The sequence below is a fragment of the Oncorhynchus mykiss genome, chromosome 27 (assembly GCF_013265735.2).
Source record: "Oncorhynchus mykiss isolate Arlee chromosome 27, USDA_OmykA_1.1, whole genome shotgun sequence".
Lineage (NCBI taxonomy): Eukaryota > Metazoa > Chordata > Actinopteri > Salmoniformes > Salmonidae > Oncorhynchus > Oncorhynchus mykiss.
The window spans coordinates 29,613,936-29,902,293 of NC_048591.1; the positions used below are offsets into that span (position 1 = coordinate 29,613,936).

The 288,358-nt window shown below is 43.5% G+C and overlaps 9 protein-coding genes and 1 long non-coding RNA gene across 26 annotated transcripts; 4 read left to right on the plus strand and 6 right to left on the minus strand.

Moving 5' to 3' along the window:
• Positions 1 to 15,502: 15,502 nt before the first annotated feature.
• On the minus strand, positions 15,503 to 37,554 carry zgc:165508 (FAM131 domain-containing protein). Of its 2 annotated transcripts, none has more exons than XM_036965266.1 (5): positions 37,057 to 37,554; positions 24,358 to 24,451; positions 23,773 to 23,955; positions 19,175 to 19,306; positions 15,503 to 18,249 (listed from the first exon to the last, which is right to left on the minus strand). In XM_036965266.1, the coding sequence occupies exons 2-5, from the start codon at positions 24,425 to 24,427 to the stop codon at positions 17,642 to 17,644; spliced, it is 993 nt and encodes a 330-aa protein (XP_036821161.1). In that variant the 5' UTR covers positions 24,428 to 24,451; positions 37,057 to 37,554; the 3' UTR covers positions 15,503 to 17,641. The 2 variants fall into 2 exon arrangements, with proteins under 2 accessions (XP_036821161.1, XP_036821160.1); XM_036965265.1 differs by lacking the exon at positions 37,057 to 37,554 and adding an exon at positions 36,491 to 36,667.
• A 6,827-nt stretch (positions 37,555 to 44,381) lies between these two features.
• On the minus strand, positions 44,382 to 58,543 carry alp3 (alkaline phosphatase 3). Of its 2 annotated transcripts, none has more exons than XM_036965693.1 (11): positions 58,410 to 58,543; positions 54,563 to 54,679; positions 54,265 to 54,380; positions 53,853 to 54,027; positions 51,973 to 52,145; positions 50,331 to 50,471; positions 49,837 to 49,906; positions 49,371 to 49,505; positions 48,514 to 48,705; positions 46,874 to 46,975; positions 44,382 to 44,909 (listed from the first exon to the last, which is right to left on the minus strand). In XM_036965693.1, exons 1-11 carry the CDS (start codon positions 58,477 to 58,479, stop codon positions 44,596 to 44,598), a joined length of 1,605 nt encoding a protein of 534 aa, XP_036821588.1. In that variant the 5' UTR covers positions 58,480 to 58,543; the 3' UTR covers positions 44,382 to 44,595. The 2 variants fall into 2 exon arrangements, with proteins under 2 accessions (XP_036821588.1, XP_036821587.1); XM_036965692.1 differs by having other exon boundaries at positions 46,859 to 46,975.
• An 11,280-nt stretch (positions 58,544 to 69,823) lies between these two features.
• LOC110507923 (eukaryotic translation initiation factor 4 gamma 1) lies at positions 69,824 to 142,152 on the minus strand. 15 transcript variants are annotated; one of them, XM_036965843.1, is made up of 33 exons: positions 142,078 to 142,152; positions 132,510 to 132,591; positions 132,295 to 132,412; positions 132,091 to 132,174; positions 129,560 to 129,592; positions 126,604 to 126,624; positions 126,070 to 126,246; positions 125,322 to 125,421; positions 102,669 to 102,808; positions 95,048 to 95,164; positions 94,769 to 94,847; positions 93,384 to 94,445; positions 92,840 to 92,928; positions 90,689 to 90,881; positions 90,220 to 90,353; positions 89,908 to 90,048; positions 89,379 to 89,786; positions 89,018 to 89,164; positions 88,671 to 88,904; positions 88,444 to 88,548; positions 82,817 to 83,113; positions 82,325 to 82,448; positions 82,115 to 82,232; positions 80,553 to 80,812; positions 80,209 to 80,330; positions 79,806 to 79,978; positions 79,505 to 79,630; positions 79,309 to 79,390; positions 79,058 to 79,156; positions 77,311 to 77,454; positions 74,626 to 74,707; positions 74,143 to 74,283; positions 69,824 to 71,249 (listed from the first exon to the last, which is right to left on the minus strand). In XM_036965843.1, exons 3-33 carry the CDS (start codon positions 132,367 to 132,369, stop codon positions 71,062 to 71,064), a joined length of 5,295 nt encoding a protein of 1,764 aa, XP_036821738.1. In that variant the 5' UTR covers positions 132,370 to 132,412; positions 132,510 to 132,591; positions 142,078 to 142,152; the 3' UTR covers positions 69,824 to 71,061. The 15 variants fall into 15 exon arrangements, with proteins under 15 accessions (XP_036821738.1, XP_036821741.1, XP_036821740.1 ...); XM_036965846.1 differs by lacking the exon at positions 142,078 to 142,152 and adding an exon at positions 140,008 to 140,120 and having other exon boundaries at positions 102,675 to 102,808; positions 125,331 to 125,421; XM_036965845.1 differs by lacking the exon at positions 142,078 to 142,152 and adding an exon at positions 140,008 to 140,120 and having other exon boundaries at positions 125,331 to 125,421.
• A 482-nt stretch (positions 142,153 to 142,634) lies between these two features.
• LOC110507921 (26S proteasome non-ATPase regulatory subunit 2) lies at positions 142,635 to 163,711 on the minus strand. Its single transcript, XM_021588341.2, has 20 exons — positions 163,519 to 163,711; positions 162,569 to 162,625; positions 162,151 to 162,315; positions 161,540 to 161,661; positions 161,172 to 161,396; positions 156,951 to 157,109; positions 155,478 to 155,622; positions 150,670 to 150,730; positions 150,420 to 150,566; positions 146,759 to 146,865; positions 146,482 to 146,609; positions 146,204 to 146,291; positions 145,785 to 146,049; positions 145,494 to 145,639; positions 145,193 to 145,276; positions 144,884 to 145,052; positions 144,490 to 144,584; positions 144,258 to 144,384; positions 143,801 to 143,919; positions 142,635 to 143,504 (listed from the first exon to the last, which is right to left on the minus strand). Exons 1-20 carry the CDS (start codon positions 163,621 to 163,623, stop codon positions 143,322 to 143,324), a joined length of 2,697 nt encoding a protein of 898 aa, XP_021444016.1. The 5' UTR covers positions 163,624 to 163,711; the 3' UTR covers positions 142,635 to 143,321.
• A 125-nt stretch (positions 163,712 to 163,836) lies between these two features.
• Positions 163,837 to 207,820, plus strand: prss16 (serine protease 16). Its single transcript, XM_021588343.2, has 9 exons — positions 163,837 to 164,135; positions 164,282 to 164,472; positions 166,487 to 166,719; positions 172,403 to 172,538; positions 199,590 to 199,704; positions 202,625 to 202,832; positions 206,789 to 206,879; positions 207,012 to 207,214; positions 207,430 to 207,820. Exons 1-9 carry the CDS (start codon positions 163,941 to 163,943, stop codon positions 207,540 to 207,542), a joined length of 1,485 nt encoding a protein of 494 aa, XP_021444018.2. The 5' UTR covers positions 163,837 to 163,940; the 3' UTR covers positions 207,543 to 207,820.
• Positions 207,821 to 213,064: 5,244 nt separating this feature from the next.
• Positions 213,065 to 219,957, plus strand: serpine2 (serpin peptidase inhibitor, clade E (nexin, plasminogen activator inhibitor type 1), member 2). Its single transcript, XM_021588340.2, has 9 exons — positions 213,065 to 213,390; positions 215,497 to 215,781; positions 216,163 to 216,390; positions 216,619 to 216,816; positions 217,557 to 217,755; positions 218,386 to 218,483; positions 218,857 to 218,943; positions 219,079 to 219,162; positions 219,410 to 219,957. Exons 2-9 carry the CDS (start codon positions 215,520 to 215,522, stop codon positions 219,445 to 219,447), a joined length of 1,194 nt encoding a protein of 397 aa, XP_021444015.1. The 5' UTR covers positions 213,065 to 213,390; positions 215,497 to 215,519; the 3' UTR covers positions 219,448 to 219,957.
• A 3,429-nt stretch (positions 219,958 to 223,386) lies between these two features.
• On the plus strand, positions 223,387 to 240,446 carry wdfy1 (WD repeat and FYVE domain containing 1). The gene is made up of 12 exons (XM_021588338.2): positions 223,387 to 223,594; positions 229,275 to 229,342; positions 229,461 to 229,534; positions 229,746 to 229,800; positions 230,551 to 230,701; positions 230,853 to 230,965; positions 235,408 to 235,534; positions 235,816 to 235,921; positions 236,212 to 236,313; positions 236,495 to 236,625; positions 236,835 to 236,943; positions 237,439 to 240,446. Exons 1-12 carry the CDS (start codon positions 223,458 to 223,460, stop codon positions 237,496 to 237,498), a joined length of 1,233 nt encoding a protein of 410 aa, XP_021444013.1. The 5' UTR covers positions 223,387 to 223,457; the 3' UTR covers positions 237,499 to 240,446.
• Positions 240,447 to 240,521: 75 nt separating this feature from the next.
• On the minus strand, positions 240,522 to 246,994 carry LOC110507919 (dehydrogenase/reductase SDR family member 12). Its single transcript, XM_036965821.1, has 10 exons — positions 246,847 to 246,994; positions 245,171 to 245,304; positions 244,919 to 245,001; positions 244,668 to 244,763; positions 244,395 to 244,476; positions 244,238 to 244,299; positions 244,008 to 244,112; positions 243,116 to 243,206; positions 242,726 to 242,863; positions 240,522 to 241,769 (listed from the first exon to the last, which is right to left on the minus strand). Exons 1-10 carry the CDS (start codon positions 246,915 to 246,917, stop codon positions 241,654 to 241,656), a joined length of 978 nt encoding a protein of 325 aa, XP_036821716.1. The 5' UTR covers positions 246,918 to 246,994; the 3' UTR covers positions 240,522 to 241,653.
• A 1,802-nt stretch (positions 246,995 to 248,796) lies between these two features.
• On the plus strand, positions 248,797 to 256,860 carry LOC118944785. Its single transcript, XR_005040100.1, has 2 exons — positions 248,797 to 249,186; positions 255,616 to 256,860. It is a non-coding gene; the product is annotated as an uncharacterized LOC118944785 (long non-coding RNA).
• Positions 256,861 to 266,718: 9,858 nt separating this feature from the next.
• Positions 266,719 to 270,561, minus strand: LOC110507916 (secretogranin-2). Its single transcript, XM_021588337.2, has 2 exons — positions 270,441 to 270,561; positions 266,719 to 269,162 (listed from the first exon to the last, which is right to left on the minus strand). The coding sequence occupies exon 2, from the start codon at positions 269,148 to 269,150 to the stop codon at positions 267,099 to 267,101; it is 2,052 nt and encodes a 683-aa protein (XP_021444012.2). The 5' UTR covers positions 269,151 to 269,162; positions 270,441 to 270,561; the 3' UTR covers positions 266,719 to 267,098.
• Positions 270,562 to 288,358: the final 17,797 nt, after the last annotated feature.

Below are 288,358 nucleotides of genomic sequence, written 5' to 3' on the forward strand. Positions count from 1 at the left end.
TACATTTATTCATTCATCAACAATCAACATCAACACACTAAACAAACAAGTAAAACATCTATTGAAATCAAATTTGGGAGCTTCAGCACCTCCATAGTGGAGGTCTTCCTGACTCTGGCCACTAGCGTGCCCTCAGGGGTCAGCGTGCCACTGACCGACAGGGGGTCCCTGTCCTCCAAGAGCATGGTCTTATGGGTAAACGTATCACTGACACTCCCATTCTCCAACACATGAGGCAGAGAGAGTATGATGAGAGCGAGAGAGTGGAATGAGGGAGGAAGAAGGATGGATGGAGGGAGAGGCCAAGTTGAGGGAAGGAGAAATAGAAGATGGAGATGACAGAGAGAGCAAGCAGAGAAAGAGTAAAGGAGAGATGGAAAGGGAATATCATTTTGATTTATTTCACATTTATTTAACCAGGTAGGCAAGTTGAGAACAAGTTCTCATTTACAATTGCGACCTGGCCAAGATAAAGCAAAGCAGTTTGACACATACAACAACACAGAGTTACACATGGAGTAAAACAAACATACAGTCAATAATAAGAAAAAAAAAAGTCTATATACAATGTGAGCAAATGAGGTGAGAAGGGAGGTAAAGGCAAAAGAAGGCCATGGTGGCGAAGTAAATACAATATAGCACTGGAATGGTTGACTTGCAGTGGAAGAATGTGCAAAGTAGAGATAGAAATAATGGGGTGCAAAGGAGCAAAATAAATAAATACATTAGGGAAAGAGGTAGTTGTTTGGGCTAAATTATAGATGGGCTATGTACAGGTGCAGTAATCTGTGAGCTGCTCTGACAGCTGGTGCTTAACGCTAGTGAGGGAGATAAGTGTTTCCAGTTTCAGAGATTTTTGTAGTTTGCTCCAGTCATTGGCAGCAGAGAACTGGAAGGAGAGGCGGCCAAAGGAAGAATTGGTTTTGGGGGTGACCAGAGAGATATACCTCCTGGAGCGCGTGCTACAGGTGGGTGCTGCTATGGTGACCAGCGAGCTGAGATAAGGGGGGACTTTACCTAGCAGGGTCTTGTAGATGACCTGGAGCCAGTGGGTTTGGCGAGTATGAAGGCAGGGCCAGCCAACGAGAGCGTACAAGTCGCAGTGGTGGGTAGTATATGGGGCTTTGGTGACAAAACAAATGGCACTGTGATAGACTGCATCCAATTTATTGAGTAGGGTATTGGAGGCTATTTTGTAAATGACATCGCCGAAGTCGAGGATCGGTAGGATGGTCAGTTTTACAAGGGTATGTTTGGCAGCATGAGTGAAGGATGCTTTGTTGAAAAATAGGAAGCCAATTCTAGATTTAACTTTGTATTGGAGATGTTTGATGTGAGTCTGGAAGGAGAGTTTACAGTCTAACCAGACACCTAGGCATTTGTAGTTGTCCACATACTGTATTCTAAGTCAGAGCCGTCCAGAGTAGTGAGGTTGGACAGGCGGTCAGGTGCAGGCAGCAATCGGTTGAAGAGCATGCATTTAGTTTTACATGTATTTAAGAGCAATTGGAGACCATTAAGAGCAATTGAAATACTTGTTTATAGAGAGGTGGATTTTTAAAAGTAGAAGTTCAAATTGTTTGGGTACAGACCTGGATAGTAGGACAGAACTCTGCAGGCTATCTTTGCAGTAGATTGCAACACCGCCCCCTTTGGCCGTTCTATCTTGTCTGAAAATGTTGTAGTTAGGGATGAACATTTCAGAATTGTTGGTGGTCTTCCTAAGCCAGGATTCAGACATGGCTAGAATATCCAGGTTGGCAGAGTGTGCTAAAGCAGTGAATAAAACAAACTTAGGGAGGAGGCTTCTAATGTTAACATGCATGAAACCAAGGCTATTGCGGTTACAGAAGTCATCAAAAGAGAGCGCCTCGGGAATAGGAGTGGAGCTAGGCACTACAGGGCCTGGATTCACCTCTACATCACAAGAGGAGGAGTAGGATAAGGGTCCGGCTAAAAGCTATGAGAATTGGTATTCTAGAACGTCCGGAACAGAGAGTAAAAGGAGGTTTCTGGGGGCGATAAAATAGCTTCAATGTATAATGTACAGACAAAGGTATGGTAGGATGTGAATACAGTGGAGGTAAACCTAGGTATTGAGTGATGATGAGAGAGATATTGTCTCTAGAAACATAATTGAAACCAGGTGATGTCATCGCATGTGTGGGTGGTGGAACTGAAAGTTTGGATGAGGTATAGTGAGCAGGGCTAGAGGCTCTACAGGTGAAATAAGCCAATAAACATTAACCAGAACAGCAATGGACAAGGCATTGTCATGACTGTCTTGATCAGGTCAGGTTACAGGAGACCACAACCCTACAGATTATCTCTCAACCACAACAGAGGAGAGAGCTGTGGGTTTGAAGACGTGGGGGGGTTTTATGGCCCCACACCCCTTGTAAATCTCAGGCCACAGACAAATTCCTTTGTCCTGTCACTATGGAGAACCAACCTCAGAACATTAAACATGAAATTAAGGGACTTTGGAACAATGGTTTCCGTCCGCCACAATGGTGGTCATGGCGATAGGTGGACTATGAAAATGTATGTCATTTTTGTTCTGTTATTAAAGGATAATAGATTACGTTATTACGAAAACATTGTAATGTGAAGGGTTTTCCTAATATATGTTTGATGTTTATACATTGTACGTTGTATGGAAAATATCCAAATCAAAGAGAATGTTTTGGGGAAGATGAAATGTTAAGTTAGTTGTCTAAAATGGGATTTGAGAAAATCTAGCCTTGCCTCATTAACTTGGTACGCCCAGAGAATTGCCCTAAAGGTGGTTACGCCCACTTCTGACCCAAGGGTATAAAACCTGTGAGTATAGAATGGACAAGAATACGTGACCCCAGCTGCAGCAGGGTCTGAAAAGTCAAACAACACAGAACGCAAGCAAGTTTGAGGACAAAGAAATCATTTTCTACCCAAGCTACGGATGAGTAGCTGTGTCTAAGGGGGTGAATTCAAGTCGAACCACCTAGCCTCCATCTCCCATCGAATCGTGGTACCTAAAGGGTTTCATTCCTATGCTGTGAGCTCTGAGCTACAGAGCTGTCTGTCCTCAGAAGACCCCTTCCAGAGAAAGGGGTGAGGGAAGAGACTCCAAGGCCAAAAGGGACATTGACACCAGGTGGCACGAGCAGGGAGGTGCACAGGAGAGGTGCGTCATCGAACAGCGGAACGGTCCACGCAGAGAATCCTCTGAGATCTTCCCCACGTAATTACATCATTATATTCTGACCCATAAGAGTGGCAGTTTGGGGCAAGGCTAGGGTTAGAATAGCATAGCTGACAAATTCACCCAAATTTATATTTTTCTTGTGTACTCCTTTTTCTCTCTCTTTTGAAATTCCCATTGTGGGTAACACGCACCAAAATCAAATCAAATCAAATGTATTTATTTATATAGCCCTTCGTACATCAGCTGATATCTCAAAGTGCTGTACAGAAACCCAGTCTAAAACCCCAAACAGCAAGCAATGCAGGTGTAGAAGCACGGTGGCTAGGAAAAACTCCCTAGAAAGGACTAAACCTAGGAAGAAACCTAGAGAGGAACCAGGCTATGTGGGGTGGCCAGTCCTCTTCTGGCTGTGCTGGGTGGAGATTATAACAGAACATGGCCAAGATGTTCAAATGTTCATAAATGACCAGCATGGTCGAATAATAATAAGGCAGAACAGTTGAAATTGGAGCAGCAGCACAGTCAGGTGGACTGGGGACAGCAAGGAGTCATCATGTCAGGTAGTCCTGGGGCATGGTCCTAGGGCTCAGGTCCTCCAAGAGAGAGAAAGAAAGAGAGAAGGAGAGAATTAGAGAACGCACACTTAGATTCACACAGGACACCGAATAGGACAGGAGAAGTACTCCAGATATAACAAACTGACCCTAGCCCCCCGACACATAAACTACTGCAGCATAAATACTGGAGGCTGATACAGGAGGGGTCAGGAGACACTGTGGCCCCATCCGAGGACACCCCCAGACAGGGCCAAACAGGAAGGATATAACCCCACCCACTTTGCCAAAGCACAGCCCCCACACCACTAGAGGGATATCTTCAACCACCAACTTACCATCCTGAGACAAGGCTGAGTATAGCCCACAAAGATCTCCGCCATGGCACAACCCAAGGGGGGGAGCCAACCCAGACAGGATGACCACATCAGTGAATCAACCCACTCAGGTGACGCACCCCCTCCAGGGACGGCATGAGAGCCCCCCAGTAAGCTAGTGACTCAGCCCCTGTAATAGGGTTAGAGGCAGAGAATCCCAGTGGAAAGAGGGGAACCGGCCAGGCAGAGACAGCAAGGGTGGTTCGTTGCTCCAGAGCCTTTCCGTTCACCTTCACACTCCTGGGCCAGACTACACTCAATCATATGACCCACTGAAGAGACGAGTCTTCAGTAAAGACTTAAAGGTTGAGACCGAGTTTGCGTCTCTGACATGGTTAGGCAGACCGTTCCATAAAAATGGAGCTCTATAGGAGAAAGCCCTGCCTCCAGCTGTTTGCTTAGAAATTCTAGGGACAATTAGGAGGCCTGCGTCTTGTGACCGTAGCGTACGTGTAGGTATGTACGGCAGAACCAAATCAGAGAGATAGGTAGGAGCAAGCCCATGTAATGCTTTGTAGGTTAGCAGTAAAACCTTGAAATCAGCCCTTGCTTTGACAGGAAGCCAGTGTAGGGAGGCTAGCACTGGAGTAATATGATCACATTTTTTGGTTCTAGTCAGGATTCTAGCAGCCGTATTTAGCACTAACTGAAGTTTATTTAGTGCTTTATCCGGGTAGCCGGAAAGTAGAGCATTGCAGTAGTCTAACCTAGAAGTGACAAAAGCATGGATTAATTTTTCTGCATCATTTTTGGACAGAAAGTTTCAGATTTTTGCAATGTTACGTAGATGGAAAAAAGCTGTCCTTGAAATGGTCTTGATATGTTCTTCAAAAGAGAGATCAGGGTCCAGAGTAACGCCGAGGTCCTTCACAGTTTTATTTGAGACGACTGTACAACCATTAAGATGAATTGTCAGATTCAACAGAAGATCTCTTTGTTTCTTGGGACCTAGAATAAGCATCTCTGTTTTGTCCGAGTTTAAAAGTAGAAAGTTTGCAGCCATCCACTTCCTTATGTCTGAAACACATGCTTCTAGCAAGGGCAATTTTGGGGCTTCACCATGTTTCATTGAAATGTACAGCTGTGTGTCATCCGCATAGCAGTGAAAGTTAACATTATGTTTTCGAATAACATCCCCAAGAGGTAAAATATATAGTGAAAACAATAGTGGTCCTAAAACGGAACCTTGAGGAACACCGAAATTTACAGTTGATTTGTCAGAGGACAAACCATTCACAGAGACAAACTGATATCTTTCCAACAGATAAGATCTAAACCAGGCCAGAACTTGTCAGTGTAGACCAATTTGGGTTTCCAATCTCTCCAAAAGAATGTGGTGATCGATGGTATCAAAAGCAGCACTAAGGTCTAGGAGCACGAGGACAGATGCAGAGCCTCGGTCCCGATGCCATTAAAATGTAATTTACCACCTTCACAAGTGCAGTCTCAGTGCTATGATGGGGTCTAAAACCAGACTGAAGCATTTCGTATACATTGTTTGTCTTCAGGAAGGCAGTGAGTTGCTGCACAACAGCCTTTTCTAAAATTTTTGAGAGGAATGGAAGATTCGATAAAGGCCGATAGTGTGTTGGCCCATTATACTAAGTTCTAATCAATAGCCTATAATGTGTTTTGTCTATGTGTATCTTTTATCATCATTTTAGCTTTTTAGTAAATAAATATTCAATTAAGATTGGTGTGGTACGAATTCATTAGTGGGTCCCGGGTCCGTGCAGACGCAAGGGCTATACGACGTTCAGATTATGACACTGATAGAGGAAACTGGTTAATTAGCGGCTGTTGTAAAATCGTTATTCTGATATTCTTTGAGTTAATTTGGGAAATAGAAACTCAATAAAAACTAGTTTTCCCATGGTGCCCCAGGTTAATGAGTTAATAATTGCTTGATTCACTTAATCACGTAATTAGAAGCTTATAATCATTCGATGAGCAACAGTCGTCACATTAACCAATACAACGTCACGACAGCATATTGACATTAAGGAGAGGCATGCTTAGTCGAGTCATCATAAGGTTGAGGTTGATTGGGGTCACGACGATTCAGACAGCTAGCCGGGCCATCAGTAGCAAGCTAGCATAGGATGGAGGTCTGTTTTTAGCCACCTCGTGCGTTTCCGTCGGTAGATTAGTGGGGTTCCGTGTGGTAGAGGGGATCAATCCAATTGGCAAAATAGATATAGTTATAGTGACCCAGACACACACATTGTGTCTGGATACCTCACAAGTGTAAATGGATCTGTACAGTGAAACTGTTTAACTGCCTAAAATCACTGATCTATGACATCAACATGTATTAAAATAAACAAATGTTTTTTTTAAAGAATATCTGTCAAATAATTTTTCGTACAGGGAGTGACCAGTAAATCTGGTCACAATGCAGACACAGTGGATGAATAAGAGACACATTTAAATACCATGTGTAGATGCGTATCTAAAAATCAGAATGTGGACCAGATCAGGAGACAGGACCCATTTTAGCGCCAGGTATAAACAAGGCTAAAATGTCAGTTCACTTGTGGTTACAGTTGATTAATACAGTATTACGAAGATTTTGTCAGTAGAGATTGGACCAAGCCTCTCTGTCATATAAATGTTGATAGCAAAGATTTACTCATAAATGTTAAGTATCTTTTTTCTTTGAACTTTTTCTTTAAAAACTTGAATGTATTTTCTATGTAAGACAGAGAACAATGTGAAAGTAAGCACATTCATATTTGTTGATATATTTCACAATATTGTTTAATATTCATTTTGATTTGGGTTATTAGACACCCAGTAGCGTCACACAGTCCATAAACACATACTTAAAGCGATCGTTATAATTTTATGAAGTGGTGAGAAACACAGAGTCTCATAGACACTCCATCCATATTGTATGTTTATGGCTCTGAGGGAGCTCCTTTAGTTTTATATTCCCTCTTTGGCATTTTAGCACCTATGAGAGTTTCCCTGTCTCGACACTGTCCAACACACAGGCCCCTCTTATTGCCTTTTAGAGCACTTTAGCAAAGACACTGGGGATGGGCTGGAGCCACAATGGCAGTTCATACACTCTGACAGTGAGACTTTACAGTAGACATCTCCCACTGTTATGGTTCATGATCTTGTTTGAGATATTAATTTTTGTACCAGCATACATGTATACATGCCACCATCTCTAGCACCTTCTGAGTCGTTTCACAAATACTTATTGATATTTTAAATAGCAATTGTGCACCAATACTGAATTTTAAAAGCCTGTTATCAGTTTCCTATAATATAAATCACATGGAAAATGTAATAATATTTTATATAAATAAAGATTTGCTAAAGTGCCAAAAATCAAAGCTCTTGTTGTTCTGTTGCTTTGACAAAGTCATTTCTTAAGATTATTATTTTATTTTGTGTAATTAGTGATTCATTTACATTTGTCCTTCATTTAAAGGACAAGTTCACTTTTTTAAAAGTAATGGCATGGCATGGCATAATTGTTTTCAGACAGGTTTTTTTGTGATTTCACTTGGTTTTGAGAAACTTAACCCAGCAGTAATAGACGTCCTCCGACTCGTTCTGCAGTATGGGGTAAGATGAGTGTGAGCATGCCCATGTAGTTTCCATGTGCAAGCATACGCTCTGTGTGTTTTTGGAGCCTTTATTCCTGTTTCATCCGTGCTCCCATACTGCAGAACGAGCCTGGGGAAGTGTATCGCTGGTGGGGTAAGTTTCTCAAAAGCAAGTGAAATTGCAAAACAAGTGTCTGTACACTTCTAAAAAATGCCATTTAATTAAAACATGTCGATTTGGTTAAAAAGGTCAAGCCTACTACTTCAACAACTCCTGTTTTAATATGGTAAAACAAATCATAGTGTAAAAGCAGGGGAGATGGTTCTACTCTTTTTGTGGTAAAAAACTGAGCGTGTTGAACATAACTAGTCAAACCAGTTAACCATTGATAGATGGGCTAAACATTTTTTAATAACAAGTTATATTTTGTAGGTTAAGCTTACAACTCAATTGCCAATCTCTGTCGTCCCTCAAGGGATTTTTTAACCTAGTCAGCTCGGGATTCAAACCAGCGACCTTTCATTTACTGTCCCAGTGCTCTTAATCGCTCATAACCACTAGGCTACCTGTCACTACCTTTCACCCAAGGTGCAGGAGCCTGGCCCTGGGTAGCTCTCGCTCAATTTAACCACCGCTTGCCGTTGTTATTCTACCCAAACCCCCCACTCACCTGGGTACCCGTAGGAGTCCTTGTTGTGTCCGCTGAAGGGGGGCCAGACAGGGGGGATGCATCCCCCTCCTCTCCAAACAGGCTTTGAGGGTCCCACCACTGCTACCTCCAGGAAGGGCTCAAACAGGGGGTCCGCCCGTTACCACCAGACCCCTCTGACCGGTACGTGCTGGAACTGCTGTAGCGGGATGATGAGCAGTACGAGGAAGAGGACATCGGCAAGTCGGTGGATGAAAAGCTGGTCAGAGCCATGGTGAGAAGTGGTGTCTAAAACACACACACACACACTCTGAAACTACAACTCACTCAGTGAGGTTCTTTTACTACTAAGTTCTTGACAAAGCTGGTGGCACTGTTATCATTTAGAATCAGCCCAGACACACTTCAGAAGTCAGTCATTTATTTTTTCCACTGCACACACACACTGACATTGAGCTCTCTGCTGTCTGTCTGGGTGTAATTTAACGAAGGCCCAAAGCATTCTGGTAAAGAGAAGTGCTGTGGCCCCAACGTCTTTTCACCTTACAAGGTGGTGTGTCCAGCAATGCTGCCAGGAATAAGTGTAAAAGAAATAAGAAGTGAATCCCTCCAAACTCACACACAACCCTAAGTGACATAGAGATTAGTCAGCCAAGGGGTGCACTCAGAGATGTTTTAGGCATGCGGTCTGAGATAACAGAATGAGAACAACAGTTTGAACCGGTTGCGACAGAGCCTGAGTACCTTGTTTTTTCATGTATTATTTCTTACATTGTTAGTCAGGAAAATCTCAAGTGTTATTACATACAGCCGTGAAGAAGTACTGGATATAAAAGTTATGTCAACTTACCAACATTACGACCAGGAATATGACTTTCCCGAAGCAGATACTTTGTTCGGACCTCCACCCTGGACATGGGATCTTATCCCAGGGGCCGACACAAAACAACGTGGTCGCCGCAGGAGAGGCAGATGGAGCGGCCTACTGGTCAGACTAAGAAGGCGAGCACACCATCCACCGCTTCTGAGCATATTACTTTCCGATGTCCAATCTCTAGATAACAAGGTGGACGAAATTAGGGCTTCCAGAGAGACATCAGAGATTGTAACATTCTCTGTTTCACGGAAACATGGCTCACTTGGGATATGTTGTCAGAGTCGGTACAGCCACCTGGTTTCTTCACGCATTGCGCCGATAGAAACAAACATCTCTCTGGTAAGAAGAAGGAAGGGGGTGTATCCCTTATGATTAATGACTCATGGTGTAATCATAACAACATTCAGGAACTCAAGTTCTTTTGTTCACCTGACCTACAATTCCTTGCAATCAAATGCAGACCGCATTATCTACCAAGAGAATTCTCTTTGATTATAGTCACAGCCGTGTATATCCCCCCAAGCAGATACCTTGACGGCCCTGAAAGAACTTCACTGGACTATTTAAACTGGAAACCATGTATCCTGAGGCTGCATTTATTGTAGCTGGGGATTTTAACAAAGCTAATCTGAGAACAAGGCTTCCTAAATTCTATCAGCATATTGAATGCGCGGCACGAGCCGGTAGCTTTCTGGACCATTGCTACTCTAACTTCCGCAACGCATACAAAGCCCATCCCCGCCCTCCCTTCGGCAAATCTGATCATGACTTCATCTTGTTGCTCCCAGCCTATAGACAGAAACTAAAACAGAAAACACCTGTGCTCAGGTCTATCCAACACTGGTCTGACCAATCGGATTCCATGCTTCAAGATTGCTTCGATCACGTGGACTGGGATATGTTCCGGGTAGCCTCAGACAACAACATTGACGTATACACTGACTCGGTGAGCAAGTTTGTTAGCAAGTGCATCTGTGATGTTGTACCCACTGTGACTGTTAAAACCTTCCCTAAACAGAAACCGTGGATTGATGGCAGCATTCGCGCAAAACTGAATGCGCAAACCACCGCTTTTAATCATGGCTAGGTAACTGGAATCATGACCAAATACAAACAGTGTAACTATTCCCTCTGCAAGGCAATCAAACAAGCAAAGTGTCAGTATAGAGACAAAGTAAAGTCGCAATTCAACAGCTCACAAACACAAGACGTATGTGGCAGGGTCTACAGTCAATCACAGATTACAAAAGGAAAACCGGACATCGACACCTTGCTCCCGAACAATTAAACAACTGCTTTGCTCGCTTTGAGGACAATACAGTGCCACTGACAGAAACCGCTACCAAAGCTTTGAGAGACTAGTCAAGCATCATATTACCTCCACCCTACCTGTCACCCTAGACCCAATTTGCTTACATCCCCAATAGGTCCACAGACGATGCAATCACCATCACACTGCACACGGCCCTATCCCATCTGGACAAGAGGAGTACCTATGTAAGAATGCTGTTCATTGACTACAGCTCAGCATTTAACACCATAGTACCCTCCAAACTCGTCATTAAGCTTGAGACCCTGGGTCTCGACCCTGCCCTGTGCAATTGGGTCCTAGACTTCCTGCGGGCCGCCCCCAGGTGGTGAGGGTAAGAAACAATATCTCCACCCCGCTGATCCTCAACACTGGGGCCCCACAAGGGTGCCTTCTCAGCCCTCTCCTGTACTCCCTGTTCACCCATGACTGCGTGGCCATGCACGCCTCCAACTCACTCAATGTCAACAAAACAAAGGAGATGATCGTGGACTTCAGGAAATAGCAGAGGGAGACGGGACACTAGTGGAGAAGGTGGAAAGTTTTAAGCTCCTCGACGTACACTTCACAGACAAACTGAAATGGTCCACCCACACAGACAGCGTGGTGAAGAAGGCGCAACAACACCTCTTCAACCTCAGGAGGCAGAAGTAATTTAGCTTGTCAACTAAAACCCTCACAAACTTTTATATATGCACAATCAAGAGCATCCTGTCGGGCTGTTTCATCGCCTGGTACGGCAACTGCTCCGCCCACAACCGTAAGGCTCTCCAGAGGGTAGTGAGGTCTTCACAATGCATCATCGGGGTCAAACTACCTGCCCTCCAGGACACCTACAGCACCCGATGTCACAGGAAGGCCAAAAAGATCATCAAGGACAACAACCATCCGAGCCACTGCCTGTTCACACCACTATCATCCAGAAGGTGAGGTCAGTACAGGTGCATCAAAACGAGGACCGAGAGACTGACAAACAGCTTATCTCTAACATAGAGAGGCTGCTGCCAACATACAGACACAAATCTGTGGATACTAAATTTAATAAATTGATTTAATAAAGGTATCGTTAGTCACTTTAAATAACGGCACTTTAATAATGTCTACAAATCCTACATTACCTATCTCATATGTATATACTGTATTCTATACCGTATATACATGTGGTATAGAATATGCATCTTGCCTATACGCCACGGCCATCGCTCATCCATATATTTATATGTGCATATTCTTATTCATCCGTTTACATTTGTGTGGATATGGTAGTGTTTGTGAATTTGAAAAGATTACTTGTTAGATATTACTGCACTGTCGGAACTAGTTGCTACATTCACATTAACATCTGCTAACCATGTCAACATTTGATTTGATGACACTGGGCCAAAAGGGACTCCAGATCACAGCTGGTTGTGATACAGCCTGGGATCGAACCAGAGTCTGTAGTGACGCCTCTAGCATTGAGATGCAGTGCCTTAGACCGCTGCGCCACTCGGGAGCCCCAGAGACTATAATGATGTTGTAATGAGCTGAGATAATGGACAAGCACATTAACAAATCAAATACATTCAGTAGCTTCTTGGAATCCAATGTGATTGTTAAGTTCTTTCCACAAACTCTACAACTTAATTCATCTTCCTTTTTTACCCATAATTCCCTCCTTCGAGTCAGGAAATCACACAATTATACCAAGTAAGAATTTCATTTTTTTTTGCAAAGAACATTAAGGATAATTTATTAAGAACTTCAAATGATGCCAGGTGCAGCAAACAAAAGCCAGTCCAGTTGATTTTTTAAATCAAGTGGCAATATTCAAAGTAGTACATTCAACCAAACGAATGAGAGGAAATTAATAAAAATAAATGAGAGAATGTTGATAAAAGATCTCTGAGGGATTAGAGGTGTGTGTGTGTGTGTGTGTGTGTGTGTGTGTGTGTGTGTGTGTGTGTGTGTGTGTGTGTGTGTGTGTGTGTGTGTGTGTGTGTGTGTGTGTGTGTGAGAGGAAGATTCACAGATACCAGTAAGAGGGGCAACAGGAAGAAGTGACATGGTACTCTGGTTCTTATAGTTGTAGGCTTTGTTTCATGGTTATCTTGCTTCTGGCGAACAGTGGGAGACTGAGTGCTCTTGGTATATTGCATCTTTTCACATATAAAGTTGTTGCATTCAGACAAGGGAATTAAAGCAGAGTCTGTGTGTATACAAGTGTGTTTTAATGTGTGTCTGTGTAAGTGTGTGTTTTAAGATGCATGTGTGTGTGTTTAGATGTGTGTTTGTGTGTGCACCAGAGCCACGACATTACCTTGGTGTCACCTCACCGCCCAGCACATAGGGAATTGTGGGTAGTTTTAATTAAGCACTGCTGTGGCGGTAGAGGCTAATGTGGGTTAAACACAGCCCAATTCTCCTCTCCCAGCTTTACTCTCTAATCTGTGAAGATTACACTATAGCTCTCCAATGAGACGTTTACAGCAGTCTGCTGTTGCCTCCTAGTTCTGTATGCAGGGCCTGTAGTGTCTAGATGTTCAACAGAAAGCCTGTAGTGTCTAGATGTTCAACAGAAAGCCTGTAGTGTCTAGATGTTCAACAGAAAGCCTGTAGTGTCTAGATGTTCAACAGAAAGCCTGTAGTGTCTAGATGTTCACCTTATGGGTGTGGGGTGCTGAGGCAGTGACTCTCTCAAGCTCCAAGAGGAAGCTAGGCTAGGGCGATGGGACCAGTGCAGGTTGAATATCCATATTCTACAGTGCATATCCACTCCTCCCACTCTCCACTGCCACCGTCTGTCCGAGGTTTTGATGTCTTTTTTTTCTAACGCCGCTTTCCCGGCTGTTTCTATTACACACACACACACACAGAACGTCACACACACGCACAACCACACACAGATAATCTGGAGCAGTAGTGAGAGCCTCTTGCTGTGATAAGTGCCCAATGTCAGTGCTGGCCTGGAGCAACAGGCCACACATAGAACATGTGGCCTCTCTCTCTCTCTACAAACACACACAGGACATGCCTCGATTTCAAATCCATCTGTGCCGCACTAGGATAGAGACACTTATTTCCATTGGTTGGCGCAGTATAAATCATAGGACATTGATCCAATCACAGGACAGTGGCGCCACCCCATTACATCACCCGCCTCTTATAGCAACCACTAGCAGCTTTTTGGGGCAGTTAACCTCAAAATACTCAAATTAGGTCAGAGGGGGAAGGAGAGACAGCAAAGATAGAGACACACGGCAGGAGAGGATAAAAGAAAGGAGACATCTCCTATTGCTCTACGTGTCCATCAGTTGTTTTTCATCATCGCTGGCTAATTGCCTGTCGACAAAGGTAGCACTCAGCCCCGCTGTCCCCCAGTTACATAAGAAATGGCTCCTGTGGATAAGGACAGGGGAGGAAGGAAGGAAGGAAGGAAGGAAGGAAGGAAGGAAGGAAGGAAGAGAAGGAGAGATAGAAGGAGAGATAGAAGGAGAGGGAAACAGACTGAAATGGTGAAAGTTGGAGACAGGAGATGCAGGAGACAAAGGGACAGAGACAGAAAGGAGAAGGGGATGAGAAATGAGACAGACTGAGACAGCGAGGGAGAGTGTGTGTGACAGCTGTGCGTGAACGAGATGCCCGGAACCAAGGTGCCCGTCACACACCACCAGGGGGGCACTTTCAGTGAGTGCGCCATGCAGCCAGACTTGGGGGACAGAAAACAATGCAACACACGTCACTGCATCAGGACAAAATCACAACCTTGTCGGGCCGCAAACACCCCCTCTCTGTAATGTCAGTGAAAGGACAGTGACGCAGTGTCCCTTCAACTAGATAATACTCAAACCCTCCAATCCTCTAAACACCAGGATCTAACCTTCCACAAGTCTAGTTTCACTTTTAACCCTTGACCTTGTCAAAGAGGAGGTCCACTACCATACGAGCAACTTTGTACAGCTGTAATTGAGGCAGGTAGACAAACAGTGCTCTGCTCACTGTTCCATTAAGTTAATTGAGTTGCTGAGAAACTCGTACTCCAAACAATCTCGTCGACCATGATAAATGGATGCACAGAACACTGCATTAGAATAGACAGCATTACCAGACGCATTCTAGAAAAACCACCTAGCTGTTGTAGTGTCTTTCTACATACTGTGAATTGTTCTGTGTAGAACCATAATGTAAATGTCAGCATGTTGTGGATGTCAAGTGGATCTATAGCTCTGGCTCAGTGGTGGGTTAACGTTTGTCATTGGACAGAATGAATGGAACTGACCTGACCGTATGGCCAATCAGAACACAGGAGGTCAAAGGTTATAAATGAATGCACAGGCGTAATGGTTCCCCCTGAGTTTAATTTGTGTCTCAGACTCGTTCAGTCCACTAGTTGTTAGAGGTGTCATTATCAAATAATTCAGTTGTTTTGTTTCAAATCATGGTGCTAAAATGTATGACGCCTCCTCTACTTTTAAATATCTCTCTATACTAATGGCAGAAAGTCAACAACAAAAAACAGTTTTAGTTTCCAAAAAGCGAGATCGGTAATTGGTCTGATGTCCTTTCCAAAAGCACCATGTAGGCCAAGCCTTTTACCTCCAGTCAGAACACTGCTACACTAAAACACTGTTTAAAGGGAATCACTGCATTAGGGGTTTTTGGAGCGGACACACAAATGCAAGCTTGATGACCGTGTATTATTTTACCACACACACACACACACACACAGGCTTTCCTGAACAATCAGTGAGAGCTGAAGAGGTGAGCTGAGCACTAATTCTGTGCTTTAATCGAGAATTAATTTCCTTACACGCGCGCACACACACACACACACACACACACACACACACACACACACACAGTAGTTCGCTGAGATAGAGGATGAGTGAGCAGTGGCTTGTTGTGTAGGGCTGGGATATACTGGCGCTCTGAACCAATGGGACTTCCTGAGTTGTATGAGTGACAGTCACTCTGACCGAACCAATTTAAGGTTCCTCAGATCACCATGGCAATGGAATGATTTAGATTTATTTACAAAAAATGCCCTTTTCCTGACATCGTCTGAAAAAGAATGGAAATAAACGTGTAATTTTGCTTTAGGAGCAGCTATGACAGGAAAGAAAGAAGTCCGATATAATTACAAAGACAAGAAAACATTTCCATTGAGGATCATGTCAATAACAAACTGTATCCCAGTATCCAGAGTACCCTATACACAGTACCCTTTCCAAGTAAAATAAAACATTTTTTGTTCACATTTGTATTTTTTCCCAGTATACTATATCACACAGTGATAACAAAGAAAGGAGAAATCTACAGCCACGTTAGCTTCGTGCAAAAAACACATACACTGGCACGCCGCATAGGCAAAGATTAAAGCAAAACAATGCATACAAAAATATAGAAAATTTCCAATGCAACTCAACACCTCACTGAAAACTAGCTTTCTGTCTTTGAACAACAATTTCTCCACCAAACAGCATCTCTTTCACCAAATGGTCACTTCTGGAACATTCTATTTGTGTTTTTGTCTTTGAAGGCCTAGACCATTGGCCTTCCATATAGGAAACCATAGAACCAAAAACAGAATCCGGTAGCTATAGTATGTCTTTATGACGGTTAGTCATAATGATATTCAGAATAATTATAATAACAACAACATGTTGAATGATAGAAAACTAGTACAATAAAAGCATATCAAATACACATTTCCTGTCACTTTTAAGACATTCCAACATTTGCTCATAACTGTAGGTGACAGGTTACATACGGTAGTTTGGCATACTCAGCAAGCCATGCCCAGAAGGATGCTAGGGGTCGTGCTCCCCTGTTCAGACGTTGCATGCATCATCCAATGGTTGTGTGCCACATCATCGACTGTGCCGTCAGACACCAGATTGGTGTAGCATATGATGTGGTTAGCTGATACGTAAAATAACTATCCAGATTTAGGAAGATCTGGCACGCGTCAGCAACGCCTGGGCAGAGGAACACGGCTTACATCTCTTGCAAAAGAGAGGAGGGGTTTCAGGTTTCAGGATGCAGTGGAACCTGTCCACCAATGGGATACATTGTATCTGGGTGGTGGCGGGGGAAGGGTGGGGTTATACAGAACAGCCCAAACTGCAAACCAACGTGCTCAAGACCAGGTCAGCACACAAGTTCAGTTCAGCACTTGCAAACACATGCAAAGATATTTCATAGTTTTAAGATTCAGTCTTTTTCTGTCTTTTTTAGTTTTTAGCTGTCTCTCACTTTCTTGTTGTGTGTGGGTGGAGCACTGAACCCCACTGGCCAATCCATGGGCTTCTTACTGAAACCACAGACCAATTGTTGGGCTTCTTATTGAAGGCTGTGACAGCCAGTCCAGCTGTCCTGCTTCACATTGATAGAAAAGATTGTTTGGACGCCTCAAGACAAAAATATATTGATACATATCAAATGGTCAGGGGGCAGGCGGGTAGGGGATCGACATGATGCCATAAGGCCAGGACAGAGGGGTTACACAGCAGTAAGAGTTCAAGTCATGAAAATAAAACATGCAGACAGGTTTAAACATGTCAGAGGCCATGTGAGGGACAGAGAGATGGACAGGCTTAACATATCAGAGGCCAAGGGAGGGATGAAGAGATGGACAGGCTTAACATATCAGAGGCCATGTGAGGGACGAAGAGATGGACAGGCTTAACATATCAGAGGCCAAGGGAGGGACGAAGAGATGGACAGGCTTAACATATCAGAGGCCAAGGGAGGGACGAAGAGATGGACAGGCTTAACATATCAGAGGCCAAGGGAGGGACGAAGAGATGGACAGGCTTAACATATCAGAGGCCAAGGGAGGGACGAAGAGATGGACGGGCTTAACATATCAGAGGCCATGTGAGGGACGGAGAGATGGACAGGCTTAACATATCAGAGGCCAAGGGAGGGACGAAGAGATGGACAGGCTTAACATATCAGAGGCCAAGGGAGGGACGAAGAGATGGACAGGCTTAACATATCAGAGGCCATGTGAGGGACGGAGAGATGGACAGGCTTAACATATCAGAGGCCAAGGGAGGGACGAAGAGATGGACAGGCTTAACATATCAGAGGCCAAGGGAGGGACGAAGAGATGGACAGAGAAACAATGGATGAAACAAAAATCAATGACATTGGTTTCCCTGCTCTCTCTCCCTCTCCTCCTCCTCCTTTTCCTCCTCTTCATCCTCGTCCAGAGACACCACCCCGGAGGAGGCTACGTCTGAGACCTTCCTGTGGGTGGCATAGTCAGGTGGGTACACCTCGCCATCTCCTTCTCCCTGGCACACGGTGCCCTCGTAGTCTTTGCAGGGCGTATCGTCGTCCTCCCCGGGTGACAGGTAGGTCTCGGAGTAGGTCACAGAGTAGCAGGGCGATTCCTCCCCCCCTGGCCGGCCCCTCCCACCCCCCAGGCTGTTGAAGTCCCCTCCCCCTCTAACCCCCTGCTCCACCCTCTGGAGGCGGGCCAACAGCAGCTCCTCTCCCCCTTGCAGGGCCGAGAGGATCTTGGCAGCCAGCTCGGCGGCGTTACCGTAGTTGTTGCCGCAGTGATGGGTGAGATCTCGCAGTAAGGGGTGTTGCTCGTCCAGGCTGCAGAGGCTGGAGCAGATGGTGTCTGTGGAAGTGGGCGAGGGCCTGTCTCCTCTACCTGCTCCCTCGCAGCACGGCCCCCGTAGACCCAGGTGCTGACACACCTGACTGTGAAGAAGGTCCCTCAGGTAGGGGGGCACCTCTGAGGGGTTTCAGAGAGGGGGAGAGAGGGGGAGAAGAGAGACAGTGAGTGTACTGAATGAACCTGCCTATTGTCTTACCATGCCTGATGAGGTCAGGTCACGTGGTCAGGAAAAACTAGGAGCCCTACTGATGAGAGAGCAGTGTATTGTTATGGAATGACAGCAGACACGTTAAGTAGTCAAACTGACTTATCAGGCTATATCTGGAAAGGGTGGAGGTTATAGGATGCAAGCTGATCCTAGATCTGTGCCTTTGGGGCAACTTCTCACCCATATAGTGTTACGGAATAAAATACCTAATACTAAATTAAAATAAATGACTTAATCAAGCAAAACAAAGCAGTCATATTTGGTGCAGTGGAGTAAGCAATCAGCATAAAAGCATTGGCATCCCCACAATAGTACACACAAACATTCACAAACACACACACACTAAATGTATAGTCCACTCACACAACCAACAAACTCAACCACCCCCCCCCCACCCCCCTGTCTGCAGCAAAGGAATCAAATTAAACTTGCATGTGGGATATCAAATTGCACCGGGGAACAACATTTTTTTGTGAGAGAATGAAAGTAGGGCACTGGGACAATCAGAGTTTCAGACAGATTCATCACCACACAGTTAGAGGAGACAGGGAGGTGGGGGGATGGGGAGAAAGGATGTGCAAGACCTGGAGTAGGGGGTAGGAACAAATGAAGGTATTAGAAGGGAGGACCATGTATTCTTCAGTGATACTCCAGTTGTAATAGGGTAGTATTGGCTCAAATTTAAAAGTTTAAAAAGTTGGTATCGTATTGGAGGTGGTCTGATTATGATATTTAGAGTGTGTGTGTGTGTGTGTGTGTGTGTGTGTGTGTGTGTGTGTGTGTGTGTGTGTGTGTGTGTGTGTGTGTGTGTGTGTGTGTGTGTGTGTACAGTACCCGTGCTTTGTGTTGTGGGCTCGTTGGCGGGAATGAAGTCCTCATCATAAGAGTCGTCATTAGAGTCATCTCCATCCACAGACGACCAGGCTCTCAGCTTAGCCTCCGCTATGGCAAACTGCTCCGCCACACCTGAAACACACATTTGTTAGACATCATATTCACCAACATTTAATACACACACACATTCACACACAGGTCAGACATCGAGCCCTGTCCCTGGGTGCCCATGATGACGCAGGCATATACTTTTTGATTGACAGGTAGAAGACAGAGTACAGGGATAGACTGACATCACAGCAAGGTTCTAAACCGGAGTGGTCGTAGATCATACAAACATGTCACCTGGGTATATATGCAAACACTGCAAATAATTCACACACACAAATCCCAGGTACAGGGCATTCGGAAAGTATTCAGATCCTTTGACTTTTTCCACATTTTGTTACATTACAGCCTTATTCTAAAATTGATTTGAACACATTTTTTTCCTCGTTAATCTACACACAATGCCACATAATAACAAGGAGAGAACAGGTTTTTAGACATTTTTGCAAATTTATTACAAATAAAAACAGATATCTTATTCAGACCCTATGCTATGAGCCTCGAAATTGAGCTCAGGTGCATCCTGTTTCCATTGATCATCCTTGAGATGTTTGTAAATTGTGGTTAATTCAATTGATTGGACATTATTTAGAAAGGCATACACCTGTCTATATAAGGTCCCACAGTTGACAGTGCATGTCAGAGAAAAAAACACAGATCAGAAGCACAGATCTGGGGAAAGGTACCAAAACAATTCTGCATTGAATGGAAGAAGTTAAATGGAAGAAGTTTGGAACCACCAAGACTCTTCCTAGAGCTGGCCCACCCAGCCGAACTGAGCAATCGGGGGAGAAGGGCCTTGGTCAGGGAAGTGACCAAGAAACCAATGGTCATTCTGACAGAACTCCAGAGTTCCTCTATGGAGATGGGAAAACATTCCAGAAATCAACCGCCTCTTCAGCACTCCACCAATCAGGCCTTTGTGGTAGAGTGGCCAGACGGAAGCCACTCCTCAGTAAAAGGCACATGACAGCCCACTTAGAGTTTGCCAAAAGGCACCCAAAGGACTCTGGCCATGAGAAACAATATTCTGTGGTCTGATGAAACCAAGATTTAACTCTTTGGCCTGACTGCCAAGTGTCACATCTGGAGGAAACCTGACACCATCCCTACAGTGAAGCATGGTGGTGGCAGCGTCATGCTGTGGGGATGTTTGTCAGTGGCAGGGACTGGGTGGCAAGTCAATATCGAGGGAAAGATGAACGGAGCAAAGTACAGAGAGATCATGATGAAAACCTGCTCCAGTGCACTCAGGACCACAGACTGGAGCGAAGGTTCACCTTCCAACAGGACAACGACCCTAAGCACGCAGCCAAAACAACGCAGGAGTGGCTTCGGGACAAGTCTTTGGTTGTCCTTGAATGGCCCAGCCAGAGCCCGGACTTGAACCCGATCGAACACCTCCTTGGTGAGACCTGAAGATAGCTGTGCAGCAATGCTACCCATCCACCCTGACAAAACTTGAGAGGATCTGCAGAGAAGAATGTGAGAAACTCCTCAAATACAGGTGTGCCAAGCGTGTAGCGTCAATATTAAACAGAATGAGGCTGTAATCACTGCCAAAGGTGCTTCAACAAAGTGCTGAGTAAAGGGTCTGAATACTTATGTAAATGTGATATGAGTTTTGTATTTTAAATACATTTGCACAAAAAAAGTAAAACCTGTTTTAACTATGTCATTATGGGGTATTGTGTGTTGATGGATGAGGGAAAATTGTTTAAATCCATTTTAGAATAAATAAACAAAATGTAGAAAAAGTCAAGGGGTCTGAATACTTTCCGAATGCACTGTAACACAATCAGAAATGTGAGATTGGCCTCCCAAGTAGCGCAGTAGTCTAAAGCACTGTGTCGCAGTGCTAGTTGTGCCACTAAAGATTCTGGGTTCAAATCCGCAGCCGGCCGCGACCAGGAGACACATGAGGCGGCGCACCACTGGCCCAGCGTCGTCCGGGTTAAGGGAGGGTTTGGCCAGCAGGGATGTCCTTGTCCCATCACGCACTAGCGACTTCTGTGGCGGGCCAGGTGCAGTGAACGCTGACACAGTCGCCAGGTGCACGGTGTTTCCTCCGACACATTGGTGTGGCTTGGAGTGTCAAGAAGCAGTGTGGCTTGGTTGGGTTGTGTTTCGGGGGACGCACGGCTCTCGACCTTCGCTTCCGTACGGGAGTTGCAGCGATGAGACAAGACTGTAAATACCGATTGGATACCACAAAATTGGGGAGAAAAGGGTAGCAGGTAGCCCAGCGGGGTGTGGCAGGTAGCCAAGCTGGGTGGCAGGCAGCCCAACTGGGTGGCAGGTAGCCCAGCGGGGTGTGGCAGGTAGCCCAGTGGGGTGTGGCAGGTAGCCAAGCTGGATGCCAGGCAGCCCAGCTGGGTGGCAGGTAGCCCAGCGGGGTGTGGCAAGTAGCCCAGCGGGGTGTGGCAGGTAGCCCAGCTGGGTGGCAGGTAGCCCAGCGGGGGGTGGCAGGGAGCCTAGTGATTAGAGCGTTGGGCCAGTAACTGAATGGTCGCTAGTGTGAATCGTTGTGCCGACAAGGTGAAAAATCTGCTGATGTTTCCTTGAGCAAGGCACTTAACTCTAATTGTTAATAATGACCACTCTCTGAGGGTGTCTCAGGGAGAGTTGGGATATGCAAAAAACATTTCCAATTCACACACATATTAATACACACATGTACATGAAATAGCACAAATAAAAACCCACACAGGGGACATGGTGATCGTGGGTTTCTCTGTGGCTGAGGTGACTCGGCATGTGACAGAACCAGCGTTCCGGAGAGACCAATCACCTCCAATCACTGTGACGAGCTAGCCAATCACAAATTACCTCTTTCTCTCCGCTGCTCCAATGGCATTCCTTTCCTCATTCCTCTCCTCTCTTTTGTATTCCATCCAATCCCTCTCTTTCCTCATTCCTCTCCTCTCGTTTGTATTCCATCCAATCCCTTTCTTTTCTCATTCCTCTCCTCTCTCTCCCTCAGCCACATGTGTTCCTCTCCTTTCCTCATTCATCTCATTTTCCTTTGCATTTCAATCTCCCTCTTTTTCACCTCATTTCGATTTCATCTCTCTATCTCTCTTTCGCTCTCTCTTTCTTTCCCAATCACTCTCATCTCATTTCTCTCTATTTGCCTCTCCGCTGTTCTCTGCTGTCATGTGTTCTGTATTCATGTGTTGGTTCACACAGAGATCGATTCTACTGTGGCTCAACACTAAACTCAGCCTTCACACACAAGGAGGCCCATCCTCCAACACATACCACTAGTCTCTTTCTGTTTCTCATTGTCTTTCTCCATCTTATACACACACGGTTTACATCCATGCTGCTTGAGTGTGTGTTGGTCCTGCAGAGATTGGCTCTTCTCCCATGCAGACATGTTAAGAACAGCACACTCCCAGAACACTTTGATGGCCTCTTCAGAGTAAACCAAGGGAACTGTAGCCCTGCACACAGTCACACACACACAGTAACATTTGACACACTCACACAGATACAAACACACACTGAAAAGTACACTGTTCTATTTTCCCTCTCACATATAGTCTAAAGGGTGAGAGAGATAAAAAGAGAGTATGAGAGAGAGAGAAAGAGGGAGAGGGAGAGGGAGAGAGAGAGAGAGAGAGAGAGAGAGAGAGAGAGAGAGAGAGAGAGAGAGAGAGAGTGAGTGAGTGAGTGAGTGTGTTGGCACGTGCTGGTACATCAATAGGACAACCCCACATGGACAGAACCACCACTGTAACTCCCATTCAGCGGACTTAATCTATCATGAGAGCCAGCAAACACACACACACAAATACATACCATATACAGTGCATACATAGTCAAAAACCTTCCGACACATTTACACTTGTGCTCTCTCCCATAATTGAAAACAAATCACTTCTACAAAACAGTCACACATTTACACTCTCCCATATACAGTACAATACATTCACTGTAAAGTCACCCAAGCCCAGCTAAAGTTCAAAAGGAGCCAGAGATGTCAGGACTTTGGGGTTCCGACAGAGTGGACAGGCACATGATGATGATGTAAGAGGAAGTGAAGGACAATTGAAATAACCCTGGGGTCAGCTGGATGTGATGGTGGAATCAGAAGGGGATATAAGTGTTTGCATGCCTGTATGTGTGTAAAGGGGCATATTTGGTGTGGAAAGGAGAGGATAGGAGACAAGAGGAGAAAAAATAAAATAAAAATGAGAGGAGACGAGGGGCACAGAGAAAAGTGCTCAGTCACGCCGGCACTAGCCAGGAGCAGAACCTTACTGTGCAAATTAACCTTGAGAGGCTGCACTGCAGGGAGGGAGGCAGACAGGAACAGAGGAAAAAATAGTGGCATAGAAAGAAGGGGACAAAAAAACTGAGAGAAAGAGGAACATTGCACAACATTTTAATACCTCAAGTCATTGCTGCAAAAAACATTCTCAGTCAACTTACCTGTTAAAGTAAAACTAAATGATCGTAATGATAAACTGGGTAGGGCTACTGACCTGCAGCGAAGCGGGCCTCCTGTTCTCCCTCAGTGAGGTCAGAGTAGTTGTTGAAGTCAGACTCCAGAGCTGCGGGGGTGTCAGTGGGCTTACACCAGCCCTTCCATTCTATCAGGTGGGCCACCCTGCCCTGGGCCATGCCTGTGGGCCGTGTCACATGGTCCTTCATTGCCTGGGAAATGCCTAGAGGTCAAAGATTAGAGGGTAAGTGTCACATACATGTAAAGTGTAAAGAGTGTGTGTGTGTGTGTGTGTGTGTGTGTGTGTGTGTGTGTGTGTGTGTGTGTGTGTGTGTGTGTGTGTGTGTGTGTGTGTGTGTGTGTGTGTGTGTGTGTGTGTGTGTGTGTGTGTGTGTGTGTGTGGGTCTGACAGGTGGCTCGTTACGTGTGGAACAGGACTGACTTTGACGCTGTGGACCCTGACACCACTGACTACCTTATGGGTAAAGGATTGTAGTATTCTGTCAATTTTTCTGTGTATTCTGGAAAGCTGAGTATTTGAAGGTCACGGCCAACATTACTGCTGATTCTTACTGTATATCAATAGACAATAGACTCTGTGTTTGTGCGCAATGCTCGTATTTACCATGTAATGAAGATCTGGCTAATGCCGCAATCTCTTGAATGGTAAGTGCTCTTCTCGATTTTGGTAACATTTCAACGGTGTCTTCAACATTTACCTGTGAAGGAAAAAACAACCATTATTAAAGCAGTGGAGGCTATTATACAGATGTACTGTAGATGCTATGACTACCAAGAAATCCTTTCAAACGGATCTAAAAGAGCACTCATGTCTTCAAGGTAGAGAAAACACCTGTTTTCATTGTTTTTACACACACACACACACACACACTGCATTAATGATATGAAGGGCCATTGAAAGAATATTATGATGAAACTACAGAACAACCCCCCTCCTCTCTACCCTCCTCCCTTGGTCTGGTCTATCCATCCTCTACTCTGCTCCCCTGGTCTGTCAAGCCTCTCTACCCTCCTCCCTTGGTCTGGTCTATCCATCCTCTACTCTACTCCATTGGTCTGGTCTGTCAATCCTCTCTACTCTACTCCCCTGGTCTGTCAATCCTCTCTACTCTACTCCCCTGGTCTGGTCTGTCAATCCTCTCTACTCTACTTCCCTGGTCTGTCAATCCTCTCTAATCTACTCCCCTGGTCTGGTCTGTCAATCCTCTCTACCCTCCTCCCTTGGTCTAGTCTGTCCATCCTCTCTACTCTACTCCCCTGGTCTGTCAATCCTCTCTACTCTACTCCCCTGGTCTGGTCTGTCAATCCTCTCTACTCTACTCCCCTGGTCTGTCAATCCTCTCTACTCTACTCCCCTGGTCTATCCATCCTCTACTCTACTCCCCTGGTCTATCCATCCTCTACTCTACTCCCCTGGTCTATCCATCCTCTACTCTACTCCCCTGGTCTATCCATCCTCTACTCCCCTGGTCTATCCATCCTCTACTCTACTCCCCTGGTCTGGTCTGTCAATCCTCTCTACTCTACTCCCCTGGTCTGGTCTGTCAATCCTCTCTACTCTACTCCCCTGGTCTATCCATCCTCTACTCTACTCCATTGGTCTGGTCTGTCAATCCTCTCTACTCTACTCCCCTGGTCTGGTCTGTCAATCCTCTCTACTCTACTCCCCTGGTCTGGTCTGTCAATCCTCTCTACCCTCCTCCCTTGGTCTGGTCTATCCATCCTCTACTCTACTCCCCTGGTCTATCCATCCTCTACTCTACTCCATTGGTCTGGTCTGTCAATCCTCTCTACTCTACTCCCCTGGTCTGGTCTGTCAATCCTCTCTACTCTACTCCCCTGGTCTGTCAATCCTCTCTACTCTACTCCCCTGGTCTATCCATCCTCTACTCTACTCCATTGGTCTGGTCTGTCAATCCTCTCTACCCTCCTCCCTTGGTCTGGTCTATCCATCCTCTACTCTACTCCCCTGGTCTATCCATCCTCTACTCTACTCCATTGGTCTGGTCTATCCATCCTCTACTCTACTCCATTGGTCTGGTCTATCCATCCTCTACCCTCCTCCCTTGGTCTGGTCTATCCATCCTCTACTCTACTCCCCTGGTCTATCCATCCTCTACTCTACTCCCCTGGTCTGGTCTATCCATCCTCTACTCTACTCCATTGGTCTGGTCTATCCATCCTCTCTACTCTACTCCCTTGGTCTGGTCTATCCATCCTCTACTCTACTCCATTGGTCTGGTCTATCCATCCTCTCTACTCTACTCCCCTGGTCTATCCATCCTCTACTCTACTCCCCTGGTCTGGTCTATCCATCCTCTACTCTACTCCCATGGTCTGGTCTATCCATCCTCTACTCTACTCCATTGGTCTGGTCTGTCAATCCTCTCTACTCTACTCCATTGGTCTGGTCTGTCAATCCTCTCTACTCTACTCCATTGGTCTGATCTGTCAATCCTCTCTACTCTACTCCATTGGTCTGATCTGTCAATCCTCTCTACTCTACTCCATTGGTCTGATCTGTCAATCCTCTCTACTCTACTCCCCTGGTCTGGTCTGTCAATCCTCTCTACTCTACTCCCCTGGTCTGGTCTGTCAATCCTCTCTACTCTACTCCCCTGGTCTGGTCTGTCAATACTCTCTGCTCTACTCCCTTAGTATGGTCTGCCTATCCTGTAAAGTTACACCACAAACATTGTATCTGGTGTTGACACGCGCTTTTATTCAGCATTGCTTTTTATAGCCTAGTTTCGTCCACGTGTCTATAATGTAGACAGTTAGCTGATCCCACGTCAATCTACGTTTGCGCTCTCAATACTGAAACGTTTTGAAACAGCCCGGGGACAGGGGCTCTGCGAGCTCAGATGTTCCCGCGCTGGCGATTATGTCAACCACTACCGAGAGACGTGAAAATCCTCTAGCGCCGCAGAGAGACCCGAGCTCCCGCATCACTGAAGAAAATCTGGGAGATATGTCATGCCTTCGAGTTTCACATGACCCCAGGCGCCACTGCACTTTACACCACCGTCACCCCTCCTACCTCTTCACCCACTCTCCCCTACTGAGAGCTCGGAATGGCAAAGGCATCCGCAGCATTCATCCCCACACAGACGGGTGAAGATCATAGCACTCTTGTGCTTCACATGCATGGAAACACACACATATCCATTTTGTAAAATAACGAGGACATGCCCGGTGTTTTACTGACAAGCCATGGGCTAATCTGGCACAGTCTAGTGAACAGAAAGCAAGGTGCCGAGGTTGCCATTACTCGGTTTAAAATCCGAGACTCGCTTGTGAACATCCACTGTCGTTTCTGTTCAACCATTCCTTTACCATAAACTCTCTATAGTGACGACAGGACTATGAAGCATTCTCAACTCAGAAAATTAAAACAAAACATCAGCAGCACCGGCAGTAGGCTATATATTAATTGAGTAATTGGCATTCCGCGTATCTGCTCGGTGTATTGAACTCCCGATCTTCTCCAAAACTGCAGATGTAATGGATGTGAAACGGCTAGCTAGTTAGCGGTGGTGCGCGCTAAATAGCGTTTCAATCGGTGAAGTCACTTGCTCTGAGACCTTGAAGTAGTGGTTCCCCTTGCTCTGCAAGGGCCGCGGCTTTCGTGGAGCGATGGGTAACGATGCTTCGAGGGTGACTGTTGATGTGTGCAGAGGGTCCCTGGTTCGCGCCCGGCGAGGGGACGTTCTAAAGTTATACTTGTTACACAGACGCAATGCCAAGGGTTTCATACGAGATCTCGTTGTTGAACTGGAATTTATTTACAACAACTGCCCGTATTTTACGAATAATTAAATTGAGAAAACATTATATTCAAGTTCAATCTGCCAAAATAAACTAGCCCAATGGGTTGCCAAACAGGTGCCAGAATGAATGACGTGCATATAGCGCATATAGCGACAGGGAGACAGCAATGCCCACACAGGCTTTAACACTTGACAGCTCTACTACAGTTCCTTTGAACTGAATACGCTGATATCACAAAAACAAACGTACGCGCGCGCACTGGCTACATGCACACATACACGCAAGAATAGGCTTCCATAGCTACAAAGCTATTGGAATCAGTGACATGTAGTCTAATAATAACAGTGTTCCTTCATCCGTGACAACGCCCCTTGTTTTCTCGCAGATAAGCAGCTTTTCCATAGAAATAGGATGCAAATCGAGTCCCTCTTCTCTAACATACTACGCTGTGTGTGTGTGTACTGCGTGTATGTGCTGAGCTCGCCTCCTCGCGACCCTATGCCTGTGTACTTCGAAAACGGTTGCTGAACTTTCCACTAAAGGAGCATTGCTATAGGAACCGATCACCAAGGAGCAATTTCTCGCAGGATACGTGGATCTGTGATTCATAGATGACGTCACATGCACACGGATGGCCACGGATGGTTTTTACTCCTAGTCTCAATTTATCTATACATTCATATGTTCCTCTGGAAGACTAACGCCTTAAATGCGTTATATAGGTTTCATAGGCGACACTGTCTACAAACAGATTCGACATCTATATTGCTTGTTGAACGTGGAGAGAGGACGAGCCGGCACGCGTGCACCAGCGGAGCTTCTGTATGGCAATGGGCACGCTGGCACGGCTCTGCGACAGTGCCTGTAGGGTCACCAAGCGGCAAACAATCATAATGGCCCTGACCGTTCTATTTCATCGCCGAGATATTCAATAGAGCGGTGTAGAGAGAAGAGAGGAGAGAGAGGAATATTTTGGCGGTGCTAATAATCTCCTCGTTACTGCAGCCACGCGCTGGCTCATTGCGACATCCAGATGGTGCGCGCTGATCGATACAATGAGATGAGACAGATTCATCATTAGCTTTGAGTGAATTATTCCAGCAACCTGCTAAATTCTATTTACTTCTCTATAGCCTGCATAAGACTGTCAATAGAGAGAGATAGCATGGACTAAATGAGATAGGCATATAGAATCTGTGAGCAGGTTCATTGCATAATTGTTTCCACCTCTAGATAGGCCTATACCTGAAATTGTTTAGGTATTGCCTAATCAATTGTGGCGGTCAGTAAATAATATAATATTCATAAATGGATTTTATATTGTAGATATGTGATAGTAGAGTAGTGGCCTGAGGGAACACACGTAAGGTGCTGTTAAAATTATTGTGATAATATTTTAAATGGTATATAATTGCCTTAATGTTGCTGGACCCCCAGGAACAGTAGCTGCTAATGGGGATCCTTAATAAATACAAATACATCGTTACAGAGAGCTACTCCGAAAAGAACAAATGGATCGGGGGCAGCACCTGCTCATGCTCAATCAAACCAACCCAATGTCAACGTTGCACTGCGGCCAACCATCCATTTGTACAAAGCCAGTCAGAAGTGCTGAAGCCTACACAGTAATTGAGACTGCAGCATTGGCGGCCGAACCGCTGCCGACCCTACCGTCCAACTCTCCTTAGTAAGATCTGTTTAATTGCATTTAGGCCAAGGAAAAAAGGCATTACACTCAGTGCCATTGAGATTCCCAGTTGAAAGCTGCATTAGAAATGAATTGCTAATTACATTGAATTACTTCATATAATAATTAGAAAACTAACTGGTGAACATTTACTGAAAACCAAAATGGAGGACCCAAAGCGGAATCACTCGTTAACGACTTGAACGGCTTAGTTAATTTGGTAATTATTAAACCAAAAAAGGCTGAGAAAATAATGTTTTGCTTCACATCGCGAATTTCTATTGACTTCGAAGAGAATTCAATTCAGAGCTAGGCTACTGTCCGTTTTGATTATCTGGGTGCCCCTGCGGTCTATTATGGGCGATCCCATTGCATTAGAAAGAATATAAACTACACATAAAGGAGTAACACGGGAGTTTATGTTATAGACATATTCCAGATAGGCTACTGCGGTTAAAACATATAAACATATTGGTGATACAAATGTTCCGTTCAGAACTGCTGCTTTAGGCTGATGGAATATGATGTAAACCAGGGTCGCAACTTTGGTTTTAGAAGTGGGGGGACCTAATTATTATTATTATTTTTTAAATTATCCAGTCAGATAAACACTCCAACCAGCCTACCAGACCGCTCGGAGGCGTCCACGTGGTCCTAAAGCACACCGCTCGGAGGCGTCCACGTGGTCCTAAAGCACACCGCTCTGAGGCGTCCACGTGGTCCTAAAGCACACCGCTCGGAGGCGTCCACGTGGTCCTACAGCACACCGCTTGGAGGCGTCCACGTGGTCCTAAAGCACACCGCTCGGAGGCGTCCACGTGGTCCTAAAGCACACCGCTCGGAGGCGTCCACATGGTCCTAAAGCACACCGCTCGGAGGCGTCCACGTGGTCCTAAAGCACACCGCTCGGAGGCGTCCACGTGGTCCTAAAGCACACCGCTCGGAGGCGTCCACGTGGTCCTAAAGCACACCGCTCGGAGGCGTCCACGTGGTCCTAAAGCACACCGCTCGGAGGCGTCCACGTGGTCCTAAAGCACACCGTTGCCTCGTTTTGAATCACATTCCAATGATAAAACTTTTCACATTTCAGAATGTGGGGGACATGTCCCCATCTCTAGTGAAAGTTGCGCCCCTGATGCAAACGAACCCAGTATAACAGCGATGAACAATGATGTTCCGCCTCATGTAGCGCGTTATTGAGTAAACAGTATAGGCCTAATCAATAAGCATTCCTCCAGTGAAAACATCTCCTGTGACAGAGGGTCGCGCTTGAATGCACAGTGTATGATAGCTGTAGCTGGGCGGCAGGTCCAGGGGACTCGGAGGTGTCACGTCACTATGTGTGGACCGAGCCAAAAAAAGTGTCAAACTGTGACAATCAGCACCTCGCAGTGGTCCAGTGTACCTAGGGGCGCGTGGAGAATGAGTCTGTGAGGTAAGCAGATCTGGGTGTTTCCGAAGAGCGCCAGGTCTTCGCTCCAGTCCACGCGCAACATAGGATCGTCGACTGCCACTGTCAAAGGGAGAGAATTTATAGGTGAACTGCAAATCAACATGCCAAGCATGCCTCGAGAGCGACTCAGGAGCCACTGCAGGGGCTAACCCAGAGGGAGCGTTTAGAATACTCAGCGGGCCATACGTGGTATTTCAATGTAGTGTCCCTTAGATAAGGCCGATTATTAACCCCAGTTAGTACCTATTTAGAATAGTAACGCAAACAGGGTGCCCTTGAATTGAGATACCACGGGGGGCTATCCGAGGGGGGTTCTCGTCGTGCACATCAACTTTGCAGTCATGCCATGTCATGCAGCCAAGGCTCTTATGTCGTTTGTATTTTTCAACACAGACTAAACTATAAGGAGGACAGAGTAGAGGGGGCCAGTTATCATCCCTGCTAATCAAATAAAGCAGAGAATATAATATGCCATCTCTTTATGAAAATACACATTTGGTTTTCCACCTGGCTGCATGCACTTCAACCGCCCTCCATTATGAGTGCCAAGGCACTAACCAATAGGCACAAATGGAAAAAGACTATGGGCACGTCGTGCTCTAGCGAGCTCATATGGCACCATCCCTTCAGCCACCTTCCTCAGGCTGGAATTGGCACAAAACCTAATTGAACAACACCCCAGAGAAATAGACCGAATTGGCCTTGTTGTTTCATAGTACACAATCTCACACTCATTCATGCAAATATGTACAAAAAGTATTTCAGCAGATTTTGTGCGTTTTTGTGTGGCTTAATTTGTGTGAAAATACACACATTTCTTGTGCGACTTCATTCATAGGGGAAAAAAAAAACATTTTTGGGAGGGCAAACTTTGGGAACAATCTTTTAAAGTTATTGGAGCAATGCATTTTGGGCAATGGTGTTCTACACTGCTTTTTTTGTGTCTCACATTTATTTATATAAAAAACAAACGTGTAAACTGCCCAATATTGTTAATCAACCCAGGTTGTCAAAATACACCAAAATACTTATGGTATAATAGTAGCCTTATTTGTATTAATGCCAATGTTGTTTTCTTTGCCTGTTCCCGCTTAATACTTTGGGTTACTGATACTATGTCGGATTTTACGAGGGTTACCAGATTGGACCAACAAAAATCTGTATTTCTTTTTTTGTGGTATCGATGAAGGTATTTGATTTGGGAATAGTGATACATTTTCATGATGGAAAATGTATTAATAATAAATATGGGGAAACAGAAGACCTGCGGAAAAAAATCTGTTTGGTTTCAATTCCCCTGGTGCAACTGCATGGTATTTGAACCTACAACAGGCCTGGATTATGATCAATTAATCGATATCAATGCAGTTAAACAGGTTAATGTAAAATAATGAATTATGTTGGCTTACACTTATGGCACTTCCAAGGCTGTTTCATGATGATTATTACGGTCGTGTCAATCATGTTATATACGTAGGCTATTGTAACAGGGCATATGCCAGCATTGTAGGACTACTGCCTCTGCCCAGAGGTCTACTGGGCTTTCATGTCAACGGCCGTGAGAGCTCACTTTGCCACGTATGAGCCCTGGTTAGAGTCCCTGTTGCAGCTTTCACTTTCTTCCGCTACACTGGTGGCAGTGTTGGGATCACGTCCAGCTCACGTCAAGTTATGTGATCTAGTAGTGGAAAGCACTCTGTTTTTTAACATTGTGTTGGGTTTAATTACATAGATATATCTAGTGAACAATGGAAAAGCAACAATGGGCATGACGGATAGAAGTAGTCATTACAGGTGTGATCAAGCCTTACATCCAAGTTGCCTGAAGCTAAATGGAAAGTGCTATGCCCTGACCAGTTATTCAGAAGAAAATCCCCTGTGACTGTCTAATTTACATAGGTTAACTTACCAGTGTGGAGCCAAAACAAATACATTATACACATTTACAAACGATCTGTTTACAGTGTTATTACAACCATGGGGTTATTTTGTTACTGAAGCTTATATGTCAAATAACCTGACAATGATCCACATCATATAGGTAGACAAATAATGTAAGTGTGTTATGCAGCAAACACAACTATCCTTTTTTGTAGGATGCAAAACAGTAATATCAATCACTGTTGCTCCATCCTGTTCTGATCTAATGAGATGGATGTTGGATTTTCTACGGCCTAGAATACAGGCCTTTCCCAGTCATGAAGGACGAAGCTAGGCCCCTCTGGATTCTCATTGGCGATCACTGAACTCAAGTTAGGGGTTATATGTCAGACTCTCCTATACCACTTTGCCCAACATGTTATACCCCATAGGTTGTAAATAAACCCTATTAACGTGATATAACTTGCATCATTATTATAGGGCAGTGAAACCCATAGTCTAATGGCTTTAGACTGAGTATTTCTCACCATTCATTTACAGATAGCAATTTCCATTTTATAACAGGTAGTGTCCATTTATTTACAGTAGTGTGTTGATTAATTATTGCTTTCTTCAGTGGAAATACAGAATATGTATAAAAATACCAAATATACCAAAAGCTGAACCAAGCAGAGATTTACAACTATTTAACCATGTTAATCATTACTGAAACATGAAAACTACAAACATTTAACCAGTTACAGATTATAAATTCATGACACCTAGAAACAAATATTTTATTAAAAGTAATTCATACAAAAGTCAAACGTTGGCTATAACATGAGTACAAACAAAGTGAGTGTGTGTATATGTCTGTAAGTGTTTGTGTGTGTGTGTGTGTATTCTAATTTCCCATCTTAAAAATGTATCCCCATTCCCCAATCATATAACTTAATCGATACCACACACAAAAAAAAATACAAAAAAATCGTATTTTTTCTCCAATTTGACAACCCTCATGAAATTTGACATAGCCTTGTATACAATGCATTTTGAAAGAAAATGTGTAATGTAGGCTTCACAAAAAAAAAAGTATTTTCCTATGAATGAAGTCGCACAAAAATGTGTCTATTCACACAAAAAATTCAAAAAATGCACGAAATCTGATTAAATACTTTTTGTACATATTTGCACGAATTGAGTGTGAGATTGTGTTGTTCATAAACGCTTGCGTCATTACTTTGCACAGTGGTAGTCCATCTTAGGTAATAGTTTCCATCAGTTGTTCCAATACAAAAACGATAAATATTGTAGTTCATTCTATTTGTCAAACTTATCTCTGAAGGAGGGACCAAGGTTACAAAGCAGAAGCACGGAAATACCCTAGAGGTGTTTCAGTACGAGGACAGCTTCTACTCTGCAGTGCACTGTGTGATCGCTGTTTTCAATTGATAGCTTGTGGAGAGTGCAATGTGACTAGATAATCAACTATGCAAGTGCCATTTAGTAGTATATTACAAAAACCTGTCTGGTAATCAGAGTGGGTCTATATTGTCAAAACGTAAGTTCTCTTTTGCTCTCCTCTCAAGAAAACCGTGTCTAGTTACAGCATGTGAAAATAACAACTCTTTGCTCGATTAGTCGCCGGCACCCATCTCTGCTATTGAGGCCAGTATAACTGACCTCATCACTCACGAGCTGAAGTTGCTCGCGCCAGGAGGATTCAATATCTGCCATTTAATTGGATGTATTGAGATCAAATGCCTCTGGGTGTTTTGTATCTTGGAATCCATGGCTCGCTCGCTAATTCATGTATTGTATAGAGGGGTTATGGATGTACGCGCTGTTTTGTAAATTAGATTCATGGAAGGGGCTTGGAAGGCGTTGGTTTGTCATTTGAGCCGGTGGCCGCTGGCTCCCTTTTGATGTGTGTTGATTTCCTACCCTCACACACACAGATTGATGTGGGGTAGACGAGCCATGCACTGCGCCCTCTGTTACCCCCATGGATCACACAGAGAGACCCACACACCTCACTTCCTGTTTCTATGACGACGGAATGACTTGATGCTGAGGTCTTGTTGGTGAGAATTAGCAAACCAATAAACACAAATAGCCTACCAACCGGGACCACTGTCGATCTAAATGCCAATATGTACATGTCTAATACCTGCCAAGTAAACAAGGATTTTCACTTGCCTTTAAATTGACAAATGGATCAGGTTATGACCTTTTTAAAAAAAAATCACAGTAGTCTCCCCACAACACAAACAACATGCAGGCCCTAATGTAGCCTGATTATATAAGACATAAAACAACAGATGAATCAATCAGTCAAAGTCAAAACCGCATCCATATGCGATCATGTCTCATAGCAATCTCGAGTATTCAATAAAGGCTTAAATCCCTGGTCCACAGAGCAGTGCAATGAAGACCAATCTGTAAAAAATATATAGGACAAAATAAAATAAAAACAGATTCAAAAGCCTATGCAGCCTAGAGAAAACAAATTACGAATGGGGGGGGGGGGGGGGGGGGGGGTATGATTTGGAGTGTTGTAATCTTATAGGCCTAGCCTATGATTTTTGTCGATTGTCTTCGGCAAATTGAATGGTTTACGTCGTCAGATTGTGCAACAGTTTCTCTGCTGCCACGCGTATCGAGAGAGAGCGGATCACCAGGAAATTAGAGGCTCGCGGACATCCGTCATCTGTGCATACATTTTTTATTTGCTCTAGGCTACATCTTTTATATTTCATGTATGCTTTTTTTCGCCATCTAGACGGAGATATTAGTGCATTCTCGCTGTGCATCAAAGTGCCTCGCTCTCTGTCGTTGTCGTGGAAACAAGAGCTAGACCATGGCGGTGCGACTCCTGTCTTCCTTGCTCACTGAAAGACTTAAGAGGAAATCAACATAATTATGTCAAGGCCAGCTGCATTGTGATATAGTTATAATGGGCAAACAGGTGGGTCTTGTCGTGCAGCCTACAGCAACGACAGGTCTGTGTAGACTATTACTGGGGTGACACTGACAGCCATGCACGGCACAGAACGTTACAAAGACAGAAAGCTTGAAGCAGCCCATCTAATTCAGTATTATGGACAGCAATATGATTACATTGACATGTTACAGTCCTGATAAGTGCTGATAGGCGGTCTGACGATGATAGCACAGTACCCTACAAGCCATAAGCATCATCAAGTGTCTGAAGGGGCGATGACTTGATAGGCAATTAGAGGGCCTGGCTTCCAGATTTATAGGCATATCAAATAAATAATCCCTGGCTTGTTTATATTGCTAACAATATTGTATTTCGCTTGCTGTGGGTGATAAGCGACTGTGCGTTTGTGTGCGTGTGTGTGTGCGCGCGTTACATGGATGCGTGCACTGATGGATGGATGTGGGGTGCGTGTGATTTATCGCTAGTGCAAGGCCCCATCAAATTAATCACGTTTCCAGGACCGAGCGAGTGAGATATCGGTGGGAAACACCAATGAAGAGGAAATGGAAAGGCACGTTGACTAGGCGGACAGACACTGAGACAGACAGGGGGATCTTGTAAACAACCAGCGGGAGAACAAGACAACTGCGGTGTAACCAAGGAAGCTTGTCTCTCATTATACCCTGATGAAGACAGCTTGTCTGTCGAAACGTTATTAGGTTATTCAATTATTGCATCTGAGCTCCTAGAGTGCGGCTCTCCTTTTCTATCTTGTCTCTCGGGAACAGCAAATCAGTCTGTGGGCTATGTAGCTCATGCCCCAACACAGTGATATATTTCAATTCTGCATTTCCGGACGAGGCTAGCCCCCTATTTCTTAAAAATGAGTAATTACAGCATAGTCAATTCCACGGTCTTATGATGTATGACGGCTATAAAGCCATGTCTGTGGGAATAGCTATTCGAATAGCCCAGATAACATGAAGACAGAACGCGTAGATAGGAGCAATATGCTGTCTTACCTTGCAGCTAAACTGGGTCAACGCAGTCAAAACCATTGTGCCGGCCGGAAGGGTCTTGTCATTCAAACATAAAACCTTTAGCTCCGCATCCTTCAACAGCAGAAAAATCACTTCACTCTCTCCTGCCTAGCGCGCTCACCAAAAAGCTATACGAGATCAGCTCTCGCGGCATCTCGATGCCAACACTCACTCCCTCCTCATCTCCTGCAGCTCCTCCAGAAGAAAGTCCCAGTGCTTCCCTATACTCAACTGATTGACTATTATACACAGATTTCTGGTCTATCTAGAAATCTCTAAACTCAAAGATGAAAACAAAGTTTACAGTCCAGTTCAATAAACAAACGACTTATTGCACCTCTTAAATATCCCGTGCACAGGACTCTACAACTCACACCATTCGTTGTATGCAAAAATCAGGCGGTCTGGGACGTGCTTTTAGTATCAAAACCAAATTAAAGAACTCTTACCAACTGACGTTTTGGAACCAATAAAGCCGATTTTCGCTTCTCACAGGAGTAGCTTAACCTACACCTGTTTTCATTCTGCAACAAAAGACCTGAGCGTACCTTATAGATCTGAAATCTCTCCTGTCTCTCCCCGGAGTCTTCTCTGGGTTCCGCAAGGATACGGCGTGCTGCTCACAACCCGTTCTTCCAAGTTTTCACTAGCTTTTTGTTAATGCTTGGTTGCTTGTGAGATCTGTATGTTCTATATGGCTTCTGTGTAGTCTTTGCGCGGTTTTATCATTACAATATTAATATCCAGTGTATTCTATCTGCCTGTAGCCAAACCGTGCCCCTCTCTCCCTACGTCACTGAGGGAAGGATCGATGCCGGCGTTTCAGCACCACCGCGGCTGGACAGCGCATGTCTGCTTGGGCTCTGAGGCCGCGGCAGCAGCATTGGCTTCACGCTCCGCTGCTGGGGGATCCCCCTTGTTGTCACACTCTAGTGAAATCCACACACCAGCACGGGGTCGTCCCGCGTTCTTCGTGTAGCTCTAGCCTAGTAGCGTCACTCGGCCTTGGCTAGCAGAGGAGTTGCAGGTTGCATTGGTACAAAAATCCCACGCGAAAACGGTTTTATACACCAGGCCGAGCTTCCACCTCCCCTTTCGCTCTACTTGAAGTGGAAAGATATCTGATTGGAGGATGTCACGGTGTAAGGACCAGCCTACTTCATAAAGGGTGGGGGGCTAGAAGTGGAGAGAGAATTAACTCGGGATTGATGTTCTCAATTAAAAGTTGCATTTCTCAGCAGATGCGATTTCAGTGAGGGCCTCTGATAGCCCACTGAGATAACGTATTGCAATTTATTAAACTCAACGCATTGATCTAACTCAACTCCTGTGGGTAAGGTCTAGTTAAGGATGCAAGGCGTGATTAAAACGTTACAAGCTTTTAAAGATGAAAGCTTAAAATTGCCTTCCTTCAAAATGCAACACTTTCCCCAAAACGCAGTCTTTTCATGAAAGAATCCGGAATCAGGAGTACATTTAGGTTATTATCCTATTTGTGCCGACATCTTACGGACAAGAACCCCCCTACCCCTTCCTTCGTTATTCAGTGTGTGAAAAGACCTCGGTCTACGGCCAGCTGGCATGTGGTAAAGACCGTACATTGACATGGTTAGGCTATCAACCAATCACATTTATTTATAAAGCCCTTTTTTACAACAGCAGTTGTCACCAAGTGCTTATACAGAAACCGTACCTAAAACCCCAGAGAGCAACGCAGATGTAGAAGCTCTTGGCTGGGAAAAACTCCCCAGAAAGGGCTTTATTGGGGCTTTATTGCCTAGCCTATAGACCCTACTTAGCCTTGTTTTATACTCGGCAACGGGATGTACAGTGCATTCGGAAAGAATTCAGACCCCTTGACTTTTTCCACATTGTGTTACTTTACAGCCTTATTCTAAAATTGATTAAATAAACAAATCCTCATCAATCTACACACAATACGCCATAATGACAAAGCAAAGGGTTTTTGTTGCAAATGTGTTAAAAATAAAAAAAAACATAAATACCTTATTTATATACAGTACCAGTCAAAAGTTTGGAGTGTGCAAAGGTTGTCTACTTAGAAGAATCTAATATCTGAACACTTTTTTGGTTACTACATGATTCCATATGTGTTATTTCATACTTTTGATGTCTTCACTATTATTCTACAATGTAGAAAATAGTACAAATAAAGAAAACCCTTGAATGAGTAGGTGTTTAAAAACTTTTGACCCGTACTGTTTGTATTCAGACCTTTTGCTATTAGACTTGAAATTGGGCAGAGGTGCATCCTGTTTCCATTGATCCTTGAGATGTTTCTTCAACTTGATTGGAGTCCACCTGTGGTAAATTCAATTGATTAGACATTATTTGTAAAGGCACACACCTGTCTATATAAGGTACCACAGTTGACAGTGCCTGTCAGAGCAAAAACCAAGCCATGAGGTGAAAGGAATTGCACAGAGACAGGATTGTGTCGAGGCACATATCTGGGGAAGGGTACCAAAACATTTCTGCAGAACACAGTGGCCTCCATCATTTTTAAAACCAAGGCTCTTCCTAGAGCTGGCCCGCCTGGCCAAACTGAGTAATCAAGGGAGAAGGGCTTTGGTCAAAGAAGTGACCAAGCAGCCAATGGTCACTCTGACAGAGCTCCAGATTTCCTCTGTGGAGAGGGGAGAACCTTCCAGAAGGACAACCATCTCTGCATCACTCCACCAATCAGGCCTTTATGGTAGAGTGGCCAGATGGAAGCCACTCCTCAGTAAAAGGCACATGACAGCCCAATTGGAGTTTGCCAAAAGGCACCTAATGGACTCTCAGACCATGAGAAACAAGATTCTCTGGTCTGATGAAGCAAAGATTGAACTCTTTGGCCTGAAAGCCAAGTGTCACGTCTGGAGGAAACCTGGCACCATCCCTACGGTAAAGCATGGTGGTGGCAGCATTGTGCTGTGGGGATGTTTGTCAGCGTCAGGGACTGGGAGACAAGTCAGGATTGAGGGAAAGATGATCAGAGCAAACTACAGAGAGATCTTTGATGGCAACGTGCTCTAGACCACTCAGGACCTCAGACTGGTGCAAAGGTTCCCCTTCCAACAGGACAACGACCCTAAGCACACAGCCAAGACAACGCAGCAGTGGCTTTGGGACAAGTCTCTGAATGTCCTTGAGTGGCCCAGCCAGAGCCTGGACTTGTACCCAATTGAACATCTCTGGAGAGACATGAAGATAGCTATGCAGCAACGCTCCCCATCTAACCTGACAGACCTTGAGAGGATCTGCAGAGAAGAATACGAGAAACTCCCCAAATACAGGTGTGCCAAGCTTGTAGCGTCATACCCAAGAAGACTCAAGGCTGTAATTGCTGCCAAAGGTGCTTCAACAAAGTACTTAGTAAAGGGTCTGAAGGGTCAGTTTTTTTATATTTATATATATATATATATATATATATATATATATATATATATATATATATATATATATATTTATTGATATATATATATAAACATTTGCAACCATTTCAAAAAACTGTTTTTGCTTTGTCATTAGTACTGCGTGTATATTGATGAGAGGGACAAATGATTTAATACATATTAGAATAAGGCTGTAACGTGCAGCTCTGACCAGGGATCTAATGGGGTGGAAAATACCAAGTAAAAGTACCCTAAATGCGTGGTGTTTCAATGGAAATTAGAAAATAAGGCATTGAGGCTCCATAACCTTTGAATCGGGACTATTTCAGGACCATGGACAGAGGTTAGCGTGAAGTAACAGGCCCACGCCATTTGTAAGGCCAGTGATTTAATCAGGCCTGGCCTGAGTAATGAGGAAACTCCATATGTGGTATTATATTCTATTGGACAGAAGTATTGATGTGAGACGTCATGCATGGCAGGAAGGGAGGACACAGTAATGGTCTTTCGCTCTGTCACTCTAATATAGGGCCTACTAATTTTATCTTCTTCCTCTCTCACGCACAGACACACACCATTTGCAGGGGCGTTTGGAAAGCTTTGCTGGAGGGGGTCTAATAGATGAATCAGGATGGCTACAACAACAGCAGCAGGTGCATGGCTGGCCTAATTAGGCATTGCGCTGTGATGGTCTACCTCTGCCCTTCTCGACCCTGCGAGCGATGAAACATTTGGGGTCATTTATACAAATCACTAACTCTAGCCAGGGGAAACGTGTCTCAGAGTCACTATGGGTGGCCAATGCGATGCTGCTGTAGTTCAAATGTGGACCGGTGGGATTGAGCTAAGAGCCGCCAAAATAGGTCTACATACTCAGATTCCATCTGTGGCTAGCTAAAGTGCATTCGGGAAGTATTCAGACCCCTTGACTTTTTTCACATTTTGTTACGTGACAGCCTTATTTTGAAAATGTAAAAATCCTCATCAATCTACACACGATACCCCATTATGACAAAGCGAAAACAGGTTTTTGGAAATTTTTGCAAATCTATTTAAAAACAACAACAGAAATACCTTATTATTTACATAAGTATTCAGACCCTTTGCTATGAGACTCAAATTGAGCTCAGGTGCATCCTGTTTCCATTTATCATCCTTGAGATGTTTCTACAACTTGATTGGAGTCCACCTGTGGTAAATTCAAACCATGAGGTCGAAGGAATTGTCCGTAGAGCACCGAGACAGGATTGTGTTGAGGCACAGATCTGAGGAAGGGTACAAAAGCATTTCTGCAGCATTGAAGGTCCCCAAGAACACAGTAGTCTCCATCATTCTTAAATGGAAGAAATTTGGAACCACCAAGACTCTTCCTAGAGCTGGCCGCCCGGCCAAAGTGAGCAATCAGGGGAGAAGGGCCTTGGTCAGAGAAGTGTCCAAGAACCTGATGGTCACTCTGACAGAGCTCCAGAGTTCTTCTGTGGAGAGGGGAGAATCTTCCAGAAAGACAACCATCTCTTCAGCACTCCACCAATCAGGCCTTTATGGTAGTGGCCAGATGGAAGCCACTCCTCAGTAAAAGGCACATGACAGCCTGCTTGGAGTTTGCCTAAAGGCACCTAAAGACTCTCAGACCATGAGAAACAAAACTATCTGGTCTGATGAAACCAAGATTGAACTCTTTGGCCTGAATGCCATGTGTCACGTCTGGAGGAAACCTGGCACCATTCCTACAGTGAAGCATGGTGTTGGCAGCATCATGCTGTGGGGATGTTTTTCAGTGGCAGGGACTGGGAGACAAGTCAGGATCGAGGCAAAGATGGAACGGAGCAAAGTACAGAGAGATCTTTGATGACAACCTGCTCCAGAGTGCTCTGGACCTCAGACTGGGACGAAGGTTCACCTTCCAACAGGACAACGACGCTAAGCACACAGCCAAGACAACGCAGGAGTGGCTTCGGGACAAGTCTCTGAATGTCCTTGAGTGGCCCAGCCAGATCCTGGACTTGTACCAATCGAACATCTCTGGAGAGACCTGAAAATAGCTATGCAGTGACGCTCCCCATCCAACCTCACAGAGCTTGAGAGGATCTGCATAGAAGAATGCGAGGAACTCCCCAAATACAGGTGTGCCAAGCTTGTAGCATCACACCCAAGAAGACTTGAGGCTGTAATCGCTGCAAAAGGTGCTTCAACAAAGTTCTTAGTAAAGGGTCTGAATACTTATGTAAATGTGATATTTCAGTTTCCAAACATTTAAAAAAAAGTTTTTTTGCTTTGTCATTATGTGGTATTGTGTGTAGATTGATTAGGCTAAAGAACATGTTTAATCAATTTTAGAATAAGGCTTTAATGTAATAAAATAGGCCAAAGTAGGCCTATTCATATGATGAGATCACGGCTGTTCAGACCTACGCAGCACGATAGACAGACATACTAAAAATAAAAGGTTGCTTGAGGAGTTTTTGAAACTGTGGGGGAACCCCTATAAGTTCTTCAAGAACCCTTTAAAACCACCATTAATGGTTCCACAAATAATGTTTTGGTGTTCATTTTTATTAGTAATAATCAGCAAAAATAACAACAATAACACAATCTTTTAGTTGTCCTTGTTGATTTTAGAGGCAAAGCAGCATTTAAAAAAACAGGTACCCTCCCAGCCCCAAGTCCAATACGTATGTCCTCTGGCGTGTTGATGGCCTTTGTCGGTTATCCATAGCCAGAATGATTTTGCAGTGCATGATTTTGCAGTGCATGATTTTGCAGTGCGTGATTTTGCAGTGCATGATTTTGCAGTGCATGATTTTGCAGTGCATGATTTTGCAGTGCATGATTTTGCAGTGCATGATTTTGCAGTGCAGGTCACTTTTGACAACGATTTTCATACCTCGTCCATAATGTAGATGCCTCTGGGATCTTCATTGACAGAGGCTGCTGTGACAGAGTCCTATAAGGTTTTAGATTAATTCAAATTATTTGTAGATGATACATGTGATCTGTATATCATTATGAGACAAACCAATACCAATGATATATACCTTTGTGTGCCTCCTGGTCAGTATACCTGCAGACACATGCAAATAAGTGAGCCAGCCATTCAGTAATCTGCACCCAATGCAGCTTTAACATATTCTTACCTCTTTGTTGATTCCTATCAATTGAATTGGCCATTTTCAGACTTTCTAAAAAGGGAGAAAGTGTGAAATAACACAGCTATTTGCATAAATATGAAAAGATCGATGGTATAATCATAAAAGGAGAAACCTTATCTTACATTTAGGAGATCTTTACATTTTTCAGTTAAGTGCCTGCACCTGCTGTCTTATCAAATTCAAACTGTTTAAGCTGGTCAGTTAGGTTCCTGCAAGAACCCCCAATAACTAAAGAGGTTCCTCGATTAACCCCACCTCCTATGGGGTTCTTGGAAGAATATTTTGTGGCAATATTTCAGTGCCAAGAACCCTAAGGTTCTTCAGGAAACTTTGAGGACGTTAGAAGGACCCTTGTTGAACCCCCTCATTTTTTAAATGTAGAAGCTCGTGTTTTTTTTACCGCTTCTACCGTTCATGATAAATATTGTCCTACCTGTCCAATACCATACACCCACCGTTGCGCAATCTGTCTCGATTTCGCAACATTTCAAATTTGCAGCAACCTGTATATCACACACAACATGCCGCAGAGCTGTTTCCCTTGTGTTCTAGCGGCACCAAAAGACGGTATTGTGTAACAACACCTGAGTCGAGAAAAGGCATGTTGCGCGGTGCAGCGGAATGATGCGGCTTGAAACCAGACGCACAAGATATATTTGCTTAGGCTATACTGCAAATCAATTAATAGCTCAAGGATCCAACTGACTATTGTAATATGCTCAAAGAACTGGCAAGGCTTGGCTGAGATAGCAGTTGGATCATTACAATAGGAAAGGATGGCGTATCGACTTCACAAAACACACAAGAAATCTACAGATTATTTCCATTGTGGTCCTCTTATTTGCTCGACAAGTAGCCTACGCGAATAGTGGATTATACAATTACACATAAATACAATGGCAATAGTTTTAAGGGTGTCTACAACTACAAGGAAATTACCTGATGCTTTTTTTAAAAAGAGACAATTGGGTGCAAGGAGGACCCGGTCACTCGTAATAGCCAAACTCTGCGACAGCTGTACACAATGATTACAATAATCTGACATTATGGGACGGAAATATGTGATCTTTAAATATTGTGCATTATTATTGGCCTGCTGTAGTAATGTCATCAAACACTTGCAGGCCTCGATCCTCAATTAGCGACGCAGATATTAGAATAGGAGATCAAACGGCTTTGGCCGCCAGGAGGGAACTAGTCATTCCCCAATCCTAATCCTTCTATGGTTTCCTCACACTGCTAAATAGGCCTACAGCACTTTTCTCTGACTAACCAATGTATTATTATTGACTCAGAGCTGAAATTAAGACAAAGTTGGCAGAACGGTCATCTTCTAGTCCATATACTTTTTTATTAGCGACAAATATATGATTTATTTAAATATAAACATATACAAATCAGGAGTATTGTCATAATTTACATAATTTGACAAAATCATTTTGGCACAGAGCACTTTTTTGTTGAAGAGGAGTAGCAAAACAAATGGACCTCTTTCATTCTCTCTTTCTGTCCCTCCCTCTTCTCCACCTCCACCAGTCTCTCAGTGCAGCACGGCAGCCAGTAGGGCAGTAACCAGAGAGATGGAGGATACCTGGGATGGTGCACTGTTCCTATCATCCTCAGTAGCACTGACGAGGATCCTCTTGGTATTGGTGTGTTGAGGTCTACTTTCACAGTGCCTGAGGTCCCGTCCCACACAGCCAGCATAGGCCATGGCATGGGCCAGGTAACTCTGCTCCTGGACCCCGTGGAAGAGGTGGGCCATGGGGCCGCGGGCCAGCACTGCCACATCTTCCCCACCATGGGTCTCAGTGTCCAGGGGCACCGCAGACAGCTGCACGTAGTCCTTCGACTCTGACCAAGGTGAATAAATATGTGAATATGGACTGGAGAGATAAACATTCTGCAGGAGTGATATTTATCAAGAAGGCCACAGGACAAGGAAGGAGTGTACAGAGAGGAAAGCTACAGGACAAGGGAGGAGAGAAAGAGAGGAAAGCTACAGGACAAGGGAGGAGAGAACAGAGAGGAAAGCTACAGGACAAGGAAGGAGTGTACAGAGAGGAAAGCCACAGGACAAGGAAGGAGTGTACAGAGAGGAAAGCTACAGGACAAGGGAGGAGAGAAAGAGAGGAAAGCTACAGGACAAGGGAGGAGAGAACAGAGAGGAAAGCTACAGGACAAGGGAGGAGAGTACAGAGAGGAAAGCTACAGGACAAGGGAGGAGAGAAAGAGAGGAAAGCTACAGGACAAGGGAGGAGAGAACAGAGAGGAAAGCTACAGGACAAGGGAGGAGAGAAAGAGAGGAAAGCTACAGGACAAGGGAGGAGAGAACAGAGAGGAAAGCTACAGGACAAGGAAGGAGTGTACAGAGAGGAAAGCCACAGGACAAGGAAGGAGTGTACAGAGAGGAAAGCTACAGGACAAGGGAGGAGAGAAAGAGAGGAAAGCTACAGGACAAGGGAGGAGAGAACAGAGAGGAAAGCTACAGGACAAGGGAGGAGAGAACAGAGAGGAAATCTACAGGTGAAGGGAGGAGAGAACAGAGAGGAAAGCTACAGGACAAGGAATGAGTGTACAGAGAGGAAAGCTACAGGACAAGGGAGGAGAGAAAGAGAGGAAAGCTACAGGACAAGGAAGGAGTGTACAGAGAGGAAAGCTACAGGACAAGGGCGGAGAGAAAGAGAGGAAAGCTACAGGTGAAGGGAGGAGAGAACAGAGAGGAAAGCTACAGGACAAGGAAGGAGTGTACAGAGAGGAAAGCTACAGGACAAGGGAGGAGAGAAAGAGAGGAAAGCTACAGGACAAGGAAGGAGTGTACAGAGAGGAAAGCTACAGGACAAGGGAGGAGAGAAAGAGAGGAAAGCTACAGGACAAGGGAGGAGAGAACAGAGAGGAAAGCTACAGGACAAGGGAGGAGAGAACAGAGAGGAAAGCTACAGGACAAGGGAGGAGAGAAAGAGAAGAAAGCCACAGGACAAGGAAGGAGTGTACAGAGAGGAAAGCTACAGGACAAGGGAGGAGAGAAAGAGAGGAAAGCTACAGGACAAGGGAGGAGAGAACAGAGAGGAAAGCTACAGGACAAGGGAGGAGAGAACAGAGAGGAAAGCTACAGGTGAAGGGAGGAGAGAACAGAGAGGAAAGCTACAGGACAAGGGAGGAGAGAAAGAGAGGAAAGCCACAGGACAAGGAAGGAGTGTACAGAGAGGAAAGCTACAGGACAAGGGAGGAGAGAAAGAGAGGAAAGCTACAGGACAAGGAAGGAGTGTACAGAGAGGAAAGCTACAGGACAAGGGAGGAGAGAAAGAGAGGAAAGCTACAGGACAAGGGAGGAGAGAACAGAGAGGAAAGCTACAGGACAAGGGAGGAGAGAACAGAGAGGAAAGCTACAGGTGAAGGGAGGAGAGAACAGAGAGGAAAGCTACAGGACAAGGGAGGAGAGAACAGAGAGGAGAGCTACAGGACAAGGGAGGAGAGAACAGAGAGGAAAGCTACAGGTGAAGGTAGGAGAGTACAGAGAGGAGAGCTACAGGACAAGGGAGGAGAGAACAGAGAGGAAAGCTACAGGTGAAGGTAGGAGAGTACAGAGAGGAAAGCTACAGGTGAAGGGAGGAGAGAACAGAGAGGAAAGCTACAGGACAAGGGAGGAGAGTACAGAGAGGAAAGCTACAGGACAAGGGAGGAGAGTACAGAGAGGAGAGCTACAGGACAAGGAGGAGAGTACAGAGAGGAGAGCTACAGGACAAGGAAGGAGTGTACAGAGAGGAAAGCTACAGGTGAAGACCAGAGTTTTGGTTTCTTACGTGTATCCACTTTACCGATGTCAGGGCGCTTGTTGTCTACGACTTTGTATCCAGGGCCGTTTCCGTACATCAGGGTTGTGTAAGGCAGCATATCCTTCCCATACAGAGGAGATTTCCCTGTGAGAGAGGCACACAGTGGGATGAATCACAATGTAAAGGTCTTACACACATAGTAAGAGAGTAGGTGTGTGTCCCAAAAGAGCTAGGGGTCAAGCAAGTTGTCTCCAGACAGATGAGATATTAGACTTTCCAGACCCTACTGATGAACTGCTCAGTGTTTCACTACTGCATCAATCACCGAGAGAGAGAGAGAGAGAGAGAGAGAGAGAGAGAGAGAGAGAGAGAGAGAGAGAGAGAGAGAGAGAGAGAGAGAGAGAAAGAGAGAGAGAGAGAGAGAGAGGGAAGGCAGAAGGAGGGTGGTGGGGAATGGAGAGGAAGGGAGGCCTGAACGCTGAAGAGCTTCTTGGAAGGAGCAATAGAGGGAGGGAGAGGCAGAACGGGGTGGGAGGGAGAAAGAGGCAGAGAAGGGAGGGAGGGAGAAAGAGGCAGAGAAGGGAGGGAGGGAGAGAGAGGCAGAGAAGGGAGGGAGGGAGAGAGAGGCAGAGAAGGGAGGGAGGGAGAGAGAGGCAGAGAAGGGAGGGAGGGAGAAAGAGGCAGAGAGGGGAGGGAGAGAGAGGCAGAGAGGGGGGGGAGAGAGAGGCAGAAAGGGGAGGGAAAGAGGCAGAGAGGGGAGAGAGGCAGAGAGGGGAGGGAGAGAGGTTAGAGAGAGGAGGGAGAGAGAGGCAGAGAGAGGAGGGAGAGAGAGGCAGAGAGGTAGAGAGGGGAAGGAGAGAGAGGCAGAGAAGGGAGGGAGGGAGAGAGAGGCAGAGAAGGGAGGGAGGGAGAGAGAGGCAGAGAAGGGAGGGAGAGAGAGGCAGAAAGGGGAGGGAAAGAGGCAGAGAGGGGAGAGAGAGGTAGAGAGAGGAGGGAGAGAGAGGCAGAGAGGGGAGAGAGGCAGAAAGGGGAGGGAAAGAGGCAGAGAGGGGAGAGAGAGGTAGAGAGAGGAGGGAGAGAGAGGCAGAGAGGGGAGGGGGAGAGAGGTAGAGAGGGGAAGGAGAGAGAGGCAGAGAGGGGAGGGGGATAGAGGCAGAGAGGGGAGGTTAGGGAGTGATCTAAGCTGTTTGTTTTCCTCTGTAATTGCAGGGGAGAGGAAATGTCAAAGTGCCAGTGGCGTCTCCCAGACGACGGCTGAGGCCGCCTAGTGGAGCACACCACCACCTCTGATGTCATCACAGCTGTGAGGAGTGACACCTTGGGGAAGGGGGAGGCAGAGCAGGAAGGTGGGGGGAGAGGTGGCAGAATGAGGATGTCCTGTCCACAGAGGAGGGATGTGTGTGTAAAAGGGGAGAGATTCTTACTGCTTCACTACATAAGAGCATTACTAAACCAATTCAACATGACTATTGGTAGTTTCATCAATTTAGCATGACCTGACCCAAACTTCTAATCATGGAACCACCAAAAAAAGTTGCCCAAACATTCCTTTAACTATAAAAACACTGTCGTGAAAAAGCCCCATAATCAGAATGATTACTAAAATAACCAACTCTAACTGTATGGGGAAAACAGAAACCATAATCCATGTAGAAAGTTGTTTCTGTGAGGTCGTTGCTTACCCAGAATGCTTTGCCCTCTAAAGGGGTATCCATTGAAGGTGAAGGCGTGGGAGTGGTCAGCTGTCACCAGGGTGAGAGTCTCCTCCTCATTGGTCAGCTCCAGGCCCTTGGCGACAGCATTGTCAAAGGCAACCGTCTCGTGCAACGCCATGGAGGCTCTGCTGGCATGGTGGCCCTGGTCGATACGTCCACCTGACACACACAGAGAGAAAGAGAAGGATGAAGTTACCCATAAACACTGATCTAAGCTCAGTATTTTGGTGTCATCTCTAATGATTTAAGGTTAAGATTGGGGGAAGGTAAGCTGAACCTAGGTCTGTGTGTAAGGGACAAGGAACCACTGGCTCCTGAGGGCCTGGGCCCAAGAGCCACCGCTGTGGAACAGTAATGTGTCGTATAAGGCCCCGCACCTCTCTGAGGGGTTGGGTTAAATGCAAAAGACACATTTCAGTTGAAGGCATTCACTTGTACAACTGACTAGGTATCCCCCTTTCCAACATAATGTTGCCTCTCCTCACACTGCAGCAAACACATGCAGGTACTACATGCAGATCCTACTACAGTCTGCAGATATATGTAGAGCACTGCAGTCCCTAACCGTCTTGCTGAGAGGCACGCATTAGAACAGCAACTAACTAACCTCTGTATTGACTCAAGATCCAGAAATACGGCAACACACACACTTTGAAACCAATGCATGTTGGTGTTCAGTAATATAAGCAAGTGGTGTGATTATTCAATCAATAGATTGATTGTATTTTAACAAACAACCGTGCACCTATGTTAAGGAGGAACTTGTTGGAATTGGTTTGATGGATGGATTCATTGACTGACAGCTTGGTTAACCCTTTGCTCACCTTCTACCAGGAGGAAGAATCCCTTGGGGTTTTTGCTGAGGATGCGGATGGCCTTTTCTGTGGTCTCAGCGATGGAAGGGTCCATGGTGGGGTCTCTCTCCACATCAAAGCGCAGGTCTCCAGGCTCAAACAGGGCTGCAGGGAACAGGGTTGATCAGGTAAGAAAAGAAAGTTGTAGAGCAGGTAGAGTGTACTCAATGCGCTTCAGCCCGTGTAAATGTATGATAAAATGGGTCAGTTTTAGCTTAGTCAATATTCACAATACATATATGTAGGCTAAGGGATGTAGGAACAGGTAAGGCAGGATGAGGAACTCTATCTCAAAGTGTAAGAAAGTGAAAAAACCAAGGACACCCCCGTGTCTATTGATATACAGTAAGAATCAGCAGTAATGTTGGCCGTGACCTTCAAATACTCAGCTTTCCAGAATATACAGAAAAATTGACAGAATACTACAATCCTTTACCCATAAGGTAGTCAGTGGTGTCAGGGTCCACAGCGTCAAAGTCAGTCCTGTTCCACACGTAACGAGCCACCTGTCAGACAGACAGACGGACGGACGGATGGACGGAGAGAGAGAGACAGACAGACAGACAGACAGAGAAAGAGAGAGAGAGAGAGAGAGAGAGAGAGAGAGAAAGAGAGAGAGAGAGAAAGAAAGAAAGAAAGAAAGAAAGAGAAAGAGAAAGAGAGAGAGACAGACAGACAAAGAGAGAGAAAGAGAGGAAGAGAAAGAGAGAGAGAGAAAGAGAAAGCGAAAGCGAAAGAGAGAGAGAGAGAGAGAGAGAGAGAGAGAGAGAGAGAGAGAGAGAGAGAGCGAGAGAGAGAAAGAGAGAGAGAGAGAGAGAGAGAGAGAGAGATATGGGCAGTCTGAATACACGTCTTTGGGCCATTTTGTGGCTGAATGTAACCAATGTTGTGTGTCAATTTGTTGTTCCATAGTTTTTTTTCTCTCTTTACCTTTCCGACTTTCATCTTCTGCCAGTCAGAGATGAGGTGGCGTCCGTCCTGTCTCTTGCCACTGGAGGCCAGGTCTCGGGGGTACTCTGGGTCCCAGGTGCCCTTAGGGGTCATGTACTTCCTCCCCCCGCCGATGATCACCTGGAGACGGACACATCATTCATGTTCATGGTCAGGGTTTGTATTGAATAACAATAACAACTGAGGCAATCAGCTTGCCCCCAACCAGATTCACCACAGATTTGACCTTCAGACTTGACCTCTCAGGCTCACCTTCATCAATGACTACTGAATAACACTACCTCTCTGGGTCAATAGAGGTGCAGAGAGGTCATGAATAACAATACATCTCTGGGTCAATAGAGGAGTTGAGAGGTCATGAATATCACTAACTCTCTGGGTCAATAGAGGAGTTGAGAGGTCATGAATAACACTACCTCTCTGGGTCAATAGAGGAGTTGAGAGGTCATGAATAACAATACATCTCTGGGTCAATAGAGGTGCTGAGAGATCATGAATAACACTACCTCTCTGGGTCAATAGAGGTGCAGAGAGGTCATGAATATCACTAACTCTCTGGGTCAATAGAGGTGCAGAGAGGTCATGAATATCACTAACTCTCTGGGTCAATAGAGGTGCAGAGAGGTCATGAATATCACTAACTCTCTGGGTCAATAGAGGAGTTGAGAGATCATGAATAACACTACCTCTCTGGGTCAATAGAGGTGCAGAGAGGTCATGAATATCACTAACTCTCTGGGTCAATAGAGGTGCAGAGAGGTCATGAATATCACTAACTCTCTGGGTCAATAGAGGAGTTGAGAGGTCATGAATATCACTAACTCTCTGGGTCAATAGAGGAGTTTAGAGGTCATGAATAACACTACATCTCTGGGTCAATAGAGGAGTTGAGAGGTCATGAATAACACTACCTCTCTGGGTCAATAGAGGTGCAGAGAGGTCATGAATATCACTAACTCTCTGGGTCAATAGAGGAGTTGAGAGGTCATGAATATCACTAACTCTCTGGGTCAATAGAGGAGTTGAGAGGTCATGAATATCACTAACTCTCTGGGTCAATAGAGGTGCAGAGAGGTCATGAATATCACTAACTCTCTGGGTCAATAGAGGAGTTGAGAGGTCATGAATATCACTAACTCTCTGGGTCAATAGAGGAGTTTAGAGGTCATGAATAACACTAACTCTCTGGGTCAATAGAGGAGTTGAGAGGTCATGAATATCACTAACTCTCTGGGTCAATAGAGGAGTTGAGAGGTCATGAATATCACTAACTCTCTGGGTCAATAGAGGAGTTGAGAGGTCATGAATAACACTACATCTCTGGGTCAATAGAGGAGTTGAGAGGTCATGAATATCACTAACTCTCTGGGTCAATAGAGGAGTTGAGAGGTCATGAATAACAATACATCTCTGGGTCAATAGAGGTGCAGAGAGGTCATGAATATCACTAACTCTCTGGGTCAATAGAGGTGCAGAGAGGTCATGAATATCACTAACTCTCTGGGTCAATAGAGGTGCAGAGAGGTCATGAATATCACTAACTCTCTGGGTCAATAGAGGAGTTGAGAGGTCATGAATAACACTAACTCTCTGGGTCAATAGAGGGGTTTTGGCTGCTCACATCAATGTCAGTGTTTTTTAGGAGCTGAGAGGCAATGTCTGTGCATCCTTCTTTCTTGGCAGAGGCGGGCATGTCTGCATCGCTGTACCACTTCCTGCTGGCACTGTGGGCATAGGTTGTGGCAGGAGTTGCATGCTGGACCCGCGTTGTTGTGACGATGCCAACCGATTTACCTAGGAGGGAATGAAGGAGGAAGAGTGAGAGGTGAGGAAAGAAGGAGGGAGAGGAGGAAGTCAGAAAGGAGAGAGGGAGGGAGAGGAGGAAGTCAGAAAGGAAGGAGGGAGGGAGAGGAGGAAGTCAGAAAGGAAGGAGGGAGGGAGAGGAGGAAGTCAGAAAGGAAGGAGGGAGGGAGAGGAGGAAGTCAGAAAGGAAGGAGGGAGAGGAGGAAGTCAGAAAGGAAGGAGGGAGGGAGAGGAGGAAGTCAGAAAGGAAGAAGGGAGGGAGAGGAGGAAGTCAGAAAGGAAGGAGGGAGGGAGAGGAGGAAGTCAGAAAGGAAGGAGGGAGAGGAGGAGGTCAGAAAGGAAGGAGGGAGGGAGAGGAGGAAGTCAGAAAGGAGGGAGGGAGAGGAGGAGGTCAGAAAGTAAGGAGGGAGGGAGAGGGTCAGAGGAAAGTTTTCCGTCAAACCTTGTCCACTCTCAAAATAATCACCCTTGGTTTTGAATACTTACTGTATTTTTTATGTGTGATATAGCCATGTGGCTGTGTTTTTGTGTCAGATATCACATTATTCGGCATTGAAATTAGAATACTTACAGTTATTATGCTCATAGCAAGTAATTCATCAGTTTTACTGCTGCTGAAAGCGCTTTCTATGTTGTTCTCTCTATCAAACACATGGTTGCTTTTAATCTCTCTCTCTGAAGGGATATCAGCCTCCTGTGTAGGGGTCAGGGCTGTCTCTGAAGGGATATCAGCCTCCTGTGTAGGGGTCAGGCCTGTCTCTGTAGGGATATCAGCCTCCTGTGTAGGGGTCAGGGCTGTCTCTGAAGGGATATCAGCCTCCTGTGTAGGGGTCAGGCCTGTCTCTGTAGGGATATCAGCCTCCTGTGTAAGGGTCACGTCTGTCTCTGAAGGGATATCAGCCTCCTGTGTAAGGGTCAGGGCTGTCTCTGAAGGGATATCAGCCTCCTGTGTAGGGGTCAGGCCTGTCTCTGTAGGGATATCAGCCTCCTGTGTAAGGGTCAGGTCTGTCTCTGTAGGGATATCAGCCTCCTGTGTAAGGGTCACGTCTGTCTCTGAAGGGATATCAGCCTCCTGTGTAAGGGTCACGTCTGTCTCTGAAGGGATATCAGCCTCCTGTGTAAGGGTCAGGGCTGTGGAGCTGGGAGTTATGAAATATTTATGGTTGGTGATAAGGAAACATGATAACAGTCAAGGTAACATTCTCCTGCCTCCATCAGCAGCTCAGTACTACACCAGGCCACAACACCTGATCACCAAAGAAGCCAGAGGGCCCAGACTCCAGCCAACAGCTACAGGTGGTCCTTATAGACTCAACTGAACATCTAGCCAACTGTTATCTCTCTTGTGTTTATTAATGTTTTGTATCGGTATCTAACACCCACCCGATTATATAACGTGTCCAGGAAAAACTCTGGACCCTAGTTATCGTCTGTAAGGTTTTCCTGGTAAGTCAACTGGATCAGGAAAAACTCTGGACCCTAGTTATCGTCTGTAAGGTTTTCCTGGTAAGTCAACTGGATCAGGAAAAACTCTGGACCCTAGTTATCGTCTGTAAGGTTTTCCTGGTAAGTCAACTGGATCAGGAAAAACTCTGGACCCTAGTTATCGTCTGTAAGGTTTTCCTGGTAAGTCAACTGGATCAGGACAAAGTCGGGGCCCTAGTGATGTGGGAAGTTGGACAGAGATATGGTTCCTACCAGCATCTTTGGCCCACTTGAGAATAGAGGAGACCTCGTTGCCCTTCTGGGTCTTGCAGATTCCGTTGCGAGCGGCAGCGCTCACACCGACCGTGTTCAGGTTGGTCTTAACACCACACAGGTAGGCTGTGGCTGTGGATGAACTGTCAGGGATCTGGAAGTCAACACTGTATGTCTGCACACAGACAGACAGTACATGCAAACATTAAGGGATAGAAAGGAATACACATGAATAATATGTACGCATGAGCTTGCACCTCATACATACATCATTATACACAACAGACACAATATCTTCCTCTGAAAGAGGTACTCATGGTTGCAGCTGCACATCAAACAAAGTGTGATCTCTGTGGGTATCTCTATGCATGTTAATGTATGTATTTGAAGATTTGTTTGTTTGTTTGTGTACCTTGAGGAGGCCCGCATGGGGGAAAGTATCCATGGTCATCACTGTCTCCTCTCCAGACTGGTTGTGCATCTGGCCCTTGAGGATTCGAGCTGCTGTGATGGTGGTAATGCCCATACCTTGGGGGGAATGGCACAGAGAAATAGGGCATACTGGGGTTGTACTGGACTGTAACTGGTGAATTAGAATAGGCTGGAAAAGGTGGTTACGAATGAGTGTCACTCATTGTATTTGTTATGTAAGATTTGGATACGTTTAATACACCACTGATGTGAGGTTTGGACAGTGATTGGTCACTCACCGTCACCCAGGAAGAGCATGATGTTTTTGGCCACATTGGTGTTCAACTTCCTGTTCAGCGCCGCTTGCAAAGCCTTGGCACCCTGGGCTCTCCAGAACTCTGGGTTCTCCTCCTCAACTGGACCAGACACAGAGACTTTTCAAAAACATACCTATCTAAAACACACTAATAAAAACATGCTTAACTAAAACACACTTATCTGAACTCCTCTAGCTCTCAAAACTTACACAGAGCAAACAGTTCAGGAATATAAAAATGTTTTAACTTCTGTAATATTTGATATAATCTACTTTGAGAGAGTGTATGTGTGTGAGAGAGAGATCAGAGGGGGTAGATATGAACACCCTATGGACTGTGAGAGAGAGATCAGAGGGGGTAGATATGAACACCCTATGGACTGTGAGAGAGAGATCAGAGGGGGTAGAGATGAACACCCTATGGACTGTGAGAGAGAGATCAGAGGGGGTAGATATGAACACCCTATGGACTGTGAGAGAGAGAGATCAGAGGGGGTAGAGATGAACACCCTATGAAATGTGAGAGAGAGAGAGATCAGAGGGGGTAGATATGAACACCCTATGGACAGTGAGAGAGAGAGATCAGAGGGGGTAGAGATGAACACCCTATGAAATGTGAGAGAGAGAGAGATCAGAGGGGGTAGATATGAACACCCTATGGACAGTGAAAGAGAGATCAGAGGGGGTAGAGATGAACACCCTATGAAATGTGAGAGAGAGAGAGATCAGAGGGGGTAGAGATGAACACCCTATGAAATGTGAGAGAGAGAGAGATCAGAGGGGGTAGATATGAACACCCTATGGAGAGTGAGAGAGAGATAAGAGGGGGTAGAGATGAACACCCTATGAAATATGAGAGAGAGAGAGATCAGAGGGGGTAGAGATGAACACCCTATGAAATGTGAGAGAGAGAGAGATCAGAGGGGGTAGATATGAACACCCTATGGACTGTGAGAGAGAGAGATCAGAGGGGGTAGAGATGAACACCCTATGAAATGTGAGAGAGAGAGAGATCAGAGGGGGTAGATATGAACACCCTATGGACTGTGAGAGAGAGAGATCAGATGGGGTAGAGATGAACACCCTATGAAATGTGAGAGAGAGAGAGATCAGAGGGGGTAGATATGAACACCCTATGGACTGTGAGAGAGAGAGATCAGAAGGGGTAGAGATGAACACCCTATGAAATGTGAGAGAGAGAGATCAGAGGGGGTAGATATGAACACCCTATGGACTGTGAGAGAGAGATCAGAGGGGGTAGAGATGAACACCCTATGGACTGTGAGATAGAGATCAGAGGAGGTAGAGATGAACATCCTATGGAATGTGAGAAAGAGAGAGATCAGAGGGGGTAGAGATGAACACCCTATGAAATGTGAGAGAGAGAGAGATCAGAGGGGGTAGATATGAACACCCTATGTACTGTGAGAGAGAGATCAGAGGGGGTAGAGATGAACACCCTATGGACTGTGAGAGAGAGATCAGAGGAGGTAGAGATGAACACCCTATGGAATGTGAGAAAGAGAGAGATCAGAGGGGGTAGAGATGAACACCCTATGAAATGTGAGAGAGAGAGAGATCAGAGGGGGTAGAGATGAACACCCTATGGACTGTGAGAGAGAGATCAGAGGGGGTAGAGATGAACACCCTATGGACTGTGAGAGAGAGATCAGAGGGGGTAGAGATGAACACCCTATGAAATGTGAGAGAGAGAGAGATCAGAGGGGGTAGAGATGAACACCCTATGGACTGTGAGAGAGAGATCAGAGGGGGTAGAGATGAACACCCTATGAAATGTGAGAGAGAGAGAGATCAGAGGGGGTAGAGATGAACACCCTATGGACTGTGAGAGAGAGAGATCAGAGGGGGTAGATATGAACACCCTATGGACTGATCTTTGATCAGGCTCCAAGAGACGTACTGACGACTACATACTTCACTTGCCTGGTCTTTATTCTCTCATCAGCTAAACATGCTGTAGACAGGAGGCTACAGTAACATATTATATATAGGAGGCTACAGTAACATACTGTAGATAGGAGGCAACAGTAACATACTGTAGATATGAGGCTATAGTAACATACTGTAGACAGGAGGCTACAGTAACATAATGTAGATAAAAGGCTACAGGAACATACTGTATATTGAATGCTACAGTAACATACTGTAGATAGGAGGCTACCGTACCATACTGTAGACAGGAGGCTAAAGCAACATTAACATATTGTATATATGAGTCTACAGTACCATACTGTAGATAGGAGGCAACAGTAACATACTGTAGACAGGAGGGTACCATAACATACTGTAGACAGGAGGCTAGAGCAACAGTAACATATTATATATAGGAGGCAACAGTAACATACTGTAGCTAGGAGGCTACAGTAACATACTGTAGCTAGGAGGCTACAGTAACATAATGTAGATAGGAGGCTACTGTAATATACTGTAGATAGGAGGCTACAGTAACATACTGTTGATAGGAGGCTACAGTAACATACTGTAGACAGGAGGCTAAAGCAACAGTAACATATTGTATATATGAGGCTACAGTACCATACTGTAGATAGGAGGCAACAGTAAAATACTGTAGACAGGAGGCTAGAGCAACATATTGTAGACAGCAGGCTACAGTAACATATTGTATATAGGAGGCAACAGGAACATACTGTAGATAGGAGGCTACAGTAACATACTGTAGCTAGTAGGCTACAGTAACATACTGTATATTGAATGCTACAGTAACATACTGTAGATAGGAGGCTACCGTACCATACTGTAGATGGGAGGCTACTGTAACGTACTGTCGATAGGAGGCTACTGTAACATACTGTAGATATGAGGCAACAGTAACATACTGTAGATAGGAGGCTACAGTAACATACTGTAGACAGGAGGCTACAGTAGCATACTGTAGATAGGAGGGTACCGTAACATACTGTAGACAGGAGGGTACCGTAACATACTGTAGATAGGAGGCAACAGTAACATACTGTAGCTAGGAGGCTACAGTAACATACTGTAGCTAGAAGGCTACAGTAATATACTGTAGATAGGAGGCTACAGTAATATACTGTAGATAGGAGGCTACAGTAAGATACTGTAGATAGAAGGCTACTGTAGTATACTGTAGATAGGAGAGTACCGTAACATACTGTAGATAGGAGGCTACAGTAACATACTCTAGATAGAAGGCTACAGTAACATACTGTAGATAGAAGGCTACAGTAATATACTGTATATAGGAGGCTACAGTAACATACTGTAGATAGAAGGATCCAGTAGTATATTGTAGATAGGAGAGTACCGTAACATACTGTAGATAGGAGGCTATTGTAACATACTGTAGATAGATTGCCACAGCAATATACTATCGATAGGAGGTTACAGACAGTGCTTCAATTACATATTGTCATGGGTTTCAATTAGGACTGCAGATAGTAGTTTCTTCGTACTTTAATATTTTGTCAGATTCAGAAGAACTTGTGTAGCGAGGTGAGAGAGAAGAGAGACAGGGAATTAAGAGTTTAGAAGTTTACAACAAGTGAGAGGAGATCCAGCAGAGAGAAGAGTAGTCGAAGAGTAAGATCAGGTGAGAGAGAGAGTATGATGATGGAGTGAGAGGAGATTAGTTTGTGAAAGGAGAGAGTAAGAAGGTTTGAGGGGAAAGGACCGTAGAAACCAATGAAAAGAGTGAATATAATTACAAACACAACTCAGAAGAAAGTCATAGTGATTGTCTAGAAGTAAGTCAATGAGAAGGGCAGGAGATGAGCTAAGTCAGGTCAGGTGACCATCCAGAGTAAATGTGTGTCTGGCAGATCTTTTACCTTTGGCGGTGGTTGAACCCAAAACCCCCAGCAGACACAGGGCCACGATAGACCATTTCTGAGTTTCCATGATGATGTCTAAAGAGGACAGTTGTTCTCTCTGATCTTCCCTCAGCGCAACAGAATAATATATTCCAGCCCTCCCCGGGCATAAATCATTTGTAATGGCAGGTCATAAAACTGACTGATAGTGACCATAGGCCAACAACCAACACCAATATGGTGACTGACAACCAACACCAATGTGGTGACTGACAACCAACACCAACACCAATGTGGTAACTGATAACTATACCAACACCAATATGGTGACTGACAACTATACCAACACCAATGTGGTGACTGACAACCAACACCAACACCAATGTGGTGACTGACAACCATACCAACACCAGTGTGGTGACTGACAACCAACACCAATGTGGTGACTGACAACTATACCAACACCAATATGGTGACTGACAACTATACCAACACCAATATGGTGACTGACAACTATACCAACACCAATGTGGTGACTGACAACCAACACCAACACCAATGTGGTGACTGACAACCAACACCAATGTGGTGACTGACAACCAACACCAATGTGGTGACTGACAACCAACACCAATGTGGTGACTGACAACCATACCAACACCAGTGTGGTGACTGACAACCAACACCAATGTGGTGACTGACAACCAATACCAACACCAATGTGGTGACTGACAACTATACCAACACCAATGTGGTGACTGACAACCAACACCAACACCAATGTGGTGACTGACAACCATACCAACACCAGTGTGGTGACTGACACCATACCAACACCAATATGGTGACTGACAACCAACATCAGAGGTGACTGACAAACCAACACCGATGTGCTCTCACAAGCAGACACATGAAGTGCAAGTAATTAAGAAAGCAATGAGACACACACGCCACGTTTTTCTCTGTGATTTCATGGCCTTTCCACTAGAAAGACTGGACTCAAGTACCTTAGACTCTCTACAGCTGTTTGAATACTTGATGTCCCACAGATTAAAACACCTACTCAGACATTATCAGAGCCAACAGCTCTGAATCATTGCTTTTGTTTATGACTTTATTGATTAACAGACTAGCAGTTGATTAAAGGCACAGGGAGTGTGTGGGGACTGAGCTTTCAATAAACACACTGTAAACACTGACCTCGGATCTGCTAATACAATCGGGAACACACACACACACACACACACACACACACTAAATGAGTAGATCATTAATAACACAGTAGACAGGGCGATAAAGGATGATTTACATTATAGAGTCCAATGGGACTGGATGGATGAAGGGCTCGTCTGGGGGACAACTGCCAAACACACACACCAGTTAATCACGTATGCATATAAATACAGCAACTTCTTTATGAACAGATTTTTACATATACTCCCACACATTCTCACTACACAGACGTTCAACATAACACGTCTTCACACTCAAATCACACACACACATTCATGAACCTACACGCAGAGAAAAGCAGCCCCAAACACTGTAGTGTGAGTAGTGATAACAGCGGTGGTGAGGGTGAAGGCAGGGTGTGTTGGCTCTGTGTTATTGCGGGGGGATTTACAGAAAGTGGCATGTGGGTCCAGGCAGGAGGCATGTGCCATCACGTGGGCAATGTAAGTTAGATATTATCTTTAGTGCCTGTGAAGAGGCGTGCCCATGGGCCATTGGCATACACTGCCACTGATTGACTGATTACATCGTTGGTTGACTGACTGATTGAGTGAATTAATCATTGGTTGATTGATTGACTGATTGAGTGAGGCTTTCGGAGCCATCATCGACTCAGTGGGTTTTGTCCAACATGTCTCTGGACCCACTCACTGTCACAGTCATACGCTGGACCTAGTTTTGTCCCATGGAATAAATGTTGTGGATCTTAATGTTTTTCCTCATAATCCTGGACTATCGGACCACCATTTTATTACGTTTGCATTTGCAACAAATAATCTTCTCAGACCCCAACCAAGGAACATCAAAACTCGTGCTATAAATTCACAGACAACACAAAGATTCCTTGATGTCCTTCCAGATTCCCTCTGTCTACCCAAGGACGCCAGAGGACAAAAATAATTTAACCACCTAACTGAGGAACTCAATTTAACCTTGCGCAATACCCTAGATGCAGTTGCACCCCTAAAAATGTAAAACATTTCTCATAAGAAACTAGCTCCCTGGTACACAGAAAATACCCGAGCTCTGAAGCAAGCTTCCAGAAAATTGGAACGGAAATGGCGCCACACCAAACTGGAAGTCTTCCGACTAGCTTGGAAAGACAGTACTGTGCAGTACCGAAGAGCCCTTACTGCTGCTCGATCATCCTATTTTTCTAACTTAATTGAGGAAAATAAGAACAATCTGAAATTCCTTTCTGATACTGTCGCAAAGCTAACTAAAAAACAGCATTCCCCAAGAGAGGATGACTTTCACTTTAGCAGTGATAAATTCATGAACTTCTTTGAGGAAAATATTATGATTATTAGAAAGCAAATTACGGACTCCTCTTTAAATCTGCGTATTCCTTCAATGCTCAGTTGTCCTGAGTCTGCACAACTCTGCCAGGACCTAGGATCAAGAGAGACGCTCAAGTGTTTTAGTACTATATCTCTTGACACAATGATGAAAATAATCATGGCCTCTAAACCTTCAAGCTGCATACTGGACCCTATTCCAACTAAACTACTGAAAGAGCTGCTTCCTGTGCTTGGCCCTACTATGTTGAACATAATCAACGGCTCTCTATCCACCGGATGTGTACCAAACTCACTAAAAGTGGCAGTAATAAAATATAAAACACTATCGGCCTATATCGAATCTTCCATTCCTCTCAAAAATTTTAGAAAAGGCTGTTGTGCAGCAACTCACTACCTTCCTGAAGACAAACAATGTATACGAAATGCTTCAGTCTGGTTTTAGACCCCATCATAGCACTGAGACGGCACTTGTGAAGGTGGTAAATTACATTTTAATGGCATCGGACCGAGGCTCTGCATCTGTCCTCGTGCTCCTAGACCTTAGTGCTGCTTTTGATACCATCGATCAGCACATTCTTTTGGAGAGATTGGAAACCCAAATTGGTCTACACGGACAAGTTCTGGCCTGGTTTAGATCTTATCTGTCGGAAAGATATCAGTTTGTCTCTGTGAATGGTTTGTCCTCTGACAAATCAACTGTAAATGTCAGTGTTCCTCAAGGTTCCATTTTAGGACCACTATTGTTTTCACTATATATTTTACCTCTTGGGGATGTTATTCGAAAACATAATGTTAACTTTCACTGCTATGCGGATGACACACAGCTGTACATTTCAATGAAACATGGTGAAGCCCCAAAATTGCCCTTGCTAGAAGCATGTGTTTCAGACATAAGGAAGTGGATGGCTGCAAACTTTCTACTTTTAAACTCGGACAAAACAGAGATGCTTGTTCTAGGTCCCAAGAAACAAAGAGATCTTCTGTTGAATCTGACAATTAATCTTAATGGTTGTACAGTCGTCTCAAATAAAACTGTGAAGGACCTCGGCGTTACTCTGGACCCTGATCTCTCTTTTGAAGAACATATCAAGACCATTTCAAGGACAGCTTTTTTCCATCTACGTAACATTGCAAAAATCTGAAACTTTCTGTCCAAAAATGATGCAGAAAAATTAATCCATGCTTTTGTCACTTCTAGGTTAGACTACTGCAATGCTCTACTTTCCGGCTACCCGGATAAAGCACTAAATAAACTTCAGTTAGTGTTAAATACGGCTGCTAGAATCCTGACTAGAACCAAAAAATATGATCATATTACTCCAGTGCTAGCCTCTCTACACTGGCTTCCTGTCAAAGCAAGGGCTGATTTCAAGGTTTTACTGCTAACCTACAAAGCATTACATGGGCTTGCTCCTACCTATCTCTCTGATTTGGTCCTGCCGTACATACCTACACGTACGCTACGGTCACAAGACGCAGACCTCCTAATTGTCCCTAGAATTTCTAAGCAAACAGCTGGAGGCAGGGCTTTCTCCTATAGAGCTCCATTTTTATGGAACGGTCTGCCTACCCATGTCAGAGACGCAAACTCGGTCTCAACCTTTAAGTCTTTACTGAAGACTCATCTCTTCATTGGGCCATATGATTGAGTGTAGTCTGGCCCAGGAGTGGGAAGGTGAACGGAAAGGCTCTGGAGCAACGAACCGCCCTTGCTGTCTCTGCCTGGCCGGTTCCCCTCTTTCCACTGGGATTCTCTGCCTCTAACCCTATTACAGGGGCTATTACAGGGTGCCGTGGCGGAGGTTTTTGTGGGCTATACTCAGCCTTGTCTCAGGATGGTAAGTTAGGGGTTGAAGATATCCCTCTAGTTGTGTGGGGGCTGTGCTTTGGCAAAGTGGGTGGGGTTATATCCTTCCTGTTTGGCCCTGTCCGGGGGTGTCCTCGGATGGGGCCACAGTGTCTCCTGACCTCTCCTGTCTCAGTCTCCAGTATTTATGCTGAAGTAGTTTATGTGTCGGGGGGGGCTAGGGTCAGTTTGTTATATCTGGAGTACTTCTCCTGTCCTATTCGGTGTCCTGTGTGAATCTAAGTGTGCGTTCTCTAATTCTCTCCTTCTCTCTTTCTTTCTCTCTCTCGGAGGACCTGAGCCCTAGGACCATGCCCCAGGACTACCTGACATGATGACTCCTTGCTGTCCCCAGTCCACCTGTCCGTGCTGCTGCTCCAGTTTCAACTGACCTGAGCCCTAGGACCATACCCCAGGACTACCTGACATGATGACTCCTTGCTGTCCCCAGTCCACCTGACCGTGCTGCTGCTCCAGTTTCAACTGTTCTGCCTTATTATTATTCGACCATGCTGGTCATTTATGAACATTTGAACATCTTGGCTATGTTCAATTAATCATTGGTTGGTTGGTTGACTGACTGATTGAGTGAGTGACTTAATCATTGGTTGGTTGACTGACTGATTGAGTGACTTAACCATTGGTTGGTTGATTGACTGATTGAGTGACTGACTAGCTGGTTGGTTGACTGACTGATTGCGTGACTGACAGGCTGGTTGACTGAGTGAGTGAGTGATTGACTAGCTGGTTGGCTGGTTGACTGATTGAGTGACTGACTAGCTGGTTGGTTGACTGACTGACTAGCTGGTTGGTTGACAGGCTGCTTATGCTTCACCAGTATGAAAAATCCCTTGTTTCTTTTGTTGAGGATGCTGCCACCATCATGCCTGGAATAGACGGCTCCATGCTGGAGTCCCTATACAGCTCAAAACTCATGTCCCTGGGAGCAGACAGCCCTGCAATACACAGGAAGAGGTGTTATGCACTCACACTCAAATCTCCAAAAATGTGCAGTCACATAGATGGTGTGATGGCTCCCTCTAGTGATTATGAAAGCATTGAACAAACCTGAATCAGCTGTGTAGCGCTAGGGTAAAAATCTAAACGTGCCCCCAGGGAGGGACCACAGGACAGAGTTCGGAGGACCCGGGCCTAGGGAATAGGGTGCCATTTCGGACACAGTCAGTCTTCCCCAGTGCCCCATATACTGTACTGACCTATTAGGCCTCTTTAGCCGATCTGTTGGTTGGCTGTCTTTGAAAACTGGGAGGAACCTGTTGATTGTGATGGATAAAAGGAGGCTAAAGATAAGACCATGACAGTAATTGAAGGATCAACATCTCAGCAGGGGAAAGAATAATTCCTGTAACAGTCAGGCAAGATAAAACGATAACAAAGGGAAACAAAATGGCCACCGGGATAAGGTTACAGCGGTGTAAAATGACAGTGAATACATACATGAAAGAGACCTCTGTTGTCTTCATTATAGGTAGTGTATTGAAGGGGGTATGAGGTTGAATGTCATCATTATAGGTAGTGTATTGAAGGGGGTGTGAGGTTGAATGTCATTATAGGTAGTGTATTGAAGGGGGTGTGAGGTTGAATGTCATCATTATAGGTAGTGTATTGAAGGGGGTGTGAGGTTGAATGTCATCATTATAGGTAGTGTATTGAAGGGGGTGTGAGGTTGAATGTCATCATTATAGGTAGTGTATTGAAGGGGTGTGAGGTTGAATGTCATTATAGGTAGTGTATTGAAGGGGGTGTGAGGTTGAATGTCATCATTATAGGTAGTGCATTGAAGATGGTGTGAGGTTGAATGTCTTCATTATAGGTAGTGTATTGAAGAGGGTGAGGTTGAATGTCATCTTCAATATAGGTAGTGTATTGAAGAGGGTGTGAGGTTGAATGTCTCCATTATATGTAATCTACATTATAAGTAGTATATTGAAGAGGGTGTGAGGTTGAATGTCATCATTATCGGTAGTGTATTGAATAGGGTGTGAGGTTGACTGTCATCATCATAGGTAGTGTATTGAAGAGGGTGTGAGGTTGAATGTCATCATTATCGGTAGTGTATTGAATAGGGTGTGAGGTTGACTGTCATCATCATAGGTAGTGTATTGAAGAGGGTGTGAGGTTGAATGTCATCATCATAGATAGTGTATTGAAGAGGGTGTGAGGTTGAATGTCATCATTATAGGTAGTGTATTGAAGGGGGTGTGAGGTTGAATGTCATCATCATAGGTAGTGCATTGAAGAGGGTGTGAGGTTGAATGTCATCATTATCGGTAGTGTATTGAAGGGGGTGTGAGGTTGAATGTCATCATCATAGGTAGTGTATTGAAGAGGGTGTGAGGTTGAATGTCATCATCATAGGTAGTGTATTGAAGAGGGTGTGAGGTTGAATGTCATCATTATAGGTAGTGTATTGAAGAGGGTGTGAGGTTGACTGTCATCATCATAGGTAGTGTATTGAAGAGGGTGTGAGGTTGAATGTCATCATCATAGGTAGTGCATTTAAGAGGGTGTGAGGTTGAATGTCATCATTATAGGTAGTGTATTGAAGAGGGTGTGAGGTTGACTGTCATCATCATAGGTAGTGTATTGAAGATGGTGTGAGGTTGAATGTCATCATTATAGGTAGTGTATTGAAGAGGGTGTGAGGTTGACTGTCATCATCATAGGTAGTGTATTGAAGATGGTGTGAGGTTGAATGTCATCATTATAGGTAGTGTATTGAAGAGGGTGAGGTTGAATGTCATCTTCAATATAGGTAGTGTATTGAAGAGGGTGTGAGGTTGAATGTCTCCATTATATGTAATCTACATTATAAGTAGTATATTGAAGAGGGTGTGAGGTTGAATGTCATCATTATCGGTAGTGTATTGAATAGGGTGTGAGGTTGACTGTCATCATCATAGGTAGTGTATTGAAGAGGGTGTGAGGTTGAATGTCATCATTATCGGTAGTGTATTGAATAGGGTGTGAGGTTGACTGTCATCATCATAGGTAGTGTATTGAAGAGGGTGTGAGGTTGAATGTCATCATTATAGGTAGTGTATTGAAGGGGGTGTGAGGTTGAATGTCATCATCATAGGTAGTATATTGAAGAGGGTGTGAGGTTGAATGTCATCATCATAGGTAGTGTATTGAAGAGGGTGTGAGGTTGAATGTCATCATCATAGGTAGTGTATTGAAGAGGGTGTGAGGTTGAATGTCATCATTATAGGTAGTGTATTGAAGAGGGTGTGAGGTTGAATGTCATCATCATAGGTAGTGTATTGAAGAGGGTGTGAGGTTGAATGTCATCATTATAGGTAGTGTATTGAAGAGGGTGTGAGGTTGAATGTCATCATTATAGGTAGTGTATTGAAGAGGGTGTGAGGTTGAATGTCATCATTATAGGTAGTGTATTGAAGAGGGTGTGAGGTTGAATGTCATCATCATAGGTAGTGTATTGAAGAGGGTGTGAGGTTGAATGTCATCATTATAGGTAGTGTATTGAAGAGGGTGTGAGGTTGAATGTCATCATTATAGGTAGTGTATTGAAGAGGGTGTGAGGTTGAATGTCATCATTATAGGTAGTGTATTGAAGAGGGTGTGAAGTTGAATGTCATCATTATAGGTAGTGCATTGAAGAGGGTGTGAGGTTGAATGTTTTCTAAAGAAAGGGAGTCTGTCTCTAAGAGCTGCCAACTCTGCTGTCAACTATCTGGAGTGGTCAAAGGGTTAACAGAATAAACTGGATTAAATATAGAGCTGCCGGGGAGGATCTCTCCTCATTACCATTCAGAACATTTCCTATCAAAGGGGACAGACAAGGTAGGAAGGATTTCTCTCCTCATTACCATTCAGAACATTTCCTATCAAAGGGGACAGACAAGGTAGGAAGGATTTCTCTCCTCATTACCATTCAGAACATTTCCTATCAAAGGGGACAGACAAGGTAGGAAGGATTTCTGTTTAACACAGAAAACAACATTCAAGTATTCCAATAGGAGACCTTTTGATCATCAAATTAAAAGGTGAAAATGTAAGTGACGAGGAAGACTTTTCTGAGTGCGTTGTAGGAAGATGAAAAGGTGCTGCTGCAGTGTAAATCTCCATGTCAGGGATGTTATGGACCATGTTATGTACCATCTGGTAGACCAGGTCAGTACAGCCCTGTTGTCTGGCCTCGTCACTCATTGTCACTGTACCAATACCAGCTCACATAGTGGGCATAACTCACAGCAACCGTGGCGTGGTGTACCTGCATCGGCTTTCACATAACCAACAGATTCACAGTTGAAGTCAGAAGTTTACATATATTTTAGCCAAATTCATTTGATCTGTTTTTCACAATTCCTGACATTTAATCAGAGTAAAAATTCCCTGTCTTGGTTCAGTTAGGATCACCACTTTATGTTAAGAATGTGAAATGTCAGAATAATAATAGAGAGAATGATTTATTTCAGCTTTTATTTCTTATATCACATTCCCAGTGGGTCAGAAGTTTACATACACTCAATTAGTATTTGGTAGCATTGCCTTTAAATTGTTTAACTTGGGTCAAACGTTTTGGGTAGCCTTCCACAAGCTTCCCACAATAAGTTGGGTGAATTTTGGCAGGTTTGTATGCCTCCTTGCTCGCACACGCTTTTTCAGTTCTGCCGACAAATGTTCTATAGAATTGAGGTCGGGGCTTTGTGATGGCCACTCCAATACCTTGACTTTGTTGTCCTTAAGCCATTTTGCCACAACTTTGGAAGTATGCTTGGGGTCATTGTCCATTTGGAAGACCCATTTGCGACCAAGCTTTTAACTTCCTGACTGATGTCTTGAGATGTTGCTTCAATATATCCACATCATTTCCCTACCTCAGGATGCCATCTATTTTGTGAAGTGCATCAGTCCCTCCTGCAGCAAAGCACCCCCACAACATGATGCTGCCACCCCCGTGCTACACGGTTGGGATGGTGTTGTTCAGCTTGCAATCCTCCCCCTTTCTCCTCCAACATATTTTTTTTATTTGACCTTTATTTAACTAGGCAAGTCAGTTAAGAACAAATTCTTATTTTCAATGACGGCCTAGGAACAGTAATAACGATGGTCCTTATGGCCAAACAGTTCTATTTTTGTTTCATCAGACCAGATGACATTTCTCCAAAAAGTATGATCTTTGTCCCCATCTGCAGTTGCAAACCGTAGTCTGGCTTTTTTATGGCAGTTTTGGAGCAGTGGCTTCTTCCTTGCTGAGCTGCCTTTCAGGTTATGTCGATATAGGACTCGTTTTACTGTATACTTTTGTACCTGTTTCCTCCAGCATCTTCACAAGGTTCTTTGATCTTGTTCTGGGATTGATTTGCACTTCTCGCACCAAAGTAAGTTCATCTCTAGGAGACAGAACGCGTCTCCTTCCTAAGCGGTATGACGGCTGCGTGGTCCCATGGTGTTTATACTTGGGTACTATTGTTTGTACAGATGAACGTGGTACCTTCAGGCGTTTGGAAATTGCTCCCAAGGATGAACCAGACTTGTGGACTACAATTTATTTTCTGAGGTCTTGGCTGATTTCTTTTGATTTCCCATGATGTCAAGCAAAGAGGCACTGAGTTTGAAGGTAGGCCTTGAAATACATCCACAGGTACACCTCCAATTGACTCAAATGATGTCAATTAGCCCACCAGAAGCTTCTAAAGCCATGACGTTTTCTGGAACTTTCCAAGCTGTTTAAAAGCACAGTCAACTTAGTGTATGTAAACGTCTGACCCACTGGAATTGTGATACATTGAATAAGTTAAATAATCTGTCTGGAAAAATTGTTGGAAAAATGACTTGTGTCATGCACAAAGTAGATGTCCTAACTTGCCAAAACTATAGTTTGTTAACAAATTTGTGGAGTGGTTGAAAAACAAGTTTTAATGACTCCAACCTAAGTGTATGTAAATTTCCGACTTCAACTGTACCTGAGAGGAGGGGAGTACTGGACATAAGGTCAGACCAGAAGGGAGAGGGATGAGTAGGCAAAGGGGAGAAAGAGAGACCGACAGAAGCACAGCAGGTAGAACTTGAGCGTTAATCTTGCTCATAGATCCAGGATATGTTCATAGTTACATCCAAGATATGCTCAAAGTTGGAGGTTGCAGTTTGAGTGAGTTTATTACTTAGGACAGTCATGATGGGATGTGTGTAGAGTCTATACAGTACCTGCACCTTTGACCCAGCGCAGTATGGAGGTGATCTTGTTGCCCGTGGTGGCGTTACACTGTTTACAGCTTTTGCTCTCAGCTCTCTCTGGAACTTGGTCTGTGGCTGCCACCTTTTCCACCTCGATTATTAGACAGACCCATTACTATGATATGAGAATGGTTGCATCGTAGCTGTTCTAATGATTGTGTTCAGTAAACCTAAATCTCAAAAACCTCTACCTATCAATATATTCAAAACTACAGCCCTATCCCATTTACCAGGTACTCCTCACAGTCAAACAGAATACAAAAGTGGAAAGGAGCCTGATTTGTGATAAAATGGAGATCAAAGTGTGGTAAACCCATATAAGTAGTGAGGGCTAAGATGAGGAGTGCTCAGAGTGCACATAAAAAGGGAATAGGTTAAGAGTTCAGGGGACCTGAAACACGTCGCTACTACCATCACAAACCTGTTACAGAGGTCAGACTATACAAATCTGTTGTGTAGGATTAAGGTCCAGTCACCTCTTCCACCCCTGATCTACACAGATGGAACTTCTGCACAAAAGAGAACAGTCAGAACATAACTCTGCAGATGGGAGAACTTTAGAAGCAGAGACAATGAAAACACACAAATGCAATTTCTCAGCGGCGGAGCCCCATAGCCATGTTCTGGTTGGGTGAGACTGACACAATGCCCAGTCGGCTTCCTCATTCCACAGGACAATTAAGTAGAGTAAAGGCTTTCAGTTTCTTTGTGTGGGACAACAGAGAGGACATGGTGGGGAGAAAAAGTTTAAAATCTGACATTACTGTGAAACTACATGTAGGCTGTCAGTCCTCCGCTCTGGATAAAAATCAATATATTAAAATGGTGTCTTATTTGCAATGTTCTTTATTATCTTTTCCAGTTTTAGATATGAAAAGAGGCATTCATTTTCTTAATTAAATACTTCATAAAGTAAAGCAAAAAAGTATTTACAAAATATTCAATTAAATTGTAATCAATGACTTCAGGTGGATCATTACAAGCACCTGCTAGCTGAGGAGAGAAAAATATAAATACAGAGAACTGCCACTTTGTTTCAGAAAAAAAATACATGGCATAACATTAGAATTTTTATTTTTGAAAAACAAAAAAGCAATATATTACAGAACTCTCCTGAAATGCATTTCCACTAAACGGAAGCAGAAAAAGCCTTAGGAAACGTACTGTGAATGTAATTTTATACTCTTTTGAAATTGCTTCTTTAAAGATGATTTATATATAGACCTTTCAAGTTTGAATTATGATTTTCTCTTTTTAAAAATCCACATCGTTGCAAGCCCGTTCTCCCTTTCCAGACCCACAGTTTTTGGAAGTGTAGGAAAAAAGTAACACGGGACAAATTGGGGTTGGCGAGCATGGCCATAAGGAAGCATTGTGACCCCCAGCAGCAAAAGGTCATTGTCCATTGCCCCACTGTCCCTCTCCACCAGACAGGAAGTCCACAGGAGTCTCAAAGACTCCACACTGTAATGTTCAAAGAAAGCGAGCTCCAGCATGTCCACTTTTCTTTATCTAAAAAAAAGAAACACTTCAATCATCCTAAACTCAAAAAGAAAGAGCTAAATCACTGACAGTCGTGTAGAATCATACATTCAACATGATGGCCATCATGTCTCATTCAACAGGATATATGATGTAATCAAAAATATATATATGAGCAGCCTTTATTAGTTCGGTCTGTTGGGGATTTAATTTGTTGTTTTGCTAAACATCATGAATAGTGTTGCTACGGCAACATGACGCCTTTAAAACAAGGGATAAAACCTCAAAACACTGAAGGAAACAGCCACCCCTACAGCTTGTTGTAACACATATCGCTCTCGCAATTACTTTCTCAATTTAGTTCAAAGACATTCGGCAGCGCAAAATAAACAAAAGTGAAGAAAATAAAACGATTGCATGTTCAATCCGTAGTAGAATCTCCTCGCTGATTTTTTCCTCTTTTCCTTTTAACGCTGAAGGATTTAGTTGATTCTAACAGCCCCGTGTTCCTGAATCATCATCAACAGGATGTTATTTTTCCTCCTCCAGGTCTTCCCAGAGTTCAGGGGGCGCTGGTGAGCAGGTCCTAGCTGTTGTTGTCAGACTCCTCGTCCTCGGCCTCACGGAGCCAGGTGAAGAAGGCGGTGACGGACTTCAGGGCCACACCCTTACCCTGCATCTCTGCGGGGTCCTTGCTGGACTCCCACTTGTTGAAGGCCTCCTCTTTGATCACGTCCTCATCGTACAGCGTGTCAAAGAACATCCGCAGCAGGTCTACAAGAAAGGAGGAAGAGAGCATGTCAATAATGTAAGCAGAGGGAGACAGGATTTCAATACACAATGTGCACAAAAATAACATCTAGGATACAAATTGGTCAACCACACCCCTCGGTCAAATAACCCCTATGGGAAAAAAGAGACAAAGGCTAACATTATGAGACAAACACAGGACAAATCTGAGTCTTCAGCATGTTAACAAAAAAACAAAAAAAACGGGATGCACGATATATCGGTGAATATCTCAGAATCGACCGATATTAGCTAAAAATCGTTTTTTTTTGGTAGCCAAATGTGATGTACAAAACGGAGCTATTTCTAATACACAAAGAATATTTTTGGAAAAACTGAGCATCTGCTATCTAACTGAGAGTCTCCTCATTGAAAACATCTGAAGTTCTTCAAAGATAAATTATTTTATTTGAAGGCTTTTATGTTTTTGTTGAAATGTTGCGTGCTGGATGCTAACGCTAATGCTAACGCTAATTGCTAACGCTAAATGCTAACGCTAAATGCTAACGCTAGCTAGCTACTTTTACACAAATGATTGTTTTCCTATGGTTGAGAAGCATATTTTGAAAATCTGAGATGACAGTGTTGTTTACAAAAGGCTAAGCTTGAGAGATGGCATATTTATTTCATTTGCGATTTTCATGAATAGTTAACATTGTGTTATGCTAATGAGCTTGCTGATAGATTTACACAATCCTGGATACAGGGGTTTTTTCATAGCTAAACGTGACGCAGAAAACGGAGCGATTTGTCCTAAACAAATAATCTTTCAGGAAAAACTGAACATTTGCTATCTGAGAGTCTCCTCATTGAAAACATCTGAAGTTCTTCAAAGGTAAATTATTTTATTTGAATGCTTTTCTGTTTTTTTGTGTAAATGTTGCCAGCTGAATGCTAATGCTAAATGCTACGCTAAATGCTACGCTAGCCATCAATACTGTTACACAAATGCTTGTTTTGCAATGGTTGAGAAGCATATTTTGAAAATCTGAGATGACAGTGTTGTTAACAAAAGGCTAAGCTTGAGAGCTAGCATATTTATTTCATTTCATTTGCGATTTTCATGAATAGTTAACGTTGCGTTATGGTAATGAGCTTGAGTCTGTATTCACGATCCCGGATCCGGGATGGGGAGATCAGAAAGGTTAAAGCCAAGATAATGGAATTCATTGCCCTTGATAATCAACCGTTCTCTGTCGTGGGTGATGTTGGCTTTCGTCGACTGGTTGAGCACCGGTACGCACTACCAAGTGCGCTATTTTTCAGATGTTGCCCTACTGGAGTTACACAGTAATAGCGTCACTATTAGCTTCACCACATACATACTTTGGAACTCTGTTTGGGTCTTTGCGTGTTAAAAGTAGCACTGTCAAAGCTGTACAAAAAAGTCTGCAAATAAGCAAACAACGGCCACAAACGACGTGTTTACAATACCGCGTCGGTAATAAAGCATCATTTGTTTGACTGCAACTTCTGGGGTAGCTAGCTTTAGCTTGGTACCTAGCTAGCACCAAAACAACCAGCATGAAAACAATGACCTGTAGAAACTGCAGTCATTTTCATTATTCTTAGCAATGATTTAGGAATCCTTGTGGGTAAGTATTAGCTAGGTTGCCACTTGTTGTTTGCCTGTTGAAATTCAACTTCAGTTCATGAAAATAAATAGCTAGCCAGCTACTTAACCCTGTTGCCCAAAGCTAATGTAATAAGTAGCCAGTTAGCTTCATCTGGCTAGTGAGGCTCACAAACTGGGGGTATGTGTTGTGAAGCTAGCCACAATAAGGATTAGGCACAATAGTGGAATTTGCTGTTTGCCTTCAAAATAAAAGTGTATCATTGACAGTAATACAAAATACAAATAGTAGAATTATGCCATACTTTTATTTTGAAGGCTAACCGCAAAGTCCACTATTGTGGCGAATCCTTATTGTGGCTAGCTTCACATAGATGGGTCCGACCATCATTAATCAAATAAGAACTGTCTTATGAATTAGGGTTATTTTAGATGATGACACCTAGTTGTCGTCATTTTTGGGGAAGAACATTGTTTGCATCCATGAGCTAGCTCGCCTTAAAAAAAAAAACAGCCCTGTAGGTGTGTGAGACAACTTTACCAGCATCATAGCATACGTATCGATGAATTGTTGTGACATGAAATACGTGTGCGCGTAATCTATGTGTAATAACCGTGTAAAAAATGTATGAACGCGTTAAATTATTATGTGACGTGCAGTCATATTCAGGTCCTGATTGGTCAAATAGTGTTATTTGAAGTGTATCTTTTTTTGACACGCAAACGGCGTTCCATAGAAATCCTGGTTGACAGTGACAGGACTGAACAAATGAACAACGAAACAGCCCTGCAAGTAAGTGACTGAAATAGGTTTGATTATGTTTTACTGGCAATGGGGACACAGGTAAATGTCAACAAAATAACTTTTTGATCAGTGTGGTGTGTGTGTGTGTGTGTGCGCGTGTGTGTAACCTTTATTTAACTAGTCAAGTCAGGTAAGAACAAATGTTTACTTACAATGACGGCCTGGACGACGCTGGGCCACTTGTGCGCCGCCCTATGGGACTCCCAATCACGGCTGGATGTGATACAGCCTGGATTCGAACCAGGGACTGTAATGACACCTCTTGCACTGAGATGCAGTGCCTTAGACTACTGCGTTCATTGTGTGTTAACTATTTAACTGTACTAGAGTGCTTAAAAGGCCAGTAAAATTTTCAATATTGGTACTGTTTTTTTTGGGGCAAGGAAAATATCGGTATCAGTCAAAAATGTCATATCGGGTGCATTACAAAAAAAATGCCAGACTTGACACATAGGGAAACAGAGAGGAAAGTGACTGAAGTCATTCTGTATCTCACTCACTGGCAGGCTGCTCCATCTCCACCATGAGGGCCTGCAAGGCGTAGAGAGCCTGCAGCTCCTTCTGCTCATCCTTCAGGTACTTGTGGAGCAGCTTGGCCCTCCGGGTGATCACCTTCGCATCCAACTTGTAAGGGTTCTCACCTGCAGGCAACGGGGGAGGGGTCAAAAACTGCCTTTTGGTATTTTTTACATTAGTCCACTATTGATACAGTCCCAAAATGTTTTGCATGTCAGCAGTCATGTTTTCAAGATATTGGACTTTCAAGAAGCAAAGTGTCACCAGCCACATTATCATGATTACTTTTGGAGTGATCTGAGCCATAATGTGTTGGCTCGGATATATTATTTCTACATTGTCCGTTCCAGCACGGTTAAAGCAACCATGCATCGGTACAGAGCTGCTAAGTTCAGTGAAAAGAGTATTAGAGTGCAGGTTTGTCCTGATACAGTGTTGGATTGACAGGTAAAGGTAGGGTAACTCACAGATGATGGCTGACTGGCAGATGGATGTCATGACTGCTCTGACAAACATGTTGGAGGACATCTGCGTCTCGTCCAGGTTAGCCTAAAGAGGGGAGGCACAGTCACAACACATATCAGTGGGATTGAGCAGTGAGATATACAACAAGGACCAATAGGACTAATGGGGATATATATACAGTGCATTCAGAAAGTATTCAGACCCCTTTCCGTTGTGTGTGTGTGTGTGTGTGTGTGTGTGTGTATATATATATATATATATATATATATATATATGTGTGTGTGTGTATATATATATATATATATATATATGTATATATATATATATATGTGTGTGTGTGTGTGTGTGTGTGTGTGTGTGTGTGTGTGTGTGTATATATATATATATATATATATATATATATATATATATATATATATATATATATATATATATATATATATATATATATATATATATATATATATATATATATATATATATATCAATCTACACACAATACCCCATAACGACGAAGCAAAAACAGAAATACCTTATTTACATAAGTATTCAGACCTTTGCTATGAGACTCAAATTGAGCTCAGGTGCATCCCGTTTCCATTGATCATCCTTGAGATGTTTCTACAACTTGATTTGAGTCCAACTGTGGTAAATTCAATTGACGGGACATGATTTGGAAAGGCACACACCTGTCTATATAAGGTCCCACAGCAAAATCCAAGCCATGAGGTCGAAGGAATTGTCCATTGTGTCGAGGCACAGATCTGGAAGTTTACCAAAACGTTTCTGCAGCATTGATTACTCCCCAAGAACACAATGGCCTCCATCATTCTTAAATGGAAGAAGTTTGGAACCACCAAGACTCGAACGTCTCTGGATAGACCCCAGATAGCTGAGCAGCGACACTCCCCATCCAACCTGACAGAGCACTGAGAGGATCTGCAGAGAAGAATGGGAGAAACTTCCCAAATACGTGTGTGCTAAGCTTGTAGCGTCATACCCAAAAAGACTTGAGGCTGTAATCGCTGCCAAAGGTGCTTAATACTTACAGTACCAGTCAAAAGTTTGGACACACCGACTCATTCAAGGGTTTTTCTATATTTTTAAGGAAAATAGTTTTTGAATAATAGTGAAGACATTAAAACTATGAAATAACACACGTGGAATCATGTAGTAATAAAAAAAAAAGTATTTTTATATATTTTATATTTGAGATATATTTGAGATTCTTCAAAGTAGCCACCCATTGCCTTGACAGCTTTGCACATGCTAGGCATTCTCTCAACCAGCTTCATCTGGAATGCTTTTCCAACAGTCTTGAAGGAGTCCCACATATGCTGAGCACTTGTTGGCTGCTTTTCCTTCACTCCGCGGCCCAACTCATCCCAAATCATCTCAATTGGGTTAAATTCAGGGGATGGTGGAGGCCAGGTCATCTGATGCAGCACTCCATCACTCTCCTTCTTGGTCAAATAGCCCTTACACAGCCTGGAGGTGTGTTGGGTCATTGTCCTGTTGAAAAACAAATGGTAGTCCCACCAAGCAGAATCCAGATGGGATTGAGTATCGCTGCAGAGTCCTGTGGTAGCCATGCTGGTTAAGTGTGCCTTGAATTCGAAATAAATCACTGTGTGTCATCAGTAAAGCACCATCACACCTCCTCCTACATGCTTCACGATGGGAACCACACATGCTGAGATCATCTGTTCACCTACTCCATGTCTCACAAAGGCAGAGGTAAATCTGGTTTTCCTTTCCTGTGGCGGTCATCACGAGAGACAGTTAACTGTAATGAACTTATCCTCTACAGCAGAGGTAACGCTGGGTCTTTCCTGTGGCGGTCATCACGAGAGACAGTTAACTGTAATGAGCTTATCCTCTACAGCAGAGGTAACGCTGGGTCTTTCCTGTGGCGGTCATCACGAGAACAAGATGGTTTATGCGACTGCACTTGAAGAAACATAGACATTTCTTGACATTTTCCGTATTGACTGACCTTCATGTCTTAAAGTAATGATGGACTGTCGTTTCTCTTTGCTTATTTGAGCTGTTCTTGACATAATATGGACTTGGTCGTTTACCAAATAGGGCTGATTGGCTCAAACGCATTAAGTAAAGAAAGAAATTCCACCAAGTAGCTTTTAAAAAGGAACACCTGTTAATGTAAATGCATTCCAGGTGACTACCTCATGAAGCTGGGAAAGAGAATGCAAAGAGTGTGCAAAGCTTTCATAATGGCAAAGGATGGCTACTTTGAAGAATCTCAAATATAAAATACATTATCATTTGTTCAACACTTTTTTGCTTACTACATGATTCCATATCTGTTATTTCATAGTTTTGATGTTTTCACTATTATTCTACAACGTAGAAAATAGTAAAAAAAGATATTAAAAAAACTTGAATGAGTCGGTGTGTCCAAACCTTTGACTGGTACTGTATGTAAAAGTGATATTGAATACATTTTACATTGAATGTGCAACAAATATTTATGTTCTTTGTCATTACGGGGTATTGTGTGTAGATTGAGGGGGCAAACTATTTAATACATTTTAGAATAAGGTTGTAACGTAACAAAATGTGGAAAAAATCCAGGGGTCTGAATACTTTCCGAATGCACTGTTAACAATAGCAAACCGAAATATTAATTGGGTGAGTGGACACACTCTCCCTCTCACACGTCATACCTCGACCCAATCATAGATCCTCTGGTTGTCAGCCTTGTCCTGTATGAGTCTGTCCAGCTGTTTGTTCAGCTCCTCTGAGCTCAGCTCTTTCTTTCTGCTCTTCTCTGTCTCATCATCTCCTCCTCCCAGGGTGAACTCCACATTCTGCATTCAGAGGGAACACACAGCAAGAGAGTGAAACTTCCCATCATTACTGTTAAGGGCTTTCCAGACAGGAAGGGATGAGGCGGAAAGTTTGCCAAAATAGAGCAGATTCCCATTTTCTCTGCTTCGGCTGAGTAGCACCGCAGAACGCTCCGCCTAGGATAATGTCGCTTGCCTAGCTCCATTGAAAATCAACGGGCAACTCTGCTGCCGCTTCCTGTCTGGAAAGCCCTTAAAACTTCTTAAGACTAGGGGGCACTATTTTCACATACGGATAAAAAGTGTGCCCAAAGTAAACTCAGGCCCAGAAGCTAGGATATGCATATAGATTGGTAGATTAGGATAGAAAACACGAAGGTTTTTAAAACTTAAAATTATATCTGTGAGTATAACATAACTTATTTGGCAGGCAAAACCCCGAGGACAAACCATCCAGGAAAATAATTGTTTGAGGTCACTTTCTTTTCAATGGGTTTTCTATGGGGATCTAGATTTCTAAGGCCCTTACTTGCAGTTCCTATCGCTTCCACTAGATGTCAACAGTCTTTAGAAATTGGTTGATGTTTTTCCTTTGAGAAATGAAGAAGTAGGGCTGTTCAGAACGAGGGTCGAGTCTAGTGTACTGTTGTGGTTGGGGCGGCCGACCTGAAAGCCCGCTCCACTCTGTTTTCGTTCGGTATTGAACACAGTTTATCCCGTCTTAAATTTTTATAGATGATTTATATTTAAAAATACCTAAAGTTGGATTAGGAAAGTTGTTTGGATCAAGTTTACAGATAACTATATTAGATACTTTGTAGTCATGTTGCGCGAGTTGGAACCGTTGTTTTTCTGGATCAAACGTGCCAAATAAATTGACATTTTGGAAATATAACGACAGAATTTATCGAACAAAAGGACCATTTGTGATGTTTAATGGACATATTGGAGTGCCAACAGAAGATCTTCAAAGGTAAGGCATGAATTATATCGTTATTTCTGACTTGGCGGGTTGAAAAGTGATTTTCATGTGTTTGTTTGATGGGGTGCTGTCCTCAGATAATAGCATGGTTAGCTTTCACCGTAAAGCCTTTTTGAAATCGGACACTGTGGCTGGATTAACAAGAAGTACATCTTTAAACCGATGTATAACACTTGTATGAGTTATGCTATTTCACTGGGTGTTGTCAAATCGGATTGGCGCGAGAATGGATCACTAAGAAGTTAGAGCACCTTGGGACAACTGTTGATGCAAGTAAAGCTATATAAACACAATTGATTGCAATTTGATAGATTGATATAAAGGTAGCCTCAGCGATATGAGGTAGATGCAAAGTAAACAGCAGTGGGTCAATTTCCACAACTAAAGTGTGAGGCTCAACCTCAGCTGTTTTGGTCCCCTGGCTGTAAGAGCGTGAAGCGAATCCGTGCACATGCACAAATACTGTGACTGTATCTTGCTTATCTCGATATCTGCAGTGCTGCTCGTGGCAAAGTAATTTAGCTGAGTCCACCTTCAATAATTGACTATTATTTCATATTTGTCTCTTAGCTCAAAAAGGGGCAATACTATATAGTGAATCTGCTTTCAACCCCTACAGGGTCATGACCTCCGACCTCTTACCTTTTCTGTCACAAACTTGTTGACGTCCTCGTCCTCAGGCAGAAAGTCTTTCCAGCTAAGCCCCGCCTCCCTCCACATGGCGCCTGCCTTTTTATGGCTCTGAGGTGGCAGATACAGGTGGTTCCATTAAAAACACTTTGGATCCACAAACACGACATTTGCATAGAATTCAAACATCAAAAGGTCTTCTAGACAGATATGAAAACATAAAGCACTATCTCCTTCACAGGTTGGGTAGAGAGAGAACATACCATTCCTTTGCAGAGTAAGGTGAGGATCTGGACCAGCAGAACTCCAGCCATCCCCTGTGGAACCAGGGGCTTGGATATCTCCCTACAGGGTCATAGGTCAAAAAAGGGTCAGTAAGTCACATCTTAATATAGAGGATACTGAGTGATTAAATAGAGTTATTATTATTAGAGGCCTAGAATGAAGCATGGGACTGACTTGAAGAGCTGTCCCATGGGGATGCCTCCTTCGTGAAGCATAGGGGTGATAAGCTCAGCCAGGTAGAGCCAGATGTGGGGGACGTCTATGGCCATGTCCTCCGCCACCTCCAGTATCTCTTGAAGCCTATTGACACACACCAAATCACTCAGATTTATCAGATAGACTATCTAGAAAAGAAAAAGGTCAATATACTAGTGATCCACTATAACCTTTTCCACATATTCAATGTTTCACAACTCATTTGTGTATAGTGCTGTTCCACGGGCAGAAAACACAAACTCTCTCTGAGGTGACTGACCCTCTGTAGTACTGCTCTTTGGGCAGGGTCCCTGCCTTGTACAGCTGGTGCAGCAGCAGGCCCATGCGTTCTCTGACGATGGGGCTGCGCTCCAGAGTGGACTCTAGACCACTCCGTACAAACACAAAGAGCAGCGGGGTGCTGTTCATCTCCACTACACACTGCAGCGCCTCCTACAGCGCAGGAGGGGAAACAGGATTCAAAGGTTAGTTTTAGTCCTCTAAAGTAGGGCAGTGTTTCAATAATAAAACATCAAAATAACCTGTTTTGTTGTACATCATTTACATGGAAAGCCATTTTTAATTACCACCATGTGGCCAACTAGCTACAGTATGTATCATATCTGTGTGTGGTTGATATGTAGGTCTCTCCAATAATCTGCACGGGTATAAGTGTGATGTACCTTCATGTCGTTGATGTGTAGGTACTCCTCTATGATAGCTGTGGACTTCTTTTCCAGCATTTCTTCACTCAAGGCAGGTTTGTTCTGGGCAGGAGGGGGGGTCAGAGCAGCTTCACTCTTCACTGTGGCCCAAACAGAGAGAGAAAGTCACATACAAATGTCTCCCTGAGAAATCCTTGCCTTTAAAAACATTGCAAATTCCCCGTAAAGGTCCCTGAATTGGTTAACATAGCACCAACTATGTTAACTGCCTTTCCCCATCCCTTTAAAACTCCTGGTCACTCCTGCCAGCAGTACCGTAAAGCCTGACAGAAAGTATGCTGTGTGTATTCTTTGTTTCGTACCATTGTCTTTGCTCCTGGCTCGGTCTCTGCTGCTCCGGTCATCGGTCATGCTGGCTACACGGCGTACAGGATCAGCAGGGGAGCGGTGCTCCCTCTCTCTGCTGTGCTCCTCCGTCTCCCTGCTAAAGCTCCGCTTGGTGACCGGGGGCCGGTTCCTGTCCCGGTCGTCTCGCCGGTCATCCCGCCTGTCGAAGCGGTCGTTGCTGCCACGGTCATGACGCTCAAATCTGTCGCTGCCACGGTCCCGGCTCGAGCTGTTCCTGTTTGTGTATATGGGAAGGGGGTGGGGGTAGATGCAAAGAGTCACAAGATGACCTTAATTAATCTGAACCAATCATAAACATTCTGCCCTGTGGTAGCAGTGATGTTCCATATTCAAACCAGTGCCTTTGGATAATATTAAGACCCCTTGACTTTTTCCACATTTTGTTACATTACAGCCTTATTCTAAAGTTTATTTAATTGTTGTTTTTTCATCCAACTACACACAATACCCCATAATGATGAAGCAAAAACAGTTCAGAAATGTTTGCTAATTTATTAAAAATATAAAAAACTGAAATATCACATTTACACAAGCATTCAGAACCTTTACTCAGTACTTTGTTAAAGCACCTTTGGCAGCCTCGCGTCTACTTGGGTATGACGCTACAAGCTGGCACACCTGTATTTTGGGATTTTCTCCCATTCTTCTCTCAGATCCTCTCAAGATCTTTCAGGTTCGATGGGGAGCGTTGCTGCTCAGCTATCTTCAGGTCTCTCCAGAGATGTTCGATCGGGTTCAAGTCCGGGCTCTGGCTGGGCCACTCAAGGACAGTCAGAGACTTGTCTCGAAGCCACTCCCGCGTTGTCTTGGCTGTGTGCTTAGGGCCGTTGTCCTGTTGGAAGGTGAACCTTCATCCCAGTCTGTGGTGCTGAGCGCACTGGAGCAGGTTTTCATCAAGGATCTCTGTACTTTGTGCTCTGTTCATCTTTCCCTCGATCCTGACTAGTCTCCCAGTCCCTGCCACTGAAAAACATCCCCACAGCATGATGCTGCCACTACCATGCTTCACCGTAGGGATGGTGCCAGGTTTCCTCCAGACGTGACACTTGGCATTCAGCCCAAAGAGTTCAATCTTGGTTTCATCAGACCAGAAAATGTTGTTTCTCACGGTCTGAGAGTAGGTGCCTTTTGGCAAACTCCAAGCGGGCTGTCATGTGCCTTTTACTGATGAGTGGCTTCCGCCTAGCCACTACCATAAAGGCCTGATTGGTGATGTGCTGCAGAGATGGTTGTCCTTCTGGTAGGTTCTCATAGCAGAGAGTCTGAATACTTATGTAAAAAGGGTATTTCTGCTTTTTTATTTTTAATACATTTGCAAAAAAAATCATCTAAAAACCTGTTTTCGCTTAGTCATTATGGGGTATTTTGTGTAGATTATGAGGATGATTTATTTTAAATCAATTTTAGAATGTGGCTGTAACAAAATGTGGAAAAAGACAAGGGGTCTGAAGTCTTTCGGAAGGCACTATATGTAAAGGACAGATGTAGTCTTTTGTAACGTCCCAGTGCTGCTGACCTCTGAGGAACTCTTCTGTCCGAGTCATGTGAGGGCCCTGAGGAGGAGGGCTGCTGTGGCTGCAATGCTGAGAACCTGTTGAGGGTGCTGGTGGCAGGGCGGCCTCCTGACTCTGGGGCTATGAACACACAGAGAACACAAACACTGAATTTTTGAAGAGCCTAAGAGTAGATATTTCACAATGATGGTTGTACTGGTAAGAGGACTTACTGGCTTCACCAGCGGGTTTGGCTCCGGTGGTGCCTCCACTGCTGCCCTTGCCCCAGCTGCCCCACATGCCCTTACCCCCGAGCTGGGGCGCCAGCAGCTGGTTGTTGAAGTCCAAAGCCCCGGGCTGCAGAGAGAAGGAGAGGTTAGAAACATTACTGTTGAGGAAAGAAGACTTGCAGGATTGTTGGGGGCAAAACATCTTGAGATCTGAAAAAGGTCTGAAGTTTTGAGTTATATAAGTGAGGAGTCAGGAATAGTATGGTAATAACTCTAAATGGAGGTTAAAGGTTAATTGGTGTGTGCCAGACTACAGAGTGAGTGGGTTTGGTGTTTCAGTTGGGAATGGTAGGGCTGATAGAACTTTACAATGGGGTTGAAGGTTAAGGAGGTGGATGCTAGACTGCAAGTAGAGGGGGTTGGAGTATTTCAGTCCAAACTGAGTATGGGTCCACGGTACGTGGCTGAGAATCCACAGTATAATGTATCACTGACCTTAGTGATCTTGCTGAGTCGGCTGGTGTCGATGGGTCTGCTCTTGGTGGAGATGGGAACTGTGTTCCAGCCCTCGTCCTGGGGCTGACTCCTTTGGCCCGTCTGGGGGTGTTGGCCCCCGCGGCTTCCCTGATCTCTTCCTCCACCACCACGTCCTCCAACTCCTCCTCGGGTGTTCTGGTTGAGGAGTTGCTGCTGCACCTTGAGAACCTCCCTGTGCTCCTCCAGCTCAGCATCCTTGTGGATCTGGTCTATGGTCTTGGGGCCCTGCTCTCCTCTCCTGGGGACCCACGTGTTCTGGGAGGGGAGGCAGGGAGTGAGTTAGGGCTGTCCACGACTAAAAAAAATCTTGGTCGACAGAGACGTCCTGTTCTTTCGACCAATTGATTTTTCAATATATAGGCAGACACACCCTATGTGTTTGAATAAAATCAACTATATATGCACGGAGCTTGTCTGATGCTTTAGCACACTGTTTGATTAAATAATTAAGAGACAAATGAGACAAGAAAGAGCACGATGGTCACACAGTTACAACAAAATGACAGTGAGTGCCTGTGTGACTGGCGCACGTTGTCTCGCTCTCCTCCCTTCTGTATTGAAAAGGCACCACAGCACAGGAAGTGTTTATTGGGCTGTCCATGCTGAAGTTGCTACATCATTTCAGCCATTTAGTTTCTTACTTGTTTCTGACTGAAAAGTTATGTTACCGAAATCCCTAATTTGTTTAGGAAAAACATTTCCTATTCCCTCAACCCTTGCTCGCTTTACGTAAAACATGTAAGCATCGCATGCATGTGACCAATAGGGCCTGACCTATAGCCCATAATAATCACATCAATATATTGGTTATAACAAACTCCAAACACAGTAACATGTGACAGCAAAATGGATGAGGAGGATGTGAAAAAGCAATGTGCAAATGTTTACTGGTTGTTCAGGAGGGAAAGGGGAAGTCAGATCTGTGGAAGACATTTGACTTAGTTGTGGAAACTACTGGAGATCTAGATAAAGAGTAGATATGGAAAAAGTATAGGGTATAGGAGCAAGCGTTGTGTGAGTAGTGTGTGCCAAACAGTTGCTGTTAAATGATTTTTTTTTAAAAACAATTTGGAAGTGTAAACACCAAATAAATAAGTGTACCAAAGAGTCTGTTCTAACGAGAAATAAAATATATAAAGCCTTGATTACAGCAGACTAAAAACAGTTGCATGCATTCGTGAATTGCGATGTATTTATTGTTTAGGCTAATTACGCAAAGCTCCCTTTGTTATTTAATTTTAAAACTAAAATGCTTGATTGCATTTTAAAGCATGAATGTCTCATATGCAATGTGATGGCATGAACAAATGAATAATTGATCGATTGATTGATACAGTAGCCCAAGTTAGTTACGGTTTTAAGACAAAACAGGACACGGTCTTAGGCCGACAGCTCGAAGGTAGTTACACAAGGATACTTATACAAAGCCTACTAATGATAACGACACAACTTATTATGATGATGATCATAATAACAATAAGGAGATCAAGAAAAATGAGGGTATACGAGTGAGAGCTGCGTGCATATTATGTGTGACAAACAGGTGGTGTTAGATCACAATATTATTTTTCTCCTGTTTGGAACAGTGTAAACACTAAATAAATTAGAAGTAATACCAGTCTGTTCTAACGGAAAAACAAATATAAAGCCTTCATTACAGCAGAGCAAAGCTTAAAAATGGCTTTATCCACCATTTTGCCGTTGCATTAAGCTTGGTGCTCATAGAATCAGTAGGCTATAAACAAACACTAACAGGCAACAGAAGCAGGGCCTGAGTTATTTCTGAAGATATAAATCATCCTTATATATATATATATATATATATATATATATAAAGCCAGGCACATTTAACAGTTAGGCTATTGATTATAGATCCAATTAAGTTGGGGTTTCCTCTCTGCTGAATTCTCTTAGACAATTAGGCTAAGGCAAAGGCTGTTTCGTTTCTGTTGCTGCTGCTTCCGCCAATGTTCTCAATCCCAATATGCCGGTCAACTTTGCTATTATGCAGATAGCAACATAGGGAAAGGCACCCATTCTAGGGCGCACTGAAGAGTACGTTTCATAACCGCGGGCAGCGACTGTATCCAACGAAGGATAAACCTCATGTTATAAAATAGATATTATTTCATTTTTACATACTCAATTTTATATCGTTTTTTTTTAAACATACTATAACCATATACAATTTTAGTATCACATGTCTCAGAGTGATGGACTGTGCCATTCCGTGGCCTCTGCAATGGATTAGTCCACTGAGACCGGAGTGAATCAGACCGGTGTCTTGCACACCCTGTAAAAAATGTATTGCGACTGCTCGACTAAAGAAATCTGGGTCGACCAAACAATGGACCAGTCGACTAAATGGGGTGAGCCCTAGAGTGAGAACAGTAATATTATCAACCAAACAATGGACCAGTCGACTAAATGGGGTGAGCCCTAGAGTGAGAACAGTAATATTATCAACCAAACAATGGACCAGTCGACTAAATGGGGTGAGCCCTAGAGTGAGAACAGTAATATTATCAACCAAACAATGGACCAGTCGACTAAATGGGGTGAGCCCTAGAGTGAGAACAGTAATATTATCAACCAAACAATGGACCAGTCGACTAAATGGGGTGAGCCCTAGAGTGAGAACAGTAATATTATCAACCAAACAATGGACCAGTCGACTAAATGGGGTGAGCCCTAGAGTGAGAACAGTAATATTATCAACCAAACAATGGACCAGTCGACTAAATGGGGTGAGCCCTAGAGTGAGAACAGTAATATTATCAACCAAACAATGGACCAGTCGACTAAATGGGGTGAGCCCTAGAGTGAGAACAGTAATATTATCAACCAAACAATGGACCAGTCGACTAAATGGGGTGAGCCCTAGAGTGAGAACAGTAATATTATCAACCAAACAATGGACCAGTCGACTAAATGGGGTGAGCCCTAGAGTGAGAACAGTAATATTATCAACCAAACAATGGACCAGTCGACTAAATGGGGTGAGCCCTAGAGTGAGAACAGTAATATTATCAACCAAACAATGGACCAGTCGACTAAATGGGGTGAGCCCTAGAGTGAGAACAGTAATATTATCAACCAAACAATGGACCAGTCGACTAAATGGGGTGAGCCCTAGAGTGAGAACAGTAATATTATCAACCAAACAATGGACCAGTCGACTAAATGGGGTGAGCCCTAGAGTGAGAACAGTAATATTATCAACCAAACAATGGACCAGTCGACTAAATGGGGTGAGCCCTAGAGTGAGAACAGTAATATTATCAACCAAACAATGGACCAGTCGACTAAATGGGGTGAGCCCTAGAGTGAGAACAGTAATATTATCAACCAAACAATGGACCAGTCGACTAAATGGGGTGAGCCCTAGAGTGAGAACAGTAATATTATCAACCAAACAATGGACCAGTCGACTAAATGGGGTGAGCCCTAGAGTGAGAACAGTAATATTATCAACCAAACAATGGACCAGTCGACTAAATGGGGTGAGCCCTAGAGTGAGAACAGTAATATTATCAACCAAACAATGGACCAGTCGACTAAATGGGGTGAGCCCTAGAGTGAGAACAGTAATATACTTTAACTGAGGATTGGAGTTAGATGGAAGAGTGTGGCGTACTCTTAACACTCCATATCTTTCCAGGCAAAGGTTTATTTAGTCAATAAACTAAGACATAAATGGGTGACAACCAGGCTATAGAAAGAGCGGGAGAGATGCCTTGCCCTAACTTGACACCGTTGTCAGCTTTTCCAGAGAATGGAAACTGAAACTAGAGTGTTTTCCCAGTAAACAGCAGGGGCCAGTGTGCTGACTGAGTGCAGCTGATCAGCTCTTGTGAAACATCCCGACTGCTGCTTTGGTAAGACACTTACTGGGGGTGGAACCATAGAGATCCTATAACGTAGTTATGTGGTGCACATGTTGGAACCCTGTCTGAACATGTAGGAAGCCTCCTCACACACACCTACATGATCTGTGTTGTACAGGGAGAAGACATTAGTGAGGATACAGGATCCAGTGTAACACCACATCACTGCTCTCCCCATACTGCGAGTCACTGTCGAACTGACACAAACACACAGACTCTGCAAACATTTTCTCAGAAAAGTCACTGGATACTAAACTAGTTCAAGTGGAACAGTCCAGCTTTTATTTTTTCTGGTAAACTGTATTACGGGAAACCATAGAGGCCTAGGCTACAGATCCATACCTGTATGTCCTTAGTAACTAGTCATTTTCAAATAAAGTAAGAAATGTCAGTTTGTGAATCACTGAAAACTTAGTGAATGGGGCATAGGCATGAGGCCACGTTATTCGGAAATACCCACGGGAGGTTTTTCAACACTGTCAATACCACAAACCATTTATTTGACATTATTTTTAATAATTTGAATATTTGTAGCTACTTAAGTAAATACCTGCAGTCAACTTGTGCAATTTAGGAGATAACGCGGACCTTGTTATTTCATTGCGAAGCTTTACCGGTAGTCTTGGGATTAACTGCAGCCCGCGACAGGTGATCTTGTTAAAGTATGGAATTCCCAACTAAATATCTTAGAACTATTAAGTTAACCGTCTAAAATGTGCTAAATGCTCTGCAGTTGTGTATTTGGTTTGCTAACTTAGTACCAAGTTATCTAGCTAAGTGGTTAGCTTCTTGCAATTAAGCTCCTCTTGGTAACAGCAGAGAATCCTTCCGTTTAATATTTATATTGCGTGTGCAGCAGACTAACATTTTTGAGTTACTTGTATAACTTTATGAGTGGGATGTCTGTCCTGCAAAGTTTGTCAAGAGACTGTATAAAATGTTTGCATGTGTTTGTTAGATTTTACATGTACTTGTTAGCATTGCTAACCTTTGGATTGAAAATAGTGCCCCTTGTGTTCAGCGCAGGTATTACCGAATATCCCAGTATGGCACTCGGTCATTATGAAGGTAGGACAATCTGGATACTGCCCAAGCCTACTAGGCATGGATAAGTAGTTTATGTGAACATCAAGGGACACATCCATTTGGAAGGGAGGTAAACATCTAGATGGTGAATGACATGGAGAGGAGAGAGTCGTTTACAGTGGCTTGGAGAGAAGGGATTGGCTGCAGGGTGCAGACTGACTCCAGTCTCAGTTTATGGCACCAAGGGCCCAGCTGGGGAGCCTCCCTGTATTAAAGATCTGACCTTGTCTCCCTCTGAGCCCACTTCAGAACCCTCGACACCCACACAGACTAGTGAGGGTGTCTATGGGCCAGTAAAACGCCAACACACAAAATAACACAACCCACTATTATACACTACACCTGCATGCATATAGAGGGCTTGTAAAGGACATGAGGGGTCAGAGGTGATTTGGGGTCATGGGTAAATTCAGAGGTAATGTGGGGTTAGGGGAGAATATTCTGTCTATGGTAGTTTGACCCATAGTGTTTACTGATATGCTTGGATACATAACAACCAGAGGACAAGGGTCAGTCAGATTAGATTAGAGATTACCAAAAGGTTTAGGTGAGGGGGCTAAAGCATTCCCCAGACACTGGTGGGTGGTGTGTGTGTGTGTTACGAGATATTACCCTCCTGAGGTCCAGTACGTCCTGCAGCATGAAGCGGATTCTGGACGATGTCTTCTTCTCCTTGATGATCTTGTCCATTTGGGCAAAGTACTGGTCCATACGTGGCTACAGAAAGAGAGACAGGCAGGTTAGTGTGTATGTGTGTGTGTAAATCTGATTCTCAGAAATAATTTGGCATAAGTGTTCTAAACGATGTGTGTCTGTTAGTGACACTGGTTCAGCATTACCTTTGCCTTTTCAAAGTCCAGGTCCTTCCCTATAGTTGACAAGAGTCTACAGAGGCACTCTAGTGACTCCTCATCGTGGTTCTTCAGCAGCTTGACGATGCAGTCGTGCATGATGGCCTCCGTCAGCATCTTCAGCTTGAATAGCTCACCAATGAACTTGATGTTGCCTAGCGACCGCCGCCGTGCCTTGTCTTTGGCCTCCTCCAGCTCTGCCTTCAGGCGATCCTTCTCCTCCTTCAGACAGGAAGTGAGGCATATCAGACAGATGGTCAACTGATGCATACAGAAACCAAAACCAAGTGTGTGTGAAGGACATTTTAATTGGTCACTGAGAGCACAGCTCGTACCGTGGCTGCAGCGTCCAGCTCTTTCTGCTTCTTCTCAAAGATGACATCATCGTCCTTGTCCTTCTCAAACTCCTTCTGACAGCGGTTCAGAAGCAGCTTGCGGAAATTCACAGTGACTCCCGGCTTGTCTGTGGTGGGGACTTTGAGCTGACGAGAGGAACAGAAAAACACAAACATTTAGGCCACGGTTGGAAAGCTTTGCAGACGTCACATAATGCATAAGAGGGAACGTGAGAGGAGACGTCATGAGTGTGTAATGGCACCACTCAGAAACGTGGCACAGAACAGAGGTCAGCAACGAACCAAGACCAGCACACTAGATGTACACACAAACAGACACACACCCTTCAGAGTCACTCACCCCGATAAGGCAGCGGCACATGTTGGCGTAGGCCACGGAGAAGTTGGGTTCAGAGATGGCCTTCTCAAAGATCAGATCTATCACTCCCTTCAGCCTCTCCTCTGTATCGATGGTCAGCTCTGTGACCTGCTTCATCAGCTGTTGGAACATCTGAGGGGTCAGCTTGTTCAGGATACTACGGACCCTCTTGAACAGCTCCTGGGTCTTGGCCTGTTCCGAGTCGTCGCTCTCCTCCTCAGGAGCAGCTTGCCCACTGGTAGCCTTCTTGACAGCGGGCTTCCAGGCCTTCTCAGCCTTGTTGAGCTTCACGTCTTCCGTCAGAGACGAAGAGATGTTGATGATCCTCCTTGGCTCCTTACGCTGGCCCTGCTGGGAGCGACGCGGTCCTCCACCACCCATACCAGAAGGCTGAAGGAGAGGAGGGAAGGGAAAAGGAAAGAAATTCAGTCAACATTTTTTAAATATAATCCCAGAGTTTCAGAATCTGAGTGTAGTCTGAGAAGATTGACAGTTTTTCATGATAACTCACTGGTCCTCCTCTGTGGCCACCTCCACCTCCTCCTCCCATTCCAGGCCTGCCAAGGTTGGCAAACGAGGGTGTGAAGTCGGGGCCCATGTTCATCCCTGGCAAACGGCTGGGGTCCAGCTGGCGGAGAGGGGCCTTATTGGCCTGGAGAGAAAGAATGACCGAACAAGGACAGAAGAGAAAGAATGACAGACACAAAGAAAGACAAAATAACTGGTAAATAAAGTGGTCTATCTGAAGAAAAATATATATATTCTCGAATGGACCGTGCAGTGGTTCCTCCAGTCCAGCAGGGGACAGAGTGTTGTACTGTACCTTGTCCAGCACCACGTCACTGATCTGAGGCAGGCCCTCAGGCTTGGACATGGCGGCACTGATGAACTGGAAGCCCAGCAGGAAGTCCCTGTCATACCTCTTCTTCTCCTCTGGGTCTATAGGCCTACATAGTTCTGATGGAGAGGAACAAGGAATTATAGCTGAATCACATTTATGTGAGTTTTCATCAGTATAGTGTTCAGGGTTTAGGTTGGTAGAGTTGGGGTATATAGTCTGTCATCTGAACTGAGTATTACTCCGTTTCACTTCTAAAAATCATAGATTGACGTCAAATGGGACTCGTGACTCGTGCTCTGACAAAGCATTTCCAATAAAGTGAAACTTTGCATCCTCACTTGACTGACAAGCAGATCTTGTGAGATAAGGTGTAGAGGATAACGTTAAGAGGATAACATTTCTAAGTATAGAAATGTTATAGGGCATCTCCGGGCCAAGGTTCAGAACCCACCCTCTTTGTACTGGTACTTCAGATCCTCGGGCTTGGGTTCGATATTCTCTGCATCCAGTTTGTCCTCCTTCTCCTCCCACGTCTCCTCCACCTCTTCGACTGCAGGGGTGTTGGCTGGGCGGGGCTCCTTAGCGTCAGAGGCAGAAGTGGGTGTGGCCTGCTCTGGCTCAGGAGTGCTCTCCACTACCTGCTCCTGGAGAGGGGTGAGAGAGAGGGAGAAAGAGAGAGGCAGGGAGAAAAAGGGAGAGAGAGGGGGGAGGGAAAGAGAAGGAGAGAGAGGGGGGAGGGAAAGAGAAGGAGAGAGAGGGGGGAGGGAAAGAGAAGGAGAGAGAGGGGGGAGGGAAAGAGAAGGAGAGAGAGGGGGGAGAGGGAGAGGGAAAGAGAGGGGGGAGAGAGAGAGGGGGGAGAGGGAGAGGGAAAGAGAGAGAGGGGGGAGAGGGAGAGGGAAAGAGAGAGAGAGAGGGGGGAGAGGGAGAGGGAAAGAGAGAGAGGGGTGAGAGAGAGGGAGAAAGAGAGAGGCAGGGAGAAAAAGGGAGAGAGAGGGGGGAGGGAAAGAGAAGGAGAGAGAGGGGGGAGGGAAAGAGAAGGAGAGAGAGGGGGGAGGGAAAGAGAAGGAGAGAGAGGGGGGAGAGGGAGAGGGGGAGAAGGAGAGAGGAGGAGAGGGTTGAGGGAGAGAGAGAGAGGTGGGGCAGAGAGAGAGGGGGAGGGGGGTATTAGTTAGTGTACATTGTTTTCATTCTTGGGTTTTTAATGGGCCAGTTGTAAACAGGCATTCTTAAAGCTTTGATATGAGATGGCGTGGGTGGCGTTTGATATGAATGGCGTGGGTGGTGTGTTTTTGATGAGATGGCGTGGGTGGTGTGTGATATGAGATGGCGTGGGTGGTGTGTTTTTGATATGAGATGGTGTGGGTGGTATGTTTGATATATGAGATGGCGTGGGTGGTGTGTTTGATATGAGATGGCGTGGGTGGTGTGTTTGATATGAGATGGTGTGTTTGATATGAGATGGCGTGGGTGGTGTGTTTGATATGAGATGGCGTGGGTGGTGTGTTTGATATGAGATGGCGTGGGTGGGGTGTTTGATATGAGATGACGTGGGTGGCATGTTTGATATGAGATGGCGTTGGGTGGGGTGTTTGATATGAGATGGCGTGGGTGGGGTGTTTGATATGAGATGGCGTGTTTGATATGAGAAGGTGTGGGTGGGGTGTTTGATATGAGATGGTGTGTTTGATATGAGATGGCGTGGGTGGGGTGTTTGATATGAGATGGCGTGTTTGATATGAGATGGCGTGGGTGGTGTATTTGATATGAGATGTCGTGGGTGGTGTGTTTGATATGAGATGGCGTGGGTGGTGTGTTTGATATGAGATGGCGTGGGTGGTGTGTTTGATATGAGATGGCGTGGGTGGGGTGTTTGATGTGAGATGGCGTGGGTGGTGTGTTTGATATGAGATGGCGTGTTTGATATGAGATGGCGTGGGTGGGGTGTTTGATATGAGATGGCGTGGGTGGGGTGTTTGATATGAGATGGCGTGGGTGGGGTGTTTGATATGAGATGGCGTGTTTGATATGAGATGGCGTGGGTGGGGTGTTTGATATGAGATGGCGTGGGTGCGGTGTTTAATATGAGATGGCGTGGGTGGGGTGTTTAATATGAGATGGCGTGTTTGATATGAGATGGCGTGTTTGATATGGATGGCGTGTTTGATATGGATGGCGTGTTTGATATGGATGGCGTGTTTGATATGGATGGTGTGGATGGTGTGTTTGATATGGATGGCGTGCGTGGTGAGTTTGATATGGATGGCGTGCGTGGCGTGTTTGATATGGATGGCGTGGGTGGCGTGTTTGATATGGATGGCGTGTTTGATATGGGTGGCGTGTTTGATATGGGTGGCGTGTTTGATATGGGTGGCGTGTTTGATATGGGTGGCGTGTTTGATATGGGTGGCGTGTTTGATATGGGTGGCGTGTTTGATATGGGTGGCGTGTTTGATATGGGTGGCGTGTTTGATATGGGTGGCGTGTTTGATATGGGTGGCGTGTTTGATATGGATGGCGTGTTTGATATGGATGGCGTGTTTGATATGGATTGAGTGGGTGGTGTGTTTGAAAAGGATTGAGTGGGTGGTTCATATGAACGGACCTCCTTAAAGGCATCCAGGAGGTCTCCAACAGCCTCCTTCTTGTTCAGATCCTTCATCTTCCTCTTTTTTTTTGGCACAGAAACAGCAGCTACAAGCAGAACACCACCAACACAGTCAGAATAAACCTCTATGGATTGACACTCAATCCCAATCCCTAGTCCAACCCTAGCACCCAAACTCCACCTAGAAATCAAGGTGGAGCGGTTACCACATTGCCACCTATCCAACTTTTTATTTTTCTGGCTTTCTGTTGGAGCTGTGATCACTCCAAGTACCCACTGTTCTGGGTCCTCAGCGTAGGCATAACCCGGTAACTCTCTGCCCCTCACGACACAGGCTCGACACACACAGTCGGACTGCAACACCTCATCCTGTTTAATCTTCACCAAGTGCCAAGCAGTAGGGTAAGGAATTAAAATAGAGAAAGACAACGTGGTTGAATGAGATAGACAGACAGATGGCTCCAGTTAGAGAAAAAGAGAGACAGAAGGAGACTGTTTCAAAGAAGTAGAGAGAGAAAAAGCAAGTCAGACTGATACTGACCTTGCATAGAACTCTCCCCGGCTGGTGTGGTGCTCTGTGGTGGTGGAGAGTCCATCTCGTCTTCTACACGGGGAGCAGTTACAACTGTAGTAGTAGCAGTCTCAGCTAGGGCGGGCGTCGCCTGGCTAACGGGGGCGGGCGTCGCCTGGGCAACGGGGGCGGGCGTCGCCTGGGCAACGGGGGCGGGCGTCGCCTGGGCAACGGGGGCGGGCGTCGCCTGGGCAACGGGGGCGGGCGTCGCCTGGGCAACGGGGGCGGGCGTCGCCTTGACAACGGGGGCGGGCGTCGCCTTGACAACGGGGGCGGGCGTTGCTGTGACTGCAACAGGCATCAGTTTAGGCATGGGTGCCTCGCTCTGTAACTGAGCCACCTCAGGCTCAGCAATGGGGCTGACGTCACACTCCGACGACTCAGCAGACATCTTCTCAGGGTCCTGGGGACTGGGGAGCGGCAGGCCATTGGGCAGCCTGAGCTCCTCTGGCTGGGCGATAGGAGACTCCGGGGGGGGTTCTGCTGCCTGGGGGGTGGGCATGTTGATGGACAGGGCTGCTGGCTCCTCCTCCTTGGCTGGGGGTGGCTGGGTGGCAGAGATACCATTAGTGTTGCTGCTAGGGGTGATCACTGGAGCAAGGGAAGGCTCAGGTTTGGATGATGTAGTCACCTCCTGCCTAGCCTCCGCCACCTCCTCTTTAATCTTCACTTCCTCCCGCTCCTCCTTGGTAGCTGAGGGATGCTCCTCAGCTGCAGGAGTGGGGCGGGGTTCAGGCAGGGGTGCAGGGTAAGCGGGCACTTCAGGGGCAGATGGGGCTGGAGCAGCAGCTGGAGCGTCCATCATGTCTGCAATGGGACTAGTTGAGGGTTGGGGGGTAGTAGGGACAGTAGTGTGGTGGGTGGTAGTTACCGACGGGGGTGTGGGTAGGTCCTGGGATAAGGAAGGGGATTTACTGTTTGTGTCTGGGAGTTTGACCTCTGTTGGGGCAGGGTAAGTCTTGACCAGTTCAGGGGTTTTAGACAGGGCTGGGGGGCTAGTTATGAGAGTGGCTGCAGGATTCCCTCGGTCATCTGAGGAGGAAAGCAGATGTCACGAGGAAAAACCACTGGTTAAATTCACCTTAGAAAGGTAATGGTTAACAGACTCAAGTGGCCCATAGCATCATACTAATGTTCAAATTGACCCTCATGTCTGTTGATCTTATTTTTAAAATTACCCACTTATTATCAATTCAACATTAAATGGTAAAAATACACAGGTCCTTTTCAAAGGAGCATTTTGTCTATGTGATTCAGTCAAATTAACAAAAATGTACTTCTATGTACTGAAGGTGAACCAATGAGCAACGGCCAGCTACGGCCTTCAAGATGACCTGACCCCTCGGCCAACTCACCTGGTCTGACCACGACAGGTGTCACGTTCTCCCCGTCGGCCTGGCCAACGGCTGGGCCCTCTGATCCAGATATAGACGACTAAGGGACCGAATACAACACACAGACATTAGGTAACTGGAGTGGACACAACCATATGACAGCCTTATGAAAACCTTGTGACAGGTTAGATGCAATGCCCAATATGTAAACAAAATGTCTGCACATCCAATAACAGGATGGTATGGTAGATAAAGGTGTGTAAAGGGATGATGGTTGGTGACGAGGGTACGGTAGCTCACCTCTGAAGAGTCGTCGCTCACCTGTGGGGGTGTGGGGGTGGTGCCACTGCGGGTGCCCCCTGACATAATCTCCTCAGTGATGTCTCTACCACCCTGGTTAGGGTCTCGTATTATGATCTATAGAGGCCACAAGACAACAGGGAGGGACACAAGAAGAAACATTTAGAGAATGCAGGAGCGCCTTCGAGAAAAACGTGTTACTCGCTCTTGTTTCATTCCCTTTCTAAAGGAGGAAGAGCAAAAAAGAGAACGAACGAGAGTAAAGGAGAGAGGGAGGGTGAGGAGAAAGCTGAAGAGAATAGCTGTCACAACTTAACTGCTTCCTATGATGCTAGGCCCTGTTTCCAACTCTGCCAAGTCTGTGTTGCACTGTAGGGCTGTGGCCTAGCAGCGTCTTCTCAATCAGCAGAGCTACATTTATCACACTCACACAAGAAACACCAGCCCCACAAAGCTATGCAGCCTGACAAACACAGACTTGTAGACAGATTGCTGCCTTGTTTTAGCACATTCTTCCCCAACAAAATATGACTACGGACATACTCAACTTTAGTCAAATAAATTCCAGTGCAAGCCAGACATTATTTTTGCTCTCTCCATACGAACTCAAACTATACCTAGAAAATCAGCCAGATTTGCTGTTATTGAAAAGCACAGTACAATACACCTTCAAACTTCTGAAAAACGGATTACTCACTTACAAGGTGTGCCCTTACACAGAGCCACATGTTTTCTATCACAAACTCTCCTCGCTCTCTTTCTGTCTGTCACACACACTAAGAGTTGTCAGCAACAGGCTTGAGCCAGCACATTCCCCCGCTGGTAGAGTGGTTTACCTGACGCGGACAGGCTCCAGAGCCCTTAGCAGGCCTCTCTCATCCTGGTGCCGGAGTTGAGCTGTCGGCCTGCAGGCCTCTCCCAGCAAGTAGGCTGCTTTTGCAACCGTGGTTGGGAAAACGCACTTAGCCTACTCCCTCAACTCGCAGAGCCAGCAGGGCAGAGCCTCGTTCCCAGCTCTCACACACGTAGAGGGAGAGACAAAAGACAAAAAGAGAGCGAGCGAGAGAGAAGCCAGAGTGACTGGCCTTGTGGAGCTGCAGCACTGGAATGCAAGCGCCCCCGCCCACTGAGCACCGAACCACACAGTCAAAAGGGGCCAAATAGAGGGGGAAAGAGGGAGGAGTAAGTCCAGAAAAAAAGGAGGAGAAGAAAAAAACTATTCAAAACTTTAACAAATGAGCTCCGGCTAATGTACCCCCCTTTATCTCTCTCTCTCAGCTGCTCTTCTGTCATTCTGTACTCAGGCACTACAAAACATTTCAGCCTCTTCCTGGGGGAGAGAGGGGGTATGCAACAGAAGCAGCCGCAGAGAGGGAGCGAGAGAGAAGGGGAGGAGATAGGTCAGCCATTGTGCTTCTGGCTCAGAGGGGGAGGAGCCCGGCAGCCACGTGGAGCTGAGCTATGTGCTGACTTGTCCTTAAACCCCCCTTGGTCTACCCAGAGACCAGAGAGAGAGATTCATAAAGTGAGCAGTGGAGAGAAGAAAAAAACAGGCCAATGCACTGCTTGAAAGCAGTGTGGTATAAAGGAAAATATTTAGAAAATTACCTCACAGTTACAAGACAGCTACGACTAAACAGCCTGCTTAGCTTTGCTGAAAAACAACAGCTTTACACTTCATACTCGTTTGCCAGCGTGCTGGCAGACATTATTGAAATCATATAGAAAGACAACGTGACGCTCAGACACAGACAGTCTGAATCACGACGGACTCGCTGTGTGCTGCTGCAGCACTTCCTCCCCTGTCCCCCCGGTCTACCATCTTCCTATTAATTAATTACATTTCACCTTTATTTAACCAGGTAGGCCAGTTGAGAACAAGTTCTCCTTTACAACTGCAACCTGGCCAAGATAAAGCAAAGCAGTGTGACAAAAACAACAGTTACACAAACAAACGTACAGTCAATAACACAATAGAAAAATCTATGTACAGTGTGTGCAAATATAGAAGAGTAGGCAGGTAAGGCAATAAAAAGGCCATAGAGGCGAAATAATTACAATTTAGCATTAACACTGGAGTGATCGATGTGCAGATGACGATGTGCAAGTAGAAATACTAGGGTGCAAAAGAGCAAGAGGGTAAGTAAAAATATGGGGATGAAGTAGTTGGGTGTGCCATTTACAGATTGTCTGTGTACAGGTACAGTGATTGGTAAGCTGCTCTGACAGCTGATGCTTAAAGTTAGTGAGGGATATATAAGACTCCAGCTTCAGTGATTTTTGCAATTCGCTCCAGTTTACCTAGCAAAGACTTATAGATGACCCGGAGCCAGTGGGATTGGCGACAAATATGTAGTGAGGGCCAGCCAACGAGAGCATACAGGTCGCAGTGGTGGGTAGTATATGGGGCTTTGGTGACAAAACGGATGACACTGCGATAGACTGCATCCAATTTGCTGAGTAGAGTGTTGGAGGCTATTTTGTAAATGACATCGCCGAAGTCAAGGACCGGTGGATAGTCAGTTTATGTTTGGCAGCATGAGTGAAGGAGGCTTTGTTGTGAAATAGGAAGCCGATTCTAGATTTAATTTTGGATTTTACAGTTCACTGTCTAACCAGACACCTAGGTATTTGTAGTTGTCCACATATTTAGTCAGAACCGTCCAGAGTAGTGATGCTAGTCAGGCGGGAGGGTGCGGGCAGCAATCGGTTCAAGAGCATGAACTTAGTTTTACTAGCATTTAAAAGCAGTTGGAGGCCACAGAAGGAGTGTTGTATGGCGTTGAAGCTCATTTGGAGGTTTGTTAGCACAGTGTCCAAAGGGCCAGATTTTCCAAATACACCAAGACAGTCGTGAAGAGGGCACGACAAAGCCTATTCCTCCTCAGGAAACTAAAAAGATTTGGCATGGGACCTGAGATCCTGAAAAGTTTCTACAGCTGAGAGCACAGCTGAGAGCACTGGTTGCATCACTGCCTGGTACGGCAATTGCTCAGCCTCCGACCGCAAGGCACTACAGAGGGTAGTGCATACAGCCCAGTACATCACTGGGGTTAAGCTGCCTGCCATCCAGGACCTCTACACCTTCGGTGTCAGAGGAAGGCCCTAAAAATTGTCAAAGACCCCAGTCATTGACTGTTCACTCTACTACCGCATGGCAAGCGGTACCGGAGTGCCAAGTCTAGGACAAAAAGGCTTCTCAATAGTTTTTACCCCCAAGCCATAAGACTCCTCAACAGGTAATCAAATGGCTACCCGGACTATCGGCATTGTGTCCCGCCACCCCCTCTTTACACTACTTCTACTCTCTGTTCATCATATATGCATAGTCACTTTAACCATATCTACATGTACATACTACCTCAAATCAGCTTGACTAACCGGTGCCTGTATATAGCCTCGCTACTGTATATAGCCTCGCTACTGTATTTCACTGTCTTTTTACTGTTGTTTTTATTTATTTACTTAACTATTGCTCACCTAATACATTTTTGCACTATTGGTAAGTAAGCATTTCACTGTAAGGTCTACACACCTGTTGTATTTGGCGCACGTGACAAATAAACTTTGATTTGATGTATACAGAATGGTGTCGTCTGCGTAGAGGTGGATCAGAGAATCACCGGCAGCAAGAGCGATATCATTGATATATACAGAGAAAAGAGTCGGCCCGAGAATTGAACCCTGCGCCACCCCCATAGAAACTGCCAGAGGTCCGGACAACAGCCCCGCCGATTTGACACACTGAACTCTATCAGAGAAGTAGTTCAGAGAAGTAGTTGGTGAACCAGGCGAGGCAATCATTTGAGAAGCCAAGGCTATTGAGTCTGCCGATAACAATGTGATGATTGACAGAGTCGAAAGCCTTGGCCAGGTCGATGAAGACAGCTGCACAGTACTGTCTTTTATCGATGGCGGTTATGATATCGTTTAGGACCTAGAGTGTGGCTGAAGTGCACCCATGACCAGCTCGGAAACCAGATTGCATAGTGGAGAAGGTACGCCGGATTCGAAATGGTCGGTGATCTGTTAACTTGGCTTTTGAAGATTTTAGAAAGGCAGGGCAGGATATAGGTCTATAACAGTTTGGGTCTAGAGTGTCTCCCCCTTTGAAGATGGGGATGACCGCTGCAGCTTTCCAATCTTTGGGGATCTCAGACAATACGAAGAGAGGTTGAATAGGCTAGTAATAGGGGCTGAAAATTTTAGAAAGAGAGGGTCCAGATTGTCTAGCTCAGCTGATTTGTATGGATCCAGATTTTGCAACTCTTTCAGAACATCAGCTGTCTGGATTTGTGTGAGATGTTGGCCGGGGTAGGGGTTAGAGGTCGACCGATTATGATTTTTCAACGCCGATACCGATTATTGGAGGACCAAAAAAGCCTATACCGATTAATCGGACGATTTTTATTTATTTATTTGTAATTATGACAATTACAACAATACTGAATGAACACTTATTTTAACTTAATATAATACATCAATAAAATCAATTTAGCCTCAAATAAATAAACATGTTCAATTTGGTTTAAATAATGCAAAAACAAAGTGTTGGAGAAGTAAAAGTGCAATATGTGCCATGTAAGAAAGCTAACGTTTAAGTTCTATGCTCAGAACATGAGAACATATGAAAGCTGGTGGTTCCTTTTAACGAGTCTTCAATATTCCCAGGTAAGAAGTTTTAGGTTGTAGTTATTATAGGAATTATAGGACTATTTCCCTCTATACCATTTGTATTTCATTAACCTTTGACTATTGGATGTTCTTATAGGCACTTTAGTATTGCCAGTGTAACAGTATAGCTTCCGTCCCTCTCCTCGCTCCTCCCTGGGCTCGAACCAGGAACACAACGACAACAGCCACCCTCGAAGCAGCGTTACCCATGTAGAGCAAGGGGAACAACCACTCCAAGTCTCAGAGCGAGTGACGTTTGACACGCTATTAGCGAACACCCCGCTAACTAGCTAGCCATTTCACTTCGGTGACACCAGCCTCATCTCGGGAGTTGATAGGCTTGAAGTCATAAACAGCGCAATGATTGACGCACAACGAAGAGCTGCTGGCAAAACACACGAAAGTGCGGTTTGAATTAATGCTTACAAGCCTGCTGGTGCCTACCACCGCTCAGTCAGATACTTGTATGCTCAGTCAGATTATATGCAACGCAGGAAACACTAGATAATATCTAGTAATATCAACCATGTGCAGTTAACTAGTGATTATGATTGATTGTTTTTTTATAAGATAAGTTTAATGCTATCTTCTAGCAACTTACCTTGGCTTACTGCATTCGTGTAACAGGCAGTCTCCTCGTGGAGTGCAATGAGAGGCAGGTGGTTAGAGAGTTGGACTAGTTAACTGTAAGGTTGCAAGATTGTAACCCCATACTGGTTAGTATGTAACCCCCGAGGTCAATATCCTTACAGGATACCTGGGCCAGGTCGATTAGAAAGGCCTGCTCACTGAAGTGTTTTAGGGCACGTTTGACAGTGATGGGGGAGAGCGTTTGACTGCGGACCCATTACGCACGCAGGCAATGAGGCAGTGATCGCTGAGATCCTGGTTTAAGACAGCAGAGGTGTATTTAGAGGGCAAGTTGGTCAGGATGATATCTAAGACGGCTGAATGGGGTCAATAACAAGCAGCAACAGTGAGACTTGTTTCTAGAAAAATTTATTTTTAAAAGTAGAAGCTCGTATTGTTTGGGCACAGACCTGGATAGTATGACAGATAGTGGGACTGGAAGCTCAGGGGGCCTCTCTTGAAGGACCATCAGCAGCGTGGGATGAGGCCGCATGGCTGGCCAAAGTCCACCCCAGCCACGACAGCATGCTCCCACTGCCAGTGATAAAGCAACCAGGCCCATCGTACCATACAGAGCACAGGTACACTGGAGACTAGATCAGACTAGTCCAACCATACAGAGCACAGATCCATTGGCTGGAGACTAGATCAAACTAGTCCACCGTACAGAGCACAGATACACTGGAGACTCAATATACACTGAGTGACAGAGTGACCAGGTGAAAGCTATGATCCCTTATTGATGTCACTTGTTAAAGCCACTTCAATCAGTGTAGGTGTAGGTGAAGGGGAGGAGACAGGTTAATTACAGGAGGATGTTTAAGCCTTGAGACTATCGAGACATGGATTGCTTGTGTGTGCCATTCGGATAAAAGATTTAAGTGCCTTTGAACGGGGTATCGTAGTAGGTGCCAGGCACAACGGTTTGTGTGTGTCAAGAACTGCAATGCTGCTGGGGTTTTTCCACACAACAGTTTCCTGTGTATCAAGAATGGTCCACCACCCAAAGGACATGCAGCCAACTTGACAACTGTGGGAAGCATTGGAGTTAACAATGGGCCAGTTCCTAATGTTTTGTACACTCAGTGTATGCCTGATGCATAGAGACAAGAGAAAATAGCTGAAAAAATGTTGGCTCACTATTTAAAAATAAGGGCAAGCTATATGATGAAAAATACCAGAGTTTTGGCACAGATACAGCCGACTAGCGCTAGCTGACGCTACCTAGCAAATGTGTAAAAAATATATATGTTATACAAATTGATACTTTGAGTCAAAGTATTGATATAATATTAGTCCAAAATAATAGTGATATGTAACTATCATTTCCCCCCTCCCCATCACTAAGACATACCTGATGAATCCAGACCAGCAGAGGCACACTAGTACTACAGCCCTAAAGAACATGCTCCAGTCACACAGCAGTTCAGTAACACAGTTCATCGCGTAAAAAGTTATCCATTTCAAATCAAAGACAAACGTAAATCATGAGGACTAAATCCATCTAGAATCCTCCCTAGACAGAATGCAACACTATCCCACAGCAGTGTGGTTTATCAGTCCTCTCGTTACCATGGCAACGTGTCATGTCACATTCACAAGAGTGTAAGCCGGCCTGACAGGAAGACACAGTAGACCAGTTTTGAAGACCAAAACTGCGCTGTGCACCTTCACAGTGGATGATGGGGGAAAGGAATCAGTGCTGGATACACCTTGCTGACAAACTATACTTTTTATTTTTATATTCACACGCTTTATTAGCACAGTCCTTATCTTCCTTTAAAACATGAGAATCACTGAAGTTTTCAAACCCTGCTCTGCATGAGGAGGAACATTGACTGACATATAACATCAGACCATTAATGTTTCTTGGTGGGCGTTTCCAGTTGTGTTACTTGTCCATTCTGGGATCAGGATACCTGATTGTCTAATCTAGGTGCTACGTGGGCTGGCCTGTAGTCTGTAGTCCAGCGGTTAGCGTCGCTGGCCCTATGGGTTCCAATCCAACTCACTGACCTTGTGCTCCTCCTCTCTCTCCTGTCTTTTCTCTACTATCCTATCTGCTAAATAAAACCACAAAATGAAACAGTAGAGGTGGGGTGATGAGTTTAACTGTGTGGTGTATAACAGTCGAGGTGGGGTGATGAGTTTAACTGTGTGGTGTATAACAGTAGAGGTGGGGTGATGAGTTTAACTGTATGGTGTCTAACAGTAGAGGTGGGGTGATGAGTTTAACTGTGTGGTGTATAACAGTAGAGGTGGGGTGATGAGTTTACCTGTGTGGTGTATAACAGTAGAGGTGGGACGATGAGTTTACCTGTACCTGTTTGCGCTCCCTTTTGGGGTGGATCTGTTGCTGTGGAGGTGGTTGCTGCTGCTGGGGGGGAGGGTTCATGATGACCGGAGCAGCCGGCACTGAGGACGTGTACTGCTGTTGGGCCGGGTAGTATGCCCCTGCTGTGGACAGGACAGAGAGAGAGTTGTCCCACAAACTTTAAATTAGCACGCAAGTAGTCATGAATGTCAGCACTTTTGGAAATCACCAGCAAAACGCCAAAGTTTAGTGTCAAGCATGTGTGTTGTGAGAACAGCTGCAGTACTAACCAGTATGAGAAGCACTTAAAAACATCCTCCGTACTAATTCACCAGCTGCGGCAGATTGTCAGAGTCATTTCACAATTAAAAAGGAAACGTCAGTTTTTCTACTTTATATTCATCATTTCCAGCACCACCCCAACATCAACATATGAGAAAATGTCATGTTTCTTTGTTTTGTAGTTAAAAAGGAAGATAAGCGTTTCCAATGACAACATGGGTGCGCTTCGTGTGATTTTGACCAATTGTGAATAGGCATTGGAAACACTTATCTTTCACTATGTTTTTTACTACAAAACAGAGAAAAGCACTATCTCCACATACAGTGCCGTGAAAAAGTACTTGTCCCCTTTCTAATTTTCTCAACTTTTTTATATTTATGATACTGAATGTTATCATATCTTCAACCAAAACTTAATATTAGATAAAGGGCACGAGAGTGAACAAACAATTACCTTCTTATTTAATTTATTTCATGTACAAAGTTACGCAACACCCAATGCCCCCGAGTGAAAAAGTAATTGCCACCTTACACCCAATAACTGGTGGTGCCACCTTTAGTTGCAATGACTGCAACCAAATGCTTGCTGTAGTTGTTGATTTGTCTCTCACATTGCTGTGGAGGACTTTTGGCCCACTCTTGCATGCAGACCTGCATTAACTCAGCGATATTTGGGAGTTTTCAAGCATGAACTGCTCGTTTCAAGTCCTGCCACAACGTCTCAATAGGGATTAGGTCTGGACTAGGCAATTCCAAAACGTATAATTTGTTGCTTTTTAGCCATTTTCATGTAGGCTTTATTGTTCGTTTTCGATCATTGTCTTGCTGCATGACCCAGGTGCACTTCAGATCACAGACGGAGCGCCTGACATTCTCCTGTAGAATTCTCTGACACAGAAGAATTCATGGTTCCTTCTACTAAAGAAAGTCATCCAGGTCCTGTGGCAGCAAAGCATTCCTAAAATGTCACAGAATTGTGGAATGCAGTGTTTGGTTCTCGCCAGGTATAAATGGGACCCATGTAATCCAAAAAGTTACACTTTTAAAACATCTGTCCATAGAACATTCTTCCAAGAGTCTTCATGATCATTCAGGTGCTTTTAGGCGAACTTGAGTCAACTTTTTGGACGACATGGGTCCCATTGTGCCTGGCGAAAACCAAACGCTGCTTTGAATACAGTGCCTTCGGAAATATTCAGAGCAAAAACCAAGCCATGAGGTCAAAGGAATTATCCGTAGAGCACTGAGACAGGATTGTGTCGAGACACATCTGGGGAAGGCTACCAAAAAAATTCTGCAGCATTGAAGGTCCCCAAGAACAGAGTGGCCTCCATTCTTAAATGGAGAAGTTTGGGACCACCAAGACTCTTCCCAGAGCTGTCCGCCTGGTCAAACTGAGCAATCAGGGGAGAAGGGTCTTTGTCAGGGAGGTGACCAAGAACCCGATGGTCACTCTGACAGAGCTCCAGAGTTCCTCTGTGGAGATGGGAGAACATTCCAGAAGTACAACCATCTCTGTAGCACTCAACCAATCAGGCCTTTATGGTAAAGCGGCCAGCCACTACTCAGTAAAAGGCACGACAGCACGCTTGGAGTTTGCAAAAATGCACCTAAAGACTCTCAGACCATGAGAAACAAGATTCTCTGGTCTGATAAAACCAAGATTGAACTCTTTGGCCTGAAGCGTGACCAAGTGTCACGTCTGGAGGTAACCTGGCACCATCCCTACGGTGAAGCATGGTGGTGGCAGCATCATGCTGTGGGGATGTGTTTTAGCAGCAGAGACTGGGGGACAAGTCAGGATTGAGGGAAAGATGGAATGGAGCAAAGTACAGAGAGATCCTTGATGACAACCTGCTTCAGAGCGCTCAGGACCTCAGACTGGGATGAAGGTTCACCTTCCAACAGGACAACGGCCATAAGCACACAGCCAAGACAACACAGAAGTGGCTTCAGGACAAGACTCTGAATGTCCTTGAGTGGCCCAACCAGTGCCCGGACTTGAACCCGAACGAACATCACTGGAGAGATCTGAAAATAGCTGTGCAGCGATGCTCCCCATCCATCCTGACAGAGGTTGAGAGGATCTGCAGAGAAGAATGGGAGAAACTCCCCAAACACAGGTGTTCCAAGTTTTTAGGACACCTGTGTTTTTAATTGTTAAAACATTTCTAAAAAACAGTTTTTGCTTTGTCATTGTGGGTATTGTGTGTAGATGGATGAGGGGGGGGTGGGGGGGGGAAACAATGTAATCCATTTTAGATTAAGGCTGTAACATAAAATGTGGAAAAAGTCAAGGGGTCTGAATACTTTCCGAAGGCCCTGTAGATGTTATTTTATATTCTCAAACTAACAGCAGAGCCTATATGATGTCCTTCCATACAGGCATGACATGCTGGAGTGATGCTTCTATGCAAATGTTGTTGATCAGTAGGATAATATACAGTGCCTTCAGAAAGTATTTACACCCTTTAACTTTTTACACATTTTGTGTTACACCCTCAATTTAAAATTGATTACATTTAGATATATTTTACACTGTCCTAAACACAATACCCCATGTTAGTGGAAATTAGCTTTATAAAAAAAAAAAATACAAATTCATAATCCGGCCGTGATTGGGAGTCCCATATGGCGGCGCACAATTGGCCCAGCATCATCCGGTTTTGGCCATCATTGTAAATAAGAATTTGTTATTAACTGACTTGCCTAGTTAAATAAAGGTTTTTATATATATATTTTTTAGTATTCAACCCCTTTGTTATGGCAAACCTAAATATGTTCAGAGGTAAACGTTTGCTTAACAAGTCACATAATAAAGTTGCATGGACTCACTCCCGTTTGCAATAGTGCTTAACATGATTTTTGAATGACTACCTCATCTCTGTACCCCACACAGAGATAATTGTACGGGCCCTCAGTCGAGCAGTACATTTCAAACACAGATTCAACCACAAAGGAGGACACATATTAGTAGACGGATCAAAAAGCATGTTGATCACACTTTGGATGGTGTATCAATACACCCAGTCACTACAAAGATGCTGGCGTCCTTCCTACCTCAGTAGCAGGAGAGGAAGGAAACCGCTCAGGGATTTCACCAGGAGTTTAATAGCTGTGATAGAAAACTGAGGATGGATCAACATTGTAGTTACTCCACAATACTATCTTAATTGACAAAAAAGTGAAAAGGAATGCCTCTAGAGAAAAAAATATTCCAAAAACATGCATCCTGTTTGCAACAAGGTTAATACTGTAAAAAACGTGGCAAAGAAATTAACTTTTTGTCCTGAACAAAGTGTTATCTTTGGGGCAAATCCAATACAACACATTACTTGACAACCTCTCTCCATATTTTCAAGCATGGCCGCATCATGTTATGGGTATGCTTGTAATCAGGAGTTTTTCAGGATAAAAAGGGAACAGAATGGAAGCAAAGCATAGGCAAAATTCTAGAAAAAAAAAACCTTTTTCAGTCTGCTTTCCACCAGACACTGGGAGATGAATTCACCTTTCAGCGGGACAATAACCTAAAACACAAGGACAAATCTACACTGGAGAAGAAAGACAGTGAATGTTCCCGGGTGGCTGAGTTACACTTCTGACTTAAATATATGGCAAGACCTAAAAATGGTTGTCTTGCAACAATCAACAACCAAATTGACAGAGCTTGAAGAATTTTAGAAAATAATGACCAAATGTTGCACAATCCAGGTGTGGAAAGCTCTTACAAACTTATCCAGAAAGACTCACAGCTGTAATCGCTGCCAAAGGTGCTTCTACAAAGTATTGACGAATACTTATGTAAATGAGATATTTCAGTGTTTTATTTTCAATACATTTCCCAAAATTTCTAAAAACACGTTTTCTCTTTGTCATTATTCTGTGTAGATGGGTGAGAAAAATCTATTTTGAATTCAGGCTGTAACAACAAAATATGGAATAAGTCAAGGGGTATGAATACTTTCTGAAGGCACCGTAAGTCCCAAATGGAAGGAAAACAGATTGTCATCTGTAGCACCATAGACTCCACTGATCAGCCAAAACAATAACTCAATGCATGCACACACTTGAATATGCATTCACCTGCATCTGGAGTAGGCCTATGACACCTTCAGTTAGCCAGTTTATCAAGAGATTTGCCATTCAAATACAATTATTACCATTATGTTATGTAGTTAGATTGGTAAAAACTAAGTCAAATGTGTTGTTTGATTTAAAATGCATACATGTCTGTCTATGGAAAATTGTGTAATCCCAGAAAAATCAGACTAGGCTACTTCAGGAACCAGGGCTAACTGTTTCCTCTGTTATAATGATATTTATATTTACTATGGATCCACATTAGCTGCTGCCTACTCTTCCTGGTGTCCAGCAAAATTAAGGCAGTTTATACATTTTTAAAAACATTACATTCGCAGATTTCACAACACACTGTGTGCCCTCAGGGCCCTACTCTACCACAACCTCATATCTAAAGTACAAAATCCATGTGTAAGTGTGTGTATAGCGCCTGTTATCGTCTGTGTATGCATGTGTCTGTGCCTATGTTTGTGATGCTTCAGTCCCCATTGTTCCATAAGGTGTTTTGTTACCTGTTTTTTAAAAATCTGATTTTACTGCTTGCATCAGTTACTTGATGTGGAATAGAGTTCCATGTAGTCATGGCTCTATGTAGTACTGTGCGCCTCCCATAGTCCATTCTGGGCTTGGGGACTATGAAGAGACCTCTTGTGGGGTATGCATGGGTGACCGATGTGTGTGCCAGTAGTTTAGACAGACAGCTCGGTGCATTGAACATGTCAATACCTCTCATAAATAAAAGTAGTGATGAAGTCAATCTCTCCTCCACTTTGAGCCAGGAGAGACTGACATGCATTTTATTAATATTAGCTCTCTGTGCACATCCAAAGGCCAGCCATGCTGCCCTGTTCTGAGCCAATTGCAATTTTCCTGAGTTCCTTTTTGGGGTTTACTCCAAGCAGTTTAGTCACCTCAACTTGCTCAATTTCCACATAATTTATTATTATTCCTTACCACCCACTGAAACTAACTGCAGCTTTTTGTTAAGTGTTGCAGTCATTTCAGTCGCTGTAGTAGCTGACATGTATAGTGTTGAGTCATCCGCACACATAGACACACTGGCTTTACCCAAAGCCAGTGGCATGTCGTTAGTAAAGATTAATTTTTCAATGGGTCTAGCTAGACAGCTGCCCTGGGGAATTCCTGATTCTACCTGGATTATGTTGGAGAGGCTTCCATTAAAGAACACCCTCTGTCTTCTGTTAGACCGGTAACGCTTTATCCTCAATATAGCAGGGGGTGGAAAGAGATACAACTTTTTTCCAGCACCAGACTATGATCGATAATGTCAAAAGCCGCACTAAAGTCTAACAAAACAGTCCACAGACAAATCTTAGGCCCTAGGCATATAGGGTAGATTTGAGAGGAATGTATTGGCATCAAGAATTACAGCTAAAATGCTACCAAGCCTATCAGAGAGCAATGTTTAGCCATCCAATCCCTTCAGATCTACAGTGGGGGGGAACAAGTTTTTGATAACCTGCGAAATTGGCAGTGTTTCCTACTTACAAAGCATGTAGAGGTCTGTAATTTTTATCATAGGTACACTTCAACTGCGAGAGACGGAATCTAAAACAAAAATCCAGAAAAACACATTGTATGATTTTTAAGTCATTAATTTGCATTTTATTGCATGACATAAGTAATTGATACATCAGAAAAGCAGAACTTAATATTTGGTACAGAAACCTTTGTTTGCAATTACAGAGATCATACATTTCCTGTAGTTCTTGACCAGGTTTGCACACACTGCAGCAGGGATTTTGGCCCACTCCTCCATACAGACCTTCTCCAGATCCTTCAGGTTTCGGGGCTGTCGCTGGGCAATACAGACTTTCAGCTCCCTCCAAAGATTTTCTATTGGGTTCAGGTCTGAGATGCTTGAGATGCTTCTTACGGAGCCACTCCTTAGTTGCCCTGGCTGTGTGTTTCGGGTCGTTGTCATGCTGGAAGACCCAGCCACGACCCATCTTCAATGCTCTTACTGAGGGGAGGTTGTTGGCCAAGATCTCGCGATACATGGCCCCATCCATCCTCCCCTCAATATGGTGCAGTCGTCCTGTCCACTTTGCAGAAAAGCATCCCAAAAGAATGATGTTTCCACCTCCATGCTTCAGGTTTGGGATGGTGTTCTTGGGGTTGTACTCATCCTTCTTCTTCCTCCAAACACGGCGATTGGAGTTTAGACCAAAAAAGCTCTATTTTTGTCTCATCAGACCACATGACCTTCTCCCATTCCTCCTCTGGATCATCCAGATGGTCATTGGCAAACTTCAGACGGGCCTGGATATGCGCTGGCTTGAGCAGGGGGACCTTGCGTGCGCTGCAGGATTTTAATCCATGACGGCGTAGTGTGTTACTGATGGTTTTCTTTGAGACTGTGGTCCCAGCTCTCTTCAGGTCATTGACCAGGTCCTGCCGTGTAGTTCTGGGCTGTTCCCTCCTCATGATCATTGATGCCCTACGAGGTGAGATCTTGCATGGAGCCCCAGACCGAGGGTGATTGACCGTCATCTTGAACTAATTCCATTTTCTAATAATTGCGCCAACAGTTGTTGCCTTCTCACCAAGCTGCTTGCCTATTGTCCTGTAGCCCATCCCAGCCTTGTGCAGGTCTACAATTTTATCCCTGATGTCCTTACACAGCTCTCTGGTCTTGGCCATTGTGGAGAGGTTGGAGTCTGTTTGATTGAGTGTGTGGACAGGTGTCTTTTATACAGGTTCAAACAGGTGCAGTTAATACAGGTAATGAGTGACAGGAGGGCTTCTTAAAGAAAAACTAACAGGTATGTGAGAGCCGGAATTCTTACTGGTTGGTAGGTGATCAAATATTTATGTCATGCAATAAAATGCAAATTAATTTCTTAAAAACCATACAAATGTGATTTTCTGGATTTTTGTTTTAGATTCCATCTCTCACAGTTGAAGTGTACCTATGATAAAAATTACACAAAAAAAAAAGACCTCTGCATGCTTTGTAAGTAGGAAAACCTGCAAAATCGGCATTGTATCAAATACTTGTTCTCCCCACTGTATATATTAAGTGCCTAGGGAGTATGGGCTAGGGGTTGTTCCTGGACCAGAAGCAATTAAGTTAGGGCATAGGACCATGACAGCACTCCCTCCTCGAGTTGCCTGCCCACTATCGACCCATGCCCCACCCCAGTCTTTTCCACATTCACACAGAGATCCCAAATTCCAACACTCCATCTTCAGAAATACATGACTACATAATTCATTAGTCTCACCTGGTCTTTCCAGACCTGAACTTCCAAGGCCGTCAGCAACAGTATGAACCAGTCTCCTCCCACTCACACATATCCCCCTCTTCTCTCACAGAACAAAAACTCACGGAAGTGGCCTCTGAATAGCACTCATTTCAGTCTAACTCACATTATTGAGTCTGCATTGTTGACCAGGAAGAGCACTGACTAAATTTAGTCAAAACCCACACCGAGAGGGGAGGGAGAGGGGGAACATGCACAAAGAGAAAGCAAAGGGAACAGGACTTTCTTGGAGAGTTCCCCTCCCAGTAAATAAGAGCTTGAAATATGAGTCATGACGAGAGGGAGGGAATGGGGAGCAGGGGGGGTGGAGAGAGAGTGGGCTTAAAGGAGACGGTGTAACCAGACCGCATCACATAGTTACCCTCAGCCTGCTGGGAGCTCATCCTAGAGGCACAGTTCCCCAATCTCAACGGCATCCTGAGAGTGTGAGAGAGAGGAGAACACAAGGGGGAGAAGAGGGTATCGTCTCTGAAGTCCTCCTCCTCTCCTGTCTACAGCTGTTATCCCCTCAACTGCTTAAGTCTTTTTACTACTCTCCTCCGTCATTTGACCTCTCTCCGTTTCACCCCCCTCTCGCTCCCTCTTGTTCTGTCTCTCCTTCCCTATTTCTCTCTCAACAAGTAGCCCAAGTCTCCCGGGGTCAGCAGTGTGGAGATGCAGAGAAGAGAGCTGTACACCATGAGAGAGCGAGGAGAGAGACACACCTCTTTTTAAAAAAAATTATGGAAGTGATCTGGGCTTCCAGCTAGGTCAGGGCCCAGGACGTAGGTGGGGTGGGGGGTTAGTAAAGCACTCAACTGTGGGCTAAAAATAACCCCCTCCCACCCGTATCTCATCACCACAAAGCCTGAGAGGGTAGGAGGAAACTGTTTTTCACCTGGCCATGAGCCGTGATCATGTTGCCAGTACCACCTAATGGATCGGAGGTATTTGGCAGAATGTGCTGCTTATGCCAGTTTTCCACTGCGGTGCTCAGTTGATTGCTACTCCTGTCACGACTACAGCTCTGCTGTGGAAAAACTTGGCAGACCCAAACCATGCCTTCCACCTCCAGGAGGCTGTATTGACAACACAGAGTAAACCTACTAGTTCACCAACAGAGGGCACAAACAAACACTTATCGTATTCACACTGAAATATGCAAGCAGAAACCAACTGTATTTCCCCCCAATTTTCTCACAAATTAAGTCTGGTTAAATTTAAAAAAGAAAACATGTTGCTGTCTCATCAGGGCTCTAGTGTGTGTGTGTGTTGCTGAAACCAAGTTCTCGTCTCCTTGTCACATGACCAGTGAAGAGGGTTGTGTGTCAGACTGACCTCAGGACATGTGACTTCTGGAATAAAGAGTGACACACAAACCATGACAACCTTACGACGAGTCTGATAAAGATGCAACAACCATACGACATCCTAAAAAATGAACAGACCATGCACACATTTTATAGGGTGATGATCATACCTAAAGCAGAGCGAAGCAAGTCTCAATAGCCCCACTGCAGATTTACAACTTGGGCTGTGGTCTTTACTAGAGGTCGACCGACTATGATTTTTCAACACCGATACCGATGATTGGAGAACCAAAAAAGCCGATAACGATTAATCTGACAATTTTTATTTATTTGTAATAATGACAATTACAAAACTACTGAATATACACTTATTTTAACTTAATATAATACATAAATAAAATCAATTTAGCCTCAAGTAAATAATGAAACATGTTCAATTTGGTTTAAATAATTCAAAAACAAAGTGTTGGAGAAGAAATTAAAAGTGCAATATGTGCTATGTAAGAAAGCTAACGTTTCAGTTCCTTGCTCAGAACATGAGAACATATGAAAGCTGGTGGTTCCTTTTAACATGAGTCTTCAATATTCCCAGGTAAGAAGTTTTAGGTTGTAGTTATTATAGGAATTATAGGACTATTTCCCTCTATACCATTTGTATTTCATTAACCTTTGACTATTGGATGTTCTTATAGGCACTTTAGTATTGCCAGTGTAACAGTATAGCTTCCGTCCCTCTCCTCGCTCCTCCCTGGGCTCGAACCAGCAACACAAGGACAACAGCCACCATCGAAGCAGCATTACCCATGCATAGCAAGGGGAACAACTACTAGAAGGCTCAGAGCGAGTGACGTTTGAAACGCTATTAGTGCGCGCTAACTAGCTAGCCATTTCACTTCGGTTACACCAGCCTCATCTCGGGAGTTGATAGGCTTGAAGTCATAAACAGCGCAATGCTTGACGCACAACGAAGAGCTGCTGGCAAAACGCACGAAAGTGCTGTTTGAATGAATGTTTACACGTCTGCTTCTGCCTACCACCGTTCAGTCAGATACTTGTATGCTTGTAGGCTCAGTCAGATTATATGCAACGCAGGACACACTAGATCATATCTAGTAATATCATCAACCATGTGTAGTTAACTAGTGATTATGATTGATTGTTTTTTATAAGATAAGTTTAATGCTAGCTAGCAACTTGCCTTGGCTTACTGCATTCGCGTAACAGGCAGTCTCCTTGTGGAGTGCAACGAGAGAGAGGCAGGTCGTTATCGCGTTGGACTAGTGATTTTCTGGATATTTTTTTTCTCATTTTGTCTATATGTTTGTCAACATAAATCCACCGGTCCTATTTATGATATCATTTACAAAAATACATTTAAAAAAAACATTTTTTATTGAAAAATAAGGGTTTATCACGAATTAGTATATTTGAGTTTAACCACAATATCTGTTGTATTATTTGTTGTCTTTTCAGGTGGATTAAACTGAAATTGCAATCAACTTTCTAAGACTTGTTTTAAAAAATAACGATATTTTGGAGATGATTTGGTTTTCAAATAACCGAAAGTGAGCAGTTGTAACCTGAATAAGTCCATGGGTGAGAAATTCTTACTAATTTACTAGAGAACCATTTCGGAATTAAGTATAACTTTTGTATGCCTGATGCCTATATTTACTAAGTATGTCCACATCCCCGTCAGACCATTTTATTTGGTAAACTACATGGTAATTGAAAAGTATAATTTTTTTGTGATCCAATACATAATATTGTAAGTAAAAGTAAAGGATAGACACGGCATAAAATCCTTCAAATGCCTGGTATGGACGCTTATCATAATTTGGTTTTAATCCAAAGAGGTTTTAAAAAGTATCTAGATCCTCTACGAGGCTGTGCAGGGATTCTAATTGTGGTTTTAAAAGAAAACATGAATCATCAGCATACAATGACACCATTGTTATTAAGCCACGGCTTTCTAATCCCTTAATATTATTGTTGGATTCAATTGTAACAGCTAACATTTCGATGGCAATAATAAATAGATATGGCGATAGTGGACAACCTTGTTTTACTCCTCTTGATAGTTTTAAACTGTCTGAGATTTAGCGATTACTTTCTATTTTACACCTAGGGTTACTATACATAACTTTAACCATTTTAATAAGAGATTCTCAAACTGAAATATTCTAGGCATTTATATATAAACTCCATTCGTACTTTATCAAAAGCCTTTTCAAAATCAGCTATGAAAATCAGGCCTGATTTCCCCGATATTTCATAGTATTGTTTCCAGTACATGTCTTATATTATCTCCAATGTATCGTCCATGTAAAAAACCTGTCTGATTAGGTTGAATAATATCTGACAATACCTTTTTCATTCTATGCGCCAAGCATTTAGCTAGAATCTTTGCATCACAACATTGAAGTGTAAGAGGCATCCATTTTTTCCAATGGACTGGATCTTTATATACACACACACCACTTGGATCCTGTTCCAGTAATAATGAAATCAGACCTTGTTGCGTGTCCGATAATCTACAGTTAAGATAGGAGTGGTAATAATGCTAATAATGGTCCTCGGAGTGTATCAAATAAAGTTTGGTATACTTCCACTGGTATGCCATCCAGCCCATGAGTTTTCCCAGCCTTAAAGACTTTAATTGCATCAAGTAGTTCCTCCTCTGTAATTTGGCCTTCACATGAGTCTTTCTGTACAGATGTTAATTTTACATTATTAACAGGAAAAAAATCCATACAATTAGCTTTGGTTAGTGGTGAGGGAGGAGATTGAAACGAAAACATATTCTTAAAGTATTTTACTTCCTCTTTCAAAATATTGTTTGGTGAATCATCCTATATACTAGGACCTATATACTGCCATCCAGGACCTATATACTAGGCGGTGTCAGATGAAGGCCTAAAAATTGTCAAAGACTCCAGCCACCCTAGTTAGAGACTGTTCTCTCTGCTACCGGACGGCAAGCGGTACCGGAGAACCAAGTCTAGGTTCAAAAGGCTTCTTAACCTTTTTGGGATAGGGGGCAGCATTTTCACTTATGGATGAATAGCGTGCCCAGAGTGAACTGCCTCCTACTCTGTCCCAGATGCTAATATATGCATAGTATTTGTAGTATTGGATAGAAAACACTCTGACGATTCTAAAACTGTTTGAATGATGTCTGTGAGTATAACAGAACTCATATGGCAGGCGAAAACCTGAGAAAAATGCAACCAGGAAGTTTGTAGTTTTTCAAAGCTTGGCCTACCGAGTACACATTGAGATATGGATGAGGTTGCACTTCGTGGGCTTCCACTAGATGTCAACTGTCTTTTGAAACTTGAATGAGGAATCTACTATAAAGGAGGGGCTCATAAGAGCTCTTTGAGTCAGTGGTCTGGCAGAGAGCCTTGGTCTCATGACGCGAGCTCCCGACAGAGTTACCTCTCGTTCCAGTGCCTTTCTGAAGACAAAGGAATTCTCCGGTTTTATATTAAAAACATCCTAACGATTGATTCCATACATCGTTTGACATGTTTCTAAAGGACTGTAACGGAACTTTTGAGTTTTTGTCTGGATGAAATGCTTGCGCCTCATGAAGATGGATTACTGGGCTGAACACACTAACAACAAGTGGCTATTTGAACATAAATGATGGAACTTTATGGAACAAATCAGTCATTTATTGTCGAAACTGGGATTCCTGGGAGTGCCTTCTGATGAAGATCAAAGGTAAGTGAATATTTATGCTGTTGTTTCTAACTTTGTTGATTCCAAAATGGCGGCTATTCCTCTGGCTGTTTTGGGTTCTGAGCACCGTTCTCAGATTATGCTTTATCCGTAAAGAATCAAAACATTACTACACATAAGGCACCAATGTAAACAGATTTTTGGATATAAATATGCACATTACCGAACAAAACATACACATGTATTGTGTAACATGATGTCCTATGAGTGTCATCTGATGTAGATCATCAAAGGTTAGTGATTCATTTTATCTATATTTCTGCTTTTTGTGATTCCTATCTTTGGCTGGAAAAATGGCTGTGATCTAACATAATCATATGTTGTGCTTTAGCTGTAAAGCATTTTTGAAATCGGACATGGTGGGTAGATAAACAATATGTTTATCTTTCATTTGCTGTATTCGACTTGTTAATGTGTGAAAGTTACATATTTCAAAAAAATACATAGAACTACCCATCCCGGATCCGGGAGAATTGTCATCAACTACACTAATTAGCATAGAGCAACGGTCAAAAAATATTACTAGAAAATATTCATATTCATGAAATCACAAGTGAAATATAGTGAAACACAGCTAAGCCTTTTGTTAATAACCCTGTCATCTCAGATTTTGAAATTATGCTTTACAGCCAAAGTAAGACAAGCGTTTGTGTAAGTTTATCGATAGCCTAGCATAGCATTATGTCCAGCTAGCAGCAGGAAGCTTGGTCACGAAAATCAGAAAAGCAATCAAATGAAATCGTTTACCTTTGATGAGCTTCGGATGTTTTCACTCACGAGACTCCCAGTTAGACAGCAAATGTTAATTTTGTCCCATGAAGATTATTTTTATAGCCGAAATACCTCATTTTCTTGTTAACGTTTTGTTGAGAAATCCATCGGAAATTATGGTCATGACAACGCCGAAAAGAACTCCAAATTAGATCCATAATATCGACAGAAACATAGCAAACGTTTTTTTATAATCGATCCTCAAGGTGTTTTTCAAATATCTGTTCGATAATATATCAACCAGGACAATTGGCTTTTCAGTAGGAGCAAGAGGAACAATGGCCACCTTTGTCTATTACGCACAAATCACTCTGAGAGCCACCACCTGACCACTGACGCAATGTTGTCGTTCACGCTCATTTTTCTAAATAAAAGCCTGAAACTATGTCTAGTGGCTGTAGACACATTAGGGAAGCCATAGAAAAAGGAATCTGGTTGATATCCCTTTCAATGGGCAATAGGGATGCATAGGAACACAGGGGTTTCAAAATATGAGTCACTTCCTGATTGGATTTTTCTCGGGCTTTCACCTGAATTATCAGTTCTATTATACACAGACAATATTTTTACAGTTTTGGAAACGTTAGAGTGTTTTCTATCCTAAGCTGTCAATTATATGCATATTCTAGCATCTGGTCCTGAGAAATAGCCCGTTTACTTTGAAACTAGTGTCCCCTGGTTTCAAGAGGTTAATGTGCGAAAGTTACATATTTCTAAAAAATATTTTTTAATTTCGCACGCTGCCTTTTAGAATGTTGTTGAGGTGTACCGCTAGCGGAACCCCTGCGCTAGAAAGGTTAACCTCTCTAGGGTAGGGGGCAGCATTAGGAATTTTGGATGAAAAGCATGCCCAAATTTAACAGCCTGCTACTCGGGCCCAGAAGATATATGCATATAACTTGTAGATTTGTATAGAAAACACTCAAGTTTCCAAAACTGTTAAAATAGTGTCCGAGTATAACGGAACTGATTTAGCAGGTGAAAACCTGAGAAAAATCCATTCAGGAAGTAGTTTTTTTGTGGTTTTGTAGTTTTCTATTCAATGCCATTACAGTATACATTGACTTAGAACTCCATTTGCAGTTTCTATTCCTTCCACTAGATGTCAACAGTCTTTAGAAATCGTTTCAAGCTTGTATTCTCATAAATGAGGGAATAAGACCAGTCTGAACGAGAGGATCCTAACATGATGCAGAGTTTTTTCAGGCGCATGTGCATTTCTTGTTTACCTTTTATATTGACGACGTTATTGTCCAGTTGAAATTTTATAGATCATTTAAGCTAAAAATCAACCTGAGAGTTGAATATAAACATCGTTTGACATGTTTCTATGAACTTTACGGCTACAATTTGGATTGTTTTGTCTGATTGTTTTGACTGAGTTTGAACCTGTGGATTAGAAAACAGAGCTAACGAAAAAGGAGGTTTTTGGATATAAAGAGACTTCATCGAACAAAAGGAACATTTATTGAGTAAATGAATGTCTTCTGATTAACACCATATGAAGATCAAAGGTAAGGGATTAATTTTATCTCTATTTCTGAGTTTTGTAACGCTTCTGCTTGGCTGGTTGCTGTTTGTAATAATCAGTCAACTGGGCTATGTTCTGGGCCAGGTATGTTCTGGGCTAGGTATGCTTTCGCCGAAAATCCCTTCCAGAGAGACATCAGTGATTGTAACGTTCTTTGTTGCCGTTAATCTTTAAACCTATGTAAAATATGTTTTGTCTTCCGAATTTTACAATGAGCATTTCTGTAATTGAATTTGGCGCCCTGCAATCTCACTGGATGTTGGCCAGAAGGGACGCTAGCGTCCCACGTACCCTAGAGAGGTTAACAGCTTCTACCTTCAAGCCGTAAGACTGCTGAACAATTAATCAAATGGCCACCTGGAAGATTTAAATTGCACACCCACCCGTTTCCACACTGCTGTTTATTATCTATGCAGTCACTTTACCCCTACCTACAGTTGAAGTCGGAAGTTTACATACATATTTAATCTCAGTTTTTCACAATTCCTGACATTTAATCCAAGTAAAGATTCCGTCTTAGGTCAGTTAGGATCACCACTTTATTTTAAGAATGTGACATGTCAGAATAATAGCAGAGAGAATGATTTATTTCAGCTTTTATTTCTTACATCACATTCCCAGTGGGTCAGATGTTTACATACACTCAATTAGTATTTGGTAGCATTGCCTTAAAATTGTTTAACTTGGGTTAAACATTTCAGGTATCTTTCCACAAGCTTCCCACAATAAATTGGGTTAATTTTGGCCCATTGCTCCTGACAGAGCTGGTGTAACTGAGTTAGGTTTGTAGGCCTCCTTGCTCGCACACGCCTTTTCAGTTCTACAGGATTGAGGTCAAGGCTATGTGAGTGATGGCCACTCCAATACCTTGACTTTGTTGTCATTAAGCCATTTTGCCACAACTTTGGAAGTATGCTTGGGGTCATTGTCCATTTGCAAACCCATTTGTGACCAAGCTTTAACTTCCTGGCTGATGTCTTGAGATGTTGCTTCAATATATCCACATCATTTTCCTCCTCACGATGCCATGTATTTTGTTGAAGTGCATCAGTCACTCCTGCAGCAAAGCACCCCCACAACATGATGCTGCCACCCCCGTGTTTCACGGTTCGGATGGGGTTCTTTGGCTTGCAATCCTCCCCCCTTTTCCCTCCAAACATAATGATGGTCATTATGGCCAAACAGTTCTATTTTTGTGGCTTCTTCCTTCCGGCACCGACAGATATGGCCGCTTCGCGTTCCTAGGAAACTATGCAGTATTGTGTTATTTCTTACATTGTTACCCCAGGAAATATTAGGTTTTATTACATACAGTCGGGAGGAACTATTGGATATGAGAGCAACGTCAACTCACCAACATTACGACCAGGAATACGACTTTCCCGAAGCGGATCCTCTGTTTGGTCCACCACCCAGAACAATGGATCGGATCCCAGCCAGCGACCCAAAACAACGGCACTGCAGAGGGGCAGACGGAGCGGTCTTCTGGTCAGGCTCCGTAGATGGGCACATCGCGCACTGCTCCCGAGCATACTACTCGCCAATGTCCAGTCTCTTGACAATTGGGTAGACGGAATTCGAGCGAGGGTTGCCTTCCAGAGAGACATCAGTGATTGTAACGGTCTTTGTTTCACGGAAACATGGCTCGCTCGGGATACGTCAGAGTCGGTACAGCCACCTGGTTTCTTCACGCATCACGCAAACAGAAACAAACATCTCTCTGGTATCAAGGGTGGGGGTGTATGCCTTATGATTAATGAGACGTGGTGTGATCATAACAACATACAGGAACTCAAGTCCTTTTGTTCACCTGACCTAGAATAGAACCCTGGATTATTGTTATTCTAACTTCTGCGACGCATATAAATCCCTCCCCCGCCCTTCTTTCGGCAAACCACGACTCAATTTAGTTGCTCCCCGCCTATAGACAGAAACTAAAACAGGAAGCGCCCGTGCTCAGGTCTGTTCAACGCTGGTCCGAACAATCGGATTCCATGCTTCAAGATTGCTTCGATCACGTAGACTGGGATACAGTGCCTTGCGAAAGTATTCGGCCCCATTGAACTTTGGGACCTTTTGCCACATTTCAGGCTTCAAACATAAAGATATAAAACTGTATTTTTTTGTGATGAATCAACAACAAGTGGGACACATTCATGAAGTGGAACGACATTTATTGGATATTTCAAACTTTTTTAACAAATCAAAAACTGAAAAATTGGGCGTGCAAAATTATTCAGCCCCTTTACTTTCAGGGCAGCAAACTCTCTCCAGAAGTTCAGTGAGGATCTCTGAATGATCCAATGTTGACCTAAATGACTAATGATGATAAATACAATCCACCTGTGTGTAATCAAGTCTCCGTATAAATGCACCTGCACTGTGATAGTCTCAGAGGTCCGTTAAAAGCGCAGAGAGCATCATGAAGAACAAGGAACACACCAGGCAGGTCCGAGATACTGTTGTGAAGAAGTTTAAAGCCGGATTTGGATACAAAAATATTTCCCAAGCTTTAAACATCCCAAGGAGCACTGTGCAAGCGATAATATTGAAATGGAAGGAGTATCAGACCACTGCAAATCTACCAAGACCTGGCCGTCCCTCTAAACTTTCAGCTCATACAAGGAGAAGACTGATCAGAGATGCAGCCAAGAGGCCCATGATCACTCTGGATGAACTGCAGAGATCTACAGCTGAGGTGGGAGACTCTGTCCATAGGACAACAATCAGTCGTATATTGCACAAATCTGGCCTTTATGGAAGAGTGGCAAGAAGAAAGCCATTTCTTAAAGATATCCATAAAAAGTGTTGTTTAAAGGTTGCCACAAGCCACCTGGGAGACACACCAAACATGTGGAAGAAGGTGCTCTGGTCAGATGAAACCAAAATTGAACTTTTTGGCAACAATGCAAAACGTTATGTTTGGCGTAAAAGCAACACAGCTGAACACACCATCCCCACTGTCAAACATGGTGGTGGCAGCATCATGGTTTGGGCCTGCTTTTCTTCAGCAGGGACAGGGAAGATGGTTAAAATTGATGGGAAGATGGATGGAGCCAAATACAGGACCATTCTGGAAGAAAACCTGATGGAGTCTGCAAAAGACCTGAGACTGGGACGGAGATTTGTCTTCCAACAAGACAATGATCCAAAACATAAAGCAAAATCTACAATGGAATGGTTCAAAAATAAACATATCCAGGTGTTAGAATGGCCAAGTCAAAGTCCAGACCTGAATCCAATCGAGAATCTGTGGAAAGAACTGAAAACTGCTGTTCACAAATGCTCTCCATCCAACATCACTGAGCTCGAGCTGTTTTGCAAGGAGGAATGGGAAAATATTTCAGTCTCTCGATGTGCAAAACTGATAGAGACATACCCCAAGCGACTTACAGCTGTAATCGCAGCAAAAGGTGGCGCTACAAAGTATTAACTTAAGGGGGCTGAATAATTTTGCACGCCCAATTTTTCAGTTTTTGATTTGTTAAAAACGTTTGAAATACCCAATAAATGTCGTTCCACTTCATGAATGTGTCCCACTTGTTGTTGATTCATCACAAAAAAATACAGTTTTATATCTTTATGTTTGAAGCCTGAAATGTGGCAAAGTTCAAGGGGGCCGAATACTTTCGCAAGGCACTGTATGTTCCGCATAGTGTCGGACAATAACATTGATGAATACGCCTATTCGGTGAGCACGTTTATTAGCAAGTGCATTGGTGATGTTGTACCCACAGCGCCTATTAAAACATTCCCCAACCAGAAACCGTGGATTGATGGCAGCAAGCGCACAAAACTGAAAGTGCGAACCACTGCTTTTAAATCAGGGCAAGGTGACTGGAAACATGACCGAATACAAACAGTGTAGCTATTCCCTCCGCAAGGCAATCGAACAAGCTAAGCGTCAGTATAGAGACAAAGTAGAGTCTCAATTCAACGGCTCAGACACGAGAGGTATGTGGCAGAGTCTACAGTCAATCATGGACTACAAAAGGAAAACCAGCCCTGTCGCTGACTACAATGTCTTGCTCCCAGGCAAACAAAACTTACTTGCTCACGTTGAGGACAACACAGTGCCACTGACATGGTCCGCTACCAAAACCTACGGGCTCTCCTTCACTGCAGCCAACATGAGTAAAACGTTTAAACGTTTTAACCCTCGCAGGGCTGCAGGCCCAGACGGCCTGCAGATCAGCTGGTGTTTACAGACATATTCAATCAACCCTTATCCCAGTCTGCTGTCCCCACATGCTTCAAGAGGACTACCAATGTTCCTGTTCCCAAGAAAGCGAAGGTAACTGAGCTAAATGACTATCGCCCCATAGCACTCACTTCCGTCATCATGAAGTGCTTTGAGAGACGAGTCAAAGACCATATCACCTCCACCCTACCTGACACCCTAGACCCACTCCAATTTGCTTACCGCCCCAATAGGTCCACGGACGACGCAATCACACTGCCCTAACCCATTTGGACAAGAGGAATACCTATGTAAGAATGCTGTTCATCGACTACAGCTCAACATTTAACACCATAGTACCCTCCAAACTCATAATTAAGCTTGAGACCCTGGGTCTCGACCCCACCCTGTGCAACCGGGTCCTGGACTTCCTGACAGGCCACCCCAGGTGGTGAGGGTAGGTAACAACATCTCCACCCCGCTGATCCTCAACACTGGCGCCCCACAAGGGTGTGTTCTCAGCCCTCTCCTGTACTCCCTGTTCACCCATGACCGTGTGGCCATGCACGCCTCCAACTCAATCATCAAGTTAGCGGACGACACTACAGTGGTAGGCTTGATTACCAACAACGACGAGACGGTCTACAGGGAGGTGGTGAGGGCCCTCTGAGTGTGGTGTCAGGAAAATAACCTCACACTCAATGTCAACAAAACAAAGGATATGATCGTAGACTTCAAAAACAGCAGAGGGAGCAGCCACCTATCCACATCGACGGGACAGTAGTGGACAAGGTGGAAAGTTTGAAGTTCCTCGGCGTAAACATCACGGACAAACTGAATTGGTCCACCCACACAGACAGCGTGGTGAAGAAGGCGCAGCAGCACCTCTTTAACCTCAGGAGGCTGAAGAAATTCAGCTTGTCACCGAAAGCACTTACAAACTTCTACAGATGCACAATCACAGCCTGGTACGGCAACTGCTCCGCCCACAACCGTAAGGCTCTCCAGAGGGTAGTGAGGTCTGCACAATGAATCACCGGGGGCAAACTACCTGCCCTCCAGGACACCTTCACCACCCGATGTCACAGGAAGGCCAAAAAGATCATCAAGGACAACAACCACCGAGCCACTGCCTGTTCATCCCGCTATCATCCAGAAGGCGAGGTCAGTACAGGTGCATCAAAGCGGGGACCAAGAGACTGAAAAACAGCTTCTATCTCAAGGCCATCAGAATGTTAAACAGCCACCACTAACATTGAGTGGCTGCTGCCAACATACACCAACTTTAATAATGAAAACTTTGATGCAATAAATGTATCACTACACACTTTAAACAATGCCACTTTATATAATGTTTACATACCCTACATTACCCATCTCATATGTATATACTGTACTCTATACCATCTACTGCATCTTGCCTATGCCATTCGGCCATTGCTCATTCATATATTTTTATGTACAAATTCTTATTCATTCCTTTACACTTGTGTGTATTAAGGTAGTTGTTGTGAAATTGTTAGATATTACTGCATGGTCGGAACACGAAGCACAAGCATTTCGATACACTCGCAGTAACATCTGCTAACCATGTGTATGTGACAAATAAAATTTGATTTGCTGAACGGTCTTTCAGGTTGTCGATATAGGACTCGTTTTACTGTGGATATAGATACCTTTGTACCTGTTTCCTCCAGCATCTTCACAAGGTCCTTTGCTCTTGTTCTGGGATTGATTTGCACTTTTCGCACCAAAGTACGTTCATCTCTAAGAGACAGAAAGCGTCTCCTTCCTGAGCGGTATGATGGCTGCGTGGTCCCATGGTGTTTATAGTTGCGTACTATGGTTTGTACAGATGTTTATTTAGTAAATATTTTGTACAGTTTGTTCATTTAGTAAATATTTTCCTAACAATTTCTTGAACTGCACTGTTGGTTAAGGGCTTGTAAGTAAGCATTTCACGGTAAGGTGAATTCTGTTGTACTCTGCGCATGTGACATAAAATTTGTTTTGATAAACTGGGCATGTCAAATCTAGTGTGATGGCTTGAGGGGATGAAATGAAGAGGCATTTCTGGAACGATCACTACCGCACTACATAGGCCCCTTTCAATGTCAATCCCTCACCAGCTAACATGTACTCAATCTGCTTCCATCTTCCCCTCTAGTTCCCACTCCCTCAGGTGTGAAAATCTCAAAAGGATTGTGTAGGTGAAAACAGTCAAGTGGAAGTCCCACTTTGCCTACTGAAGAGCTAGGCCGGAGGAGCCATCACCATACTGCTTACACATATCCAGTCCCTTCAGGTAGTTTAAAACAGCGAATGGGAGAATGAGCATAATGGAAGCAAGACAAATCTGTGAGGGACTGGGGGGGGTGATATTTGAATTTCACACACCTCCAGAGCACCAGCTTCAAGACTAGTATTTGCTGCCAAAACTAGAAGAAGCACCAGTGAGCTGAACCTGAGGTCACACTGACTTCCCTTCCTACTGGAGCAGACTCAAATACATTCCTGCCCTGGTCTCAAAACTCACACACATACAGGCAGAGGCTCTGTGCACGTTAGTCTTTCCATGGTTGCAGAGGCCCAAACAAAAAGGGAGTCAATGTCAGTGGGAGACTGGTGCATGTGTTAGCCAGGTGCGAGTACAGTATGAGAGAACATGAGTCAGTACCTTTGTAGGCATTGAGCGAGCACGTGACTAACATAAGCACAGAAGCGAAGTCTATTAGACTGGCAGCACGAGGGAAAATTTTCAGAAAATGTGCTCACTCCTCTAAATGTTTTAGCTCAGAAGGAAGAAAGATTTCTAGTCTCCAGTCGAAAAACAGCTCTTCATTGACATCTGACCAGATCTATACAAAGTACACACACACACACACACACACACAGAAATATTGATATGCAGAAATATATCCACACACACACAAGCAACCACACATCAACTCCCCCCTCTCTTGCGTACCATGTTGGAGTAATGCATGTCAAGACTTAACATTTCTAAAGTAGACTCCATATACGGACTGCTCTGCCCATGGCTGGTCACTGTTCAACTGTGCAGACAGACTAAGCCACTACATAGCACACAGACTTGTTTTCAGGACAACCAGTGAGCTTTCTATAGCCCCTGTACTGGCAAACACATACCACTAGAGGGCACTCATACTCTGCATCACCAGCCCAGAGGCCTTCGTTACCCGACAAAATGAACAGGGAAGTTAAGAAATTTAGAACAGACAACAGTGTTGGGAATTACTTATTGGTGCCGAAATAAGTAACAGGTTTGGAATTTGACCTGTGTGTCAGGGTTGAATTCACTTTGAATTTAGTCAATTGAAATTCTGTTGAAAATACATTTAAATTAAACTCAGGAATTGACATCCCTGTTTTCAGTGTGTCCAGGAGAGAGCAGTGTTAAACTGAGGCCTGTGGTTTTGGGTAAAGGTGGTTATCGGCAGGCGAGGCCCAAACAGAGCCTCTTACCATATGTACCATATTCAGCTGGGCTGGTGCCTGGGTAGAAGCCTGGAGTGCCCGGTGGGACCGGGTACTGCTGAGGGGTGGCCACGTACGTTGACCGGTACTGAGGGAGAGAGACATGACAGAATGGTTTAGATATTATCTAAAAAGGTACATTGTAGAATGCTAAAATTCAACTACAAAACAATGAGTAGGATGGAAAAGGTGCTAAGACAGCCTGCCAACTAGTATTTGATCTAACTCATTCAACACACACACCTATACTTTTCTTTGTCCCACACACAAGGCAGGAAAACCTCTCTTAAGGTTTAACTTGCACCCCTCTACCTCCCTCTAACACACATTAAAAGCCATCCGTCTCTCTCTGTGGTGCTTTTAAGCACTGCACAATCAGGAAGGGACTGGAGGGTCAGCTGATCGCCTGGGCAAGGGGAGAGGGGCATTTTTCCCAGCACTGGCTCCATAGAGTGGAGGCCAGACTCAGCAGAATCTGTCCCTGAGCCAGGGGGTCACCAGACCACTCCATGTGGGGCCTCCCTCACAGACGGGGAGGTGGACTGCCTTGCTAGTTGCTACCAGACCTGGTTTCAAAAAGCATTTCCTTTCTTTCCAAATACCATAGCTGCGTTTGATTGAGCTTGCCTGGTACAAAGGAACAGTCCCAAAAGGTATAGTGAATGTCTGAGTAAAGAGAATGACAGTGGCCTAGTATAGATGGAGCACCCTAGTGGAAGGGGCGGGGTGAAGTTACCTGTCCGGGTATGAAGTAGGCGGGGCCCTGTTGGTTGGGGAAGGGGATCTGCTGTGAGGGGATCATCATCATCTGTTGGCCCGGCTGGTAGACGTGTGTGGGCGCCACAGGCCTTGGCGTGCTGCTGGGGGGCACCCGGGGGGCATTGCTGGGCAGACTGGGCCGGCTATAGTACGGCTGGAGAGAGGAAGGAGGAGGAGAGAGGAGAAAGTTATGGAAAAGTCCTCTTTAATAAAGAACATTCAACAATTCAAATGTTAAGAGGACTATCATGTTTCCCCTTGCCATTCCTTATGGCAGTTAATGCTACAACAATTGTAACAGTCTGTTCTGACACTAACAGCATATTCATAAAGGCAGAATCCAAACTGCTAAAAACCGAATAAGACTAGAATGTTCTGTGTTGCTTCATTTACATTCTGATGCTTCTCTTTAGGCAAAACTAAAGCCAAAAAATGGCAGGACCACAGGCACGAACACTGCCAACTACAGACAGACCGACTCCTCTGGAAAAATTAAGAGGAGAAGTGTTACCTGCAGTGACCTGAATCCTCCCTTCAGCAGCACATCCCACAGACACCACGTGAATGCACACGGACGCAAGAGAGAAGGGGGGAGAGAATGAGAGAGGGGGGGAGAGAATGAGAGAGTGGGGGAGAGAATGAGAGAGGGGGGAGAGAGAATGAGAGAGGGGGGAGAGAGAATGAGAGAGGGGGGAGAGAGAATGAGAGAGGGGGGAGAGAGAATGAGAGAGGGGGGAGAGAGAATGAGAGAGGGGGGAGAGAGAATGAGAGAGGGGGGAGAGAGAATGAGAGAGGGGGAGAGAGAATGAGAGGGGGGGAGAGGGAATGAGAGAGGAGAGAGAAAGAGGGGGAGAGGGAATGAGAGAGGGGGAGAGGGAATGAGAGAGGGGGAGAGGGAATGAGAGAGGGGGAGAGGGAATGAGAGTGGGGAGAGGGAATGAGAGTGGGGAGAGGGAATGAGAGTGGGGAGAGGGAATGAGAGTGGGGAGAGGGAATGAGAGTGGGGAGAGAGAAAGAGGGGGAGAGAGAATGAGAGCAGCAGTCAGTTGATAGAAAGCAGAGAACCTATCCCCACAGTAGTGAATTAACAAGCAGAATGCATCCCTAGTCCTTTAAAAATGCAGGTGTGTGAGCAACTGTGTCCATGCGCAAAGCTAACATAGAACACTGAGTCGGTGTGTGTGTGTGTGTGTCAGGGTTTCCTTTAGGAAAATGTGGCGCCGGACATTTGGCTTTTTTACATTTTATTTACCAGACCAATCTGCATTGGGTGCATAACCTGATTAGGGCATCCACCCACTATGCTCAGAATGACAAAAATCACATTTAGTATATGGTAATTCATATTAACAGAACATGCAAGTGGAGAATGCAACAATGTACAGTCCTTCTTACTGAATTCTGATGTGCACTTTAAACATGTTAGAATAACTGTCTTTTCCTATTTAACTTTTCCTCAGCCAGCAAGAAGAGTAACAAACAGCAAAATCACTAGTCTGTCAATCAAGAGTAGAAAGGTTTGCTACTTATTTTATTGGTCAGCTTGTTGAGAAATAAATAGCCTATTCCAAACAGACTCATACAACCAGTAGGCTATATAAAAAGGCTACATAAAAAAAATAAAAACAGAAAGCAATGAGTCTGAGGCAACAGATCAGAACGTTTAGCTTAAAATGCTGATAAAATATTATTTCTTCACATTATAAGCGCAGCAATGCGCACAATGCAGCCGGGAATGAAGCAGAAACGATAGTTGTCAAAAGGACACAGCATATACGAGCACTTTCATGTGACAAAAACAAACATGTCAAAAAGAGAGGAGAGCTAATAGGCTACTTTGAAGCAAGGTAAGAAATGCCTCAATGTACTGAACTAAAATATAAACGCAATATGTAAAGTGTGGTCCCATGTTTCATGAGCTGAAATAAAAAGATCCCACAAATGTTGTGAAGAAATGTGTTTACATCCCTGTTCGTGAGCATTTCTCCTTTACCAAAACAATCCATCCACCTGACAGGTGAGGAATATCAAGAAGCTGATGAAACAGCATGATCATTACACAGGTACATCTTGTGCTGGGGACAATACAAGGCCACTAACATGTGCAGTTGTCACACAACAAGCTGATGAAACTGTGGGTTTGAGCAAACCGAAGAATTTCTGCACAAACTGTCAGAAACCATCTCAGGGAAGCTCATCTGTGTGCTTGTTGTCCTCACCAGGGTCTTGACCTGACTGCAGTTCGGCGTCGTAACCGACTTCAGTGGGCAAATGCTCACCTTCGATGGCCACTTGCGGGCAGATGCAGGCAGCGTGTATGGCGTCGGGTGGGCAAGCGGTTTGCTGATGTCAATGTTGTGAACATGGTGGCGGTGGGGTTAAGGTATGGGCAGGCATAAGTGACGGACAACTTACACAATTACATTTTATTGATGGCAATTTTAAATGCACAGAGATACCGTGTCGAGATCCATACCAGATAGTGACTGGCTTTCTGATCCCCATCCATACTTTTATCTATTGTTTAAATGTTAAGGTATCTGTGACCAAACTCATAGATTAGGGCCTAACTGATTTCCTTATATGAACTCTAACTCAATTAAATCTTTGAAATTGTCTCATGTTATATTTTTGTTCAGTGTATGTATTAAAACGTTTAGGTTTCAAACAATTAAGTATGTCTTCAAAAAGCAAGTTGCCTCCAGCTCATTGCAAAGTGGTGTGTGACGCGCTGATGAAGTCTGCCTTATGTTGCAGTTTGATGCCGCCTTCAAAACAACTTGGAACGCGGAAATCTCTGACTTCAGTGTGTTCAAGACAACTGGGGGGGAAAAAAATGGCTGACGTCATGATTTGGCCTTGTATTTTTCCAGAATTGCCAGTTGTCTTGAAAGCACCACAAGATGCAGCAGCTCTTGTGCTGCTCGACAGATGATTTTCTACTCAAAAGGCTCTGTATCTGTATGCGTGTAATAAATAAGATACATAATGAATATAATGTACACACAGGCCAATTTAATTCCACTAAATTTTGCAAATTAGCCTACAAACCGATAAGCAAGCCCAGTCAAACGTATTTCCATCAATGAATAGCCTAAAAAGCATTATTTCGCACTTATTTTTTTTCTCCCCCTGGACAATTGTCTGGTGCCAATTTAATATATCTGCTTATTTATTTATACAATTAATATGTAAATCGGACAAAAGCCAATAATTACCCGCTAAGGGAAATCCTGGTGTGTGAACATGACAAGTTCCCAATGAATGAGGGATCCCAGAATACTTTTGGAATAGGATTCTACAGCAGATTCAATCTCTTAGCCTACCAAAATAAACATGTGTAGGTTTTACAACATTCAGTGCTCAAAAACAGTTTAGAAAGACAGGAAATGCAAGTATAGAGAGAACTCTACACTGCCCCCTATTTCAACCCAGCCCACCCAAGTCCCTGGTTAGGCTGTTAGTACCTGTTGGTGTAAAGCACGGGGCCCGGGGGCAAACTAGAAAAGGAGAGCAAGACAGGTCACAGGTCAGAGGTTAACCCTACATAGGACACCAGCTGGAGAGCAGCAGATTACAACCCTCCTCCATAGACGCACACAAACACACACAGTACAACCCTCCTCCATAGACACACACAAACACACACAGTACAACCCTCCTCCATAGACACACACAAACACACACAGTACAACCCTCCTCCATAGACACACACAAACACACAGAGTGAGAGATAGGCAGGCATGGAGCAGGGCTCAACAAGAGGATTCAGAACACTATACAGGTCTCATCTGAGAGAATGATTTTGCCTTCTAGCAGTGGAACGTACACTCACTGAACACTAAACAGTAAGAGATGGTATCAATAGGAAAGATTGAGAGTTTACACGTAGCACGATTATGGCTGTCATGACATTTCGTCAGCCTGTGATTGTTGACCGTTAATTAACAAACACATTTAGTATCTCCTGGCTTCCAAAGCCACTGACGCAGACCTTTGGAATATGCACATTTTTAAAAAGTCTAATAAATCCATGTAATATAGCCCTCACCTTCAAAATACATCCCATATTTATTTAAGACAGGTCTAAAGAAACATGATGAAGAAAATGTGTCCATTTCAGAAGAACAGAATAGAATACTCTGACATGTCCTTATATTTAGCCCTGATCTGGCTATGCCATATGGCTGTGGGCTACACTAGTTCATTTAGCAGACAAGATTTGCTTAGCATTCCGTGGCATTATTATATAGTATGAAGAACACAATTGAACAAAGCTGAATAAAATAAAGGCTTTTTCTCCAAATGATTTGAGGTAGTTCGCACACTATTCTGTGAGTGTTTAACGAAGAAATAGGTACTCCTATATGCTTCATTTAGAGTTATTTATGTACCTTTAGTTCTACAAACGTTGGGCTATATGTTTAGATTATTAATACATTGGCTGCATGATGCGACTAATGATGATTTGAAAAAAGGTCACGTGAAAAGGCATGAGCTCTGCTTTGTTTTTTTGTGCAGGCTGTACATACTTCATCAGTCTCTCATTCACAATTTGACAAGCAATTGATAATATCTCGAATTTCTCGGCGGCATGGCCTTCGTGTGGCTGTAATGCTCTCTACAAAAATCTATGCCTTTTGCGGCCAGTGGCCATTGTGCCCTTGGGCTAAATATAATAATTCCCTTCTCCCTGAGTACTGCGCGCTCCGAAGCACCTCTCACTCACATGGCTCTCCAGCATGTGGTCGGGTCTTTCTCACAGGTTACAAGTGAAGACAGACACATCAGGGACGCAACTGCACGCATCCTTCTTCAATTCCGAGGTGCATATTAATGATATTGGAAGAACTGTCCACGTTTACTTCTTGTCAGCCAACAAGATGAGCAGGCCTAACAAACAGCAAAAGCACAAGCCTATGTCAATCTAATATCCCCCATCGTACAAAAGTTGACCTATTCTGTGCGAAAAATAAATAAGTCTGGGACAGTTGTGGTATGCGATAGATCCCAATTTAATACAACCCCTTAGCGTCAATAAATATTTTTTTACGGAATGAGGCTGACAACTTTTCAGAACGTAGCTTAAAATGTTGATAAACTATTAGGCTATTTCTTCACATTATAAGCGCAGCAATGTTCCATTGGAGGGAAAACACCATTATCAAAAGTGACCGCAAATGCGATGACGTATGTAATGCTTTTATTATAAAAAGGTGTATGTTTATGGTGAAAATTCACTAAATTTTAAACTCAACCGCTGCTTATTTATGCCAGTTAGGCTCTACAACGACTTGTGAAGAGGGATTAATGTGCTTAATTTTAAGAAGTTATTTGACCACTTTAGTTGTGATACAAACCTTATTAAAACATATAGGCCTATGGGCTAGGCTACATGAAGTGCGCACGCAACTCTGGTTCGAAAAAGTCAAAATTATATATAAGAAGTTTGTTTTGATTTATAAAGTACCATTATCATGCACCTGTCTCGAAACAGGGGTGTGGGGGGGGGGGGGGTGCACTTAAATAGCAAATGGAGGAGGCTTTTCCCGTGGTACATTTGAGCCAGCCAGGTAGGCTATACTTCTATTTTAAAGAAAAGCCATGCGCTTAATATTAGGAAAGTTGAGAAATACATTTGAGAGGCCTAGCCTATTGAAAGCTGATGGGATCCTCCTATTTTTAATAGAGGCCATCACTCTGTTTTCTCATGCAATTGCACAGCCTATACAAATGTTGCGCAACATGAAATGTTACAGCACTGAGTACCATGCAGTTAGCAAGTTTGGTAGGCTACTAATGACCATCTGGAGCATCAGAGCTTGGAGAAGCCTAATTACTAAACAGTCACTTGGAATTTGACTGCCTTCATGACTGTTGACCGCCGTTGTGGAAGTAATACGGTCACAACAGCCCTAAGCAGGATCTACATTCCTACCAATAGATTAAGATACTGCACTAGGGACTAAATGAAGCTGTGGGGTGACGGAGGGCAAACCTGTCGGTGCTGTGGTGCTGGGTTCATTTGTGGAGGTGGGGTGGCAAAGACAACAGAGGGGGGTTGTCCAGGAGGGAAGGTGGCCTGTGAAAGATAGAGGAAAAGAGGGGAGAAACGGTGATCAACAATATGGTTACCGATTGGACAAACAACCATGAGACAAGATTGAAGCTCCAATTAAAACAAACAGTAGATTCCCGTTACCTGTTGGATTCCGGGGGAGGGGGCAGGGTGGGTGGCAGAGGGGGGTCCCGTTATAGGCTGTGGTGCTTTATTCATTTCCTGTGGTTCTGCATGGGCGCACTCGGACCTGTACAGAAATCTGAGAGGAGGAAGAGGGTGGAGGAGGTGAAGAGAGAATCAGGGATAGACTATGAGAGGGAGAGAATGGTGTTTAGGCGTTGTTGACCAGCACTCACACTTTGAACCGTGTTTAGTCCCCGGAATGGGAGCAAGGCTCGGTGGTGTGCCAATGTGGTGGTCGTCTGTCCTCTGATCGCCCTGTCAGAGAGAGAGAGAGAGAGGTCAGATTGGATTCATAACTGAGATGACAGAGACAATGGTTTGGTACACAGGGGTTACAATTCTATTCCCCATGAGACAGGCATATTGTCAGGGACATCACAATACGATTTCACAATCCTATATGTAGGTTAGTGCGATTCAATACTGCGATTTGATGTTCCAAACATACCTATTGCTCACTATATGTCTGCTGCAGAGCATGAGAAAATGAGTTTTGATCAGTCATGAAAATAAGTGTTGAAAACATGTTGACTCACTATTTTAAAAAAGACAGAACAAGCTATATGATTAAAAATACCGGCGTTGGCACAGGTACAGCCAACGAGCGTTAGACAGGGTTTATTCTGGTTCAGAAATGGTGCTTAGGTGGTGGGCGTGGCCATTGGAGTGGTCGCTACCCGAACATTTGAGGCCCTTCTGTTGTCCGCAGTGACAAAATGCAGCCGTTTAAAACCTAATTTCCTACAATTCCACAAGTCAGAGAAAAACGTGCAGTTTTAAAGCCAATTTCCTGCAATTTTACACATTTTGCCATGACTTACCCTAGCCGAGTGACACAAACAACAAAATTAATGGAGGCCCCAGGGCACGACAAAAATACGAATGAATGTGGTTAATTTGTGCTTACTATTTTTAAGAACTAACAAACTCAGCAAAAAAAGAAACATCCTCTTGCGGTCAACTGCGTTTACTTTCAGCAAACTTCACATGGTGTAAATATTTGTATGAACATAACAAGATTCAACAACTGAGACATGAGCTGAACAAGTTCCACAGACATGTGACTAACAGAAATTGAATAATGTGTCCCTGAGCAAAGGGCGAGTCAAAATCAAAAGTAACAGTCAGTATCTGGTGTGGCCACCAGCTGCATTGGCTTCTTATTTCGCAACAAAGCATCCTTCACTCATGCTGCCAAACATACCCTTGTAAATTGACCATCCTACCAATCCTCGACTTTGGCGATGTCATTTACAAAATAGCCTCCAATACCCTACTCAACAAATTGGATGCAGTCTATCACAGTGCAATCCGTTTTGTCACCAAAGCCCCATATACTACCCACCATTGCGACCTGTACGCTCTCGTTGGCTGGCCCTCGCTTCATACTCGTCGCCAAACCCACTGGCTCCATGTCATCTACAAGACCCTGCTAGGTAAAGTCCCCACTTATCTCAGCTCGCTGGTCACCATAGCATCTCCCACCTGTAGCACACTCTCCAGCAGGTATATCTCTCTAGTCACCCCCAAAACCAATTATTTCTTTGGCCGCCTCTCTTTCCAGTTCTCTGCTGCCAATGACTGGAACGAACTACAAAAATCTCTGAAACTGGAAACACTTATCTCCCTCACTAGCTTTAAGCACCAACTGTCAGAGCAGCTCACAGATTACTGCACCTGTACATAGCCCACCTATAATAGAGCCCAAACAACTACCTCTTTCCCAACTGTATCTAATTAATTTATTTATTTTTCCTGCTTTGCACCCCATTATTTTTATTTCTACTTTGCACATTCTTCCATTGCAAAACTACCATTCCAGTGTTTTACTTGCTATATTGTATTTACCTTGCCACCATGGCCTTTTTTGCCTTTACCTCCCTTCTCACCTCATTTGCTCACATTGTATATAGACTTGTTTATACTGTATTATTGACTGTATGTTTGTTTTACTCCATGTGTAACTCTGTGTCGTTGTATCTGTCGAACTGCTTTGCTTTATCTTGGCCAGGTCGCAATTGTAAATGAGAACTTGTTCTCAACTTGCCTACCTGGTTAAATAAAGGTAAAATAAAAAAAATAAATAAAAAAATTAAGTTCTGCAGTGCATCTCCTACTCATGTACTGCACCATATTTGCCAGTTCTTGCTGTGAGATGTTACCCCACTCTTCCACCAAGGCACCTGCAAGTTCCCAGATATTTCTGGGGGGAATGAACCTAGCCCTTACCCTCCAATCCAACAGGCCCCAGACGTGCTCAATGGGATTGAGATCCGGGCTCTTCGCTGGCCATGGCAGAACACTGACATTCCCGTCTTGCAGGAAATCACGCACAGAACGAGCAGTACGGCTGGTGGCATTGTCATGCTGCAGGGTCATGTCAGGATGTGCCTGCAGGTACCACATGGGGGAGGAGGATGTTTTCCCTGTAACGCACAGCGTTGAGATTGCCTGCAATGACAACAAGCTCAGTCCAATGATGCTGTGACACACCGCCCCAGACCATGACGGACTCTCCACCTCCAAATTGATCCCGCTCCAGAGTACAGGCCTCGTTGTAACGTTCATTCCTTCAACGATAAACGGAAATCCGACCACACCCCCGGTGAGAAAAAAACGCGACTCGTCAGCGAAGAGCACTTTTTGCCAGTCCTGTCTGGTCCAGTGACGGTGGGTTTGTGCCCATAGGCGCCGCTTTTGCCGGTGATGTCTGGTGAGGACCTGCCTTACAACAGGCCAACAAGCCCTCAGTCCAGCCTCTCTCAGCCTATTGCGGACAGTCTGAGCACTGATGGAGGGATTGTGCGTTCCTGGTGTAACTCAGGCAGTTGTTGTTGCCATCCTGTACCTGTCCCCCAAGTGTGATGTTCAGATGTACCGATCCTGTGCAGGTGTTGTTACACGTGGTCTGCCACTGCGAGGATGATCAGCTGTCCGTCCTGTCTCCCTGTAGCGCTGTCTTAGGCGTCTCACAATACAGTCTCGCAATTTATTGCCCTGACCACATCTGCAGTCCTCATGTCTCATTGCAGCATGCCTAAGGCACGTTCACACAGATGAGCAGGAACCTGGGCATCTTTCTTTTGGTGTTTTCAGAGTCAGTTGAAAGGCCTCTTTATTGTCCTAAGTTTTCATAACTGACATTAATTGCCTACCGCCTGTAAGCTGTTAGTGTCTTAACGACCGTTCCACAGGTGCATATTCATGAATAGTTTATAATTCATTGAACAAGCATAGGAAACAGTGTTTAGATCCTTTACAATGAAAATCTGAAGTTATTTGGATTTTTACAAATTATCTTTGAAAGACAGGGTCCTGAAAAATTGACGTTTTTTGTTGTTGCTGAGTTTATATAGGTCCATTATCTTTTCTACATACTTTAAATCTTGTTTTAGTCATTTAAGTTCAAACTGAAAACATTTTTCCATCACGAAAAATGATATGTATATATGTATGTAAACACACAGTGCCTTCAGAAAGTACTTTTCCCACATTGTTCGATTACAGCTTTATTCTAAAATGTGTTAAATTGTTATTTTTCCTCATCAATCTACACACAATACGCCATAGGTAAAGAACAAAAACAGTTTCGTTTTTCATTTTCAACAGGACAATGACCCAAAACACCTCCAGGCTGCTTAAGGGCTATTTGACCAAGAAGAGTGATGGAGTGCTGCATCAGATGACCTGGCCTCCACAATCACCAGACCTTAACCCAATTGAGATGGTTTGGGATGAGTTGGACCGCAGAGTGAAGAAAAAGCAGCCAACAAATGCTTAGCATATGTGGGATGTCCTTCAAGACTGTTGGAAAAGCATTCCTCATGAAGCTGGTTGAGAGAATGCCAAGGGTGTGCAATGCTGTCATCAAGGCAAGGGATGGCTAATTAAAATATATTTTGAATGTGTCATGTGCTATTGTGTTATTTCATTGTTTTGATGTATTCACTATTATTCTAAAATGTAGAAAATAGTAAAAATAAAGAAAACCCTTGAATGAGCAGGTGTGTCCAAACTTGACTGGTACTGACTGACTATCATGTTGTTAGGCTACAGCTATAGTCTAAAGTTGATTAAATAGTTCTTGATGGTGCCACCACCATGCTTCACCGTAGCGACGGTGCCAGGTTTCCTCCCAACGTGACGCTTGGCATTCTGGCCAAAGAGTTCAATCTTGGTTTCATCAGACCAGAGAATCTTGTTTCCCATGGTCAGAGTCTATTAGGTGCTTTTTGGCAAACTCCAAGCGTGCTGTCATGTGCCTTTTACTGAGAAGTGACTTCCGTCTGGCCACTGTACCATAAAGGCCTGATTGGTGGAGTGCTGCAGAGATGGTTGTACTTCTGGAAGGTTCTCCCATCTCCAAAGAGGAACCCTGTCTGAGGGACCATTGGGTTCTTGGTCACCTCCCTGAACAACGCCCTTCTCCCCAGATTACTCAGTTTGGCCAGCTCTAGGAAGTCTTGGTGGTTCCAAACTTCTTCCATTTAAGAATGATGGCCTCTGTGTTCTTCAGAAACTTCAATGCTGCAGAAATGTTTTGGTACCCTTCCCCAGATCTGTGCCTCGACACAATCCTGTCTCGGGGGCTCTATGGACAATTCATTCGACCTCATGGCTTGGTTTTTGCTCTGACATGCACTGTCAACTGTGGGACCGTATTTTGACAGGTGTTTGCCTTTCCAAATCATGTGCCATCAACTGAATTTACCACAGGAAGACTCCAATCAAGTTGTAGAAACATCATGGATGATCAATGGAAACAGGAGCTCAATTTCCAGTCTCATAGCAAAGGCTCCGAATACTTCAGTAAATAAGGTATCAATTTAAAAAATAATAATAATCTGAAAACCGTTTTTCACTTTGCCTTTATGGGTTATTGTGTGTGGGTTGATGAGGAAAATGTTTTATTTAATACATTTTTTAAATAAGAATAACGTAACAAAATGTGGAAATGGGGAAGAGGTCTGAATATGTTCCGTATACGCATGGACACGATTATTATTATTTATTTTGTAAATGTTTAGACATAGGAGACCTACCCAAGACTTTTCTATGCATAAAAACCCCTGGCAGTTTTAGCTATCTAGCATTTAATTGCTTTACAAATCCATACTTGAAGTTAAAGTATCGATATAATATCATCCAAAATAATATTGCAATATATAACTATTTTTTTTTGCCGCATCACTGTTATTGTCCCAATAGAATATGTTGGGTTTCATCTAGCGGCCATTCATTCTTGAATTAACAGTAGACACACACCCTCTCTCCTTCTCAGCCACACACAAAGAGCAGTTGGGAAAAGCCCTGAGTCATTCTGAGTCAGTGTTTTCTAAGGGAAATTACACTTCTGGCAGGTGAAAGAAGCCAAAATAAACACTGACTACAAGACAGAGAAGAAAAGCACACTAAACAAACCCAGCACCTTTCAAATGGACAGGTGGAACAGCAAACTTAAAGAAATGTTGAAATAGACATTTTCCACTAGCACACCCTCAGACCGGTCAGGGAGTTAGAAAGGAAATGGCAATGAGAGGTTGTGGTTGGTTAAGGTCAGAGACAGAGAGTGAGTTGGTGCTGAGTTGACACTCCGGAAGTAAAAAGGTCTCTCCAGTCTACGCAAAAGAAGCCAACAAGGTTCAGTTTGAGTCAAGTTCCAAAACTTCAGCCGCACAAATGTACGTAGAACTACGTAGTGAAGTAAACGGACCTCCATCGCCTTAGTTTGCATAGACTGTGTAGAGCCCTTTTGGACGGTCTCCCTGTGCTCACCCTGACGCACTCAAACTGACAGGAAGACAGCTAATGAAAAACTGATTCACCCTGAGGGGAAGAGACCTATGTTTTTGGCCACACCCTATAGCTGAAGCCTAAAACGGTTCCCTCTGGAAGGATGAGGGAGCACTTCACATACATGAAGGATTCAGTTGAGTTCCTTGATGAGCAAACAGTCATGGCCTTATATCTCAATCACCTCCTATTATTCCAACAGCATTAACTGTGTGCATACTAAATAAAATCAGTATATATCCTACTCCCGCAGCAATAGTGCTGCAGTGCAGAACTGACCAGGCAGGATAGCCCAAGGGAGAAGGGGTTGAAGGGAGGGGGATGTGTGAAACCCAGCCGAGACCACACCCACCAGTTTCAGTCATCCAGCTGGCCTGACAGGCAGCAGAGGGGGATGAATGTGTATGTGTGGGGCGGGGACGTTCATTTTCAACCACCAATGCAACAGAGACCGATGCATAATCCCAACACGGACCCCATGACCTAGTGTGGGTGGGAGCAGAGGCCTAAGACACAGGCTGTCGCCATAACAAAGCAGAAAAGTGTGTGTGTGTGTGTTTACCTATGTACTAGTGGATTATTTTAGGTGTTAGTCTGTGTGAATGGTAGTATCATGGGAAGTTTACAGTGTTTGTTATGCAGTCTCAAACAAAAAAGAGTGCTGAAGGGAATGACTAAACAGTGGCATCTACATGTCATGTTCGTAACGTTTGAATTGCTAGCCTCTGATTCTCAGACATTGTTCACATATAACATAGCCTACCCGATAGTCGGCCTTAAAAGCACTGTACTGCCTGGATGGCCATGCACAAACACACTAGATGTGATGACCTCTGAAATGTCTGTTCAACTCGAAAGCTAGGTAACGGAACAGTACCAACCAGGTACTGCCGATGGCAGTGTCAAAAAAGTAATGCATTTCTGTGGTGGAAAGGAAGGAAAAAGACACCTGTCAAGACTGCACGTGTAGCTACTGCCAAATAATGTTTATATGTAACCCATAGCTTAATATAACAAGCCTATATAACAAACAGGGCCAATTGTTTCTAAAGTATTGTGGTGTGTCATGCGCTAAAAAGAAATTCCATTCCAATCACTACCCATCTGCCAGATCCCATCTGAGAGAGCATTACAAATTGAAATGTGATAAAGAACAACTTCACATCTGTGGGACAGAATTGAATGACAGTGTCCTCTGTATATTAGATTTGTATGATCAACAACGTTCCGAACATTGCAGGTGAGTGACCTTATTCCCAACACCGGGGCTTCCTAACCATTTTCACCCAGGACCAGACAGGTTCTAGTCAATGACCATACACTTGGCAAGCTACATCAGTTTTTGTTATTGATTATCATCACAATTCCACCACTACTGTTGCTATTTACAATAGCTGTAATTCAAGATGAGAGCCAAAGCTATTCAGAGAAAGGCATTTGGTAGAGGACTAATTAATAATGGGGTAAATCTGGGATCATGGCTCGCCTGCTTCCTCAAGGCTCACGAGCTGGCTCTGAAGCGGCATCCATTTTGAGCCGAGGTTCTCAGCCAAGTTCACGTGTCGGTAATCGCCGTATATCAGTAATCGCTTCTCTAATGCAGATGCTACTACAACAGAAAGACATCTTACCAGACACCCCTGCGGACAGAATAGTTGTGCAGTCAAACAAAGTATTTGAGCTAATGCCAAATGTATTATTCCCTACGCTACATTAGCATTAGAAGCCATACACCGGTCATTTTTCAGTCACGCAAAACATACATAGCTACAAATTCACGGGACAACAAACAAGGCAGACCTGAGAACTGTCATACAATAAACATTAATATTGCTAGCCACATGCATGCAGTCTACGGATAGTGGATAACTTTCAAACCCTCAGTTCTGACAAGCTCCGGTAACGTGAGACGATAAGGCGTGCAGGATTGCTTTGCTGTGCGGCGCCATGTTGCTTCAACAGCCTCCTCGCTCGTCACTAGTTACCACAGCCACAATGTCATAAACCCCGCCCATTTCTACAATTTACCCAAACCACACTGCTAATTTTTTTAATTGTTTTTAACGAGGCAAGTCAGTTAAGAACAAATTCTATTTACATTGACGGCCTACTAAGAAACAGTGGGTTAACTGCCTTGTTCAGGGACAGAACGAAAGATGTTTACTCCGTCAGCTCGGGGATTCGAATCAACAACCTTTCGGTTACTGGTCCAATGCTCTAACCACTAGACCACCTCCCGCCCCGACATTATGCCTAACCTTAAATTCATTTTTTAAGATATAGCCAATTCTGACTTTGAGGCTGTGCTAACTAGTGGCAAACATTTTTTCCCCCAAACCCACTTAGGAGTTACCACGTGGGTGGATCTCCGTCTTTAGCGCGCGCAGCAAGTGTAGCACAATGCGCACACAGCAGCCGGCTTCTTGTACTCTATTCTCTTATCGGTTTTGATTTTCAAATTTGCCAACATTTATAGCAACCATAAACGGACAATGCTCAATCTGCATATAATTACATGCAGGCTAGCAAGCATGTAGCTGAGGAAAGCTCAACTCCGTTCTCTTACATCGAGGTGGATATGAGTTAAGCTTTCAGCTAACAAGCAAGGGGTCTCCCAAATACCCAAAAAGATGGTAACCAGTCTCTGGCAATTACCACCCGGAAACTGATCAGCATCTGTGCCATTTCACCCGCAGGGTAGCATCCTCGATGTGCTGTGTCATCCTCTGAACATTACGCATGGGATCCAATGATAAACGAACATGCCAATGTGGATCCTACCACATTGTCCATGCATCAGCAATATGTATTCACAGTAAACGGAGATCCCACAATATATCCCTCTGTCAAATTACAAACGCCACAGTTAAATATGTGGGGCGGCAGGTAGCCTTGTGGTTAGAGCGTTTGGCCAGTAACCGAAAGGTTGCTGGTTCAAATTCCCGAGCTGACAAGGTAAAAATGTTGTTCTGCCCCTTAACTGACTTGCCTAGTTAAATAAAACGTAAAAAATAAATATGCCGCGTTCAAAACAGCTGGTTACTCGATTTGTCCAGTGGGTCGTTTTTATCCACGAATATCTAGTTGTCTTGATTACACTGAACTCGGAGATTTCTCCTGACTACCTGATAAAAACGACCGACTGGACAAATAGTTTTGAATGTCGATAATCATTTGACCTCGTTTTTTCCCCCGCCGAATTCCCAGTTGTCTTGGAAGCACCACATAACCAGTGTTAACTAGTTACAACACAGACGTGCAGACTGGGAAGGCGACAAAATGATGCCTCCTCGACCAACTAACTACCGGTACTTCAACTATAACATTTACCACCCTTCCGAAACAAGATAGCAGTCACAGAGTGCAGTATGCTGCAAATACTGCGTTCAAAATAACAGTCGACTGCAGTTACTGCACGTTCAAAACTGCAATCTTTTTTTTGTAAGGAACGATTGGGTTCAATGTCCATTTCTCAAGAATTAAGTAAAGAACAGATGTCATATAAGTTGCTACGGAAAACAAACAATTATTCACCATAAACCGAGCAAATTGTCACTTCTCATAACGTTAGCGCTATCTGCATAGTATAAAACTGCTTACCATTAATTAGCTATACACGTTTAGAATAGTATTAGCTAGTTAATAAAGGGATTCAAATGGATGGTTTTTAATTCGGTATGTCAAATCTCCTGCCTTCGTCAATTCTCTTTCGTAGGCTAATGTTTATCACCTCGTAGGAAGGGGTGTCCTCTCTCTTTTTGGGGTGGGGGTTGGTTGGGCTAACAGGAAAAATCACAGTCTAGGAGTGGAAACACAGCTCAAGCCCCCATATATCGATCTACTGGGTTTAATTTCAATTTTAAAAGCGCGGATGGATGTGGATTGTCAATTTCTGTCTCACACAATTCTGAATTAGCAAATGGTATAGATGGAAATCATAACATTTACCTTTCTCTCCTTCAGTCCGCAGTCGGACGAAATGGGCGGTCCCGGAAGCCGGTAGCCAAATTCCGGTTTAATCAGTCATGTGACAGGGAGGCGGGTGTGACTGTAGCTACCCGTTTTAGTTGAAAAGTCGAACCACAAACTAATGTGCAGTAGTTTTCGTGTAATATTACAACGAATTCATACACGCACAATAAAACACTCATCACTAGCGGCTAGATGGTTGCTTTTGCTCGCATGGCATGGCCAGATTGGTGTCTGATGTCAAGTGTGCAGTCCAAGTTTATTAAGATATGTAAAACGTATCAGCTTAATATGCATTTACTTTCCTTAAATGTGTATTTCAAATGTTCAATACATACCGTTGTCTGCAACATCCAGCAAGTTAGTATTCAGAACCTCTGCTGCAGTGAGGGTTCATGACCAAATCTCACTTCAGTACCTCTCCACTGCTCAGTTTCATTATTAGCCATCCAGATCTGCCAGCTGTGTTATGAAATGTATCTTTCAGAAACTTGTCCCTCAGGTATTACAGACAAATTACAGACAATTCCAACAAATTAGTTTCTAACTTTTATTTTAACCTTTTACAGTACTGTAACAAAACCAACAAAACTGAATGATGAAGAGGACACATTTTCCATGCTCTAATTACAAAAAGGAGGTTGTCATGTGGGAAAGAGAAACCGGTTGTAGTATTGATGTGGACTGAGCTTATGTTGTTCATCACTAGGGCTGCATTTACACAGGCAGCCCAATTCAGTTTTTTTTCTTCCACTAAATTGGTCTTCAGACCAATCAGACCTGCTCTGAAAATGATCTGATTGGTCAAAAAAAGCCTGTGAAAATGTAGCTTTGGAGGCTGAATGAGAAGCAGGGAGAGGCTGAACAGTTCCCTTCTGACAGCTGACCATAGATCAGTTATATATTTGTGGAGCCTAAAAGAGCTGGTTTAATATATTTATGAGGAACTGATCCTAGATCATAACAAAGAGGAATCCAATCTAAATAGTGTGAATGAGGGGACAGTTTCCACTCCCTGCGCCGGTTAGTTTGACCACCCAGAACACAACCATATATTTTCACAGAGGCTGTTGACAAGAGAAAGAGGGGTAGGCCTTCCTGGCTCTTTTCAGACATGGAATAAAGTAGTAAAATACGAGGTCTAAAAGAGTCAGGGAGGGCTACCAACGAGAGACCGGTAAGGAGAGTAGCGTGGGTACCAGGGGAGGACAATAGGGCACAATCTAGGCATCGTAGTTGGGGTTCTTGCGGAGGATGACAAAGCCCTCCAGGATGGGGGTGACGGGGAGATACTCCTCTGTGGCCAGCTCTGCCCTCTCTCCATGGGCCAGGAGCACCGGCGTGGTGTGGGTTTGGAAACCTGTGATGGCTTTGGGCTTACCGGCCTGGCCAACTACGTCCACCGCCTATGGAACAATTACATTACATGAACCATGAGGTCGAGTCCACTCTACCATCTTATGGCATTACATCCTAATCTTGAGAGTAAAAAGCACTTGCACATCTACACGTTACTTTGCATTAGAGATGTTCAACCATAGTTAAAATGAAAAGAATCTCCAACACATTTTACTTGCAAAGCATGTGCTGGCATTTCGGCCTTCATCACACCATCTAGGTTCATCCTTAACTAACATTACATTTTAAATATGAAGCTAATCACAGGCACTTATTAAGAGCATAGCATGAGCAACAGGCTTACCTGTCCCACCCTGACGGACACGGGCAGCGGTCTCAGCTCCTCGTCGAAGGTGACCAGCATACGGGGCTGCATGGCAGCCACCAGGCCGTAGAGGACGTAGTGAGACTTCCCCAGGATTACTGGAGCACACACAGGAAACAGCAGGGGGCGATGTCAACACAAACAGCCAAATACTCAGACCCAGGTTAAGACATTCAGCAGACTTACTACCTGACATAAAATGAGGACAATGAAACAAGCTGGGCAAGGACCAATGCCATTCAGGAGTTGAACAGATGCTAATTGTTTTCTATGTGGAATTTTCCAGCCATACATTGAAATTCAGTTCACTTCCTCAAATGACTCAACAGAAATCAACTTCACCCCAACCCTAAACACAAGGATGTGGAAAAAAGGAGGGTAGGGAGAGGCAAATAAAAGGAATGGTGAAGGTAGATTAATGAGGAAAAGGTCTCACTGTTCTTGACGTCGAGGAAGGAGACGAGGACAGTGAGTAGTCCTGCCACGGCCACCTGACTCATCAGCTGCCTGTCACTGTGGTACGGACACAGCGTCAATGTCCCTTTACCCAGGTGAGTCAGACCCTGTGGACATGGCACAGAGCAAGGGTTAGGAGACAGACACATACTCTCCCCCTCTCTCTAAACACACGTTAGAGTGCCAGAGCGGCACCTCTTTTTGCTACCCACCTGTGCCAGTCGGACCATGAAGAGGTTGTTGGGGTCTTTGGCATGGTACTGAGCCAGCTGCCTCAGCATGGCAGCCAGGCGGGCATTGTTTGTTCCTGCGGACAGAGAGATGGAGCCGTGAGTCAGTGAGTTCTCATGGCAACCATCCACAGCTCGAGACACAGTCAGTGGAGAAGGTCTCATACTTTGATGTCATCTGGCACAGTGAATTCAGTTATATGGTACGTTGTTTCCTATTCAAGGATGAGGAATAATTACAGGGGAACATTGTGATAACTTAGTGAGGCAAATCAATCTAACTTCTCAATATAATAATGAAGCCACTGACTGATTGGGTTCCAGACAGTAGGCACACAATAGAGCCCATTGCCCAGTAATGCCAGGGTCCACTCACCGCTGCCCACCATGCCCATGGCAAAGATGGAGTTGTGGGAAACCTCTGGGTCAGCATCGTGGGAGAACTTGCTGAGTGTGTCCAGGATGTTGAGGCGAGGATTCGACACGGAGATCAGGGCCAAGGCCAGAGGCACTGCACGCCTCAGAGTAGGCTCTCCATACCGCAACTAGGAGTGAGTGAGGTGAGAGAAGGTTGGCAAGACAACGGAGAGAAAGAGAAAACCAGACGTGGGATGGTTGGATCAAGTGAAAGAGACAGGGGCTAAATCAACCCCAAACATATTAACAGGTCCGAGGTTAGACTGACCAGGTGCCCAAATGCCCGTAGTGCCATCTCTGAGCCAATTTCTTCTCCCATGGCAATGAGTGCAATACCCAGGACAGCCACACCCTGGGAGGGGGAAGCAGAGAGCAAATTAGTTCAATATCAAATCTCATTCAAACCACTCAGATTATATTTTGTCATTTAGCACCTTGCTCAAGGCCACCAACACATTTTTCACCTAGTCTGCTCTGGGATTCAAACCAGCGACCTTTTGGGTTACTGGCCCAACGCTCTTAAATGCTAGGCTACCTGACACTCCTTTATTAACAAAAGCCTGGCATACCTGGTGAGAGCCCATGTCGGCTGCACTCTCTTTCTTGTCTTTGTCCTTCTTATCCTTCTTGTCTTTTTCTTCCTCCTTTTCCTTGGCTTCATAGTGCTCACTGCAGATGTGGAGAAGCTGCTGCACCTTCAGTACGTTACCAGAACCTGGCATGGAGAGAAACAGATAAATATAGGATAAATATACAAGCCATTTCTTGTAAATCTCAATGAGATCACCGGTATAAATATATTATATATAAATCAAAAACAAAAACAATTGGAGACAAAATGGAGCTATGATGAGACTGACCTGCATAGGCACAGACGTCCACCAGGGTGTTGGCGAAGCTGCGGAAGGGCTCAGGCACCACCTGCAGCGCTGCCAGGGTGGTCTCAATGGCCTCCCCTTTACCCAGGTGGTTGAGGCCCAGGCCCAGGGGCAGCCAGCGGGCGTATGTGTCTTTCAGCTCCAGCTCACTCTTCTCCATGATGGTCTGGACGATGGTGGAGGTGACATCACCGTTACACGAGCCCACGGCGATCATACCGCAAGCCAGTGCCGTCACACCTGCCACCTGAGTGTGTGACAAGACACGTAACATGGGTCAGTGAGCTGGGTTTAATGAGTGTGGATGTGTACTTGACTTAAACCCGGACAAACTTTGGAACTACACACACACACACACACACACACACACACACACACACACACACACACACACCCCGTACCTCCATGCTGGACTTGGAGTCTACCATGACAGGCAGCAGCAGAGAGAGGACATCCTCACGGTTCGAGCCAGCGTACGCCAGGCCCAGGCTGAAGATAGAGGGGAAAGGTCAGGGGGACAAACCCTACCAAAAACAAGTACTTTTAACAGGCAGAGATTATACAGTGCTAAGAAAGGACTAAACAGACCTCAACAAAGGTCTTTAATGTGTAAGAGGTGACAGGCAGTAGCGGCTAGAGCTTGATTTGGGATCGAACACCCATTTCCATCTCTCCTTACCCGAAGATGGCTCCAATCCGCATGACGTTGCTGTTGTGGAGGACGTAGTCTGACAGCAGAGCCAGGGCAGGGTCACATTCGTTCCTAACCCCAGAGTTCACTATGCCACAAGCCAGGAGGGCCCCCGACTACAGGGAGAGAAAGGAGGGAAGAGAAAGAGAGGGGGAGAAATATCTACATTAATAGCATTTGTAAGGCTTTTCTGGGTGCTGTGAAGGTTGTGGTACGGAGGTTTTAATGCAGGGTGTTTGGTAAGAGGGTGAGTGTGTGCGCTGACCTTTATGTAGTCCTCTGAGGAGTAGAGGTATTTGTCTATCTGTGTCAGACCACCGTCCACATCCCACAGCAGGATCATCCCCAGAGAGGCTGCAGCACTCAGCATACCTGGAGAGAAACACAGAATTAGCATCAACATTTACACAACAGCAATGTTAATTTTGTTATTCAAATAAAATTATATTTATCACATGCGCCAAATACAACAGGTGTAGTAGACCTTAGAGTGAAATGCTTACTTATGAGCCCCAAACCAACAATGCAGTTAAAAAAAAAACTACAGATAAGAAATAAAAGTAACAAGTAATAAAAAGAGTAGCAGCAAAATAACAATCGCCAGACTATATACAGGGGTGTACAGGTAGAGTCAATGTGCGGGGGCACCGGATCGTTAATACACTGCTCAAAAAAATAAAGGGAACACTTAAACAACACAATGTAACTCCAAGTCAATCACACTGCTGTGAAATCAAACTGTCCACTTAGGAAGCAACACTGATTGACAATACATTTCACATGCTGTTGTGCAAATGGAATAGACAACAGGTGGAAATTATAGGCAATTAGCAAGACACCCCCAATAAAGGAGTGGTTCTGCAGGTGGTGACCACAGACCACTTCTCAGTTCCTATGCATCCTGGCTGATGTTTTGGTCACTTTTGAATGCTGGCGGTGCTTTCACTCTAGTGGTGGCATGAGACGGAGTCTACAACCCACACAAGTGGCTCAGGTAGTGCAGCTCATCCAGGATGGCACATCAATGCGAGCTGTGGCAAGAAGGTTTGCTGTGTCTGTCAGCGTAGTGTCCAGAGCACGGAGGCGCTACCAGGAGACAGGCCAGTACATCAGGAGACATGGAGGCCGTAGGAGGGTAAAAACCCAGCAGCAGGACCGCTACCTCTGCCTTTGTGCAAGGAGGAGCACTGCCAGAGACCTGCAAAATGACCTCCAGCAGGCCACAAATGTGCATGTGTCTGCTCAAACGGTCAGAAACAGACTCCATGAGGGTGGTATGAGGGCCCGACGTCCACAGGTGGGGGTTGTGCTTACAGCCCAACACCGTCCAGGACGTTTGGCATTTGGCTTCCTGCTTTCATTTTAGCTTGTAAACAGGAATCGGGAGGATAGAATTATGGTCAGATTAGACAAATGGAGGGCGAGCTTTGTATGCGACTGTGTGTGGAGTAAGGTAGTTGAGTTATTTTCCTCTGGTTGCACAATTAACATGCCGATATAAATTTGGTAAAAATGGATTTAAGTTTCTCTGCATTAAAGTCTCCGGCTACTAGGAGCGCCGCCTCTGGGTGAGCATTTTTCTGCTTGCTTATGGCGGAATACAGTTCCTTGAATACTGCCTTAGTGCCAGCCTCTGACTGAGGTGGTATGTAAATACGTACAGAAAATACAGATGAAAACTCTACCACACTACCTCAGGCGAGCAGTAGCTCGAGACGTCCTTAGATATCATGCACCAGCTCTTATTTACAAAACTACAGTCTGCCGCCCCTCGTCTTACCAGACCCTGCTGTTCTATCCTGTTGTTGCAGTGTATAACCAGCCAGCTGTATGTTGATAGTGTCGTCGTTCAACCACAACTCCACGAAGCATAAGTTATTAGTTTTGAATGTCCCGTTGAGGTTTAATCTTCTGCGTAGGTCATCTATTTTATTGTCCAAAGATTTCTACTAGCAAACGTGCATGGAAGGAAGTGGGGGTTTATTTGATCGCCTACGAATTCTCAGCAGGCAGCCCCCTTTTCTCTGCCTCCTCTATACGCAAATCACGGGGATCTGGGCCTGTTCCCGAGAAAGCAGCATGTTGGTTTGCGTCGGGCTCATCACACTCGTTAAAGGAAGAAAAGGATTCTGCCAGTCCGTGGTCAGTAAATCGCAGTCCTGATGTCCAGAAGTTATTTTCGGTCATAAGAGAACGTAGCGGCAACATTATGTACAAAATACTTTTTAATTTTTTTTTTAAAATCACATATTTAAACACAAAAAATTACAAAAAATAAAAAAGAACAATTGGTTGGGGGCTCGGAAAACTTCCTTCTCCGGCGCCATTTTCACAATCAAGGATTAGCAATGAAGGTGATACAGTGCCTTGCGAAAATATTCACTCCCCTTGGCATTTTTCCTATTGCGTTGCTTTACAACCTGGAATGAAAATAGATTTTTGGGGGGGGGTTTGTATCATTTGATTTACACCTACCACTTTGAAGATGCAAAATATTTTTTCTTGTGAAACAAAGAAATAACACAAAAAAAACAGAACTATTCACCTCCCCCAAAGTCAATACTTTGAAGAGCCACCTTTTGCAGCAATTACAGCTGCAAGTCTCTTGGGGTATGTCTCTATAAGCTTGGCACATCTAACCACTGGGATTTTTGCCCATTCTTCAAGGAAAACTGCTCCAGCTCCTTCAAGTTGGATGGGTTCTGCTGGTGTACAGCAATCTTTAAGTCATACCACAGATTATCAATTGGATTGAGGTCTGGGCTTTGACTAGGCCATTCCAAGACATATAAATGTTTCCCCATAAACCACTCAAGTGTTGCTTTAGCAGTATGCTTAGGGTCATTATCCTGCTGGAAGGTGAACCTCCGTCCCAGTCTCAAATCTCTGGAAGACTGAAACAGGTTTCCCTCAAGAATTTCCCTGTATTTAGCGCCATCCATCATTCCTGACCAGTTTCCCAGTCCCTGCCAATTAAAAATATGGTGTGAGGTGTTGGGTTTGTGCCAGACATAGCGTTTTCCTTGATGGCCAAAAAGCTCAATTTTAGTCTCATCTAACCAGAGTACCTTCTTCCCTATGTTTGGGGAGTCTCCCACATGCCTTTTGGCGAACACTTAACATGTTTGCTGATTTTTTTCTGGCCACTCCTCCGTAAAGCCCAGCTCTGTGGAGTGTTCGGCTTAAAGTGGTCCTATGGACAGATACGCTAATCTCCGCTGTGGCGCTTTGCAGCTCCTTCAGGGTTATCTTTGGACTCTTTGTTGCCTCTCTGATTAACACCCTCCTTGCCTGGTCTGTGAGTTTTGGTGGGCGGCCCTCTTTTGGCAGGTTTATTGTGGTGCCATATTCTTATAATGGATTTAAAAATGGTGCTCCGTGGGATGTTCAAAGTTTCCGTTTTTTTTTTTTATAACCCAACCCTGATCTGTACTTCTTCACAACTGTGTCCCTGACCTGTTTGGAGAGCTCCTTGGTCTTCATGGTGCCGCTTGCTTGGTGGTGTTGCAGACTCTGGGGCCTTTCAGAACAGGTGTATTATATACTGAGATTATGTGACACTTAGTTAGATTGCACACAGGTGGACTTTATTTAACTATGTGACTTCTGAAGGTAATTGGTGGCACCAGATCTTATATAGGGGCTTCATAGCAAAGGGGGTGAATACATATGCACGCACCACTTTTCCGTAAATTTTTTATCTTTCGAAACGGGAAGTGATTTTTTAAATTTCACTTCACCAATTTGGACTATTTTGTGTATGTCCATTACATGAAATCCAAATAAAAATCAATTTAAATTACAGGTTTTAAAGCAACAAAATAGGAAAAACGTCAAGAGGGGTGAATACTTTTGCAAGGCATTGTACATTAAGTTGCTGCTAAGAATCCTAGATTCATGAGACTAGTAGGGAAGGGGTTTCTCACCATGATCTTTGTTTTTGTACAGCCATTTGTTGCCATCATCTGTGAGCAGCTTGTCCTGTCCGAACCCTGCGTTGACGAAGCCGTTGACAAACGAGGATGCCAGGTTCATACGAGCAGAGTCCACCTGGGAACCACTTCCTCCAAACCCTGACAGACAGAAGATGGCGCGATGAGAGGGAGGATGACAAAAGGTGTGTGATATAACATGACCAGGACAATTAGTGCGCTGCTGTAGTAAAGGACAACTCACTGTTGTTCTCTAGGTGGGTTTTGTAGATGTCATCTGGGACTTTGGGTTCCATGATGTCCAACTGTAAAGAAAGGGAACAGTGTGTTATTGGCTCACTCTCTCTTTCACTAACTGGTTTATTCACGAGACCAGCCAGCTGTTCATTATCCTCCAGCCTCATCTCTTCTCTCACTCTATGCACCATTATTCTCCCACCCTGACCCCACTCTTTCACACTCCTCTTAGTACCTTCAAGTCTCCTCCATTTCCCCCTCTCAACAATATCAAATGGAGCACGGTCCTCTGACTCTTCTCTACACGTCAAATTCCTCCCTCCGTGGCCCTACTCTAAACACCTCCCCATCTCCAACATACACGCAGTCCCCACTGTCTGTCACACTCCATCCACTGACTTGAACAGTGACCCACTCATTAGTCCTGCTCCAATTGGATATAAGAGTGACGTCAACTTACCAACATTGACTTTCCCGAAGCGGATCCTCTATTTGGACCACCACCCAGGACAATGGATCTAATCACAGAAGCCGACCAAAAACAACGGTGCCGCAGAAGGGCCAGACGGAGCGGCCTCCTGGTCAAGCTACGTAGACGTGCACATCGCAGTATATGTGAGTATACTACTCGCCAATGTCCAGTCTCTTGACAACAAGGTAGATGAAATTTGAGCAAGGGTTGCCTTCCAGAGAGACAGAGATTGTAACATTGCTCTCTCGGGATACATTGTCGGAATCGGTTCAGCCACCGGGCTTCTCCATATATCGCGCCGACAGAGAACCACCTTTCTGGGAAGTGGAACTGTGGGGGTGTATGCTTCATGATTAACGACTCATGGCGTAATCATAACAACATACAGGAACTCAAGTCTTCTCCTCACCCGACCTAGAATTCCATACAATCAAATGCCGCCATTTTACCTTAAGAGAACTCTCGTCAGTTATCGTCACAGCTGTGTACATTCCCCCTCAAGCAGACACCACGACGGCCCTCAAGGAACTTCACTGGACTCTATGTAAAATGGAAACCATATATCCGGAGGCTGCATTTATTGTAGCTGGGGATTTTAACAACAAGACTACCTACATTTTATCAGCAAATTGCTCGCAGTACTTGCGGGGGTAACACACTCGACCACAGCAACTCTAACTTCCGCGATGCATACAAAGCCCTCCCTTCGGCAAATCCGACAACGACGCAATCTTGCTCCTACCGTCCTATAGGCAGAAATTCAAAACAGGATGTACCAGTGACGAGAACCACTCAACGCTGGTCTGACCAATCGGAATCCACGCTTCAAGATTGTTTCGATCACGTGGACTGGGATATGTTCTGGTCCGCCGACAAGAACAACATTGATCTATACGTTGAATCGGAGTGAGTTTATAAGGAAGTGCATTGGAGATGTTGTACCCACTGTGACTATTAAAACCTACGTTAATCAGAAACTGTGGATGGATGGTGGCATTCGCACAAAACTGAAAGAGCGAACCCCTGCATTTAACCATGGAAAGAGGTCTGGGAATATGTCTGAATGTAAACAGTGTAGTTATTTCCTCTGCAAGGCAATCCAACAAGTGAAATGCCGGTACAGAGACAAAGTGGAGTCGCAATTCAACGACTCAGACATGAGACGTATGTGGCAGGGTCTACAGGAAATCAGACTGCAAAAAGAAATCCAGCCACGTCACGGACATCGACGTCACGCTTCTAAACACGTTCTTTGACCGCTTTGAATATGTCCGTAAAGACAATCGCTCCCTATCCCAGTCAGCTGTCCCCACATGCTTCAAGATGACCACCATTGTTTCTGTACCCAAAAAGGCAAAGATGACTAAATGACTACCGCCCCATAGCAATACCTATGCAAGAATGCTGTTCATTGACTACAGCTCAGCAATCAACAACATAGTAACCTCCAAGCTCATCATCAAGCTGGAGACCCAGGGTCTCAACCCCGTCCTGTGAAATTGGGTCCTGGGCTTTGACGGGTCACCCCCAGGTGGTGATAGGAAACAACATCTCCACTTCACTGACCCTCAACACTGGGGCCCCACAAGGGTGCATGCTCAGCCCCCTCCTGTACTCCCTGTTCACCCATGACTGTGTGGCCCTGCACGCCTTCAACTCAAATTATCAAGTTTGCAGACGACACTACAGTAGTGGGCTTGATTACCAACAACGACGAGACAGCCTACAGGGAGGAGGTGAGGGCACTCGGAGTGTGGTGTCAGGAAAACAACCTCACTCAACATCAACAAAACAAAGGAGATGATCGTGGACTTCAGGAAACAGCAGAGGGAGTACCCCCCTATCCACCACGAAGGGACAGCAGTGGAGAAGGTGGAAAGTTTCAGTTCCTTGGCGTACACATCACGGACAAATTGAAATGGTCCACCCACACAAACAGTGTGGTGAAGGCGGCGCAACAGCCCCACTTCAACCTCAAGAGGCTGACGAAATTTGGCTTGTCACCAAAAACCCTGACAAACTTTTACAGATGCACAATCGAGAGCAACCTGTCGGGCAGTATCACAGCCTGGTACGGCAACTGCACCTCTCTCAACCGCAAAGCTCTCAAGAGGGTGGTGCAGTCTGCACAATGCATCACCGGGGGCAAACTACCTGCCCTCCATGATACCTACAGCACATGATGTCACAGGAAGGCCAAAAAGATCATCAAGGACAACTACCTGGGCCACTGCCTGTTCACACCACTCCAGAGGGCAAGGTCAGTACAGGTGCATCAAAGCTGGGACCAAGAGACTGAAAAACAGCTTTATCTCAAGGCCATCAGACTGTTAAACAGCCACCACTAACTCAGAGGCTGCTGCCTACATTGAGACTCAATCACTCTTCACTTTAAACAATGCCACTTTAATGTTTACATACCTTACATTACTCATATCATATGTATATACTGTATTTTATACTATCTATTACGCCTTGCTTATGTCGCTCGGCCATCGCTCATCCATATACTGCTCAAAAAAATAAGGGAACACTATAATAACACATCCTAGAACTGAATGAATGAAATATTCTTATTAAATACAGTTCTCTTTACATAGTTGAATGTGCTGACAACAAAATCACACAAATTATCAATGGAAATCAAATGTATCAACCCATGGAAGTCTGGATTTGGAGTCACACTCAAAATTAAAGTGGAAAACCACACTACAGGCTGATCCAACTTTGATGTAATGTCCTTAAAACAAGTCAAAATGAGGCTCCGTATTGTGTGGCCTCCACGTGCCTGTATGACCTCCCTACAACGCCTGGGCATGCTCCTGATGAGGTGGCGGATGGTCTCCTGAGGGATCTCCTCCCAGACCTGGACTAAAGCATCCGCCAACTCCTGGACAGTCTGTGGTGCAACGTGGCATTGGTGGATGGAGCGAGACATGATGTCCCAGATGTGCTCAATTGGATTCAGGTCTGGGGAACGGGCGGGCCAGTCCATAGCATCAATGCCTTCCTCTTGCAGGAACTGCTGACACACTCCAGCAACATGAAGTCTAGCATTGTCTTGCATTAGGAGGAACCCAGGGCCAACCGCACCAGCATATGGTCCCACAAGGGGTCTGAGGATCTCATCTCGGTACCTAATGGCAGTCAGGCTACCTCCTGGCGAGCACATAGAGGGCTGTGCAGCCCCCCAAAGAAATGCCACCCCACACCATGACTGACCCACTGCCAAACCGGTCATGCTGGAGGATGTTGCAGGCAGCAGAACGTTCTCCACGGCGTCTCCAGACTCTGTCACGTCTGTCACGTGCTCAGTGTGAACCTGCTTTCATCTGTGAAGAGCACAGGGCGCCAGAGGCGAATTTGCCAATCTTGGTGTTCTCTGGCAAATGCCAAACGTCCTGCACGGTGTTGGGCTGTAAGCACAACCCCCACCTGTGGACGTTGGGCCCTCATACCACCCTCATGGAGTCTGTTTCTGACCGTTTGAGCAGACACATGCACATTTGTGGCCTGCTGGAGGTCATTTTGCAGGGCTCTGGCAGTGCTCCTCCTGCTCCTCTTTGCACAAATGCGAAGGTAGCGGTCCTGCTGCTGGGTTGTTGCCCTCCTACGGCCTCCTCCACGTCTCCTGATGTACTGGCCTGTCTCCTGGTAGCGCCTCCATGCTCTGGACACTATGCTGACAGACACAGCAAACCTTCTTGCCACAGCTCGTATTGATGTGCCATCCTGGATGAGCTGCACTACCTGAGCCACTTGTGTGGGTTGTAGACTCCGTCTCATGCCACCACTAGAGTGAAAGTACCGCCAGCATTCAAAAGTGACCAAAACATCAGCCAGGAAGCATAGGAACTGAGAAGTGGTCTGTGGTCACCACCTGCAGAACCACTCCTTTATTGGGGGCGTCTTGCTAATTGCCTATAATTTCCACCTGTTGTCTATTCCATTTGCACAACAGCATGTGAAATGTATTGTCAATCAGTGTTGCTTCCTAAGTGGACAGTTTGATTTCACATTGTGTTGTTTAAGTGTTCCCTTTATTTTTTTGAGCAGTGTATTTATATGTACATATTCTCATTCACCCCTTTAGAAATGTGTGTATTAGATAGTTGGGGAATTGTTAGATTACTTGTTAGATATTACTGCACTGTCGGAACTCTAAGCACAAGCATTTAGCTTCACTCGCATTAACATCTGCTAACCATATGTGCGTGACCAATAAAATTGTATTTGATTTGAAACAGTTTCACTCTTCCAACCCCATCCCCTTTCTCTAGTAGTCTACCCTCTCTCACCCCTCCCTCCAACCCTCCCTCTCCCCTCCCTCCCACCCTCCTTACCTCTCGGGCCAGGGCCAGGAAATTGCTGTTGAGCTGGACGTTGGACATGATCTCCGTCAGGTCCTCGTAGTCCTCCACGTCCTCGTTGAGCTCCAGGAACATGCCGTGTCGTCCCAACATGAAGGCCATCTCCTTCTGGATCACGCTACAGGAAACACCCACTAAACGGTCAACTCATCATTAACTATGGAAAACACTGCTGAATGATTGTCAGTTGAAAATATGAATAAATACAGAACTGCCAAAATAAAGGAAACATCAACATAGTGTCTTAATAGGGCGTTGAGCCACCACGAGCTGCCAGAACAGCTTCAATGTGCCTAGGCATAGATTTTACAAGTGTCTGGAACACTATTGGGGGGATGAGACACCATTCTTCCATGAGAAATTCCATAATTTGGTGTTTAGTTGATGGCGGTGGAAAACGCGCTCTCAGGCACCGCTCCAGAATCTCCCATAAGTGTTCAACTGGATTGAAATATGGTGACGAAGACACACACCCCTTTAAACCCCCTATGCTACTTTGAGACCCATCTTTTAAAGTCTCAGATCTCTTCTAGCCATGGTAGATTATGGGCAACCCTAAGCATGATGAGATGTTTTAATAGCTTAATCCCCTAGAGTCGATTGAGGCATCTAAGCAACATAATAAAAAATCCCCATAAAAATCTGTCAGTTTAAGAGATGTGTTATTACTTCTCCATTAGCTGGGTCTCAATCCACTGCATCCGCCAATGTTGCACTTCTACATCTGCAGTGAAAGGTGTCAGACCGAGAGCAGTGTTTGCCAGACCATGAGACATCCCAAAAATCGACCTTCTCACAAAAATGTCTGTAGCATCTGAACAGTTTGACGGGTCTGCAACCACTATGGAATGTGGAGAATCTCACAAACACGATGGTGTTGTCCGTTTTGCTCTACGACCCCCACGAGCGGCTTGGGAGTTGTTTGACGGTAACCGGTACCGGTTTTAAAACATTTGTGTGCATGTATGTATGAAGGTAGTTTCGTGCCTAGACAAAAAAAAGGTTAAATATGTGTAAAAAAATAATCTTTCCTGAGCTTTTTTATATCTCCTAGATACACGACAAATACTTCAAAACCTTGTTAGTCTTTACCATTTATAAATGTGTTATTCAACAAGTTTCTTTGTTCTAAAGGAGTAAAGAGCAAATTCAATATTCTTTTTTACACATTTTTTTCACTATCTAGGATCCTAAAATTAAAAATCAAATAGCTAAATTTTCTATAGTATGACTGACGTAATACATCTCCATGTAAGCTTAGAACCCCCCCCCAAAAGCTTAGACTTTTAAGAATGAATGAACTCTTGCACCGCACCTGCTTTCAATATACTTTGTATCCCTCATTTACTCAAGTGTTTCCTTTATTTTAGCAGTAGCACTTTTAGTAAAAGTGTTGCTGTGAGATAATTCAGCAAGACAGAATGCAGTGAATGTGTCCGTCATTACATGTCTTTGCAGGAGGTGAAGATGTTCTCCACCAGTTCCACATCGTTGAGCATCAGGGCCAGCCTCAGGGCCTCTGGGTAACGGTTAAACTTCCTGAAGATGTTCAGGGAACACTTCAACAGGGCAGAGTTCTCTGGCTCAGGGACATAGCTCACACAGCTGCAATGGAGGGAGAGAGAAGGAGAGAGGAATGGCAGAGGAAGTTTAGGATTACTGAAGAGAGGAACTTTTGTCTCTTCAGGCTGCTGTTAGCACACTACAGGTGTATTGAGGCAGAAGCAGAATGTGGTACAGGTGTTTGAACGTGTGTGTGTGTGTGTGAGTGAAGGTACAGCTAAAGTCTGAAGTTTACATACACTTAGGTTGGAGTCATTAAAACGTGTTTTTCAACCACTCCACAAATGTAACAAATGTTAACAAACTATAGTTTTGGCAAGTCGGTTAGGACATCTACTTTGTGCATGACACAAGAAGTCTTACAACAATTGTTTACAGACAAGTTATTTCACTATCACAATTCTAGTGGGTCAGAAGTTTACATACACTAAGTTGACTGTGCCTCTAAACAGCTTGGAACATTCCAGAAAATGGCTTTAGAAGCTTCTGATAGGCTAAATGACATCATTTGAGTCAATTCGAGGTGTACCTGTGGATGTATTTCAAGGCCTACCTTCAAACTCAGTGCCTCTTTTCTTGACATCATGGGAAAATCAAAAGAAATCAGCCAAGACCTCAGAAGAAAAAAAATGTGTATACCTCCATAAGTCTGGTTCATCCTTGGGAGCAATTTCAAAATGCCTGAAGGTACCACGTTCATCTGTACAAACCATAGTACGCAAGTATAAACACCATGGGACCACGCAGCCATCATACCACTCAGGAAGGAGACGCGTTCTGCCTCCTAGAGATGAACGTACTTTGGTGCAAAAAGTGCAAATCAATCCCAGAACAACAGCAAAAGGACCTTGTGAAGATGCTGGAGGAAACAGGTACAAAAGTATCTATATCCACAGTAAAACGAGTCCTATATCGAAATAACCTGAAAGGCCGCTCAGCAAGGAAGAAGCCACTGCTCCAAAACTGCCATTAAAAAGCCAGACTACGGTTTGCAACTGCACATGGGGACAAAGATCATACTTTTTGGAGAAATGTCCTCTGTTCTGAAGAAACAAAAATATAACTGTTTGGCCATAAGGACCATCATTATGTTTGGAGGAAAAAGGGGGAGGCTTGCAGCCAAAGAACATCATCCCAACCATGAAGCACAGGGGTGGCAGCATCAGGTTGTGGGGGTGCCTTGATGCAGGAGGGACTGGTGCACTTCACAAAATAGATGGCATCATGAGGGAGGAAAATTGTGGATATATTGAAGAAACATCTCAAGACATCAGTTAAAGTTAAAGCTTGGTCGCAAATGGGTCTTCCAAATGGACAATGACCCCAAGCATACTTCCAAAGTTGTGGCAAAATGGCTTAAGGACAACAAAGTCCAGGCATTGGAGTGGCCATCCACAAAGCCCTGACCTCAATCCTATAGAAAATTTGTGGGCAGAACTGAAAAAGCATGTGCGAGCGAGGAGGCCTACAAACATGACTCAGTTACACCAGCTCTGTCAGGAGGAATGGGCCAAAATTAACCCAACTTATTGTGAGAAGCTTGTGGAAGGCTACCCGAAACGTTTGACCCAAGTTAAACAATTTAAAGGCAATGCTACCAAATACTAATTGAGTGTACAGTCATGGCCAAAAGTTGAGAATGACACAAATATGAATTTTCACAAAGTCTGCTGCCTCAGTTTATATGATGGCAATTTGCATATACTCCAGAATGTTATGAAGAGTGATCAGATGAATTGCAATTAATTGCAAAGTCCCTCTTTGCCATGCAAATGAACTGAATCCCCCAAAAAAACATTTCCACTGCATTTCAGCCCTGCCACTAAAGGACCAGCTGACATCAATGTCAGTGATTCTCTCATTAGCACAGGTGTGAGTGTTGACGAGGACAAGGCTGGAGATCACGCTGTCATGCTGATTGAGTTTGAATAACAGACTGGAAGCTTCAAAAGGAGGGTGATGCTTGGAATCATTGTTCTTCCTCTGTCAACCATGGTTACCTGCAGGGAAACACGTGCCGTCATCATCGCTTTGCACAAAATGGGCTTCACAGGCAAGGATATTGCTGCCAGTAAGATTGCACCTAAATCAACCATTTATCAGATCATCAAGACCTTCCAGGAGAGTGGTTCAATTGTTGTGAAGGCGGCTTCAGGGCGCCCAAGAAAGTCCAGCAAGCGCCAGGACCGTCTCCTAAAGTTGATTCAGCTGCAGGATCTGGGCACCACCAGTACAGAGCTTGCTCAGGAATGCCAGCAGGCAGGTGTGAGTGCATCTGCACGCACAGCGTGAGAAAGACTTTTGGAAGATGGTCTGGTGTCAAGAAGGGCAGCAAAGATGCCACTCTCCAGGAAAAACATCAGGGACAGACTGATATTCTGGAAAGGGTACAGTGATTGGACTGCTGAGGACTGGGGTAAAGTAATGTTCTCTGATGAATCCCCTTTCCGATTGTTTGGGGCATCTGGAAAAAAGCTTGTCTGGAGAAGACCAGGTGAGAGCTACCATCAGTCCTGTGTCATGCCAACAGTAAAGCATCCTGAAACCATTCATGTGTGGGGTTGCTTCTCAGCCAAGGGAGTGGGCTCACTCACAATTTTGCCTAAGAACACAGCCATGAATAAAGAAGGGTACCAACACATCCTCCGAGAGCAACTTCTCCCAAACATCCAGGAACAGTTCGGTGATGAACAATGCCTTTTCCAGCATGATGGAGCATAAGGCATAAGGCAAAAGTGATAACTACGTGGCTCGGGGAACAAAACATTGATATTTTGGGTCCATGGCCAGGAAACTCCACAGACCGTAATCCTATTGAGAATGTGTGGTCAATCCTCAAGAGACAAACAAAATCCCACAAACTCCAAGCATTGATTATGCAAGACTTGGCTGCCCACCTTATACCACCCACCACTGCGACCTGTATGCTCTAGTCGGCTGGCCCTTGCTACATATTCGTCGCCAGACCCACTGGCTCCAGGTCATCTACAAGTCCATGCTAGGTAAAGCTCCGCCTTATCTCAGTTCACTGGTCACGATAGCAACACCCACCCGTAGCACGCGCTCCAGCAGGTGTATCTCACTGATCATCCCTAAAGCCAACACCTCATTTGGCCGCCTTTCCTTCCAGTTCTCTGCTGCATGTGACTGGAACGAATTGCAAAAATCGTTGAAGTTGGAGACTTATCTCCCTCACAAACTTTAAACATCTGCTATCTGAGCAGCTAACCGATCGCTGCAGCTGTACATAGTCTATCGGTAAATAGCCCACCCATTTTTACCTACCTCATCCCCATACTGTTTATATTTATTTACTTTTCGGCTCTTTTGCACACTAGTATCTCTACCTGCACATGACCATCTGATCATTTATCACTCCAGTGTTAATCTGCTAAATTGTAATTATTCGCCTACCTCCTCATGCCTTTTGGACACAATGTATATAGACTCTTTTTTTCTACTGTGTTATTGACTTGTTTATTGTTTACTCCATGTGTAACTCTGTGTTGTTGTCTGTTCACACTGCTATGCTTTATCTTGGCCAGGTCGCAGTTGTAAATAAGAACTTGTTCTCAACTAGCCTACCTGGTTGAATAAAGGTAAAATAAAAAACAAAATAAATAAATAAAGAAGTTAATTGACAGCATGCCAGGGCAGATTGTAGAGGTTTTGAAAAAGAAGGGTCAATACAAATATGACTCTTTGCATCAACTTCATGTAATTGTCAATAAAAGCCTTTGACACTTATGAAATGCTTGTAATTATACTTCAGTAACATCTAAAGACACTGAAGCAGCAAACTTTGTAGAAATGAATGTGTCATTCTCAAAATTTTGCCCACAACTGTATGTAAACTTCTGACCCACCGGGCATGTGATGAAATAAATAATTCTCTCTCTCTACTATTATTCTGACACTTCACATTCTTAAAATAAAGTGGTGATCCTAACTGACCGAAGATAGGCAATTTTTACGAGGATTAAATGTTAGGAATTGTGAAAAACTGAGTTTAAATGTATTTGGCCTAGGTGTACGTAAACTTCGGACTTCAACTGTACATATGTTTGCCCCTCATGTGGTAAGGAGTGTGTGTTGTCCACTCACCTGGTGAGGTAGAGGCAGACCTTGGCATATGCATTGTCATCTATATAGAGCTCCAGCATATCTAGTCTCTCAATCTCCATCAACAGGTCACAGGCCTCGTGCTCAGCGTTGTGAGCCATGTTGTAGGGCACAATCTCCTTCACAAGCTTTAGCAGAGTCTCCTGTTGCGTCTTATCACTCTCCTCAACCTCCTGCCACTCTTTGGCCACCTCGCCTGCTAGGTGCCTAAACACACAGCAGAGTTTGGGTCATTTTTACTTAGTCTACCATTGTTAAAGCATGACTAAGTGAAAATTCTACTTAAGTAGAAGGTAAGATTCCCCCCTGTATGCATTGTTAGCCGTTTGGATTGGCGTCCTGTATCCTACCTGACGTATTCATGACCCCAGGACGCCAGCTCCTCCTGGGAGCCCAGCAGACGGTATTTCAGACACTCCCGCTCCCCACTCATTGTCATGGCCAAGACCGACACCACGTCCGCACAGAAACTCTGCAAAACAAAACAGACAAGAGTTAGCTGGACGTTTCTATAATGAGTTACGATGGGCCCTTCTGAACACGAATCCCTAGTGCCATCTAGATCTGAAATGTCCACTATACTAGGTATGTATCATTGTTACATTTTCCGTATCTCCAGTAACATTGTAAAATAAATCCATCACGATTTTGTGGTTATAAAGTAAAAGCAACAAAAAAAACATGATAGCACACACCCAGAGAATTTTTTTTTATGTAGAGGTGCTGCCTATAGGGATGGCAAGACTTTATTGCTTCCTTTCCCTGTCTGCTTTTACTCACAGTAATTTATTGGGTAAATCACCAATGTTTCGGATTCACTGTTCCTTCAGGGTGGCATCACTGTGCCAGCTTCAGGGTCCCTGAAGAAGGCACTGTGATAAAGTTTTGCCATCCCCATCTCCTGTTTTCCCAACTGTCACAGTTATCCATTTAGCAAGGACATAGCCATCGGTATTCCCACCTTGTTCTCGCCAGGCGCCATGCCCTCGTAGATCTCTTTGAGCTTGCCATAGTGTGGCCGCAGGAACTTCAGGGGCTTAGGCACAGAGGTCATGGAGGTGGTGGAAGAGCGGATCTGCCTGCGCAGCTCCTCTAGAGCAGGCCGGTATAGAGACGTGTCCGTCTCCTGTGGATGGGTGTTTGAGAGAGAGAGAGAGAGAAAGGGGGCGGGGAGGTGTACATTGCAGATGTACAAAGAATGTTGTTTTATATGGATAATCACCAAAGACTTGCAGTGTGTGTAAATGACTGACTCTCCATACTAACACCTTATGTACAGTAAAAAAAAATAAAAAAAGAATATAAAGAGCTATAGTCCCAGAATGTCCAAAGCAAAACCAGACTTGAGGTTTAGCAGTCCTTGTGGTAGTGGTACTCACACCAAGCCTCTCCACCATCATCTCCAGCTCTTCTTGCAGCTGTTTGTCCTCATCAGACTGGATAGAAATGAAAGGAACTGACATTACAGTATGACAGATTCAACATGGGAAATAAAAAATAAAAAAAATAACCCTGCACAGTAAACAAAGAACAATGTGTGTTCCAACAGGAACCTAAAACAATGAAAGGCTCTGCAATTTGCTAACTGATAAATATTGGAGCATTCTGTCATACACCGGTCCTATACCATTGGCATTGTCGACGGATGGAAGGGTTGCCCTGATAACTAGCTATATCCAACGTTGCCTGTCTGAAATTGCCTAATGTACTGTACTCGCTAATACGTTTACAAACCCATTTATGTAAATAGCTAGCTAAACAAACCACACGTAATAACTATACCCACCTCGCAATCAAACATCACTGATCATAACACATATAGGTTATCTAGTTACTCTCAACAAGAAAATCTGATAACGACAGGCAGGTTAATTTACTGCAGTTGCAAAGTCACTAGCTGTATTGTAACAACATTAGCGAGTTGTTTACAAAGCAACACTAACGTCATTTAGATAGTTAACGTTACGTTATTGTAACTTCGCTACCTAACTACTTAGCTAACTTTTAGTTTATCTATCGGTAGTTCATTTCTGGCCTGTCATTAGCAATAGCTAACGTTAGCCAACTACCGGCTTTGCTAACATTAACTAGATGAATACGTGTTTTATAGCTCGCTTTCAGTCGGAAACAATAATCTTAATTGTTGGCACCTGGTACATAGCCAGCCATGACATACTTTTCATTAAAGGAGACTCAAACAGTTCGTTATTATTTTGAATGACAACGCTTTTGGCCTGTTCAACCATGTCAAGCAGGCAGTGAGTGACTCAGGCAAAAACGCTGCTCTGCTTCCCTTGTTCAAGATGTTTAGAAAAGTGGCACAAATCACCAGTTCTTGCTCTTCTTTTTTATCCTTGTCCTTCCCTGTGGGCTTAATCTCCTTTTCCTCTGTCTTTTCGGACTGCTTTTTCTCTTTCTTTTTTGCGTCCTCCATGGTTGCTGTTTTACGAAATTCGGCTACGGATAAACTGAAGAACAGGAGACTTCCTCTCTTCAGAACCGTGGAAGTTTGCTGACATCGATAGTGTTCTACCGCCACCTGCCATGCGGGAATAATATTGCACCAATCCCTACTCTTAACCCCACGACGATAGATGGCAGCACTTAGTATATCCAAAGTTGGCACGTACACAAATAAGAAAAAAACATTCACATGATCACGTAAACAAATATCACGTGTCTTTCTATTTCCAAAAGAGTACTTTCAAGTTTCTATGATCTTTCCTTGTTAGTTTTTCCCAGCCCGTCAACATGGCTTTTCAAGCGCTCATAGTTTTTACTTTAGCATGTCTGTGTGTCCCTTGTTACGGTAACAGAAAATTCATAGAAATAGATACATCTTCTAATGATGTGCAGAAGGGAAAAGGCAAACCTGTCTTTCATGAGCAATGGATTACACAAAAACTGGACCACTTCAACGGTGCAGACAGTCGAGTGTGGAATCAAGTAAGTTCTGACATTTTATGATATTCTTATTCGCACTGCAGTATATGGAGATATCAGTTACCTGTTAGTTTTTCTGTCTACTGTCTAGGCGTGATCAAGTCTGTTAGTTCATGCATAACACAACATACCGTTTATTACATTTCCAGAAATTCCTTGTAACTGAGACGCACTACCGAGCTGGAGGACCGGTGTTTTTAATGATCGGCGGAGAAGGTCCAATCAACGCCGGATGGATGGCCATGAACCCTGGTTCGGCCTGGCTTACTTATGCCAAGAAGTTCGGCGCCCTCTGCCTTATGGTAGAGCATCGTTTCTACGGCGACAGTCGTCCCACAGTGTAAGTTTTTTAAATATACAGTATCAGTCAAAAGTTTGGACACCTACTCATTCAAGTGTTTTTCTTTATTTTTACTATTTTCTACATTGTAAAATATAATAGTTAAGACATCAAAACTATGAAATAACACATGGAATCATGTAGTAACCAAACAAGTGTTAAACAAATCTAAATATATTTTAGATTCTTCAAAGTAGGCAACCTTTGCCTTGATGACAGCTTTGCACACTATTGGCATTCTCTCAACCAGCTTCAGCTGGAATGCTTTTCCAACAGTTCCCCACATATGCTTATCTGCTTTTCTTTCACTCTGTGGCCCAACTCATCCCAAACCAATTGGGTTGAGGTCGGGTGATTATGGAGGCCAGGCTATCTGATGCAGCACTCCATCACTCTCCTTCTTGGTCAAATAGCCCTTACACAGCCTGTAGGTGTGTTGGGTCATTGTCCTGTTAAAAAACAAACCTGTTTTTGCTTTGTCATTATGGGGTATTGTGTGTAGATTGATGAGGAAAAAAAACAGATTGGATGGCGTATCACTGCAGAATGCTGTGGTAGCCATGCTGGTTAGGTGTGCCTTGAATTCTAAATAAATCACTCTGTGTCACCAGCAAAGCACCCCACACCATCATACCTCCTCCATGCTTCACGGTGGGAACCACACATGCAGAGATAATCCGTTCACCTACTCTGCGTCTCACAAAGAAACAGCGGTTGGAACCAAAAATCTCACATTTGGACTCATCAGACCGAAGGACAGATTTCCACCAGTCTAATGTCCATTGCTCATGTTTCTTGGCCCAAGCAAGTCTCTTCTTCTTATTGGTGTCATTTAGTAGAGTTTTTTTTGTTGCAGCAATTCGACCATGAAGGCCTGATTCACACAGTCTCCTCTGAACAGTTGATGTTTAGATGTGTCTGTTACTTGAACTCTGAAGCATTTATTTGGGCTGTTAACTCTAATGAACTTATCCTCTGTAGCAGAGGTAACTCTGGGTCTTCCTTTCCTGTGGCGGTCCTCATGAGAGCCAGTTTCATCATGAGAGCCAGTTTCATCATGAGAGCCAGCTCATGAGAGCCAGTTTCATCATGAGAGCCAGTTTCATCATGAGATCCAGCTCATGAGAGCCAGCTCATGAGAGCCAGCACAAGTGCGACTGCACTTGAAGAAGTTCTTGAAATGTTCCGTATTGACAGACCTTCATGTCTTAAAGTAATGATGGACTGTTGTTTCTCTTTGCTTATTTGAGCTGTTCTTGCCATAATATGGACTTGGTATTTTACCAAATAGGGCTGTCTTCTGTATACCAGCCCTACCTTGTCACAACACAACTGATTGGCTCAAATGCATTAAGAAGGAAAGAAATTCCACAAATTAACTTTTAAGAAGGCACACCTGTTAATTTAAATGCATTCCAGGTGACTACCTCATGGAGCTGGTTGAGAGAATGCCAAGAGTGTGCAAAGCTGTCGTCAAGGCAAAGTGTGGCTACTTTGAATTATCTCAAATATATTTTATATTTTGATTTGTTTAACATTTTTTGGTGACTACATGATCCCTTATGTGTTATTTCATAGTTTTGATGTCTTCAATATTATTCTACAATGTAGAAAATAGTAAAAATAAATAAAAACCTTTGAATTAGCAGGTGTGGCCAAACTTTTGACTGGTGCTGTATATGGGATGATTTTATGTATGTTTAGATATTTCTAGTAATTTTAAATGCGCTTGTATTACGGTGGCAGTTCTTCATCAAATAACCTCTAGGGGACAGAGTTCAATTGAAAGGTGAGCACCCCTGTCCATCAGTGTCCTGTGCTCTCTCAATATGAATCTCATTTAACTGATGGATATCTGTTATTATTTGTATCTGGCTAGTTCAAAGAATCTAGTGGAATTGATTGACGTGTCGTTCATACAGAGTATAGAAATAGTCAACCAGGTGTTGAGTGAGGCTCTCAAACTGGTTTCCTCCTGACTTGATTAGCCCCTTGTCTGTCTTGTCCCGCACAGTGACCTGAGCACAGAGAACCTGCGGTTCCTCAGCAGTCAACAAGCTCTGGCCGACCTGGCTCACTTCCTCACTGTCATCACTAAAGAACGGGGCTTGACCAACAGCAAGTGGGTGGCATTCGGCGGGTCATACCCAGGTGCGCTGGCAGCCTGGTCCCGACTCAAGTACCCCCACCTGATTCATGCTGCTGTGGCAAGCAGCGCACCTCTCCACGCCACGGTAAACTTCTCAGGTAATAATAACACACAGTAATCCTCCTTTCTCTCAGTGATCTGTCAATTTTCTCTCAGGCTTGTCCAAGTCCCCATCTCTCTTCCTCTACATGACCAGTGTCACTCTGCCTGCAGGAGTTTCAGAATACCTGGAGGAGGGTGTCTCAATCATTTTAACATTTGTCTGAAATAAACTTAAGCAAATCAGGGTAGCCTAGTGGTTAGAGCGTTGGACTAGTAACCAGAAGTTTGCAAGTTCAAACCCCCGAGCTGACAAGGTACAAATCTGTCGTTCTGCCCCTGAACAGGCAGTTAACCCACTGTTCCTAGGCCGTCATTGAAAATAAGAATTTGTTCTTAACTGACTTGCCTAGTTAAATAAAGGTACAAATCAAAAACTCAATAATCAGCAGAGGCATAACAAAAGATTGAGCCTGGATTGGCCTGGACTTCAGAAGACCCGAATGTTCTGAATGTTTCACCTTGCTGAATATAGTCCCCAGGCAGAACCATTTTATGGGATAATGAACTGGAAATAGTCATGCACTGACTATGAGCCTGTCACTATCAGTGGAGGTTGCTGAGGGGAGGACGGCTCATAGTAATTGCTAGAATGGAGGCAATGGAAACCATATGTTTGATAGCATTCCATTGACTATTCCAGCCATTATTATGATCCGTCCTCCCCTCAGCAGCCTCCACTGGTCACTATGTATATTAGAGTTGAGGATAATGGTCAGTGTTATACCCTGGAGGGCAGATAGAGGAATAGTGGTGGATGGGGAAGAGTGAAGGGTCCTCTCTAGGTTGTTGTCTTTGGCTTTCTCTTCTTTTCTCTCTTCTATTGTCTCACTGGTTTCTCGAGGAAGAGCTCTCCCTCGCCCTCCATTTGGTAAATCCAACCACAATTATATCCTCCTGATTCCTGCTTACAAGCAAAAATTAAAGCAGGAAGCACCAGTGACTTGGTCTATAAAAAAGTGGTCAGGTGAAGCAGATGCTAAACTACAGGACTGTTTTGCTATCACATACTGGAACATGTTCTGGGATTCTTTCGATGGTATTGAGGAGTACACCACATCAGTCACTGGCTTTATCAATAAGTGCATTGAGGACGTCGTCTCCACAGTGACTGTACGCACATACCCCAACCAGAAGCCATGGATTACAGGCAACATTTGCACTGAGCTAAAGGGTAGAGCTGCCACTTTCAAGGTGCGGGACTCTAACACGGAAGCTTATAAAAAATCCTGCTATATCAAACAGGCAAAGCGTCAATACAGGGCTAAGATTGAATCGTACTACACCGGCTCCGACGCTCGTCTTATGTGGTAGAGCTTGCAAACTATTACAGACTACAAAGGGAAGCACAGCGGCGAGCTGCCCAGTGACACGAGCCTACCAGATGAGCTAAATAATTTATATGCTCGCTTCGAGGCAAGCAACACTGAGGCATGCATGAGAGCATCAGCTGTTCCGGACGACTGTGTGATCACACTCTCCGTAGCCGACGTGAGTAAGACCTTTAAACAGGCCAACATTCACAAGGCTGTGGGGCCAGACGGATTACAAAGATCTGTGCTCTGGGCATGTGCGGACCAACTGGCAGGTGTCTACACTGACATTTTCAACATGTCCCTGATTGAGTCTGTAATACCAACATGTTTCAAGCAGACCACCATAGTCCTTGCACCCAATAATACGAAGGCAACCTGCCTAAATGACTACAGACCCGTAGCACTCACGTCCGTAGCCATGAAGTGCTTTGAAAGGCTGGTAATGGCTCACATCAACACCATTATCCCAGAAACCCTCTACCCACTCCAATTTGCATACCGCCCAAACAGATCCACAGATGATGCAATCCCTATTGCACTCCACACTGCCCTTTCCCACCTGGACAAAAGGTACACCTACGTGAGAATGCTATTCATTGACTACAGCTCATCGTTCAACACCATAGTACCCTCAAAGCTCATCAATAAGCTAAGGATCCTGGGACTAAACACCTCTCTCTGCAACTGGATCCTGGACTTCCGGACGGGCCGCCCCCAGGTGATGAGGGTAGGTAGCAACACATCTGCCACACTGATCCTCAACACTGGAGCCCCTAAGTGGTGCATGCTCAGTCCCCTCTTGTACTCCTTGTTCACCCACAACTGCATGGCCAGGCACGACTCCAAGACCATCATTAAGTTTGCAGACGACACAACAGTGACAGGCCTGATCACAGACAATGACGGGACAGCCTATAGGGAGGAGGTCAGAGACCTGGCCGGGTGGTGCCAGAATAACAACCTATCCCTCAATGTAACCAAGACTAAGGAGATGATTGTGGTCTACAGGAAAAGGAGGACCGAGCACTCCGCCATTCTCATCGACAGGGCTGTAGTGGAGAAGGTTGAGAGCTTCAAGTTCCTTGGTGTCCACATCACCAGCAACTAGAATGGTCCAAACACACCAAGACAGTCGTGAATAGGGCACGACAAAGCCTATTCCCCCTAAAGAAACTAAAAAGATTTGGCATGGGTCCTCAGATCCTCAAAAAGTTCTGCAACTGCACCATCAAGAGCATCCTGACTGGTTGCATCACTGCCTGGAACGGCAATTACTTGGCCTCAAACCGCAAGGCACTACAGAGGGTAGTGCATACGGCCCAGTACATCACTGGGGTTAAGCTGCCTGCCATCCAGGACCTCTACACCAGGCGGTGTTAGAGGAAGGCCCTACAAATTGTCAAAGAGCCCAGTCACCCCAGTCATAGACTATTCTCTCTACAACCGCATGGCAAGCGGTACCGGAGTGCCAAGTCTAGGACAAAAAGGCTTCTCAATAGTTTTTACCCCCAAGCCATAAGACTCCTCAACAGGTAATCAAATGGCTAACCGGGCTAGCTGCATTGTGTCCCGCCACCCACCACCCGCCAACCCCTCTTTTACGCTTCTGCTACTCTCTGTCTATCATATATGCATAGTATATATATATATATATATATATATATATATATGCAAAATTATTCAGCCCCCTTAAGTTAATACTTTGTAGCGCCACCTTTTGCTGCGATTACAGCTGTAAGTCGCTTGGGGTATGTCTCTATCAGTTTTGCATATCGAGAGACTGAAATTTTTTCCCATTCCTCCTTGCAAAACAGCTCGAGCTCAGTGAGGTTGGATGGAGAGCATTTGTGAACAGCAGTTTTCAGTTCTTTCCACAGATTCTCGATTGGATTCAGGTCTGGACTTTGACTTGGCCATTCTAACACCTGGATATGTTTATTTTTGAACCATTCCATTGTAGATTTTGCTTTATGTTTTGGATCATTGTCTTGTTGGAAGACAAATCTCCGTCCCAGTCTCAGGTCTTTTGCAGACTCCATCAGGTTTTCTTCCAGAATGGTCCTGTATTTGGCTCCATCCATCTTCCCATCAATTTTAACCATCTTCCCTGTCCCTGCTGAAGAAAAGCAGGCCCAAACCATGATGCTGCCACCACCATGTTTGACAGTGGGGATGGTGTGTTCAGCTGTGTTGCTTTTACGCCAAACATAACATTTTGCATTGTTGCCAAAAAGTTCAATTTTGGTTTCATCTGACCAGAGCACCTTCTTCCACATGTTTGATGTGTCTCCCAGGTGGCTTGTGGCAAACTTTAAACAACACTTTTTATGGATATCTTTAAGAAATGGCTTTCTTCTTGCCACTCTTCCATAAAGGCCAGATTTGTGCAATATACGACTGATTGTTGTCCTATGGACAGAGTCTCCCACCTCAGCTGTAGATCTCTGCAGTTCATCCAGAGTGATCATGGGCCGCTTGGCTGCATCTCTGATCAGTCTTCTCCTTGTATGAGCTGAAAGTTTAGAGGGACGGCCAGGTCTTGGTAGATTTGCAGTGGTCTGATACTCCTTCCATTTCAATATTATCGCTTGCACAGTGCTCCTTGGGATGTTTAAAGCTTGGGAAATCTTTTTGTATCCAAATCCGGCTTTAAACTTCTTCACAACAGTATCTCGGACCTGCCTGGTGTGTTCCTTGTTCTTCATGATGCTCTCTGCGCTTTTAACGGACCTCTGAGACTATCACAGTGCAGGTGCATTTATACAGAGACTTGATTACACACAGATGGATTGTATTTATCATCATTAGTCATTTAGGTCAACATTGGATCATTCAGAGATCCTCACTGAACTTCTGGAGAGAGTTTGCTGCACTGAAAGTAAAGGGGCTGAATAATTTTGCACGCCCAATTTTTCAGTTTTTGATTTGTTAAAAAAGTTTGAAATATCCAATAAATGTCGTTCCACTTCATGATTGTGTCCCACTTGTTGTTGATTCTTCACAAAAAAATACAGTTTTATATCTTTATGTTTGAAGCCTGAAATGTGGCAAAAGGTTGCAAAGTTCAAGGGGGCCGAATACTTTCGCAAGGCACTGTACATACTACTTCAATCAGCCCGACTAACCGGTGCCTGTATATAGCCTCGCTACTGTATATAGCCTCGCTACTGTTATAGCCTCGCTACTGTTATAGCCTCGCTACTGTATATAGCCTCGCTACTGTTATAGCCTCGCTACTGTATATAGCCTCGCTACTGTATATAGCCTCACTACTGTTATAGCCTCACTACTGTTATAGCCTCACTACTGTATATAGCCTCGCTACTGTATATAGCCTCGCTACTGTATATAGCCTCGCTACTGTATATAGCCTCGCTACTGTATATAGCCTCACTACTGTATATAGCCTCGCTACTGTATATAGCCTCACTACTGTATATAGCCTCACTACTGTATATAGCCTCGCTACTGTATATAGCCTCGCTACTGTATATAGCCTCACTACTGTTATTTTTCACAGTCTTTTTTACTGTTGTTATTATTTCTTTACTTACCTATTGTTCACCTAATACCTTTTTTGCAATGTTGGTTAGAGCCTGTAAGTAAGCATTTCACTGTAAGTTCTATACACCTGTTGTATTCGGTGCACGTGACAAATAAACTTTGATTTGATTTGGGTGTCACCAAGGCAACAGTGTCTTGGAATATGGACAACTATAACAACACACACTGACCCCTTTTGATGAGACTGGGAACATTTAGAGATCAACCAACACACACAAACACAGAAGCTCAGTTGGGAATACTGCACTGATGTCAGATACCGTCATATTTCTCCCAGTCCACGCAAGTTTCTATTTCCCAACAATGAGCAGGCCATTGTGGTTTAGTGAGTGTTTTTAACCATAAGTGCTTTCTCTTGTTCAAGGCTCACTTTTTCCTCTGTAAAGATCATCATTTTTAGAAAGTCATAAACAGTGAAATAGTATGGTTATTATTGTGGTAACCACACATGGAGCTGGCCTGTCCATACCGGGACGGAGACACTTCAACAATGTGTTTGAAAACTCTAACTCTTAACACTGTACGATATTCTAAATAAGGTTCAGGTTATTTGAACAGTACTCCTACGCACTGTTTAAGTATGACTTTGGGAGGTACTTAGAGACTGGAGGCAGAAAGGGTTCTATAAATACAATCCACTCATTATATATTATGACATGACTTACTGGCTCTGTGTTGGAACAGTCACCATGTCTTGTGGTCACCATATTGTCTCAAAACGTTATTTGCTCTGTTTAAATAGTGTTGGTTCATAGTGACTTGTGTTTGAACTGTGTGTTGTCTCTCTCTGCATTTTGCCCAGAGTACCTGGAGGTGGTGTGGCGGGCCCTGGCAGCTGAGAACCCAGAGTGCCCCCTGCTGGTAAAGAAGGCTTTTGACACCCTGCAGGAGCGCATCAAAGACCCCAACAACTACGACAACATCACCAAAGATTTCAAGTACTACACCTCTCCTCTTTTCCCGCCCTCCCTCCGCCTCTCACAATATAGCCCACTGTCACGACCCGGATCAAAGCCCATTACAAAAATGGAGACAACGTGGAGATATATTTAAAAACATATTTAATAACTGAAGTAACCTATATACAATAAACAATGGTGTGTGAGTACAGGCCACGGTGTAACGCTCATTCCTTCCCATAGGCCCATAGGTGACGTTGTTGCCGGTGGTGTCTGGTGAGGACCTGCCTTACTACAACAAGCCTACAAGCCCTCAGTCCAGCCTCTCTCAGCCTATTGCAGACAGTCTGAGCACTGATGGAGGGATTGTGCGTTCCTGGTGTAACTAGGGCAGTTGTTGTTTCCATCCTGTATCTGTCCCGCAGGTGTGATGTACTGTGCAGGTGTTGTTACACGTGGTCTGCCACTGTGAGAACGATCAGCTGCCCGTCCTGTCTCCCTGTAGCGCTGTCTAGGCGTCACACAGTACGGACATTGCAATTTATTGCCCTGGCCACATCTGCAGTCCTCATTCCTCCTTGCTGCATGCCTAAGGCATGTTCACGCAGATGTGCAGGGACCCTGGGCATCTTTCTTTTGGTGTTTTTCAGAGTCAGTAGAAAGGCCTCTTTAGTGTCCTAAGTTTTCATAACTGTGACCTTAATTGCCTACCGTCTGTAAGCACTGTTCCACAGGTGCATGTTCATTAATTGTTTATGGTTCATTGAACAAGCATGGGAAACAGTGTTTAAACCCTTTACAATGAAGATGTGAAGTTATTTGGATTTTTACGAATTATCTTTGAAAGACCGGGTCCTGAAAAAGGGGTTTATTTTTTTGCTCATTTTATTTTTATTTATTTTTTTCCCGGGGCTATAGTTATGCTCACCCGTATGCAATCCCTTTAGCATTGCTAGCCAGCTTGCTTGCTAGCTATAGAGGCCATCAGCAGTAGCTAAATACTGTAGCTGCTAAATACTGTAGCTAGCCAGCAAGCAATGCTATTTTGCCTATTCTACCGTTTTGTAGAATGCATACAGGCATATAGTGCAGGAAAATGGAATTCGGGCATACTGTGGACATTTAAATGTAGGTGTAGATGCATGACTGGTTCGAAATTCGATCAGAATACTAAAGCTGCAAGAACTGTCAAGTCTAGACATGGCAATAGTCTCTCTGAAAGGCATTGGTGCTCCAGGCGGACAAAGGAATCACTCTCCACCTCTTCATTCAGTCCCTCTTATGTCCCTCCCTCCGTCCCCCTCCTTCATTCAGTCCCATTCAGTCCCTCCCTGTTAACCTTTCCCTCTCCCTCTTAACCTCTCCCTCTCCCTCTTAACCTTTCCCTCTCCCTCTTAACCTTTCCCTCTTAACCTTTCCCTCTCCCTCTTAACCTTTCCCTCTCCCTCTTAACCTTTCCCTCTCCCTCTTAACCTCTCCCTCTCCCTCTTAACCTTTCCCTCTCCCTCTTAACCTTTCCCTCTTAACCTTTCCCTCTCCTTCTTAACCTTTCCCTCTCCTTCTTAACCTTTCCCTCTCCCTCTTAACCTTTCCCTCTCCCTCTTAACCTTTCCCTCTCCCTCTTAACCTTTCCCTCTCCCTCTTAACCTTTCCCTCTCCCTCTTAACCTTTCCCTCTTCCTCTTAACCTTTCCCTCTTCCTCTTAACCTTTCCCTCTCCCTGTTAACCTCTCCCTCTTAACCTTTCCCTCTCCCTCTTAACCTTTCCCTCTCCCTCTTAACCTTTCCCTCTCCCTCTTAACCTTTCCCTCTCCCTGTTAACCTTTCCCTCTCCCTGTTAACCTTTCCCTCTCCCTGTTAACCTCTCCCTCTCCCTGTTAACCTCTCCCTCTCCCTGTTAACCTTTCCCTCTCCCTCTTAACCTTTCCCTCTCCCTCTTAACCTTTCCCTCTCCCTCTTAACCTTTCCCTCTCCCTGTTAACCTTTCTCTCTCCCGCTTAACCTTTCCCTCTCCCTGTTAACCTTTCCCTCTCCCTGTTAACCTTTCCCTCTCCCTGTTAACCTTTCCCTCTCCCTGTTAACCTTTCCCTCTCCCTCTTAACCTTTCCCTCTCCCTGTTAACCTCTTCCTCTCCCTGTTAACCTTTCCCTCTCCCTGTTAACCTTTCCCTCTCCCTGTTAACCTTTCCCTCTCCCTGTTAACTTCTCCCTCTCCCTGTTAACCTTTCCCTCTCCCTGTTAACCTTTCCCTCTCCCTCTTAACCTTTCCCTTTCCCTGTTAACCTTTCCCTCTCCCTGTTAACTTCTCCCTCTCCCTGTTAACCTTTCCCTCTCCCTGTTAACCTTTCCCTCTCCCTGTTAACTTCTCCCTCTCCCTGTTAACTTCTCCCTAGCCGGTAACCTCTTAACCGTCATCGTATCATTTATTAGTGTGTTTGTAGACTTGAAAGTGAAAGGGTTTTAGTCAAGTGTTTGTGTGGCATGTCTGCATGCCTTGGTCACATCGGTCTTTGGCTTTAGGGGCAGTCTCTTATTACTGCATGCTCTCTGTGTGCTTGTTCCAGGTTGTCATAGTGACTGTATGGTCATTTTATATGGTGAACGGTGGGCTGAGACTGCTTTATTAGTCTGGCAACTGCTACTGATGTCAGACTGACACACACAGACCATGCATTTGTCTGGGCAGCTGCCTGACCACACTGTACAAGTGCGCACACACAAAAACACATGTACATGTAGTTCATGTCTCCGTCTGTCCTATTTTCTAACCACAAGATACCTCTGAGAGACAGTGTCAGCGTCACAGTTCTGTCCTGAGGTCGCTCTGTCACGGGTCACTTCCAAAGTCAACATGTGACCTCAACTAGGGGGTGGGACTGGGCCTGTTGTGGGCGGTGACTAATGACAACACAAACAACAACCCTCTAGGGCTTTTGGATGATGGTAATTTGCTAGCCCAATGTTAGAATAGCAAAAAAAAAAACATTACCTCCTCTGCTCCTGAGTCCTTAAATAGAATGAATAGAATGGTCGTCCCCATTCAAGTCAATGATGGCAGAATGGGTGGACTGGCGGCCATTGGGGGAAGTAAAAGCAGGAAGTGTACTCATCAATATGTGCCATGATTTGTTGATTCAACTTAACTGACATTACAAAAATGACATTCCATTGCATGGGCCACATTGGTTAACATAATTTGAATTAACATTCTACATTGCCAAATAAATTATTAAATCACAATACCAGGACGCCATTACGAGTGTAATGATGAGTTTACCAGTCAAATTGCCAGGGTTAGAGGTTCCAAGCGTTCTATTCATTCTATTTCTGGGTATGTGTTACGGTGCGTGAATGAGGACCCAAAAGCGAATTAACGTAAACAGAACTTCTTTAATAACAAAACATAGGTAGGCTCAGATGGACCGGCAGATTCCGACAGGACAGGACAAGGTTGCAGCAAACATGACGATAGTCTGGTTCAGGCATGAAAAACACAAACAAGAATCCGACAAAGACAGGAACAAAAACAGAGAGAGATATAGAGGACTAATCAGAGGGAAAAAGGGAACAGGTGGGAAAAGGGGTGACGAGGTAGTTAGGAGGAGACAAGGAACAGCTGGGGGAAAGAGGGGGAGAAAAGGTAACCTAATAACGACCAGCAGAGGGAGACAGGGTGAAGGGAAAGGACAGAAACAAGACACAACATGACAATACATGACAGTATGTTTGTGAATTCAATCTGGAGTGCCAGAAGGCGCTCAGAGTGCGCTCTGGACGTTTGTAAATTCAGAGCCAGTCAGATTGTCCGTTTGTAAATTCAGAGCCAGTCAGATTGTCCGTTTGTAAATTCAGAGCGCTGTCAGATTGTCCGTTTGTAAATTCAGAGCGCTGTCAAATTGTCAGTTTGTAAATTCAGAGTGCTGTCAGATTGTCCGTTTGTAAATTCAGAGCGCTGTCAGATGGTCCGTTTGTAAATTCAGAGCGCTGTCAGATTGTCCGTTTGTAAATTCAGAACGCTGTCAGATTGTCCGTTTGTAAATTCAGAGCGCTGTCAGATTGTCCGTTTGTAAATTCAAAGCCAGTCAGATTGTCCGTTTGTAAATTCAGAGCCAGTCAGATTGTCCGTTTGTAAATTCAGAGCCAGTCAGATTGTCCGTTTGTAAATTCAGAGCCAGTAAGATAGCCGTTTGTAAATTCAGAGCGCTGTCAGATTGTCCGTTTGTAAATTCAGAGCGCTGTCAGATTGTCCGTTTGTAAATTCAGAGCACTGTCAGATTGTCCGTTTGTAAATTCAGAGCCAGTCAGATTGTCCGTTTGTAAATTCAGAGCGCAGTTAGATTGTCCGTTTGTAAATTCAGAGCGCAGTTAGAATGTCCGTTTGTAAATTCAGAGCCAGTCAGATTGTCCGTTTGTAAATTCAGAGCCAGTCAGATTGTCCGTTTGTAAATTCAGAGCGCTGTCAGATGGTCCGTTTGTAAATTCAGAGCGCTGTCAGATGGTCCGTTTGTAAATTCAGAGCGCTGTCAGATGGTCCGTTTGTAAATTCAGAGCGCTGTCAGATTGTCCGTTTGTAAATTCAGAGCGCTGTCAGATGGTCCGTTTGTAAATTCAGAGCGCTGTCAGATTGTCTGTTTGTAAATTCAGAGCGCTGTCAGATTGTCCGTTTGTAAATTCAGAGCGCTGTCAGATGGTCCGTTTGTAAATTCAGAGCGCTGTCAGATTGTCCGTTTGTAAATTCAGAACGCTGTCAGATTGTCCGTTTGTAAATTCAGAGCCAGTCAGATTGTCCGTTTGTAAATTCAGAGCGCTGTCAGATTGTCCGTTTGTAAATTCAGAGCGCTGTCAGATTGTCCGTTTGTAAATTCAGAGCCTGTCAGATTGTCCGTTTGTAAATTCAGAGCGCTGTCAGATTGTCCGTTTGTAAATTCAGAGCGCTGTCAGATTGTCCGTTTGTAAATTCAAAGCCAGTCAGATTGTCCGTTTGTAAATTCAGAGCCAGTCAGATTGTCCGTTTGTAAATTCAGAGCCAGTCAGATTGTCCGTTTGTAAATTCAGAGCGCTGTCAGATTGTCCGTTTGTAAATTCAGAGCCAGTCAGATTGTCCGTTTGTAAATTCAGAGCCAGTCAGATTGTCCGTTTGTAAATTCAGAGCCAGTCAGATTGTCCGTTTGTAAATTCAGAGCGCTGTCAGATTGTCCGTTTGTAAATTCAGAGCGCTGTCAGATTGTCCGTTTGTAAATTCAGAGCGCTGTCAGATTGTCCGTTTGTAAATTCAGAGCGCAGTTAGATTGTCCGTTTGTAAATTCAGAGCCAGTCAGATTGTCCGTTTGTAAATTCAGAGCGCAGTTAGATTGTCCGTTTGTAAATTCAGAGCGCAGTTAGAATGTCCGTTTGTAAATTCAGAGCCAGTCAGATTGTCCGTTTGTAAATTCAGAGCGCTGTCAGATTGTCCGTTTGTAAATTCAGAGCGCAGTCAGATTGTCCGTTTGTAAATTCAGAGCGCAGTTAGATTGTCCGTTTGTAAATTCAGAGCGCTGTCAGATTGTCCGTTTGTAAATTCAGAGCGCTGTCAGATTGTCCGTTTGTAAATTCAGAGCGCTGTCAGATTGTCCGTTTGTAAATTCAGAGCACTGTCAGATTGTCCGTTTGTAAATTCAGAGCGTTGTCAGATTGTCCGTTTGTAAATTCAGAGCCAGTTAGATTGTCCATTTGTAAATTCAGAGCCAGTTAGATTGTCCGTTTGTAAATTCAGAGCCAGTTAGATTGTCCGTTTGTAAATTCAGAGCGTTGTCAGATTGTCCGTTTGTAAATTCAGAGCCAGTTAGATTGTCCGTTTGTAAATTCAGAGCCAGTTAGATTGTCCGTTTGTAAATTCAGAGCACTGTCAGATTGTCCGTTTGTAAATTCAGAGCCAGTCAGATTGTCCGTTTGTAAATTCAGAGCCAGTCAGATTGTCCGTTTGTAAATTCAGAGCGCTGTCAGATGGTCCGTTTGTAAATTCAGAGCGCTGTCAGATGGTCCGTTAGTAAATTCAGAGCGCTGTCAGATTGTCCGTTTGTAAATTCAGAGCGCTGTCAGATTGTCCGTTTGTAAATTCAGAGCGCTGTCAGATGGTCCGTTTGTAAATTCAGAGCGCTGTCAGATTGTCCGTTTGTAAATTCAGAACGCTGTCAGATTGTCCGTTTGTAAATTCAGAGCGCTGTCAGATTGTCCGTTTGTAAATTCAGAGCGCTGTCAGATTGTCCGTTTGTAAATTCAGAGCGCTGTCAGATTGTCCGTTTGTAAATTCAGAGCGCTGTCAGATTGTCCGTTTGTAAATTCAGAGCGCTGTCAGATTGTCCGTTTGTAAATTCAGAGCGTTGTCAGATTGTCCGTTTGTAAATTCAGAGCGTTGTCAGATTGTCCGTTTGTAAATTCAGAGCCAGTTAGATTGTCCATTTGTAAATTCAGAGCCAGTTAGATTGTCCGTTTGTAAATTCAGAGCCAGTTAGATTGTCCGTTTGTAAATTCAGAGCGTTGTCAGATTGTCCGTTTGTAAATTCAGAGCCAGTTAGATTGTCCGTTTGTAAATTCAGAGCCAGTTAGATTGTCCGTTTGTAAATTCAGAGCACTGTCAGATTGTCCGTTTGTAAATTCAGAGCCAGTCAGATTGTCCGTTTGTAAATTCAGAGCCAGTCAGATTGTCCGTTTGTAAATTCAGAGCGCTGTCAGATTGTCCGTTTGTAAATTCAGAGCGCTGTCAGATGGTCCGTTTGTAAATTCAGAGCGCTGTCAGATTGTCCGTTTGTAAATTCAGAGCGCTGTCAGATTGTCCGTTTGTAAATTCAGAGCGCTGTCAGATGGTCCGTTTGTAAATTCAGAGCGCTGTCAGATTGTCCGTTTGTAAATTCAGATTGCTGTCAGATTGTCCGTTTGTAAATTCAGAGCCAGTCAGATTGTCCGTTTGTAAATTCAGAGCGCTGTCAGATTGTCCGTTTGTAAATTCAGAGCGCTGTCAGATTGTCCGTTTGTAAATTCAGAGCCAGTCAGATTGTCCGTTTGTAAATTCAGAGCCAGTCAGATTGTCCGTTTGTAAATTCAGAGCGCTGTCAGATTGTCCGTTTGTAAATTCAGAGCGCTGTCAGATGGTCCGTTTGTAAATTCAGAGCGCTGTCAGATGGTCCGTTTGTAAATTCAGAGCGCTGTCAGATGGTCCGTTTGTAAATTCAGAGCGCTGTCAGATTGTCCGTTTGTAAATTCAGAGCGCTGTCAGATGGTCCGTTTGTAAATTCAGAGCGCTGTCAGATGGTCCGTTTGTAAATTCAGAGCGCTGTCAGATGGTCCGTTTGTAAATTCAGAGCCAGTCAGATTGTCCGTTTGTAAATTCAGAGCGCTGTCAGATTGTCCGTTTGTAAATTCAGAGCGCTGTCAGATGGTCCGTTTGTAAATTCAGAGCGCTGTCAGATGGTCCGTTTGTAAATTCAGAGCGCTGTCAGATGGTCCGTTTGTAAATTCAGAGCGCTGTCAGATTGTCCGTTTGTAAATTCAGAGCGCTGTCAGATTGTCCGTTTGTAAATTCAGAGCGCTGTCAGATTGTCCGTTTGTAAATTCAGAGCGCTGTCAGATTGTCCGTTTGTAAATTCAGAGCGCTGTCGGATTGTCCGTTTGTAAATTCAGAGCGCTGTCAGATTGTCCGTTTGTAAATTCAGAGCGCTGTCGGATGGTCCGTTTGTAAATTCAGAGCGCTGTCGGATTGTCCGTTTGTAAATTCAGAACGCTGTCAGATTGTCCGTTTGTAAATTCAGAGCCAGTCAGATTGTCCGTTTGTAAATTCAGAGCGCTGTCAGATTGTCCGTTTGTAAATTCAGAGCGCTGTCAGATTGTCCGTTTGTAAATTCAGAGCCAGTCAGATTGTCCGTTTGTAAATTCAGAGCGCTGTCAGATTGTCCGTTTGTAAATTCAGAGCGCTGTCAGATTGTCCGTTTGTAAATTCAAAGCCAGTCAGATTGTCCGTTTGTAAATTCAGAGCCAGTCAGATTGTCCGTTTGTAAATTCAGAGCCAGTCAGATTGTCCGTTTGTAAATTCAGAGCGCTGTCAGATTGTCCGTTTGTAAATTCAGAGCCAGTCAGATTGTCCGTTTGTAAATTCAGAGCCAGTCAGATTGTCCGTTTGTAAATTCAGAGCCAGTCAGATTGTCCGTTTGTAAATTCAGAGCGCTGTCAGATTGTCCGTTTGTAAATTCAGAGCGCTGTCAGATTGTCCGTTTGTAAATTCAGAGCGCTGTCAGATTGTCCGTTTGTAAATTCAGAGCGCAGTTAGATTGTCCGTTTGTAAATTCAGAGCCAGTCAGATTGTCCGTTTGTAAATTCAGAGCGCAGTTAGAATGTCCGTTTGTAAATTCAGAGCCAGTCAGATTGTCCGTTTGTAAATTCAGAGCGCTGTCAGATTGTCCGTTTGTAAATTCAGAGCGCAGTCAGATTGTCCGTTTGTAAATTCAGAGCGCAGTTAGATTGTCCGTTTGTAAATTCAGAGCGCTGTCAGATTGTCCGTTTGTAAATTCAGAGCGCTGTCAGATTGTCCGTTTGTAAATTCAGAGCGCTGTCAGATTGTCCGTTTGTAAATTCAGAGCGCTGTCAGATTGTCCGTTTGTAAATTCAGAGCGCTGTCAGATTGTCCGTTTGTAAATTCAGAGCGTTGTCAGATTGTCCGTTTGTAAATTCAGAGCATTGTCAGATTGTCCGTTTGTAAATTCAGAGCCAGTTAGATTGTCCGTTTGTAAATTCAGAGCCAGTTAGATTGTCCGTTTGTAAATTCAGAGCCAGTTAGATTGTCCGTTTGTAAATTCAGAGCGTTGTCAGATTGTCCGTTTGTAAATTCAGAGCCAGTTAGATTGTCCGTTTGTAAATTCAGAGCCAGTTAGATTGTCCGTTTGTAAATTCAGAGCACTGTCAGATTGTCCGTTTGTAAATTCAGAGCCAGTCAGATTGTCCGTTTGTAAATTCAGAGCCAGTCAGATTGTCCGTTTGTAAATTCAGAGCGCTGTCAGATTGTCCGTTTGTAAATTCAGAGCGCTGTCAGATGGTCCGTTTGTAAATTCAGAGCGCTGTCAGATTGTCCGTTTGTAAATTCAGAGCGCTGTCAGATTGTCCGTTTGTAAATTCAGAGCGCTGTCAGATGGTCCGTTTGTAAATTCAGAGCGCTGTCAGATTGTCCGTTTGTAAATTCAGAACGCTGTCAGATTGTCCGTTTGTAAATTCAGAGCCAGTCAGATTGTCCGTTTGTAAATTCAGAGCGCTGTCAGATTGTCCGTTTGTAAATTCAGAGCGCTGTCAGATTGTCCGTTTGTAAATTCAGAGCCAGTCAGATTGTCCGTTTGTAAATTCAGAGCCAGTCAGATTGTCCGTTTGTAAATTCAGAGCGCTGTCAGATTGTCCGTTTGTAAATTCAGAGCGCTGTCAGATGGTCCGTTTGTAAATTCAGAGCGCTGTCAGATGGTCCGTTTGTAAATTCAGAGCGCTGTCAGATGGTCCGTTTGTAAATTCAGAGCGCTGTCAGATTGTCCGTTTGTAAATTCAGAGCGCCGTCAGATGGTCCGTTTGTAAATTCAGAGCGCTGTCAGATTGTCCGTTTGTAAATTCAGAGCGCTGTCAGATTGTCCGTTTGTAAATTCAGAGCGCTGTCAGATGGTCCGTTTGTAAATTCAGAGCGCTGTCAGATTGTCCGTTTGTAAATTCAGAATGCTGTCAGATTGTCCGTTTGTAAATTCAGAGCCAGTCAGATTTTCCGTTTGTAAATTCAGAGCGCTGTCAGATTGTCCGTTTGTAAATTCAGAGCGCTGTCAGATTGTCCGTTTGTAAATTCAGAGCCAGTCAGATTGTCCGTTTGTAAATTCAGAGCGCTGTCAGATTGTCCGTTTGTAAATTCAGAGCGCTGTCAGATTGTCCGTTTGTAAATTCAAAGCCAGTCAGATTGTCCGTTTGTAAATTCAGAGCCAGTCAGATTGTCCGTTTGTAAATTCAGAGCCAGTCAGATTGTCCGTTTGTAAATTCAGAGCGCTGTCAGATTGTCCGTTTGTAAATTCAGAGCCAGTCAGATTGTCCGTTTGTAAATTCAGAGCCAGTCAGATTGTCCGTTTGTAAATTCAGAGCCAGTCAGATTGTCCGTTTGTAAATTCAGAGCGCTGTCAGATTGTCCGTTTGTAAATTCAGAGCGCTGTCAGATTGTCCGTTTGTAAATTCAGAGCGCTGTCAGATTGTCCGTTTGTAAATTCAGAGCGCAGTTAGATTGTCCGTTTGTAAATTCAGAGCCAGTCAGATTGTCCGTTTGTAAATTCAGAGCGCAGTTAGATTGTCCGTTTGTAAATTCAGAGCGCAGTTAGAATGTCCGTTTGTAAATTCAGAGCCAGTCAGATTGTCCGTTTGTAAATTCAGAGCGCTGTCAGATTGTCCGTTTGTAAATTCAGAGCGCAGTCAGATTGTCCGTTTGTAAATTCAGAGCGCAGTTAGATTGTCCGTTTGTAAATTCAGAGCGCTGTCAGATTGTCCGTTTGTAAATTCAGAGCGCTGTCAGATTGTCCGTTTGTAAATTCAGAGCGCTGTCAGATTGTCCGTTTGTAAATTCAGAGCGCTGTCAGATTGTCCGTTTGTAAATTCAGAGCGCTGTCAGATTGTCCGTTTGTAAATTCAGAGCGTTGTCAGATTGTCCGTTTGTAAATTCAGAGCATTGTCAGATTGTCCGTTTGTAAATTCAGAGCCAGTTAGATTGTCCGTTTGTAAATTCAGAGCCAGTTAGATTGTCCGTTTGTAAATTCAGAGCCAGTTAGATTGTCCGTTTGTAAATTCAGAGCGTTGTCAGATTGTCCGTTTGTAAATTCAGAGCCAGTTAGATTGTCCGTTTGTAAATTCAGAGCCAGTTAGATTGTCCGTTTGTAAATTCAGAGCACTGTCAGATTGTCCGTTTGTAAATTCAGAGCCAGTCAGATTGTCCGTTTGTAAATTCAGAGCCAGTCAGATTGTCCGTTTGTAAATTCAGAGCGCTGTCAGATTGTCCGTTTGTAAATTCAGAGCGCTGTCAGATGGTCCGTTTGTAAATTCAGAGCGCTGTCAGATTGTCCGTTTGTAAATTCAGAGCGCTGTCAGATTGTCCGTTTGTAAATTCAGAGCGCTGTCAGATTGTCCGTTTGTAAATTCAGAGCGCTGTCAGATTGTCCGTTTGTAAATTCAGAGCCAGTCAGATTGTCCGTTTGTAAATTCAGAGCCAGTCAGATTGTCCGTTTGTAAATTCAGAGCCAGTCAGATTGTCCGTTTGTAAATTCAGAGCGCTGTCAGATTGTCCGTTTGTAAATTCAGAGCGCTGTCAGATGGTCCGTTTGTAAATTCAGAGCGCTGTCAGATGGTCCGTTTGTAAATTCAGAGCGCCGTCAGATGGTCCGTTTGTAAATTCAGAGCGCTGTCAGATTGTCCGTTTGTAAATTCAGAGCGCCGTCAGATGGTCCGTTTGTAAATTCAGAGCGCTGTCAGATTGTCCGTTTGTAAATTCAGAGCGCTGTCAGATTGTCCGTTTGTAAATTCAGAGCGCTGTCAGATGGTCCGTTTGTAAATTCAGAGCGCTGTCAGATTGTCCGTTTGTAAATTCAGAATGCTGTCAGATTGTCCGTTTGTAAATTCAGAGCCAGTGAGATTGTCTGTTTGTAAATTCAGAGCGCTGTCAGATTGTCCGTTTGTAAATTCAGAGCGCTGTCAGATTGTCCGTTTGTAAATTCAGAGCCAGTCAGATTGTCCGTTTGTAAATTCAGAGCGCTGTCAGATTGTCCGTTTGTAAATTCAGAGCGCTGTCAGATTGTCCGTTTGTAAATTCAAAGCCAGTCAGATTGTCCGTTTGTAAATTCAGAGCCAGTCAGATTGTCCGTTTGTAAATTCAGAGCCAGTCAGATTGTCCGTTTGTAAATTCAGAGCGCTGTCAGATTGTCCGTTTGTAAATTCAGAGCGTTGTCAGATTGTCCGTTTGTAAATTCAGAGCCAGTTAGATTGTCCGTTTGTAAATTCAGAGCCAGTTAGATTGTCCGTTTGTAAATTCAGAGCACTGTCAGATTGTCCGTTTGTAAATTCAGAGCCAGTCAGATTGTCCGTTTGTAAATTCAGAGCCAGTCAGATTGTCCGTTTGTAAATTCAGAGCGCTGTCAGATTGTCCGTTTGTAAATTCAGAGCGCTGTCAGATGGTCCGTTTGTAAATTCAGAGCGCTGTCAGATTGTCCGTTTGTAAATTCAGAGCGCTGTCAGATTGTCCGTTTGTAAATTCAGAGCGCTGTCAGATGGTCCGTTTGTAAATTCAGAGCGCTGTCAGATTGTCCGTTTGTAAATTCAGAACGCTGTCAGATTGTCCGTTTGTAAATTCAGAGCCAGTCAGATTGTCCGTTTGTAAATTCAGAGCGCTGTCAGATTGTCCGTTTGTAAATTCAGAGCGCTGTCAGATTGTCCGTTTGTAAATTCAGAGCCAGTCAGATTGTCCGTTTGTAAATTCAGAGCCAGTCAGATTGTCCGTTTGTAAATTCAGAGCGCTGTCAGATTGTCCGTTTGTAAATTCAGAGCGCTGTCAGATGGTCCGTTTGTAAATTCAGAGCGCTGTCAGATGGTCCGTTTGTAAATTCAGAGCGCTGTCAGATGGTCCGTTTGTAAATTCAGAGCGCTGTCAGATTGTCCGTTTGTAAATTCAGAGCGCCGTCAGATGGTCCGTTTGTAAATTCAGAGCGCTGTCAGATTGTCCGTTTGTAAATTCAGAGCGCTGTCAGATTGTCCGTTTGTAAATTCAGAGCGCTGTCAGATGGTCCGTTTGTAAATTCAGAGCGCTGTCAGATTGTCCGTTTGTAAATTCAGAATGCTGTCAGATTGTCCGTTTGTAAATTCAGAGCCAGTCAGATTTTCCGTTTGTAAATTCAGAGCGCTGTCAGATTGTCCGTTTGTAAATTCAGAGCGCTGTCAGATTGTCCGTTTGTAAATTCAGAGCCAGTCAGATTGTCCGTTTGTAAATTCAGAGCGCTGTCAGATTGTCCGTTTGTAAATTCAGAGCGCTGTCAGATTGTCCGTTTGTAAATTCAAAGCCAGTCAGATTGTCCGTTTGTAAATTCAGAGCCAGTCAGATTGTCCGTTTGTAAATTCAGAGCCAGTCAGATTGTCCGTTTGTAAATTCAGAGCGCTGTCAGATTGTCCGTTTGTAAATTCAGAGCCAGTCAGATTGTCCGTTTGTAAATTCAGAGCCAGTCAGATTGTCCGTTTGTAAATTCAGAGCCAGTCAGATTGTCCGTTTGTAAATTCAGAGCGCTGTCAGATTGTCCGTTTGTAAATTCAAAGCCAGTCAGATTGTCCGTTTGTAAATTCAGAGCCAGTCAGATTGTCCGTTTGTAAATTCAGAGCCAGTCAGATTGTCCGTTTGTAAATTCAGAGCGCTGTCAGATTGTCCGTTTGTAAATTCAGAGCCAGTCAGATTGTCCGTTTGTAAATTCAGAGCCAGTCAGATTGTCCGTTTGTAAATTCAGAGCCAGTCAGATTGTCCGTTTGTAAATTCAGAGCGCTGTCAGATTGTCCGTTTGTAAATTCAGAGCGCTGTCAGATTGTCCGTTTGTAAATTCAGAGCGCTGTCAGATTGTCCGTTTGTAAATTCAGAGCGCAGTTAGATTGTCCGTTTGTAAATTCAGAGCCAGTCAGATTGTCCGTTTGTAAATTCAGAGCGCAGTTAGATTGTCCGTTTGTAAATTCAGAGCGCAGTTAGAATGTCCGTTTGTAAATTCAGAGCCAGTCAGATTGTCCGTTTGTAAATTCAGAGCGCTGTCAGATTGTCCGTTTGTAAATTCAGAGCGCAGTCAGATTGTCCGTTTGTAAATTCAGAGCGCAGTTAGATTGTCCGTTTGTAAATTCAGAGCGCTGTCAGATTGTCCGTTTGTAAATTCAGAGCGCTGTCAGATTGTCCGTTTGTAAATTCAGAGCGCTGTCAGATTGTCCGTTTGTAAATTCAGAGCGCTGTCAGATTGTCCGTTTGTAAATTCAGAGCGCTGTCAGATTGTCCGTTTGTAAATTCAGAGCGTTGTCAGATTGTCCGTTTGTAAATTCAGAGCATTGTCAGATTGTCCGTTTGTAAATTCAGAGCCAGTTAGATTGTCCGTTTGTAAATTCAGAGCCAGTTAGATTGTCCGTTTGTAAATTCAGAGCCAGTTAGATTGTCCGTTTGTAAATTCAGAGCGTTGTCAGATTGTCCGTTTGTAAATTCAGAGCCAGTTAGATTGTCCGTTTGTAAATTCAGAGCCAGTTAGATTGTCCGTTTGTAAATTCAGAGCACTGTCAGATTGTCCGTTTGTAAATTCAGAGCCAGTCAGATTGTCCGTTTGTAAATTCAGAGCCAGTCAGATTGTCCGTTTGTAAATTCAGAGCGCTGTCAGATTGTCCGTTTGTAAATTCAGAGCGCTGTCAGATGGTCCGTTTGTAAATTCAGAGCGCTGTCAGATTGTCCGTTTGTAAATTCAGAGCGCTGTCAGATTGTCCGTTTGTAAATTCAGAGCGCTGTCAGATTGTCCGTTTGTAAATTCAGAGCGCTGTCAGATTGTCCGTTTGTAAATTCAGAGCCAGTCAGATTGTCCGTTTGTAAATTCAGAGCCAGTCAGATTGTCCGTTTGTAAATTCAGAGCCAGTCAGATTGTCCGTTTGTAAATTCAGAGCGCTGTCAGATTGTCCGTTTGTAAATTCAGAGCGCTGTCAGATGGTCCGTTTGTAAATTCAGAGCGCTGTCAGATGGTCCGTTTGTAAATTCAGAGCGCCGTCAGATGGTCCGTTTGTAAATTCAGAGCGCTGTCAGATTGTCCGTTTGTAAATTCAGAGCGCCGTCAGATGGTCCGTTTGTAAATTCAGAGCGCTGTCAGATTGTCCGTTTGTAAATTCAGAGCGCTGTCAGATTGTCCGTTTGTAAATTCAGAGCGCTGTCAGATGGTCCGTTTGTAAATTCAGAGCGCTGTCAGATTGTCCGTTTGTAAATTCAGAATGCTGTCAGATTGTCCGTTTGTAAATTCAGAGCCAGTGAGATTGTCTGTTTGTAAATTCAGAGCGCTGTCAGATTGTCCGTTTGTAAATTCAGAGCGCTGTCAGATTGTCCGTTTGTAAATTCAGAGCCAGTCAGATTGTCCGTTTGTAAATTCAGAGCGCTGTCAGATTGTCCGTTTGTAAATTCAGAGCGCTGTCAGATTGTCCGTTTGTAAATTCAAAGCCAGTCAGATTGTCCGTTTGTAAATTCAGAGCCAGTCAGATTGTCCGTTTGTAAATTCAGAGCCAGTCAGATTGTCCGTTTGTAAATTCAGAGCGCTGTCAGATTGTCCGTTTGTAAATTCAGAGCCAGTCAGATTGTCCGTTTGTAAATTCAGAGCCAGTCAGATTGTCCGTTTGTAAATTCAGAGCCAGTCAGATTGTCCGTTTGTAAATTCAGAGCGCTGTCAGATTGTCCGTTTGTAAATTCAGAGCGCTGTCAGATTGTCCGTTTGTAAATTCAGAGCGCTGTCAGATTGTCCGTTTGTAAATTCAGAGCGCAGTTAGATTGTCCGTTTGTAAATTCAGAGCCAGTCAGATTGTCCGTTTGTAAATTCAGAGCGCAGTTAGATTGTCCGTTTGTAAATTCAGAGCGCAGTTAGAATGTCCGTTTGTAAATTCAGAGCCAGTCAGATTGTCCGTTTGTAAATTCAGAGCGCTGTCAGATTGTCCGTTTGTAAATTCAGAGCGCAGTCAGATTGTCCGTTTGTAAATTCAGAGCGCAGTTAGATTGTCCGTTTGTAAATTCAGAGCGCTGTCAGATTGTCCGTTTGTAAATTCAGAGCGCTGTCAGATTGTCCGTTTGTAAATTCAGAGCGCTGTCAGATTGTCCGTTTGTAAATTCAGAGCGCTGTCAGATTGTCCGTTTGTAAATTCAGAGCGCTGTCAGATTGTCCGTTTGTAAATTCAGAGCGTTGTCAGATTGTCCGTTTGTAAATTCAGAGCATTGTCAGATTGTCCGTTTGTAAATTCAGAGCCAGTTAGATTGTCCGTTTGTAAATTCAGAGCCAGTTAGATTGTCCGTTTGTAAATTCAGAGCCAGTTAGATTGTCCGTTTGTAAATTCAGAGCGTTGTCAGATTGTCCGTTTGTAAATTCAGAGCCAGTTAGATTGTCCGTTTGTAAATTCAGAGCCAGTTAGATTGTCCGTTTGTAAATTCAGAGCACTGTCAGATTGTCCGTTTGTAAATTCAGAGCCAGTCAGATTGTCCGTTTGTAAATTCAGAGCCAGTCAGATTGTCCGTTTGTAAATTCAGAGCGCTGTCAGATTGTCCGTTTGTAAATTCAGAGCGCTGTCAGATGGTCCGTTTGTAAATTCAGAGCGCTGTCAGATTGTCCGTTTGTAAATTCAGAGCGCTGTCAGATTGTCCGTTTGTAAATTCAGAGCGCTGTCAGATGGTCCGTTTGTAAATTCAGAGCGCTGTCAGATTGTCCGTTTGTAAATTCAGAACGCTGTCAGATTGTCCGTTTGTAAATTCAGAGCCAGTCAGATTGTCCGTTTGTAAATTCAGAGCCAGTCAGATTGTCCGTTTGTAAATTCAGAGCGCTGTCAGATTGTCCGTTTGTAAATTCAGAGCGCTGTCAGATTGTCCGTTTGTAAATTCAGAGCGCTGTCAGATTGTCCGTTTGTAAATTCAGAGCGCTGTCAGATTGTCCGTTTGTTAATTCAAAGCCAGTCAGATTGTCCGTTTGTAAATTCAGAGCCAGTCAGATTGTCCGTTTGTAAATTCAGAGCCAGTCAGATTGTCCGTTTGTAAATTCAGAGCGCTGTCAGATTGTCCGTTTGTAAATTCAGAGACAGTCAGATTGTCCGTTTGTAAATTCAGAGCCAGTCAGATTGTCCGTTTGTAAATTCAGAGCGCTGTCAGATTGTCCGTTTGTAAATTCAGAGCGCTGTCAGATTGTCCGTTTGTAAAATCAGAGCGCTGTCAGATTGTCCGTTTGTAAATTCAGAGCGCAGTTAGATTGTCCGTTTGTAAATTCAGAGCGCAGTTAGAATGTCCGTTTGTAAATTCAGAGCCAGTCAGATTGTCCGTTTGTAAATTCAGAGCGCTGTCAGATTGTCCGTTTGTAAATTCAGAGCGCAGTCAGATTGTCCGTTTGTAAATTCAGAGCGCAGTTAGATTGTCCGTTTGTAAATTCAGAGCGCTGTCAGATTGTCCGTTTGTAAATTCAGAGCGCTGTCAGATTGTCCGTTTGTAAATTCAGAGCGCTGTCAGATTGTCCGTTTGTAAATTCAGAGCGCTGTCAGATTGTCCGTTTGTAAATTCAGAGCGCTGTCAGATTGTCCGTTTGTAAATTCAGAGCGTTGTCAGATTGTCCGTTTGTAAATTCAGAGCGTTGTCAGATTGTCCGTTTGTAAATTCAGAGCATTGTCAGATTGTCCGTTTGTAAATTCAGAGCCAGTTAGATTGTCCGTTTGTAAATTTAGAGCCAGTTAGATTGTCCGTTTGTAAATTCAGAGCCAGTTAGATTGTCCGTTTGTAAATTCAGAGCGTTGTCAGATTGTCCGTTTGTAAATTCAGAGCCAGTTAGATTGTCCGTTTGTAAATTCAGAGCCAGTTAGATTGTCCGTTTGTAAATTCAGAGCACTGTCAGATTGTCCGTTTGTAAATTCAGAGCCAGTCAGATTGTCCGTTTGTAAATTCAGAGCGCTGTCAGATTGTCCGTTTGTAAATTCAGAGCGCTGTCAGATTGTCCGTTTGTAAATTCAGAGCGCTGTCAGATTGTCCGTTTGTAAATTCAGAGCGCTGTCAGATTGTCCGTTTGTAAATTCAGAGCCAGTCAGATTGTCCGTTTGTAAATTCAGAGCGCTGTCAGATTGTCCGTTTGTAAATTCAGAGCGCTGTCAGATTGTCCGTTTGTAAATTCAGAGCGCTGTCAGATTGTCCGTTTGTAAATTCAGAGCCAGTCAGATTGTCCGTTTGTAAATTCAGAGCCAGTCAGATTGTCCGTTTGTAAATTCAGAGCCAGTCAGATGGTCCGTTTGTAAATTCAGAGCGCTGTCAGATTGCCCGTTTGTAAATTCAGAGCGTTGTCAGATTGTCCGTTTGTAAATTCAGAGCGCTGTCAGATTGTCTGTTTGTAAATTCAGAGCGCTGTCAGATTGTCCGTTTGTAAATTCAGAGTCAGTCAGATTGTCCGTTTGTAAATTCAGAGCGCAGTCAGATTGTCCTTTTGTAAATTCAGAACGCAGTCAGATTGTCCGTTTGTAAATTCAGAGCGCTGTCAGATTGTTCGTTTGTAAATTCAGAGCGCTGTCAGATTGTCCGTTTGTAAATTCAGAGCGCTGTCAGATTGTCCGTTTGTAAATTCAGAGCCAGTCAGATTGTCCGTTTGTAAATTCAGAGCGCTGTCAGATTATCCGTTTGTAAATTCAGAGCGTTGTCAGATTGTCCGTTTGTAAATTCAGAGCGCTGTCAGATTGTCCGTTTGTAAATTCAGAGCGCTGTCAGATGGTCAGTTTGTAAATTCAGAGCGCTGTCAGATTGTCCGTTTGTAAATTCAGAGCGCTGTCAGATTGCCCGTTTGTAAATTCAGAGCGTTGTCAGATTGTCCGTTTGTAAATTCAGAGCCAGTCAGATTGTCCGTTTGTAAATTCAGAGCGTTTCGCTCTCTGAATGTTCAGAGCACTCACTGGACGCTCTGATTGAGGAGTAGGGTTGATCCGAGCGCTCTTACCTCACAACGTCAGTCAAGCACCCAAGCTAACTGGCTTGGCTACTTCCAGGCACAAATGAGAGAACACCTTTTTACTCGCCCTAGCAGAGCTGGTTAGGCTGTTTTCATGTTATCCAGAGCGTTTGTGACTAACTGTGATGGTGGCAACAATTGAATTACACTTTTTTGCTGACGTTTACTGGCACCGGCCATATACAACCAGTGTTGAGCGTTCACAAATTCATCAGTTATTCTGCGCTCTGCACACTCAGGCGTGAGTGCTCTGAAATCGGAGTAGATAACGAGGGGTATATATGTGCTTCTGCTGCAGAGAGGGGGGTGTTACCTATGCAACCGAATACTCATTTGCTGCAACGCCTTGCTTGTTTCAGAAAGGAGAAACAAAGTTGAATCACATTGTTAAGAGTCCATGTTACAGCAGAAACGGACTTAACCACACTAATGCCCAGCTGTCCCGTGTTCATTCAGCTGTTCATATTTTTTATAAAAATGTTATGGCGGTTATTTTATTTTCATGCTGGTCTTCATCCATAAACGTCGGTTACACGGTAATTGTGCCAGCCCTACGCCACACTAACCCCTAGGCAGCCCCCTTCAACCCAATCACTGTCACCATGACGAACGACTTCATTATCCCCTGGTTATGGGTGTGAGGGATCCGTGTAATATCCTGGTTTTATTAAGCTGACAGGCTAGGTCGAAAAAATACAGGCTAAAACAACATAATAAATCCATGCGGAAAGTTCAAAAATAAACACACTCATTGCACCAGCGCGGTGGCTGATTCTACAGGATCAGCATTGAAAAGTTAACCAGTGTTCGGAAAATCAAATAATACATTGGCTTTAGAGAATTAGAAAAACGTTTACATTATTAAAATGACAGTAAAACAGTGTATGCTATGTGTTTACTGAGCAGTTAGCTGAAATTCAATACGATTGTGTTCATTTTACACTTTGATGGCGAACTTCTGTACTGCTTCCATTCACGCCGTCATTTTCACTCCGGAGCAGAGTCCAATGAATTTATTTTCGAACGCTTCTGTATGGAATTATTACGTTGTCTTAACCTGTTATCTTAAACCTAGCTGACGGGTTGGGTCAAGTATTTCCTTCTGTCAGTCTGTAGCAACATATCACTTATATCAATGGAGTGCATTTGGTACCACCAAATTTGGACTCTTCTTACACTTGAGGTGGATGGGAGACTCACAGTATAGGCGCGGAACGCACAGAGACCAGAAAGTGCATTTCAAAAATCATCAAATACGAATTATTTTAACCTAAAACATTTAATAACGACATGTATAGTACAATATTATGGGGAATGGGAATGACAGGGCTACTTACAGTGTTGGAAAGGGATCATAGCAGTGATTGAATGAGGGTATGAGGCATGAGTTGAGATGTTCAGAGACTTGACCGGTGCAGTACAGGATTTGACTGGGAAGACAAAAACAATAACACAACACACTACAAAGCTAGGTAAAAGAGCTAAGAATGATTTAGTCTAAGCAAAGAGTAATAATGTGATTGTGTATGTGATTGACTCTACATACAGTAATGTGAGGAAATTGATAGGGGTACTCACAGTGCTTGGAAGGGAAACACTCAATGTGCCAGTGGATGAGTGGGCACATGAGAAGTCGTGGCTTCAGTTCATGTCAGGAGAAAGTTGACAATGGTAGTGGAGTGGAGTAGTCGTCACCTCTTAATCAAGGAACATGAGGGGACTTGGCTGTAAATACAAATAGCAGATACATTCCATTACAGCTGTGCCATCGTAGGTTTGGACAACGAGTTTCTCTATGAACTTAAACTTAGACATCTCAAAAAAGTCACACAGACTGCGCATCTTGACCACTTGACACATCAAAGTAGCCCAAGCTTCTTGAATAAAGCCCTGATCATCCACTTACCTGATGATAACTGACAACTGCAAGCAGACTGGTGGCACCATAGGTCCCAGAGCCTTGGGGCTATTTTTACCCCCAGGGGCCTGGAGTTTTTCCTTATGTTAACCGAACTAGGAAAACTCTAGACCCTATAGGGTATGACAGTGATTAATCAGTTGTAAAAGGTTTTATATGGGCTATGATGGGACCAGTTTTTCATAATCAAGTCACATGGTTTTAAAAAATTACTGAAAAAAACTCCTGGCCCTGGGGGGGATGAAAACACTCTCCAACTGTATCTACCTTATATTTGTTCATATAAATTATATTTAGACTAGATTTGAAGGGGGGGGGGTTCCTCTACCCAGACAACAACTGGAAGACAATAGAACTCACAGGGCTGAGCTTGCTTTATGCATGTTTGCATCATACAGGCCTATGCAACTGTAGGCTTTGTAAAAAATATAACAAATAAAACTTGCATCTGCCATCACTATTATGTTGATTGATTAATTCCAGAGAATTCCAGCCCAATTTTGAATATAATCTAAATTTGATCATATTCAAATTTTCTCCTGACACACAAATGGACTATAAATAAATTAGAGGTTGACCGATTAATGGGAATGGCCGATTAATTAGGGCCGATTTCAAGTTTTCATAACAGTGGGAAATCGGTATTTTTGGACACGGATTTGGCCTATTTTTAATTTTTTTATATATATATATATATATATATATATTTTTTACACCTTTATTTAATCTTTATTTAACTAGGCAAGTCAGTTAAGAACACATTCTTATTTTCAATGATGGCCTAGGAACGATGGGTTAACTGCCTCGTTCAGGGGCAAAACTACAGATTTTCACCTTGTCAGCTCGGGGGAATCAATCTTGCAACCTTACAGTTAACTAGTCCAACGCTCTAACCACCTGCCTCTCATTGCACTCCACGAGGAGAATGCCTGTTACGCGAATGCAGTAAGCCAAGGTAAGTTGCTAGCTAGCATTAAACTTACCTTATAAAAAACAATCAATCAATCATAATCACTAGTTAACTACACATGGTTGATGATATTACTAGTTTATCTAGAGTGTCCTGCGTTGCATATAAACGATGGGGTGCGTATCGTTCCTCCAATGTGTACCTAACCATGTACAAAAATGCCTTTCTTAAAAGGCATTACTACACAGAAGTACAGTGGGGAGAACAAGTATTTGATACACTTCTAATTTTGCAGGTTTTCCTACTTACAAAGCATGTAGAGAGAGGTCTGTAATTTTTATCATAGGTACACTTCAACTGTGAGAGATGGAATCTAAAACAAAAATCCAGAAAATCACATTGTATGATTTTTAAGTAAGTAATTTGCATTTTATTGCATGACACAAGTATTTGATCACCTACCAACCAGTAAGAATTCCGGCTCTCACAGACCTGTTAGTTTTCTTTAAGAAGCCCTCCTGTTCTCCACTCATTACTTGTATTAACTGCACCTGTTTGAACTCGTTACCTGTATAAAAGACACCTGTCCACACACTCAATCAAACAGACTCCAACCTCTCCACAATGGCCAAGACCAAAAGAGATGTGTAAGGACGTCAGGGATAAAATTGTAGACCTGCACATGGTATAGAGAGAAATAGTCCTATAATTATAATTCCTATAATAACTACAACCTAAAACGTCTTACCTGGGAATACTGAAGACTCATGTTAAAAGGAACCACCAGCTTTCATATGTTCTCATGTTCTGAGCAAGGAACTTAAACGTTAGCTTTCTTACATGGCACATATTGCACTTTTACTTTCTTCTCCAACACTTTGTTTTTGCATTATTTAACTTCTTGACGCACCCATCCCCGCACCCATTAGCGGGATCATTTTCGTCAACATCCGTTGAACTGCAGAGCTCCAAATTCAAATTAAATTACAAAAAATATTTAATTTTCATGAAATCACAAGTACAAAAGTACAAAACACAGTTTAGCTTGTTGTTAATCCACCTGGCGTGTCAGATTTCAATAAAGATTTTCGGCGAAAGCATACCAAGCATTTATGTAAGGACATCTCTCTCCGTAGACAAAATATTACAAACAGCTAGCAGCCAGGTCACGAATGTCAGAAAAGCAATAAATTAAATCACTTACCTTTGATGATCTTCAGATGTTTGCACTCACGAGACTCCCAGTTACACAATAAATGTTCCTTTTGTTCCATAAAGATTATTTTTATATCCAAAATACCTCCATTTGGTTGGCGTGTTATGTTCAGAAATCCACAGGATCGAGCGGTCACGACATCGAAGACTAAAATTCCAAATAGTATCCGTAAAGTTCGCAGAAACATGTCAAACGTTTTTTTTAATCAATCCTCAGGTTGTTTTTACAATACATAATCGATAATATTTCAACCGGGACTGTAGCTTCTTCAATAGGAGAGAGAGAGAAATGTCTGCTCCAAGCTGTTACGCATGCAAAAAGCTGCTGGCACCCAGCCATCCACTGACGCGATGTGATCTTTCTTGCTCATTTTTCAAAATAAAAGCCTGAAACTATGTCTGAAGACTGTTCACACCATGGGGAAGCCATAGGAAAATGAATCTGGTTGATATCCCTTTAAATGGAGCGAAGGCAGGCAATGGAACAGAGCTTTCAGGAAAAAACACTTCCGGGCTGGTTTTTCTTCAGGTTTTCGCCTGCAATATCAGTTCTGTTACACTCACTGACAATATTTTGACAGTTTTTTTTTTCTATCCTAATCTGACAATTATATGCATATTCTAGGTTCTGGGCCTGAGAAATAGGCAGTTTAATTTGGGTACGTTTTTCATCTAAACATCAAAATACTGCCCCCTACACTCAACTTAAACCAAATTGAACATGTTTCATTATTTATTTGAGGCTAAATTGATTTCATTGATGTATTATATTAAGTTAAAATAAGTGTTCATTCAGTATTGTTGTAATTGTCATTATTACAAATACATTTTAAAAATCGTCCGATTAATCGGTATCGACTTTTTTTGGTCCTTCAATAATCTGTATCGGCGTTGAAAAATAATTTTCGGTCGACCTTTAAAATAAATAACGTTACCAATTAGTTTACCCTGACCAGATGGACAGGGCGCATAGGATGTGTGCAGCTGCTCTTATTAGTAGCCTACAGTTGATCAGACAGAAAAATAGTCTAGTTTTCATCCCATACATCATGTCAGATTTCTAATGTTTCGGTGTAGCCTATGCTGCTGCACCATTTATGTCATGAGTTTTTGCTTGTGTCTGCCCGGAGTGACTTTTATCTTTGTTAAATAAATACCAGAGGAAAGTGCAAAGCCTACTTGAGCGCACATGAAAACATTTGCTGCATCAAGCTCTCTAATCTAAATCTAACTGAATGATGCGACGGAAGCTATCAAATCATTTGTAATTGTTTTCGACATCCCAGAGAAGATGTTCAGCATGTAAAGAAGCATCAATTACAGGTGGCTTGATGATAGGCTCCCTGTTAACCAGCTATACATTTGACACCAGTTTGTATTGAATGTCCTCACCTTTTCATTCTTCTTCATGAAAATGATCTCAGGCAGAGGTCGACCCTCACTTTTAATTTGCACCTTTTCCGTGTACCCCAGAGAGTGAAAGGGGTTTTTCAACAAAAAGTCCACAACATTTTCGGCAGCGTTGGCCATTCTACCATTCGGGTTGAGAAAACAGCACACTCATGCTGGTAACGTTAGCTAGCTAGCTACTGAAGTTAGCAAGGCAAATGTAAATAAATTGCACTAACTGGACACAAAAATAACGTTCTAAACCCAATGAAGCAATTTATAATATACAGTGCCTTGCGAAAGTATTCGGCCCCCTTGAACTTTGCGACCTTTTGCCACATTTCAGGCTTCAAACATAAAGATATAAAACTGTATTTTTTTGTGAAGAATCAACAACAAGTGGGACACAATCATGAAGTGGAACGACATTTATTGGATATTTCAAACTTTTTTAACAAATCAAAAACTGAAAAATTGGGCGTGCAAAATTATTCAGCCCCCTTAAGTTAATACTTTGTAGCGCCACCTTTTGCTGCGATTACAGCTGTAAGTCGCTTGGGGTATGTCTCTATCAGTTTTGCACATCGAGAGACTGAAATTTTTTCCCATTCCTCCTTGCAAAACAGCTCGAGCTCAGTGAGGTTGGATGGAGAGCATTTGTAAACAGCAGTTTTCAGTTCTTTCCACAGATTCTCGATTGGATTCAGGTCTGGACTTTGACTTGGCCATTCTAACACCTGGATATGTTTATTTTTGAACCATTCCATTGTAGATTTTGCTTTATGTTTTGGATCATTGTCTTGTTGGAAGACAAATCTCCGTCCCAGTCTCAGGTCTTTTGCAGACTCCATCAGGTTTTCTTCCAGAATTGTCCTGTATTTGGCTCCATCCATCTTCCCATCAATTTTAACCATCTTCCCTGTCCCTGCTGAAGAAAAGCAGGCCCAAACCATGATGCTGCCACCACCATGTTTGACAGTGGGGATGGTGTGTTCAGCTGTGTTGCTTTTACGCCATTTTACGCATTGTTGCCAAAAAGTTCAATTTTGGTTTCATCTGACCAGAGCACCTTTTTCCACATGTTTGGTGTGTCTCCCAGGTGGCTTGTGGCAAACTTTAACCGACACTTTTTATGGATATCTTTAAGAAATGGCTTTCTTCTTGCCACTCTTCCATAAAGGCCAGATTTGTGCAATATACGACTGATTGTTGTCCTATGGACAGAGTCTCCCACCTCAGCTGTAGATCTCTGCAGTTCATCCAGAGTGATCATGGGCCTCTTGGCTGCATCTCTGATCAGTCTTCTCCTTGTATGTGCTGAAAGTTTAGAGGGACGGCTAGGTCTTGGTAGATTTGCAATGGTCTGATACTCCTTCCATTTCAATATTATCGCTTGCACAGTGCTCCTTGGGATGTTTAAAGCTTGGGAAATATTTTTGTATCCAAATCCGGCTTTAAACTTCTTCACAACAGTATCTCGGACCTGCCTGGTGTGTTCCTTGTTCTTCATGATGCTCTCTGCACCTTTAACGGACCTCTGAGACTATCACAGTGCAGGTGCATTTATACGGAGACTTGATTACACACAGGTGGATTGTATTTATCATCATTAGTCATTTAGGTCAACATTGGATCATTCAGAGATCCTCACTGAACTTCTGGAGAGAGTTTGCTGCACTGAAAGTAAAGGGGCTGAATAATTTTGCACGCCCAATTTTTCAGTTTTTGATTTGTTAAAAAAGTTTGAAATATCCAATAAATGTCGTTCCACTTCATGATTGTGTCCCACTTGTTGTTGATTCTTCACAAAAAAATACAGTTTTATATCTTTATGTTTGAAGCCTGAAATGTGGCAAAAGGTTGCAAAGTTCAAGGGGGCCGAATACTTTCGCAAGGCACTGTACCTCCATCTCCTTTAATTAAAAAATAACTAATTTAAATTGAATAATGTCCCAAAAATGCTCAACTATAACTCTTCACTCTTAATCTCTATCCAACAATGTTACCAAACTTCTCAACACATAGAACCTCCATAATGCTCTGTGGCACAATCCCAATACAACAATCTAGGTTTGTTCTCTGATCCTACATCTATGATTGTTTGGACAAAATGTCAGTTCATACTGCAAAAGCTTTTATTGGTTGGAGGACTTCTTCCGGAAGTGGTCATAATTACCATGTATGTCTATAGAAGGGGGTGAGGCCTACCCGCCTCCTAGGTTTTGTATTAAAGTCAATGTAGCTAGCTGTCCTCCGGCTACACCATGGTGCTAGCCCAGACAGTGCTGTTGAAGTTACTGAAGTTACCTTCATTGCAAACAGTGTATTTGAATCAGTTATTTGGTGACATGAATATATTTAGTATAGTTTTATCTAAAAAGGATACATTTTTAAAACTATTTTTGTAAATTGATCATGCTGTATATAAACTTTTCTACTGTATTATTGTATGTTTGTTTATTCCATGTGTAACTCTGTGTTGTTGAATGTGTCGAACTGCTTTGCTTTATCTTGGCCAGGTCACCGTTGCAAATGAGAACTTGTTCTCAACTAGCCTACCTGGTTAAATAAAGGTGAAATAAAAAAAATTCACTGAGGAGGATGGTCTTCCACTTCCTTCTCTGAGGAGCCTCCACTGATGTATATACTGTAAGCGTCAGGAGTACCTTGGGGATCCTTTCCGCTTGTACAAAAATGACTAGATAGAAAGGAGTGAGCTAATGTGAGTGTCAAATGGACTCTAAAACAAAACAATAGTGACCTAGTGTATAAGATGAGGTTGTTTGCGTGCCAGGCTTACTTATACAGAGGACTAGTTCCATGAAGGTGTATACTCTATACTGTCATCAGCAGTGGCCCTCGGTCTCTATAACACAGCTCACTCTCTCTCTCGCTCACTCTCACTCTTTCATTCTCTGTCTCTCAGTTTATGTTCAAAACTGCAGATCCAGTCAGAGAAGGACCGGGCATACATCCTAGATGCCCTGGCAGACAACATTATGAACACAGTCCAATACAACAATGACAATAGAGAATTTGAGGTAAGAGACGTTTGTGGACAGTATGTCATTTCAGGGTATAAGGAACCTGGTTGACCTAGGAGAGGAACCATTTTGAGTCAGGATTAGGGTAGTTTGGGGCTCAAATGGGCAGTGGTGGAAAAAGTACCCAATTGTCATACTTTAGTAAAAGTAAAGATGCATTAATAGATAATGACTCAAGTAAAAGTGAAAGTCACCCAGTAAAATACTAATTGAGTAAAAGTCTAAAAGTATTTACTTTTAAATATACTGAAGTATTAAAAGTAAATGTAATTGCTAAAATATACTTAAGTATCAAAAGTTAAAGTATAAATAATTTAATATTTCTTATATTAATCAAACCAGACAGCCTTGTTTTCTTGTGTTTTAAATGTATCGATAGCCAGGGGCGCGCTCCAACACTAAGATATCATTTAAAAATGAAGCATGTGTTTAGTGAGTCCACCTGATCAGAGGCAGCAGGAATGACCAGGGATGTTCTCTTGATAAGTGTATGAATTAGACCATTTTCCTGTCCTGCTATTCATTCAAAATGGAACTTTTGGGTGTCAGCGAAAATGTATGGAGTAAAAAGTACACAGTGGTGTAAAGTACTTAAGTAAAAAATACTTTAAAGTACTACTTAAGTAGTTTTCTGGGGGTATCTGTACTTTAATTTACTATTTACATTTTTGACTACTTTTACTTCACTACATTCCTAAAGAAAATAATGTACTTTTTACTTAAAAAAACATATTTTATACATTTTCCCTGACACCCAAAAGTACTCGTTACATTTTTCATACTGAGCAGGACAGAAAAATTGTCCAATTCACTCACTTATCGAGAGAACATCATTGGTCAGTCCCACTGCCTATGATCTGGCGGACTCACAAACACAAATGTTTCATTTGTAAGTTTTGTCTGAGTGTTGGAGTGTTCCTCTGGCGATCCATAAATTGAAAACACAAGAAAATGGTGCCGTCTGGTTTGCTTAATATAAAGGATTTGAAATAATTTACAGTTTTACCTTTGATACTTAAGTATATTTAAAACCAAATACTTTTAGACTCAAGTAGTATTTTACTGGGTGATTTTCACTTTAACTTAAGTTATTTTCTAAGTATGACAATTGAGTACTTTTTCCAGCACTGAAAATACATCGGGGCGGCAGGTAGCCTAGTGGTTAGAGCATTGGACTAGTGTATAGCTTCCGTCCCTCTCCTCGCCCCTACCTGGGCTCGAACCAGGGACCCTCTGTACACATCAACAACAGCCACTCGCAAAGCATCGTTACCCATCGCGCCACAAAAGACACGGCCCTTGAAGAGCAAGGGGAACAACTACTTCAAGGTCTCAGAGCGAGTGACGTCACCGATTGAAACACTATTAGCGCACACCACCGCTAACTAGCTAGCCATTTTCACATCGGTTACCCTAGTAACCGAAAGGTTGCAAGATCAAATCCCCGAGCTGACAAGGTAAAAGTCTGTAATTCTGCCCCTGAACAAGGCAGTTAACACACTGTTCCTAGGCCGTCATTAAAAATAAACATTTGTTCTTAACTAACTCGCCTAGTAAAATAAAGGTAAAAAAAAAAAAAAAAATTCTTTAGGAATGTAGTAAAGTTAAAGTAGTCAAAATATAAATAGTAAAGTACAGATACATTAAAAAAACTATTTAAGGAGTACTTTCAAGTCATTTAACTTTCGTACTTTACACCACTGGAAATGGGGTTGAGGAAGAAGGGACAGGTAGCTCAAAGCTGAAACCCAAGGGAGGAAATAAAACTGCAATTCTTCCAAAGCGAGAGGCCCAGGGTTGTGGCCCAGAAAAGAGGCTCTACTGGCGGTTCTCTGGGCTTTAATGCACCCCTATCCGAAACCGTGACCCCTCTCATAACCAAGTAGTGTCTGTCTTTACCTCAGGAAGGGAGGCCAGAGAGGGGGGTCTGAGCTTAGAGATCTGACCATTTTCCCAGGGGTCTTTTGTGGTCACCATGGCGATTCTCTCTGTGGCTTGTTGCCGGTGGAGATGTGAGTCCAATTACCAATAATGTGGAAAAAGGGCACAAAAGAGCCTTTGGATTCAGACAGGCTCCAGTTTCCTGGCCTCAGAGCAGAGAGCTGCTTTAAAAGGAGTGGTTTTGTATGAACTCCACAGAACAACACACTAATAAAGTGATTGGTTGGCTCCAGCGCCCAGAGGGATGGATAGGGGCTGGGGGTTCAGGTACCATTGAGGAATTTGTATAGGGAGTAAAGCAGATAGGGGGGGTGTAATCTAACCCGATAATCTAATACCCCTGCATGGTTGAGCAATGTGTGGCTCATAAAATAGGAAGGAAATTATGTAATCTTATGAAACTTATGAAATGTTTATAAGGTTATTCTTTTTCCATGTATTAACTTAATATAACAGAGATCCAAACATAGACATGTCTTCCTGTGATGGTCACAGGTGGTGTTAATTTTTCAGCTCTGTGTCGAACCCAGTTGTAGTAAATATGTAACTAACTAAAGATCTCATGTGTACCTTAGCTGCTTAGCATACTTAGTAGAAATGTGTAGCTCTGTATGATACCAGTGAAGTACAGTACCAGTCAAAAGTTTGGACACACCTACTCATTCAAGGGTTTTTCTTTAATTTGTACTATTTTCTACAATGTAGAATAATATTGAAGACATCAAAACTATGAAATAACACATATGGAATCATGTAGTAACCAAAAAAGTGTTAAACCCTTTGCCTTGATGACAGCCTTTGATGTCTTCACTATTGTTCTACATTGTAGAAAATAGTAACACATTTTAAAAAACTGGAATGAGTAGGTGTGTCCAAACTTTTAACTGGTACTGTAGATAGACAGCGGTAGTCAATGAGAATCTACAGACTTCCACCCACAGTTATAGTGAGTAACCATGATGTTGTGTCATTGCAGCATGTGTTGGACACGAACTGCACCATTAAGACTGTGTGTGGTGTGATGTCCGATGCCTCTCTGGGAGACCCCTACTACCGCTTCGCTGCTTTTGTTCGCCTCAGAACCATTACTCACCTTCTTAAGCCCTGTGTTAAAGACCTCACCTACAACGCTAACCTTCAGGACCTCAGGAACACATCCTATAGCGGACCCCACGGTGGGGGAGGTGAGGGGGTAGAGGGGCAAAGGATCCCATAGTGGGAGAGGGATTGGAGTGGTGAAGGGGTAGAGCATCTCTCTGGGGATGTATGTCAATGTCCTCAAAAAACCCAACTCTGTACAATGCCAAGGGACAGAAGAAGCTAAACCTGCTTTATCAGCAGTTAACACTGAGACCCTGAGACCGTCACTCAATACTGGTCCAGGGTATCCTTGTCCATAATGCTTTTATTTACATTGCTATTTTCACAATTATTTGCTTTGCTAAATTTGAATGGTGATCACCGTACACACCATTTCAAAGGACTATCTCATGCTATATGTTTTGTGAAGAAAATGAAGAGTACAAGTGATGGGCTGGAGCTAGAGCAGGTTTGGCTCCTGTTGCCTCTGCAGCGTGTAAAGTGTGTTTTACACACTTTTAATAGTGTTATTCAGCATTAAAGAAAGATCCCTCCTTGTTATACTGCTTGACGGTGGGGATGTGTGCGAACATGTGTGTGTTTGTTTGTCTACGTGTGCGTGAGTGCAATTGCTAAGACAGGCATTTTACATATGTTCCTTTTAGTTTTACTGTGGATAGTGTTGTCTCTCTATATCCTCTGATCTAGAACGTTGGTTAGAGCCCTGTCATAGGTTGTGTTCGGTTAGTAATAATGTTCAACCAGTTTCCATGTTGTGCTCTGGCCTTTGGCTGTGGCCGTGGTTCCCAGGGATAGTTTCCTTGGCTGGGAGGGCTTATTGGTTTAGTGGGGATCACTAGGACAGGAAGTGGGCTTTTAAAGAGCCGCCCGGAGCTTCTGTAAACCACCCACTTTTCCCTTCTCTCTCCCTCTCTTCCTGGTAACTTTGCTCCCTCACTCTTTCCTTTGTTTGTCTTTGCTCAAAGGCACAAAACAGTGCATTTGAACAGTAAATAGTTTTTCCCTCAAATTATTTTTGACAACTTAACCTGTCATTCAAGTCTTGTTGTATTACTATGTAATTTAAGCAATGAAGTTGAAAGTTAACATTTGTTCTAGTGAGACACATATTTGCTCTAGTGAATCAGACAAGATGAAGTCACCAGAGACGTACATACAAATGATTATTACATAACTAAGTATACTGTAACTGACAGTGTTGATTGGACCCTACTATATGTACAGTGCCTTCTGAAAATATTCAGACCCCTTGACTTTTTCCACATTTTGTTACGTTACAGCCTATTCTAAAATTGATTAAATAAAAAAATGTCCTCAGAAATGTACACACAATACCCCATAATGACAAAGCGAAAACAGGTTTTTAGAAAGTTTTTCAATAAAAAACGTAAATATCTTATTTACAAGTATTCAGACCCTTTGCTATGAGACTCGAAATTGAGCTCAGGTGCATCCTGTTTCCATTGACCATCCTTGACATGTTTCTACAACTTGATTGGAGTCCACCTGTGGTAAATTAAATTGATTGGACATGATTTGGAATGGCACACACCTGTCTATATAAGGTCCCACAGTTGACAGTGCATGTCAGAGCAAAAACCAAGCCATGAGGTCGAATGAATTGTCCATAGAGCCCCGAGACAGGATTGTGTCGAGGCACAGATCTGAAGAAGGGTACCAAAACATTTCTGTAGCATTGAAGGTCCCCAATAACACAGTGGCCTCCATCATTCTTAAATGGAAGAAGTTAGGAACCACCAAGACTCTTCCTAGAGCTGGCCACCCGGACAAACTGAGCAATCAGGGGACAAGGGCCTTGGTCAGGGTGGTAACCAAGAACCCGATTGTCACTCTAACAGAGCTCTAGAGTTCCTCTGTGGAGGTGGGAGAACCTTCCAGAAGGACAACCATCTCTGCAGCACCAATCAGGCCTTTATGGTAGAGTGGCCAGACGGAAGCCACTCCTCAATAAAAGACACATGACAGCCCAATTGGAGTTTGCCAAAAGACACCTAAGACTCTCAGACCATGAGAAACAAGATTCTCTGGTCTAATGGAACCAATATTTAACTCTTTGGCCTGAACGCTAAGTGTCACATCTGGAGGAAACCTGGCACCGTCCCTACCATGAAGCATGGTGGTGGCAGGGACTGGTGCTGTGGGGATGTTTTCCACCGGCAGGGACTGGGAGACTAGTCTGGATCGAGGCAAAGATGAAAGAAGAAAAGTACAGAGAGATCCTTGATGAAAACCTGCTCAGGACCTCAGACGGGGGCGACGGTTCTCCTTCCAACTGGACAACGACCCTAAGCACACAGCCAAGACCACACAGGAGTGGCTTCAGGACAAGTCTCTGAATTTCCCAGCCAGAGCCCGGACTTGAACCCGATCGAACATCTCTGGAGAGACCTGAAAATAGCTGTGCAGTAACGCTCCCCATCCAACCTCACAGAGATTGAGAGGATCAGCAGAGAAGAATGGGAGAAACTCCCCAAATACAGGTGTGTCAAGCTTGTAGCGTCATACCCAAGAAGACTTGAAGCTGTAATTGCTGCCAAAGGTGCTTCAACAAAGTACTGAGTAAGGATCTGAATACTTGTGTAAATGTAATATTTACATGTTTAAATATTTACAAATAAATTAGTAAGTGTCTAAACTGTGTGTGTGTGTGTGTGTGTGTGTGTGTGTGTGTGTGTGTAAATTGATGAGGAAAAATAACAATTTGATCAATTTGAGAATAAGTCTGTAACCTAACAAAATGTGGAAAAAGTAAAGGGGTCTGAATACTTTCCATAGGCAGTGTATGTATGTACAGTGGGGCAAAAAAGTATTTAGTCAGCCACCAATTGTGCAAATTCTCCCACTTAGAAAGATGAGAGAGGCCTGTAATTTTCATCATAGGTACACTTCAACTATGACAGACAAAACGAGAGAAAAAATCCAGAAAATCACATTGTAGGATTTTTATTGAATTTATTTGCAAATTATGGTGGAAAATAAGCATTTGGTCAATAACAAAAGTTTATCTCAATACTTTGTTACATACCCTTTGTTGGCAATGACAGAGGTCAAACGTTTTCTGTAAGTCTTCACAAGGTTTTCACACACTGTTGCTGGTATTTTGGCCCATTCCTCCATGCAGATCTCTTCTAGAGCAGTGATATTTTGGGGCTGTTGCTGGGCAACACAGACTTTCAACTCCCTCCAAAGATTTTCTATGGGGTTGAGATCTGGAGACTGGCTAGGCCACTCCAGGACCTTGAAATGCTTCTTACGAAGCCACTCCTTCGTTACCCGGGCGGTGTGTTTGGGATCATTGTCATGCTGAAAGACCCAGCCACGTTTCATCTTTAATGCCCTTGCTGATGGTAGGCTTTGTTACTTTGGTCCCAGCTCTCTGCAGGTCATTCACTAGGTCCCCCCGTGTGGTTCTGAGATTTTTGCTCACCGTTCTTGTGATCATTTTGACCCCACGGGGTGAGATCTTGCGTGGAGACCCAGATCGAGGGAGATTATCAGTGGTCCTAATAATTGCTCCCACAGTTGATTTCTTCAAACCAAGCTGCTTACCTATTGCAGATTCAGTCTTCCCAGCCTGCTGCAGGTCTACAATTTTGTTTCTGGTGTCCTTTGACAGCTCTTTGGTCTTGGCCATAGTTGAGTTTGGAGTGTGACTGTTTGAGGTTGTGGACAGGTGTCTTTTATACTGATAACAAGTTCAAACAGGTGCCATTAATACAGGTAACGAGTGGAGGACAGATGAGTCTCTTAAAGAACAAGTTACAGGTCTGTGAGAGCCAGAAATCTTGCTTGTTTGTAGGTGACCAAATACTTATTTTCCACCATAATTTGCAAATAAATTCATTAAAAATCCTACAATGTGATTTTCAGATTTTTTTTTCTAATTTTGTCTGTCATAGTTGAAGTGTACCTATGATGAAAATTACAGGCCTCTCATCTTTTTAAGTGGGAGAACTTGCACAATTGGTGGCCGACTAAATACTTTTTTGCCCCAATGTATGTATCTCTGTGTATCCAGGGAGACAGTGGACATACCAGACCTGCACTGAGTTTGGTTACTTCCAGACCACTGATTCTCCTAACCAGCCCTTCGGTGGCTTTGGCCTCCAGTGAGTACTTATTTAATGCTGACAAGTATTCTCCTCCAGGTGTGTGTGTACTAGTGAAGGAATGTCTCTCTGTGGATAACTGGATCAATGGGCGCCTCTCCTTTCTCTTTCCATCCCTTCCCTCTCTGACAGGTACCATGTGGAACAGTGTCAGGACATTTTCAACATCAGCGCCAAGACACTCTATGCTGGAATAGACCAGACCAATGAGAACTACGGCAGCTACAACATCCGTGCCACGAGAATTGTTTTCCCCAACGGTTCCATCGACCCCTGGCATGCCCTGGGCATCACCTCTAGCATCTCAGATGACCTCCCTGCCATCTTCATAAAGGGTGAGGGCTCAACGTTGGTCCGTTCGATCCTTCAACTGATGTCTATGGTGTCTTGTGACTACATTCAGGTCCTTTCAGCATCTGACAAATGCTTTGTACAGGACGAGATCAAGAGAGCAGCTGTGTCATGTCACTGTATAACAGCCATCTCTCTCTCATATATATATATATATATATATATATATATATATATAAAATGTCTCACTCTGATCCAGGAACAGCCCACTGTGCCAACATGTACCCTGCCAGAGCTGAGGATCTCCCCCAGCTGACCCTGGCTCGGGAACACGTCTTCCAGCTCCTGCAGAAGTGGCTGAAGGAGAAGTGAGAGACAGCCACAGTGGCCAATCAGGCTGAATGAGAAGTGATAGAAAGCCATGGTTGCCAATCAGGCTGAAGGATAAGGATTTATGTTTGTTTGGAGAAAGGAAATGACCACAGTTGTACAATAGTGACTGTGCTGTAAGGATGTAAGGACTATTGATTATATCAATGTAATGTTGTTTCCTTGTACATGACAAATACAACTTTTAAGAGATTAATCAGATTTGAGTTACGCTATCCTCTTCCAGTAAATTCTTTCAAAATAAAGTGTATTTCCCAATATTACTGAATAGTTGTTTTCCAGACAGTCTGTGCACTTCACAATGTCTGACTGTCTACTCTTGTGAAATATCGGCAGGAAAATGCATAAATGATGCTCTCACTATTTGCACTATGACAGTAGGAGAACCATGATTATGTCCTACAAAAATGCCAGAAGATGACATGTCAAACACAAACAACATTCTGGAAATACATTCACTCCACAGCAGAGGGGCTGTGTTACAGTATATCTGTCAGTTCATATTTGCCCTGGTCAAGAATATATGGGGAGATTTTGTCCTTTAAGAGCTTGAGATTCAGTAATATTGCAAAATCCCTCTCTAGGACATGATCCTAACACAGCTGTATTCTCTCTCTCTCTCCAATCTCTCGCCACAGTGTCTCTTTTCACAATCCCCTTTCTATATCCCAGCAGGGACACTACTCCCTCAGTCCCCTGGGGTGGGGTATGAACTCTGAAACATCTGGGGCCTCATAAACTGCATATGTACAAAATGTGGATATGTACAAGTTTTATTTTTACAATCTAAAATAATTACACTGCAATCCTTTTCCTATTTTATTTCCATGACCATTGCAGGCTGTGATGGGTTCATATTCCCGAAGTAGCCATACAACTAATGACCATGCACATCTCTTGTTTATTTAAACCTAGTAGTCTAAATAAAAAGGCTAAATATATATTTCAAGTGTAACGGCTTTCTTCCTGCGAAGGAGAGGCGGACCAAAACGCAACGTGGTTGAAGTTCATGGTTCTTTTAATAAGAGACACTTAACATGAACAAACTACAAAACAATAAACGTGGCAAAACCGAAACAGCCCTATCTGGGGCAGTAAACACAAAGACAGGAAACAACCACCCAAAAAAATAATATGGCTGCCTAAATATGGTTCCCAATCAGAGACAACGATAGACAGCTGCCTCTAATTGAGAACCAATCTAGGCAACCATAGACATACAATTTACCTAGACAGGTGCCAGCCCCATAAACATACAAAAACCCCTAGACAAGACAAAGCACATAAATCCCCCATGTCACACCCTGACCTAACCAAAATAATAAAGAAAACAAAGATAACTAAGGCCAGGGTGTGACATCAAGTTTTGCAATGCCATAGGCAGCACAGTTTATAATATACAGTCAAATGTAATTAACAGGTGTACAGTTTATATGTGACATTGAAGTAGGCCTATGTATGTTACTGTAACTAGGCTACCCTATTCCTACTTGGGGCATTCTGGTTAAATCAATGTTTCCACATTTCCCAGTGGTTGTAATTGTATTTTCTTTACAATGTTTCAGAATTCATGGGCAGTCCATCATATTTAGGTTAGGGGAAAAGTTGATGCAAAATATTGTTGAATTCAAACGTCCTGCTGACAGGTCAACAATGTGCCATTGTTTAATCATGTAGAAACTGACACAAATCCTTTTCCAGATACATCATAAATTACTGCTAAAGATTAAAACATCCTCCCAACACAGTGGTAGTTTATGTAAAATATTTGAACGTATGGGTAGAATACACAGTATTGCTGTGCGATAAGAGTGGGACATAATTGTCTATTTAATCTCAGAGCCTATACCAAGGCAGGACATAGAAACCGAATAATCGATTGAACTAAATATTGAACAACAATTCAGTCTTTTGCATAGTGTGGGCTGCGTTTATCCTACTTTTAAATTGTTTCGAATATACAATCAATCTTTCTGAATGCATGGACAGGTACTCGCTATATACTGTTGGTAGCATGCTTGTTTAGTTTGAAAGAGTCACTACAAAATATCAAAACATTCTGCGCACACCTCTACAGAAATGGGATCAAAATAGCCATTGCTCTTTAAGAAACTGCCTTGGCCTAATTCAAATCGTTTTAAAATTATACTGCAAATAAAGAGCGTTATTGGCGCCATAAAAGGTATACGGAGGGTGTTTTCCAGGCAGGGGTTTAATGCTCGTTCACACGCGCAGTTTTATGACAGGTCTTATTTATAACGAGAAATGTATTGTTTTCGCCAAGTTTATACAATATTTGTGTGCGTGCGCAGACTTTTCAGAAATGGTGCACTCAGAAATGTTATGTGAAATGTACGCAACGGTTATAGGTTCCAACCTGGGCAGAGGAGCAAAGGCTCTGTCTGCGCGGTCTATTAAAGGGAAGGATAGCAAGGGCTCCAATATCTCCTCTAGATATAGAGTAAGGGTCTATTACGGGGAAGGGCAGAGATGGCTCCAATATCTCCTGTAGATATAGCCTACAATAGAGCACATGTTATTTGTGTAAATGACTGCAGTCTGCAGGCAGGATCTGCTCTGCTTCTAGTTTTAGCAGCCTTAAGAGTTGGACATGCTTACATATCCACATACACGCTGCCATAGAGTTACATTAGAAGTGCCCATCCAAGAAGGCTCAATGTCATTGGCCGCAGATAAAATCACTACAGTAGCTTTGATTGGACTGATCATGACAACATCATACTTTTAAAATCTTAGCTAGCAGTCATCATCATGAATCAAGTTGACAATCTACTGGCATATACTTATTAATCCTTGTCATATGAAGATAAATTATAGATAAAACATATCTGTGCTCATTGGCCATTGGACATGAACTACACAACAAGTTGGAAATCGCAAATTCAACAATGAGTGGTTTGGAAGGAATCAGTGGCTAACTGCAAGCATTGCAAAGCAATCACTAGCCTGCTATTCAGTGGAGTGGCTGTGTGGTCCCAAGTCTGGGATTAAGGGTCTCTTTTCCAAGGTTAAAATGATAAACATTCAACATTGGCCATGCTGTCAATGAAGCATGATTTGTGCCAAGCTCAAAACAACTGTTAACTTGGAACTGCGAAATCTGACTTTAGTGAGTTTCAGACAACTGGGAACTGGGGAAAAACGAGCTCCGACTGGGAAAATGCGTTTTGAGTGGTCCTCCAACTCGGAACTGTACATCTGGAACTCGGGCCTCTTTCAAGAGCCACGACCTGAAGATCACTGACGTCATCATGATTCAACATTGTTTTTTTCAGAGTTCCCAGTTGTCTTCAAATCACCATAAATCAAGAGAATGTCAGACTTTGATGATAAAGTTTGATGACAAAATTTGCCCACGAAGGACCACTGCGCCACCTTCCTGTTCAAGTGAGCACAGCACAACAAGGTGAGGGCGAAAATGTATTGTATGCCGCAGCATAAATTATGTAATATGGCAGGGAGATATGTATACTGTAGCTAAGAAAGTAATACTAAGTGTTGTGTAGTAAGCTGTTAGTAGCCCACGTGCCTCACCCTAATAATTTGGTATATTTTCCCCTCTTAATTTCACCTACTGTTCTGAGTTGGTGGTGCACATGTAGCCTATAACCTGTTTTAGAGAAATGCAATCATCGAGAGTTGGGCCAGTAACCGAAAGGTTGCTAGATCGAATCCCCGAGCTGACAAGGTAAAAATCTGTCATTCTACCCCTGAACAAGGAAGTTAACCCACTGTTCCTAGGGCGTCATTATAAATAAGAATTTGTTCTTAACTGACATGCCTAGTTAAATAAAGGTTAAATAAATCAAATTAAAATTGAATTTTGTAAGAGCTTTCATTGTCTGCTTATATGCCCCCTTAATTTATCCTACGGTTCTGACTTGGTGTACAGGGAGAACAATGTAAGAACGGCCCATGTTCTGAATTCTGTCGCTGTACATTTCAAAGGCGCTGAGCAAATAGTTATATTGACAACATCCGTCCTAGCTCGCTCATTAATGTCTTTATCGAAATGACAGATTGCCTCTTATCTGCTTGTCGTCCCCTTATGCCATAGTTTGTACATCTCAATTGTCAGTAGAAACCAGATTTGTTTAAGCAAGTCAGCAATATCAGCTTTTTAAAAAATAAAGGCAGTAAATGAGGCTGAATGAACTGTTTTGCTACCAGACAAGGCCAGGTGTAGCAGTGGTAAGGTGTTGGGACAGCTTTATGTAGACCCTAAAAGTTTGTGGGCACCGTTTTTCACCCCCCCCCCCCCCCCCCCCTCTCTAAGATTTACATGCCAAAATCGCCACTGTGCACCTTCACTCTTACTCTTAATTAATCTCATGTAACTCAACACGCCATCCACTAACTCTTTAAAAAATCCTGTATTTTTAGTATGGCAGAGTCGGTGTAACTAAGCCAGGGCTTGGCCCCTCCTGTATATGTGTGTGTGTGTTTGGGGGGGGTGGGGTGCACACAGGTAAACAGAGGCACCAGGTGGTCCTTTTGTCCTGCCAACAGTTGGGGGACCCATACAGGGGCCACTGGGGGAAACTGACTTACAATACAAGCTGTCTTAAAATGTCTCCATAGTGAGTGTTGGAGAGGTGGAGTTTGAGTAGGCTACTTATAACTTTATGTTACAAACACTTTCTCTTCTGGGTATGAAATATCATTGCGGGGTGAGCCACTCCCTTGTCTGTACATTAACCCTTGTGCTTTGCTGCAAAACAATTACATCCATTGTGGTATGGTGAAATTGACCCACACAGTTTAAACACACTCAACTTTATTTTGTCTTGTCAGACGTTTCAGAAATAAGAAATACAAGGACGTTTGATTAAAAAAAAACTCTATATTTAAGAACTATTTGTTAAACATATTTCCTTTCTCCCAAACAAGTATTTTCTGTTTGGAGCTCATTTTGGAGTGTCAGAGATCTGCTGCTCTCACACTGAGAAGGAGAAGCTTGGGAAAGCTCCTTTTCACCCAAATATAATTATAAAAGTGCAACCAAAAACAGTCAAAACAAAATACATCAAAGACACTTGTTTTTTTTTGTTGATCTGTGCAAATATCTATACACATGAAAGCCCCCCGGGTCAAAATGACCCACAGCATAAGGTTTGTATACAAAATAGAAATAGACATTCCAAAACATATCAGTGTGTCCACATTTTGAAGTTAGGTTCATGACCCTAAATGAGTAAAAGTAATTTAATTTAATGTAGAAAAAGATAGATTAACTAGTGTTTTAGACAATTCAAACGTGGAAATGGGTCAAATTGACCCACAACATAATATCAGGTTAATAAAAATGAGTAAACGAAATTAAGCAAATGTTTAAAATAGGACACATATCACATGCACAAAGCTAAATTAAATGAACAATTTTGAATCCCAAATGGTAGGCTAGCAGTTATAAAACAGTTATTTTTAACCGTGAACTATCAAGGACAATAGTTTGGCGCTCTCATGTTCGTTAACATGTTCGTTGTCACTTCCTGTTTACAGTACCCTACTATACACTTGCAAGTTGTCACTTTATGTGTTATTTTTTCTTCTCTCAACAACCGTTCTCCGATTCGAATTTGACTGTCGGGAGGGCGGAGTTCAACTCAGTAAAACCCTCCATATTATAATCTTGAGTGTCAGACAGCACCTTTACCTTTGGGACAAACATCGACGGAGACGTTGTGCCTGACTGTTCACTCTACTGGTAACTCGAGAGAGGCTGGTGTCGTATTCATATTGCGTTACCAACCGGAACTGTTTTATGCTCAAATAACGTTTTTGGACTATTTACATCCAAACTATTCAGGTAAGGATCGGTTATCTCCACATGGAGACGCGATATACAGTTTAAAAATGTATGTATGATATGGAAATGTTACTATGTATCAGGCTAGCCTACTTCGTATGTACAGTTCGAGAGATGAGTGATGTGAAGCTACATTGTTGCCAGCCAGAGAGGGAGAATATTCATTTTCAAGTGCGTCGCTTCAAAGTGGATCTATTCTAATTAGCTACTTTGTAAACAATGATCATCATTGGTCAACACCTGGGTCATATTCTCATTTGTCTCGACTTTACGGTTAAATGTGTACTGTTAGCAAAGCCTACCACATTTCCAGAACTGAAATGCAGAATTATACTGCTGTTGATTTTTTTTATTTTTTCAATCCATGGATAGTGTTGCTCAAAGTAGATGTCAAGGTGATTTAGTTTGCTGCTTGTCAACTAATTTATTTATTCAAATTTCCAGACTGGCATCCTTCACTTTTGCAACAATTTTTTTATGAATAGCCTACAGTAGGGCAGGCTTTAGCCTACATTTTACCAGCCAACACACACACAGCTCTGAAGGAGCTCTGTTTACAGTCTGTCTGTACATGTCTGAACTGGAGTTTGTTTAATTAACTTGTAGGGAAGAGGCGGGTGGGTTGTCACCAACCTTAAATACCTCGGCTGCAGGAGGCTATGACTGAGTGTTGTTGATAGTTCCTGGTCAAGATTGGGCTTGGTATTGGGTTATCTTGTTCTGTATCTCAGTGAGTAGCCTACTGTTCTCAGTGATTTTGCTTTTACGAACAGTTTCACAACAAAGTAACTGTGATGAGGATTAAACATCCCAAGGAATGTCAGAGAATTCCAATGATTGGCTTGATAGACCGCTGCCACACTCGGGAGCCCTAAGGCACTGCATCTCAGTGCTTGAGGTGTCACTACAGACACCCAGGTTTGAATCCAGGCTGTATCACAACTGGCCGTGATTGGGAGTCCCACAGGGCGGTGCACAATTGGACCAGTGTTGTCTGGGTTTGGCTGGTGAAGGCCGTCATTGTAAATAAGAATTTGTTCTTAACTGACTTGCCTAGTTAAATAAAAATACATTGATATAGGCCATATGTATGTAGAGACAAACTCCTTACTTATATTATTGAATATTTTTATTAATATAATTCACCCGTCTGTTTTTCAATCTGTACTTAGACAATGGTTGTCTGGGTTTTATTGCAAGCTGTTGCATAAAGCCAGTATTTCCACAGGAAGGATGCTAGAGCTGTTGCAGTCTTCTAAAAATTGCTGTAAGACTTATTAACATGAACTATAGAAAGATGGGCAATGATGTGCCAATAACAAGACCCAATATGAACTATAGAAAGACTGGCAATGAGATGCCAATAACAAGACCCAACATGAACTTTAGAAAGACTGGCAATGAGGTGCCAATAACAAGACCGAACATGAACTTTAGAAAGACTGGCAATGATGTGCCAATAACAAGACCGAACATTAACTATGGAAAGACTGGCAATGAGATGCCAATAAGACCCAACATGAACTATAGAAAGACTGGCAATGAGATGCCAATAACAAGACCCAACATGAACTATAGAAAGACTGGCAATGAGGTGCCAATAACAAGACCCAACATGAACTATAGAAAGACTGGCAATGAGATGCCAATAACAAGACCCAATATGAACTATAGAAAGACTGGCAATGAGATGCCAATAACAAGACCCAACATGAACTATAGAAAGACTGGCAGTGAGGTGCCAATAACAAGACCCAATATGAACTATAGAAAGACTGGCAATGAGATGCCAATAACAAGACCCAACATGAACTATAGAAAGACTGGCAATGAGGTGCATATAACAAGGTCATTAGTGCACTACTTGTTACTGGTTTTGGGTGCTGACAGTATCCATTAGTCATGTTTAGACGGCATGACTAACACTTCACTTGACAATGGCGATACTAAGGCCAGTGTCATAGGGGTACAAGACCTTTCAGCGCCTGTCAAAACCATAAGGAACAAGACCATGCAAGACTGTTCTCTCTGTTTGGATTGTGGTGAACTACGTTGAATCATAATCCTACGTACAAATGACTTCCATGACACTCTCTCCTCTTCCAGGTGTGTGAGACCTGAGACCTGAGATGGGCCTCCCCTCGTTACTGTGCCTGTGTGTGCTGGTGACCCTGTGTGGCCACCGGGGGGTGCTCTCCCAGGCCCCCTCCTATGGCGAACGGGGCTCCGACCTGGGGCTCCAGGTCTTCCTGCAGGTGGCCCGCTCCAGACCCCAGGAGAACGTGGTGCTTTCCCCCCACGGCGTGGCCTCCATCTTGGGCATGCTGCTGCCAGGCACCCATGGAGAGACCCGCAGGCAGCTCCTCACAGCACTCCGTTACAAGAAGAATGGTTAGACTCCCTCAATACTAGTCCTTTCATAGCCTCATCCAGTGTCTCTCATTAAATGGATTCTGCCAATTAAGCCACTTTTCTTCTTACACAGAGTCAGATGAACTCATGGATACCATTTTTATGTCTCCTTGCAATATGAAGGAAGTTAAAAGGTAGTTTTGCGAGCCAATGCTAACTAGTATTAGCACAATGACTGGAAGTCTACAGGTACGCTAGCATATGCTACTGTACTTGTAGACTTCCAGTCATTGCGCTACCCAGAGTAACAACATGATGACTTGAAGGACATGCCTTCCAGTCATACTCCTACCCCGAGGAACGACAGTTTTCAGAAAATCCCCAAATATCTCATTGAAATTGTCCAACTCTTCTTTCCAGGCCCTTATAAGATGTTGAGGAAGCTCCACAAGACGCTGACAGCCAAGTCCAACCAGGACATCGTAACTATCGCCAACGCTATGTTCTCCCAGCAGGGCTTCCCTATGGAGGAGGCCTTCATGTCTTCCAGCAGGGCCAACTTCCAGTGTGAGAGTCGGACCTTGGACTTCACTGACACCCAGGTGGCTGCAGCCACCATCAATGACTGGGTCAACAACCAGACCAAAGGTGAGACTCCAACTGGAGACAAGCTTACTGTAGGACAGTCAATTTAAACATTACCATATATCTCTAATGGTATGTAATTAGGCTACATTCATTTCACTAGGTCTTGTGGTAATTTTACATTAAATGGGGGTAACTAACTTGTCCTATTCAATTCATTGTTTATTTTGGTCAGTGTGTAATTTGTGTTGGAATCATACATTTTCCTGACTGCTGTGTTCTAATTTACAGGCCACATCCCCACTCTGGTCAAGGCAGACATGTTGGACGGCGCTCTGACCCGCCTGGTGGCCGTCAACGCCATCTACTTTAAAGGACTGTGGAAGTCCCGCTTTCAGCTGGAGAACACCAAGATAAGAACCTTCAATGCGGGAGACGGCAATGCATACAAAGTCCCTATGATGTCCCAGCTGTCGGTCTTCAACATTGGTGAGTTCTGCTCTGAAACCTAAGACACCACTCTGAACCCTTAGACCACATAATTCCATCATGGCTGTAGTTTAGCCTGTTAAGTGACATGGATAGAGTTTGTCATGTTGGCCTAAGAGTAGTCGAGTGGGGTATTTATCCATGCCTTACAGTTTCAGGACAGAATAGCTACTCTGGACTGTCTGGGATTATTTCCCTGACATGCCTAGTTTATTTCTGTAAATAAATTGTGAAAGCCTCGTGAATTAAGCATTGCTTTTGGGAGTCATATTTCAACCTCCATTTACAGGGTAAATACTATAGAGGAACACATTTGGCAAACATATTTCTCAGACATAATTGACAGGTTAAATCACTTTTCTGTGGGTTGATATGAGTATAATGGGAACCATATTGTTGCTTTATGACTACATATGGAGTTCAGCTTCGATGACATGTTTTATGACTGTTTTACAGCATGATTGTACATGTTGTTGGATTGGTATCACTGTGGTTTTGGCTTGTTTGTCTTGCGGACCACATCCCTACCACAGATTGTCCTGGGAACCAACAAACGTCATCCTTCTCATTATGCAACTAAAGCCAAACTTGACTAAACTCTTTGACATACAATATTCATGTCACTATAGAGGAGAGATATAGTATCCTCATAAGGGTGTTGAATATTGTCAGAATTTCAGATAGACCAATAAACACTTCTTAGCCTACGGTATGGATACTCCTGACCCCTTATCTCCTAGGTCTGGCGAGCACACCCCAGGGGCTGAATTATAAGGTCATTGAGCTACCGTATCATGGCAACAGCATAAGCATGCTGATCGCCCTGCCATCGGAGGAGGACACGCCCCTAGGTGATGTCATTGCTCACATCAGCACAGCCACGATACAGAGCTGGACCAAGCTGTTGCACCAGAGGAAGGTCCGCCTGCTGCTGCCTAAGTAAGACCCAAACACAACCCACTCACTGGTTCAAAAACCCTTACCCAGGATTCTGTTCAGTAGGACACAATGTCCTGGACACATTGCAAGTAAAAATATATTGTATAGAGCTGACATTATTGCCCACTACATGACAGAGAAGCATGTCTGTAATGTTGCACCCCAATGACCAAGTAACTTCCAAGTATTGTTGCAGGGACGGGTAAAAGACAAGACACACCCACTCCTGACTCTTATTTTAATAATATTTAATTAACCTTTATTTAACTAGGCAAGTCAGTTAAGAACAAATTATTTTTTACAATAATGGCCTACCCCGGCCAAACCCTCCTCTAAGCCGGACTATGCTGGGCCAATTGTGTGCCGCCCTTTGGGACTCCCGATCACGGCCGGTTGTGATACAGCCCGGGATCGAACCAGGGTCTGTAGTGACACCTCGAGCACTGCAATATAGTGCCTTAGACCACTGCACCACTCGGGAGCCCTGTGGCCAGGAAGCACTTCCTATCAGCAAATAACACACCTGCTAACACTCCTAGCTTCAACATTTGTGCTATTTGTTATGTGTATGAAAAGTCTTCACTAATTGGTGAATGAAATGGTCATTACATCATTGGCCTGTGTGTGTAGGTTTACTGCTGAAGCCGAAGTGGACCTGCGAGCCTCCCTCTCAGCCCTGGGGATAACAGACATATTTGATGAGGGCAAAGCTGACTTCAGACACCTCAGTGAGTGGCACTGGGCTCATACATAAAAAATCACATAGAACTGTAAGGTCTTCTTTCTGACAGTGTATCAACCAACCATTGGTCTCAGTCTGGCTTGACACAATGATGACTGGTGCTAATATATGAAAACATTGTTGACTGTTTACTGCGATGAGAGCTCCAAATAGCCATGATTCATGTCTAGCTGTCCGGTGTGAAGTGGTGAAGAAGCATAAGATGTTATTTTCCTCTAATGACTTCTGCAGGCTTTCTGATATTATGGACCAGAATTAACGTGTGCAGAGTTGTTGTCTAGTGCCACCCAGTGGAACATTGTTTTTATCAATGGAACTTTACAGCACTTGAATATTTTGTCATCTAATTTTTCCCTCAGGTACAAAGCCTGTGTATGTATCTAAAGCGCTACAGAAAGCTAAGATAGAGGTCAATGAGGATGGAACCAAAGCAGCTGCTGCCACGAGTGAGTGTTTGTTGGTTTAGTCATTTTGTGTTTGTATTGAATTGAGTTTGGCATCTGTGTGGATACTCTCTCTGAATATTAAAGATAAGGCAGGTTGAAGACATGTTTTGATTTGTATTTATCCTTTTCCTCCAGCTGCCATCTTAATGGCCAGGTCTTCTCCACCTTGGGTCATCGTAGACCGACCCTTCCTCTTCCTCATCCGGCACAACCCAACAGGTACAGCGTGCTGTCTGTCTGGCTCTCATTTTTTCTGTAACTTTTAGAATGTACTCTAATCATTTCAAAAGACTGACATCCTCTTTGGCAAAGATCATTAGTTGTTTATCTAGCAGTTGTGTAATTGAAACGACATCGGGAAGGTCAGGTCATATTCTGTCTTTGGTTTTCTTTGTTGTTGACATGCATGATATGTTCATTTCCTTCTATTTGCTGTATAATTACTTGTTGTTTCTTTGGTCCTCAGGTACGATCCTCTTCATGGGCCAGGTAAATCAGCCTTGAGCTTTTTCTGCCTGCAGATGTCCCTTTCCCTGGAATGTGCCTTCTGAGCTTCAGAATAATGCATTAATATACACAGCACACACTTCCTTGCTCACATGCAAACACACCCATACACACACAAACACACTCAGACTTGTATTTTTGCCATCTGGAGATTTGTGTACAATATGGACATATTATGATGCTATTTGTTTTAAATGTTTGCATTTGATTTGACTTTTTCTATGATCCATAATATAGTGTTCTGCCAATGAGACATTTCCATAGTGTTTTAATTATCCTTTGTATACTTTCTAGAGTACTTGCTACCTTTTTTTTTTTATGTGACCCTGAATGTCAAACGTGTATATTATATGAGGTACATTTCAGTTTGAATTAAAGTTATTGGTGGTTTTACATGTTCAGTTTCAGATTATAAAGTTACACTCCAAGTCACTGAATTCATTTAGCCACTCAAACCCATGTTTTGATATGTCAATCATCTGCATTAAACTCTGTTTGAGTACTCTTGTACTTAGTTTTTTTTTCTCCAAATGGAATGTAACAATTACCATCTGTTATTGAGGTGGATGAGTTGGTACTTTAAAAAATTGAGGGGTGTGCTTAAATAAACATCCTTTCTCTTGTATCAATCAAATATACAAAACATTCCATAAAGTAAATTAATGTATTTATAAAGTTATATGTAAAGGATACCTTCTATTAGGGAAAAGTACCTTTGGATGTGCAAGTCGACCAGGGGAGATTCTCATTTGGGAAAAAGACCGTCCTCCATCCTCTCTCTCCTCTGTGACCTGGAAACAACTCAAGTTGGTGAGTGGTCGAGGAGAGTGTCATTTAGTTAGTAGGTGAATGGAGGAGTGTCCTTGCCTCCCACCGACAAAGCACATGTGAGGTACAGTTTTGTGAGCATGGAGAGGTTAGAAAAAGGCAGACTAGTAAATTGGGCTAAGGAAAAGGTGGGTATTGAAGAAAGGCTATTTGTGTGTGTGTTCTGCAAGCAGTACAGCGGATGAAGGCACGGCATGAGCGTGGTGAATGGATAGACATGGTTATGGAAAACGAGGAAGGAGAAAAACAGTGCAGTGGGAAGATGTGTGTTGAAGTACAAAATATATTCTGCTGTCTGATGGCTCAGAAATGGAACCTGATGAGAGTGAGAATTAATGACCTGTGGTGGTAGGTGTGGTGAAGTCATCCAAGTGTCACGCACCTAGGGACAAGATGTGTGACTTGCTTTGCTCTCCAGACAGGCTGCCTTTGAAAGGAGTGATTACTGCGGTGGTGTTGAGGTGGAGCAACTGAAATATATTTTTTTCCCTATGTCTGTTTTACGCCTGCCGTTTGGTGCGACACAGGCCCCGTGGCGAGTGTGGTGAAACTGAGAAGACACTGTCTGTCCTTTTGAGTTTGGAAGCAGAGTTTTTACCTGATAAAATCAGTTATCTCGTGAAAGCTTTTGTGCCAAACCCACTAAGGTGTTTCAAATGCCAAGCTTATGGTCATGTAGATGGAGATTCCAAGATGTGAGAAGTGTGCAGGAGGGCGTGTTACAAAGGATTGTGTACTATCGGTGGAAAAAACGGTGTCTCAATTGTGGGGGAGCCCATGTTGCTGAGGATCAGAAGAGATATAGGTTGTAGTTGCCAGGGTCAGCGTAGAACAGGAGGTGTTGTATGCTGAGGCAGTGAAGAGAGAAAAGGATGATGAGTCACAGGTGAGCAGTAGGCCTAGGGCAATACAGAGTGATACAAATGTGTGCTTCAGTAAGGTTTCTTAGCATTCATTGCCATGATTATCAACTGTCCCGCAGAAATGGAATGTAAATCACAGAAAATAGATGTTTTGGTGGCAGTTGCAGATAAGTACTTGGGTGTACTAGGTTTTACTGCAGAAGAGTGACAAGGTGTGTTGAACAAAAGAGTCCTGTCCTCCCAAGCAGTCGGCCTGGTGAAGGATTACTTAGGGTCAAGGTATTGGCATGGGGGTGGTGATTTCTTTTTTTAAATGTAGTGGTATATAGGTTAGTTGGTGGTATGCAAAAGTGGTATGTAGGTGTAGGGTTAGTTGGTGGTATGTAATAGTGGTATATAGATGTAAGGCTAGTTGGTGGTATGTAATAGTGGTATATAGATGTAAGGCTAGTTGGTGGTGCATTTTTCCCTTTTTGTTTTTGTATCACAAAATGTAACTTGATCAACCACACAATACCGCACAGTAGGTGGCGGGATGCACAAACAAAATGTGCAAATGCCATAATACCAAAGAAGAAGAAGAAGAAGAAGAAGAAGAGTATCCTACCTGAGCCCTTCCCAGAAGAGTTTTGAGAACTGCTACACCCTCTTTGAATCAGCTGTTGTTTACTCAGAGGAAAAAAGCATGCATATATTTAAAAACACTATGCTACTTATACTTTTATCTATAAAACATGTACCACATACGGATTACTTTTTACCTCATTACACATTTCATTTGGGATTCCACCACTGTAAATGTCATTTGCATGATGGGAGAAGTGAAGAAAGAGTCTCATTTCATACAAGTGTATCTGTTTCCACATTTCCTTCCACATTTGCTTTGACATTTTTCAAAAGGAGTTGAGGAGAGGACGGAGGAGTTGAGCAAACCAATTGAGAATCTCCCTATGTGTGACCATAGAACAGTGATAGCAGCAAAGAGTGGTGCGCCCTAGTAAAAAGCTTGCTGGTGAGTGTGGTCTGAGGGAGTTGGTGGTTGGCCCTGCTGTGGTGATGGGGTGTTCTTCCGTGGTTCCTTCTGGATCCTGCTATTGATCTAATCTTGGTAGAGACAAAAAAAAATGTCAGAAGTGAGTGATATAGGGGGTTAACAATTACATTGGTAGATGTTTTTGTTTTTTTTACAGATGTGGTCATACAGAAGCAGGTGAATACATTCCTTAATTTGATGTGGTGATATGTTGACAACTAACAAATGAACTGTCAGTATACTCTGTTGAACTGTTGGCGATAGTAGCTGCCCTCCAGTGGGTGGAGGACATTCAACCTGCCAGAATTGCAGTATGCTCAGATTCCCTGTCTGTATTTAATAGTTTATCATCTGGCAAATCTAGTAGGAATGATCTGCTATTGGAGGCATTAATGTTATTATGAAGAATCAAGTGATAGGGTGATTCTGTTGGGTCCCAGACCATTTGGGAGTGGGGGGGGGGGGGGGGGGGGGGAAATGAAAGAGTAGAGCCATTATGATAGATGTGTGGCAGAGGAGGTGGGACTCAGAGCCCAAAGGCCAGCGTTTATATGCCCTCCAAAGAAAGGTTGGTGGACCAAGAGTCAAATTAGGAAGGAAGAGGTGGTGTTTGCTCAGTTGCATCTTTGTAATTTTTTTTAAACCTTTATTTAACTAGGCAGGCCAGTTAAGAACAAGTTCTTATTTTCAATGATACAGTGGGTATGGTAGGTACAGTGGGTTAACTGCCTTGTTCAGGGACAGAATGACAGATTTTTTGTCAGCTCAGGGATTCAATCTAGCAACCTTTCGGTTACTGGTCCAACGCTCTAACCACTAGGCTATCTGCCGCCCCGGCAGGAGATTGTACATCGAACTCATTATCAAATCTGGTTGGAAAGCATACGAATGGTGTATGGTTGATGAAACAGTGAAGCACACAAGTACCTGTATGTGGAAAATATTAATGTGTAGGGTTATTGAGGTTGGACAGCGATGGGGAAGGGTTTGATAGAAGTTAGTAGGGGTCTTTTTATTTTCTTATTGGTACAGGATTAGATAGGATAATTTAGTTTCTCTAATTGTTTGTTTCTTTATTCATTAAATCTGTAAACTGTGATTGACTACACACCCCAGTACAGTAGTTGGCGGTATTTACCTCTAACGTTTGTTTACGGACCGCCATAATATTATAGTAAAAGAAAAATACGGTTTTGCGCTGCTATTCTAGAGATTACGTTAATCCTACTCATCCTTTTAGCTGTCAGCTGATTGTCGAGTTGGAAGAAAAAGAAAACATAGCCATGGCGGCAGAGATTCATTCGAGGCCTCAAAGCTCAAGACCAGTTCTTCTAAATAAGATCGAAGGACATTCTGACGCGGTCAATGCTGCAGTTTTGATACCGAAAGAGGACGGCGTGATCACAGTTAGCGAGGACAGGTAGATTGGCTGACGCCCCATTAGCTAGCGCGCTAACTGTTATCCAGACAATTGACTGACAATTGTTAGCCTACTTACTAGGTTATCATTTGCCTGGGGACCAGACGGTGAATTTTAAAATACACCGTCTGGAACATCATGACAGTGTTTGATTCTGGAAATGGTTCTCTACAAGCAAGAATGTGGAATACAATTATTTGAACTTCCTCTGCCGATTGTCCGTGATGTTGGTCCTTTAGCTGTTCGAAATATTTGACAAAATATCCACAGGAATGTATTGTTTTGTCGACTTTTTACAACACCGGTACTGACGTTGAGATTTCTAACACCGCTAAGACCATAGAGATCCTATTAAATTACTAGAGGGGCTAGCTACAAAGATTTGTATAACTAACCTACGATTGACCAGAGCCTGTCTTTCCAATGGGAGCAAATTAATCATAGTGGACAGAACGAGCAAGGAGGTGGGCAGAGCCAAGTACGAGCTAGTGAAATCCTATTGGCCCGTTTTAGTCTTTATTTGCATATTTTCGTCAGGGAATGCCTACTCTGAAGTGCGCATATGTAATAACTCGATTCGCCCTTGCACGCTAAACAATGCATTTTTTAGACTTTACCCTTTGGCAAAGGGTAAAGTCTACAAAACACAGCTAGGCCAAAATTCGTCTCGTTCCATCTTTTCCCACTGTCAGACACTGGGCTTCCTTCCATCACCATATTTGGTAGTGAGTGGAAACGCCAACCGGATGCTTCACATTTATACATCTAATGAAATATCTGTCTCATTGTTCTATCTGTGATAGCTATGTCATAAACCCTCAAAGTTCCATTAATGGGTCGAAAATGGAAGCCATCCTCCTCGGGGAGAAATCCAAAAACCAGTCTAATTGGAATGAATGGCAGCTGAGGCATAAGTGAGGTGTGGTGTATCAGAAATTGTGTAATATAATTTTTGTCAACCTAAAATATTGTCATAATTTTAAATACAGTTTATACATCTTTTATACACTTCTGTATAAATAGCCTCAAAAATATATGTAAACTGACCATACATTTCTCAAATTTATTTTTCTTGGAAAGCTGTGAGTGCTATTACTTTTTTTTTAAATCACAGGAACAATGAGAAAATATGGAAAAATAAATAGTGAAATGTTATTTATATAAAGCAGCCCGTGTAATCATCTGCCTGAGAGTAGCCACAATCGGACCAAGCCCCAAGTAATACATTTGGGCCAGATAACTCGCACCGGAATCGGCCGGAGCTCAATTCCCGCATCCTAGCCATAAGTAATGCTGCTGAGGTCGGCCCAAACTCGGGCCACATGACGTCGGCCGAGTCTGACTCTCAGCGGAGTGCCCCGACTCTCAGCCGGAATCGGCCCATATCCACTGCTAGCTGGGATACAGTGCAGATCAATTCTTAACATTTCATTGTTTTACACCTTTCTTATCACTGCACTGGCAAACCATGATTGACCTTTGGACCATCATAATTAGGTTACTGTCCATTTTAGTATTCTAATTCTATGTGCAAGATTTTGGTTAGTATGCATGGTTTACATGCGTTTACTTTTGTCTTGTGCCTTCTGTCATGAGCAAAACACATTGATTACCACACACACAGACCCGCGTCTGTTTAATCATACATTCAGGTGGATATTTTGTCTAAAATTTTGATCTATTGAGGGACCAACACCACAGACCTTTGGAAGAGTAAGTTTAAATAGAATTTTATTCAACATTTGTGACGGACAAGGGACGTTTAGGATTTCTCTATGTAAATGTGCGTGGCGTTGTCTACATAATTTGATGACATTGCCACGTTCCGTGGCTAGGTTATTATCAAACTGACCAAACAGCTTGCTGTCCTCTGCCTAAATAGCCTGTAAACCAATTATTTCTATTTACACTAGATGACTGTTCTGAAGCCACCGTGATCCATCTTGGCACTCCCCCACAGTTGTAATAAACATTTAGGAAACTATACAAAATGTATTTCGTTAAGGCTACCTTTGTTTTTGCCACTTTTATTTGATTACAGATACCTTTTAATGCACATTTTGTTTAATTGTGTTATGTGAGCTTAACAAAACATGTTCTTTTTTTAAGTATCATTTTTTGATAATACTAATGTTACTGTCCCCCCAGCTCTTGAGCTGTCTGTATCCTGGTGGTTATTTTTTTAAAGAAACTAAATATGCTTCTCGGCATCTCTGCTAAAATCTGTGTAAAGGATTGAAAGCGATGGGAGCCTTATTCAGTACATTTAGTCATTAATTTCTTGCTTTTCTAAAGTCTACCAACCCTTGCCAGCAGGCATGCCAGCTAAGATAGTTAGACAAGCTAGCAAAAAATGAAACAAAATAAAGTGTGTGTGCATTAGTACTAGTCAAATATTTGGACACACCTACACATTCAGCTCTAATGAACTTATCCTCTGGGTCTTCCTTTCCTGTGGCGGTCCTCATGAGAGCCGGTTTCTTCATCAGCGCTTCATGGTTTTTGCGACTGCATTTGAAGAGACTTTCAAAGATCTTGACATTTTCCAGATGAACTGACCTTCTTGTCTTAAAGTAATGACAGACTGTCGTTTCTCTTTGCTTATTTGAGCTGTTCTTGTCATAATATGGACTTGGTCTTTTACCAAATAGGACTAAATTCTTATACCACCCCTACCTTGAAGGAGTCAAAAAGTCATTTTTTTTCCAAAACATTCAAATGAAATACTAGAATGAAATTCATTCCAATGGAGGCATGCTCCTTCTGGGGAGTGCCAATATGGCCGACCGATGGCTTTAAAGCCTCTCTTTGGCCAATACATAGCATCAGCAATCAGGGGTTTATATACATTATTACTGTAAACAATGGCTTGTTGCGGGAATCAACTTCGCTCCAAGAGGCAACTGCCTAAACAGTTTACAGCTTTTGTAGGTGTTAGCTATAGCAAATAGTGTTTCTTTATTGATTTAGCAAGTTCGCTAGCTAATAGGTATGGAATGCATATCCTCAGGGCATAAAATTGCAATTAGATACTTTGATTTTATTGCGATTCGATTTTCCAAACATATTGTTCAGAGGGATGAGGAGAGCCATGAGAAAATTTGTTTTGATCATTCATGGAAATAAGTGCTGAAAACCAATGGGCTCCCTATTTAAAGAGGTAGAACAAGCTATGAAGGAACAATACTGGAGGTTTGGTAGAGTAAACTAGCACAAAAATAATATTGTGATATTGTCAAAACGATATGACTATATCGTCAAAAATAATACTACTACATACCCAACCCAACGGTCACCATTATTTGAGACTTTAAATTAGGGGTATGCACTGTCAATCAATTGACAAGTGTTACTGCCACCTCCAACCCCAATTGCAGTTGAAAATGGTTTTGTTTTGAGCCATTTTGTCACCCCCTGACCCATAACCACTCTATTTAGACACAAAAGAGAGATGTAAGCCTAAACACCTTCCTCCAAAAAGTAATCCATAAATGGAGTGAGTAGAGTGAGTAGCATGGACACTTCTCTGGAGCGGGTGGCCATCTCTTCTGGTCAACTTTAGGGCACCAGGCCTAGATCAGAGCAAATTCATGTTAATAAACAGATCACTGACCATTTTGAATCCCACTGTACCTTCTCCGCTGTGCAATCTGGTTTTCGAGCTGGTCATGGGTGTACCTCAGCCACGCTCAAGGTACTAAACGATATCATAACCGCCATCGATAAAAGACAGTACTGTGCAGCCGTCTTCATCGACCTGGCCAATGCTTTCGACCTTGCCAATCACCACATTCTTATCGGCAGACTCAACAGCCTTGGTTTCTCAAATGACTTCCCCGTCTGGTTCACCAACTACTTCTCAGACAGTTCAGTGTGTTAAATCGGAAGGCCTGTTGTCCGGACCTCTGGCAGCCTCTATGGGGGTACCACAGGGTTCAATTCTCGAGCTGACTCTTTTCTCTGTATATATTAGTGATGTTACTCTTGCTGTGGGTGATTCTTTGATCCACCTTTATGCAGACGACACCATTCTGTATACATCTGGCCTTTCTTTGGACACTGTTAACAAACCTCCAAACGAGCTTCAACGCCATACAACACTCCTTCCGTGGCCTCCAACTGGTTTTAAATGCTAGTAAAACTAAATGTATGCTCATCAACCGATCGCTGCCTGCACCCGCCTGCCCGATTAACATCACAACTCTGGGTGGTTCTGAGTTAGAATATGTGGACAACTACAAATACCTAGGTGTCTGGCTAGACTGTAAACTCTCCTTCTAGGCTCTCATCTCCAATCCAAAATTAAATCTAGAATCGGCTTCTTATTTCGCAACAAAGCCTCCTTCACTCATGCTGCCAAATATACCCTCGTAAAACTGACTATCCTACCGATCCTCGATTTCGGGGACGTCATTTACAAAATAGCCTCCAACACTCTACTCGGAAAATTGGATGCAGTCTATCACAGTGCCATCTGTTTTGTCACCAAAGCCCCATATACTACCCACCACTGCGACCTGTATGCTCTAGTTAGCTGGCCCTTGCTACATATTCGTTGCCAGACCCACTGGCTCCAGGTCATCTATAAGTCTATGCTAGGTAAAGCTCCGTCTTATCTCAGCTCACTGGTCACCATAGCAACACCTACCCGTAGCACGCACTCCAGCAGGTATATCTCACTGGTCATCCCCAAAACCAACACCTCCTTTGGCCACCTTTCCTTCCAGTTCTCTGATGCCATTGACTGGAACGAATTGCAAAAATTGCTGAAGCTGGAGACTTATATTTCCTTCACTAACTTTAGGCATCAGCTATCTGAACAGCTGCAGCTGTACATAGCCCATCTACAAATAGCCCACCCAATCTACCTACCTCATCCCCATATTGTTTTATTTACTTTTCTGCTCTTTTGCACACCAGTATTTCTACTTGCACATCACCGTCTGCTTAGCTATCACTCCAGTGTTAATTTGCTAAATTGTAATTACTTCGCTACTATGGCCTATTTATTGCCTTACCTCCTCACGCCATTTGCACACACTGTACATATACTTTCTTTTTTCTATTGTGTTATTGACTGTACGCTTGTTTATTCCATGTGTAACTCTGTTGTTTGTGTCGCACTGCTTTGCTTTATCTTGGTCAGGTCGCAGTTGTAAATGAGAACTTGTTCTCAACTGGCCTACCTGGTTAGATAAAGGTGAAATAAAATGGTGGAGGTCATGCTTGGTCAATTGTACATTGAGGAGCAATATCCTGAGCAAAAGGTATAGAGACAATTGAAAACTCTGGAGCGACACCTTTCCCTGTCAACAATAGGATTAGCTTCTCATGGTTGAAGAGATAAGGAAAGTGTTTGAGGAAGAGAGAATCAAATAGTATGAGATGTTGGTTCAGTATTCTTTATTTTATACCTCATGACTGGACTGTCGTAATGGCACTGTACTCTCCTTTTGTGTCACGGGTCACAATGATCTTGTGGCTTGAGAATTTCATGGCGTTATAAAATTGTTGCAATATATGAACTGATGTTTTTATACAGACCTTTTCCTCCCAAGTAGCCCAAGTTCTAGTACTGTAATTCCTATTCACATTTGAGAGTATCATGCTGCACCTGTAGGAACGGTACCAAGAGGGCACTTGAAGTTTGAATATGACATTTCCTGTGTCCTATGTCCAGAACTATCCGGGTATGGCTGAAGAGAGACAGTGGACAGTACTGGCCCAGCATCTACCACACGGTCTCCTGTAAGTACCACAACCGATTTACAAGTAGGCTTTAGTTGACACATCCAGTAGATGCTAAAGCGTATACTACTGAAACAAAACATTGGCCATACATACATATTTTTCTTCTCTGTACTAGCGCCGTGCTCCTGTATGTCGTACCACCACGATAGCAGGCGCATCTTCATAGGGCAGGACAACGGGGCCATTGTGGTGAGTGAGCTAAAGCCTCAAAGATGACCCCATGCTTAAACCCTAGTCTGGCTGTGTTTGACTGGACTCATAACATACAATTCTTGTTCACACGGACCCTTTTTCCAATGTTTCCCTGCTTTGAATGAGAATCCAGCTACAAGTATGAAGTTACATAGATTAAGAGTGGTACTGGTAGCAGATCTTTATTATTGTTTGGTGGCCCTAACAGGAATTCCTTCTGTCTGAAGATTTCAACAAGATGAACCACGTGAAGACGTATCCTGGTGAGATCTGAGAGGGGGTTTCCTGCCTTTACAAAGCAAATGACAACAAAAAAGCTTTGGTGACGTTAGACATGATCTCTAGTGTTCAGTAATGGAGTCTTGTGTATCAGTAATGGTACAATGATCTGCTATTTCAGTGATAATTTCTCTTTAGTGTGTATTAGATGTGTGTATCTACTGGGCTGTGTTCTGCATCCTTGCCCAGTCCCATAGGAAATCATCTGCATGCCTCTGGGCAAATGTCCCTCTGTGGACTCAAACAGGAATTAGAGGCTGATGTCATTCCTGCTTAGAACACATGTATGCAAACACAGACCCAGACCCAGACCCACAGTCTAAGAGGAGAAAGTAATCATTGTCCAAGCAATCATAGCTTGATGATCCATCACCACATATTGGCTGATTATTATTATGTTATTACAGTCCCCTTCCCCCAGGCTCAGTGAATATGAGATCTGTGACTAACAGCCTAGCTATGCAGCCTGGACCTTACTCTCATCACTGGAAAATCCCTTCTTTCGGAAACTTGAGTTTTAAGCATTAGATGCCAACAAAAACAGATGTCACTGGAAGTTTCCAGCAGTTCTCTTTCAGCAGAGAAAATGACCCCAGAACAGAAAAGCTCCATTAAATGGTTGATAGTAATTTAACTCGCTCATACCTTTTGCAGAAAGTTGAATGTAGAATCACTAAAACATTTGTGCGTGTATGTATTTAACCCATTTGTGTGTGCTGTCTGTGTGTGTCTAGCCCATCAGAACCGTGTGTCAGACATGGTGTTTTCTCTGGAGAGCGAGTGGGTGGTGAGCACCGGACACGACAAGAGTGTGAGCTGGATGTGCACCCAGAGCGGCAGTATGCTGGGGCGCCACTACTTCGACTCCTGGGCCTCCTGTCTACAGTATCCTTCTCTCTGTGTGTGTGAGAGAGCTGGACAGGTGTCCGTTTCCATTGTGATGTTCATATTCATAAGAATTACTTCTTGGGGCAAAGGTCACTTCCTGTCTGTCCTATGTGCCCTTCCTCTGTATCTTCCTTGACTCCGTGTCTAGGTATGACAATGACACCCAGCATGTCTTTATAGGGGACCACTCAGGACAGATCACCCTGCTGAAACTGGAGAGACAGACCTACTCCACTGTGACCACACTGAAGGGCCACGAAGGTAAACGTATACATCACAGGAGGTTGGTGGCACCTTAATTGGCGAGGACTGACTGGCGCGGGATTAGTGGATTTGTATCAAACACATGGTTTCCATGGTTTCCAGGTGTTTGATGCCATTCCATTTGCTCTGTTCCAGCCATTATTATGAGCCGTCCTCCCCTCAGCAGCCTCCTGTGCTACACACACATGGACCCACGTATACTGTACATCTGCCTATGCACAATATGGAAACGGAAACTGCTCAAATGCCAACTGGCAATCATTTTAAAAAGAGGAAATGTTGGTAGCAGATTGTATGGCGCTATACTGTACCGTCATGCAGTGTGGTAACAGTTTTGCAGTGCTGTGATTTTTCTCTCACTCTGGTGGCCTGTGGTTTCTCTAATCATTTCCCTGTGATTCACCCCAACCTTCTAAAATCCAATACAATTTTATGTGTCACGTGCTTCGTGAACAACAAGTGTAGACTAACGGTGAAATACTTACCTATGGGCCCTTCCCAACAACGCAGAGAAAAAAAAAAGAGAAATAATAGAAAAATAATAACACAACGGGTAAAAGAACTTGGCTTTATACACGGGGTACCGAGCCGATGTTCGGGGTACAAGGTAATTGAGGTAGATACTTTTGTATATATTGTGTATGTGGACACCCCTTCAAATTAGTGGATTTGGCTATTTCAGCCACACCCTTTGCTGACAGGTGTATAAAATCGAGCACACAGCCATGCGATCTCCATAGACAAACACTGGCAGTAGAATGGCCTTACTGAAGAGGTCAGTGACTTTCAATGTGGCACCGTCATAGGATACCACCTTTCCAACAAGTCAGTTCGTGAAATTTCTGCCCTGCTAGAGCTTCCCTGATCAACTGTAAGTGCTGTTATTGTGAAGTGGAAATGTCTATGAGCAGCAACGGCTCAGCCTCGAAGTGGTAGGCCACACATTCTCACAGAACAGGACCGCCAAGTGCTGAAGCGCGTAGCACGTAAAAATCACCTGTCCTCTGTTGCAACACTCACTACTGAGTTCCAAACTGCCTCTGGAAGCAACGTCAGCACAATAACTGTTCATCAGGAGCTTCATGAAATTGGTTTTCATGGCTGAGCAGCCGCACACAAGCCTAAGATCACCATGCGCAGTGCCCGAGTAGTGTAAAGTTCGTCGCCATTGGACTCTGGAGCAGTGGAAATGTGTTCTTTGGAGTGATGTCATCTGGCATTCCAATGGATGAATCTGGGTTTGGCGAATGCCAGGAGAACGCTACTTGCCTCAATGCATAGTGCCAACTGTAAAGTTTGAAGGAATAATGGTCTGGGGCTGTTTTTAATGTTTCGGGCTAGGCCCCTTAGTTCCAGTGAAGGGAAATCCTTAATGCTACAGCATCAGTGACATTCTAGATCAGGGCTGCCCAACTGTTTTCCTGGACCTCTACTGTCCTGTTGGTTTTCAGTCCAACCCTAATTTAACACACCTGATTCTACTAATTAGCTGCTTAACAAGACCTAAACAAGCTGAATCAGATATGCTAAATTAGGGTTGGACTGAAAAGTTACAGGAGAGTAGATCTCCAGGAAGAGGGTTGGGCAGCCCTGTTCTAGATGATTCTTGCAACAGTTTGGGAAGGCCCTTTCCTGTTTCAGCATGACAATGCCCCTGTGCACAAAGCAAGATCCATACAGAAATGGTGGATGAACTTGACTGGCCTGCCCAGAGCCCTGACTTTAACCCCATCGAACACCTTTGGGATTAATTGGAATGCCGATTGCGAGCCAGACTTAATCGCCCAAATCAGTGCCCAACCTCACTAATGCTCTTGTGGCTAAATGAAGCAATGTTCCAACATCTAGTGGAAAGCCTTCCCAGAAGAGTGGAGGTTGTTATAGCAGCAAAGGGGGGACCAACTCTATATTAATGCCCATGATTTTGGAATGAGATGTTTGACGAGCAGATGTCCACATACTTTTGGTCACACAGTGCCCTCCACTAATATTGGCACCCTTGGTAAATATAAGTGAAACGGGCTGTGAAATAAATGTCTGCCGTTTATCCTCTTGGTCTTTCATTAAATATATTCACAAAAATCAAACCTTTTAATTGTAGTAAAATGATTGGGAAAAAATGCATGTGAAATAAATATTTTATATGTGTGCTACAATTATTGGCACCCCTAGAAATTATTGTGTAAAATCTAACTGAAGTATATTCCCATTCATATTTTACGTTTTTAAGTTCACCTGAGGGATTAGGAACACTTAAGTGGTAAGTCATGACTTCCTGTTTCACTGGGGTATAAATATGAGGTGACACACAGGCCAAGATCCAATAGTCATCCATCACTATGGGAAAGACCTGAGAATGCAGTAATGATGTGAGACAAAAGGTTGTTGAGCTGCACAGATCAGGAAATGGCTATGAGAAAATAGCTCAACGGTTGAAAATGCCCATTTCCAGTATCGGCAATAATTTAAGAAGTTTAAAGCAACAGAAGATGTTAACAATCGGCCTGGAAGAGAACGTGTGTCTATATTGACCCCAACCACAGTGAGGAGGATGGTTCGAGTGGCCAAAAAATCTCCAAGGATCACAGCTAGAGAATTGCAGATGTTAGTTGGGTGTTGGGGTCAGAAAGTCTCCAAAACCACGATCAGATGCCACCTACATAACCACAAGTTGTTTGGGGGGGTTGCCATAAAAAAGCTCTTGCTGTCATCAAGCAACAAACTCCAGCGCCTACAGTTTGCCAAATGTTACTGGAACTTTCAATGGGACTGGGTTATATTGTCAGATTAGACCACAATAGAGCTTTTTGGAAACAATCACCAGAGGTGGGTTTGGCGTAGACAGAAAGATAGCCATGCAGAAAAGTACCTCATCCCCACTGTGAAGTGGTGGTGGATCTTTGTGGAGCTGTTTTTCTTTAAATCAAACCTCACTGCCTCTGCTAGGAAGCTTAAACTGGGCCGTGGTTGGAACATCCAGCAGGACTATGATCCAAAGCACTCCTCAAAATAAACACAAAATGGTTAACTGACCACAGAATCAAGGTTTTGCCATGGCCATCCCAGTAGACCTAAACCCCATAGAAAACCTGTGTGATGAGCTGAAGAGGAGAGTCCACAAGCGTGGACCTCGGGATCTGGAGATACTCTGTATGGAGAAATGTTCTGCGATCCCTTGCCATGTGTTCTCCAACCTCCTTATGCATTATTATAGGAGAAGACTCAGTTATCTTGGCAAAGGGAGGTTGCACAAAGTATTGAATGAAGGGGTGCCATTTTCTGATATTTGACTTTAAAGCTTTGATTTTTGTGAATATTTTGAATTAAATCATTTTTTTCACAGCCCGTTTTGCTCATATTTACCAAGGGTGCCAGTATTAGTGAAGGGCACTGTACATATAGGTATCGATAAAGTGACAAGGCAACAGGATAGATAATTAAGCAGTAAGTCCCGAGGGGGTGTGGTATATGAACAATATACCACAGCTAGAGGCTGTTCTTATGCATGACACAGTGCGGAGTGCTTGTATACAGGCCTTAGTCGTGGTATATTGACCATATACCACAAACCCACGAGGTGCTTTACTGCTATTATAAACTGGTTACCAATGTAATTAGAACAGAAAAAATAAACTTTTATCTTACCTGTGGTATAGAGTCTGATATACTATGGATCTCGACCAATCAGCATTTAGGCTCAAACCACCCAGTTTATAATAAACATACCATGGCGTTGTTGAATACTCATTTCGGATTGGCTTGAAGGGCATTCTAGAGCATGCATTATTTCCGTATAACTCACGGTAGAATTCAATCGCTATAGTTAATTTTGACATGTTCTATGTTTTGAGCCTGAATAATCAACGAGGGGCTATGTGTTCAACGGTAACTAATGCAACTCCGCGGAAGGTAAGTTCTACTCTGCTAACGCATCGTGGAACACACATTCCATGTCCTTCATTATTTTCCATTGAACGCATAGTCCCTCGTTGATTATCCTTTACATAGCCGTGGTGTATGTGACTCAAAAGAGTGAAAAAAGGGTAAATGCAGATAGCTACCCGGAGTAACTATTTAGCAGTCTTATGGCTTGGAGGTAGAGGCTGGGATGTTCTGGGTCCTGTTGGTTCCAGACATGGTGCGTAGGTACCGCTTGCTGTGCAGTAGCAGAGAGAACAGTATGACTTGGGTGGCTAGAGTCTGACCATTTTTTATGGCCTTCCACTGACACCTCCTGGTATAGAGGTCCTGGATGGCAGGGAGCTCGGCCCCAGTGATGTACCCTCTGTAGCACCTTGTTGGGTGCCAAGCAGTTCCCATACCAAGCAGTCACACTACCAACCACCAGTCTGTGTCATAACTTCCTGTTCACACCCCCCTCCCCCATTTCTCACTTCCTATTGTCCTTTTGTCACCCCCCCCCCCCCCCCATTTCTCAGGTAGTATTGGAGCTCTGTGGTGGGATCCTGTTCAGAGGCTTTTGTTCTCAGGAGCGTCGGACCACAGTGTCATCATGTGGGACATCGGGGGCCGCAAGGGACGAACACTACTGCTCCAGGGCCACCAGTAAGAGGGAGGGAGTGTGTCATCCAGGTCATATGCTTGTCAGTAGCAGGGCTCTGTAGGTTAGCACCAGCTGTCACAGGGAGCTGTTCACCACGTATTGGTTTATGTTCTGTGAACTCCTCAGATGGCGTAGCTATCAGACCAAGTCAGTGGAGTTCCTCTGAAGTTCTGTCATTATGTTAATACAGTAAATGAGTCAGCTGTCTGGGATTCTTTGGAAGATCACTCTGAATATGTTCTATGTTATTCCTTCTCTCTTCCTCTCTCCTCCCCGTCTCCAGTGAACGAGTGCAGGCGGTGCGCTACCTGCAGCTGACCAGACAGCTGGTGTCCTGTTCTGCAGATGGAGGTGTCACAGTGTGGAACATGGACACTCCCAGAGAAGAGGTAGGTACAGTATGTCAGGAACCAGGAATACATCTCAATACCTCTTCACCTTCTACTCTCCTTAGAGTAAGGGTGGGCAAACATTCAGGCCCCAAAAAATAGAACAAAAAACATGCCGTAGGTTGCCCACCTCTGCCTTAGAGGCTGCTGAACTCTCAATCTCCTTGGTTACGGAGCATCACCAACTCCCTACTGCCCTCTGGTGTTAAAAGTTCAATACTGCTACAAAGTAGCAGCTCTCTCTCTCTGTTCCTGCTTGACTCTCTCTGTTCCTGCATGACTCTCTACAGGCTCCTCAGTGGTTGGACAGTGACTCGTGTCAGAAGTGTGAGCAGCCTTTCTTCTGGAATGTCAAACAGATGTGGGACTCAAAGACGATTGGTCTTCGGCAGGTGAGAGAGCAGGCAGCCTCTGGTATAGTCCAGAGCCTTGTATAGAGACTATACTACATAGCCATTACTGTTGTAAGAATTGCCTTGTAACTGTATAATACTAATGGTAGAAATACAGGAACTAGGAGTGATCAGTCCATATTCTTTGACCCTTGGCTAACCCTCGTGTTCCCTGGTTCAGCACCACTGCAGAAAGTGTGGCAAGGCGGTGTGTGGGAAGTGTAGTTCCAAGCGCACTACATACCCTGTGATGGGCTTTGAGTTCCAGGTGCGCGTGTGTGACACCTGCTACGACACCGTCAAGGACGAGGAGTGAGTAATAAAAACATGCCAAAACAAACAAACTAAGTCGCTCTGGGTAACAGTGTCAGCTAATTGACTCAAATGTACTGTCAATATAATAATTCTGTAACGGAGTATAATAAAAATGTGTGACTCAGATTTATTTTTGTCTTCTTCATCCAACCCCCTTATTCCTTGCTACTTGTTGTCCTCACGTACCACGTTGTCTCATCTTCCAGTCGCACTGCGTTAGCAACGTTCCATGAGGGGAAGCACAACATAGCCTTTATGGACATGGACCCTTCCAGAGGCCTGATGGTGACCTGTGGCAGCGACCGTGTCATCAAGGTCAGACATACTATCAGCCCAATCACTCACTGGTGGTCAGATAGACAGTCCCTGATCATTGGGGATTAAACTCAATACTATTACATTTTTTTAAATATGCTTGGAAAGTGAAAATGTTCTAGAATGTCAAAAAGTAAACATTAATAGAGACATCTTGCAATTTTAGAGACGGCATCGCCTTTTATTAGTGAAGAGATTTACAGTGGCTAGTTAACAGTAAGTAAGTGAATTATTTCACCCCAAAGTTAGCCAAGATTATTAGCTAGCCAGCTAAAATTATTTACAGTTAGAAAAATAGTGTAGAAGAGATTGCTAACTATGTTAGCTCTGCCTTGTCTCCAAACATTACATGGTGTCGGTTGTTTACATTTCACCATTGGGACGTGCATCCGTGCGTATCCACTTTCTTTGCGTATTAATGTAATCTTTCCATATTCATACATCTGTTTTTCATCTGACTTTACTGACTCTCTGATTGGCTCTTTCTTTCGACAGATATGGGACATGACGCAAGTGGTTGGCTGTAGCATAGCAACAGGCTTTTCCCCACGTTGATTAACCCCTGCCCCCGATCGGCCCCCAAACTCTGTCCTCTGCACTACTGACAGGTGTCTCTGTCCTTGGGACCTCTGTTGCAATGACAACTCCTCTGTCTCATCCTTCTGGCTCCTCTTCTCTGTCTGGCTGTTTCTGTTCTCTCACGTCCCACTGAACATTTGGTTGAAGATACGTGTGTGCTGTGTAAATGGGTGGGTACTGGTGTTGGTAACCCTTCGCTTGATTTGGTGTCAGTTTTGTACGACAGAAGTCTCAAATGTGTCTCAGGTCTAACTTCCAGTGTGTACCCATTCAGTGGAGCTCCAAGCTGTGTGTGTGTGTGTGTGTGTGTGTGTGCACGCGTGGAAGGAGCAGTGTTGGTGTTTTGTGTTGACGTATGTTAGACTTCTGTCAGGTTTCTTTGACAAAGTGGGTCACATTCCTCTTGCACTGTAACATTGGACTGCTAACACCATCATCCACAATGCCCTGCCCAACAGACACACAGGGCTCTCCTATTGGCTGGTGACTTCAACTTTCTACATTTGAAATATTGCAAATACTAACCATTACGACACTGCTTTTATATATGCATAGTGTGTACAGTATGAGATGCAGTGTACTTACCTCTGTATATCCCTCAATGATCATGAGGTCAGTTTCTCTCTTTCTCGCTAGTCCTTCTCTCTCCCCCTCTCTTGTTCTCTCTTCACTAGTTGGCCTTAAACTCACTTGTTTGTCTCGGAGGAGGAGATGGAAGAGTCATTAGCCGGCATGGCTGTACGTGCCCGATTGACGCTCGAGCCGTCGGCATGACAACCCTTGCCGAGCCGTAGGCACAGCTGTTCTCCCCCAGACATTGTCCAACTTCACCTCAGACACACCTAAAACATATTTTGTCAATTTTCTGTAGAGATATCACTTCTAGTCCTGATAACCAAGACCCCATACTCTATTGCCTTTGCGATAAGTTAAGATGAATTTGTGTATAATGAAAAACGGTGTAAGGTTTTGAACAAGAGGTTTTTGTTCTGCTTTTGCTCTATTTAGACAGGCACTTAGGTACTGAAATGGTACTGTATAAAAGTCAATGTAGCACTAGTTCCCGTGCATGCTGATGTTTTACACTGTTTCTTCTCACTGTGAGTTTGTGGGTAAAATTAGAAGCTGCTTGCATTTCCTCTAAGGCCTTAAGAGAGCGGGACGCCCCAAACTTTCTTGAACCTTCAAACTGTTCACGACTCTTGTCATATGTACGCACATACACACTCTGCTCTGTAGCATAGCTGCATTTTTCATTTAACCGTCACCCATGAATACTTTCAACACTATCGACTTGCTTCTAGTTTCTCTCACTCTCCCACTCTGTTTTGTTTCCAGAGCCCAAGAAGGTTCTCCACTGCACTGAAATGCACTAAATGTGGTTTAGAGAGCAGATGTGCTGTGCATTTAAAAAATAATAGTGTTTTTGTAAGTTTGCATTTCGGGGGATTTGCTTCGTTACGGCTCGAGTTACGTGGCGTCCTTAAACTGGTAAATATTTGGCTAATTTGTGGTAGATTAGACTAACGCTTGCCTTAAGGTAAAACTAAACATGACATGGGAGTTCCAACTTTTTTTTGTAATCCCATTCCAGGTTTGATCACCTAGTGTATAATATTTATATTTGTAGCAATGTGTTTCTGGTTGTTTACGTCATGTACACTTCATGTATAGGATGATGGTGGTGAGTTCACAGACAGGATGATGTCACTGAGAAATCTGTCACAGATATGCTTACCATGTCATGTCAGAAACATGACAGCTTTGGGAGATATGTTTATGTCACAGAGGTGTTGACATAAAGACATCACAGAGATACAGGGGTGTTGATGTCAGAGGGACATTGTGAGGTCATAGAAGCGGCAGGTATCCTAGCGGTTAAGAGCGTTGTGCCAGTAACTGAAAGGTCGCTGGTTCGAATCCCCGAGTCGATTAGGTGAAAAATTGGTTGACGTGCCCTTTAGCAAGGCGCTTCACCCTAGTTGCTCTGGATAAGAGCATCTGCTAAATGACTAAAATGTCAAGTACAGTCATCAGGGATGTGCAGTGTTCTTGGGGACACTTATACTACAGTACAATCAAGACTCAAGTTCAGCTTTTATTTATTGTGTTAGATCAAAAGAAATCTCTGGTGCTCTGTAAACATGACCCTAACCTTAACCCTCTGCGTTATAAAGGATACTTGGGACAGTTAACTGGAGTCCCAGTGATTTCTGCTCCCAACTAGATGAATTCCATTATGAGGAGTAACCAAGAGCCAGTAACATTTAGAAGCTAACATTTGTGATTCCCTCCACATATTGTTCCCACCACATTTGTGATCAATACTATTCTCTAGGTATGTTGGTTTGTAATGAAGTATAAGTCTGTTTGATGGGTCAATCCCATGAAGAAGAATTTATATACTTTTTACATGATTAGATTAGTTTTCATCATATGGTGGTCATACATGTAATTTGACTAAACCCCATCCACATTTTCACACAGGTATAAAATTGTAATATCTCAAACTGGAGCCGTATCTAGCAGAGCAGACTACTGGGAGGAGCTGTAGGAGCATATAGGCTCATGGCATTTATGGAATGGAGTCAAATGTGGTTTCCATTTGTTTGATGTGTTTAAAACCGTTTCAATTATACCATTTCAGCCATGACATTGGACCTGTCCTCCTATAGCCCCTCCCACCAGCCTCCTCTGAATTCTACAGTTTACGTTCTCTATTACTCTTTAACCTCTGTCATTTTATCATGTCATACTGCTCGTAAATAATCTTGTTTTTCCGACCATTGTTGTATATCTTTAATTGTATTTTTAAAGAGAAAGTCTTGATAATATTGACAGTACTGACTAGTCTCCCTGTGGCACTCTGTCACGGTGAAGAAAGAAATGCAATCTTAATAAAGAAATCCATTCAGACCTGTTAATAAGTCTATAACTCTTGTGTTGGATGCCTCCCGTCTGCAATACAGTAACAGTCAGAAAACACATAGAAAGCTGGGTTTTAGATAAGTGCATTTTATTTTATTCAAGGATGATATCACAAAATACATGACTGCCTACATTATCGCCTTATCTTTAAGCATATAATTATCTTATCACTTCCTCAAACTGTTTAAGTGCCCCTTAAACATCAATAGTATTAAATAAATATACCTTAGCTGTATTGGACATGTCAGGTAATGGTGTGGTTCCTTCCTTACCTCTTGGGTGTGAATAGGTAAAAGGCCCATCTACCTGCTGATAGTGAGAGGTCTCTTCATGCCTGGGCTCAGTATAACCACCCAAAGGCTTATACTACAAAGCAAGATCAATGATTTAGCCAGCTAACTTGCCAAAAATATTCTGAAATAAGCATGAAATTGGCATGGTCTAATTGACTCAACCAAAAACACATATCAAAGTTTAGGTTTCAATAGTTATTTCTGGTTGTTAATCAAAGTTAGCTGGCTAACTCTGATCCTGCTTTGTAGTGTATCCCTCTGGTGTTTGCCCTCCTGATGTTGTCATTTTGTTAATGTACACCATGTATTTAATCCGTTATGTACACAAGCTTTATAGACAACTTCATAAGGTTGTAATACTAAAGAAGCACTTTGGGTAAATTAGTTTGAGCAGAGTAAACCAACCAACCACGTGTTGTTAGGCTGGGCCCATAGCAACATGCTGTGATGTGATTTGTGGATGAATAAGGAAGTGACTTTGGTCACATCAGATTCCCATCTGATTGACAGCTTTCATTGAGTCACTGTGTGAAGTGGTAAAGCAACATACTGTGTTTGTTGGGTTAAATGTATAAATAACTGAAAAGTGCTTTCCCTATCAGCAGCTCAAAGGCAACAAGGTAAAGAACCCTTTTCAGGGAACCCTAAATCAGCATCATCACCATCAAACACTGTTCTGTTTTAGCCCTCAGTGCTGGAGTTGAGCATGTAGAGGTTACATATTAAATGTGCTCTGGTTCAATAAATATCTAAATTGTTAAAGTAGTGCAAATCAAATCTAGTAGGATGCCTCCTCTCTCCTCCCCCCTGACAGGTATGTGTAGACTGTTAGCTTTGCTGAACTGGGTCACAGAATACTGTGATACAGTACACTGGTTCCAGTGTATATATAGTACTGGTGGGGGGGGTCTTAGTGGGGCTGGAAGGTCTTGGCCAGATCCTCCATCACACTCATGAACTTCTGCTGCTCCAACTGGGAACTGTGGGTCCAGGCCAGGGGCAGGTGGGCCGACACCATCCTCCGATCTGACACACACAACACAATGTTTTACAACCTGGTTGGTTAAAAGATAAGCATTTACTATTCACGTTGTGATTGATCCATCCTATAGCCGTGTCAATGAAGTTATCTAGAAAATACAGTTCAAACAATACAATGTAGGCCTAGCTGTTGTCCGCTGATATGTATTGTGTAAATGCAGGGGCAGAGATGAGAGGGGGTGTATGTGTTAGTGACTCTATTGAAGTGATTCTTTGCTATCCCGCTGTGCTGGGGAAGGTTACTGAGGTCGCCACAATGGAGGAAGAGGGCGTGTGTCAGAGGGGGAGGGGGGGGGGGGTTCCACTGTACTCTGGTAGTATCTGGTACCAAGAGCTCCAGCTGCAGTGGACCAACGCCAGAAACCCAGCCCAACCCACCCCCGCTATCCCCAACCTCCAGTCTTCTCATGCCCCCAGTCAAACCACATAGACAAACACTTCATTCAGACAGCACTCATCTTCTTTCTCTCTCCTTTCCCTCTCTCTAAAGCCCTCCCATATGCTCCAAATATCCTCTTTCCCTCGCTCTATTCTTCTCTCTTTCTCTCTCTATTCTTCTCTTTCCCTCTCCTTCAGTGTCTCTCTTCTCCAATTCTGAGGTCCACTGTACACGAGAAGCCTGGCTGTTTTTAAAGAGCTCTTGTTTTCTCCAGAAGCACAGATTGAGAACGAGTTGTGAGGAGAGAGAGAGTGCGTGGATCTGACACTTAACCCATGACACTCTACGCTAGACCTCACTTTGCTTTCTTACTGTAGTTTTGTCTCTCTCTTCTGGTCATGACCTCTGATACTTTACCACAAAACACATTAAATCGCTCTCTGTAATTGGTAAACAAATGGGGACAATCCCATGCTTCAGACCATGCTTTACTTTTGTTTGTGATACTTTGTTTAATGGAGAAGTTGTGTGGTAAGTGTATTCTGTGTCTTTTACTGCCTACCCTGGAAGAAGCTTCCGCTGGGCTTGGTGGCGGCGGCTTCTGAGATGGCCAACCACACCACGGTGTCAGCCCCCTGCTCTGGGGTCCTCAGGCTGTCCTTCATAGACTGGTGGAAGTCAGGCATGGCATTGGCCACCGCTACAACTCCAGAGAGAGACTCATCAGTAACACATTTTATTTTAATAAACAATTGATCAGAATGTATTACGTATAGAATGTATAACTATTAGATTTGTATTAAAACGGCATCAGATATCTATATTGAAATTGACATTTACTAATGAGATTTACAATCTCCAAATGTGGATATGTGTTTACAATGTTGTCACACTTGGAACCAAAGCTGTTTGCTGCTGGTAGTTGTGTAGCTGTGGTGTATTGATACAGTACCTGGTGTGTCCACCCAGCCAGGATGCATCACTGAGAAGTGGATGTTGCTATGGGTTTGGGCCCACTGCTCTGTCATCACCACCTGTTGCCTCTGAAACACACACCAGTAGCTGGGATCAGTTCAAACACAAATCTCAAATGTAACATTTCTGACCAAATAAAATCAGCCCTAGATGATGTGACAAGCACAGACCAACAAGAGACCACCACATCATGCATTTACTATAATTGTCTCCAACCTTGTATGGATGTCTGTGTACCCCTGCTCCCCTCACCTGGTGCCGTGTGCCCCTGCTCCCCTCACCTGGTGCCCCTGCTCCCCTCACCTGGTGCCGTGTGCCCCTGCTCCCCTCACCTGGTGCCGTGTGCCCCTGCTCCCCTCACCTTGTGCCGTGTGCCCCTGCTCCCCTCACCTGGTGCCCCTGCTCCCCTCACCTGGTGCCGTGTGCCCCTGCTCCCCTCACCTTGTGCTGTGTGCCCCTGCTCCCCTCACCTTGTGCCGTGTGCCCCTGCTCCCCTCACCTGGTGCCGTGTGCCCCTGCTCCCCTCACCTTGTGCCGTGTGCCCCTGCTCCCCTCACCTTGTGCCGTGTGCCCCTGCTCCCCTCACCTTGTGCCGTGTGCCCCTGCTCCCCTCACCTGGTGCCGTGTGCCCCTGCTCCCCTCACCTGGTGCCGTGTGCCCCTGCTCCCCTCACCTTGTGCCGTGTGCCCCTGCTCCCCTCACCTGGTGCCGTGTGCCCCTGCTCCCCTCACCTTGTGCCGTGTGCCCCTGCTCCCCTCACCTTGTGCCGTGTGCCCCTGCTCCCCTCACCTGGTGCCGTGTGCCCCTGCTCCCCTCACCTGGTGCCCCTGCTCCCCTCACCTGGTGCCGTGTGCCCCTGCTCCCCTCACCTTGTGCTGTGCGTAGACCATGGTCCCGTCATAGCGGCCTATTTCTGTTTGCAGGTTCCCTGTCCTCAGCTTCTGGACCAGCATCCCTCCAGATGAAACTGTGATCTGAGGAGGGAGGGGAGACAGGAAACATTAAATAATCATAAACAGGAAGCACACTGAAGTATGTTTTTTTTGTTTGTTGTCAAATTACATCTATGAGAAAAACCACCAGTGGGTTTCAAACTCACCACTCTGGGCTCTGCACTCTTCTCCAGTAAGGGAATCAGTCCCCTGGTCAGGATATACACACCTAGAGATGGAGAGAGATGTGTTTCTTTCAAGGGGTTTTGAACGGAAGTGGTTATGAGCCTGAAGTATTCACATTAACCTCTGTCATTTACTCACCCATGACGTTACTGGCAAAGCTCTTCTCCAGCCCCTCAGCGTTCACATCCCTCTCACTCATGATGCAGCCTGCATTATTTATCTGTCCACGTCAATCAGTCAATCAATAATCCTACATTATGAATACTGTACACATGTAAAGCTATATAAAACATGGGAAGAACTGTGTACATTTATAGAAAGAGAGAGAATGATAAAATGCAGGGTGATGACTAGAGGTAGAAATATATGTTACATGGTTATCACTTTGATTCAAACGTGTTCAGCACTCACCAGTAAATTCAAGACTTTGTACTTCCTCTTGAAGGCCTCTGCAAATTCCCAAACCTTCCGTGTCTCTGATAGGTCCAGAATGTGGACATATATTTCCTGAAATTACATGATTATTACACTAGTTGCAGGGGTACAGAGCACAAGGTGAGGGGAGCAGGGGCACATTACATGATGATTACCCCCCCCCCCCTCCCCACACACACACACACACACACATTTTGAGGGTAAGAGAGAGGCCCAAACTCACTCACTTTATTTCCTGACTCCTTGACAATGTCAGCCCTGGCCTCCTCTGCTTTATCCTTGTTCCTGCACACCATGTGGACTGTACCACCTGGAAAGGGGATGGGGGATAACAGTAGAGCAAGAGTGGCTGCACCAGGGGTGTATTCAGTGCGGTGAAACGTGATGATGCTCTTCCTCCAAAGACACACATGTACTCACTAACTCACACTTACACACACACTCGCTCTCTCTCTCTCCTCTACAGACACACACCATACCTCTCTTGGCGATGGCCATGGCTGTAGCTCTCCCTATGCCACTGTTGGCTCCAGTGATCATGAAGACCCTGCCTGCCATGGACACTTCCAGGTCCTTTTCCACAAAGTGCTTGGCTGCAGACAGGAACGCACTCCTGCAACACACAAAGATAAACAGTCAGGTGGAGGCTATCCATCCACTGCTCCATTTCACAGGGTGGTAGAGGGTGACAATAAACCCCTTTCCAGTTGAAATAATTCATTGAATGATTGATGGAAAACAGAATAAAAGAAAGTAGGTCAGTGCCAGTGCACATAGATGTCCTGGGGTCAGATATGGTCAGAGTGAGGAGACAGCATCTAAAATTGAACAAATTCCAAACAGTTCAGATATTCAGTGAGCAAGACAAAGGTCTGACAAAGGGAAAGACTGTCACATCATCTCTTAGGTAATGTGAGAAGGAGAGAGGAGGCGGTTCTGAGGCCACCGCTGGTGACAGCTACAGCAGCCTGTGTGCCGCGTCAAGGGGTTCAATGGCAGCCATTGTTCCCAATGGGGGATGAAGGGAGTAAGGCAGCGCCGTACTTAGGGATTGTTTTGGGCTAAATGCATGCTCTGTTTGGTGGTATCATGCAGCGTAAACACTAGCGGAGTCAAGGGTCAGGGCGGGTAAAGAGACTGGTCTCTGCAAGAAAACACAACATTGAACAAAGGAAGTGGGGAATAAATGACAAAGGCACCTCTTCAGTTGGATTTGATTGCTTTGTTCAGAATGAGGAAGGGCAGTGTGTGATCTGATGCTATTTGTAAACCATTTATCAATAGTTCCACATGATGGCATTGACTTGAGCTGGTGGATATCCAAATAAGATTGTAAAGCTTTGTAGTTAGCATTAATGACCCAATTGATTAGTAATATGATGGCAAAAAGTCAAGGGTTCTTTAACAGTTTTGTCCATTTAGTGGTTTTGACACAACACAGCAGAAATGGCCCAGGCCCTATTTTACAGATCTTGGATCGGTTTTGCTATCCTAATGCAATACTTAATAATTGAGGGTAAAATAACTCAAATGACAGTGGTAAGCAATACAGACATGAATACATATGTATTGTACATACAAATTACAGGTCACTGATTGAGGCATTCAAAGCAAAATTACAGGATTAATCAAGACAGGGTTGGAACACTGCTTAACCAGTATTCTCCATCTGTTTAATTTGTTGATGTTTCTTTTTACCAGTGAACATCTAGAATCTACCTGAACCACTGTGATGTTCACAGAATGTTCACTGTGATGAATTTAATACTATCTTGCCAAATGATGAACACACATGCACAGAGAGAAAGAGAGAAAGAAAGGGAAATGAGAGAGAGAGAGAGAGAGAGAACGAAAGAGAGAAAATATACACATTGTTCTGGAATAGAAAATATTTATTTTTGAACATTCAGTTTTATACATTTTATCGATTTAGTTTGTAACTTGTGACATTTGTAGCCAGGGATTTGAGTCCATGAAATATCAAAATCAACTACAACAAATGTGTGCGTATGTGCCCAACAGATAGGATACCAGTGATCAATTGCCTACTGTTCTCCAGAGTAAATATATAAGCATCAATGTGATGATGCTGCTGCTGATGATGATGATGATGATAATGATGATGACAGAAACACCATAGCGGAGAAAATCTTACCTGGTGAATTCAGTCATTCCTTTCAGAAACCACGCGGAGTTGCGGTAAAGAGACATCGTTGAATTACCCATGGAATCCTCTCGTCCCGTCGTCCGTTATTGCACTCTCTCCTCCGGTTTTAACTTGGACCAAACCCACGTGTGTGAATTTACATTGGATGACACCTTCGGCCACCCAGCGGCGAGTTGGGATCAACAACTGAAGCACAATCAAACTCGGTGTCAACTGGTGTCAGCTCGACACTGTCCATGATGTCTATAGGCTTGAATTAATGTTAAAAAACAATCCTACTGAATCTCCAATAGGTTTGCATGGCAAATTCAGGAGTTGCATGCACAGCATTTCAAATTAAATTTCAACGACCGCATATTTCAGTAACAGAATAAAATTAAATCAGGGAATTATTGATAATAATTCTGGGGGAACTCAAATCAAATCAAATCAAATCAAATTTTATTTGTCACATACACATGGTTAGCAGATGTTAATGCGAGTGTAGCGAAATGCTTGTGCTTCTAGTTCCGACAATGCAGTAATAACAAGTAATCTAACTAACAATTCCAAAACTACTGTCTTGTACACAGTGTAAGGGGATAAAGAATATGTACATAAGGATATATGAATGAGTGATGGTACAGAGCAGCATAGGCAAGATACAGTAGATGGTATCGGGTACAGTATGTACAAATGAGATGAGTATGTAAACAAAGTGGCATAGTATAGTATAAAGTGGCTAGTGATACATGTATTACATAAGGATACCGTCGATGATATAGAGTACAGTATATACGTATGCATATGAGATGAATAATGTAGGGTAAGTAACATTTATATAAGGTAGCATTGTTTAAAGTGGCTAGTGATATATTTACATCATTTCCCATCAATTCCCATTATTAAAGTGGCTGGAGTTGAGTCAGTGTCAGTGTCAGTGTGTTGGCAGCAGCCACTCAGTGTTAGTGGTGGCTGTTTAACAGTCTGATGGCCTTGAGATAGAAGCTGTTTTTCAGTCTCTCGGTCCCAGCTTTGATGCACCTGTACTGACCTCGCCTTCTGGATGATAGCGGGGTGAACAGGCAGTGGCTCGGGTGGTTGATGTCCTTGATGATCTTTATGGCCTTCCTGTGACATCGGGTGGTGTAGGTGTCCTGGAGGGCAGGTAGTTTGCCCCCGGTGATGCGTTGTGCAGACCTCACTACCCTCTGGAGAGCCTTACGGTTGAGGGCGGTGCAGTTGCCATACCAGGCGGTGATACAGCCCGCCAGGATGCTCTCGATTGTGCATCTGTAGAAGTTTGTGAGTGCTTTTGGTGACAAGCCGAATTTCTTCAGCCTCCTGAGGTTGAAGAGGCGCTGCTGCGCCTTCTTCACGATGCTGTCTGTGTGAGTGGACCAATTCAGTTTGTCTGTGATGTGTATGCCGAGGAACTTAAAACTTGCTACCCTCTCCACTACTGTTCCATCGATGTGGATAGGGGGGTGTTCCCTCTGCTGTTTCCTGAAGTCCACAATCATCTCCTTAGTTTTGTTGACGTTGAGTGTGAGGTTGTTTTCCTGACACCACACTCCGAGGGCCCTCACCTCCTCCCTGTAGGCCGTCTCATCGTTGTTGGTAATCAAGCCTACCACTGTTGTGTCGTCCGCAAACTTGATGATTGAGTTGGAGGCGTGCGTGGCCACGCAGTCGTGGGTGAACAGGGAGTACAGGAGAGGGCTCAGAACGCAACCTTGTGGGGCCCCAGTGTTGAGGATCAGCGGGGAGGAGATGTTGTTGCCTACCCTCACCACCTGGGGGCGGCCCGTCAGGAAGTCCAGTACCCAGTTGCACAGGGCGGGGTCGAGACCCAGGGTCTCGAGCTTGATGACGAGCTTGGAGGGTACTATGGTGTTGAATGCCGAGCTGTAGTCGATGAACAGCATTCTCACATAGGTATTCCTATTATTCGACTAATTGTCGGTTTTTATAGGCCTTTAGGCTACAATAGAAAAATCCAAAAGAACACGCAATATGTCTGTCGCTGGAAATGAAATAATAGACGCACATAACTTGGCTTGACAAACAGGATAATATCTATATTTCATCATAAACCAGTTAGTACAGTACTACAATGCACCTTGCCCAGGAACCTCCTGTGAAAGGTGTGAACCAATTCCGACCAAGCAAAGCAAAAAACGGGGCGCGGCACAGTCAAGACAAGAGAAGATATGGTTTCGCAACTTAACCCACAGCATTGTGGGAATTTGACGTTGCCAGTCCCTATGTACCGGTTTTACGCAAGAATGTAGTTAACATATTTTCCCTCAACTGTTGTCCTTACTGTCACATTGCAGCTTCACGATGGTGAGTAAAATGTCTGCTTTTGGTTCCATGTTTTGACATTTTACAGGGCAAGTACATTCTCTCTATCGAACATGCACCTGTCCAAAAGGTGTGTAGGCTACAGTAACGGTGTTGTCAATGCCACACCCAGTTCATTTGGCAGGTTGTCTCCACCTGTTTGCCCGGACACTACAGTAGCTTAAAGAAGCGTTGCTGGCTGGCACCACTGAAACCACCTCTCCCACTTAAACAGTTGTGCCGTCTGTCTTGCATAAGAAGCTGTTTATCGATGGGTTGTTGCACAATGTGTTTTCATACTAGAACGTTTCGAAAGTCATGTGTAAGTTATATTTTTGCTAAAACTGTCCATTTTATTAGGCTGATTTTGTGGAGATTGTGAAATATCGTTTTTGTCTTGCACAACAACGTGGGTGGGTATACTTTGTGGACGTTCCAACGGGAATCTGTTCCAAAAACTTCGTAAATAACAAGGTTGCCAACAAACGAGACATACAAAGTTGTATAGTGGCAGAATAAGATACATATATTTTAATACTTTTACAATTTCATGGCATCCTATTTGTGAATAGGGTAAGGACTATTTTTTTCACTCACCAGGTTTATCCCGAAAAATGTCTGCCCTCTCTCTGGTAGCCTATGGACAAACATTAAGAATAAGCTATGTGGTGAGTTGATGCCTATTCGACAGGTAATTAGCTAGGTGAATTGATCGTGCAACTTTGTATGCTTTGTTTGTTGGCAACCTTGTACTTTACGAAGTTTTTGGAACAGATTCCTGTTGGAACGTTCCTCAAATTATACCCACCCCAACCACCACGTATCAGTTAGAAGTGTTGTTTTGAATTGTGGTTTGGATTGCAACACATCAACTAGGCCTAAGTGTGTAATTGTGGGGTGTGTTGAAAGTGTCTGAGTATGTGTGAGTAGCCTGCATGGATATGTCCATTCATGTGTTACATGAGCATACTATGTCTGAAGAAATACACTCAATCTGTTGCCTATAATAATACCCATTCTAGTCATTCTATTTTTACAATTTGGGTCCCATGCTGGTCAACTTCCTCTTACTCTGATGGTGCTGGCTCGCCCTCCCCACTCCTGTAACTTCCTCCTCTGGAGGGACCTCAAGATTGTTTACAAAAGGTGACTGAGGAAGCAGAACCTCTCTCTGGATCTGTCTGTGGTTTACCTTTGATCTTTTTCTCTTATCCCTTCTCGCTGTCTCTGATTTTCTTTATTTGGCAGATTATTTGTTTTCCTATTTTTGACTTCTGTCTTTCCTTCTTTTGTCTGTTTCTCTGTTGACCCCTATTGCTGTCTGTGTTTAGCCCCTCTCACTATTGTCTCTGGGCTGGAACAGACTATGGTGCCTGTGTACTGTACTGTAGAAGGAGGGAAAGGAGGAGGGAATTGGGTAGACTGGAACCATCCTTGGTCCCTTTATTAGTGGTTCATGTTTAACCTCCTAAACCCCTTCCTCCTCACCAGTCCTCCTTAGACACACACACGGCACACGCTCAAGTGAAATATACACTGATTGTACAACACATTAGGAACACATTCCTAATATTGAGTTGCACCTGCCTTTGCCCTCAAAACAGCCTCAATTCATCAGAGCATGGACTCTACAAGGTGTCGAATACATTCCACAGGGATGCTTCCCACAGTACTTGTGTCAAGTTGGGTAGATGTCCTTTGGGTGGTGAACCATTCTTGATACACATGGGAAACTGTTGACAGGGAAAAACCTTTGCTGACACACTCAAACCGGTGCGCCTGGCACCTACTACCATACCCCGTTCAAAGGCACTTAAATCTTTTGTCTTGTTCACCCTCTGAATGGCACACATACACAATCCATGTCGGTATTGTCTCAAGGCCTAAAAATCCTTCTTTAACAAGTGACATCAAAAAGGGATCGTAGTGTCATGACGTTGGCCTGGGGGGAGGTGTATGACCGTCATAAATACATCTCTCCCCCCCCCTTTTTCCTCTCTACCCTACTGATGTTACATTTGCAAAACCCTTGGTTAACATAGAGATTCTGGGAACATCAGGAGGTGGGGGGAAATGAACTATATTCTGGTAATCCGACCAATGGAAAATATGCGGTGGTACTTAATGAATATGATGTCAGTTCGGTTGTCATCTGAGACATTCTCATCAATGATAAGATGACATAAAGTCTACACAGCAGAGTTATCGGATTCACATGGAATTGTTGTTCAATTTAAATGTTTGAATATGAAATTATTTGTGATGGGATGAAATATGATTTTAGCTTCTAAAATGTAAGATTTGTGTTTTTATAAGATAGGGCTCTACTCAATCAGTGACCTGCCCCTGTGAACGGACATGGGCTATAAAACTTTTCAAACACGCCCTCCTCTCCCTTCCTATATAAGCCCTTGACGACAATGTAACCTCCTGTTCTGAGGATGTAGGACGACGGTCCGATGTCAGAATGGTTCAGATAATAACTACAGAATGAAGCCAACATCAGCGTGAGCTTTGGTTGCGAATGGTATGAACTTTGAACTCTTATTCACTACAGAAGTGATACCTCCTAGCCGTTGAGATGGCAACAGCAGCTGCAAACGCCGGTTAGGAAGGAACAGACGGTATCCCGTCTACCACACAAAGACGTTACTACAACGTATCCAATTGACAACCAGAGACATTCTTCAAAGGACTCGGTTGGGCAACACGGACTTCCATCTACCACCAACCTACCGAAGTGCAGCTCAGAGTAAATATTTATTGCATATTCCTTTTCCAAATGGGCGGTAAGATACTGTATTTACAATAGCACAGCTTCGGCCATGTTTATGAATAATCCTTAATTAATCGTGAATAATGATGAGTGAGAAAGTTAGTCTCATAAATATCATACCTCCAAGACATGCTAACCTCTCACCATTACAATAACAGGGGAGATTCACATTTTATAGAATGTTCTTTGGATGGTCTTAAACTGCAGTAATTTATGTCTGAGATTATATGAACATGACGAAGCATTCAAACACATCTGTATCCATTCATCATCATCATCAGTCTCCCAGGTCATCCTCACATTTTTGTTTTATGTTTTGTCGTCAAGAAAAGCCCCTTAACTCTTGATATAGTTTGGAAATCAACTTTAGAGGTTAATCAGACTGCCTTAAAATAGTTTAAATCTTTGAAGCTTCTGGCTTGTCTGGTGTTTACTGCACAAAGAGAATAAAATGTTGCATCTGCGAAAGCTCCTCAACATCACAGACTGGTCTTCCCTGGCTACCTGACCCTACTGAGACTCCTGTCACCATCTGATCCTTATCCGATGAGGCATGACAAAGAATTACCTTGGTGTACAGTTATACATTATATTATCCAAGAAATGAACCAATGGTTCAATAACTGAAGTGACCATTATTCCCAGATCCCAGACTGTAGCCTACCCATCAACTCAAGATGGAACTTTGTATCCATTCACTGATTGTTATAATATACTGCAAAATTCACCTGAGCTCTGAAGATTGGTCAACCCTGGCTGTATGAATTTGCTGGGACACCTGTCACCATCTGATTCTGCTAAGAAGAGCATAGTGTTGTGTACTGACTGTGCACTGTGACAGTGAAGCCTGTAGAGCTGTTTATACCATGTCGGTATAACAAGTAGGAAACTAACTAGGGAAACTGACAGATCAATAATGTTACATTGCTATATTGACTGTGATTGGGGTAAAAATAATATCTAACGTTAGCCAACATTTTACTAGCTCTAATGGTACATCAACTGGAGAAAACAAACAAAGGCTACCAAACATTTTCATACTCACAGCAGCTGTTAGATACTGCTACCAAAGGCTAGAGCTGAACTGGCTGTGGTAGCTAGGAGCTAGCTCTAGCTCATTCACTTCAGACAGAAATTCAGTCGGGGGGGGGGTGAGACATTAGCTAACGTTACATGTCAGTTACACTACTAGCTCATCACTGGGAATAAGTTTTAAAAAATTCTGTTAACCTCTAGCGTCGAGCAATCCGGTATCCGGGGAGCGTAATCATAGCCTCAAGCTCATTACCATAACGCAATTTCATGAAAATCGCAAATGAAATGAAATAAATATATTGAAACACAAGCTTAGCCTTTTGTTAACAACACTGTCATCTCAGATTTTCAAAATATGCTTTAACCAAAGCTACACAAGCATTTGTGTAAGAGTATTGATAGCCTAGCATAGCATTAAGCCTAGCATTCAGCAGGCAACATTTTCACAAAAACAAGAAAAGCATGCAAATAAAATAATTTACCTTTGAAGAACTTCGGATGTTTTCAATGACGAGACTCTCAGTTAGATAGCAAATGTTCATTTTTTTCCAAAAAGATTATTTGTGTAAGAGAAATAGCTCCGTTTTGTTCATCACGTTTGGCTAAGAAAAAAAAACGAAAATGCAGTCAACACAACGCCAAACTTTTTTCCAAATTAGCTCCATAATATCGACAGAAACATGGCAAACTTTTTTTAGAATCAATCCTCAAGGTGTTTTTCACAATTCTATTCGATGAAAAATCATTCCTGGCAGTCGGTTTCTCATCAAAGGCAAACGGAAAAATACTGCAGCTGGAGATTACGCAATAATTGCGACGGAGGACACCAAGCGACCACCTGGTAGATGTAGTCTCTTATGGTCAATCTTCCAATGATATGCCTACAAATACGTCACAATGCTGCAGACACCTTGGGGAAAACGTGGAAAACGTAAGCTGACTCCTAGCTCCTCCACAGCCATTTAAGGAGTCATTGGAATGAGGCGGTTTAAAAAAATGCGGCACTTCCTGATTCAATTTTTATCTGGGTTTCGCCTGTAACATCAGTTCTGTGGCACTCACAGACAATATCTTTGCAGTTTTGGAAACGTCAGTGTTTTCTTTCCAAAGCTGTCAATTATATGCATAGTCGAGCATCTTTTCGTGACAAAATATCTTGATGAAAAACGTTTCCGTTTTAAACCAAAAATGAAGAGTCCCCCCTATATCGAAGAAGTGAAGTCAAACAGCAGTTACTTTGCCAGCTACATCAGTCAAATAAAGAGTAGCCAGTTTTTGCTCTGCTTGCTTTTACAACTCGAAGAAAAAGCACAACACACACAGACAACTGCTGCCTCTGTTCGCGTGCTCTGTGGCAGGGATGCCAGTTCTAGCAAAGATTTTTTAGAACAATGACCACTCAAAACCCGCCCAGAAGGCCTGAAAACTAACCCATTGTTTTTTTCCAAAGCAAGAGAGGTGTTGCCACATTTATACAATAAACCCCTTTTCCATAATGTTATTGAAGAAATTGGAACGACTAGAAGCAAAATTAGAATTTCATCAAAACAATTATTGCAAATAAATAATTATATGATTAAACAATAAGGCACGAAAGGGTATGGTACAGTGCATATCTTGTTACGTTACAGCCTTAGCCTTATTCCTCCTAAATCTGCACACAATACCCCATAATGACAAAGCAAAAACAGGTTTTTATAAATATATTTTAAAAATTAAACAAAAATATTTCATACGGATTGGCAGGGATACTCTAACTCGCAGACAATTTACATACTAAGCATTTGTGTTTAGTGAGTCCGCCAGATCAGAGGCAGCAGGGATGACCTGGGATGTTCTCTTGATAAGTGTGTGAATTTGACCGTTTTCCTGTCCTCAAAGCATTCAAAAAGTAACGAGTACTTTTGTGTGTCTGGGAAAATGTATGGGGTAAAACAATAGCACATGTAACAGGGTTATATTGGTGATTCCTCTTGCCACTATATTGTTAAGCCAATGGGTTTTAGTTTTGTCTTGCCTTCACCTACTCAACATGGCATCTTATTGGCTGGTTTGCGTAGCGTGCTTACAAGGGAGGATTCAGTTAGAATCGTCCCAGTGAACAAGCACCAAACCAGCGGTAAGTTGTTTGCAAAGCACTGTACGTCAGAAGTGATTTTTATACTCCCAAGTGATGATTTAAATGTACAATTTATATCAATTTGTTTGTAAATGTTATTCGAACATCACACATAAGATGCAGCGTTTTTTGGTGAATATTTCTTGTGCATTTTGTTGTAGAGAATTCCCGCTAATACTAGCTAGCAACTTACTGTGTCTGGTGGGGGGGGGGGGGTCTGTATATTTTGTACAGTGCATGAGTGCAGAGTTGGATGGTGAGCTGTGCATTGCATGACGTGCAATTTTGTGCTGTTCCTATCAGAATAAAGCTCCATGACTGGTGCTACAAGTTGGAGTTTGTGTCGATGATTGATTGTACACAACGCAAGAAGAGTACTGTTACACGTACGCACGTCCTGTAGCACACCATCTCTTTCTGCAGTCCCCTACAACCCTGCCTCATTCTTTGGCCGATCTTGGGAGTGAGTGACTCATCGATATCCTTCAACTGTGTGCTGCAGGTGTGTCAGCCGGACATCATCTTTAACTTTGAGAAGGCATACTTCATCCTGGATGAGTTCCTGGTGGGAGGAGAGATCCTGGAGACCTCCAAGACAGCTGTGGGCATCGCTATGGAGGAGGCAGAGACATTACAAGAGGTGACCCACACACAGTCACTTAAGTGTGACACACTTGCCCAAATATTTCAATATGTTTCTTCTGTTCTCTCAACAGACAATGGACAATATGAGTAAACCGACCTACTGAACCAATAACAGGGAAGTGAGTCGAATCTTAAGACCGAAGAATCCTTTTCTCAATAAGTGCCACAACATTTCAAAGAAGATTTATTCTTAAGATACTCTTCCATTCAGACAGAATACATGGTCTGTTTTATATATGCACTTTCTAATATTATTAGTTTTTTTTTTTTTTTACTTTTTACTCCTTTTTCTCCCGAATTGGTAGTTCCAGTCTTGTCCCATTGCTGCAACTCCCGTACGGACTCGGTCAAGAGCCATGTGTCCTCTGAAACACGACCCCTCCAAGCTGCTTCTTGACCCAGCCGCACCAATGTGTCGGAGGAAACCGTGTACAACTGGCGACTGTGTCAGCGTGTGTGCTCTCGGCCCGCCACAAGGAGTCACTAGAGTGCGATAGGACAAGGACATCCCGGCTGGCCAAACCCGGATGACGCTGGGCCAATTTTGTGCCGCCTTATGGGTCTCCCGGTTGTGGCCGGCTGCAACACAGCTCGGGATTGAACCCGGGTCTTTAGTGACGCCTCAAGCACTGCGATGCAGTACCTTAGACCGCTGCACCACTCGGAAGGCCCCTATAAGCACTTTCTGAAAGATGCATTAGGAGTTTTATAATTCAGGAGTTCATTTTAAAACACAGTTTAACTTTGAGATTTATTTTTAAATGTGTTATTAGTTAAAACTATTTTATTTATTACAAATTTGATGAGATCACATATGTTTTACAGTAATTGTAGCCTGCTTTGCTTTATCTGATTTTTAAGCAAATATGTTATTTTAGCATATTGCTGCTGCATTTTCAAATGTTTTAATTCAGTTGTGAGTTGACTAACATAGCCACTGACTGCACAAACGTGATAGTGCCTTATTGTAATATGTCTCAGTTGGCAAGCTAGAGCCAGAGGGTTCTAAGATTGAAGCTAAAGGTTAACATTTTGGAAAGTGATGCCTACTCAGTGCCGTTAAAGCTGTACTGTCTGAATAAATAGTTTTGTTTCCAGAATAGTCTGTCATTTTAAATGTTAGAGTATGTTCTTTCCATCTGTTGAAAATGGATATCTCTTGGTATTATTTATTAGTGGAATTGACAAGGATTACCCTGTTCGCCTCAGGCTAAGAAATTAGTCATCGTTCTGAGTGAAGCCTTACTTGAAATACAGACTAGATCCATGAGAGAGAATCTAGTACTTACAGGTATCCAAGGGTAAGAAGGAGAAGTTCCTGAATCTACAGTTCGAGAGTTTGTCCTTACAGCGCTTCAGATTCCACGCGAAGCTATCGATACGATCCAACGGGAACGTGTCCACTTTGGACAGAGAGGGCAGAGGTATGAACGCCCAACCGTTGCCAAACTTCTTTCCTTAAAGATAAAATAATGGGTAAAAGACTTGCTGGCATGAATGACCAGTTCCCAATGGAAATTGCAGAACGGCATAAAGTTCTGTATCTAATTTTCAAGGAAAATAGGTTGAAAGGGAAACACGTAGCTCTCGTCGATGAACTGTATATTGATAACCAGTTGTTCAGAGACACGGTCTACTCCATGGCTATTTAAAAAATTACAAAGTTCTCATAGAGTAGGCAAATAAGGAAACGCAATTCTAGCCCAGTTATGGATTGTAATAATACAACAGAAAATATATATAACTAATTGGAACACAAAAGCACTAATTCAACATGGTGGAGAAAAACACAGTAAACAGAAGGCGCAGTATGTGTGGATAGATGGTGTGGTGTGTGTTTTTTGGTGATTGGGAAAGTGTGGTGTTGAGTGAGAAAGGAAATGGTTGCATATCCTAGAACCAAGGTATTTCTGTGAGCAGGGGTTGTGAGAGAGCTTTTGATGTTGTTCAGATGAGGGATATACATTATAAAATAATTATACATTTTATTTATTGTCCTATGGTGGTGAGTGTTTTAAAATAAATTATACATATTTGTTTATTTTCCTATCATTGGGAACTACATTTTAAAAATAAATTATACATCTAAGACCATTCTATTTATGGTCCTATATTGATGGAATGGTACACAACACTATACCCTAGACATTGCTTGACATCATGAATGACCCAGATACTAAGGAGAAGTCCCTTTCTGTTTTATGGGCCTGCTGTAAGCGGTCTGTATGCAGCCAAAATGCGGTCGGAGACCTAGAGCAGCACCGCCCACTCAAGATTCTGAGCCTGCTTGGCAGGGTTGGTCCTGCAAAGCCCCCTGAAGGGAGAGCATAATATACAAGGAATTTCTCAAAGCTGCTAATGAGAACCTTGATGACCTTGTACCTAGCCGATGGGGATTCTGGTGGGGTGACCCCACCCAGGCAGTGGTACTGCTGGCAACTCTAGGTGCAATAACCCATGGGGATGGGGTCACACTTGGACATTCAGAGAGGGGGTATATTATTGTGGCCCTGGTGACACAAAATCAAAAGTCTGACTGCACGAACATGCTTGGGAATATGGTCACCATGTTGTGTGTGTTTCAGGTGAAGGGGGTATATCTGACCTCCATCATATAGGTTGTGACAATGGTTGATCAAATCTCCCCATTTCTGCCCAGTTTTGCAGGCCTTCTCATACAGCTGCAACTGTATATGCATTCGTAAATCAAGACCTTTCTTGAGTTGGGCTCTAGGATGGTGCAACTGTTGAGAATCTGAGTCTATGGTTGTTGTGGGGAAAAGGGGTTGAGTGTGTGTGTGTTTATCCCACAACTGTTCCAAGGGAGTTAAAGATGTTAGGGACAATATAGGATGATTCACAATAATTGTTTGCTAATATAATAATTGCTTGCCATAATGTAATTTTGGTAATGGCGAGACTGGTGAGAGGTAAAAATCCTTTGCATAAATTGCCTACATTACTACAAATATTAATAGCTAATTATGGAAAATAAGAAACAGGATTTAAAAATATAAAAAAATATATATAAAAAAAAAATATATATATATATATATATATTAGTACAAATCGAGGTGAGGGCGATGGAAATGCATTTGGTGGTTGATCTGCTTCTGTTCTGTGGGTGGCACTGTGCTCTTTCTGAAGGATGTGTCCCTGTCTTTCCGGGGCTATGGGATCCGGGGAGTCGGGGGTGGTCTGCAGGGCATTGGCATGACAACCCAACTCGGGATGAGGAGGGCTATTAGCGGGTGGAATAGTGGGGACCAATTGGAGTTTAACTTAGTAGCAATGCAAATATCATGGTACAGCTATATAGACACTCAATCATCATGTTACTTTTTAATGGTACGTTTCAAACATATATTTTGATACATAGAATTGAAAGTTGTGTCTCATTATGGTAAGTGGTGAAATAAGTATAGCCAGTTATAATTGTCACGGCTAGGCAGATAATAAGAAAAGACTCGCTAAAAGAAGGAAAATAATATCTATTGTTTACAGGAAACTCATTCAACAATTTTAGATGAAGTTTTGTGGAAAAAGGACTGAGGGGGGCGAAATATATTTCTCCTATGGGCAAAGAAATTCAAAAGGGGTGATGATATTAACAGTAATTTTGATCCAAATGTGCAAATTGTCCAAACAGATTATCAAGGTAGATGGATTATTTTGAATATGTTATTGGACAATAAACAGATATGGCTCATTAACCTACACTTGAAGTCGGAAGTTTACATACACCTTAGCCAAATATATTTAAACTAAGTTTTTCACAATTCCTGATGCTTAATCCTAGTAAAAATTCCCTGTCTTAGGTCAGTTAGGATCGCCACTTTATTTTAAGAATGTGAAATGTCAGAATAATAGTAGTGAATGTTTTATTTCAGCTTTTATTTCTTTCATCACATTCCCAGTGGGTCAGAAGTTTCCATACACTCAATTAGTATTTGGTAGCGTTGCCTTTAAATTGTTTAACTTGGGTCAAACATTTCGGGGAGCCTTCCACAAGCTTCCCACAATAAGTTGGGTGAATTTTGACCCATTCCTCCGGACAGAGCTGGTGTAACTGAGTCAGCTTTGTAGGCCTCCTTGCTCGCACACGCTTTTTCAGTTCTGCCCACAAATTTTCTATAGGATTGAGATCAGGGCTTTGTGATGGTCACTCCAATATCTTAACTTTGTTGTCCTTAAGCCATTTTTCCACGACCATTTGGAAGACCCATTTGCGACCTAGCTTTAACTTCCTGACTGATGTCTTGAGATGTTGCTTCAATATAGCCACATAAGTTTCCCTTCAGATGATGCCATCTTTTCCAAGCCATTTAAAGGCACAGTCAACTTAGTGTATGTAAACTTCTGACCCACTGGAATTGTGATACAGTGAATTATAAGTGAAATAATCTGTCTCTAAACAATTGTTGGAAATATTACTTGTGTCATGCACAAAGTAGATGTCCTAACCAACTTGCCAAAACTATAGTTTAACAAGAAATGTGTGGAGTGGTGACTGTGTGGAGTGACTCCAACCTAAGTGTATGTAAACTTACAACTTCATCTGTGTATATATGTATATTTATGTGTGTGTGTGTGTGTGTGTGTGTGTGTGTGTGTATATATATAACATGATTTAACCAGGTAGGCCTGTTGAGAAGAAGGTCTCATTTACAACTGCGACCTGGCCATGATAAAGCAAAGCAGTACAACACAAACCTCAACACCTCCAGAGTTACACATGGAATAAACAAACTTACAGTCAATAACACAATGGAAAGAATCTATATACAGTGTGTGCAAATGAGGTAAGATTAGGGGGGTGATGCAATAAATAGGCCGTAGTGGCGAAGTAATTACAATTTAGCAAGTAAACACTGGAGGGATAGATGTACAGAAGATGAATGTGCAAGTAGAGGTAATGAGGTGCAAAGGAGAAATAAACCAATATGGGGATGAGGTAGTTGGATCGGCTATTTACAGATGGGCTCTGTACGGGTGCAATGATCTGTGAACTGCTCTGACAGCTGATGCTTAAAGTTAATGAGAGCGATATGAGTCTCCAGCTTCAGTGAATTTTGCAATTCGTTCCAGTCATTGGCAGCAGAGAACTGGAAGGAAAAGCGGCCAAAGGAGGAACTGGCTTTGGGGGTGACCAGTGAAATATACCGGCTGGAGTGCGTGCTATGGGTGGGTGCTGCTATGGTGACCAGTGAGCTGAGATAAGGCAGGGCTTTACCAAGCAAAGACTTATAGATGACCTGGAGCCAGTGGGTCTGGCGACGAATATGAAGCGAGGGCCAGCCAACAAGAGCACACAGGTCACAGTGGTGGGTAGTATATGGGGCTTTGGTTCCAAAATGGATGGCACTGTGATAGACTGCATCCAATTTGCTGAGTAGAGTGTTGGAGGCTATTTTGTAAATGACATCGCCGAAGTCGAGGATCAGTAGGATAGTCAGTTTTACGAGGGTATGTTTGGCAGCATGAGTGAAGGATGCTTTGTTGCGAAATAGGAAGCCGATTCTAGATTTTATTTTGGATTGGAGATGCTTAATGTGAGTCTGGAAGGAAAGTTTACAGTCTAGCCAGACACCTAGGTATTTGTAGATGTCCACATATTCTAAGTCAGGCAGGCAGGTGCGGGCAACGATCGGTTGAAGTGCATGCATTTAGTTTTCCTTGCATTTAAGAGCAGTTGGAGGCCACGGAAGTAGAGTTGTATGTTGTATGGCATTGAAGATCATCTGGAGATTAGTTAACAAAGTGTCCAAAGAAGGGCCTGAAGTTTACAGAATGGTGTCGTCTGCGTAGAGGTGGATCAGAGAATCACCAGCAGCAAGAGCGACATCATTGATGTATACAGAGAAAAGAGTGTGCCTGAGAATTGAAACCTGTGGCACCCCCATAGAGACTAGACTGCCAGAGGTCCGGACAACAGGCCCTCCGATTTGGTCACTGAACTCTGTCTGAGAAGTAGTTGGTGAACCAGGAGAGGCAGTCATTTGAGAAACCAAGGCTGTTGAGTCTGCCGATAAGAATGTGGTGATTGAGTCGAAAGCCTTGGCCAGGTCGATGATTACGGCTGTACAGAATTGTCTTTTATCGATGGCGGTTATGATATCGTTTAGGACCTTGAGCATGGCTGAGGTGCACCCGTGACCAGATTGCATAGGGGAGAAGGTACGGTGGGATTCTAAATGGTCGGTGATCTGTTTGTTAACTTGGCTATCGGTCCAGATTTTCTAGCCCAGCTGATTTAAAGGGGTCCAGATTTTGCAACTCTTTCAGAACATCAGCTATCTGGATTTGAGTGAAAGAGAAATGGGGGAGGCTTGGACAAGTTGCTGTGGGGGGTGTATGGCTGTTGACCGGGGTAGGGGTAGCCAGGTGGAAAGCATGGCCAGCCGTAGAGAGATGCTTATTGAAATTCAATTATCGTGGATTTATCGGTGGTGACAGTGTTTCCTAGCCTCAGTGCAGTGGGCAGCTGCTCTTATTCTCCATGGACTTTACAATGTCCCAGAACCTTTTGGAGTTTGTGCTACAGGATGCACATTTCTGTTTGAAAAAGCTAGCCTTTGCTTTCCTAACTGCCTGTGTATATTGGTTCCTAACTTCCCTGAAAAGTTGCATATTGCGGGGGCTATTTGATGCTAATGCAGTATGCCACATTATGTTTTTGTGCTGGTCAAGGGCAGGCAGGTCTGGAGAGAACCAAGGGCTATATCTGTTCCTGGTTCAACATTTTTTGAATGGGGCATGCTTATTTAAGATGGTGAGGAAAGCACTTTTAAAGAATAACCAGGCATCCTCTACTGACAGAATGAGGTCAATATCCTTCCAGGATACACGGGCCAGGTTGATTAGAAAGGACTGCTTGCTGAAGTGTTTAGGGAGCTTTTGACAGTGATGAGGGGTGGTCGTTTAACCGCAGACCCATACGGACGCAGGCAATGAGGCAGTAATCGCTGAGATCCTGGTTGAAGACAGCAGAGGTGTATTTAGAGGGCAGGTTGGTCAGGATGATATCTATTTGGGGTTGTACCTGGTAGGTTCATTGATAATTTGTGTGAGATTGAGGGCATCTAGCTTAGATTGTAGGATGGCCGGGATGTTAAGCATGTCCCAGTTTAGGTCACCTAACAGTACGAGCTCTGAAGATCGATGGGGGGCAATAAATTCACATAGGGTGTCCAGGGCACAGCTGGGGGCTGAAGGTGTTCTATAACAATCGGCAACAGTGAGTCTTGTTTCTGGAAAAGTGAATTTTTAGAAGTGGAAGCTCAAATTGTTTGGGCACAGACCTGGATAGTATAACAGAACTCCGCAGGCTATCTCTGCAGTAGATTGCAACTCCGCCCCCTTTGGCAGTTCTAACTTGTCGGAAAATGTTATAGTTAGTGATGTACATTTCAGGATTTTTGGTGGCCTTCCTAAGCCAGGATTCAGACATGGCTAGGACATCCGGATTGGCAGAGTGTGCTAAAGCAGTGAGTAAAACAAACTTAGGGAGGAGGCTTCTAATGTTAACATGCATGAAACCAAGGTTTTTACCGTTACAGAAGTCAACAAATGAGAGTGCCTGGGGAATGGAAGGGGAGCTAGGCGTAGCAGGGCCTGGATTAACCTCTACATCACCAGAGGAGGAGTAGGATAAGGGTACGGCTAAAGGCTAAAAGAACTGGTTGTCTGGTACGTTCGGAACTGAGAGTAAAAGGAGCAGGTTTCTGGACGCGGAAGAATAGATTCAAGGCATAATGTACAGATAAGGGTATGGTAGGATGTGAATACAGTGGAGGTAAATCTAGGCAGTGACAATGAGAGAGGTTTTGTCTCTGGAGACACCATTTAAACCAGGTGAGGTCACCTGGTTACCAGAACCAGTGTGGGAGGTGGAACAACAGGGCTAAGGCACATTGAGCAGGGCTGGAGGCTCTACAGTGAAATAAGGCAATAATCACTAACTAAAACAGAAATGGACAAGGCATATTGACATTAGGGAGAGGCATGCATAGCCGAGTGATCATAGGGACCAGTGAGTAGCTAGGCGAGCTGGAGACATGGCGATTCAGACAGCTAGCGGGCTAGCAGAAGGGCCTTAGGGGGACATTGCGACGGAGGAGCCTGTTGAAACCCCCTCGGGCAGATTACGTCGGCAGACCAGTTGTGTTGGATCGGCAGGTTTCCGTGTCGGCAGTAAAAGGGGTTCAGGTCAATTGGCAAAATAGGCATTGTAGCCCAAGGAGTGGCTGATGTACCTCTTCAGCTAGCCGGGAGATGGGCCTAGCACGAGGCTAGTTCCAGGTTAACTGATGCTTGCTTCGGGACAGAGACGATAGCCAGGAGTAGCACTTGGATAGCAGTTATCTTGCTGTGATGATCCAATTGAAAAGGTTCAGGGCTTGCGGTAGGAATCCGGAGATATGGAGATTTGGTGGAGAAAAAACAGTCCGGTATGCTCTGGGTTGAATCGAGCTGTGCAGACTGGCAGGAGTTGACCGGGCTAAGGTTAGCTGATGACCGCTAGCAGTGGCTAACTGACTGCAAGCTGACTACTAGCTAGTAGCTAGTTAGCTGGCTAGCTTCTGTTTTGGGTTCCGGTTCAAAAGTATAGAAAATAGCAGATCCATACCACATTGGGTGAGGCGGGTTGCAGGAGAGTATGTTGAAATTGAGGTAAAAAATATATACAAAATATATACGAAGAAAAAAAAGATGAATACACGGGTCACAACAAGACAAAGACAAAGACCTCTGAACTGCTACACCATCATATATCCAAGATGGTGTAGCAGTTCAGACGACTTTGTCTTGTTGTGACCCGTGGATATATATATATATATATTGTGTGTGTGTATGTACAGTTGAAGTCAGAAGTGTACAAACACTTATGTTGGAATCATCAAAACTCGTTTTTCAATCACTCCACAAATGTATTGTTAACAAACTATAGTTTTGGCAAGTCGGTTAGGACATCTACTTTGTGCAAGACACAAGTAATTTTTCCAACAATTGTTTACAGACAGATGATTTCACTTATAATTCATTGTATCATAATTCCAGTGGGTCAGACGTTTACATACACTAAGTTGACTGTGCCTTTAAACGGCTTGGAAAATTCTAGAAAATGTCATGGCTTTAGAAGCTTCTGATAGGCTAATTGACATCATTTGAGTCAATTGGAGGTGTACCTGTGGATGTATTTCAAGGCCTACCTTCAAACTCAGTGCCTCTTTTCTTGGCATCATGGGAAAATCTAAAGAAATCAGCCAAGACCTCAGAAAAAAATTGTAGACCTCCACTAGTCTGGTTCATCCTTGGGAGCAATTTCCAAACGTCTGAAGGTACCACGTTCATCTGTACATACAATAGTACGCAAGTATAAACACCATGGGACCACGCAGCTGTCATACCACTCAGGAAGGAGACGCATTCTGTCTCCTAGAGATGAACGTACTTTGGTGCGAAAAGTGCAAATCAATCCCAGAACAACAGCAAAGAACCTTGTGAAGATGCTGGAGGAAACAGGTACAAAAGTATCTATATCCACAGTAAAACGAGTCCTATATCGACATAAGCTGAAAGGCCGCTCAGCAAGGAAGAAGCCACTGCTCCAAAACCACCATAAAAAAGTCAGACTACGGTTTGCAACTGCACATGGGGACAAAGAGCGTACTTTTTGGAGAAATGTCCTCTGGTCAGATGAAACAAAAGTAGAACTGTTTGAGGTTCAGGTCATAATGGCCATAATGACCATCGTTATGTTAGGAGGAAAAAGGGGGAGGCTTGCAAGCCGAAGAACACCATCCCAACCGTGAAGCACTGGGGCGGCAGCATCATGTTGTGGGGGTGGTTTGTTGGAGGAGGGACTGGGGCACTTCACAAAATAGATGGCATCATGAGGGAGGAAAATGATGTGGATATATTGAAGTAACATCTCAAGACATCAGTCAGGAAGTTAAAGCTTGGTTGCAAATGTGTCTTGCAAATGGACAATGACCCCCAAGCATACTTCCAAAGTTGTGGAAAAATGGCTTAAGGACAACAAAGTCAAGGTATTGGAGTCGCCATCACAAAGCCCTGACCTCAATCCTATAGAAAATGTGTGGGCAGAACTGAAAAAGCGTGTGTTCAGAGCAAGGAGGCCTACAAACTTGACTCAGTTACACCAGCTCTGTCAGGAGGAATGGTCCAAAATTCATCCAACTTATTGTGGGAAGCTTGTGGAAGGCTACCTGAAAGGTTTGACCAAAGTTAAACAATTTAAAGGCAATGCTACCAAATACTAATTGAGTGTATGTAAACGTCTGACCCACTGGGAATGTGATGAAAGAAATAAAAGCTGAAATAAATCATTCTCTCTACTGTTATTCTGACATTTCACATTCTTAAAATAAAGTGGTGATCCTAACTGACCTAAGACAGGGACTTTTTACTAGGATTAAATGTCAGGAATTGTGAAAATCTTAGTTTAAATATATTTGGCTATGGTGTATGTAAACTTCCGACTTCAACCTTGTGTGTTTTCCCCAAAAATGTATGAGTGTTGGAAATGATGCAGACAATTTCATTGATGGAAGCAACAATCTATCCTCAATATTAAAGCTGATACACCCCTTAAAAACTTAAAATAAATGTGATGTTGTCTTGTTTGTTGCGACCGGCGCTGTCCAAGGTGCTGAAATCATAGAAATAGTATCTCATTCTGTGTGGCTGAAATGTCCATCTTCACATTTGCTCATTATTGTAGCTTTAAATTTACCAAATTGATTGCATTGTTACATACTACTAGCTTATCAGTCAATCAAAGATGTTTGATTGATCAAGAGTTTTTAGATTTTACAACAAGCCGAGGCTACATATTGTTATTGCTGACACATTGAGACAGATGGTGTTTTGAATTTGATATTCTGCAGCCTGTTCACCATCTGTGCGCTCCAATTAGTAAACACTACACAGTAAGGAAAAAATAAAGTCAATGCTTTATTAACCTCATACATTACACATTACCGAACACATGTACGAAATATAATTTACGAGGAGGAACACAAGTGGATGTGCACTGATGTACGGCTAGTATAAAGTGGTCTATTGTAACTAGTGTTGTTCTAGCTATCCTATCAAAAACATTGAATATTATGCCACACTCAGTTACAACCACCAATAGGCACTCCCTTGTAGCTACATCAGATCAAGTTAATGTATAAATTGGCTATTAAAGCATGAGCTGTAGTAAATCTAGTGAAGAGACTAAACTCCATTGCATGTATTTACTTTTCAAAATACTTTATTATGATTCCCCCCTCATCAAAACAATATAATATGGATCTACATCCCCACCATCTACAGTCCTTTGACAGTTTGGGCATAAAGGTCCTTATCTTCGCCCTCTTCAGTCTCTGGGTTCAGATAGTCTAGAATTTTCAGCAGCGTGTCGTCATCCAAGCCCTGCGTTTGTGACACATTGCCCGTGTCCTCCTTGGGATCTGACTGTCTTTTCTGAGGCAGGCTTTTATCTGAGTCCATTTGGTCAAAGTAGTCCTGTATCGCCTGCTCGAACGTTCCCAGCACGAGCTGATGGTCTTGTGAGGGAGGCTGCGAGGTGCGCTTTTTTTGGTTTGCTGTCTGCGGATACTGTGCCAACATCTGGGCAGCCAGATAAGTCGACAGCTCGTCTTCATTGACAGTGTTGTCGTAGTCGTCCTTTCCTTTCTCTGGGACGTTTGGCTCAGAGAACATGTAGTTTTTCTGCTTTCCAGCTGGCGCGTAAAACCTTGACGGCGGGCTTGTATGCTGTTTCTGCTTCTTGAGTGCAGGTGCGTTCTGATTTGCCACGCTTCCCAGCCCGAGGATTTTTAGAATGTCTTCTGTGTTTATTTCTTCCGGGATGTTGCTTGTTTGGGTCTCAGGCAGCCTGTTGAAGAATGTCTCTGGAGGGATCTTATTTTTTTGGTGAGAGGAGATCTGAGTTAGTTTGTCCTCTACCCTGGCCAGATTAGGTGTCCAAGACTGTGCCTTTGTCCTCAGTGGTGTCCTGTCCTGTTTTGTCATCTCCCCACTCTTCAGCATGTCCATCAGGTCTTCTGGTGGGATTTGTAGTTTCTGGGAGATTTGGATGAGCTGGTAAATGGCCTGTGGATCTACCTTGTCACTGTACTGAGTTTGAGCTGCCCTCCTCTCTTCCCTCTCCTCCTCTTCTTCTAGCTCTCTCTTCTGCTCCTCCTCTTCTTCTAGCTCTCTCTTCTGTTCCTCCTCTTCTTCTAGCTCTCTCTTCTGCTCCTCCTCTTCTTCTAGCTCTCTCTTCCGCTCCTCCTGCTCTGTTTTCTCCAGCACCTTCAGAAGGTAGTAGTCATCTGGGTCATATTCTCTTGGACCTAGCTGACTTGATCGCTTGACTTCATCAATCTCCTCATCATCTTCATTATCATCATCATCTTCATCATCCTCCAAGCCTCTGTCAAACTCCTGCCTGTTGTCTCTCTCTTCGTCCCCCTTATCCATCTGCTCCTCTAGGGGCGACCAATCCTCTCCCCCTGTCACATCCTCATAGGCCAGGTTCCTCACCTTGAACATGTCATCATCACCATCATCCTCAGTCTGGCGTTTGTGTCCAGCCTTGGCATTGGCTATCCTCCCCAGTTCCTCAAACACAGACTGCAGATTGGCCAGGTTCTGGGGCGTGTACTTCCCCTCCATGTTCTCATTGGTGCGTTTGAAGGGGCTCTCACGGCCCTGGACTCTGCCTTCTTCCTCCCCCTCACCGTCCTCTTCATCTTCAAACATCAGCGGGTACTTCCTGTGAGGCCGGCTAGCACGCTGCGTCCACGGATACGCCACGCCCTCTCCCACCTGGCTGTCCTCCTCCTTAGCTGGTCTCCGCCCTTTGCCCAGAGCATGGCGGGCTGCACTGGGCCTCACAGGGGCTGGCTTGGGGCCCTTCTTGGTCTGCTGGAGGGTATTCAGTACCGCCTGTAGCCACTCATGGGTCTTGTTCTCCTTGTTGCCTTCCTCATCATCCTCATCTTGGTCCTGCCCTTGGCCTATATTACTCTGACTGGTCTGGGCAGGAGAGGGTAGCCTCAGCATGGAGAGGAGTTTCTCTGAGTCTGTGTCCATGTTGGTGGTGTCATAGTCTAGGGTGAGGGAAGCCTGCTCCTGTGGGGCTGACGCCCCGGTCCGCTGGCGGAGGCTCTCAATGTACTCCAGGGCCTTGAGCATGTCTGCATTGGGGGGGAGGTAGGGGGTGTCTCCTCGCTGGGGGTCCAGCTCACTGCCCCTCAGTCTGTGTTCTCTGAGAGAGGCCCCCTGGGCACTGCCGGAGCCCAGGAGTAGGAGATGGAGCAGGGAGAGGAGGAAGGCCATCCCTGCAGAGGAGAGCTTGGGGAGTGACGGCATGGTGTCTTCAGCCTGGAGACAGACACAACAGGGAGAGAAGAGTCAGCGCTGACCTTTTAGGTTTAGGATATGAAGATTTTTCACTGGTCAGACCATTATGTACTTATCTGCTCCTGTCACTTCAGTTTAGTCTTAATTTATTTCAAACAAGAATATGTTCAAGGGCCGTGCAGCCGAAATCGTGATTTTTCTGTGTTTTATATACATTTCCAGACTAAATTTGTTAATAGACCAATAAGAAAGAGTTCCAAGCCGTTCTGCCAATAACAGCTAATTTTAAGTTTTTCCCCTTCCCACTCTGATAGTCCTAACAAAATTCTTGCTTGAGAAATTGCTCTTTGCTAAGAAGATATTTTATAACAGTTTTAATTGAAAACAATCACAGTAAGGTACTTAATTGCTAGTCAGGAATGATTTGATATTGAGATAACTGCTTCATTGGCTCTTTAAAGATGAGGCCAGTTTAAAAGCTTTTGTAATGATCAGCTCTAATGACCATTAGAATTCTGAAATCTTTCATTTTTAGACCTGCCTTTTATTCCCGTTTGATGCTTCAGCTATATTGCTATAGACTCTTAGTGATATGTATTGAGGTTCTGTCACTCTAGCTGCAGTTTTTACCCAGAGAATGAAAATCACATCTGTTGAAAGCCCAAATGATTGTTTGCAGAGCAGTAATAGCATGGGCATTCAGCTCGCCTATAAATCTCATTAGTTTTCAAATTGTTGCTCTCCAGAATGAGTCACAATCCAGTTGTCTTGGTAACCCTTTGGCTGATGCTGGCTGCTGTCGAAACACTACTACCTACACCCAAGACATCTCTAGCACACTCAAACAATGTTGTGTTGCACAAGCCTTTCACTGAGAAAATGCAATGGAACTTTATAATCATGAACCTAATTTGGATACAAATATTGAACACTGCTATTTATAAATCAACTAGTGGATGAATTGGTTTTGAAATCAAAGTGTTGTTTAATTTAGGCTATGTATTATCTGCTTATCCTACATAATAAAAACTACAAATTACTTTAGCAAATCACTAAAAACGAAACTATAATAAACTTGAATAGTCTAGTTTATTATAGTCTAGTCTAATAGTCTTAGACACTATAAAACAGATGATGCATCTCTTCACTGCGGTAGCCCTGTTTGCAATGCATCAGGTTGGTTAAAGATAAACGGATTTTAAAATGGAAATTAACATATTAAAATAACTGAAAATAGTACAACTGAATTCCATTTTCTTCAAATAATAATTTCGATGTAGGCCCTATGTAAAATCTTACCTCTGCAAAATAGTTTCAATCGATAGTCGTGAGTGAATTTAGCATCTCCAAGAGCAGGGATTCTCTGTGTTCAGCACCGGGGACAGCTCCTCCGGTTATATGAGGCGCCACCTAACTCGTGCGTCACTGCGACATACGCAATACTCGATCCAAAGAAACACACAAACATAATTAGAACTGGTTCACGTCTCTTCACCTCGACGTTGAATTGGAAAGGCTTATGTGATCATGTTATCATCATGTCTAATTATATTGGTTGTTAACCAACAGCGATGACTAAGTAATTAATATATATAATATCTGGACGGTAAGATCGTGATTAATTAGCCCACAGCACAATGTCTACTTATATGGTGATAGACCTATACAACTATGCCTACGAGTTCTCCAGACAGAGTATAGGCTAATTGTAGGTAACAGGCCCAGTTATAATAATTTGCTCCAGGGACTTAAGCCTACGTGAGGCATTTTGTAGGCCTATGCTAAATAATGCTGCAATATTTGTGTTTCAAACTAAACATTTGTGTTGGCTATAACAGAAACGCTACACAGCATTTTGGATAATGATGTTGCCCAGTCAAGGAAAAATGCAACATCCATTGATTAAAACATTGGTAGAGCTCAGTTCCTGTTCCCGTATCGCCCCCCCCCCATCTCCTACTCGGTACCATAACTGCTCATGTTCGCAGTAAATTGTGATTTGCACCTATGTATGCATCAACAAAACGGTGCTGCGGGCGTCCCTCTCGAAAGAGAGTAGAGTCCATCGATGACTCACTCACGCCCAAGATCTGCCAAAGAATGAGGCGGGGTGATGAGGACTGCAGAGAGATCGTGTGCTATGGGACCTGCCTATGACGGTGCAATCGTAAGCCACTGTTCTTTTATTTTGGTTGCCTGTCTGGCCCAGGTCAGGGGTACGTCGTCACTTTCATTCATACATTTCCGTGGAGACTCGGCACTCAGATGAGTACAGTAGTATGATTTGTTTACTAGGGATCCTGATTCCAGTTACGCTTTCAGATATCGCTTATGTTTTGACATTGTAACAATATATTAGGATGGTGTCTCAGTGTGACTGTATGCGTCTGTTGATGTATTTGACTGACCAACCATATTTTGTTTACATTCAGCACATGCCTCCACTTTTCATGTAACTCCCTAATGACTGCATGAACTCGCGCATGTGCAAACACAGACACCCACGCCAAGCAGTAAAGGATGTAAGGCTCAAGCAGCTTGGCTAATTGCTTGTGGCTGTGCTATGGGTAAACAGAAACCAATTACCCCTCTGTTCCACCCTCTCCCTCCTCCTACAGCCCATCTTCCCATAACACAGGCCTTTAGGGTCAAATAGAAACTCTTCTTACAGGCAATTAGCAGCAGTCTCAAATGTAACTACAGCCATACACATATTGGTGTCATCTTTGTAAGTGGTATCTGTATATGTTCCACCATCTGTTCAATGTGTTATCAAATTGTATCAGCCTATTAGAGAGAGAAAAAAATGCTGTCTCCAAGTGCCTCAGATACTATTCAACCTGCTTTATCCTAAGCCCTGGGTGTAGCCTAAAGATGCTCTCTGATTTCATTAAGATAACATCAGTGAACTTCAGGCTAATTTGATCTTAATGCTTGCTTGGCATCATATAGACATTGATCTGTAGTAGGGTGTTGTTCTGTTCAGTAATTGACAGACATCTGACACATGTAATCCCATTTGAATTAATCTCATGGATCAAATTGGTTCCAATGCCATAGCAATTATCAATATCCCTGATGATGTCATATAATAGGGAAACTGCATCATGACAGTGATACTGCTCCTTAACCCCAGCTGTCAATGTCCTGGCAGGGTGGATGGAGAGAGGCAGAGAGAGGCAGAGAGAGAGAGGCAGAAAGAGAGAGAGAGAAAGAGATGTAGAGAGAGAGAGGCAGAGCGAGAGAAGCAGAGTGGTGGAGAGAGGGATGCAGAGCGAGAGAGACAGAGTGGTGGAGAAAGGGAGGCAGAGGCAGAGTGAGAGAGGAAGAGGGAAACCAGATAGAGAGAGAGGATAAATTGTATTGGTCTAGAAGCTTTGACGTCAATGACTCAATTTACAAGTGGATCATGTCCCTCTTTGTGTGTCTGTATGATATGGGCTAGTTGTCTCAGCCATTGTCTGCGTATCTCTCTGTCTGTGTTGGGGGAGGCATGAACATGAGTCACGGAATTCTGTACATTTATGGCAATGGCAATTTGTTTCAGATAAACATATTGGTGTGTGTGATGCACTTGAGTGTGGGAAGACTAATGAAATTATTTAAATATGCTCTAGCCTCCAGAACCCCAGGATGCCATATTAATACTCAATGTGGCTAGGCCTTACCTTATTACTGTGAGGGGATTTACAGGTAGATTACAACGGTGTCATTATTATCAAGGAAATTTTAATGTCACGTACAGTGAAATGCCTTTCTTGCCGACTCAAAACCCAACAATGCAGTAATCAAAAACATGAGTGATTAAATCAAGGAGTAAGAACATGAGAAAGTAAGCATACTATATAGAGGCGTTAGTCAGTTCCAGTACCATATTCACAATATGCATGAATACTGGACTGATAGAAGTAGATATGTATAGGAGTAAAACATGTCTAACCTTTGTGTAATTTGAGGCATTTGTGTGTTGTTGTAGCGTGACATACTGCTCTTACATAAATGTGCCCTTTTTTTTATTTTTCTGTTTTCATCTCCTCCTAAAAAAAGGAACATTTTTCATTACTTTTTTTCAGACAGATTGTGCTGAGAGAGAGAAAGCAAAGACAAACACACATGTCCTCTGCTGTTGGATTATTTTCAAACTAGAATGAAGTAAATAGAGAAAAGTGCATTAGTTTGGATGTTTTTTTCATTTGTATGATGGATTGACCAGGGTGATTCTGCCATGAAGAGGACAATGAGGGAAGTGTAGTACATCATATTGTTCAAAGCAATGGTACAAATCAAATGTATTTATATAGCCCTTCGTACATCAGCTGATATCTCAAAGTGCTGTACAGAAACCCAGCCTAAAACCCCAAACAGCAAGCAATGCAGGTGTAGAAGCACGGTGGCTAGGAAAAACTCCCTAGAAAGGCCAAAACCTAGGAAGAAACCTATAGAGGAACCAGGCTATGTGGGGTGGCCAGTCCTCTTCTGGCTGTGCCGGGTGGAGAATATAACAGAACATGGCCAAGATGTTCAAATGTTCATAAATGACCAGCATGGTCGAATAATAACAAGGCAGAACAGTTGAAACTGGAGCAGCAGCACGGCCAGGTGGACTGGGGACAGCAAGGAGTCATCATGTTAGGTAGTCCTGAGGCATGGTCCTAGGGCTCAGGTCCTCCGAGAGAGAGAAAGAGAGAATTAGAGAGAGCACACTTAAATTCACACAGGACACCGAATAGGAAAGGAGAAGTACTCCAGATATAACAAACTGACCCTAGCCCCCCGACACAAACCACTGCAGCATAAATACTGGAGGCTGAGACAGGAGGGGTCAGGAGACACTGTGGCCCCATCCGAGGACACCCCCGGACAGGGCCAAACAGGAAGGATATAACCCCACCCACTTTGCCAAAGCACAGCCCCCACACCACTAGAGGGATATCTTCAACCACCAACTTACCATCCTGAGACTAGGCTGAGTATAGCCCACAAATATCTCCGCCACGGCACAACCCAAGGGGGGGGGGGGGGGGGGGGGGGGGGCGCCAGCCCAGACAGGATGACCACATCAGTGAATCAACCCACTCAGGTGACGCACCCCCTCCAGGGACGGTATGAGAGAGCCCCAGTAAGCCAGTGACTCAGCCCCTACAAATAGAGAGCCCTGAAGAACACCACCAATTCAAATATGTTCTTTAAACAATCTAGTTCTCTGCTTTTTTTGTGAAGTGCGCCAACTCTTTTCTACCTCGAATTAGTCCTTCAGGAAGTTGTTCTAGGTAAGCCCGTTTCAGTCTGTTTGTAGTATTAACCATCAAACACATTCATGTTGATCCATAGCGGTTTTGCATGTTTCTCAGAATATGTCTGAGTTCAAATGCCATGTAATCCACAGTGAGACAGAATTATACTGGTTACCATGGTGCACACGTCCTTTTGGTGTCCGGTGGTAAAGAGCCCTCTAGGTAAAATTCACTATACTCTTAGAAGAGAAAAAAAATCAGTATAGAACCACAAAGGGTTCTATCAGTTGCTTCATATAAGTTATATATAGAACCATTTTATTGTCACACCCTGATCTGTTTCACCTGTCTTGTGATTGTCTCCACCCCCTCCAGGTGTACTTATTATCCCTGTGTTTCCTGTCTCTCTGTGCCAGTTCGTCTTGTATGTTTTTCAAGTCAACCAGCGTTTTCCCCGTACTCCTGCTTCTATTCTCTTTTGCTAGTCCTCCTGGTTTTTGACCCTTGCCTGTTTTCTGGACTCCGCACCCGCCTGCCTGACCTTTCTGCCTGCCCTGATCTCAAGCCTGCCTGCCACTCTGTACCTCCTGGACTCTGAACTGGTTTTGACATTTTGCCTGTCCACAACCATTCTCTTGCCTACCCCGTTTGGATTGTTTTATAAATATGAAGACACAAACCACCTGCCCCCCATGTCTGCATCTGGGTATCGCCTTGTGCCCTTATATTTATAGGGTTCTTTGACCAGAACCCTAGAGGCACTTCTTCACTGAACCAAAATAGTTCCATATAGAACCTTGCATGGTGCCGTTTAGGAATTATGGCTACTACTATTAAATTGTAATATTTTTAGCCAAGAATAGAATTTAATAAACAATTAAATAATGGACAAAAGAATTCCAGCATAGTTTTTAGAATTTATTGCAAACATATTTTGGAAATATGCACTCGTGGCCAGGGAGGCATCATTGTTTGAGTCATGGCCCACGTCAACTCTGGCTGACTTCTTTACAATACAGTACAACTTTGTCCATTAGTTAAAGTGAATAACAAAAATGTGTGTTCTGCTCCATTCTCAACCAAACAGCAGACCTCATACACACAGTTGAGACAAGCACAAGCTGCAGTGCAGCGCCCCTGGAAGGAGAGCATGTTGTGGGGTTAAGGGCCTTGCTCAAGGGACCAACAGTAGGGGAATGTTTTGAGGATGTAAACCCAGCAGCCCTCCAGTTGTCAGATCAATTCCTCCCGTTTTTTCCAGCGCCCGGCCCGGGATTTGTACTGGACACCTTTTGGCCACAGATACACCTCCTGCCACAGGTCAAACTCCTTTGCCGCTGGGTTACCTAGCGCCAGTACAGTATGGGTTGTCTGACTGGTGCTAGAGAAGAGGAAAAAAGGAGCAAAAACACGAGTTAATCTGCCAAAATGAAGACTTTAAAACGGCCAGCCAGCTGATTCTAGCAATCCCTTCTGGTTAATTCTATTCGAGCAGCTTAGTCTCCTACTCAGAAGACCCCCACTTTTGTTTGTGTCTTATTGGTCAAGGTAATGGCAAATAATTGTCACCACATCTCCTTCAGCCCATCAGTGGCCTTGATTCCCGGGACTTCAGTTTAAGTTAGTCTATGACCACAGCACGCTGTGTGGTCAGAAACGTGCTTTTCCCATCCTAATGAGCACTTCCACAGTTTTCCCTCTTGCTGAACTTTTCCTCCTGTGGACTGAATCCCTGTATGTCTGATGTTTAATTGTGTGTGCATCTAAAGGACCACGTGGACATGATTCTCAGTTGTCTGAACCGTGAGTGGTCAGATGTGTGTGTGTAAATGTGGACATCTTTGTCCATTAAACTCCCCTTAACCTGGACATCTGCCTCGTCCCTGTTCTGACCGGACATTGTGTAGTGGTTGCTATCGGCCCTAAGCCAACATCTAAGGTTTCTTATTACATTCAAGGTCCTTTGATTCTCTACAATCCTACCCCTATTTTTCAAAGACAATATGCTATGCAGACATATGATGTAGATTAGAAGAACAACGTACATGCAGTTGTTCTCAGCAGCAGCCGAAAGAGATCCTCTGTCTCTGATAATTCTGGGTTACGGCCAGGCTGAGTGTCACGTTCTGACCTTAGTTCCTTTGTTATGTCTTTGTTTTAGTATGGCCAGGATGTGAGTTGGGTGGGTTTGTCTATGTTCCATTTTCTATGTTGTGTTTTGCGTTTGGCCTGGTATGGTTCTCAATCAGAGGCAGGTGTCGTTAGTTGTCTCTGATTGAGAATCATACTTAGGTAGCCTTTTCCCACGTGTTTCGTGGGTGTTTATTTTCTGTGTGTTCCACACGGAACTGTTTCAGTTGGTTATTTATTTTCTGTGTCTGTGTGTTCCACACGGAACTGTTTCAGTTGGTTATTTATTTTCTGTGTCTGTGTGTTCCACACGGAACTGTTTCAGTTGGTTATTTATTTTCTGTGTGTTCCACACGGAACTGTTTCAGTTGGTTATTTATTTTCTGTGTCTGTGTGTTCCACACGGAACTGTTTCAGTTGGTTATTTATTTTCTGTGTCTGTGTGTTCCACACGGAACTGTTTCGGTTGGTTATTTATTTTCTGTGTCTGTGTGTTCCACACGGAACTGTTTCAGTTGGTTATTTATTTTCTGTGTCTGTGTGTTCCACACGGAACTGTTTCAGTTGGTTATTTATTTTCTGTGTGTTCCACACGGAACTGTTTCAGTTGGTTATTTATTTTCTGTGTGTTCCACACGGAACTGTTTCAGTTGGTTATTTATTTTCTGTGTGTTCCACACGGAACTGTTTCAGTTGGTTATTTATTTTCTGTGTCTGTGTGTTCCACACGGAACTGTTTCGGTTATTTATTTATTTTCTGTGTCTGTGTGTTCCACACGGAACTGTTTCGGTTATTTATTTATTTTCTGTGTCTGTGTCTGTGTGTTCCACACGGAACTGTTTCAGTTATTTATTTATTTTCTGTGTCTGTGTGTTCCACACGGAACTGTTTCGGTTAGTTATTTATTTTCTGTGTCTGTGTGTTCCACACGGAACTGTTTCGGTTAGTTATAGCTACCTCCTCTGTCAGTCTTCTAATGGCTTCATGAAACAGTCTCCTCAATTGACCCCACACTGAAATACTGAAATAAAAGTAACAATTAGCTAATTGCCAATGTTAGTCTGGTTCTGTAGCTCTATTTGGCATATCCCATTAAAAAAGTATCTTTATTTGTAGGAGTTAGCTGGCTAGTTTAACTTGGTGAATTAAAGTAGCCTAGCTTTTTCTGTTTAGCTAGCTAAATTAACTTAAGTGTTGTTAGCTTACAAAAGTGCTCAAATTCAAATAACATTTAAACTTTATTTATCTAGCCTATAGTTTATCATATGACTTTGGCTTCATATATTTGAATTAAATAATCAACTTCGCTTTCTTTAAGACTTTATGCTTTTATTAAAAACCTTATTTCCTCCTGCTTCTAATAATTATTAATAACTGATTGGATCTATGTCGTGCTTTTCTACCAACTGAGGTACTCAAGCGCTTTACATAGTAAGGGGGAAACTCACCTCATTCACCAGCAATGTGAAGCACCCACCAGTGTGATGCACGGCAACCATTCTAGATAGCATTTAGTTTGCAACAGCACAGGTTTGTATGAACCTTGCTGTCTGCCACTCAGACCTCGGCAGAAATGTTTGAATGTGAATTTGATCTCCCCCTGCCATAGAGGGCTAACGGTGTCGGACGTCAACTAGCCATTTTTCTGACCAGGCAAAGTCATTAGAGGACCATCATTCATTATGGAATAAAATGCCAATTCAAAACAGCTGAAACAAATTAAAAGGGAATGTTATCTGTCATTCCAGAGTTTAATTTGACTGGGTTAGCTGTTGATAGCTGTTTTCGAAAATTCCCATTATACTCTGGGGAAGGGATAGAACCCTCACTGGATATGTACAGTACCAGTCAAATGTTTGGACATATCTACTCATTCTAATTGTTTTTCTTTATTTGTACAATTTTTTTGCATTGTAGAATAATAGTGAACACATCAAAACTATGAAAAAACACATATGGAATCATGTGTCATCATCATCATCGGAATCCTGGCTTAGGAAGACCACCAAAATTTCTGAAATCTTCACCGCTAACTACAACATTTTCAGACAAGATAGAATGGCCAAAGGGGGCGCTGTTGCAATCTACTGCAAAGATAGTAGGACAGAACTCTGCAGGCTATCCAGGTCTGTACCCAAACAATTTGAAGAAACTTACAAAGTTCTTGATATTTTCAGGATTGACTGACCTTCATGTCCTAAAGTAATGACGGACTGTCGTTTCTCTTTGCTTGTTTGAGCTGTTCTTGCCATAATATGGACCTAGTCTTTTACCAAATAGGGCTATCTTCTGTATACCACCGCTACCTTGTCACAACACAACTGATTGGCTCAAACACAATAAGAAGGAAAGAAATTCCACAAATTAACTTTTAACAAGGCACACCTGTTAATTGAAATGCATTCTAGGTGTCTACCTCATGAAGCTGGTTGAGAGAATACCAAGAGTGTGCAAAGCTGTCAAAGGCAAAGGCTGTCTACTTTGAAGAATTTCAAATATAAAATATATTTTGATTTATTGAACACTTTTGTGGTTATTACAGGATTCCATATGTGTTATTTCATCATTTTGATGTCGTCATTATTATTCTACAATGTAGAACATAGTAAAAATAATAAAATAAATCCTTGAATGAGTAGGTATGTCCAAACCTTTGACTGGTACTACATACATCTTTTTTTCATGAAGGGTTCTTTAATCTCGTCCAAAGAACCAAAAGGTTCTATATAGAACCCCAAATAACTATTTTTGTGCAGGTAATGTGTGGTAATGCTCAGTCGTCTAACAGATGATGTTTACTACACTACCGTAGTGTCTATTCTGTGCCCCCTCTCCATTCAGTGCTGTCATAACAGACCACAATAGGACTTCATCACAACCACGCTACAGTGGTGCCACATCTTTCCTTTACATTACTCCAATGTATTTCTTCTCTTCCTCCCCGTCTCCTTTGCCTAAATCAGCTAACAAACCACCAGAAGAGTCAAGAAAAATCTATAAAACAAAGCAAAAAAAGTAAGTCAGCTTAGAAAGGGCTCATATTATATTTTAATTTCGCTCTCTTTCTTTACCCCATGTCCCTGACAGTCCCAGTCACAGCTTCCCTTTTTCCTGAATCCATTCTGCCACGTTACTCAATAAGACACGCTCAATTCTGTTTGGGGTGTAGAAGTGGCTTCCCTTGGAGTCTTAAGATTCTTGTTGCACTTCAACATAGGCCTTGCTGAATCCAGGCTTGTTATGCTTACATTGCCTTGGGCTTTGATGTTTTTATTTTGGGGGGGGGGGGAGGTTGTGATTAGCAGATCCTTTGTGATTGGCACAGAGAAGGAGACCCATGGTAGCTTGGTTGGTCTGAAAGATGTGGCTCAGATAAAAATAAATCTCTCCACGCCCACAGCTGGCATTTCGTAGAGACATCCCTTTGCTGCGGGGACACAAACATGTTGTAATTGGGGTAGGAGTCACACAGGAATTTCCCAAAAGAAACATCACTTTACACTTTAACACTGCACATACTCACAACAGGGAGGAGAAAAGAGGAACAAAGGAAGTAGAGGGACATTCACTATGCGTGTCTGTGTTCATTCCAGTGAAGCACATGCAAAGACACTTCTCATCAGAAACTTGGCTCCGTTTCAGCACACTGAGTCCACAATCAACTTGGAGGAAATTCAACCTCCTCCCAATCCCCATCTGAACTGAAACCAAGCTGATAGTGGAGGAAACCACCATTGTACTACAGTATATTCTAATGAATTTTAATTCTCTTTTCTCCCAAACACTACTGGTTTCTTTTGATCCCATTCCAACCTTATCCAACATTCTCATGCCACAGGTGTCCAAAGAATCTTTAATATTGATATCACAACTAACAGCTATTTGACCACTAATCTATCTATCTATATATCTATTTCCAGACCTCTAACATGTTAATTTAATTGACCCTCGTGTGTAAGGAGGAGGTTAAAGGTTATGTTGTGAGAACTAGGCCTTTTGATTTTGTCCCAGTGTGCCTGGCTTCCTGTAGTGGTGATCTATGGTTTCTCTAATTGACAGTTCAACATGCTGTGCACCTAGCAATTGCTAAGTGCCCATTGAGACAGGAAGCTGCATAGGCCCCGGCTGTCTGCTCTAGTAAAGCGACTGATCCCAGAGAACAGAGAGAGAGGGATGGAAGGAGAGAGAGGGAGGGAGGGACAGAAAGGCAGCGAGAGAGAGGGAGAAAGACAGGAGAGAGGAGCAGAGAGAGAAAGGAAAGAGCGATATTAGAGTTTGAGAGAGGAGAGAAATGGCCTGGGGGGGAGAGGAAGAGAGAGAGAGAGGGAGGGGGGAAGGAGAGAGAGGGTGTCTGGAAGTACAGCCAACATGACTCATAGGTCAGATTTGCACAAGAGAGCTATAAAATGTATGTGTGTGTGTGTGCAGACATCTTTGCCTGTGTGTATGTCTTTGCGTGTGTGTGTGTGTGTGTGTGTGTGCGTGCGTGCATGTATTTGATTGCGCTTCTGGTGATATGTGAGAAATGAGAAAAACAACCTGATTTTATCTCCCTCCTAACCCATAATACCCAAAACACCAGCACCAGTTAGAGAGTGTCAATCATCATCTCTGAACACCCAAGACGATCGCTCTATAAAAATAAGTGACGGATATGACAGCAAGAAGACTCAAGGTTTTGAGATAAGCATGAAACCTAAAGTAATTATTTCCCATGAAATGTGGTTTCTGCTATTATACTGACCCAGCTAGCACGTAACGTTCTGAGAACCATCTGTTTCTTAGAGCTTGGTGAGAGCATGGTTGTCCTATGGTTATTTAGCATACAACCTTCCAACAACTTTCTGTGAATGGTGCAGGATAGTGGCTTGGCTTTGGAACATTCTCAGCACATTTAAGGAACTTGACAAAAAACGTTATTTTTTTAATTATTATTTTTCATGTGGATTCCACGTCACAATACTTAATTTTCATTACAATTTGGGAACATTCTTCAACTGGTTTGACATTAGGAATGGTCTTTAGTAGTTCAGAGAACACTAACAAACATTGTTTTTCTGTGGGAATTTCAGTACTTCAGCATAACATTTCCTACAGGGTTCCTCATGGTTCTATTTAAAATCATATTCTCAAATTGTTCCAAGAACGTTAAGAAACAACATTCTTCTGTGGGAATGTCAGTACTTCAGCATAACGTTTCCTACAGGTTTCCTCATGGTTCTATTTAAAGTAATTTCTCAAATTGTTCAGATAACGTTAAGAAACTTCCCATAAAAAAAACACAAGAAAACTTTGGTAACGCTCAGAGAACCTTCTAGGAATGCTAATTAATTAAAAATACACATTCCATTCTCAGCACCAACAAAACTCTATCTTATAAAGTGTGTTCAGATGTGTTGACTGCACTAATTGGCCACACCTGATCTTAATGAGTGCTTGTTTCCTTTGAATTGCATCTGTTTAAATATACTGAAATTAACAGCTTTGTATACGTAAAAAAAACAAGCTATGCTAGCTCCATCCTAGTGGCATACCTCCCTGCAACCCAAAAATGTGCTTTCCCAGAACAGGTTAAAATTTTCACTTCCGTTCTCAAAACGTAACCAAATGTGCCAGCTGGGGAGGTGCAGACTGACTGTCGAAACAGTACATTCTGCTCCCTGGGTGGCTGTGAGACAGTGTAGAAAATGGTCAAATCAGTCCAGTCTATAGTTAAATGATAAGAAGGATACTGCTCTCATGCGGCTTCTGTCGTGGCATATTTCTGCTTTACCAAATGAGGAGAGAGTTAAACTTTCACACCAGTCAGAGTTATACTCAAACTACGTATTTTTTAATAAGAGCTTTGCAATAGCCCTTTGACTTTCAACAATTCACTATTTCTAATGACCAGTTGAGAAGTCCCAACAGAAAAGTACAAAGATCTTTTATAGCCAAGATACACCCCTCTCAACATACATGACGAATCACAGATCTTAGGAACAGTTCAAAGATTAAGATTTGTATGAAATATATTTATAAAACATAGCAGACTGTTACTGCTGTGTCAACAGTTCTCATTGTAAAGACCAGTGTCTGGCCCCCTCACTCCAAAAGGGAACCGTCTCTCCCTGGTACGGCATAGAACAGAACCATTAGCTCATGTTATCTGGAATGCTCTTTAGGCTTTATTACCTAAAGACTTCGTAAATCTCCTCTGTCAGTGCTATCTCATAGAGGCCCATCAACAGTGGAACACACACACAATACTCTATTCGGTTGAATGTAACAACTATTATAATGTAATACAAGCATTGTAACAATCTTGAAATTTTCCACCACACTTCCCTGAAATCCCTGTGGCTAGGTGACTTTTTTTTACCCCTTTTTCTCCCCAATTGGTAGTTACAGTCTTGTCCCGTCGCTGCAACTTCCATACGGACTCGGGAGAGCCATGCGTCCTCCAAAACACAACCCCGCCAAGACGCACTGCTTCTTGACACAATGCTCGCTTAACCCAGAAGCCAGCCACACCAATGTGTTGGAGGAAACACCGTACACCTGGCGACCGTGTCAGCACGCATTGCATCCGGCACACCACAGAAGTCACTAGAGCGCGATGGGACAAGGACAACCCGGCCAACCAAACCCTCCCCTAACCCGAACAACACTGGTCCAATTGTGTGCCACCTCATGCGTCTCCCGGTCGTGGCTGGCTGCGGCACAGCCTGGGATCAAACCAGGATCTGTAGTGACACAGCTAGCACTGCGATGCAGTGCCTTAGACCGCTGCGCCACTCGGAGACCACGGCTGGGTGACTTACTTGTTGGTCTGTCTCCTATGGCTGTGTGACGTCTTGGTCTGTCTCCTAGGGAGGGGGAGGGGGGTTCTCTTTCACTGATCTGGGACCTGTCTTTTGGGCCAGTGAGAATTTTCAGCATGAGAGAGCAGAGTGAGGACAGCAGATTACACACTGATAGGCAGACTACAGCTACTTTAGAGTAGCAAACACATACAGTCACTTGGGACCACTGGGCCTTAGTGTGGTGGGAAGTCTCAATCAATAAATCGCTCAGACAGATGAAATGGACTGAGGTGTGTGTGAGTGTGTATATTGTGTGGGTGGCTAGGTTAGAGTAGAATGGTATGTTTAATGTTTAAGAATCTCATGATCTCCCTCGTCATTCAGTCCTCTTGCTCTGCTACATCTATCTACATTCTGCATCTGATTTGTTGTGATTTTAACTACTATAACCATAACAACAGACAGAAAACACACATATTTTTGATAAACTGGCTTGGGCAGAAGGCAGACAATAAAACTAATGCACTGTGTATCACCATAGAGGCTTCTCTGAAGCAGGTATTTCCAGACAGGCTGAAGGAACGCTGTAATGTCTTTTATTATTCCCTAGGCAGGAGGAACAAGACAATTGTCTTCTGTCTACCAGGATGCAATCTCCCGGCAGCTCTGACATACTGCCCACAACAGAAACATTTGCCCCTTTCCTGGGCCATAAGAATCCACACAGCCCGGAGCCAGGGCCACTTCCCCATTCCCCATCTCTCTATATCATCCAACGACTGACTATAAGACACGAGACGGGGCAAAAGAAGTGAAAGATGCCCCCTCTTCATTTGTCCCTTCATCTCTCTCTCTCTATTTATAGTATACACCTCTGTCTCTATAGTATACACCTCTCTCTCTATCTATAGTATACACCTCTCTGTCTCTATAGTATACACCTCTCTCTCTATCTATAGTATACACCTCTGTCTCTATAGTATACACCTCTCTCTCTATCTATAGTATACACCTCTCTGTCTCTATAGTATACACCTCTCTCTCTATCTATAGTATACACCTCTGTCTCTATAGTATACACCTCTCTCTCTATCTATAGTATACACCTCTCTGTCTCTATAGTATACATCTCTCTCTCTCTGTCAATTCAATTCGAGGGCTTTATTGGCATGGGAAACATTGTGTTAACATTGCCAAAGCAAGTGAGGTAGACAACATACCAAGTGAATATATAAAGTGAAAAACAACAAAAATTAACAGTAAACATTACACATACAGAGGTTTCAAAACAGTAAAGACATTACAAATGTTATATTGTATATATATATATATATATATATATATATATATATATACAGTGTTTTAACAATGTACAAATGGTTAAAGGACACAAGATAAAATAAATAAGCATAAATATGGGTTGTATTTACAATGGTGTTTGTTCTTCACTGGTTGCCCTTTTCTCGTGGCAACAGGTCACAAATCTTGCTGCTGTGATGGCACACTGTGGAATTTCACCCAGTAGATATGGGAGTTTTTCAAAATTGGATTTGTTTTCGAATTCTTTGTGGATCTGTGTAATCTGAGGGAAATATGTCTCTCTAATATGGTCATACGTTGGGCAGGAGGTTAGGAAGTGCAGCTCAGTTTACACCTCATTTTGTGGGCAGTGAGCACATAGCCTGTCTTCTCCTGAGAGCCATGTCTGCCTACGGCGGCCTTTCTCAATAGCAAGACTATGCTCACTGAGTCTGTACATAGTCAAAGCTTTCCTTAATTTTGGGTCAGTCACAGTGGTCAGGTATTCTGCCGCTGTGTACTCTCTGTGTAGGGCCAAATAGCATTCTAGTTTGCTCTGTTTTTTTGTTAATTCTTTCCAATGTGTTAAGTAATTATCTTTTTGTTTTCTCATGATTTGGTTGGGTCTAATTGTACTGTTGTCCTGGGGCTCTGTAGGGTGTGTTTGTGTTTGTGAACAGAGCCCCAGGACCAGCTTGCTTAGGGGACTCTTCTCCAGGTTCATCTCTCTGTAGGTGATGGCTTTGTTATGGAAGGTTTGTGAATCGCTTCCTTTTAGGTGGTTGTAGAATTTAACGGCTCTTTTCTGGATTTTGATAATTAGTGGGTATCGGCCTAATTCTGCTCTGCATGCATTATTTGGTGTTCTACGTTGTACACGGAGGATATTTTAGCTGAATTCTGCGTGCAGAGTCTCAATTTGGTGTTTGTCCCATTTTGTGAAGTCTTGGTTGGTGAGCGGACCCCAGACCTCACAACCATAAAGGGCAATGGGCTCTATGACTGATTCAAGTATTTTTAGCCAAATCCTAATTGGTATGTTGAAATTTATGTTTCTTTTGATGGCATAGAATGCCCTTCTTGCCTTGTCTCTCAGATCGTTCACAGCTTTGTGGAAGTTACCTGTGGCACTGATGTTTAGGCCAAGGTATGTATAGTTTTTTGTGTGCTCTAGGGCAACAGTGTCTAGATGGAATTTGTATTTGTGGTCCTGGTGACTGGACCTTTTTTGGAACACCATTATTTTGGTCTTACTGAGATTTACTGTCAGGGCCCAGGTCTGACAGAATCTGTGCATAAGATCTAGGTGCTGCTGTAGGCCCTCCTTGGTTGGTGACAGAAGCACCAGATCATCAGCAAACAGCAGACATTTGACTTCGGATTCTAGCAGGGGGAGGCCGGGTGCTGCAGACTTTTCTAGGGCCCGCGCCAATTCGTTGATATATATGTTGAAGAGAGTGGGGCTTAAGCTGCATCCCTGTCTAACCCCACGACCCTGTGTGAAGAAATGTGTGTGTTTTTTGCCAATTTTAACCGCACACTTGTTGTTTGTGTACATGGATTTTATAATGTCATAATGTATAATGTCGTTTTACCCCCAACACCACTTTCCATCAGTTTGTATAGCAGACCCTCATGCCAGATTGAGTCAAAGGCTTTTTTGAAATCAACAAAGCATGAGAAGACTTTGCCTTTGTTTTGGTTTGTTTGGTTGTCAATTAGGGTGTGCAGGGTGAATACATGGTCTGTTGTACGGTAATTTGGTAAAAAGCCAATTTGACATTTGCTCAGTACATTGTTTTCACCTCTGTCTCTCTCTATCTATAGTATACCTCTCTCTCTGTCTATAGTATACACCTCTCTGTCTATAGTATACACCTCTCTCTCTGTCTCTCTATTTCTATAGTATACCTCTCTCTCTGTCTCTCTATTTATAGTATACCTCTCTCTCTATCTATAGTATACACCTCTCTGTCTCTATAGTATACCTCTCTCTCTATCTATAGTATACCTCTCTCTCTCTGTCTCTCTCTCTCTATCTATACACCTCTCTCTCTCTCTAGTATACACCTCTCTCTCTGTCTCTCTCTGTCTATCTATAGTATACACCTCTGTCTATATAGTATACACCTCTCTCTCTCTATCTATAGTATACACCGCTCTCTGTCTCTCTCTCTGTCTATCTATAGTATACACCTCTCTGTCTCTATAGTACACATCTGTCTCTCTCTATCAAATAGTATACCTCTCTATCTATAGTATACACCTCTCTGTCTAGTATACACCTCTCTCTGTCTCTCTCTCTATCTATAGTATACACCTCTCTGTCTCTATAGTATACACCTCTCTCTCTCTGTCTATCTATAGTATACACCTCTGTCTCTATAGTACACACCTCTCTCTCTCTGTCTCTCTCTATATCTATAGTATACCTCTCTCTATCTATAGTATACACCTCTCTGTCTCTATAGTACACACCTCTCTCTCTGTCTCTCTCTGTCTCTCTCTATCTATAGTATACCTCTCTCTATCTATAGTATACACCTCTGTCTCTATAGTACACACCTCTGTCTCTATAGTACACACCTCTCTCTCTATCTATAGTATACCTCTATCTATAGTATACACCTCTGTCTAGTATACACCTCTCTGTCTCTCTCTCTATCTATAGTATACACCTCTCTGTCTCTATAGTATACACCTCTCTCTGTCTCTCTCTCTATCTATAATATACCTCTATCTATAGTATACACCTCTGTCTCTATAGTATACACCTCTCTCTCTCTGTCTCTCTATCTATAGTATACCTCTCTGTCTCTATAGTATACACACCTCTCTCTATCTATAGTATACCTCTCTCTATGGTATACACCTCTCTGTCTCTATAGTATACACCTCTCTGTCTCTATAGTATACACCTCTCTCTGTCTCTCTCTCTATCTATAGTATACCTCTCTCCATCTATAGTATACACCTCTCTGTCTCTATAGTATACACCTCTCTCTGTCTCTCTCTATCTATAGTATAACTCTATCTATAGTATACACCTCTGTCTCTATAGTATACACCTCTGTCTCTATCTATAGTATACCTCTCTGTCTCTATAGTATACACCTCTCTGTCTCTATAGTATACACCTCTGTCTGTCTCTATCTATAGTATACACCTCTGTCTCTATAGTATACACCTCTCTCTCTGTCTCTCTCTCTATCTATAGTATACCTCACTCTCTATAGTATACACCTCTCTGTCTCTATAGTATACACCTCTCTCTGTCTCTATCTATAGTACACCTCTCTCTATCTATAGTATACACCTCTCTCTCTGTCTATAGTATACACCTCTCTCTCTATCTATAGTATACACCTCTCTCTCTATCTATAGTATACACCTCTCTCTCTCTTTCTATCTATAGTATACACCTCTCTCTCTGTCTCTGTCTAAAGTATACACCTCTCTCTCTGTCTCTGTCTATAGTATACATCTCTCTCTGTCTCTCTGTCTATAGTATACACCTCTCTCTCTCTGTCTCTCTCCATCTATAGTATACACCTCTCTCTCTCTCTCTCTATAGTATACACCGCTCTCTCTCTATCTCTCTCTTTCTATCTATAGTATACACCGCTCTCTCTCAGTCTCCCTCTATAGTATACACCTCTCTCTCTCTCTAGTATACACCTCTCGCTCTGTCTATAGTATACACCTCTCTCTGTCTCTCTCTCTATCTATAGTATACACCGCTCTCTCTATCTATAGTATACACCTCTC

Bases quoted from the DNA above. Each gene is read 5' to 3' on its own strand.
- LOC110507919 (XM_036965821.1), bottom strand. From the start codon at position 246,917: ATGGGTAATTCAACGATGTCTCTTTACCGCAACTCCGCGTGGTTTCTG. The intron at 245,305-246,846 runs GTAAGATTTTCT...TGTGTGTTGCAG, and splicing joins GGAATGACTGAATTCACCAG to GAGTGCGTTCCTGTCTGCAG. The intron at 244,300-244,394 runs GTGAGTAAATGA...CTCCATCTCTAG, and splicing joins CTTTGCCAGTAACGTCATGG to GTGTGTATATCCTGACCAGG.
- zgc:165508 (XM_036965265.1), bottom strand. From the start codon at position 36,526: ATGGTTTTGACTGCGTTGACCCAGTTTAGCTGCAAG. The intron at 23,956-24,357 runs GTAAATACGAGC...TTTGACCTCTAG, and splicing joins AGCCAGATCTTCATTACATG to GCATTTCCCAGGCAATGAAG. The intron at 19,307-23,772 runs GTCAGTAGCCCT...TGTGTGTTTCAG, and splicing joins GGAGGCCCGCTTCGCTGCAG to GTGTGGCGGAGCAGTTTGCC.
- LOC110507921 (XM_021588341.2), bottom strand. From the start codon at position 163,623: ATGGAGGACGCAAAAAAGAAAGAGAAAAAGCAGTCCGAAAAGACAGAG. The intron at 162,626-163,518 runs GTGATTTGTGCC...ATTTCTATCCAG, and splicing joins AAAAAGAAGAGCAAGAACTG to TCTGATGAGGACAAACAGCT. The intron at 143,920-144,257 runs GTGAGACCTTTT...TGTGTGCTCCAG, and splicing joins CTTCCTCGACGTCAAGAACA to TAATCCTGGGGAAGTCTCAC.
- serpine2 (XM_021588340.2), top strand. From the start codon at position 215,520: ATGGGCCTCCCCTCGTTACTGTGCCTGTGTGTGCTGGTGACCCTGTGT. The intron at 216,817-217,556 runs GTGAGTTCTGCT...CTTATCTCCTAG, and splicing joins GCTGTCGGTCTTCAACATTG to GTCTGGCGAGCACACCCCAG. The intron at 219,163-219,409 runs GTACAGCGTGCT...TTTGGTCCTCAG, and splicing joins CATCCGGCACAACCCAACAG to GTACGATCCTCTTCATGGGC.
- LOC110507916 (XM_021588337.2), bottom strand. From the start codon at position 269,150: ATGCCGTCACTCCCCAAGCTCTCCTCTGCAGGGATGGCCTTCCTCCTC.
- prss16 (XM_021588343.2), top strand. From the start codon at position 163,941: ATGGCTTTTCAAGCGCTCATAGTTTTTACTTTAGCATGTCTGTGTGTC. The intron at 202,833-206,788 runs GTGAGGGGGTAG...CTGTGTATCCAG, and splicing joins CGGACCCCACGGTGGGGGAG to GGAGACAGTGGACATACCAG. The intron at 206,880-207,011 runs GTGAGTACTTAT...CCTCTCTGACAG, and splicing joins TTCGGTGGCTTTGGCCTCCA to GTACCATGTGGAACAGTGTC.
- LOC110507923 (XM_036965843.1), bottom strand. From the start codon at position 132,369: ATGAATAAAGCACCACAGCCTATAACGGGACCCCCCTCTGCCACCCAC. The intron at 90,354-90,688 runs GTGGGTTCTGAA...CCTCTCCATCAG, and splicing joins GAAGTACCAGTACAAAGAGG to AACTATGTAGGCCTATAGAC. The intron at 90,049-90,219 runs GTACAGTACAAC...CTTTCTCTCCAG, and splicing joins GTGACGTGGTGCTGGACAAG to GCCAATAAGGCCCCTCTCCG.
- wdfy1 (XM_021588338.2), top strand. From the start codon at position 223,458: ATGGCGGCAGAGATTCATTCGAGGCCTCAAAGCTCAAGACCAGTTCTT. The intron at 236,626-236,834 runs GTGAGTAATAAA...CTCATCTTCCAG, and splicing joins GACACCGTCAAGGACGAGGA to TCGCACTGCGTTAGCAACGT. The intron at 236,944-237,438 runs GTCAGACATACT...TTCTTTCGACAG, and splicing joins GCAGCGACCGTGTCATCAAG to ATATGGGACATGACGCAAGT.
- alp3 (XM_036965692.1), bottom strand. From the start codon at position 58,479: ATGGAAACTCAGAAATGGTCTATCGTGGCCCTGTGTCTGCTGGGGGTT. The intron at 54,028-54,264 runs GTACACAAACAA...GTCTGTGTGCAG, and splicing joins CCCATGCGGGCCTCCTCAAG to ACATACAGTGTTGACTTCCA. The intron at 46,976-48,513 runs GTAAGCAACGAC...CCTCTCTCACAG, and splicing joins TAGAGGGCAAAGCATTCTGG to GGAAATCTCCTCTGTATGGG.